Source organism: Panthera tigris, chromosome B1 (assembly GCF_018350195.1).
Source record: "Panthera tigris isolate Pti1 chromosome B1, P.tigris_Pti1_mat1.1, whole genome shotgun sequence".
In the NCBI taxonomy this organism is placed as follows: domain Eukaryota; kingdom Metazoa; phylum Chordata; class Mammalia; order Carnivora; family Felidae; genus Panthera; species Panthera tigris.
In genome coordinates, this window is record NC_056663.1 from 43,858,028 (window position 1) to 44,113,459 (window position 255,432).

At 42.9% G+C, this 255,432-nt stretch overlaps 1 protein-coding gene and 1 pseudogene across 10 annotated transcripts; both read right to left on the minus strand.

Moving 5' to 3' along the window:
• Positions 1-11,276: 11,276 nt before the first annotated feature.
• Positions 11,277-131,589, minus strand: TACC1 (transforming acidic coiled-coil containing protein 1). Of its 10 annotated transcripts, none has more exons than XM_007097065.3 (14): positions 131,538-131,589; positions 68,915-69,101; positions 67,848-67,963; positions 42,588-43,689; positions 38,903-38,963; positions 36,816-37,023; positions 34,200-34,252; positions 25,636-25,761; positions 23,942-24,018; positions 22,792-22,835; positions 21,222-21,382; positions 20,298-20,404; positions 17,093-17,213; positions 11,277-16,043 (listed from the first exon to the last, which is right to left on the minus strand). In XM_007097065.3, exons 2-14 carry the CDS (start codon positions 69,073-69,075, stop codon positions 15,975-15,977), a joined length of 2,406 nt encoding a protein of 801 aa, XP_007097127.1. In that variant the 5' UTR covers positions 69,076-69,101; positions 131,538-131,589; the 3' UTR covers positions 11,277-15,974. The 10 variants fall into 10 exon arrangements, 9 of the variants coding, with proteins under 9 accessions (XP_007097127.1, XP_042839362.1, XP_042839360.1 ...); XM_042983428.1 differs by lacking the exon at positions 131,538-131,589 and adding an exon at positions 101,060-101,195 and having other exon boundaries at positions 36,903-37,023; XM_042983426.1 differs by lacking the exon at positions 131,538-131,589 and adding an exon at positions 101,060-101,195.
• A 102,493-nt stretch (positions 131,590-234,082) lies between these two features.
• Positions 234,083-235,158, minus strand: LOC122238063 (annotated as a pseudogene).
• Between the last annotated feature and the right edge of the window lie 20,274 nt (positions 235,159-255,432).

Sequence of the window (255,432 nt, forward strand, 5' to 3'; positions counted from 1 at the left end):
TCAAAAGAACAAGCCACTTCTTCTCTTTAAAACTTAGAGACATCTTTTATTTTTCTTCTATGCATTAAGAAAGGTGAACTGGCTGTGTGGAAGGAATACCTAAGTAGTCCTACCAGTGCCACAAAGTTACTGTGTGCCACAGTGCCACAAAAGTCACCATGCTATCCACACCTCTCGGCTGTAAAATAAGGGAGGTGGACTGGATCATCTCTAAGGTCTTGCCCTCGGGCAATAATCTTTTCAGATCAGCAGAAAGTGACATTGTTCTGATCAGTAAGGTATGGGACAGGGAGCTTTGGAATAACCATTTTCTTGTATTGCCACTCTGACATTTCAAGTTGCTCAGCCTGGCTGTGACATTAGCTCTTTCCTTGCAACACCCAGGAGTTTTAAGTCCAATGAATGTGGACTCACTGGGCCAATCCTCTTCCTTGATTTTCTGAGCTTGGATCTTTTCTGCACCATTAAAACTACAGGCACTAATTTGAGGAATTAACTGAGGTGGTCACTTGAGGTCATACAGCAGCTGTGGCCCTTCAGGGTCTCACTTTTGCAAAGAAGTCAAAACAAAAGAGGCAAGAAGGTTGACCAGATAATTTTGGAAGTTTAGGTAACAAAACATTCCATTCTAAGTTTTTTCGGGGGGCTGAATCACAGCACTTCCTGGGTTTTGTTTCCTATCAAGTCGTAACTTGGCCAACATTTTCTGGCAAAGGTCATAAACCAGTGCCGTGGAGAACAGTGGAGAAACACTTGCTTGACCAATCTCAGAGTAGTTCTGCGACGCAAGTTCCAGAAAGGAGGTTCGGGAGAGAAGGCTGTTTTCAGTTGACTGCATCCAACAAGGCTTTGTCAAGGGCTCCGGTTGTGAGGAGACAAGAGTGGAAACAGTACTCCCGAAACTTGAAATCAATTTGTAATCTAACACTTGTGAAAAATCAGAAAATGAGAGCAGTGCTTCCCAGTCACTCCGGCTATATTGCAAGTAATTCACTATTAGTATGTAGGCCACTAAGGCTTGAAAGTGATTGTTTTGAAAATATAAATTACAGTGGATTCAAGGTCATCTTTCAATACTGAACTTCTTTTAAAAAGTCTTCTGCAGGACTGCTAATTCCCTCTGAAAGAGAGAATTATTTTTGTTTAGGAAAATACCTTGTAGGGACATTTAGATTTTAAAAGATGGGATGGGGGCACCTGGGCAGCTCAACCATTTAAGTGTCCAACTTGATTTCGGTTCAGGTCATGGTCTCTTGGTTGGTGAGATTGAGCCCTCCATTGGGCTCTGTGCTGACAGTGCAGAGCCTGCTTGGGATTGTCTCTCTCCCTCTCTCTCTCTCTCTCTCTCTGCCCTTCCACTGTGCACTCTCTCTCTTTTTCTGTCTCTTTCAAAATAAATAAATAAACATTAAAAAAAATAAAAGATGGGACACAGAGCAGAGCCTGAATAGACAGATTCAATGGAGGAACTAGTGAATTGTTCTGCATAATAAAGAGGATGGAATCCATTTTGTGTTTTTTTTTCACTTGCTGTTGTTGAAAATAGGTAAACCAGGAGGTGGAATGGTGGTGTGGTCCAGATAATGTGACTGGAAATGGGGACCCCAGAGTTAGGCCACTTAGGTTCACATCTATAAAACCCACTATGATGTACCTTGCAACAAAGCAAATTTAGAGAGAAGAGAATTGGTTTCCACCCTCTGCCCATCTCCCATTCTCAGCCAGCGTTGGGTAAGATTCTTTCTTTTCTTTTTTTTTTTTTTTTAATTGTGGTAAAATACACACAACACAGAATTTCTTATTTTAATCACTTTTAAGTGCACAGTTCAGTAGCATTGAGAACATTCACGTGGTTGTGGTGGCCTAAGGTTCTTATTTTCTCTGGCGGAGGGGAGTGTGTGAGGGAAGGGTGACCCGACCCCAAAGACAGAAGGAATGTTTGGCATTCCTGGTGTTCTCCCAGCCCATCTCCCTGGCACCATGTAGCCTGGAGATTCCTGAAATTGCCATTCTGGAAGTCCAGTTAACCACAGGACCAGAGATTGACCCTATCAATATTTAATCCAGAGTGGTCAGTCACCACTAGGTGGTTGGTGCCAGCCTATAGGATGGAGTCCAATAGCACAGCTGGACGTCTAGAATGCCAAGCCAGAAACTAGCACAAGCTCACACCAGTTCTATCATTAACCTCCTGATAAGGCAATCTCGCCTTTTGGGGATTGAAAAATTTGGGCCCTAAATATTTCTTATGGAGGGGTTTACTGTGTATATAAACATATAGGTATATCTAGCACATAATAAGCACTCTAGAAGTCCTAGATATTACTGGGCATGTCTAATAACAATGTAAGTTGTGGCATTCCTGTGATGTTAGCTTGCTGTTCTGCAGTGGTTCTACATCTACAAGACTTCTTTATTATTGTTGTTGTTGCTATTACTTTGGTGAAGGTTAAAAAAGATGCTAATGGGGGGCGCCTGGGTGGCTCAGTCAGTTAAGTGTCTGACTTCAGCTCAGGTCATGATCTTGCAGTTGGTGGATTCAAGCTCCATAGTGTGCTCTCTGCTGTCAGATCAGAGCCCGCTTCAGATCCTCTGTCTCCCTATCTCTGCCTCTCCCCCACTTGTGCTCTCTTTTGTCTCTCTCAAAAATAAATAAACATTAAAAATAAATAAATAAGATGCTAAGGTACATTTTTGAGCCAATGCAAGCATAAAGATACAGAAATATCCATTAGATTCAGGATGAAGAATAAGAATTCACTGGAGGAAGGAAGCTAGCTCCAAAGTTCAGCATAAGAAGGTAAGCCTCTAGAATTCTCAGTAATTTGGGGGAGAGTATTGGACTTTTCACGTAAGGCAGGGAAGGCAGATTCAAGTCAATCTTACCCATATCACCAAGGAGACCCCTAGGTAATAACTAAGTCACTCATAAAGTCATCCCATTCAATGCCCAGTGGGGACTGTGCAGATTCTAGGCGTCCTGCCCAAGGGAGTATTCATCACATGCATAGAGCATAGACGTGCTAAGCTGGCCTGGATTTTAACTCTGATTCTGCCACAGGCTACCACATGTCATTGGACAAGTTTACTTGCTCTAGATTCCTCATCTACAAAATGGGGATAATAAGATAAGGTGTCCATGAAATCTGGAAACAGAGGAAATATACATTACATCATGAAGGACATCTTCTAGCTATAAAAAATATATTTTATGGACACTGTAGTAGTGAATTCTGTTGGGGAAAAAATTGCCACTTTGAAATAGGCAAAGAAAAGCTTAGTGATTAGCTCATTCATCTGTGTTACGTCCATCTTTCATCTTTGAGCTTCTTTTCAACTCTATAAATTGTAGGAAGCTGATACCAATGAAAACAATTTTTGTCCATAGAAATGCCAATGAACTGTGTCACATAGAATGCATTATTGCCTTGAAGATAGACCCCTTTTTGTCTGTATACATTTATTTCAGAATTCCCTATTGTCTCTGTAGGCTCTTTGGGTTCCCTTCTGAGCCACTTAAACATTTTATAGGTTCCCTCATTAATACACGAGTTTAATAAAATCTCTGATGTGTGTTCACTTTATATATCCGAACAAAAGTCATGATTATACCCTCTTCTAAAACTTTTTTTAACACTTCCTAGGGTTACTCTGAAGACCAAGTGGGTTAATGCATGTACAATCTTGAGAGTGTGCTTGGCACACAGAAGCACGAAGTGTTTGTGAGGATTGTTCTTATCTATAATATGCACTCAGTTCACTGTGATGTCACTATTAAGGTCTTTTTCCTGTGTTAGACTCCACTTCTCTCTACAGTGTGAGGCCCATTAGGACAGGACCTTTGTAACTCCAGCACAGAGAATAGCAGAACCAAACTCTAAGAAAGAACAGAGTAGGGGCACCTGGGTGGCTCCGTTGGTTAAGCATCCAACTTCAGCTTGGGTCATGATCTCATAGTCTGTGAGTTCGAGCCCCTCATTGGGCTCTGTGCTGATAGCTCAGAGCCTAGAGCCTGCTTGGATTCTGTGTCTCCCCCTCTCTCTGCCCCTCCCTGCCTCATGCTCTCTCTTCCTCTCTCAAAAATAAATGAACATTAAAAAATTTAAAAAAAAAGAAAGAAAGAACACAGTCAATAGATTAGTTGGATATAACAGGGATTGGCCTTTTGCGGGGGGTGGTAAAGGACTAGATAGTTAATATCGTAGATTCCGTAGGTCAAACACTGTCACACCTACTCAACTCTGCTGTTGTGATATGAAAGCGTCACAGACATTACCTAAAAAAATGAGTGTGACTGTATTACAAAAAAACTTTATCCACAGACACTGAAACTTGAATTTAATATAATTTTCACATGGCATGAAGTATTCTTCTGATTTTTTGACCACTTAAAAATGTAAACAACCATTTTTAGCTTGAGGGCCATAGGAAAGCAGGCAGTGGGCCAGATTTGGCCTCAGGCCATCATTTGCCTGAATTAGATAACAGGTACATGAAGGGCGAGAATTATGCCTATTCACACCACCTTTAATCTGGTCCTTGTCATGTAATAGATGTTCGAAAAATATTGAATTAAGTAGCAAAGGCTTAAAGGCAAAAGGGAGGCATTTTAGGAGAGTAACTTGCTAAATCGTTTCAGAAATATTCAATCTGTAGTGATGACAGGCTGATGGCTGGCTTGGCCAAGCCCGTCCTGTGGTGGCAGTGACTAGTCCCAACTGCACCAACCAAGTCCTTTATCATAATCAGTCTTAACTGAAATCTTAAGTGACTCCAATGGTTTTTATACCCTGCCTGTAAACTGCCTTAAATTCTTCTTTAGAACAAAATAGAAATAAGTCTAAATAATATCTACTGATCAAAAAAATGGGACCAGAATCACATTACAGGATGCCTTCTCCAGAGAAGCTAGAAAAACTGTCAGACTATCTTATATTGGCAGGGGTCAATTTCATAGAGCAGAATTAGGAATTTTCCAGAATTAGGAAAATGGCAGATCGGAGGCCAAAAGCACAGATAGGCCCAGAATTTGATCCACCTACATAATTGAAACGGACCCAGCTGGAATCTACAGATGCTGCCTGCTTTGCCTCTCGGTGCACAAGCCTCCCTCCCCCTCAGTCTTACCGTCTCCCATATAGAACAAAAGCATTTGCCTCCAGCCAAGTGAACTTTGTCTTCCCTGAAGACCACAAGTCCATGAACACTGAGGTACTAAAGGTATACACACATAGGTACAGCTGTATTTCTGTTTATGATTTGATTTCATTTACGCCTCAGGCAAATGTTAATTTGGATGGTGGACTTTCAAACAAGAATTCCATAAAAAGCATTTTTCAGTGTATAACTATGACCAAATGAATTAGGAGAACGACTGTGTCAGGAGAACAGATCTGGAATAGGAAGGAAATCTGAACAGAAATTGGAAAAGAGCTCAAGTTTAAATGACACATTTAAAATATTAGTATACCTACACACATATGCAGGGTTAAAAAGAACACGAAGTCACAGAGTGAGTCTGAACTCCCGGTATTTTATAGGTGATGAAAGGGGTCCACGGTATTACGGTGACTGTCCAGAGCCCCACCACAGAGGCCAGGTCTGGCACCCAGCTCTCTTCTCAACCAGACTCGGGTGCTTTGCAAAGAAGATGCAGGGAAGAAAAGGAAAGGGGTCTTTCTTTCATCTATGGCAAATCATCATACATCGATTTGTAGCTTTAAAAAAAATGTACTAAGGTAATATACCTTATTGGAAAAGAGGTGGCCCACGATACCACCACTCAGCTATAACCACAGTAATGCTTGTTTCTAAGGTGGGGTGAAGAGCTCTTAGTCCTTCCTTGTCCCTTTGTGGAACATACCACAAAAGTACAATAATGCTTGAAAAAAGAAGGGGAAACCCTGGGGAATACAAGGGAGAAAGAAATGGATTAAGCTTCCCCCATCGGCACCTACCCGGGACTTGGCACATAGTGAATGCTCAGTAAACACTCAGACCCTCTTGGAACCCTGTAATGGTAGGATAAGAAATAGGGAAGGGGAGAAGTAGAAAGCTAACGACAAGAGAAGGAAGAAATGTCTAAAGAATCCTTGCAACTTGCCTATAAATCTAAAATTATTCCAAACTGGGTTTAAAATGTTTAGAGACGCTGGTGGTTATTTCAATAAATATTCCAATTGACCCATTATTTCACCATTCCTCTGGAATTCTCTGATTTCCACCTGTGTGACATTGTGCTGAAACTTCTTGGTTTTTTCCTTAGACCTATTTCGCTGACTCAAACTCCCGGATTCAACTTCAAATTTTATCACACTTCTAAAAACATCTGGTAACTTCATGACTTAGTCACTTATTCGCTGAACACAAGCATCCTAATTGCTTGTGTTATTCACTTGAAGAATGGCATTCATGGTAACAGAAAATCACCCAAATCTGGTCAAGATTTTGATAATTTACTGCTTATGTACACATTTATAATTTTGAACTAGGGGCGCCTGGGTGGCTTAGTCGGTTAAGTGTCCGACTTCAGCTCAGGTCATGATCTCAAAGTTTGTGAGTTCAAGCCCTGTGTCGGGCTCTGTGGTGACAGCTCAGAGCCTGGAGGCTGCTTTGGATTCTGTGTCTCCCTCTCTCTCTGCCCCTCCCCTGCTTGCACTCTCTCTCAAAAATAAATAAACATTAAAAAAATTAAAAAAATATAATTTAGACTTGAACTGTGCAAACGGAGTTTAGGATAAGAACTTGTAATCAGGGAGAAGTCTTGCTTCTAACAGAGGGGGTTTCATTTTTTTGGACCTGGGTCAGGTTAGCTTGTAGTACTGGTAGCAAAACAGAAATGGGGCTTTGAACCTAAGGAGCCCGCCCTCTGCTGCCATGGAGGAGGGAGCATTCAGGACGGTGGGGATTGTGGAAAGCAGAGAATTTTGCTGTCATTCTTTTTCCAAATAGGTTTTAGTTTTTAGAGCACTTTTAGGCTTGGAGGCTTTTATTCTTTATCCCCCCCCAACTTCCTCTTTTCTTTCCCTCTCAACCGAGCATTAGGAAGGAAATTTTATTATGTCCTCTTTTCTGAACACAGCTTCATGTTCCTGTTCTAGTTTTGACTTCTTCAAGTTACTATAAACCGTGGTTGTTGGTTACTGAGTGTTCTAACCCTGTAGCTTACTTTTAAGAGATGGACATTGCAGTTGTAAGTTCTTTTTTGCTCCCACAAAACACGTGACTGATTCCACACACACACACCCCCCCTTCCCCATAACCTGCAGTTAGTGGCTTTCAAAATTTCAAGTTGTCTTTGGTTTTGTTTCGTTTTGTTGTTTTAACTTTTCAGACCGTCAAACTAAGTCATTTAAAATTGCAAGCCAGTGCACCTATGTGTAGGTGAAATACAAGTTCCACAGCTCGGTGCTTCCCTTCACTGTTCATTCTTACAACGAGCATTCTTTTCTGGTTTCTATTTCACATCCTCCCAAATGGGTTTTGACTCGCAGTTGGAGTGGAGCCCCCCAGTGACCATTCATACACATTTGCACTGGAAGCTGCTGCAGGAAATAGGCTATTTTAGACCTCTTATTTTTTTGCCAAAAGCTAGTAATGTTACAAAGATCAATTGAAAGGGCAAAGGAAAAAAAAATGTGTCTGGAAAAACCAGAACTTTATAAATGACAAATTACAGTAAATGCCACCCTTGCGGTGGAATCTCAGGCACGTTCTTCATTGCGCGGCACCTTGAGGTCTGAACTGGTCTGTCTGGACTCTTAAGATTTTTGTAAAATATGGTGACTATGCCTGAATACATCAAATTAGCCAACTGCGCTGTCACTTTTGATGTCTGGAACAAAAAATTCCTACGTTTATAGAATGTCTTACGGTTGAATACTTGTGATTATGAGTTTGCACATCTTGAGAACTCAACACATTTTGGCAATGGAATTTTTCTCAGAAAGGCAAGATGATACAGCCTGGCTGTCTCCACAGGGTGCACAACCCAACGCCCGAGTCCGTGGGCATGGTGCCCTGGAACTGTTCAGCACAGGTCAGCTTGAGTCATGGGCGTGATGGGGACAGTGGCTGTAATACACTCTTGGGAAATGCTTGGAGGATAAAACCCGACCTCATCCTGCAGACAAAACCAAGGCCTAGATTGGAGCAGTTGGCCTGAGAAAATGAGCACAAACCTGGATATTGGCTTGGGACTTGGGCCCAGGCCTTTTCCCTTCCTGTGTGATGTGGGCTGGCGCTCACCTCTCTGAACGCTGCGGCCACAGTGGACGCTGAAAACAGCCCCTGAGACCCACCAACTTGTGGCAAGTCCACTATTGTCCGTACATCTGAAGACAGGCCTTTCCAGAACGATTTTGAAAGGGAAACCGGGAGACCTTTTGCCTTCTAAGTCAGCACTTTGGGCAGACCTGTGAAATCAGAAATCAGAGGAAGGGACCTGCTAGCATTCTCAGTCCAAAGGAGGGGGTTGAGGCCTGACTCAATGCAGTTGACAAAAACCGGGACTAGGACCCATGGCTCCCTCTCCCATGCCAAGCTCTTTCTGCAAAGCCAGGATGCCCGAGAGGTAGAACTGGAGTTCCGTTTTCCTGTAACAGTGCCTTTCCAATACAGTAACCAATTATACATCTCTGACTAGGTTTCACGTTGTCACACTCTTGAACTGTGGGGACACTATGCAACAGCTTCTCTGACATCCGCTGAAATATTCCCACTTGAGATAAGGAAAGGACGAGAAAATTCATTTGGTGAATAGAAAGTCATCCTCTGCACTCTTGAAGGGTACGTTCCAAAGTGTCCCCCAACATGGAGTTGGCCTTGAGGATGGGATTTGAGATCAGAGACCTGGGTTCTCATGCCAACTCCACCTTCCAGTTAACTCCTTCGTGGCCAGTGTTCTTCAACCTCATTTTCCCCATCGGTTAAAAAAAAAAATTCCACTGGCATGGAACTGTTGACGTGACATGTTTGTAAAGGCACCTATCTGGTGCACAGAGGACTCAAATGTCACTTATCTTTTCCTTTAAATTAGCTAAAAAGTGAAATTGTTAACTGAATTCTATCTTTGGTCTGTTCTTCCATAATATATATTCCCACGAAGACCCACGTATTCTGCTGAAGGAAAACTAGAGATCAGAGATCTATCATTTCACAGCTGGTACAGGTGTGTGTGTGGGGGGTGCATGGGAGGGGGCTTGGAACAGCCTGTGGTACCAACAGCGGCTTCCATTCCCATTTCATTGCTCAATCACCCCAACTCTGGGATGTGTCTTCGGCGAATCCTCCACACTTCTACTTCCTATTAACCTCAAATAAAAGAACAAAGTTAGGTAACTGAAGTTTCTGAAGCCTTGTTAGAGATGTCTCATAGCAAAATCATTTGGCTGTAAGGGGAGAGTCTCCATTGGAAATGTTCATCGACTCCAAGTGTTAGGTGATAATGATCACTATCCCTTAAGGGTCCAAGGGCCAGGCACTATGTGTGCATTCCTACAGAGTCCTCACCTCCTCTTCGGGAGGTGGCAACCCATTATCCCTAGTTAGGAAAACTGAAGCTCAGGCAGGTGACATAAGGGAGAGGCTGGATCTAAAGCCAGTCTGAGCCAAGTGTTGGTCTACATGGCCTGGTGCTCCACACGATTTGTGTGTCCTTCCCAATACATTGTCTCTCCTCCCGGACTCCTTCAGCACTTGGTGGTTGCCACAGCACGTAAGAGTTCCATGCCCTCTTGTCCTGTTTTGGGGGGTTAGATTTATCTGTAAGCACCATTGTGCCCCCATCCTCAGGCACCTTAGATAAGATAACCTACAAGTCACAACCGGGCAAAGAAATGTAGATTAGGAATGGCTTTCTGCTGGGAAAGAAATTTTAATCGGCATATCACTTATATTTCAGTGAACTTTCGGTCAAATGTGAAAACAACTCTTTTGCCAACCAGCTGTGGAAACTTTGCACGGTTCACTTTGAACTCTGCAGAGGCAGCAAGTATTTATTTGGTAAATACTTATTTGGTAAATGCATGCAGAAAAGAGGCATTTTGTTTGGTCCTCATATACCTATAAACTTAGAAAATGCCTACATTATCCAAACATGAGAGGTCTTGTATTTAAAGAGCTTGAAAAGGACGAAGTGACAATTTTGTCGCCCATTTTGAGTGCTGCACAATCTTGGCCACATTTCTCCCCAGGCCTGTTTCTATAAATGCAAAAGGACTTAAGTCGGTAGACTGTTTTTTCATACTTCGACCACCAGCCATAGCAAGAAATTAGTTTTTCGTCATGACCTAGTACACACACTTCTGAAACAGATTTCACGAAACACTACTTACCCTGGTGTGATTCCTTACTTCCTGTCGTGGATTCTCTTACGAAAATATGGATTGTCACTCACTAAAATGATCCCATGATCCCCCTATTTGCAAAAGTGTGAAAACAACTTTTGGTCTGATGTTACCTAAGAATAAAATTCTGTAAGAGTAGAAAGGTAATTTTCATCTTATTCTTCCCAAGAATTCTTAGAAAATGATGAGATTTCTACTGTCACCAGCACTTAGCGAAAGCCAGTGCCGCCTCCTGACGGTTCAGGAGCTCACTAGTGGGAAACCTTCCTTTTAGGAAGGAACTTCATAGGCTGTGATGTGTTAGATGCGGCCAACGGTAAGAAAGTGACAGTGTTCTGACCCTTCGCAGTGGTTCCCCACCAGGTTGTGAAGTGCAGCCGTAAGCAGCCTTTTCATTGATCTTCTCCAGCAATCAAACTCATGAAATGTCCTGCCCAGTCCCCCTACCCCTGTAAGCAGAGAGCGGTGTGGCCAGTACTGAAAAAGGTTTTCCTGGTGTTAACCTAGAAGAAACCTAAAACGTCCACTATTTTCTGTGCGCTCTCCTGCAACGTTTGCACACTTCTGGCTTTATCCTGTGTCCTCCGAGGAGTCACAGAGCTGAGTTGACTTCGGTACATAGGACTTGAAAAATGCCAGGGCCGGCAGGCAGTCTCTAAGCAAAACTAAGCAGCACTCAATTAAAAACTTTGTTTGCACAGATGTGAAGGCATGGAAATTTATACGGCAAGGTCTGAATTCCAAAGTTTGTTTTAATTACGCACCCCACCAAATGCATAAAATTTCATGAAATGAGTGTAGTGAAAATGTCATCTTGTCTATTTTTAGACTGAAATATGGAGCTCTTAAAAAAGCAAGGCTGTCAGAAATGTTCACGCTCGGGGAGAAAATGACTTATAACCGGGGGAAAAACATTCACACACCCAGCTCTAACAGTGGTAAACAGTTTTTATTCAGGCAATGAAACATGGAAAAAATATATTAGTAATCATTATAATCATTTCATTTGTGTGAGTATAACTTTTACAAATATTTACCTGACATATAAAAGGGGAAGTACTGTGCATATAAAATTTATGTAGATGATTATTCCACACGACACGATCCTGACAGCAGTAGTCAGTGCAGCGTTCACGCCTCCTGACGAGAGGTTCCTCACACACTTCCCGGCACCCGAGGGGGCGTAGCGGAAGCAGATGGGCAGCTGACATGTACTTGTTGGCACGTGAGTACAAATGGGCATCTACTGGCAAACACACGCTTGCTAATGGCGACACCGACAAGCTTACTGCTACCTGTGAGGTTTATGAAGGAAGGCCTGGATCCTGTCCCCGGGCGTGAGAAGGGGCTGGGAAGAAGCTGCGGGGTGGTTGGGAACGCAGGATGCCCTGTATCTGGACAGGGGGTGGGGTCAGTTCAAATCTTCGTATGTCCACGTGGAAGTTCTTCACAGAGCATCGGTTTAACAATGTGACTGGGGCAGACCTTGTGTATTTCAGATACCACTAAAAGGCAGAGGGGGACAAAGTGACACCTTCATGGCCCTAGAGTGAAGAATGGATACAGGGAAGGTTCAAGCCACACCTCAGCTGTGCCTGGCCTCCTCCAGATGGGTTAAAGCATTATTCAGACTGCCACAGGCTGGCATCACATGGGCCATCTCCATATTAGAACTATAACCAGGATCTATATACCTATATATCTATATGTAATAGCTGTAACCATATTATAGTTAATAAAGTCATTCCTTAGGAATCTTGTTTGTCCAAATCTAACTGCATGCTAAGAGGCACAGAAATGGGATCGCATTTGGACGAAGAACTACGGAAAGTGCAATCTTTAGTCTCCAGAATGCTAGCTCTGGGCACAAGGGAGTGGGTCTTCACTGGAAATGCTGCCGTTACAGTACCTTCCAGAGGAGACCCTCAGAGAGAAGTTGTCTAGTGTATCAGTTCTTTTTACCTTTACTGTGTGGGAGACCAAGGTTTCAGTGATACACTGCTCTTCATAAAACCACTGGAATCTGGAGGCCAGTCAAACCTTTTTGGACAGAAGTCTCCTCAAAATACTACGTTATTAAAATCTTTACAGAAGATGACTTCTTAGACCTTTGGCTTGGCATTCTGGGATTCCCAGACTATATTTACTCTTTAATAAGCAAAGAATAATCTGCTATCTTTTACATTCTTCAGAATATATACATCTTTACTTTAAAATCCTTTGCCTGAAACATTTAATCTTTCAACACCCAGTTTCTCTCTTCCCAACAAGAGGCTAAAGTAAGAACCCCAAGTCCAAGAGTAAGCTTGCACGGTCACAGAAAGACTACAGGGGCAGCAGTCACGTGTAATTCAGGCCATGGCTGCCAGTCGTAGTGAAGAACCAAAGGAAATTAAAGGGAGCGTTAGAGCTTTTACTCCACTAAAAAAGGATGTGCTGAATCACCTCCAACCACAGCACACAAGACTTACTGATGCTTGCTCTTCAAAACTCCATTCTGAGCTCGCAGAGCCACCAATGGGCCTCCTGTTACCTTTACTTAAAATGAGCGCTTTACTCTGGCTGCTCAATCAGCCCAGGAACATTTGGGGCACTTTATGCTCCCCATTTATAAACAGGGCTAATTCGGGGCTGTCTCATAAATAGCTAAGTATCTGTGTGAGGATCGTACAAAGTGTGGGACAGGTAGAAAGGTAACTGGCTGGAAATCAAATTCAAATTGAGCTAGGCTCCAGGACGAAACACGAATCTCCCCTTGGATTCCATATCATTCTGGAAGGCTGCCAGATCCTCAGAGGTTTTCACTATCATGTGCTTCTGCACTTCCTAATTTGGGCTGGGTCTGAAGAAACTAGAAACCATGTGAGAAAACTGGGCTTCTCAATATTTCCAGAACAAAAGGTTTGGGCAGGTCACTGGCTTCCAGGAGGTTCTCCAAATAAAGTAAATCTCAGGAGGTCTGACTGTAACTGACTAGCCAACCAAGTGACAAACTGTTTGGTCTGTCTTACACTAAATCTTCCCGTTAAAATACTTCTAGATAAAGACTATCTATCCACATTTTGTCAAAGTCAAAAACAAGAAATGGCTCTGGGTCCAGAGTCTCAACAAGGTCGATCACCTAGTACTCCCAAAGCTATTTGGGACAGCAGCTTCCCTTCACCTCTGCTTCCCACTCTTGTGACAGGATTTACTACCTCCTACCCAACAAGTAATGGCCCTCACATGCTTTGAAGCAAAGCTCTAGGCTAAACTCTTACTCTCCAAAATTTTGAAAGGTTCTTTTTTTTGCTTTTGCTTATTTTTAAAGAGAAACAAACATAACTTCTTTCAGCCCAGGATATTCTCTTGATTTGCCAGCTCCATTTTTATTCTTGTTGGAGAATATCCATCTATTAAATGAGAAGGAAGAACATTCCCTTGTACTGGCTGTGGCCGAGAGGACAGCGGCAAAAGTTACTTGACCAGGGCCTTTCGTAATCCTTATGCAGCAACTTCACCCACCGGGGTTTCTTTACGGGGTCTCTTCCGCCAGCATGCTAGGGAAGGATTGTCGTCACCTTGGTTTTAACACACAGCTACTTTTTAAATATGCACATGAAGCCTAAATGGAGGACCATGGATTTAGAATGGAGACCACTATAAGCCTTTCATGCTTAAAACAGATCCATACAAAACAAATAAACATGGCTGTCTCACCAAAACACAGCAGTAAAAAGGTTTAGCAACGTTCCTTTCTGCAAAATGCACAATTTCCCTAGGAGCAGAGGACTGGCAGCAGAAACCAGTTCCAGCAACTGGAGACACGAGCAGTCCATGGGCACTAAGACCGTGTGCAGAGACCACATGGAACTGCTTTCAAAGCCCACGTGATTGTCAAGTCACTTCTCCAACCACAGATCATTTCTGCTGTTCTTGTTTTGTACAAAATATTAAGACAATAGGCTTTAGAATACAGCCTAAGCACCAAATACGATAAATGCATATCGGTAAGACGTGACTTCTAGCTTTAAAGGACACTACTGACCTCCCTGGGGCTGAAGATTGCACCCATGTGAACAGTACACGGCTAAAGAAAAAAATGCATGTTCGAAGATCTATAGAGGTTCTCCACGAGGCACAATTTGTTGCGGAAGTTGGATCATGCAAGAGTTTTACAAGAACGGTACGAAAACTTATTTGTACGGAATAGAGTGCGTATCACCGTGAAGAGAGTGTAAGATTAAGACAACAAGAGTGCTTTAAAACACTGCATGGATTTGGTTTTGCCTACCACATGGAGGGGAGTTCACCGGCATCACGGGGAAAATTTCCATCTTGGGTTTAAAGGCCCCCACTCCGTGACCCAAGTGCAGGAAGAGCTTGAGGAGTTTGGTTTTGAGTGCAGCTCTGCTCCTGCACTCCTCTGCTCTGGGACTCAATGCTCTTCGTTCAACAATATCCCCAACGTGAGTTTTGGAGTGGCTCACATGATTTTTATAGCCTGTTTTGTTAAAAATTCTACCATCTAAGTTTGAAAGGATTTTTTTGCCTTAAAATTTTTTTTGAAGAACAACACAACACACTTGTGAAAAACTGCTTCTTCACCTTCTAACTGCTACCGCGGCTACAGTTACCTTTTCACTAAAGAAGATCACCTAAGCCTTTTTTTTTTTTTTACAAGTAGACTTTCTTTGTATATTTCAAATAGCAAGATGATAAATAAAGAGTAAATGTTGATTTTGAAGCAACAAACAGAAGCAGAGGAGACTGAACTGCTTTGGGACCAACTCGCCAAACCCCAGCTTTGAGGGATTCCTGCCTGCCAGGGCCACTTGCCGTGTGGTCTGAGGACTGACCCCAAAGGGGCCGCACCTATCAAGGCCAAGGAGGGTCCCAATACCAAGACAATGAAACACTGGCAAAAAGTCTCCCCCAGATGTAAAACCTGAGTCTGGGGTCTTTATACCTACCATTCCCTAAATTCTGAGGTTGGCACTCTAGGCCACAATTCTATTTCAAGATAGGGTTATACATTTATGGAAATACGGTCTTCTGTGGAGAAGCTCTTATTTGACTATGCTTCAGAGAAAAAAGAGCAGCATATGTAAACGTGTGTGTGCGTGTGCGTGTATAAACGGGTACTCAGAGTCCCTTCTTGCTTATAAACCAGAAATAACAATAGGCCAAATTATTTCCCCAAATAAAACCACTAATGTTGAACATTAAATTTCAAAGATGAAATAAATAGGTCACCAAAAAACTCAGACAGGTGGTGGACAGAGATGAGCCCAAGTAGTAGGCACAAAATCCCAAATTTAACGAGCTTGGAAAAGAAAAGAAGACTTTTAAATGGACTAAAGATGATAGAGAAATCGTGACCCTAAACTTAGCAGCCCGTCTGACTGAACCTGTCAGCGGACGGCGGTCAGACGCCCCTCCTTCCGGGCCTGTGCGATACTCCAGGGATCCTTCCAGGGCTGTTGTGTCGGCAGCAAAGCAGGACAGGCAGCAGTAGGCATGTGCTTTTTTAAAGTTTTTTTTTTTTTTTTCTCTGCAAAGGGGCAATTTTTCCTGGATAAGGCAAGATAACTGTGGTTAAGAGAGAAGCAGCCAAATGCAGACCTGCTGAGCTAACGAGGGGGAGACTCAGTCAGTCTTTCCCAACTTCGCAATCAGCTCATCGCAGATTTTCGTTAGTTCTTCTATTTCTTGGTTCTGAAAGACAAATGACATGGTGCTGTAGGCCACTTTGCATCCTGAGATCAAGGCAATTACACCCAAATAGTCCCAAGACTGGCCACACTTTGCCTAGACATCCTGACTCAGTGGTTGGTAACTTTCCTATGTCAGAGACCCTTTAAAGAAAGGGAACCTTGTCCCCTGAAAAATGTTCGTGTCGTGTTCATAAAGTCATGCTTCAGTTGAGTAGGGGATGAGGGTGACCACCGGCCCTCTGCAGCTTGCCCATAATTGTCTCAGTTCCCCAATTCTCTTGTTATCATGGGAATTACCTGTGATACTTGGTAAAAACACAAGTATTCTGGAGTCTGAGTAATCCCAGGGAACACTGTCTAGGGGTTAGCAGACCTCAAGATCGAAACCCTCGCCCTAGCTGAAGGGATGCCATACACGTGAGCACATAACTGGAGACACAGGAAGAAAAACACTAGAGGACACACAAAAAATGAAGTCTAAGAATCACAGAGTAGCGAGAAATAGGGACCTGATTTTTATTTACCTACAGCAGAATTTCTCAACTGCGGCACCACCGGCATTTTGGGCCGGGTCAGTCTTTGTTGTAGGGACTGTCCTGTGCACTGTTAGATGTTTAGTAGCACTTCTGGCCTCTACCCATGAGACGCCAGTAGCATCTCCCAGTCGTGACAACTAAATCCACCTCCAGATGTTGCCAACGTCCCCAGGAGGATAAAGCTGCAATCAAGGGGGAAGATGGCTTCATATATTACATAAAAAACAAAAAGAAAAAAGGTAACCTCGGAACCTAAGAAGTATCTTGTCCCCTTTAGTTAATGCAACTTCCTCTCTGCATCCTGCCTGGGGATGGCTCCTACTCAGAGGCTTGGGAGTTCGTGGTCTGCCTTGTTCGTGTCCACCTGAATCAGTCCCCAGAACAGCTGGATCAAAGTTTGACTCTGGGCAAAAACACGAGGCTTCTCTTTCATCCAAATCCACCACAAGCCAGCCACGGCCACAGAGGAAAACCATGTGGCTCACAGGTCGTCACCCCACACCCCTCTGTGTACCTTCTGCTGAAGGGCTCTTTCCAGGGACTCCACCTTCATCTGCTCCTTCCGGAGTCCAGCGTGGAGAGCCGCGCTCTCGGCCTTCGCTTTTGTTCGAACCTGAGCAATCTCCTCATTGGCTCTGTTTGTGGTGTTTTGTTTGTGGAGTAAAGGGACAAAAAGCTCATGGTTAGTTACAGGTCACAGCTAAGGAGTCAAGACTTCTGACATCTGTGAGACACAGAATAACAGGGCTTCATGATAAGAGAAAAACTGGTGACCCAAATCATTCCATTTAAATTTATAAAACTTCAGTGGATACACAACTGCTAAGGAAATTTCCAAGATGCAAACCAGTGGTAGAATTAATCTCATAGGCCACAGTGACTTCAAAATTCACATGTCACTAGAAAATGGAATCATGTGACACTTTGTACAGCAATCTTAGATTTGTTTTTTAACCCAATAGCAGGCAGGGTCATCTGTGGGATTATCACAGCCAAAGAGTCAGGATGCTAACCACTGACATCTAGGACACTAGAACTAAAAGTGACTTTATTAATGAGATACAAAAGAAAATTCTAAAACTACAAATGTCAATTGATAAATGGACAATTAATTGATGAAAGGATGCTAAAAACTCATTAGTAGAGGCATGCAAATTTAAATGATAAACTTTAAAAATTTATCAGATTGGCAAATATTAACTAGGATGATCTTATCCCATTATGGTCGAGATGCAAGAAACAGACTCACAAACTGACGGGGGAAGTGAAAACTGGCACCGTCTTCACGGAGAGTGAGATGGCTGTAACTATTAGGATTTAAAATGCATACACCTGGGGTGCCTGGGTGGCTCAGTCAGTTGAGCATCCAACTCCTAATTTTGGCTCACGTCATGATCTCACAGTTTGTGAGTTTGAGATCCCACACTGGGGTCTGCACTGATAGTGTAGAGCCTGTTTGCAATTCTCTCTCCCTCTCTCTCAAAATGAATAAACATTTAAAAAATAAATAAATAAAATAAAATGCATACACCTTCTGACCCAGCAACTCCCTTACGTTACAACCTTAAGTATCCACAGCAATACTTCCATGTTGCACAATGATTGTGCATAAGGATGTTCACTGCAGCAGTGTTTACAACTGAAAAACTGTGCAACTATCTAAATGCCCATCAGTAAGGAATGGAATAGTCCTACAACCTAACACAAATTATTAGACTGAGCTAGATGTTCTGACATGGAGAAGGGCCATATATACTATTAAGTGAAAAAGGAAATTTGTATCCTAGGACTCCGATGTTATTTTTAAAAAAGTCCAAAGCCATGTTGGGTAGTATTTATAAAGGTGTCAAGAAAAAACTGGAAGGATACACAATAAAATTTTTTCCTTTTTTTTGAGAGAGCATCCACACATGCACCAGCCGGGGAGGGGGACAGAAGGAGAGAGAATCTTTTTTTAATTTATTTGAGAGAGACAGAAACAGCCAACAGGGAAAGGGGCAGGGAAAGGGAGACAGGGAATCCTAAGCAGGCTCAATGCTGCCAGCGCAGAGCCTGTCATGGGGCTTGAACCCACGAACCGTGAGATAATGACCTGAGCCACAAACCAAGTCAGACACCTAACCAACTGAGTCACCTAACGCCCCGAGGGAGTGAGAATCTTAAGCAGGCTCCACGCTTAGCATGGAGCCTAATACGGGGTTCAATCCCACGACTGTGAGATCATGACCCAAGCCAAAATCAAGAGTCAGATGCTCAACCAACTGAGCCATCCAGGTGCTTCTGTTAATAAACCTTTAATAGTAGTATCTCTGGGGGTGGGAATGAGAGAGGGGAACTTAAAACGTTTTACAAATATGAAGATAGACAGCAAAATGTACAAGTATTACTTTTTAGTTAAAAAATAAAGTTGGATGCATTCTTCAGACTGTTCCCCAGGATAAATTCCAAACGTGTTGGATTTAAGGATTAAAAAAATGAAGCCATAAAAGTACTAGAATGAAAACATGGGAGAATATTTTATATTCAGAGCAGAGAAGATCTTTGTTACCATGACAGAAAATACTGAAGCCATAAAAGGACTGATAAATTTCACTACATAAAAACAAACAGATTTCTGCATATCAAAAAACACCAGAAGCCAAAAGACAAACTAGAAAAAATATTCAAGACTCATATCACAAAAGGCCGGCATCCTTAGTACATAAATATAATAATATATTTACAGATGAATAATATATAAACTGACAATAGAAAACCAGGCAAAGAATAGTTATTCACGGTACAGAAAGTACACGTACAGATAGCTGCTCAAATAGGTTCAATTCCATGAGGTAAACAACAATCAAAACTACATTGAATAAATGCTCCATTTGCTTGTCAAAAAAAGAAATCCCCAACTAAACTGAAATACTATCTTGTATCTTACTGGGTTTACAGAAAACCAAAAATTTGATCTGTGGGCAAAGCCATAAGGACAAGAGATGCTCGAACACCTAGCCTAGGGATAAATGGATGAAAGTCAGGTGAGGGCAATTTGACACTTTTTATCGTAAAGATAAGCCTGTATGTTCTTTGGCCCAGCAATCCTTTTTCTAGCATATAGATAACTCACATGCACGCCAAATGAGAACCATACCAGGTCACCTACTGCAGCACTGTTCACAGTGGATGGCAAGTACCCTGAGTGTCCGGAAGGAGGGGGCTGGTTAAATAAATGACACATTGCAACACTGGAACACCATATGGAGGCTAAGAAAAATACAGAAGCTCTTCATGGATTGACATGGAAAGGTTTCCAAAATATAGCACTAAATGAACAATGCAAAGTATGCTGTTATCTGTATAAAAAAGGAGATTCTCATCACATAAAAAAAAAAAAGTGATCATGTGGTGTGATGGAGCTGTTAGCTAGGACAGGGGAGAAGAAGGGAAAAAGTTTATCTGAGGGGATGGAAGGAACCAAAAACTGATCACCTGGGTGAGGAAAGCTGGGGAGCCAGGGACAAGGGAGAGGGTGGGAGAGAGATCCTATAGATCTCTATTCTATTCTTTTTAATGTTTAATGTGAAGATACTATTCAAAAAATTAAATAATAAAACATACACACACACATCAATGCAACCTAGGGTTGCAAAACAACATTGGGTGGTTTTTTTGGCCTTTCTCAATCTCCCCACAACATCACAAAACATGAAACAGATCTCATTGAGAGCTCTCACTTGTCTAGTTTTTCCTCCGCGTGGATTTTCAGGGCCTGATATCGCTGTTCCTCTTGTTTAACTCTGGCTAAATAATCCTGAGCACACTTTTTCAAGGCTTCTTCATTCTGTTCCAAAGTGACAATTTAAAATAAAAAAAAACTGGTCATTTCATCTTTCTTCAACTAGTGACATCCCATGTATCAGAGTTTTCATTTTTGTTTTTAAAATGAGAAAACCTCATTACTTCAAATGCCTTTAAATTCTACTCTGATAATTCAAAACAGGCACATGTAATTCTTACTGAAGAAATTCTGGATACTTTCTTTGCGTATAAATTTTCAAAACAAAGTAAGGTTCAGTGACACTGATAAACCTAGTTTAGGGAGGCATTCTGAGTGTCACTGTAGGGAAACTAGGCAGTCTCATTTTTATTTTCCTACGGAAACAGTAAAGAATGTTCACTGCTATAAATGTATCTTATTGATGATATGCAACTAAGTTGAATCAATATGCCCACTTACAATCTAAATCTGAAACATTATACTTATTTTCTTCTAGAATATGTTGCCTGAATTTTTCAGGGCTAAATTTTCCTTCTACTAATATTAAATTGGGGAATTATCAAAAACAATTTCTGGAAGTCTCCTAAGGTCTGAAGGTTCCACACTTCTTCTACTCCATGCCACACTCTGGCTGTGGCCTGACCCAGGAGAGGAAATGACCAAAACATGCCACCCGGTGGGCCAGATGCCTGAACCACCACAGAAAGAAAAAAGGGAAAAGAAAATCTCCAGCTTCACTGGAACAGAAGATACAAGACCAATGATACATGGGCCCCCAACTCCCGTTTAGAAGGCTACCCACACCTCTGGCATACATGTTTAAAGATCCATTACCAAGGAAACACACTACTACAGAGACAAAAGGAAAAGGACATGCTACCTTCTTGAACCCTTCCAGAACGCCTTTCAGGTTCTCATATCTCCTGAAGAGATCAGAAAGGGACCTTTCCACAGAATTAAGGTCAGCCAGGGCCTGCTCCTTCTCCATGGTCAGTTGCTGGAAGCTCTTCTGAGAGGTCATATTTGTCCTCTGTTCATCTTCTGTGAACCACAATCAAAAGTAATGGCATATTCCTTCAACAGATTGTTAGCGGCTGCCCTCTGTCAGCTAAGCAGTATTCTTGGTGGGGGACCCCGGCAGCAGACATAGCAAAGTTCCTCTCGAGGACTTATGTTAGTGGGGGAGACAGCTGCTGACAAGTGATGGGGGAAAAACAAAGCAGAACAAGAAGGGTGGGGGTTCCGTTTTCATATAGTGACCTCTCTCAGAAGAAAGATTTAGGGACCTAAAATTGCTGAGGGAGGGCAGAAGCTGTGCAGCTACCCAGGAGAATATTCCAGCAGAGGAACAGCAATGGCAAAGGTCCCATGCTGGGAAGGCATGAGGTGATATGGACTGTAAAAAGTATGATTTTAGTGCTTAAGAAGTGCTTTAAGTAGAGAAAGACTTAGGCAGTCAGTCCTGCTGATATTGGCTACTCAGTTATTCCAAATTCAGTGGAATAAGAGAACCAACCACTGTTGTTTTGTAAAAGGTACCAGTGGGTCTAAATGAGGGAAATATGATTTGTGGCAGAGTTAAGGACACTGAGCCAAAACGAAGACCCCCCTGGCGGGGGGGGGGGGGGGGAGGGCGGGGGGCGGGACACTAATGATGTGGCTAGGCCATCAACACTCTAGGGGCCAGGTGGAGGGCTTTTCACACAATTCAAGCATTTGCTGGCCTCTGAAATGAACGTAAGTACAGCTTATCTTCATTATTTGTGGACTGTGTATTTGTGAATTCATCCACTTGCTAAAATTTATTTGCAAACCCAAAATCAATACTTGTGGTGCATTCCCGGTCATGCGCAGAGTGGCAAAACATTTAAGTCACTTGACAGGCACATTCCAAGCCAAGGCTGATCAGGGTGACACTGCCTTCTTGTTTCCTACTGTAAACAAGTGTCCTTTTCAGTCTACTTAGTACACCATGATATTTTCTGCATTTCTGTGCTTTCTGTTGGTGATTTTTGCTGTTTAAAATGGCCCCCAAGTGTAGGGCCAAAGTGCTGTTTAGTGCTCCTAAGGCTGTAATGTGCCTTATGGAGAAAACACCTTCATCCGATAATCTTCATTCAAGCATGAATGATAGCACTGTGGGCCAGGAGTTCAATGGTAACGAGTCAACATTAAATGAGATGTCTTTAAACAAATATACATAAGACAAGGTTATGTACTGACAAAAATGTTGTGACCAGAGGCCCACAGCAACCTCACCCTGTACTTTCCCTAAAGCGATGGTTCAGTATTCAGCATTCGCTGTGTTTGTGGCAACTCTGTAGAACACAACCACTGCAAACAGTGAGAATCAACCGGATCTAGGTGATGCTCGAGCTTGTGTTCTGATTTGAAAACCATCCACGGAACCTATGGCTCACACCACACACACACATAAAAAAAGTCCTTACCAATCATTTGAGCAATGGTCTTTTCATATTCAGCCACAATTTTCCTTAAAAAAAAAAAAAATTATCAGAAGAGATTTTTCAATAGACGTTCCTGAAATGCTGCCCCAAACAATTAAACACATTAACAAATGAACATTTCAACAAATAAGTACTTGAACGATGTTCAAATGAACAAATCTACCCTTTTGGGCAGCCTGCCCCCTCTAATTCAGTCACAAGTTTTATTTTACGGTCTTAGTTCCAAAAGCATTTCAGTTATTCAAAGACTTTAAAGATCACCCTGTCGTGTTAACCTTTCTTTTCAGTGAAGTGCCATAAAGTTTCCCTGACCCTGCCGACCCTGTCCAGGGACTGGCGCTCTTCCCTGTGTGCCTCCCTACTGTCACTGGTGGTGCCCATCACTGTGACCCTGCATCCAAGTCCTTTATGATGGCTACCGTAAGCTCTCTAAGGGCAGGGGCTGTCCCTTCGTCTCCGCCACACCTGGCATGGGACCTCACACCCAGGAAATGCTCAAAACATAAGTAATACAAGAGCTACAAGTTAGAGCGGGCATATTTAAAATATGTCTTAATCATTCAAGTGCTGACTACACAAATGTAGAAACTATGCTTTTTTCTTCTTCTTTGATCCTATCTTCAGTTATTTCACAGCCTCTAACTCTCCATTCTAGGGAATGAGCAGCAAAAATAAAAAAGATTTCAATTTAAGGTCAATCAATTTTGTTTCCGGTTAACATGCTTTTTATAATCTATTTGATGGTGATGAAAGTTGAAGCCATCATGCATAATTAGAGAAAAGTATTATAGATTATAATGCCTCCAGAATCGAGTATGTCGATAAATCTTATTCTTCAGTTCAAATGGATATCTTTGCACAAATTGATGTCTTTTCAAAAGACAAGAATCATGTGGGTTCTGCTTACATGTAATGTTCTCAACATCCCACAAGAAGCTACCGTACGTGAATAACTGGTCAGCAATACTCATAAAAAGATGCTGTCACAGTCACAAATTAAAGTGCAAATATCAATGCCCTCAAGTTCTCAACACCAGGTTCTGTGGTAAGCAAATACTTTCATCACTTCATTTATATGAAATCTAATAATGCATAAAGGTATCCAATCCCTCCCCCAAACCTCCAGTCTAACCTCATCTCCAACACTTCTTGTCGGGTTTCTTCGTATTTTTTCTTCCATTCATTTGCTTCGATTTCCTTAGTGATTATCTAAATTGTAATAGAGATAGAGCTTGGTTTTACTGAATCTATTACAGTTTGAATTTAAGATTGGAAACTGAAAACGACACGCAACCAGGTGCATCCTGAGACATTTGAGCTCCATGAGGAATATAAAGTCTCAACGTCTGTGTATAAGGCTCACAAGCATCTGGAAAAATGTTCTCTCTGCCACACAGGATGGCAGAAATGTAGCCACCAAGGTAGGGGTGAACAGAACATCCCCCAGGGAAGATTCCAAGTGATAATCACAATCTCTGTGAATTCTGCCAGGGTCCAGGGTCTGCTCTCAGCTCTGCATGCCCAGAACCGTGACTGGGACAGGACACCAAAAGAAGAGCTATCTGCCTGGCAGAGATGCGCCTTAACCAAAATACTGATTTTACTTAGGATAAGAAAAATCAGAGCATTAGCATGACCAGCACATTCTCTTCCTTAGAGATCTCTGCTTGATAAGAATGAAGTCACAACTAGGGGCTCAGAAGTTCAAATCCTTTAGCCAGATGCACCCATCTCACCATAGGCAGGATCTTGCTTGTCAGACCAGAACCCATATTCCTATTTGGGGTGCCCCTGCTAACTGGGAAGAAATACTCTAAACTCATTACCTCAAACTCTGTGTGCCTAGGCACAGCTTAGAAGGGCATCACTGCCCTCCTTTTATTCTACGTCTCTATGCTTCTCTCTTTCTATTTGGTACATTCTTTATTTTGTGCCTTTAGTCAGGGTCTCAAGAAGCTAGCAGCCAGCCCATCTGCCTGAGGTGACGAGGCACATGCCTGTTCTGCTCCATTAGGGCATCACCTCACAGTTTTGCTCTCAGGAGGAAGTTAGGGTCATTTTTCTCATTGACAAGATTTTGGTAGGCCTCCTCACCACTGCTCCCGAGTTCTGACAACAGGGCCAGCTGACATCCCCCATTATCAACTTAATGCTATTTTTTGAAGCTTTAAAAGGCCTTGATATCAGAGGCTCTTAACTATTCCTATTATATTATGAAAATAAAATTGCTACAGCAAGGGAATTCCCTTCTTTAAAAAAAAAAAAAAAGGTGGAATCAACAAGAGATGCACAAACCAAACATACAAAATACAGCTTAGAAATATAATGGGAGAGAGTGGTAACTGGGCAACAGCGTCTTTCATATTTTTTCAGATCATCCAGGAAAGACCTAGCAGTAATCTATTTTGAACACAGAATTGAAGTTGTTTAAAGAATTGAACTGTTTAAAGAATGGATGAAAGTAAGAGACATCTTATATTATTGCAAATTTAAGAAATTTTTAAGCATGAACATATCATATCTGTCAAAGGAAGGCACTGATTTAGTTATATATGTGGGTAGAGTCGGCAGAATTTGATATTTAAAAAACTTCAAGGCTGGATAAAGAAGTGTTGTCGGCTTTGTCCCCAGGACACCAGAATGTCGGGACTCTAGCACCAATGCAGAGTTTACAGGGAGCCCTTTATATGAGCTCAACAAGCTGCAGGAAATAGGAACTTCCAGGAGGGGATAACTCAAGCCAAACAGAGATGGAATCTACCTGCTGGCACATGGGCTTGACAAAGACATGGGAGTGATAAGTGGACAGAACATGAGGGCCTTTACCTCTTCTCTTATGAGGGTGAGCACAGCTGTCTTATCGGATTCGCTGAGGCAGATGCCATCCAAGGGACTCTCCCCTCCACAGGCCACAGACACGGGGGCCTTCTCCACAGATGACTCCAACAGTCCCTGAGGGGAGGAAGAAGTTACATTTAATATGTTCGGGCTTCAGCTTCTTAACCCCAAATAGCGTCCTTCAATAGCGTCCTCATTGCTACATTGATTACAATCTTTAAAAACACGTTTGAAGAAAAAAAAAAAAACACAGCAGGAAACTAAAAAAAAAAAAAATCTAGTTAAAGTAGTTATTTAAAGGAAAAACTGGGGCGTTTGGGTGGCTTAGTTGGTTAAGTGTGCGACTTCGGCTCAGGTCATGATCTCACGATCCGTGAGTTCGAGCCCCACGTCAGGCTCTGTGCTGACCGCTCAGAGCCTAGAGCCTGCTTTGGATTCTGTGTTTCTCTCTCTCTCTCAAAAATAAATAAATGTTTTAAAAAATAAAAAAACAGAAAAAACTGAATATGGGGTGGGGAGGTTGGCTTCCATTTAACAGAGAGCCTAGTGAAGTTTTCTTCTTATCCAAAAAGGATAAAATCTGATTATCACAGTGACCAGTCACCAAAGATCACATGCACCAAAGAGAAACCTGTCTATATAAAGTGTAAAATGTCTCATTTTTCAGGGGGTTTCTGGTTTCCAGGGAAAATGTGTTCCATGTAACTTTTCCCAAAAAAGGTGTCAACTTTTTAACACAGTGATACTTTGTGTACAACTTTAGCCACTTTGGGTGGAAATGTTTCCAAAATGGACTACTAACTTTCAAGCTTAAGGAAGCAGAAATGGCAAACACACGGCTGACTCCCCTCCCCCCGCCCCAGAATGAGTCAGGGTCATCAGGAACTTCAGCTGCTCTGTTGTGGCGTGTCCCTGCCCTGGCAGTGTGTCAGGTTACAGCACTAATGGGCCCTCCCTCTACAAAGTGGCCACGTGTAAAGTCAAGGTCTGTGCCTGTACTCTCAGTTTTTTGCTTCCTTGTTGCTGCTAAGTTTTCAGTTCCCTTCTGATGTGACAGAACTTAAGCTTTTATCATAAACTCAGGTTCCAGAAAGCCACAGTGGTTAGTATTTTTTCACAAGAACATGGACTTCATCCTATTCTCCTTCCTAAAAGGCATTTTGGGGGCTATTTCCTCCCACGGTATGTAAGTAAACTTTTTTACGTAAATAGGGAAAAAGTCAGTCTAATAATATCCAAAATGCCAGCCCAAGTGATCTGGCAACAATCTTAACAATCTTAAGTATCTGTATAACCAATCCATCAGTTAGTGATGATAATCAATCAGTTCTCTGGTATCTTGTTTGAACCAAGACTGAACAGAAAAGTCCCAAGTCAGAGATCAGTGGTTTTTAAACTTTTCATGGTCATTACAACTCGGTCTTTCCCTAAAAAATGCCCCCCCCGTCCCCCCCCCCCCACAATTTTTGCATTTAGCTTCACATAGAAGGGCCCTGATACAGAAAGCCCTGGTTTAGGCCACAGAAAAGGGAAATGCAAAAGCCACAAGCTGGCAGTGCCCATTTCAAGCAGCATTTGGGGGAAGGTACCCACCATGCTGACAGGAGTCTGAGGTCCCCCCCAGAAACACTATCTTGGGGTAGATCTATCACTAGAGCCAGAAGCCACTTGTGGTGAGCAGTCTCAAATATGGCCTGCAATGACCCCCACCCTGCTGGTACTAATCCTCTCGTGTAATCTCCTCCCCTCGGGAGCAGGCTGGTCCTGGTGACTTACTTCTAAAGAGACTATGGTAAAAGTCATGGGATGTCACTTTTGATATTAGTTTACAAAAAGACTGGCTTCTGCATTGTGAGAAACTCTCTATGGAAAGGCCCATGTGGCAAGGAATCAATGTCTCTGCCAACAGCTAGTAAGGACCTGAGACGTGCCAACAGCCACGTGAATGAGCTTGGAAATGCATCTACCCCTGATTGAGCCTAGAGGTGACCACAGCTCTGGTTAATACCTTGATCGCAGCCTGTGAGAGGTCAGAGGCACCCAGCAAAGCCGCCCCATGATTCCAGAGCCAGAAATGATAAGAAGTGCTTCTTGTGGATAATGAATAAACCTCTCAACATCTGAGTCATTACACTGACTTCCTGTGCCATACTTCTCAAGAAACTTTCTCATAATCTTGCTTCCCATGTAACTTGCCTACAGGGAGATAACACCCTAGGGTCAAGTTGACACATTTGGTTCACTTTGTTGTTAGATTTGATTCTAAATTAATGCGCTTTAAAATCAGTCTTTTGTGTTTTTATTATTTGAAGCCAGGATCCCCAAGCTAATTCTAAAAAACAGCTCCCCTGTGCTTCCAATGACCCTCAAGTTAGCAAGAATTTGGGAAATAAGCCAAAAGAATTTTCCTAGTAAGGAAAATATCAATGTCTATTCTCCAGTTCAGCATCTCCATCATTTGTGAGGGGATGAATGAGTTGTCTGCCTACTTGCTCAACAACTTAATGTGTCTGGAAGAGGCAGCACTCTGTTGGAGGTGGGAGACAGAACTCAGATGGTGGCAGAAATATCCAGATGACTGGGCTCTGCAGCCTGCAGCCCTGCCTCCCCTGGCCACTCCCCTCCACCAGGCCACATGCCTCTCGCCTCACGGCTCAAACTGCAACAGCTCTTAGGAATTTATGGCCATGGCCTATTTTAGCCGCCTTTTCAAGAACCCTAGGATTCAGTTTTTCACACTGTTCAGTCCTTCATATTGCTTATCAAACAGCACAGAAAGCCTACAGAATCTACCATCTCAAAAAACTGCGCCGGATCCCTTCCTAGCCTGGGCAATCTAACATGTTTAACAAAGATGCCAACCCAGTTGATCAATCGTGGCCTTCGAAAAGGGTCCCTTTTCATGTCCCCTAATCCTCTTCCCTGTCCCCCAAAAAACATTTACAGTTGAGGGCCAAAAAACGCATGTCTGTAGATAGTGGAGCCCAACACAGTCCTGGTTGCAGGATTTGCAGTGAGCAGGATGCCACAATGGAAACCTCTTTGCCCAGCTCCTTGCAGTGGGAGAATTAGCATCATTAATCTCTCACAGCATGCTGAGTTCATCCCATCTTTTGCCCTTGAACTCACTGGACTAGTACCACCCCAGGTACTTCTCTCTAACAGAGACATGCCTGAAAAACCAAATGAACCTAACTTGTAAGAAGTTTAAGATGTCCTAAAAAATAAAAATAAAAAAATCAATAAAATAAATTGACTCCTACTTGAAAAATGCTGCAGACCAATAGCTGATAAACAAGATGAGACTGGCTACCCATCACTGACTGTCCTCTGGCCTTAGGTATTTTGCCCTGGCCGCCACCAACCACTGGCAATGAGACCGCAAAGGAATTCACTTCCAAGCAGCCCAGAGGTGTAAAACAGTGAATGCTAGGCTAACCAGACTCTTTCACTGAGCGTCCTGAATATGGTAATTGCTTCATGCAATACCTATCCCACATTCTAGGAAGTAGAAATTCACCAATTTCAGGAAGTTCAACTGGGGTTACTTTTTAAAAGATGGCAACATAGGATATGTTCAGCAGCTGGCTCCCAAGGCAAGCGTTCCCCATTTTTCCTTCTCACTCACCTTCCCGCCCTTTTCCTATCAGCACTGCCCCATCTCATAGAGGTCTAGCTCTTTGCAGCTTCCATCTTTTACGCTACCAATTCCCTCATCCTCACAACCACTCGGACCAGTCAGACAGGTGCTCTTGTTCTATGGATGAAGAAGTTGGGAATCCGGAAGTGGAACCAGTCTGTAGTTGAACCAGTCTGTTTCAAAAACCGGGTAAGCCACAGAGATCTGCAGCCGTGCAGAGCAATGCTTGGTCCCCTTGACACAACCTTCTTCAATCATCTCCTTGTTATTATCACACACTGAAAATACAAGGAAGCGCTCCCGCAGTACTTGGAAAACTTCAAAAGGAACTGGCTTCCCCAAGTGCACACACAGGCTGTTCTGCTGGAGCGTGTAGTTTCACCCTCTCGTGGGTGGGGACGGCAGGCACCCCTCCCTCTCAGAGATGAGGAAAGACAGGCCAAAGCCCAAGAGTGGCTGTGCTGCAATCAGGTGGCCCGGCTCCCAAAACAGTGATTTTACCCAGAAACATATGTCACTAATGCGTGAAGCCCTTGTGAGAGGACAACGCTCCTGAGACCCTATGTGCACATCCTCCTTCTGCTCACACTTCCACAGGCTCCTCCTCCACCCATGTCCCTTCACGTCTACTGCTCACTGTGTCCTGTAGGGAACACCGTGGGTCATGGCCTAATAGTGAGTCCTGAAAACAATTTACTGGGACACACAGTCTGCATTAAAAAATGGAATAGAATATCAGAGTAAATCACACAAAGGAAGGTAGATACTGGTTTGTCTGTTTGCTTTAATTTGAGAGAGAGCACGTGCAAGCAGGGGAGAGGGGAAGAGGGAGACAGAATCCCAAGCAGGCTCCACGCTCAGCACGGAGCCCAATACCAGGGCTTGAGCCCACGACCCTGGGATCATGACCTGAGCTAAAATCAAGAGTCAGATGTGAACCAACTATGCCACCCAGGTGCCCCTGACAGATACAATTTTGTGCAACTTTTTTTTCTAAATTTCCTTTTTTATTTTTTTTTAAGGTTTACTTATTTTTGAGAGAGAGAGAGAGAGAGAGAGCGCGAGCACACGAGCAGGAGAGGGACAGAAGTGGGGGGGGGGGGGTGTGGGGAGGCAGAGGATCCAAAGCAGGCTCTGTGCTGACAGCAGACAGCCTGATGTGGGGCTCAAACTCATAAACCGTGAGATCAAGATCTGAGCCTAAGTCCAATGCTTAACCAACTGAGCCATCCAGGTGCCCTTTGTACAATTTTTTTTTTATAAATATACAAATGCATATGTTGTGATGTGTTATCTCTCTATATATATGTTAGTCAAGATGCAAAAAAAAGTTTTTTTTCAATTATCCTGTGTCCCAAAGGCCTTCAAATCTATTAAATCCAACCCAGGCTTTTCTTGAACTCATGCTATGTACTTATTAGAACTGTCTCCTGGAAATAATGGACTTAGAAGGTCCCACAGATGTCTCAGAGCCACAGATCTAAAAATTAATTCCTACAATTCTGCTTTTCTTTCTGTATTCTTTTTTTTTTTAAAGACTTATTTTTTAAGTAATCTCTACACCCAACATGGGACTTAAACTTACAACCCCAAGAACACAAGTCACGTGCTCCACCAACTGAGCCAGGCAGATGCCAACTGTATTCTTAATTTACTGATTCCTGTGTTCAGCAGTATTTATTGTGGTAGGTGCTAAGGTAGCAGCAAACAGTCATCTACCTGCACCAAGCTTAAAGTGTTAGAAGGAAAGAAGGGAAAACAAGAAGTGACTCCAAGGAGTAGCTTCACAGAACTAAAAGAAATTCCATAAATTAAGGCAAGAGTCAGATGTGCGAGGGAGAGAGGAGACAGCAGATGCTGGAGACAAAGGCAGAGTCCCACTGCAGAAAGCCACATTGGCCATAGGAAGCGTCTGAACTTACTCTAAAGACAAGGGAAGCCAACCAGGAGGTTTAAGCAAAAAGTAACAAGATCAGTTTTGTGTTTAAAACATCACCTTGGCTTACGTAAAAGGATAAGAGAATAAGCCTGGGAACAGGGGGATTGGTTAGGAAATTACTCCTTCCTTCCTTCCCTCCCTCCCTTCATTTATATTTCATTATTTTTTTTTTACTTTTATTTTAGACAAAGAGAGCGCGTGAGCAGGGGAGAGAGGCGGGGGGCTGGGGAGAGAGAGAATCTTAAGCAGGCTCTATGTTCAGTATGTAGCCCAAAATGGTGCTCGATCTCACAACGATGGGATCATGACCTGAGCCAAAAACAAGAGTCAGACATTCAATTGACTGAACCACCCAGGTGCCCCTTACCATCGTATTTAAAAAGACTGGTGGTGGCCATGGGCTGGAGAAAAGTAGATGAATTTGCAATATATGGTTTCTGGACATAGAAACCACAGATCTTGCTTGTGGAAATAAGAGGGAAGGAGGAGTCCAAGGTTATCTTAGGTTTGTGGGGTGGGTTATCAGTAACACTGACCACTAGGACGTTAAAGGAAGAAACCCTGGGTGGCTTTTGCCAACCTTCCCTTGCCACCACCTCCACCCCAGCTGCAATGCACATCTCCCAAGTCGTCTTACCAAGCAGTCATGGTTCTACCTGATAAATCTCTCAGCCTCCAGCCCATCCTTTGAACTATTACTGATTATGATACTCCTTACTTACAACCCCACAATAGTCCCCAACTGCTTCTACCATGAATTCTAAGACTCCTGGCACCATGTCTATGGCCCCTGATGATCTGGCCCTCACCTACCTATGTAGAGTACCCTGTGATCACGTGAGATTACTAACAATTCCACTTGCTTACAAAGGCCATGCTTCTCACTTCCTGCCTTTGTGCAGGGCAACTCTGCTGCCCAGAAAGCCCTTCACTACCTTACCGGTCTTGCAAACCCTATTCTTTATTTACAACTAAGTTTTCAAATGGAGGAACCTCAGACAACACCACCTTAACCATGTGATCAAAGTTAATTCCACCAATAATGGGACACACTGAGATCCACAATGTCACTTCTGATGGATTCATACCCAAAATGCACAAACTGCATTTAATCACAAAGAAACACTGGACAAACCCAAATTGAAAGATATCCTACAAAACTGACCTGTATTCTTCAAAAGTGTCAAGGTCAGGAAAGATAGAGAGACTAAAGAACTATCACAGATTTTACAAATGAAACAATGAAGGAGGGTTCAATAAGGAGGTGGGGGGAAAACTGAGTTAATACCAATAAAAATGAAAAGTTATTAAAAAAAAAAAGAACTATCACAGATGATAGGAGACTAAGAACCTGAGAACTAAATGCAACATGCAATCCTGAGTTGGACTCTGCACCAGAAAGAGGACATTACTGAGACAAATGACAAAATTTGAATATGGTTTATAGGTTAGAAAATAATACTGTACCAGTGTTAATTGATTTTGTTAACTGTACGTGATTATATAAAATGTTAACATTCAGGGGCATCTGGGTGGCTCAGTTGGTTAAGCATCTGACTCTTGATTTTGGCTTAGGTCATGCTGAGCCCCATGTATGCTTACAGTGCGGAGCCTGCTTGGGATATTCTCTCTCTCTCTCTCTCTCTCTCCTCTCAAAATATTTTTTTTTAAATAAAATATTAAAATTCAAAGAGTATGAGTGAAAGAAAGATTTACAGGAATTCTTTGTACTGTTTTTGTAAGTCTATAAAGTTTTAAATAATTTTCTTTTAATGAGCTCAAATTCAGCCTCCCAGATACTGGCTACACAGGCAGTCAGCCCTGGCTCCCATAGGCCCTGGAACACATTCTATTACAACATTCATATAGCATTAGTTTCCATTTTGTATCTACTACCAGTACTGTTTAAAAAAAAAAAAAACACAATGCAAGGCATACATAATTTAAAAATTTTCACTAGCCATTTAAAAAGTAAAAAGATATAAGTGAAATTAATTTTAATAATATAGTTAACTATATTTAGATATATATCTAACAATACATCTATATCTATTTATATACATATTGAGATGATCATATCTTAGATATATGATATATATCTAACTATAGATATATATCTAACTATATATCTATATCTATCTCTATATATAGTTAGATATCTAACTATATCTATCTATGGATATAGATATATATCTATATCCATAGATAGATATAGTTATCTATAGTTAGATATAGTTATCTATAGATATAGATATAGATATAGTTATATATCTATATAGATATCTATATAGATATAGTTATCTAACTATAAATATATAGATATCTATATATCTATATATATAGTTAGATATCTAACTATAGTTAGATATATATCATGTATCTAAGATATGATCATCTCAATATGTAATCAATATAAAAGTTTGAAACATTTTTTTCTTTTCTTTTCTTTTTTTTGTACTAAGTCTTCAAAGACTAGTTGTATTTTATACTTAACAAGACATCTCAATTCAGACTGGCTACAGGTCAGGCGCTCAGTGGCCACTGGATAGGAGATCTCAGGATAGGCTATGAGCTCAAGTGAAGAAACTTGTATTTACATTTCATCCCCAGCACCAAACAATGACTACAGTTTATTTAATGAATTAACGCGGGCTTTAAAATAAATACTAAGGCGTGCCTGGGTAGCTCAGTTTAGCGTCTGACTTCAGCTCAGGTCATGATCTCACAGTTCATGAGTCTGAGCCTCTTGTCAGGCTCTGTGCTGACAGTTCAGAGCCTGGAGCCTGCTTCGGATTCTGTGTTTCCCTCCCTTTCTGCCCCTCCTCCCACTTGTGCTCTCTCTCAAAATAAATAAATAAATGAATGAATGAATGAATGAATGAATGAATAAATAAAAAATACTGAGAAAAAAAAAAAAAAGATTGAGCTGCACCTCCTCTACACCCCCTACCCCCTACAAATGTAGGAACTTACAGTCATGGTAGATCCATCTTTCTCCATCTTCTGGCACGTCTCTTTCTCTATGCCTAAAACACAGAGAGTCATTTTTATAGTTATCCCAAGAAGTCCGTTCCTTTCTTTCCTAGTGAAAGACTCTGAAAACCTCAGTGCAGGCCCAGACTGACGTCTATGAACACATGAACAGCATTTCAAGATTTTCAAGGGAGCACTGGCATTTGGTTGACGGCTGTGTAGTCTGTGTTAAACGTCTAAAATATTCAAAAGGGAAGTGTGGGGTTAGCCAGCCATACACAGGATCGCCATCTTCAGGTGGAAAGAACAGCAAGGCTGCCACCTTGTGTCCATGAAAAGTTCTGTAAGTTGTACCAACCAAGGGACTATTTCAGAAAGAGGAAGCGACAAGAATGCTATTTTCTTACCAAGTCTGAGTCAATTTAAATTCCAGCCCAGGAGGGTATCCTCAGACTAATTAATGTAGCAGACAAAACAATAAACTCTAAATTTCAATGCCTGAAAATATAAATTCATTCTCCTCCCCACACCCTTCAAACTTGTCTCCAGTCTACCTTCCACTCTACCACCACCAAAGGCAACATTAAAATAAAAAATACTATGCCTTTTCTAATTAAAGGAATGTGTACTCATTGAAGAAAAAATGTTAAATATGAAAGGGCACACAATTTTCAAGCTACCATCTTCCATGTAGCCACAACAAATTACTATCTAAGTGTACTGTCTATTCATAGTGGATTGTTGAACACACAAATGTGACCATCACTATTCTGCTTACAAACCTTCAATGGCTCCCCTATACCTGTAGGATCGGGTCCAGATTCCCCAGTACAACCTCGTTTTCCCACTTGTCCTAGAGTCACAGAGAACTACTGGGCACTCACCAACATGACAGGTTCCTTCCCATCCCTGGGAGAGATTCTTGTTCCCTGGAGCACATCTGTGTACGTCTCTATCAAGACCTAGAGCAAAGGTGACTCTCCCCAGGAAACAGACTCTGCCTGAGTCACCTGACAGTCCGTATTCCTTTCCCACCTCCACATATCTACCACCCCCCTGCATGACCACAGTCTCTGCCTGCTCCCAGGACATGGCTGATCAGTTACATACACGGTAGCACGAGCTATTCACTATCTCTGAGGATAGCACTATAGTTAACAGAACCCCTGCTCTAGAAATTTCTGTTGGAAGGAATTTCCTTCTAGTGAGGAAGAATATAATTCAAATATCTACATGCTCCTCTACTGAAGGAAGTTCAAAGAGGAATCACTCATAGTCCTTAACCTCAGCCAGTTCATCAAAGACAACTTTTATAATAAATATATGGGGAATAGAAACGGTAAGAAGAAATGTGGTGGGAACATAAAGTGTGGTGGAAGCCAAGAAACAGTTTGGAGAGAAACCAGAAAGAATTGGGCAGAATGTTTATAGGAGATGGCAAAGAAAGGTATTTCAAATGTAAGAAATAAACGTAGGTACAAGAGTACTCAAGGTTATTCTACATAACTGGGGTAGAGGGGTGCAGATGGGAAAGCGGCCTGGGAAGAAAGCTGGAACAGTGCCTGGCATGTATACTTCACAGATGGGAAGCTGCAACCTGGGCAGCAGGGAGAGGCCGAGGGAGTAACTCTCCCAAAGTCATCTACTTCCCTGGTTTGATTGTGATTTTTAAAGTCCTAAGTATAAAAGTCCCCACATCAAATTACATTGCTGAAAATCTGAGATGTTAATAATAATGTTTAAGGTAGTCAGGGACATGGCTCTTAACATTTCACAAGTCAGGTTGAAGGCCACAGATGTAACTTGGGGCCTGGAAAGGGACCTCAGCTCTAGAATGTTCTAATGAGTTCAACAGTAAGAAGCTTCAGCATAGGTTAGTCTAGTTAGTTCTTATCAGAACATTAAAGATTTTTTAGGATATTGGTCAATTTCAATCTACTACATCCCTGAACAGGAAAATGTGTAATATTCTAGTAATGAAAGCAATCTCTTCCCACATCAGCACTGTGGCCAAAAGACCATGAAACCAGATGGCCTAGGTTCGAATCCTACTTCTCGTAACGAACTATAGAAATGATCCCTGAAAGTATAGTCTTCGAATCCTACTTCTCTACCATTTGCTACTCAAGTGACCTTGGCTGACCTACTTAACTTCTATGTCTCACCTCCCTTCTCTGAAAAATGGGGTAAAAAAATAACACCTACCAAGGACTAATCAGCTAATACATGTAAAGCATGTAGAACTATTCCTGCACGTGGTAAGCCATTATACGTGTTAAATATTATTATTTCTGTAAGTTGAACAATCACAACATGGCTACAGGCCACTGTATTTTGAGATGTGACCACACTAAAAGAAATTATTACAAAATTCAAGTCGTCTCATATGTCGGTGTTTCCTGTGCCTTGTGCCACACTCATCCCTATGTCTCTGGTTCTTTGATAAGACTCCCTTCTGTGCCCCTCGTCTAGGTAAAGAAGCAAAGCACAGACCAGCATCCTACATCTATCCTCCAAGTGACCCAATTCTCTAATCTCTTTAAAGTACCTCCTGCATTGGCTTTCAGGCATTTCTAGGCTTAAGTACATTATAAAGATGAACATATACTTCCATACCTGCTTCTGAGGATGAAAACGCATGATTTATGGCAGACACGGGAACATTGGAACATTCAAAGTACTCCAGGTCTTCCTCTGGCTCACCTTTCACCTCGGCCCCAGTTGATTTCTGACCAGATGAAGTGGACGCCAGTTTCTCCTCGTCAGTAGCATGGCCATCCCTATTAGAAATGTCTGAAATCTGGGAGATCACTGCTCCTTCATCCTGGGAAATGCAACACATCAGATGCTACCGTTTAGGAAAACCAACAGTGGGGATGGTGATGTCTCAGGAATGGGGCAGGACAGACCATTCCACATGGATGTCTGACAAGACTCAACCACAGATTTGGTACCAATCAAAGAAGAAGCTGGGGTCTCTTAATCATGGAATGCTATGTTTCCTAGAAGCTACCTTCACATCTGAGGTTTGAAAAATTAACCTTTAGCCCACCCAGACTTACAAGCAAGAAGCTGAAGTGGTCCAAGGCAACGGTTTTCAAATATTTTACTCATATACACCTTGAATTGTTTTGGAAAACCTAGGTACCCCACTGTATTTTCAGATGACATCCAAAAACATCTCAGCATAAATATAAAAAACTGCAAAGGATACAATTATCTGGTACACTTTAAACACTGGCCTTGCCTAATTCAATCTAGTTACCAGAGTGATTTGATGATACTCTATCGTCTATTTAAAATCAAGCACGAACACGCTCCTCAATAGCTTTAATAGTCAGAATTTGCATCATACCCTTTCCCCTCTGAATTTGTACTTCCACTCTACTTCCTCCAAGAAATCATCCTTTAAAAAAGCATTTATATGCTTGAAAGTCTTTTAAAGTTCTCCCTACCATCTTTCTCAGTTAAAAAAGATAAAAATTAAAAAAAAAATTCTATGACTATAAGTCTTTAAGTATTAACATTTTTGCTTCTGAAGAGCTAATCATTATAATTAACTAATGCACAATTTATCCTAAAAATATCACAACTTTTGATAAGTACTATCAAATACAAAAGTTTCTACTTTTGTATCGATTACATTTTGTTGAATCAATTATTTAAAACTTTTGCAGTGTGATACGTGCAATTTTTCTGAATCAAATCAAAGGTAAATTTCTCACAGTTCTTGTTGCCACTTTAGCCGCATTTGAAAGTGGATAATTACACACTTGTAATAGATGAAAAAATAAATCAGAGGACAAATCATTTTTGTTTGTTTTTAATCTTAAGCCATGTACCCAAGTTTTTGGTCCAAACTGTGTAAAGTTAGTTAAACTTAAAATGCATTCTGTTAACCAGTGAATGCGTTTCTGTAATCATGGTTATGCTAAAATAGTTTAAAAAGGATCTTATCCCAATCAGATGGGTCTGCGTGCTTGATTTTCTGTGTTTCTCAATTCATATGGTCATGGACAAATATTTATTGCTAGAAGGAAATAAGGGTCTGCATGAATTTTATTCCTGTTTTTCATTTTTTAAATTATAAATCAGTAAAGAGTCTTATATATTTAAGCCTACTTATATAAATAAGTGAAACAGAAAAAAGTTTTGTAATAGAAATGTCTTTCAATTCTTTGAAACTCTTTCCAAGTTACATACCCAAGCAAATCTATAATCAAAAATTATTTTTTAAATTGAGATATAAGTGACATATAACATTGTGTCAAAGGTAATTTTCAATAATCAGGTGACATCTCAGGTTCTCCTACCTCATTGGAAGCAATGAATTAGAAAACCATTTGACTTTTAAAAAAAGTTATTAAAGTCCTTCACTTTCTTAAAATATACACCAATATTTCAAATCTGCCCTTTGTTTGATGTCCCAGACATCAAATGCACCTTAGTAAGATTTAGAATGAAAGAAAACTTTACTCAAAAGAAGTGGGAAAAGGATAGTATGAAGGGCTCCTATGTTCTCAGGAGCCTTCTCAGGTCACTGTGGGAAGTTAAGGATCTGGAAATTGGTTTCCTCAAAACTAGATACTCAGACACCCACTGCAAACTCTTCGTTAATCTACCCCTCGCTCCCCCAGGAGGATACAAACACCACTTTGGGGCCACTGATCTAAGAGACATCCTGATGATAGGCATGGACTCACCTGAGAACACCCGTCCAAAGCAAGAGACTGTGTTTCATATTTCTTCACCTTACAGCCACTCCTGGAAAGGAAAAACAAAAACAAAAAACAAAAACAGGCCATTTTGGAATCACATTGGCAATTTCCAAGCTATGAGATGGCACAGAGACAGCAATGTGTGCAGAGAGAAGCGAAAGCATACAGCACCACACAAGTTCTACATCTACACATTTGAGAGGGGGACACCTTTTATGTCTCTGAATCTTCTCCCAAGAGACAAGGCAAGCAATGAAGTGTAGCTCAGCTCACTCTCTGAAAAGACCTCCTCATATGCTTCTGTGGGATGTTACACACCAGTACTCTGACCCCTACGGGTTCTGATTACATGCCACCAAGCCTTTCAGAGTAGCCTTAGCACCTAGAGACATTCGGTTCATCTGATCCCAACTCACTTGGCTTTGACATTCATTAGAAAAATTACCACGCCGGACCAGATTCTTTAAAAAAGTTCTTTATTGCACTAGAAGCCACATAAGTCTGATAGGACAGTTCCAGACCTGTGTGCTGACAGAGAAGAACTGTGGTCAACAGAAAGTACAAAAATAAAACTATTTGCGTAAATTGTTACCATTCCTATGAAGCAGTAAGATGGAAAGCAAATGTCAAGTATTTGTGCCAAGACTGGAACTGGGGAAAACTCAAACCACCTGTTATTTTTTAACTAGCACATAATTTATGATCCGAGGATTGGTTCAGATGCTGTTCTGTTTTAACGCACTTAAAATTTCCAGTAAAAACGCCACTCTGACAAAATAAATACATTTACAACTTTTTCTTCTTCTGCAGGGGGGACGGGGCTGGGTGTGGGGGGCAAGACGAGCATATAAAGTTCCCAGAATGTGCACGACTACGTCTAGTTTCTGGTTTTCTTTCCTAATAGTCTTACTAAACGCCACCCCCTGCCACCAAACCACCAAATTTGAGTTGCTTCTGAAATGTATCCCCTGCTCCAAGCCAGCAACCTTATCCTATCAAAGAAGTCCGTTATTTCCAACAACCGCAGAGCAGTCAGTCCCTCCAATCACTGTTGGGATGATGTGGGGGCCAAGCCAGCACGCATTATCAAAGCGCCACGTGAGGCGTGCCGAGCTGGGGAGCGCAAGCTCTCGCACCTAAGGTGGAAGGTTGGTCTCCACTCCGTTAGGTACAGACGATTGCAAGGCTAAGCTGACTCATGAAGTGGCAGATGAAGTGCAAAAAAAAAAAAAAAAAAATCATCAGAAGGTCAAACTCAGATATAGAAGCCAACATGCTATGGAGAGATGGTCTGGGGGAGAGGACGTGCCAAAGGTCCCAGGGACGAACAGAAACGGCCGGGGTACTTACAACAGAAAACAGAGAAATTTCACTTGTTCAGTAGTCCTGATGCACCAACAAAATTAGAGACAGGAAAGAGACAGACAGATGGAGAAAAAAATCATGTAAAGCCTGGAATATTTATCTGTAGTCTGGTAGATGTAAAGGCTGCAAAATTCTTTCTATGAGGTGAGACACAAATAAAGATGTCGTATTCATGAATGTTACCATTGGTGAGCGAATGATTATCAGGAACCTCTCTCTAATGCAGAAAGAGTGGTAGAAACACTCAGAAATGCCTCATATCCAAATTTATAGAGGAAGAGTAAACTTCCAAATATTCGTGAATATAAAAAACCAACATTTCACTACTGAGAACATTTAAATGTCTCGTCACCCAGATTAAAGGCAATGCATGAATACAACAATAGTGGACAACATTTCTGCTCATAACTACTATAGGTGTGTATCACCAAGAAGCTTAAAATGGTTTTACATTAACTTATCTTATTTGATCCACAAAATACCAATCATGGAGAGTATGAGGTCTCTACTTCACAGGAGGAGAATCTGAGATGCCAATTACATGCATCTTTTAAAAAGTCATACAAGTGACCTGTTAACAGAACCTCTAACTCCCCACTCGCTTCTACTTCCACATGCATACTTCCAGTCTTTCTTACCAACAAAGGGATTTTCTACACAAAGCCCAAGTTACATAAGAGGTCACACACCGTCTCTTATAGAAGGAACAAGGAGATAAGAGGTTTGATTATATAACACATACAAAAAAAATCTACAAGGTACATTAAACCAAGAAGTTCACTCACCAAGAACAGAACAGGAGGAAAATGCTACCAGGTGAGGGTGGAAGGACTGAGAGGGTACTTCCTGCTACTGAAAATTTGGTGTACGATAACTTCCCTCCCTCTGGTCCAGATTTAGTCTCATCTAACATGAATGTACTGGCTATACAGCTTCAACATGCAACTGAAGGGGAGGCTCCCAAGGACTCCTTACTAATTTGGCTAGCCAGAAGCACCGCACAGGAAGCACCAAGGCAATGATGTGGCCAACACATACCCCAAGCACTGTCTAGACAGGTAACTAACCTCAGCCACAGAAGGGCACCTGGCAGACCCCAGATCAATAATATTTTTCAGCAACCATTTAACTGCTCATATATAACCAAAGAACAAATCAAGAGCTACTAATGACATTTCAATCACCTTAGGCATTCTGGGGTTGCTGAAGAAAGGATTTCTCATGGTTCAAGCTTCTTGGTCCTGATGCTTTCTGCTCTTTAACTTTTCTCTCTAGTATACTTCATCACACCACACTAGCATACTCCTTTAGGTCACAGTAATGCTGAACATTATTTCCCTGACTCATCTACACTGACAGCTGGAAATAACAGTACTTTTTCTCATTCTCCCTTTTTACTTTTCATCCTCTGTGTCATTGGTCCAACTTTATTTTTAGTAAAATGTCACAAGGTCACAAAAGGATATATTGTCATCAACTCAAGTTCTGTGAAAAGGTAACCCTGTAACAAATTTAAATTGAAACTTTACGTGGAATAAATATGGCTTGATCACTCTGGGAACTTCAAGGACCCTGCAAAAGTGGTTATGGCGTTCCCAGAAAAGAGGGGAGGGAGAGGGAGACAACGCACAACAAAAGACTAATTTAGTCAGATTTACAAGAATGTTTAAAATATTCTTGCTTCTTACTGCAAATTGACCTCCGTATTGATGGAGCCATAAGCTAAACATGGAGACATAAGAATTCTTAGCAACTTTTTGTGGTAGATTTGTTTGTGACAAAAGTCACAGCTTTCTGTTTTAAGTGAAAGACTTCTATAAGACCTTTTGGGACCATTTTGCACGTTACTGATATTAGACCGGTAATCAATCTGGAGAGATGGAATTTTCCTTTTATCCAGAGAATCTGAAGATGGTGGCCAGCACTGACACTTGAATTCTGTATATGAAGCAATTCCTGACAGCCTGGATAGGATTTCTGAAAACCATCAAATCTCTGCCTGTTGTACACTCCTCTTCTTTTTTTTTTTAATAGGAAAAATGTACCCAAGGTGTGGAGGTGGGAGAGGTCAGCCGAATAAGCTGAGGATTCAGAAACAAAGCAGACACCCACCAAGGACAACTCTGGCACTTCTAACTGTACGCCAGAGTTAAGCAAAACAGTGAGGGCTATAGCATAAAGCTCTAAGCTGCAGGTCTGCCCCGATGCACCTCAAAGATCACTTCGGTTCACCAAAACCAAAAACAGCTGGCTGCCAAACTCAGAAAGTACACAGAACACAACACCCACGCCCGTCGCCACTCACGTTATTAAACGCGACTTTGCCTTCTTGGGTGATTCTAAGATTTCATTAATATGATTACCGGCGGGAGAACAAAAGTCACTGCTTGCTAAAGTTGTAGTTGGTTTAAAGGGATCCATGGATTCGTCAAGGTGGTAGGAGCCCTTAGAGGAGAGAGGGGGGGTGTTCTGCAGAGCGGAGAGGCCCCCAAAGGGACTGAAGTTGGGGTTATCCCACTGGCTGGGAGCCAGCTTAGCAGATGCCTGGGAGGGAGGAGCGCTGTCTGTAGCTGGGTCTGCAGGCTGGTGCCCACCTTTGGCGCCTACTGGCTTACTGACGCTATCTTTCTGTACCTTGGGAGGCAGTTTGCTACCCAGTTTCCTGCCAAGTTTCTTCGGAAGGCCTTTCCTGGACTCTACATTTTCCACATCTTCTGTGAAATCAAACTCGAGTTTCAGAGGTGAGTTCCTGGACTCCTCCAGCAGCTCAACTCCAGAGTCGTTGGTGTCACTGCCAGGGGTGCTCGAGGTCTCCTTAGTGTCAGGAGGAGGTTTCTGGATCCTGGCGCCTCCTAGCAAAGGATTTGCTTTCCCATCCATCTCATCAGCACAGAACTGATAGGATGCCTGGGGGAGAGGTGAGCCCTCTAGGGCAACATCAGCCTCTAAAAATTCACCAATCGTCTTCTTCCTCAGAGAGATGGGTTTGGGCTTTCTTAGCTTGCTTCTGCTGGGAACAGGCTCTGGACAGGAGTTGCCAGCCTTCAGGTCAGCTTCTGTGGAGGCCTCCAGCGTCACCCCCATGGTGCCTTCTGTCATTGCCTTGTCGGGGATGGCTTCTGGTGTGCTGGAGGGCAAAGCCTCGCCTGAGACCACAGTTAGACAGCCATAAGCTGCCTTCGTTCCTAGAGCTGCCGGGGCGTCCGTGGAATTCTTGGTTTCTATCGAAAATGGCCTCACTACTGAAATTTTGCTACTATCATGTTCAGGTTCTTCTTTGAAATCCTTGACTGGGTAAGAAGCAATAGCCTGCTGTGACACCTCATTTTCTGAGGGTCTAGAACAAGTCTCAGATGAGCATTTTTCAACCACTTCTGCTACCAGCTGTTCATCAACTTCTTGTGATTCTAAAAACAAAACACAAAAGCCATCTATTAAAGACTTATCTTTTTGGCGTTGGTAAATACTCTCTACTAGCTGAATCTACCCAGACAAGCAGCAAATTCCTCCCTCTTTAAGAGCTTCTATTAAGCATCTCTAAGGTTCAGCAAGGTTGGCAGAGCAGCCTGGAAAGGAACAGTTGGTATTACACGCTAAAGTCAATCTTCCTATCCAAAATGTATACATGTTTTATCCAAGCTATACACATAATAATTAGACCAAATAGAGCCACTGAGGAAAAGACGAAATAGATTGTGAGACTATTGCAAGGCATATTCATATGATGTTAACATTCCACAGGTTAAAGTAACCAGTCTGGAAAAAGCTTGAGACACTGCCAGCTCAGATAGAGGGTTCAGATCTTGAACCGACACAGTTCCCAGGGCCTGCCTGACAGCTTCAGGGTCCAAATGCTACACGGTACACAGATTTTAATCTCTGGATGTTAAAAACAAGTATTCTCTCTTCCCTAGACTATAGTTTAAATAATCGAACTGTTTCAAAATTAAATGAAAAACCCACCATGGCCTGCTCAGAGTAACTTCTCTATAGACTTAAAAAACTGAAAGAAACCAAATAAAAAACCTAATTTGAAAAAGCAGATACAGGGGCACCTGGGTGACTCTGTTGGTTAAGTGTCTGACTTCAGCTCAGGTCATGATCTCTCGGTTTGTGAGTTTGAGCCCCACATTGGGCTCTGCGCTGACAGCTCAGAACCTGCTTCTGATCCTGTCTCCCTCTCTCTGTACCTCCCAGCTCATGCTCTCAATCTCTCTCTCAAAAAACAAAACCAAAAACATTAGAAAGAAAGAAAGAAGAAAGCAGATATGGAAATGGCTTTAAAACAAACAGTCTTGGGGTGATGGCTGGTTCAACTGGTAGGGCATGCGAGTCCTGATCTCAGGTCATCTTGGGTCATGAGTTCAAGCCCTACGATGGGCATAGAGCTTACTTAAGAAAGAAAAAATCGACTGGATTTAATAAAACTTAAAAAGAGAATCAATGTTACTTAAAAGCAACCACCACCACCACTACCAATAGTTCTTATTTTACTAAGACATAAATCATACAATAATAAAGTTTTTTTTTTTAGAAGTTCTGTCTCAAACTGGGCCAGGTATTCTCTCAAAACACTTGTGAAAAATAAGGATCCTTTCTAATCTGGGTCTTATTAGAAGGAATGCTGCAATTAGGAAGGTGAAAGTGAGGGTATTTCCTTAAAGCACAAACTAAGATAGTACTTTCCTGACTAGTTACCTGAAATAACGATCGAATAGCAGCAACAAAAACCGAATAAATTGGTATTATCATGGTATCTTGTGATTTTAAAGGAAACTCAGAGGGGCACCTGGGTGGCTCAGCTGGTTAAGCTAGGCTCAATTCATGATCTCATGGGTTCATGAGTTCAGGCCCCACAGCGGGCTCCCTGTTGACAGTGTGGAACTTGCTTGGGATTCTCTCTCTCCCTCTCTCTCTGACCCTTCCCTGGTTGAGCTCTCTCTTCTCTCTCTCAAAACAAACAAACAAACAAACAATTAAAGAAACTCAGAGATGACCCTCTAATCCTACTTTCTAGCCCTACTTCTAATCCAGGAACAAAAAAGTGAGCACCACAGGAAGAGTTTTTTAAACCACCCACACATATTTTCACAAAACTCCTTTAGGACTACAATTAGGTAGGCAGTGGCTTACAAACTGTATTCTGCACAGATGCTTCAGGAATTCTATCAATGTCCAATGTAAGTTTTGTTTTCAAATACACATTTAACTATTATTAATACCGTAATCTTAAGAAAGCTTTCAACACATGGTATCTGGGATTTGCTTTAACATACATCAAAAGAATTTCTTTCTAAAAATAGTAAATGTGGCAAAATCTTGATAACTGTTGAATCTGGGGATGGGTATACAGGAGTCTTCACTGTGCTACCTTCTCTGTTGCACAATTGCGAAAAGGTTCAAAATAAAAATATTTTCAACTCAACTGCATTACACACAAAATTTTAACAAGAATGTTTTAAAGTGTACCAAAAAATTAACATGTCTGTAGATAGATATATACATAGGAAAATCTGCACACACACACATCTGAACTGTTATGAATTCTGTGCTGATGGGGAAGGGTAGACAAACGACAATGAAAACACATCACCAGAAACCCAGCGCTGCAAAGATTTACATGTATCCAGATGCTGTAGGCTCAGGGAGAAGCCAGGCCAGGTCTAAGCACCCCTGCTCATAACCTAGCATCCAATCAGTTACAGAAAATGGAATCTCGATTATATCGAAATACAGACAGTTATCACTTAAAGTTTTGGTGCTTACCATGAGCTTTTTAGATTCAACATGTATGGTACGATAAAAATATACATTTGTTCTTTGTGCTGGGTTCCCAACACAGGTCTAAAACTCTTGGAATCTCAGGGGTGATAAGTGTCTTTTGTATGCTCCTGAGGTGACTGGTGGCCCCTCTAGCTTCAGGATGGGGGCTGGTCACCAGAAAGGTCAAGCAGTAGACAAGGTTGGAACTTTCAGCTCCACCACCCCCCCCCCTCACCTTAGGGGAGGAGGGAAGCAGGAAGTGAAGTCTAATCACCAATAGCCAGTGATTTAATCAACGATGCCAAAGTATGGGTAAAAACCCCTAAACTATGGGGTTTGGGGACCTTACAGGTTGATGACCTTCTCAAAGTGCTGGAAATATGTATACCCATAATAACAACAACAAAATCTTGAAACTATGTGTGGTGACAGATATTAATTAACTGGACTTACTGTGGTGATCATTTTGCAAAATATACAAATACTGACTCTTTACAGTATACACCTGAAGCTAATATATCAGTTATACCTCAATTAAAAGAAATTTGAATTTTAACCAACTTTGTAAATGAGATATTATTAATAATTACATCATAGTTATGTGTCCAAATATTTTAGGGATGCATATTGACACAGATGACCCGATACCTGGAATTTGATTTATTTAACAAAACAAAAGGAAAAGGAAGAAAAAGGGAATGTTGGAAGCAAGTCTTGAGAAAATCTTGATAATTATTTAATCTCGGCAGTGGGAATATGGAGGTTCTACTTTCCTGCGTGATGTTGGGAGCTGATCACAATAAAAATTTGTTATGTAATTTCTCCGATGTCTTCTCCTTGCCACTGACTTACTAACATTCACCGTCAGTCTCCCTCGTGGGATCCCTGAGCCCCACACCCCACTCCTCTGTCCTTGCCTACAAACCTGAGAGAATGTGAGGGGAGGGCGAGGCTACAGACAGGAGAGTACAGTGTGACTCCCACCCACCCACTTCTTGGAACCTCTTCTCGCTATTTCGCAGACGCCTTCACCATCAACCTGACGCCTTCCAAAGGCCAAGGGGAGACCTTTCACTGACCTCTCTCCTAGCTTTTGGTTTCTGCCCTAATCTTCTCTGTTAAAAAAGGGCAGAAACTCCTTTTAGGTCCTTCCTTCTTGTCCCCATCTCCATCAACTGCTTTTCCCAAGCTAAGAACTGGAGAGAGGGAGAGCACCTCACAGCGTGAGGGACAGGGCAGGCAGCCTGAAACCGGCCAAAGAGAACAAAGGAGCAGGATCTCAGCATTCACACAGAAGTTCTAACGCTGCCCAGCCCAGCCCCATAGCTCTAAGGATTAAGGAGTTTTATCGGCTGCATTCTGAAGTGAGCCACCCACCGGTGGAATGGGGAAGGAAAACCATCGCCCCTCACTGACTTCAGCCTGAGCAGACAGCTGAAGGAGCCCCGCCTGGAAGACACCACCCCAGTGCAGGCAAATTAACATGCCCAGTCTGCACCTAGTCCCTGAGGACCCCACCTTGGTCCAGTATCTTCAGTCACCACTAGAAAGTACTGCGGGGTGGGACAGAGTGGGTGGGAGAGGACTGCTCACCAGTTTTGGGAGTTGTGAGAATGTAAAACAAGAAAACAAACCAGGAAACTCAAAAAGGTAGGTTTGGGTAAGATCTGATTTACATTTGCACTCTGAATCAGCCAAGTCTCCCAGGGCCCGCTGAGCCTGCATACCCAGTGCTGCCCTAAAAGAGAATGTACACCTCAGCTACCACAGAGCAAAAAGTTCGCCACCCTTCCCGGCAGGCTCCGCTTCTCAATCTTCTCCCAGTTAAGGGTTCTAGCCACAGCAGTCAGGGCTGGCTTTTCATCTGCAAATACTGTTATGTAACTGCCCTACCTCTATTCATCCTTCTATTTTTACAAAATTCCTGTATTCCTTAAAAATCTTCCTCCAGGGTGTGCTGAGATGCTCTCTTCCTGAAAGGAGTTTGATGAGTTTGGATGATTCTGACAAGCACTGCACAGCCTGGCAGCTTCGTGAACACAGACACTGAAGAGATTAGATCAGTAGATGAGTTCAAAGCAAACACAGAGGAAATCCAAAAATAGAGCGACATTTCCACTTCTGCCACATTTGTTGCTGTTAACAAAACTCTTCCTTTCAATTATCAGCCTCTCTTAAATCTAGACAGAAGGTTGTGTGAATCGCCCAGGGGTGCTTTAAAACATAGATGCTTTTTATGCTTACTCAGGACATAGGCTATTCTCATGTAAAAAGGTTTTACCTCCATTTTATCCTATTTTCAAAAGAAAAGGCACAGAATATCAACATTTTGAAGACTGGGGTAGCAGCCTGACATTGTGTATGTGTAATATACCTTCAACATACTGGAGTTGAACATAACTGGAGTATGTTGAAGGTATATTAAGTTGGAAGACAGGCTTACAAAAAAGTTTAAAAGCCTCAGACGGTGACATGCTATTAACAAAGTATTTTTGAGGATGAGAAACATACTCCGCTAACATACACGGAGAACCTGCTGGCTAGCTGCTTTCGTATGTACAATCTCATTTAAGAGAAGACAAGACAGAACCACTTGGAAAACAACATGTATTAACACTTCAGATTTGGCATTACTCTCAAACATGCTTGTCTGTTCCCCCTCAGATTCTAATTTTTTGGTAAAACACTGTCTAGAAGCTCCTTTTAGATCTGTCCATTGGCCCCTGTCCTTTAGCTACAGGAGGTCCCTTTTATGGATTCCTGAATACCTGACATATAAAGTGAGAAAGCTGCCAAAATTTGAACAGGCCTCCTGTATCATACAGACATACACCTGGCCTCTTCCTAACCTCAAATCCAGACTTTCGCATCCAAGTTGAAGACACAGGTCTGACTCTAAGGCCTTAAAACAGAATCTGAGAACCAATACATGAAAATGAGTGACTTTTATAGTAAGTAATTTAAGAAGTGTTCACAGATAAATTTTGAGAGGGTCCACAAAGCCCCCGAAACTCAAAGAAAATGTCCAACAGCCTTCTTTATTGGCTGGCATTTAGGAATCACTGTTCTTGAAGACTGTATTTCTGGACCACTTTTTAGGGTCCTCAAAAAGGCTCCTCTCACTACTTTATAGTTATAACTTCAATCCCCCTTTGATCACTACACTCACTGAAGTTTAAAAACTCTTCAGCTACGGCGGAAAAAAATCTTAACATCTAAGAATAAAGCTTGTCACCTTTGAGAATGCTCAAAAAAAATGTGTTGCAAGTGCAGTTTTAAGCACTTTTTAAAGTGTGGACTAAAGCTCTGAGAGGGAGCATTCATTAAAACATAAATTCAAGCAGGTTTCATTCAAACACAGTTCAGCCCCCTTACATCATTCCTGTTGACATCAAGACTGGACTGAAGGGACGCTGAACACCCAGTGGGAGTGGGTGGGGGAACCGATCTCGCCAGCACCCGGGTGTGGCAGGACGGGACATTAGGCAGACCACCCTGGGGAGAGAATCAAACCCCAGGAACAAACTGGAGTAAATATTTTCCTTCTCTGGACAGTGGTTCAGATTTTGTCGTGCAGAGCACAGCAGAAGGTCAAGGGACAACCAAACTTTGGCCTAAGTCTGCAGATCTTTCTTCACAGGCTCCTTACATGGAGCTTTTCTCTAATAACTGCTGGATATTTAAAGAACATTGATTTGAAGGGGGATGCAAACTGCTGGCCTGCGTGGTGACCTTGGCCTTAGGCTGGCCCCATTCGGGGCCAGACAAGCAGCCACCCACAAGGCCTAGGGTAAAGTCAGAGAACAATGAGAGGGAAGAAAAGGGAGGAAGTAGTACTGACTACAGTGTCAGGCACGGTGACTGAGCATTTTACAAACAAAAACTCATACAATCAAAAGGAGGATTAAAGAGAACACACAGACAGAAACTCCATTTTAAGGAACCTATGAATTGGAGGCAGCAAGCAATTTTAGTGAGCAATCAGATGGTAAGTCCTCCTCCCCACCTCCCATTAAAAAAAAAAAAAAAACAAAACACAACAAAACATCCCTGGTGCTTTCCACCGAACAAATGAAATAAAGAATAAATTCTGTATGATAAACGGTACAAACAAACAAGAATTTTTTTTTTTTTTTTTTTTTTTTAATGGCCAGGGCTGCCTGGGTGGCTCAGTCGATTAAGCATCAACTCTTGATTGTGTCTCAGGTCATGATCTCACCCTTTGTGGGTTCAAGCCTGGTTGGGAGTCTCTCTCCCTCTCTCTCTCTCTCTGCCCCTCCCTCATTCACACGTGTATGCACTCACTCTCTCTCAAAATAAATAAACTTAAAAAAAAAAGAATAGATTCTTTCACTCATCAATGCCACTGCTAGGAATTTATTTTAATTATGCTCACAAAGAGGGCCATACACATATGTACGAGAATGAGGATGTTCACTGAAGTGCTGGTTCCTACACACTGATCTGTGGCAATTAAAGTATCACAGGGCACTGAAAGATCACTGCATGCGCAACATCACAATGGAATACTATAGGGAGGTTAAACCATAACGTAGATCTGTATGTGCTAACAGGGTAGGATCTCCTAAGACATGTTACATGGAAAAAGCAAAGTTATTCAATTGAAACATATAAAGACATAAAACACATTCTGAGGTCCAGAATCCTTCTTATTAAGTACAAAAATCTCTTCCTAACTAAACTTACTTTCCTTTTACCGATTTCTCTTTTTCTCCATTTCACCGCAAGATTCCTATTTCCATCCCCAACCCAGCTTGCCCTCTCCTCCTCCCAAGACAGAGGGGTGGGATTCATTGTAAAAGGTGATTTTTTAAGTGTCTCCTGAAAATTTTTTCCTCATTATAATATTATTGTAAGTGCTTGACACTCTAGATACTTATTCAGTCCTCACAACAACCCTGTGAGGTATTTTTTAACTCCATCTCACAGATGAAGAAACCACGGCTCAAAATGGTTAACACACACACACACACACACACACACACACACACGGGGAAGAGGAGGGAGAGAGAGGAAGGCAGTTGGGAGTCTACGTTGGGGCACAGGCAGGCCATGGCTCAACCATGCTAGACAGTCCCCCAATTAACTCCAGAGTTATCTTCATTCATCTAATTTCTCTTCATTCATGGGAAAGTCCAAGTGTGAACACAAGTCAAGGAAGAAGGGGTCTGGAGTACGGATTCAATGCTATGGTATGACACAAATATACTGATCTATGCTGTCATATCCACTGAGGGGGGTGGGGGGGGGGAGCATCTGAAAGACAGGAAGCAGAGGGACAGTCTCTAGGAACAAAGCTCCAGTGCCATACTTCTGAATGCTCAGAAGTAAGATGATGAACCCATGTGACCGTGCTGGGCTACATATCTCAAACAGATGGAGTTATTCCTATCTACTTTATTCTATCCTCACTGGGAGAGATAATCCTACAGTTGTACAATCCTCATATTGTAATATATCTCATAATCAGGCAACTTCAATCTATACAACTATAGAATAGGACCCCTAGTTACCAAGACACTGGCCTGCACCTCTGAACTCAAGCCCAAAATGTGGGTCTTTGTTATTCAGGGCCACATAAAAGATATGCAGACACAATAACACAAACTTGGAAGGCCCAGCAACCACAGTGAAGTTTTATTTAATTTTAATTTTATTTTATTTTCGAGAGAGAGAGAGAGAGCATGCACATGCAAGGGGAGGAGAGGGGGAGAGAGAGAGAGATAGAGAAAGAGAGAGATCTCAAGCATGGAGCCCGACATGAGGCTCAATTCTATGATCTTGGGATCATGACCAGAGCTGAAATCCAGTTGGAAGCTCAACCGAGTCACCCAGGCGCCCTGACAGTGAAGTTTTATAAATGTATAACAGCAATTGACCACAAACCACAGTACTAAGATATTCTACATAAGGATCCAAATCAGATGTTCAATAGTCAACACTCCCTAATTAATTTAACCATCAGCTTCATCAGGACTTGAAGTCCTAAAATCAAATCACAAAATAATTTCTAAAATAATCATCTAACCAACCAGGCACAGGCTCTTATAACCTGCAGCATATACTGTACTAGGCATGAAGAGACCACAAAATAAGCGCATGGGGCTTATAATGCAGTTAAGGAAACAAGAGCCACACTCAAAATCCCTTCAGAGAACAACCAAATACAACAGTGAGGGGAAAAAACTACCACCTTCGTATATGAGTGCCACCTCACATGTCTTTATAGAAACATGTTTACAGAAAACACCAGCACTTGCTGGACTTCTGATTTTAAGGAGTCAGTTTTTATGTCACCAACTTCTCTTCCCTTTCTAAAGGAGAGATTCCTTCTTTGAATTTGCCGTCATATTCAGCAAATGAAGAGAACTTTCTAGAGCATTACATGAAATAATTCCTTTTTTAATGTTTATTTATTTTGAGAGAAAGAGAGCACAAGCTAGGGAGGAGCAGAGACAGAGAAGGGGTGAGAGAATCCCAAGCAAGCTGAATTGTCAGCCCAGAGCCCAACGTGAGGCCCGATCTCATGAGCCATGAGTTCATGACCTGAGCTGAAATCAAGAGTTGAGCACTTAACTAACTGAGCCACCCAGGTGTGCCAGCTAAGCTGTATTTTAAGAGAACCTTTATTACTTTGATGCAAGCTGGGCAGAAGTGGGATGAATGAATATAGTGCATCTAAGGTATGGATTACAGGAAAGCTTAGGAAATCAGTGACTGGATAAGCTCAGCATTTGTTCAGAGAGGAAAGGAAACAGATTTTCTCAGTGCTAGCTGAGAGCAGAATGAATCAGAGCCCACAACTGATTTCCTTAATGGTGCACTGATGTCCTCTGACCCTACATAGGATCCCCAGCATAGGATCTAGAAGTTCTGCTACTCTTCAGGAAATAGGCAGAAATAGGCCCCCAAATGACTTTAACTCCCCTTTGAACCCAATCTTAGTTCATATTCTTTTGGGAACAAGAGCAACAACCTCTCCCCTGAAATGTAATTAACAAAGGAGGAACACAGTAGAAATGGTAAACTGCATAAATTGCAGACAGTGGTAAAATATGGTTATGTTTTCCTACAACTAAGAATTCAGAACAAGTAAAACATTTCACTTATTTGATCCTCAAAGCATTACCTAACTTGATCCTCAAATCAACCCTGTGAAAAAGGCAGAGCAGGGCTTATTAATTCCATTTAAAAATGAGATATTGCATGTTAACAAATTAGATAACTTAGATAAAGTAGAAAAATTCCTAGAAAGACACAAACTACTTAATCTGACTCAAGAGGAAATAGAAAATCTGAATAGATCTAAAACAAGGAGAGAAACTGAATTGGTAAATTAAAAACTCCTCCCGCCCCCCCAAAAACATGGACCAGCCTCGTGAATTCTGCCAAATATTTAAAGAACTAATATCAATTGTTCACAAACTCTTACAAAAAATATAAGAGGAAAATAGTTCCCAACTCATTCTATCAGGCCAATATTACTCTGATAACAAATCCAAAGTTATCACAAGAAAGAAAAAAACTACGGACCAATATCTCCTATTGAAAATAGAAGCAGAGGCCCCTGGGTGGTTCAGTCAGTTGAACGTTCAATTTCAGCTCAGGTCATGATCTCACAGCTCATGGGTTCAAGCCCCACGTCAGGCTCTATGCTGATAGCTTGGAGCCTGGAGCCTGCTTCAGATTCTGTGTCTCCCTCTCTCTCTGCCCCTAACCCACTTGCATTCTGTCTCTGTGTCTTTCAAAAATAAATAAACATTAAAAAAAAATTAAAAAAAGAAAACAGAAGTAAAAATCTTCAACCAAATATTATCAAACTGAATCCACCAACACATAAAAAGCCAATTTATGCATCATGAACAGTGGGATTTATCCAAGGAATGCAAGGTTGGTTTAACACCTGAAAATCAATTAGTGTATGTCAACAGAATGGAATACAAAACCCACGTAATTATCACAGTATATGCAGAAAAAGAATTTGACAAAATCCAACATCCTTTCACGACAAAAAACATCTAACAAACTAGGCACAGAAGGGAACCTCCTCAACTTGATGAAGGACAGCTATGAAAACCTTAATGCTAATGTCATACTTAATGCTAAAAGATTGATGCTTTTACCCTAAAATCAAGAACAACAATATCAGCTTTTGCTATATCTATTCAGAATTGTACTAGAAGTCCTAGCCAGGTCAATTAGGCTAGGAAAAATAAAATAAAAGATACCTAAACTGGAAAGGAAAAAGTAAAAACTATCTCTATTTACAGATGAAATGATCCTGTATATAGAAAGTCCTAGAATATAAAATCAATGTGCAAAAAATTAATTGTATTTCTATACACATGCAATGAAAAATCCAAAAAAGAAATAAAAAAAATAATTTCATTTACCATTATATCAAAAAGAATAAGATACTTGAAAATAAACTTCACAAAAGAAAGTCAAGATACTCTAAAACTGTTTAAAAAATTAAAAATCTAAATAAATGGAAAGACATCCTATATTCATGGATTGGAAGATTTAATATTGTTAACATGACCACACTCCCCAATTTATCTACAGATTGAACACAACATGTATCAAAATCCCAGCAGGCTTCTTTGCAAAAACTAATAAGCTGATCCTAAAATTCATAAGGACATGCAAAGAACCCAGAATAGCTAAACCAATCAAAAGAACAAAGTTGGAGGACTCCTATGTCCTGATTTCAAAACTCACTACAAAGTTACCATAATCAAGGCAGTGTAGGACAAACATAAGGAAAGGCATATGTATCAATAAAACAAAATTAAGAGTTTAGGGACACCTGGGTGGCTCAGTCGGCTAAATGTCCAGCTTCGGCTCAGGTCATGATCTCATGGTTTGTGAGTTCAACCCCTCATCAGGCTCTGTGCTGACAGTGTGGATGGAGCCTGCTTGGGATTCTCTCTCTCTCTGTGCCTCCCCACTCACGCTTTCTGTCTCTCTCAAAATAAGTAAACTTAAAAAAAAAAAAAAAAAACAATTAAAAGTTCAGAAATGAACTCTTACATCTATGATTAATTGATTTTGACAAGGGTACAAAATTAATTCAATAGAGAAAAGGGCAATCTTTCAACAAATGGTGCTGGGACAACTGCACAGCTACATGCAAAAGACAGAAGTTGCACCACTTCCTCACAAACTATACAAAAATTAATTCGAAATGAATCACAGACCTAAATGTAAGAGCTCAAACTATAAAACTCTTAGAAGAAAACCTAGGAGTAAATCTTTGGAACTGTGGGTTGGGCAAAGCCTTCTTAGATATGACACAAGGGACAAAAGAAAAAGTAGAAAACTGAAGTTCATCAAAATTAAAAACTTTTACACATCAAATGATACCATCAAAAAAGTAAAAAGATAACTGCCAGAATGGGAAGAACTATTTACAATCACATCTATAGTAAGGGACTCGTATGTAGAATACATACTCTTATAACTCAATATGAAAAGATAAATAACCCAGTTAAAAAGTAGACAAAGAATCTGAATAAACATTTTGCTAACGAAGATATACCAATGGCCAACAAGTACATGAAAAGATGCTCGATATCATTAGATATAAGGGAAACGCAAATCAGAACCAGGAGATGCCACTTCACACCTACTAAGATGGCTACAAAGAGATGGATAGCAAGTGCTGGCAAGGAGGTGGGGAAACTGAAACCCTCACATGCTTGGTAAGAATGTAAAATGGTGCAGCCTCTTTGGAAAACACTTTGACAGTTCCTCAAAATGTTAGAAATAGAGTTACCTCATGACCCGGCAATTCTACTAGGCATCTACATAAAAACCTATGCACAGGAAGTGTTCACAGCAGCATTAACCATAATAACCCCAAAGTGGAAATAACCCATATGTCTGTCAACTGAACAAAATACAGCATATCCATGTAGTGTAGTGCTAATCAACAATAAAACAGGACTGAAGTACAGATACATGCTACAACATGGATGTAAACAGAGGTAGTCACAAAAGACTATAGACTGTATAGTTCCATTTATATAAAATGTTTACAATAAGCAAATCTACTGAGACACAATTTAGATTCTCAGTTGCCCAGGGGTGGAATGGGAAAGGAATGGGAGGTGACTCCTAATGGGTACGGATTCTTTTGGGGGTGATAAAATGTTCTAAAAATTGGATACAGGCAATAGTTGCACAACTCTGTTAATATACTAAAAATCACTGCATCACAGGCCCTTAAAATAGGTGAACTGTATGGCATGTGAATTATATCTAATAAAACTTTTTAAAAATATTTTTAAATATTTATTTATTTTCGGGGGGGGGGGCAGCAGAGAAAGAGGGAGAGAGAGAATTCCAAGCAGGCTCCCTGCTGTCAGTGCAGAGCCTGATGTGGGGTTTGAACTCACAAACTGCGAGACCATGACCTGAGCAGAAAGCAAAACACTTAACCGACCGAGCTACTGAGGTGCCCCTCAATAAAATTGTTAACAAAGAAAAAAAGGACACAGCTTAAAGGCTGAGCAGGAGGAGTTTCCTGCAATTCTTAATAAAATGTTCTAGTACACCACAGACTTACATTTCAGAAAATGCTGTAAATAGCTCTTATGTGTATCACCTGTAGGGACACTGCAGCGAGGTGGTAGGTCTCACTAGCACATCAATTTGGGATTTTAAATTTCTCTTGAGGAAGCCTACAGTGTGCTAGATAAATTCTACTTACAGAAAAAGGTGAAAAAATGACATCACTCCTCTCTCCTACAGCAGATATACCCAAGCATAGGAACCATCCTAGAGACAGAACAATTGTTAAGCTCAAAATGCTTTTCGCTTTTTTTTGGGGGGAGGGGGGGAGGAAGGAGCTGTTTCTTTTCAATTCTGATTTTTAACATTTGACTTCTCCCAAGACCTCCCTCATACATTCCCTTGTAAGAACACTGGTAATAGAAGCCGGCAGGCTTCCTCCAGACGGAGTTCTGTGGGGGCCTTACACCTGGTCCCTTTTGTATCACCAAAACTGGAGCGAGCACCCAAACCAGAGGTGATCCTCAACCAGTGCCCACTGCTGGGCGAACGTCTGACACATAAAGGACTTCTTTTTCAAGAGATTATCATTTATAGACAGAAAAAGTACACTGAAGTAGTGGGAAAGCTGTTCAGCTCTACACCAACAGCTGTAAGGATTAACATTTGTTCTTCATTCGACCCTTTCCCTTTGAAGAGCTGTCCTCTCTTAAATGTATGGCTTGGTCTTGCCTCCCACCCCCTGCTCTACTGTGCTGGAATCAAGGGCTTTAGGAGGGAAGTGTGATTCCGGCACTTGTGCCACCCCTTCCTGCTAAAGTGGTCTGACCCAAGGAGACTGTTAATAAGGTACAGATTAGCATTTAGGCAAGTGGCCAAAATTCGAGGGTTTTGTTTTTTTTTTTTTTTTCAGTTTCATGTCTCTGAATTCCCAGTCCCTCTGATTACCCCAAAGTTGAAATATACTTTATATATGTACATTCTAGGCCATTTAGTCAAGGACACAGGCCTTAAAATGCAGAAGTGGACACGATGTGGTACCCAGGGGCAGGATAACAACACACGCAGGTCTCTTCCCGGAATGCTGGGTAGAACCTCAGGGTATAGGCTGCAGAGCTCACGTTCCCTCACGACCAGTGGGGCCCCAAGGTCATCCAGAGCATGAGAGTAAGGAGAGGATTCCAAGTGGGTGAGTCAAGGCAGGAAAATGCAGAACATCCTCTTAGGTAGCCAGAATTTTAAGATATCACTACTTAAAGCAGAAAAACATCAACATCCAACACCACCCCTCACGTACCCACCCCTGACCAAACCTAGACAACAACAAACAAACTGGCCAGACCTCCTCCTCCGGGCCCTACACAAGAAAAACAAAACAAAACAAAACAAAAACAAAAACAAAAAAACACCAAATAAAACACTATTCAGGAGCTGGTAGGGGCGGGGGCAAGTTTAATTGCTTTTTGTAAGAGACACGACGCCAGATGCCGTGTTCTCCAGAGATAAGCTTCTAACTCCTGACAGAGGCTCATCCTAAAATATAAGACTCCACAGGTAAAGAGTAATCTGGAAAGCCACTGGACAGGCTTTAAAAGCTTGAACTAAGGGTGAAGAAAATATTTCAAATCTCCAAACCAGCATGTTATGCTATTTTATTTAAAAAGGAGACCCAAACCCTATCCTCTGAAGGCCAACATCACAATACAGTTAGATGGAGGGGCCCACTAATCAAGACTGTCTGCCCACCAGGCAGCCAAACCTTATCCACAGAAACCCATCCAACAACGAGTAAGTCTTCTCACTGATGAGATGTCCTGGAGTTTCAGAACCATCTGGATTTGTTTGAGGATACATTTCAAATACATTAGAAATCCTCCACCATAGACAGAAACTGTAGAAGGCTCTCCCTGTAGGACTTTTCCTCCATCCCCAACAACTGCAGCAGGAGGAGCAGAGAGAAAGGGCACGTGCTAACAGATGGGACTCCTCTGCAGAGATGTGAAATTGTGTAACTTCACTCCGTTGCTGCCAAACAACCATAATGTGCATCTCTTCAGAAATAATTACTGGAGAATTCGAAATACCAACTGCCTCTCTCACAAAGTAGCAACCGCCCACACAGGAGCTGGGGGCTGATGCAGGATAAAGGAAAAGAGAGAGGAGCCTCCAGCCAAAGCAACAGCAACAGATTCACCAGGCACATGAGACACTTCCACAATAGGAGAGGGACCCTGGTTGAAGACCACCTTATTTCTCCTGTCGCTTCTGCTCCTGTACTCTAAGAAAAGGAGCCAAAGGAAGGGGTGGATAAAGCAGTGAAGAGGCCCCAGAGGAAGAAAGTAATAAAGAAGGCTGAAGTCTTTGAAATTATACCCTTTGGTATAAGTTTTAAAAAGTAGAAAATGGTCTTGTGCTAGTCAGCCTCCAAGATGGCACCCAATGAGGGAGCCATTTATCAGGTGAGATGAATCCCACCTCCCAGCATTCATGTCCCTGGACTGACCCGTTTAACCGAAAAGATATTATGGAAATAACAACGTGACTTCTGAAGCTAAGTCACAAAATACATTACAATTCCCATCTTGTTCTTGGATCACTCACTCTGGTCACTCAGCTGCCAGTATAGAAGAACACTCAAGCCACCCAATAGAGAGAGAGGTCCATCCACATAGTAAAGAACTGAGGCCTCCCACAAACAGCCAGCACTTGCCAGGCAGTAGTGAATTACTTGAGGAGAAGGTCCTCCAGCCCCAGTCAAGCTTTCAGATGACTACAGTCCCAGCCAACACTGTGACTGCATTCTCACAAGTAACCCTAAGCCAGATCACCCAGCTAAAATGCTTCCAAATTCTAGGCCTATGAAAGCTATGTGAAATGTTTATTGTTCTAAGCTACTAATAACTTTTGGAGTAATTTGTTATGCAGCAATAGATAACTAATACAGGCCTCTTAGAAACTCTTCTTTCTAACCCAAAATAGGTACAGAGTCCCAGGAGGCTGCATACATCTCCAGGTACCTACCTCTCCTCCCCCACGCAACTCACATGTGGAGAGAGAAAGCAAAAGTTACTACTCAATATGTCCCTTCCCTCTTTATTTCTCACTGATAAGCTGAAGCTAAGCATTAAGGAAGCAAAATGTTTTCAATAAAGTTGAATACCCAGTAATGCTTTTTTTCTTTCCTGCTTCAGGCTCTATATCTAAATTGTGCTGCAAACTTATAATATTCAAAATTCCTGAACTACACTTTATACTTCATATATGTGCAAAGTTAATAAATATGGAATATATATCCCCTACTGAACTTTTTCTTAAAATCACTGTCACTTAACAGGATACCTTAAAGGATGCTTTCCCCCATCACACACTCTGTCCTGGAAACATTTTAAGAACCTTCAGTTCCTCTGAAAAGTTTTCTCTTCAATCAGTGAAGAGAATCACAGAAAATCACAGATTCCCTGGGGGAGAGAAGCTGTATAATATGTTCCAAGAAGCTCTGGATGTGCAATCTTAAAAGCTAAATTTAAGACCCCACTCTACCACAAGCAGTAAAGACTCTGGCCCCAATCTGTGGAATGGAGATTATATGTGTCCCATCTCACAGCATCACTGTTCTAAAATCAAGTAAGATGCTGAAAAGAAGGGGGGGGTGGGGAAGCCTACTTGCTCCCATCAAATTCAATAAACTCAGCTGAGGGGCACCAGAGTGGTTCAGTCGGGTAAGTGTCTGAATCTTGGTTTCAGCTCAGGTCACGATTTCACGGTTCATGGGTTCGAGTTTCACGTTGGGCTCTGTGCTGGCAAAGCATAGCCTGCTTGGGATTCTCCCTCTCTCTGCCCCTCCCCCACTCTCACTCACTGTCTCTAATAAATAAATAAAATAAATAAATAAACAAACAAACAGAAAAACTCAGCTGAAACAGAAAGACAATGGTCTGCTAGGTGGCAGTCTTCTAGTGGGAAAGCTAGAGATGAGTAATTTGTTGTTATATTTCCAGCAAGGACATGGGAAAGAAGGCACCTGGACTGCCTAGGAATATATCTGTATCTGCCAAACAGAACCGTCAAATTACACTTTTTCATTTGTGAAATAATGAAATATCCATTCAGCCATTATCAATCTAACTCCTGGAGATACAATCATGTTTGTGGAAACTCATGAAATCAGGTTCATGTACAAGCAAAGGAGAGAGTGAGACTTTGAACTTAGAAACAGCAATCCCTTTCTAGGCCCAATGCTAACAGTTTTCAGGCAATTCAGCAACCGTCATTTATCACAGCCCCACCAAGCTGTTTTGTTTTGGGTAGATAAACCAGTAGCTTTCATATCACTAACCTGAGTTAGGAGATTGTGACAAAATGGCTTATGCTGCCAGGACTTCCTATGAACATTGCTACTGCTCACTTGAAAAAGACACTATGAGTACTCTTTAACCTAAATGTTTAAACGGCTTTAGACCACATACATTTTTTTAAGTGGAACATTAAATGGCAGGAACATAATTTTGGAAGGGTTGCCCCTCCCACACACACATGCACCACCAGAAACTATCACAGTAAGCTATATCACTTTATTTGCTGCTCAGGTAAGCCCCAAACTGGCAAGTATGAGTCTAAGGTGAGTTTAACCATTATAACATTTACTGCTTTACAGTTATTAAAATGTTTACTTCCTTTTTTTAATGTTTATTTATTTTGAGAGAGAGAGAGAAAGAATGAGCAGGGGAGGGGCAGACAGAGAGAGAGGGAGAGACAGAATCCCAATCAGGCTTTGTACCATCAGCACAGACCCCAAAGTGGAGCTCGAACTCCTCAACTGCGAGATCATGACTTGAGCCAAAATCAAGAGTCGGATGTTTAACCGACTGAGCCACCCAGATGCCCCTAAAATGTTTACTTTCAGCAGGGAGACTTTACCCCTGCTCCTAAGTTTTTTATTCAAATATTGTGGTTCTGCACTTCCTGAGAAGTCTGCTGGAAAAACTATACTTTTTCCCCGAGAAGACTTTCTTTTTTGGGTGGAACACCACATAGAAGCTCTCTGTGTGGCTCATTTACACTGCTATAAATTAACCAACAAAGAAACATGGCTCTGATCCCATTTACTAACTAGTAGGAATCTCCCAAGTTGAGAGCTAAAAATGTTATCTGGGAAAAAAAAAAAAAAAAAAAAACAACACCACAGAATTGTATTATGCTGCTGAGGTTTCCAAGCCTTAAAGATCTTATAATAATAGAATATACAAATTTAAACTATGAAAGAATTACATCAAAAATTAAAAAATAAAAATAAAAGTATTGGTTTGGGATATTGTCAAAGGAGCCACATGGGTTAAACTTTTGGGCTAGGTAACATTAAGGGTCCTTATTAGTCCCATCATTTCTAGGAAATTCTAATAAAGCAATCCTTGTGGTAGGGGCAGGGAGAGGATGTTAAACTAAATCCTTAGGAGAACCATACTCATGAATTTTACTGGAACACTTCAATAAATACCTAATGAAAAATGTCTGTATAGTATTTTCTTTTTTTTTTTTTTAAGCTTATTTATTTTGAGAGACAGTGTGCACACATGAGCAGGGGAAGGGCAGAGCGAGAATCCCAAGCAGGCTCTGCACAGCTAACACACAGCACAATATGGGGCTCAAACTCACGAACTGTTGAGATCATGACCTGAGCCCAAGTCAAGAGCTAGACACTTAACCCACTGAGCCACCCGGGTGCCCCTGCATATTTTCTTGTACATGTGACCCAAAGCCTTAGAATTGAAAACCTAAGTGTTACATTTTAACAAGATCTGCATTCTAGGTCTTACATATGCACAGTCTAAAACAATCCAATAAATATACCATTTCAATCATACAGCATATACCAACAATATACCATATCAACTGTCAAATAAATTCTAAAACACCCAATTAAAACTATTAAATTAAATTAAAACTATTAAAAAACACTTAATGGGCAAAAGTCAAAAGTTACATATTTGTACTTATATTATTAAATGATTCCCAAGTTCTCTTCATTCTTCTCTAATTTCCATTTTTCATAACTCCTTGGATCTCACAGTCAATTAAAAAGCAAGTACACTGACAGACCAATGACATTTGTGTTTTGTAAGGGAGACAAACAGCCAGCCCAAATCAGCCTTTCCCTAGAGTCTTAACCTAAGCATACAGGCCTGCACTAACGGCACCAGGTGCCACAGTTCATGTTAATTAATCATGTATATAGCCTTGCTGCTTTCTTGAAAGTTCTCCCAAATTACTTAAGCTTTATATTTTTATCAAAATTGTCCTAGGTGTGGATCTAGGTCAGCAAACTTTTCTGTAAAGAGCCAAACAGTAAACATTTTAGGCTTTTGCCAGCTACACAGTCTCTGTTCCAAGTAATCAACCTTGTTGTTTTAGTGTGAAAGCAGCCACAGACAGCACCTAAGTGAACAAGTGTGGCTGCATTCCCACAAAACTTTACTTACGGGCCCTAAAATTTGAATTTCATATAATTTTTACACGTCACAATTTTTTTCAAGCACTTAAAAATGTAAAAACAATTCTTAGCTCCCAGACAAAACAATAATCGGTCAGAGCAAGAGACAGGGCCACATTTGGTCTGTGAGCCACAGTCTGCTGATTCCTGATCGAGACTACCAAAACTGTGTCAATAAACAACTCTGCATTCCCCACCAGGCCTCCAGCAGTAAACATCTGTGGACTGATCCTGTTTATCTCTTTCCTTCTATTCTGGAGGACTACAGTGAGTCTTTGAAAAGGCACCTAATTAACATATCAAACAGGGTAGATTTAACTAGTTGTTCCAAGGGCACACACCAGAGCTTCAGCATGAATTAAGATTTTCTTTCTCAAAGAAAGGTATATACATATATACATACATGTATATGTATATACATATAAAGGTATATGTGTGACAGAGAGGCTTCTAGTAGCTTCTAGTAGCACAGGACATCCACTCACTGCAGCTTTTAGTCTAAGACAATGGACAAAACCATAGTCCATAAACACACACACAAAAAAAAAGTGGGGAGGGGATGAACTTGAGATTGTACCTTTCAGAAGTCCTCTGTACGTGCCATCTCCTCACTGATACATCCCCCAGCAAAAAGAAAATACAGTAACAGCAGCAGCTTAAACACTCTTTGTTGGGGGAGGCAGACAGATAGCAAACACAGAACTACCAGCCCCAATATTACAGCCACCACTCTGGTATTTTCAAGGAACCTCTTTGGCTCAACTTTTATTTTACCAGTTAGTCCGAAGCCAGCTTCTGTCTGTGGCTTAAAAAAATCCCCACAACCTCATCCATTGTTTCATTCCTAGATTGGCATACAATTCTGTCTTAAGGAGTGTTAAGACAGAGTTCAGATACTGTAAGTCCCCAACAACTTCCAATAAAAAGAAAATTAACTTCAAATAGGTGTAGATGTTTCCCTGCGTTCAAAGAATCATATGGAAGTAGGGGTGGGATACAGCCCATACATTGGGGGACCATAATATACGAGGAAGCCAGTATCTTTTATGTATGTTAACTCTAACCCCTGACTAACTCATAAATAATCCCCCAAAATGATACAGTTTTATATAATTTCTACCTGCTATCCCACTATGTCTTGGAACCAAAGATATATGAAAGACTAACTTTATCAGGAGCCAAATAATCAACAATTTGGGAGAAAGAGGACCATCCAAGCTCAGAAGTTAAGACTTCAACGAGAAATGTGTCTCCAGGAATTTTGGTCCACTGATATCTTCCCTGGTCAGACCTGTGTTTGGTTGTATTTTTATATTTACTCTGTATGTATAACAAGGCCATCAACAAGACTCTGGGCTAACTCTACACGTTGGGCAGAAGGAGCTCTCAAAGGCAGAATACTACCAGGCTGATATACAATCATCCTATTATTTAAAGGCTCCAGGGGCACCTGGGTGGTTCAGTCAGTTAGGCATCCAACTTTGGCTTGGGTCATGATCTTACATTTTGTGTGTTCAAGCCCCACATCAGGTTCTCTGCTGTCAGCATGGAGTCTGCTTTAGCTCTTCTGTCCCCCTCTCTCTGCCCCTCCCCCATTTGCCCTTTCTCTCTCTAAAATAAACATTAAAAACAAAACAAAACCCCAAATTGAAAGATTTCTTTTTTTTTTTTTTAACGTTTTATTTTTTTTTATTTTTGAGACAGAGACAGAGCATGAACGGGGGAGGGTCGGAGAGAGGGAGACACAGAGTCGGAAGCAGGCTCCAGGCTCCGAGCCATCAGCCCAGAGCCCGATGCGGGGCTCGAACTCACGGACCGTGAGATCGTGACCTGGGCTGAAGCCGGACACTTAACCGACTGAGCCACCCAGGCGCCCCCCAAATTTAAAGATTTCTTAATATGTGGTGGTAGTCTCCTAGATTGTACACCCTACCGCATTACCCCATCAAATACATGGTCTCCAATCATTATCTACTCCACACAGCTTTCCTGGTCCATGACTCTCTAAAAAGAAATCTTTCAAAAGAAGAGAGAAAAAGAGTGTGAGCTAGAAGTTACCAAAACATGTAAAAAAAGAGTCAGTGGCACAGGAAGGACCAAACAATTGGTTCTCTATGGCTCTGGGGGGTCTGAGCCATAGGAGCCTCTATGCAATTAGCGAAGAATATGTCAAGATGAATCAGACTAGGAGCTGACAGAATGGTGAGGAAGGGAGCAGCCCAAGCTGAGGGACATTCAAAGAGACTTTCAAATCGCTACTTATGGGTCTCATGAGCATTACTTAAATTTGATGGGAAAACTTCAAAATAGTTCTTTCCAGCTTTCAAATCTCTCTTCTGATCTGCCAATCTTGACAGAAGAAAAAGGAAGCTTTGAAGAACAAGTGCATCTTCCGTGTGCAAAGCTAAGCGCCACATGTGAGCTCTCCAATATATAAACCTGCCTGTTCCCATGCGGTCTCTGCCTAAAACAATGGTGAAAAGCAACCCAGGGTGGAAAAAAAAGCAGGGAGGGAGGCTACCCAGGGTGTGTTGAGAGTATGGCTGAATTCTCAGCAGGGGAAACGCATTAGACAACTCCCAAGTCAAAGCAAAATCAAACCACAAAAGTAATAATAATTATTATTATCAGTGAACCAATAATTCCAGCTCCATCATGAAGTCTTTCACAGAGAACCTGACTTCCCAAGCAACCTGTAAGGAAGTTATGAAGCAATAAAATACAGTAACCGTTAGGAGAAAAAAGTCATAATCAAGTCAAAAACTAGTTAACAGGATAACCTGGCTCTATTGAAGGATGACACTGGCAGACACTGGAAAAGAGAAAACATGGAAGAACAACATCCATGCTAGAGTCTCTTCTCCAGACAACAGTTAAGTAGCCTTTTTTTTTTTTTTTTAATGTTTATTTGTTTATTTTGAGATAGACAGCACAAGCAGGGGGAGGGCAGACAGACAGAGAGCATCCGAACCAGGCTCCCAGTTCCGAACTTTCAGTGCAGAACCCATCACGGGCTTCAATCTCACAAACTGTGAGATCATGACCTGAGCTGAAATCAACAGTCGGATGATTAACCAACTGAGCCACCTAGGCGCCTCATGTCTCTTTAAAAGGATGTCAAAACATGATCTCTCTGCTCAAAGCGCTGTTATGGGTTAAATTGCATCCCTCAAAAAGATATGTTGAAGCCCTAACTCTCCATACCTGTGAATGTGACCTTATTTGGAAATAGTACCTTTGCAGATGTAATCAAGTTAAGATGTGGTCATACTGGATTAGGAGCGTCCCTATATCTAATCACCGGTGTCCTTAAAAGAATGTCATGTGAAGGCACAGAGATACACAGGAAGAAGATGGCCTTGTAATGAAGGAGACAGAGACTGGAGTTATCCTGCCACAAGCCAAGGAACATCGTGAAGTATCAGCCACCACCAGAAGCTAGAGGAGACAAGAAAGGATTTTTCCCTAGAACCTTAGGAGGGAACATGGCTCTGTGGCTCTGCTGATACCTCGATTTCGGACTTCTAGCCTCCAAATCTGTGAGAGAATATATTTCTGTTGTTTTAACCCACCCAGTTTGTGGGTTTCTACTTTGTCAAGGCAGCCCTGGGGAGATAACACACCAGTGGCTTCCTATCTTACTCAGAAAGAAAATCCAAGCATCATTACAAAGTGTTCCAGACTTTCCTTTATCTAACTTCAGCTCCTACTGTTCCCTTCCTAGTCACCACTCCATCCACACTGGCTTCTTCATTGGTCCTCAAAACCCTCCCACCATGGGGCCTCACGCCATCTCAGGCTGGTCCTGTTTCAGGCCTTTGCAGATGCCATTCCCTTTGCTGGAAAGGTTCTCTCCCCAAGAATCTGCAAGGCTGTTCCCTCAATCTTCTCTTAGGGCTCTGCTCAAGTTCCCTTATTGGCAAGGCTCGGCCTAATTACCCTTTGGCATCTCTTATCCCTACGCCATGCACCCTATACCTCCTTCCCCTGCTTTATTTTTTTCCATAATACTTAAGACAAGCTGACATGTGTATCTTGCTTAACCTTTAAAAGATCCATTTCCCTCCATAACGTTAGCTCAGTGAGAGCAAGACTTTTTCACTGCTGAATCACAGCGCACTCTATTGAACAGATAAACAGATTCTATCAGGACAGGTGAAATTTTACTCAAAACTGGCTGTGTGACAAAAAAGGTTGCTACTAATTAAATGGATCAGAAGCTTTTGTAGTTGAAGGGCAGGCTCAAGGTTGAGCTCTGAGGGGCTAGGAGACCATCTCTGTGCCAGGTTTCTGTAGATAGACTGAGAGGCTCACCATTCCTATATAGATGAAGGAAAAGTGAACAATTTTGAAACAGCTTAAGATTCCTTCATATCTAAAAAGGTCCACTCTTACATATAATTTTTGTCTCCAGCCACACACACCCCTGAAGAAAGTGACTTAGCCTGAGAAATATCTGAAGCCAAATCTAAACATACCTTCACCTCTGCATTACTACATACATTTTTGGTTTTTCGGGGCTTAGGGGGAAGGGCCCAGCAGGAATGTTTGATAATTATAATCTCAAACTGCAAATGTACAAACCACTTGGGAAGAAAACCATATTCCTAAAACAAACAAAAATATTTCAAATAAGCCAGGAGCCTTAAAACAGCTCTTTCTTAGTAAGTACTCGATCAAAAGCTTTTTAAATGGTCCTAAGTTAACACTCTTCCTTTCCTCATTTACATTCTCAAAACTTTAAAACAAAAGAGGCAGAAAATGAAAATCTTCCTTTACCTTGGGTTTTGGCCCCCGGTGCTGCCAATCCTAATGATGAATCACAGGATTCCTTGAGAGGTGATCTGATTGGTGTTTCAGCTTCAGGGGTCTCAAAATTACCTTCTGAATCCGAGCTGCCAAGGGGGAAAAATGAGGAATTACCACTTTCAACGGTATTTCCGACAGCCTTTACAACCTACATATCCGAAAAGGCTAAAGTCCAGCATTTTTGCCTAACTTTACAACCCACTAGTCCTCAGCAAGGACTGGCCTGTGGGAGCTGCTGCGGGTTTTCTCGCAGGGCCCTCCTCCGCCTTCTGTCTGGCATCCTGTCTCCCTGAATATCTCCTCCATCCTCCGGAGCTTTTCTCATCACCATTTATTTCTGAGGTCATCCTTTCTTCTGACATCCCCCCAAAAGCGCTTTCCAACAGACTCCTTTTCTAAAAGAATCCTTTCTCATAGGTTTAAAAATTAAGACTGCCCTCTCCCCCTAAAATTAAGCCAGCTCTCGCCATGATGCCTTTTTCTTTGGCAGGCCTCTACCTGTTTGGAACTCACTCGGCCTGAGGCTGAGAATGCTGTCACCTGCCTTCCTCAATCACTCGGTGGCAGCTCAGCAAAGACCACCATTTCTCACCAGCTGCCAGGGGCCTGTCATCACGCGACCTTCTTTACCAAGGCTGCATTTTCGGGCCACAAGGGGACACCAGGAGGGCCTGGGAGCGACTTCTCCACAGGGAGGGCCCCAAGTTCTACCGGTGTGATCAATGACACTCTTGTGTGTAGGGGCGGGGGCTGGGGGATCGAAAGCTTAGAGAAAGTGACTGAAGCAGACCGGGATGCGGGAAGACTGCAGATTCCGGGTTAGGTTCTGAAAGCTCATACGGAAACGGAGGAAAGGTAATACCGGACAAAACATCCTGAACTTTCGAATGCACAGCGGGGACCCGGTTACGGGCAGGGACGCAGCATTGCCATGATAATGGTTACGCGGGTGAGCGACCACACACACGCACACAGAATGAGCCGCAGATGGATGGATGGCAGCACGTCTGCATCTCGGCAGGGATGCGTGTACTTGCCTGAAACTCAAGGATTTGGTCTCGGCTTGCGAGTCCTCCTCCTCGGGATCGCCCTCGGGCCCTCCGGCCTCGTCCTCTCCGGCGCCCCCGCCGCGCACCGCGGACCAGGTCCATTTCGCCCACTGCACTGGGGACAGGATCTGCCAAGGGCTGAACGCCATGAGCGCGGCTCCTCCGGCTCCAGCTCCTACGAGTAGGGGAAGGGGGAGAGCCTTTTTTTCCCTTTCAAAATGGAGGGAACGGGTGACAGGCGCCTGTAAGCGTTTCCAGCGGAGGCGCGGATGTGGTTAAACGAGCGCCGTCGGGGGCCCGGGTGGAGCGCTTCCTCTCGACCGGCAGTCAGCGCCGCTTCCTCCTCGTCCTCCTTCCCCAACGGTGCGGTCGCGGCCACCCCCGCGCCGGGCGACTCCCGCCGGGAAGATGCCTTTCCTGGGGCCTCCTCAGGGCCCCGGCCCGCGGCGCCGGGTGGCTCGGGTCTTGGGGTCTCGGGCTCCCGCCTCCCGGCCGGCGGGGCGCGCATCAGCTGCCGCGGGAGCCGCGCCCCAGGAGCCGCCCCCTTGGACCGTACTATTCGCGCGCGCGGGCGGGGGCGAAGGCGGCGCCGGGGCTTTGAAGTCCGCGGCGCTCCCGCCCGATCCCCCCGCCGCGGGGCCGTGCTGGTAGCGCCCGGACTGCGGGCAGGGGGCTGCCCCGCTGCGACTCCGGCGGGCAGAGCACCCAGGCGCCCCCAACAGCTCAGCGAGCGGCGGGAGCTGGGAAGATCCATTTCCTGGGTCCGTGCACGCTGGGCTTTTCCTCTTTCCCTTATTTTTTCATCTTGCTACTGTGACTTAATGGCGTTGTGACATTAGATCGCATAGAAGTGAAGCCCCTTATTTAAAAAAAAAAAAAAAAACAAAACTTTGAGGCCGCAGTTGCCTGTCCTTTTTACCCCTCCCTGACATTGACAGCGTGGAAGATTTCGGCCTATTCACCTCCGACTCTACCACTCCCAGGATTTGGAAATTCCTCAGCAATGCTACAAGAGGAGCCAAGGACTGGAATTGTAGATGCTTTGTCCCTCCCCAAACCGCACTCCTGGACGCTCTGGGGCCAGGTCTTTGGTAAAGGGTGCTAAATTACCCCCGTGAAATTACAGCCTGATCGGCTTCCCATTCTCCTTTTTGAGGCTTTCTCTTCATAACTTCGTCTAAATCTTTGATTTCTGACTTCGTTTACTGCTTCAGAAGTATGCCAACAGGCCTGGTGAAGGCAGCCTTCAAAATAAAAACCCTCTTTATGTTTGAAAGCAGAAGGAAATAGAAGAGCTCTCCTCGGATTTTCTTCATTTTCCGTTTAGGGATCGCTCGCCTCAGAATCTCCAATGCACCAAGGAAGCTGGCAGACACAAACCAAACACCAGGTTTCATGATCTCCTTGCCTGGATAAGGCATTTCTTGTACTATTGTAATTTCCCAGAGTCGCCGTGAATCTGTGAGGTGGTTGCAGGTTCTCACAGAGAGAGCAGCTTCAGAATTTAGGAACAAAGTCATGCTGAAACTGCAAGAGACAGTCTCCCCTAAAAGGGGAGTCATGCTGAGGAGTCATGACTGTCTTACACATTTGATAGCAAAAACAAAAGCAAATATACTGTAAGATAAGGCAGGGTAGTTATCTTACCATAAGATAACTTAGTCTTACCATAACAGAAAGGCAGAGGTTTGCCTGAAGTCTAGATAAAAGGATTAGGGTGTCAGGATGCTTTAGAATTCATCCAGCTCCTTTCCAGAGAGAAACACAACTGTCAGGATTGTTCTGGAGACTACAAGGATGGGAAGTACGCAGGAGTCTTTTTTTTTTTTTTTTTTTAAAGTCATGAAATATACCCCAACATTATCCAGTTCTTTGTATTTTTAGGTTTACGGCTCACCATATAAACCTTCAGGTTATAAACTCCCCCAGGTTCCTGGATTTGACCCGTGTTTTGTTGCCTGGAAATAATATTACCACCCCCCCCCACCCCGCCCCATGTAAATTAGTAACTGGCACCTATGTCTTCTTACATCCTGTTCATTCTTTCTCCTGGGTAGTTCTCAAATCTTCATTCCTCTGCATCCCCACTGTCACTGACATACTTCCCAAACTGTCTGTTTCTTACAGCTGCACTGCAAATGTCTTCCAGCTAGTTTTACCTCAGGGTTTTCCCACCTGAGGGCATCCCACCTGGTTGATAGGTGACTTGTGCTATAGTCTTGCTGTTCCTGTTCCTCATTACTCCCAGCCCTTTGTATTCCTAAGCCATAATCAGTAGAGAATTGGTTCTGAACTTTCAGTATGTCCCAGAATCATCTGGGGTGCTTCTTTAAAAACACTAACTCAAATCACCACCAGGGCCTGGAAATCTGAATTTTTACCAAGTATCTTGTGGAATTTTTTTTCACAGGATAAATTTGGGAAACAACAATGAGCTTGGACTAATTGCTGCTGCTAGAACTATTTCTCTTTTTCCTGTAGAGTTCTGCACATTCCCACCCCCTTACCCCCACCTCGAGCTCCCAGACCTTGACTTCCCAAACTTCCTTCAATACCCAACTCAAGTGTTTAGTCTGAGAAAGCAGGCTGATTTCTCCTGTTTCTACCATCTCTATACCCCAACCTCTCAAAGAAACTTTTACTGTGGCCCTTAGATGGTTTTGAAAGGGGACACTATTAATAGCTACACCAGACAGCAAGCACAAACCAGGATGTCCCCAGGATGTAAGGTCACCCTACACTTAGCATATGATATATAATGTGTTTGTTTACCTATCTGTCCCACTTCTAGACCATAAGCTTCTAAATGGCAGGGGCCACATCATATTTGTGATTTATTTTTGTTTCTCCAGAGATTAGGACAGGGCCATACACTCAATAGGTGTTCACTAAATAAACAGAAAAGGGATATTGTAGTTTATAGATAGATCTTATGAGTTTGAGTAGGATGACATTAATTCCAAAAGCCTGACTCCTCCTGGGGAAATCAAGTTTTGGAACCAGCACAGAATGGAACTTGGAGCAAGTAATGACCCAGTAAGGTAAAGCCCAACCTATACAGCCATTTCTTGAAATTGGAGAAGCAAATGCCTAGTTTTCTGAACATCACTCTACTGCAAGCTCCTAGACTTGATGTGAACAGCGATAAAGGAAGTAATTACTCAATAACTTGAACTTATTTTATTGTCTAGAAGTTCAAGTAATGAGGCTAACTGACATATCAATTTTCCTGTAATTCTGGGAAAGAAGGGGCAATGTTTGAAAACAGATATCCCAACCAAGGTAAGCCATTTTGCTGCTATCCTCAGCTTCAGAGAGCAGAATGTCTGCAAATACATGACCAAGTCACCTAACGCAACGGATTTGTCTTGGAAACAACCGAAACCACAGAAAGAAACCCATCTGTTCCTTCCTCTCTTCTTGCCCTTCACTGAAGCTTTAGATCAATAGGCCATGAAAATCTAAAATGTAACTTCCTTGAAACATTCCACAATTGTGGTGTGGCCAAGCCAGGCACATCCGTTGCCTGTAATGGATGCTCCAGAGGGATCTGCAAGATGGGTCTCTTCGTTTAAAAAAAATAATAAAATGTACGGGTTAGCAAACTCAAACAGGCAAACAACTAATCATTTCATAGCATTTCACAGCAGAGCTATTCTGGGAAAGCCTGGCATGGGGGCAGGAGGTGGGGGCAGATGTAGTTGGGGCCTAAAGGAATTGGTATGGATCCTGTATACCTCATAAAGAGTTGATCTCAACTCAAGTACTCAAGTTGAACTTGATCCTGTAGCCGGGGGACGGGGTGGGGGGGGTGTCAAACACCAGAACCTCCCTAGGTAACATAAGGGAGTGACAAGGCCAGAGTGGCAGCTGTGTCATCTGGAGAACACTGCTGTGGCTAAGGGGCAGTGCTACCAAGTTCCTGGTGCCCAGCATTGCCATCTACCAGTCTTTCGAGAAAAACCCAAACCATGGGTTTTATAACCCATCTTCCGATCTTTAATGTTCTTACTAATTTAAATCATTTTGAACCTTGTGAAGGCCAACATGGTGCTGGACAAAAACAAAGCCATCTGTGTGTCCGGGTAGCCCCTGAGCCTGGATGGGCAGAGGGGAGTCATCAGGCTTTGAGCAAGTAAATAACATTTCCATTTAGATCATTTAGATCATTCTGGTAACAACCTGGGGGATGGAAGGGAAGTAGTGAAGACTGGGACCCAATTTCCCTGCCCCAAACTACCTAGAGAAAGTGGACAGCCTCTCCCCTAGAGGGTAAAGAAGCAGAACTGAAATTCACGTCCTTAGCTGTCACTGCACTTGTTCAGGAAGCATCAGAGTTGTAAGCAGCTCAAGCATGATGTGAACACTTTGACAGTGGAAGGACCAGAAAACCACTGCTAAGGAAACCGAGTTTGTGCCAGCCAGTGAAATGAAAAAGCATCGGTTATGAAATGATGTGGAGGGAGTGGAGGAGGCAAGGCAGGAGGACCATGATGGCACAAGGGAATTAGGGATGAAGTAGGCAGAGAGAAAACCAAAAGGTCAGGCAGGCAGACAAACCCGTCAACATATCTGTATTTTCTCACAATTTAGGAATCTGGTGAGCGAGAGACACATCCCATGCAACTAAGATTAGATGCCAGATTGATGATGTAACCAAAGTGGCTGGGCAGCTCTGAAAACTTAGAAAAAGCACTGGCCTGGGTGAAACTGAAATGGCAAATAGCAGCTAGGCTGACATGCCTCAGCGGAACCTCCATAGACTGTCTCCCACTCCCCAGCCCTGCTTTTTGAGAGCTGTTTGCTGGATGAGGTTCCAAGACGTGGCAGGGAATTCCCCTGCACGTGGTTGCCCCACCAACCTGATCACTGAATGTTCTCACCTCACTCACCAAGCTAAACATCCTCAGGAGGTCTCTAAGATGTAATGGTTTAACAGTACCCTAGATCAATCTGATCTCTGTAATCCTTCTCTCCAGTAGCGGGGCAGGTTTTCTTATTCTCAGTTTGCAGATGACGTAACTGAAGCAGAAAAGGCAACCACCTGCCTGAAGTCATACAGCTAATTGGTGCCAGAAGTGAATCTAGAACACCAGTCTCCTGTCAGTACTCTTGGCGCTGTATCAGACTGGAAGAAAGCAGAATGTCTTCGCAGCCACGAGGTAGCTTGCCGTTCCGTAATCTAGACACTCCTCTCGATATACTGCGGCTGCAGTCCCTGCTTCCTGCTTACCCGGCATGAAAGCCACAACTAAGAATACCTCACTCTGCCACAGAGAAGTGCCACTGCCAGCAGGAGGCCTGCTTTCCTGACCCACCTCAGTCTAACCAGGCAACAACATGCTGATGTCTGCACGAGGCAACATCACACGAAGCAGATAAGGGCATCTGACATATTCAAATACGTTCATGTTACAGTCTCAACCCTGCAAGATGAGATGTTCTTACCTAGAGGCTATAATCACCTGTAGAATTACAATCTTCACTCCACTACCCAAATACTCCCAAATCAGAATTCATACTACATATTTACACTGCACATTATATCATAAAGACATCCTCCTTTCTTTTTTTTTTTAATGTTTATTTAATTTTTTTTGAGAGAGAGAGAGAGAAAGAGAGAGACACAGCACCAGTGGAGCGGGGGCAGAGGGAGGGGGAGACACAGAATCTGAAGCAGGCTCCAGGCTCTGAGCCATCAGCACAGAGCCCAATGTGGGGCTTGAACTCACAAACCGTGAGATCATGACCTGAGCTGAAGTCAGATGCTTAACTGACTGAGCCACCCAGGTGCCCTAAGAGAACCTCCTAATTTTTTTTTAAAGAAAAGCCAGATTTATGTCCATAGTTAATACTCTTTCAGAGTTCTACAAAGATTAAAAGGGATCTAAACTGTATCCATTAAATACTTGGCCAAGCTCCCCACCTAGGGCCTGCTCAGAGACCCTTGTACAGGCTTTCTGCTGGTGAACAACTCTTGTCAGGTCCACCATATCACAAAAGTAAAGTCTGACTTTCCCAGAAAGTATGCTATTCAACCTGGGTCAGGATCAGACAGACGGCAGAATTGCCACATGGCAGAGTTAAATAGTGTGTCAGCCTTCAGTGGGAGGTGGGGGGAAAAAAACAAATATATTTTATGGTGTTTACACTGAACTAGTATCATTTAAGAGTCAGTTCTATGAAGTTCTCTCTCATCCCTATCAGACAGCATGAATGTATGTTTAATGACTTTATGAGAAAGTTCACTTTAGCTCTGCCCTGGGATGTAAGAGGGTTAGAGAAACAGTTGTTGAGTATGAAAGACAGAAGCAGAATTAGGTCTGTTCATTCCAAGTGAGGAAAATAACCCCAATATTATCCCTAATTCTTCCCACCAACTACCACAAACCCAAAGTTGAAAACAAGCCAAAAATAAACACAAAAGATCCAATTAAAGCAGTGAACTCTCTTTAAATTTAGAAATACCTTCCATTCTAGGAGATAAAAGTGGTTTTTCCTGCTAAACAGCATTATTGCAACTACAGAGTCGGTTAAACAGGTAGGCAATCTTGTAAAATTACTGTTATTGATTTAGCACTTTTTGTTTTCTTCTGTTGAATTTGTATTCCTTTCCGGCAGATTAGGCATGAAGAAAAGTGGACCCTCTGAGTCAGGCAGTGCTACATGTTAAGCCTCAGACAAGAAAACCATCTGAAACCCTAAGTTGTTTATGAATTTAAGTTTCTAATAATGAACATTACCCCAAATTTGAGAGATCTACTTTACTTCATTTACCTAGGTTAGGCAGAGGGTGGAATCTAAGGCTTGAGTTAAAGAGACTGAAGGAATTTAGGAAGTCGAAAGAGAATAATATTCTTACTCCTGCAGCCATTTTATTCCCTCCCCTCTCCTCTACCCAACCTCTAAAATAAATCTCCCAGATAATACACCTGGAACACTAGAAGAACACTGATCACATGACCCGGCTTTTCTGAGATCATCCTGATATCAAATATTCTACCTGCTCTCCTTGTAAACACATGTCCCCATTTTCAATTTATGAAACATTGTCACTAAGAAGTTGAAAGGTAATAGAGAGGGAGGACAACTGGAAAGGACAGCAGAGATTCATGGGGGTGGGGGTCAAGAAGGGAATATCCAAAATAACTGGGGTACCCACTCCATGTAAATCCTCACTCTGGGACGTGGGGTGGGGGGTGGGGATTTCATGACAGTAACTCTTTGTGACTGATAATCTTCCTGTGTTTCTAAGGAAAGGAAGAAGCAAACTCCTTGACATGATATACCACCAGCCTTCATCTTTTTTTTTTTTTTTTTTTAGTTTATTTATTTATTTTGAGAGAGAGAGAGAGAGAGAGGAAGGGCAGAGAGAGAGGGAGACAGAGAATCCCAAGCAGGATCCATGCTGTCAGCACAGAGCCCGACGCGTAGCTCAAACCCATGAACCGAGATCATGACTTGAGCTGAAACCAAGAGTCAGATGCTTAACCAACTGAGCCACCGAGGTGTCCCTGACCTTTATCTTTTTAAAGCAAAAATGTAACTGCCATATTTGGGTTCTGAAACTGTATGTGTGTGAAAATTGAAGGAAAATATGTTCTTTTATATGTCCTGTTATACCACAAAGTGGGGAGAAGGGAAACCTGTCCTTTTTGTGTATGTTAAAATTTTTTAAAACTCCAAATGTTAACACATCACTCATTTTCTTCACTAATAAATAAAAGCTAACCAACTAGCTGAATAAATGGAAAGATGTTACAAAGTCTCAAGTTGGTTAAATTAAATATTTAAAGATGGCAACATTATCCAATTAATGTATAGGTCTAATGCAATTGCAATAAAAATTCTTAGGGTTTTTTTTTTCCTTGGGATTTGTCAATGTTTTCCAAAAATTTACTTAGAAACAAGTGAGCATATTTTAGATTCTTAAAAAACAAAACAAACAAAAAAAACAGAGTCAAACAGGGGATTAGGTCTACAAGGTATTAGGATACATTTATGCCAAAATAGGCATATCCTTGTTCTGTGAAACAGAATGGAAAGCCCAGAAAAAGAGACTACCAAATATGGGGATGTATTATGTGATAAAGAAGATATTATAATACAGTGGGGAAGGAAAGGAAATTTAATTAGTGGTTGCAGAATAAGTGGTTGACAATGGGGAAAAAGATCAAGTTAAAACCTTACCCCAGAACATATACCAAGACGAATTCCAGATGGATTAGATGTCTAAATAATAAAAATCAAACCATGGGGAGAAAAAAACCCAGAAGCAACAGAATCTGTCAAAGCTCTGTCGAAAGGATGACTGTCTAATCTTCCAAGTAATTAATGAAATCACACACAAAATAAAGATTGCAGATTTGGCCACATAAGAGTAAAGCTTCTAAATATTTGCCTTCAAATTAAAAAGCAAATGACAGGCTGGGGAAAATAATAGCAACCCAAAGCTAGTATTGTTATTACCTAAGGCTCTCATGAAAATCATTAAGACCATCCAAACCTCAACAGAGCAACGAGCAATTATAACTGCTTGCTATGTGTCAGACACTATGCTAAGCACTCTTTACGTGAATTATCTCCTCTAATCCTTGCCCTCTGGCCCCATAGTATTGGAGGATATTATTATGAGGAAGGTATTAGTATGGCTTTTTTTAAAAACCAGGTCAAGTTGACTACATTTTCAACTTCTAGAGTAGGGACTCTGTATCTGAGTTTAGCAAGAAGGGTTTCAGAAGACTGCGATCTCCTTGAAATGACACGCAAAATTGTGTGCGTGTGTGTGTGTGTGTGTGTTTGTATTTACACCCATCTCCCCCTGCCTTGTCCCCGTATCCAGTCAAGCTCCACTCCAGGAACAATGCTTTAGGCTGATTAAAGATTAATTTCTGAATCTGAAAGTAGAACCAAAAATTTTTCTTCCTCCAAAAGGTACAGGGAAGTTCTAAACCAAAAGGGCCCTTACCCAGAGAACCCAGACCTGCCAGGGATTAACACAAGAGGCAAGCTTGGGTGACACGCAGAAGGGTAGAGCCACGGGTACCAGTGGGCAGCCTGTGGGTCTAATCTAAGGGACACCCTCATTCCTGGGGAGCCAAGGCGCCACCAAAAAGGAGATTTTCCCAGGGACTTCCTACTGAGACATATGAGTGTCCTCAAGGACACAAAAAATTGGGTCAGATATCCAAGGTGCACTTTATGTAGGAGATGCAAAAGAATCAGTTTTAACATCCCTGTCTTTGGGGTGCTCTCCTTTTAGGATACTTCCTTTGGAGTGGTATCTTCTGAGAAACCATGTTGCTGGGGTACACTGGACTCTGGGAGTCCCCCCTTATCTGCCATGTGTCTTTTTGTAATTTCAGTTACCCGCGATCAACCATAGCCTGGAAGGGGATGAGTCTCCTTCTTACACATGGTCAGAAGGTCAATAGCAGCCTAATGCTAGCTCTCAATGCCTACATCATTCACCTCGCTCTATCTCATCACATAGGCATTTTATCATCTCACATAGAAAAGAATGGTGACAGATGAACACAAGAGAAGGGAAGCAAAAATAATATAAAAACAGGGAGGGGGACAAAACATAAGAAACTCTTAAATATGGAGAACAGAGGGTTACTGGAGGGGTTGTAGGAGGGGGGATGGGCTAAATGTGTAAGGGGCATTAAGGAATCTACTCCTGAAATCATTGTTGCACTATATGCTAACTGGATGTAAATTTAAAAAAAGACAGTAAAAAAAGAAAAGAACGGTGAGTGTAGTACAATGAGATATTTGAAAGAAAGACCACATTCACTTAACTTTGTTACAGTATGATGTTATAATAGTTCTATTTTATGGTTATTGTTGTTAATCTCTTACTGTACCTAACTGATAAAAAAATCATAGGTATGTAGAGGAAAAAACATAGTGTATACAGGGTTTGGTACTATCTGTAGTTTAGGTACCCAATGTATCCCCCGTGAGTAAAACGGGCCTACTGTACTAGGTAGGAGACTCTTCCCACCTAGGAAAAATTCGGAACTGTGGCGGGGCTCAGTGGGGTATGGAGGCACGGGGCAGAATTCCAAGGCCCAGTTACGTGGAACAGTATGTAACAGTACGTAAGCTTCCCAGTTACGTGGAAGCTTAAGAATATGGGGAGCTCTGAACACAACGATAGGGCCCCTCTGGAGATCTTGGTGGGGGCCTACCCAAGTGGGGGGTCCTGAAGTTTAAGCTTCATTAGCTTCGTGGTAAATTCAACCCTACCCAGAGGGCAAAAGTGATCCTTGTGGCTCTGGAGTATCCAGCAAAACTTCAACCTGGTAAGTGAAAACATTGATAGACTGAGGGAAGGGGTCTCACTGACCTCCTCTGTCTTCTGAAAGGCAATGAAAAATTTTAACTGTTGGAAGCCTGATAAAACCGTTAAAAGTTCTCTCCTATACAAAGTGTGATACATACCTCATGGTTCTATTGCTTCTGTACAAATACACACACACCACACGTATATAACTTTAATTAAGGCGAAAAAGCAGGGGCGCCTGGGTGGCTCAGTCAGTTAAGCGTCCAACTGCAACTCAGGTCATGATCTCACAGCTTGTGGGTTCGAGCCCCACGTCAGGCTCTATGCTGACAGTTCAGAGCCTAAAGCCTGCTTTGGATTCTGTGTCTCCCTCTCTCTCTCTGCCCCTAACCTGCTGATGCTCTCTCTCTCTCTCAAAAATGAATAAACATTAAAAAAAAATTAAGATAAAAAAGAAAACATGTAATCCTTCTTCAGCATTGTGTGCGTTATGCACTCTTACCCTTTGAACTTCCACAACCACTGTAGCAGAGTCTAACTTCCCCCCACAGCCATTATTTCCTTGTTTCTTCTGGTAAAAGAATCCCCTGAGTTTGCATGGGCCACATGGCCACCCAGTAGAGGCCACATTTCCCTGCCTTTTCTGTAGCCAGGCGTGGTCTTGTGACTTCGTTCTGGCCTGTGGGATGTGAACTAGGTGGCAGATACAACTTTGGGGCGATGTCTTTAAAAAGAAAAGTGCTTGCCCTTGCCCAATGTTGTGGTCTGGTGCTGAGCCAGCTTCTACTGTGTGGACCAGGACCACACTCGGGAGACAGTGGAACAAGACGGACAGAGCCACACCAGGCTGACCTCTGGAGCACGGCGGCCTGCTGCCCTAGACTAACACACCTGAGGGCTGTTACATAAGAGAGAAACAAAAGTCCATCTTTGTGCTACCGGACGGTTGAGTCTCTTGGTGCTAGCAGCCTCTCCTCCCCCTTCACAATACAACCTCTTTTGGGGCATCTTAGCATCTTAAAATCCCTCAGCTGGCTATATGGAAGAACCTGCCTTAAATTTCATTCCAGATCATTGTGAGAAGGACTACATTTTGGTTCTTTCAAAAATTCATCTTGGGGCGTCTGGGTGGCTCAGTTGGTTAAGTGACTACCTTGGGCTCAGGTCATGATCTCACAGTTCATGGTTTGAGCCCCGCATCAGGTTCTGTGCTGACAGCTCAGAGCTTGGAGCCTGCTTCGGATTCTGTGTCTCCTTCTCTCTCTGCCCCTCCCCGCTTGTGCTCTGTGTCTCACTCTGTCTCTCAAAAATAAATGTAAAAAAAAAAAAAAAATTCATCTTACATCACAGTTGTATCTCTCTCTTTTCTTTTTTTTTCACAGAGCCCAACACAGGGTTTGAATCCATGACCCTGATTCAAGACCTGAGCTGACATCAAGAGCCAGATGCTTAACCAACAGAGCCACCAAGTGCCCCTTCAGTGGTGTCTTTTTCTTACGGCCAGAAAACTCCCCAACTGTGAGACTCAAGCCTGCCATGTAGATGAGGTGGTCTAACTACTCTGAAAACAGGACTGAGCCCACCTTTCTCCTTACTGTAATGACTTGAGTTGTAATACTTCCTTTCTGGAAAATTAGGCAGCAGTTTCATTTATGTTTTTTAACGTTTATTCATTTTTTTGAGAGACAGAGAGCGAGTGAGCGGGGGGGGGTGGAGTGGATAGAGAGAGAGAGAGAGAGAGAGAGACACACACACACACACACACACACACACACACACACACAGAATCCGAAGCAGGCTCCAGGCTCTGACTGTCAGCACAGAGCCTGATGTGGGCCTCAAATTAGGAACCATGAGATCATGACCCAAGCAGAAGTTGAACATTTAACCAACTGAGCCACCCAGGCACTCCTGGCAGCAGTATCTTTAAAGATGACAGGTATAGATGAAAAAGCTGAAGGGAAGACAAAGTCAATGCTTAGTTTCCTGCAAAGGCCAGATCTTCCAGGCAGAATGGATTTGGATATTGTACAAAGGATATAATCTTCTTTGAGGAGGTTTTCTTGAAGATAGTATGATTTTACAAATCCAGAAATACTACATAACTGAGTATTTTGCCAATTCAAAGGCTAAAATCATAATTGACCCAGGACCTGGTTGAGTGTAAAGCGTCCAAGTCTTGATTTCGGCTCAGGTCATGATCTCGAAGTTCATGGGATCGAACCCCACATCAGGCTCTGTGCTGGCATCGTGGCTCCTGCTTGGGATTCTCTCTCTCCTCTCTCAGCCCCTTCCCTGCTTGCTCTCTGTCTCTCAAATAAACACTTAAAAATTTCTTACAAAAATAATTGACCCACATTCTATAAATAATCATTGTTGTTCTTTGGCTTTAATACCAACTGGTGTTAATAATAATTGCTGGTACTCACCCATAAAATATTTTTTTAGAAACTATTTTCTTATGGACTCAGTTATGTTATCTTTCAGAACTACCATAAGCAAAGTTATCCTTAACTGCTCTTAGTACCTCATCATGTAAGATATGGTAATACTGAATGGATTTTCTATTTCCTTTCACCAAGGCATAGATAACCACTAAGTAAAATGTATTTGCTTTAAATTGTTTTCTGAACAAATGATAAGTCAGTGACTCCAAACCTAAGCATCCACCCTAGATCTCACAGAACCACAGGAATTTTTAGAAAGGATCTTTCTTTGAGAAAGATCACTGAGCTGAATATCCTTGTTTTCAGATGATCAGATGAGTCCCTGAGACATTAAGGATTGCCCAAGGTGCAGTCAGGCACCAAAGTTTGTATGACTAGGACTCATAACCTTTTGGGTGAGAAGTATGAATTCTAGGTTTTTTCCTCAATCCTAAAGCATATGCACACTTCATATGTATAACAGAGATACAACTCCCTACCCCCCAACATTCATCTTATTTTAAAAGGCAACTTGAACTATTTTATAAAGCATTTTAAATACCTTTATTAAGGGGAATATACGTTCATTCTTTCATTCAATGATTCCACAGATTTCACACATGACAAAACAGATCTAGTTCCTGTCCACACGGAGCTTGCACATTAGTGAGTTTAGGAAGCAAAAAAATAAATATGTAACTTACAAACGGTTGTGCATGCTGTATCAGAAAAGTGCAGGGACTATGACAAAGGCCAGGGGCGGTGGGGGGATTAGTGGTGATAAATCAGGGAGGTGACATCCTGAGGCCTGAGGGATGAATGTGGTTAAGTGTGGGGGTAATAGCATCCTGGCAGAGGGCAGAGGAGCCTCTGCTTTGGAGCAAGTATGGCTAAAGCTAGGCCAGCCAGGGGCGGAATTGTCCAGGTTAGATGGGTGGAGTAGGAAGGGCATAGGTTGTCCAGGGGGCCCACCGTATCGTGGTGTTTGAAAAGGTGCATTTTTGATGACACAAAAAAAGAACAAAGAAGGAAGGAAAACTCACCTACAGTTGTGCTTTTGATAAACAGCCACTGTTAAAATGCTGGTGAGCAATATACCATTTTTATCTTTTTCAAAGCACTTTTTACATCTGCAATCAAACTATTTCTATTTTTCTACTTATTATCTGTCTTTCCCAACTAGACATGACTCCATGAACATGAAGCACCTTGTCTGTCTTGTTCTGTATGATATCTGATGAACAAATGAACAGACGAAACTTCCAAATACTCCTGGTGAATATAAACAAGCATGTACTTAGGAGAATGGATAGATAGGTAGGTAGACAGACGGACACTTGTTACACAAATGGGATTTAAATATCATGCTGTCCTCTGCTAGAGGTGAGGACTTCATCCCTGCTTCTCCTGTTTCATCAGGATCTCTGCTCCCTGGGGGAGGGGGGTGGGAACCAGGATGTGCAACCAATGCCCTTCCTGACCCTGCAGAACCCAAGTGTTCTGCTCTCTCTCTGCTGCAGTGATAAGCCTCTCTGTGCCTACGACATTTATCTTGTTTCCCGTGGAGGGATATTTAGGGGTTCATTGTCCCTCATTATAAATGAAACTGTGATGAATAACCCTATGCACGCATCTTTTCACACACATACAATGACTTCTTAGAGTTAAAACCCTAGAAATGGGATTGTAGTATCACGACACATTTTAGTATCTTGATGCACATAGCAAAATTTGTTGTACCAATTTACCTTTTTAAAAAAAAAAATTTTAACGTTTATTATTTTTGAGAGAGAGAGACAAAGAGCGTGAGCGGGGGGGGGGGGGGGGGGGGGGCAGTGAGGTGGGGAGAGAGAGAGAATCCAGAGCAGGCTCCAGGCTCTGAGCTGTCAGCACAGAGCCTGACCTGGGGCTAGAACTTGTGAACCTCAAGATCATGATCTGAGCCGAAGTCAGACACTTACCTGACTGAGCCACCCAGGCACCCCTAATCTACCTTTTTAAATGACAGTGTATGAGACAGCCTTTTCTCTAAATCTTAATCAACACTGAGTTCAGTTAATCTACACTATGGCAAATAGGTGGAAATGACATGCCATTGTTCGTTTTATTTGAACACATTTGATTGCTAAATGAAGTCTGAATGTATTTACTTATTTGAATGCATTTATTGAACCACTCGCCGACTTCCTTTCTTCCCACCCTCCCTTCCTTTCCTTCTTTCTCTGGTAAACAGAGTGCTTAAGTCCTCTGCTTTAAACCAGTAGTTCTGGGGCACCAGGGTGGCTCAGTCTGTTGAGCATCCAGCTTCGGCTCAGGTCATGGTCTCAGCTCATGAGCTCAAGCCCTACGTCAGGCTCTGTGCTGACAGCTCAGAGCCTGGAGGCTGCTTCGGATTTCTGTGTCTCCCTCTCTCTCTCTCTGCCCTCCCCTACTTGCACTCTGTCTCTGTCTCTCAAAAATGAATAAATGTTAAAAAATTAAAAATTAAAAAATAAATAAATAAACCAGTAGGCTGGTCTCTGCATCACCTCAGAATAAGAAATGAAATTCTCAAGCCCCACCCTGAACTTACAGAACTAGAAACTCTGGGGGTGGGTCCAGCATCTGTGTGCCCTCCAGTGAAAAGCAGCCACATGGGAGACCCTCCTTCTCTACACAGGAAATGTGTCTCTAACCTCCAAACTAGAGACAAAAAGCTTTTTTTTTTTTTTTAATATTTTTTAATGTTTATTTATTTTTGAAAGAGAGTAAGAGCAAGCAGAGGAGGGGCGGGTGGGGGGGCAGGGGATCCGAAGCAGGCTGATGTGGGGCTCAAACTCACCAACCATGAGATTATGACATGAGCCGAATCAGATGCTTAAGCTTAACTGGCTGAGCCACCCAGGCATCCCGAGACATAAAGCTTTTTGATCAAAAACAAGTTCAATATTTCCTCCTCAAAATGGCATTTGTGGACTGAATTTCATTTACTATTTTCTCATATTCGAAATATTCTTAATTACCTCAACAAGACTCATGAGTCCATTGTATCACCAGCACCTAACTCACAATGGCCCAAGACAGCTGTAAGAAGTATTTCCTATTCTTGTCTGCCTGGCATCACTACCCCTTCTCTGAGCAAAACTCCACATTTTCTTTGAGAAGCCATCCCCTCCCACCCTCAGGGCCTGTGGTTTGGGTATCTGGCTCCAGATGTAGGAGTGGGAGAGTGAGTCAGGCCTGACTAAATACCACATTCCACAACCAGCCCCCCACACCACCACCCCCACACCTGGTTCTGCAAAGGGCACATGACCCAAGCACAACCACCTTGTCTCCTGACAACCTCTCCAAACCCTGTCACCACTACCTCTCCTATTTCCTGTATCAAACCTGTGCCCTCTGATAGGATTCCAAAGAAAATCCAGCATCCTAACGGAGGGAGACATGCTAAAAGCTGCCCACAGGAGCCACCTGTGGGAGAAACAGCCTCTACCATGGTAACTACAGTGTGTTCAGCAGGCATCCCAGGGCACAGGCTGGTATCAGCAGACAGTATATGCACAAATGTGACTCCACACTGGGATTAGCCAACATGATGGGCATTTTCATTAGTCACTGGCCTCTTGGTTCAATAATCCCTTTATTTAAGAAGCTCTGTAAGCCTCAAGTAATGACAGCTGGTAGACACATTTCCCAGGCTGGTGGGTGCCAGGAATGGATCTGTGGAGTTTGTGTGGTAACATTCTTCAGTCTCATTCCAGGGCTCCTGATACATCTGTTTGGTAAAAAGGGGCCTCAGATGTTCCCAGAATTCACTCTCCCTCGCCAATACCACCAACGGCCAAATTTAAAGAAATTCCCTAATTCTTAGATACTTATTGAAGTGTCCTTGTGCTAGAGTCTTTCTTTTCTCCCTTTGGTTTTTTATTTTTTCCCCCTCAAATAAGATATGCAGAATTGTTTTATCTCCAGCACCTACACTTCAATTAAATTCACTCATTCAAAAACTTCTATTGAGTGGCTCTCAGTACCCGCAAGGCAGGCCAAGGGAACTTGGCCTCTCTGAAATCAACACACAAAACAGGCACATTACAGACAGCATAATGCAAGGAACTGATTTGTTTCACACATCCCCAGCCTCTGCCTGATGAAAGTGGAGGAAAGCTCAAGTATGACCAAAAAAGGAAACAAAATGATTCAGCTTCCATAGAGGGTTTTCAAATGCGTGAAGGGAAAAAGTATGGGGGAGAGGAAGAAAAGAGGGAGGGAGGGAGGGAAACCCAAGAGCGGTGACGTTATCGACTGCAAAAGAGAAAAGTGAGCATGCTCCTCTCAAGATTATTCTCCTCCTGGAGAGCTATTTTCATGCTGATAAATAATATAGCATCAAAAAAATCTCTCTGCTTTGTAAAGAACATGAGAAATCTAGGATTTGATACTGTCAGCTAGAGTATTCATACTCTATTCAAGACAGACAGCTCTGAATACAGCTCTTCGGCTCAGCAGGGGAAACCACAGTCATCTGACATCTCTATGTATGCAACTATCACAGCTCTGTGAGAAAGGATGTGTGGGAAAATCAGGGCTGGCAACACAGTGCATGTTCATACACGTACACACCCCCCCCCATACACACAGCTCACACACAGGCGTGCACAGCACACACAGTCACAGAGACCCACATACACCCCCCCCACCTCTACACAGTCACATGCACACCATACACACTTATACAACAGAATCACACACACCTCACACACATGCGTGCGCTACATGAGTCACACACATACACATAGCCCTACACAGACACACACACACACACACACACAGCCATACACACCCCTCAAACACCAGTCCCAACACAAGCCCCAGCCCCACTGACCGTTCGTACAGCAGTATGGAATCGATCAAACAAGACAGACAATTATCAGGGGTATAAAAACAACTTCTACTTAAAAGAAAAAGACCATAAAACTGGGAAAGGTCTGCCAAATGAGAAACACAAGGAGAAATTAAAACGGGTAAGCCTAGGGAAACAAAGACTGAGAAAAAGAAACGTTGGAAGAACCAGTCAAGTTAGAGTTTTGGTCTCTGAAGAACATTCCTCAAAAACTGGGCTAACCCACTCTCATTAAGGAAGAACTGGCATCCTGTTGGGTTGGGGAAACACCGGTGTCCCCCTTTCTCTGTGTGAATAAAACCTACTGTGGGGCGCCTGGGTGGCTTAGTCGGTTAAGCGTCTGATTTCGGCTCAGGTCATGATCTCGCGGTTGGTGAGTTCAAGCCCTGCGTCAGGCTCTGTGCTGATGGCTCAGAGCCTGGAGCCTGTTTCAGATTCTGTGTCTCCCTCTCTCTCTGATCCTCCCCCGTTCATGCTGTGTCTCTCTCTGTCTCAAAAATAAATAAACGTTAAAAAAAAAAATTTTAAACCTACTGTACAGATTTGCCAGCCATGTGCTACAGCAGCCACCAGAGGGCACCAGAAAGTTCTGTCACACATTCAATCAACAAATATTTTTTAAAGAGAATTTCTTCAAGATTCGTGTTTCTATAAATACAAAAAGTTACCACGAGCCCCTTCTGCATCCAACGCAGGTGTTTATTCTGGAACTCAACCTTTGCACACCAATAAACAACACACGAAGGAGGGAGAAGTCTTCCAACTTCTCAGAAGCCACAAAAAGTATGCTCTGAATCATGTGATTTGAAGTGAAGAGAAACAACACACCCATGAAAAGCTCCTTCCTAGCCAGCGGGAGACAGAAATATCCAAAAATTCAATTTCATTCCCCGTTGTTCCCTATTTTCATTTTTCCTACATGTACTGAGTATCTGATGACTCTTTTATCCCACCCAACAAAGGAGTCCACAGAAGACACTGTCTCATCTCAGACCAACCTTGGTCAAGAACTAAGGAGATGGTGGCTGGCGCCCCCTGGTGGGAGGACTGGAGAACAGCGCCTCCTACCTGGCAAGAAGCAGGTAAAAGAGGCCCCACTCCACACCATCCTACCGCTATCTCTTTCCTCCCCACTATTGTCAGCTACTTTTGAAATCTGGGCACATCTCTTAGTTCTAATCTTATCCTCAAGGGAACCTTCCAACAAGCACTTCAGGTATCAACTGTTAAGGTGGCCCATATTCTTCAGAATTTGACTTGTGTTCCCAAATGTCATTACTAGGACTCATACTAGGAACCATGGCTTCACACATGGGGACCCAGTGGAGGCACAGGTTCGCCAAGGCAAAGGAAGCAATGGGGGACGGGACTGTTCTCAAAGAAATGCTTAAAAGGTGATGTCTGGCAGGTAAAATGTCATTCATCTTCCCACCATTATTTCATGCCCAAGCCTTCCTAGTTTTGTTTTCTCAAACCCCTATTTAAGAACAATTTGGATGTAGCCATAGAAACATAACATTTTGCAGTTGTTAGGAAAGCAAGACTCACAGACAAAAATAATTCAGCAAAGAAACCCAGGAGAGGCATTCTATCTGCTCTGTGTAAATGTAATACAGTATATGCGTATTTATCTATAGAATGGGCTGGACAATGTTTCTCAAACATTTACTTTCCTGAAACCATGTTATCACTAGGGAAAAAGCCATAAAACTTATTTTCCAGCAGATAACAGAAGCCGCTGCTAGTTAATGAGTTGCCTACATGGCAGACCCACTCTGGAAATGACTGGTAATTTTGTTTCTTCTGCTTCAGCCAGGTTCATTAGGCTTGAATCCCAGTGCTACCGTTTACTACTAGCTCTGTGGCCTTAGTTTCTTAACTTTTCCCAGGCCTCAGTTTATTTATCTGTAAAATTCAGATAATAATATACCTCATGGGGTTTAGGAAAGGATTAAATGAGATAATTTTCAGTGGCTTCAGGATCTCTGATCCTTCTAACTTTAATGTATTGTATATATGTGTATTTTCATTTGGAAAAAGCCTACAAACATTTGATCATATAATCAAGGGATCTGTGATCCAAAGGAGTTTTAAGAGCTCTTTATTCTCAAGCAGAGCATCTTTATAAGATTCCTGGGGCTCCTGTCCTTATCAGTGACATATCATGCTGTCAGGCTTCTGTGGGGACATGCAGTATGAGACAAGTGTATGGGTTATATTAGAAACAGAACTGGCCTGCTTTCAGAAAATAGCTAGGACTCTAAAGTTTCTATGTAATACTCCTAAATTTAAACAAGCCAAATATAATTTCTTTTGCCTACAACTGTTATTAATAGCATTTGTAGGAGACATACCATAAGATTGGTCAAGCCAAAACTGTACTATGTACAGGCAAAAAAAAAAATTTATATCCACAGTATCCTTAACAGTGATAACATGAAAATGAAGAAGTGTCGACGTGAGGAATTCTCTTACTTTCCAAAGTTACCAAGTCTCTACAGGTAGAAGAGCAGGCGGATAAAGGACAAGTAGAGAATAGTGGTTAATCATTTGCAATTCCTTATAGAAATCTACAAGGGCTTTATATCATATCACCATGAAAAGGAAAGTCTAGATGGTCCACAGAAAGTGTATGTGTTACAAAACATGCAGATGACCTGAGAGTATCTGAAGGCACCACTGTTTCCATACAGGAAGCTAAACTGTTTAAAATGAAACCTTCAAGTGGACCCTAGATTGACCTATGTCAGTGTAAAATCTGTGAGAAAAGCTCTGGTATGGATGTTCTTTTTCTTTTAACATTTATTTATTTTTGAGACAGAGAGAGACAGAGCATGAACAGGAGAGGGTCAGAGAGACAGGGAGACACAGAATCTGAAACAGGCTCCAGGCTCTGAGCTGTCATCACAGAGCCCGACGCGGGGCTCGAACTCACGGACCGCGAGATCATGCCTTGAGCCGAAGTCGGACACCCAACCGACTGAGCCACCCAGGCGCCCCTGGATGTTCTTTTTTTCCCCAAGCTCCACACATTCCCCTCCATTCCCGAAATCATCTCCACCTGTTTGACTCTTCAGCAAATGTCCTGCCCTCGAATACTCAGATTTTAAACATTTAAAATAAGAATGGAAAGACCTTTTCACCATCTTTCCTTCTTCCCAGCTGCTGCAGCCATGAACATCAAGCTGTGGGGTTTCAGTGGGAGCAAGATGTACCCCAGACACGGGAGGCACCACGGCAAGACTGAGGGGAAGGTTTTCCAATTTGTTCATGCAAAATGTGAGTCGGCACTCCTTTCCACAGCAGATAAACTGGACTCTCCTCTACAAGCACAAAAAGGAACACCTGGAAGACACTCAAAAGAAAAGAACTCACAGCTCAGTCAAATTTCAGAAGGCCATCACTGGTGCATCTCTTGCTGATATAATGGTCAGGAGGATCAGAAACCTGTAATTAGGAAGGCCTAATAGGGGCTGCCAAGGAAGCAAAAGGCTAATCAAAAGGCCTAATAGGGGCTGCCAAGGAAGCAAAAGGCTAATCAAAAGGCCTAATAGGGGCTGCCAAGGAAGCAAAAAAGGCTAATCAAGCACATAAAAAGGCAGCAATGGCTGCTGATAAGCCTCCCACGAAGGCAGCACCTCAGTAAAAAAGACTGTGAAACCCATGAAGCTTTCTGCACCTTTAGTTGGTGGAAAACGCAAAGTTGGCAGATCAGATTTTTAAATAAACATCTATTAAAAAAATGAAAAGAGAAAAAGCATCAAGTGTTAAATAGAAGGAAAGAGAGGTTATACTCTAATACTCAATATTTTATTTATTTATTTGGCTAGTGTGGAGCCCAATGCGGGGCTTGAACTCACAACCCTGAGATCAACACATGAGCTGAAGTCAAGAGTCAGTACCTAACTGCCTCAGCCACGTAGACACCCCTAATACTCAATTTTTAAAATGCTATTACAATCTGCAGGAAAAGAAAGGATTAATGCAGGTCTTCCTCAATTTACAATGCAGTTATATCTTGATAAAGCCATTATAAATTGAAAATATCATAAGTTGAAAATGCATTTAGGGGCACCTGGGTGGCTCAGTTGGTTAAGTATCTGACTCCTGATTTCAGCTTAAGTCATGGTCTCACAGTTCGTAGGATCAAGCCCAAGTCAAGCGCAGAACCTGCTTGGGATTCTCTCTATCCCTCTATCTCTGCCCCTCCTGCTCTCTCTCTCTCTCTCAAAATAAACATTAAAAAAATGAAGAAAATTCATTTTATATGTCTGACATACCAAACACCATAGCTTAACCTAGTCTACCTCAAACGTGCAAAGAACACTTACACTAGCCTACAGTTGGGCAAAATCCTCTAACACAAAGCCCATTTTATAATAAAGCATTGAATGTCTCAAATGGCTCAACTGGTTAAGTGTCCAACTCTTGATCTCAGCTCAGGTCTTGACCTCAGGGTCATGAGTTCAAGCCCCACACTGGGCTCTGCACTATGGAGCTACTTAAAGAAGGAAGGAAGGAAGGAAGGAAGGAAGGAAGGAAGGAAGGAAGGAAAGAAGAAAGATTACTAAATGTAATGTGGTATTCTGGATGGAATTCTGTAACAGAAAAAGGATAGCAGATAAAAGCTAAGGAAATCTGAATAAAGTATGGACTTTAGTTAATATATCAGCAACAGTTTCATTAACTATAACAAATGTACCATACAAATATGAGATGGTGATAGAGGAGATTGTGTGTGGCATCTACAGGAATTCTCAGTAAGTCAGCTGAATTTTTCTGTAAGCCTAAAACTGTTCTAAAATAAAAAGTTAATTTAAAAAATACCTCTCCAACAAAACAAAACAAAACAAAAATGGTGGAAAAGGGTTGCTAGATTTGTGTGACACAATTTTGTTACTCATTAGCTGTGAGACCTTGGGCATGTTGTTTAATCTCTCTGTACCCATTTCCTCATGTATAAAACAGGAATTGAAAATTATACCTGCCTAATAGGGTTATTTTGAGAATCATTTAAATAAACGCATGTAAGACATTAACATTTTCCTAGCACATAGCAAGCACTCAATAGATGTTAGCTGGCCTCATCATATAAAGAATCCTCACAAATAAATATGAAAAATTAATATCTCATTACAAAATTGACAAATAGAAATAAATTAAAAAATTACAGCTGGTTAGTAACATATAAGGGAAAAGTTCACTCTCATTGATAAGGACAAAAGAAATAAATAAATCAAAATTATATATTTTTTCTTACCAAACTGGCAAAGATTCAAACTGACAGTGCCCAGAACTGGAAAGGATGCTATAAGCATCTAGAAAGGACACTGTACTGCTGGGGGGAGTGCAGTCAGTACTAGGTTTTTTTTGTTTGTTTATTTCTTTATTTTTGAGGGAGGGGGGCACGAACAGGGGAGGGATGGAGAGAGACAGACAGACAGAATCCCAAGCAGGCTCTGTGCTGTCAGCACAGAACCTGGCACAAGGCTTGATCCCACAAACTGTGAAATCATGACTTGAGCTGAAATCAATAGTCTGACGCTTAACCAACTGAGCCGCCCAGGTGCCCCTAATTGGTACTATTTTTGGGGGAATAATTTGACAATATGTGGTAATATATAACAAAACATTTAGAATGTTCACATTCTTTGATCCTGTGATTAAACTTCTAGGAATGTATCCTAAGTTATTAACCAGAGATGTACAAAGAATTATAAGGATATTTATTAACTGTGTTATTTACACGAGCAAGAACAGTTACCAACCTAAATGTTAACCATTTAGGAAAGAATTGAATAAACTATGATACATGTAGATACTATACCATGTCAGTATAATGACAGAGAAATGTTAATAACATTAAGTCAAAAAAATCAGAATGTAAAACACAGTATAACCCCACTTTTGAAAAATATATTTACTGGAGAAAAAGAGACAGTAATAAAATATACCAAGATATTAACAGTCATCTCTGGGTAATGAGATTATGAGTGATTTATTTTCTTTATAGTTTTCTGTGTTTTACAAATTTTCAGATTTTTAAAAATATACTTTATGATTATAAAAGAATATATGCTTCTAATAGAAAATCAGGAAAAAGGAAACATTTATATATGCTACTGAATAGCTAATAAACAAAAATGAAGACAGGGTAAGGGGTTGAAAAAGGAAACTCTAGTCCCCTGGATGTGCTGATGGGGTGGGCGGTGAGGTGCTGGGGAGGATCATAGGAAGTTGTGGTTTCCTGGAACCCCCCACCATTTGGTTGAGCCCCTCTGCAAGAATCCTTCTCCCCAGTCTCATCCAGGGCTGCCATGGTGGTTTGGCCAACCCCTCAGCTGAAAACTTCCATCTATGGCTCCTGAAATTAAGTCCAAACTCCCACATAAGCCACAAAGACCCCACACCCAGACTTTATCCACTTCTCCAGATTCACCATTTCCCGACGCCACCAGTCCATTCCACATACACCTTACCCCCAAATCCTCACCACTCCCCAGACACGGCAAGCTCCCCACACCACCAGGCCATGCTGCACACAGGCTTTCCTTGCACCTGGACTGCCCTTCCCTGACCCCCTCACCTAGCAACTCATTCATCCTTCAAGACTCCTTCCAGGGTCAGTTTCTTCTCTGCAAACAGGTGGGTTCCCTGATGCTCATCTCTCAGGACGTCTGACCCTCACAGTGATTCCACTTTCCTGCCTGCCTCTCAGGGGCTCCTGTCCACATCTAGGTCCTCTTTGGCTACACAGTGCCTGAGTGTCTGGCTCGGAGCAGGTTCTCAGCAGACATCATGGGGTGAAAAGTCTGGCTGGAGATGGGGAAGGCAGGTAAGGAGAATTTCTGGGACAGCATACTGCCACTGGAAGGCAGTCTAGCATTCTCTCAGGCAAGGCTGGCTGCCACAAGCCAAGAAGAAAAAGCCACGGAGAAAGAGAGAGAGAGATAGTAAAACATACACACATGTACACACATGTACACACACACATGTACACACACGCACACTACCTCAAGAAACCCCAAGCAGCTAAGACCATCTTGAAAAGGAAAAAAAGTTGAAGGACCATACTTCCTGTTTCAAACTTACTACAAAGTTACAATCATCTAAACGGTGTGTCACCAGAGTAAGAATAGCCATATGAAAGCCCAGAAATAAAACCTCACATACATGGTCAACTGATTTTCAACAAGGGTACCAAAACCATTCAACCAGGAAAGGATACTCTTTTCAACAAATGGTGCCAGAAAAACTGGACCCACATTCACCCAAAAGAATGAAGGAGTCCTTACCTTACACTAGATGTAAAACTTACTCTCAAAATGGATACAAGACCTAAACTTAAGAGCTAACCTATAAAACTCTTAGAATAAGACATAGAACAAAATCCTCATGATGCTGGATTTGGTAATGATTTCTTGGATGCAACACCAAAAGCACACGCAATACAAGAAAGAGTAGTTAAGTTGGACTTCATTAAAATTAAGAACTTTTGTGCATCAAAGGATACTATCAACACAGTAAAAAGGCAACCCACATAATAGGAGAAAATGTTTGAAATGACATATATCCAAAGAACGCCTGTAACTCAAGAACAAGAAAACAAACAACTGGGGCAGTTGGGTGGCTCAGTCAGTTAAGCGTCTGACTTTGGCTCAGGTCATGATCTCACAGTTCACGAGTTCGAGCCCCACTTCTGGCTCTGTGCTGATAGCTCAGAGCCTGGACCCTGCTTCAGATTCTGTGTCTCACTCTTTCTCTGGCCCTCCCCAGCTCATGCTCTGTCTCTCTGTCTCTCTGTCTCTCAAAAATAAAAATAAAACATTAAAAAAAAAAAAAAAAAGGAAAACAAACCTAATCCAAAACTGGACAAAGGACTTAAATAGACATTTCTCCAAAGAAGAGATACAAGTGGTCCATAAGCACATGAAAAGATGATCAATATCACTAATCACTAGGGAAATGCACAGCAAAACAAAATGAGATGCCACTTTACACTCATTAGGCCAGATATGAATTTTAAAAAAAAGAAGCAAAAAGAAAGTGTTGGGCGGATATGGAGAAACTGGAACCCTCATGCATTGCTGGTGGGAATGTAAATGGTGACATACTGGGGAAAACCATTTGATGGTTCCTCAAAAAGTTAAACATAGAGGTACCATGGGGCTGATCAATTCTGTTCCTGGCATATACCCAAGAGAAATGAAAGGAGAGACTCAAACAGGTACCTGCACACTAACCTGCAGAGCAGAATTATTCACAACGGTCAAAAGGTGGAAGTGACCCAAGGGCCCATCAACAGACAAGTGCATAAATAGTATGTGGAGTATACATATCACGGAATATTATTCAGCCATAAAAAGGAATGAAATTCTGCCCGCGATACAACAGGGATGAACCTTGAGGGCATTATGCTAAGTTAAGTAAGCTAGACACCAAAGGACAAAGGACAAATATTGTACATTGCCAGTTACAGAAGGGACCTAGAATAGGCAGACAGAGACAGAACACAGAATAAAGGTTACCAGGGGCAGGGGAGGGGAGGTTGAGGAGTTACTGTTTAATGGGTGCAGAGTTTCTGTCTGGGATGATGAAAAAGTCCTGGAAGTGGATAGTTGTGGTGGTTATACAACATTGGGAAAGTACTTAATGCCACTGAGTTGTATGCTTATAAATGATTCAAATGGCGAATTTTATGTTATGTGTATTTTACCACAATTTAAAAAATGCAAACAAAACAAAACAACAACAAACCACCAAAAAACAAAAAACACAGCCCACAATAGCCAGAGTGAACTTTCTCAGAAGATGGGTCTCCATGTTCCATGGCCATATGGGATGCAACCAGTTCATTTCCTTGACCTTGGGTTAACAAATTCACGCACCCTGTGGCCCACTCTGCCTAGGAGCCAACTCAGACCTTAGAAAATCTGTTGCAAGCTCAGGACACCAGCAACTGAGCCTTCCCTGTTTTCCTTTTCTCTTCTTGATTTTTAATTTTTTTAATTTATTTTTTATTATTTTTTATTTTTTTAGAGAGCGAGAGAGAGCATGCACCAAGCAGGGGAGAGGGAGAGAGAGAATCCCAAGCAGGCTCCATGTTCAGTGTGAGCCCAACGCAGTGCTCAATCTTATGACGGTGAGATCAAGACCTGAGCTGAAATCGAGTCAGCTGCTCAGCTGACTGAGCCACCCAGGTGCCCCTCGTCTTATTTTTAACACTGAAACACGTACTAGCTTGGAGAAGCCACACTGAATGGAAAAGAGGGAAGAAACTGTGGAACAAAACTACACCCGAACCCCCTCGGAGTTTCAGTCCTTAACAGACCAACTATCTTACCTTTTAATGACTTTCAGAGAGAGATTTTTCTTCCCTTATTAACTGTTTACTATTTGAACTGCCCCCATGGTCTAGAAGTTGTGATAGCTAAGCTCAACACACACATACAAATAATCCCCTTGTCATGCAATTCAAACCATTTCCTTTTGTGCTGGCTGCACTGGAGATGGAGCCATTCAAACATGGGCATTTAAAAATTTTCTATAGCAATCGGGAACCTAAGTGTTTTTAAGGACAATATAAATCGCACTGGGTTTCAGAAACATAATTCTCAAAGTTCACTTATTTTGAGTTATATTTTCCTGTGTCTAAAACTTCAAAGTCAGTGCTTCCCTTTTCATGTCAGGGGCATCTGTCCCACAGTGACTTGCCCGTCAAGGGGCACTTCAGTTTAGTTGTTGCTGATTTCGCAGGTCACCAGAACCTTGTAGAAACCGCATCTGATTCACATGATCAGAAAGGTGCATGGGAAAAACACTCAAAACCTCAAACTCGTCCTGACTTTGCCAATGTCCTATTCCATTACGATATATTCCAAATGCAAACAAAGACTGGTCTAGAAATTTAATAAAAATTGACAGCAGGTTCATATCTTGCATTCCAGGCAGACAAGCTCAACGAGCAGTAAATGAATTAGTTACACACCATATTCCCTAATGAATAAGAGGCTTTGTTTATGTCATTGTTCAAATCTCTCCACAAATTACTTGTTCTTAGAAAACCCACCCTAGCCACATTTCAAAAAAAAAAAAAAAATCACCTAAGGAATCACTGATTTCAAATACTTCTCCAAAGTACCATATTCCCAAACACACGTCCATCCTCTTGATAGTGCATCTTTCTGGAAAATGGAAATTAACTGAGGAAAAAATTAACTTGAAAAAGTTATTGCCTTGTTGAATTAGGACACAAGTCAATCTTCCCTTCAGAAAAGATGCTGCTTTTTTCAAAAATATACATCCCAAAGAACCTAGCATAGCATCTGGTTTATAGCTATATGTAAATGTACTCATAATAACTTAGGTATTGAGTCTTCAGTAAGTACCAGGCCCTGCACTAATAACAGACACCACTTCAAAAAGTAGTTATGAGGGGCGCCTCGGTGGCTCCATCAGGTAAGCGTCTGACTCTTGATTTCAGGTCAGGTCATGATCTCAACGTCGCAGGACGAAGCCTGGCACTGGGTTCCACACTGGGTGTCCAGCCTTCTTGATATTCTCTTTACCTCTCTCTCTCTCTGCCCCTCCCCCGCGCTTGCTCTCTCTCTCAAAAAAAAGGTAGTTATGATTAATGCCATTTTAAAGATGTAAAAATTTTACTCAACTGAAGAAATTAACTGTTTTCCAAAGCTTCCTGAACTAAGTAAGCGATCTAGCTGGAATTCTAACCTGAGTCTGCCTCAGTCCACAGCTTCTGTTCCTAATCACCGTAACGCGCAGCCTCCCTGAATAAATGAAGTGACATTTTCCCTACCATTTACCAAAGCAGCAATTTTCTTTCTTTGGGTCTGGGAAAGGGAAACAGCTACAATTTTCAATAATAATCAGTATTGGGGAGGCTAGGTGGCTCAGTCAGTTTAGCGTCTGACTCTTGGTTTCCACTTAGGTCATGATCTCTTGGCTTCGTGGGTTGAGGCTTGAGATTCTCTCTCTCCCCCAGTCTGCTTCTCCCCCACTCACACTGTGTGTCTCTTTCAAAATAAATAAGCTTTAAACAAAATGTTCTTTAATGTTTTATTTATTTTTGAGAGAGTGCAAGCAGGAGAGGGGCAGAGAGAGACAGACAGACAGAGGATCTGAAGCAGGCTCTGTGCTGATAGCAGCAAGCCTGATGTGGGGCTTGAACTCCCGAACCAGGAGATCATGACCCGAGCCAAAGTCAGACACTCAACTGACTGAGCCACCCAAGTGCCCCCCCCAAATGTTCTTAATCATTAAAAATAATAATGAGTATTATCTTGGGGCTCCTGCATGGCTCAGTTAAGCGTCCGATTCTTAATTTCAGCTCACATCATGATTTCACAGTTGTGGGATCAAGCCCTGAGTGGGGCTGCACACTGAGGATTGAGCCTGGTTGGGATTCTCTCTCTCCCCCTCTCTCTCTCTGCTCCTCCCCCACTCACACACTCTCTCTCTCAAAATAAATAAACATTAAAAATAATGACTATTATCTTAAAATCAGACATTTCTTTTCATGTACATCCATACTTCCTTATATTTCACAATACAGCTCTGTCACGAAAGATTTATCTGGCTAATTTTAGCACTAGGTTAAATTATTCCAAAATATAAATTGTGAACATCCTGAAACATAATTTCTTCCTCAAAAGACAGATGCCAGCAGTAATGCTTTCCTTGTGAGATTTTCAAGTATTTATTTACTTATTTAAAAAAGGAACAATAGATTTTGAAAATGCAACTGAAAAGGCTTGAGTAGGAGAACTTCCTTGAGGTCAGTGTTATCCACGACAGCCATATGTCCGGCAGGAAATCTGCAGCCGAGTGACATTAACAATGAATCCCCATTTTCTCAGACCCTGGAGACACTTGTGGCTTGTACATCTAAATAAGGCAGGGCTTGGACAAAGCATACTTTTAGCTTTTCATATTACAGGCACGGAATCTCATATTTCTAATCTTTGACCTGGTGCATGCAAAGTCGTTTGTAGGGCTGACTTTTTAAACAGAATCTGCACACTCTGATGAGACCAAATAATCCTATCACCAGCTACATGAGTTTCTGTGCTTCTTTTTTTTTTAATTTTTAAAAAGTTTTTATTTATTTTTGAGAGAGAGAGACAGACAGACAGACAGACAGACCAGGAGCAGGAAAGGGGCAGAGAGAGAGGGAGACACAGAATCCGAAGCAGGCTCTAGGCTCCAAGCTGTCAGCACAGAGCCCAACGCAGGGCTCCAAACCATGAACCAAGAGATCATGACCTGAGCCAAAGTCAGACGCTTAACTGACTGAGCCACCCAGGTGTCCCTGTGTGCTTCTTGATGTATTAAATTGGGCTAAATTCCCAGGTGAAGATCAAAGATGGGCTTCTATGTTGATCATATTTAGGCAAGCTTTGCTAAATATCTAAGGTACACGTAAGAACTTCATTGAAGAGAAAGATCCTCTATCGCCAAGCCACTGGATAATCTAACAACTGAGAATCAAATTCCTCACCCTAACAACTGAACCTTACACAGAAAGTACTGAGTTCGGCATGCTACCAGTGAATGATCCCAATATTTACTTTCAAATTACACAGTAAACCCTGCCACTTGTTCACAAAGATTAGTCAATTTTTATCCTTAGGTAAAACAATATATTGTTCAGAGATAAAACTATAACTTGTTTTTTGTACATACATGATTTTATAGCACCTTCAGAACAGCCTATCAAGTGGACATGGTTTTCATTCCCATTTTACAAATAAGGAAACAAACACAGAGAGGTTAAGGAACAGATAAAAGATCTCCAGCTGTTAAGGAGCAGAGCCTAGAATTAAACCCAGGATTATGTGCTTCCAAAACTCTTAACTTCATCTCAATGTTACACTGCGTCTCATGTTTGTTTTTGAAAAAGGTTAAATCAACTTTGGCAATTTCCTTTTAGTAGGTACTAAGCATTGCTAATTCAGATTTCTGCCTTATGCAGGAAGAATTAAAGGAAAAAAAAGTGGGATGCAGTCTGCCAGCTGAGACAAAAGTCTGCTTCCTAAGACAGCCCTAACTCTCCTGTGGGAGGCAGCTGCAGCAAGAGCTCTGGAGTCAGACAATGGGAGTCCACCACTTTCTAGCTGTGTGACCTTGAACAAGTCACTTAATCTCTCTGTCCTTCAGTTTTCTCATCAGTAAAACAAGGGCAGTAATAGAAATGAACTCAATGTTCTTGGGGGTTAAATAACTTAAAAGAATGTTTTTGCGCATTGTACATGCTTGTATTTAGAGGGTTTTTGCACATTTTACACGCTGGATAATTCTCAGCTCCTCATACGATTAATAAGCTGCCTGAACTAAGTTTAGTGTTCATACATAAACATCAGGAGGCACAACTAACATGCCTATTATTTAGATATTCAGAAAGCTACTTTGCCTTGAAAAGATGATCAAGGGGCGCCCGGGGGGCTCAGTCGGTTAAGCCTGACTTTGCTCAGGTCATGATCTCACTGCTTGTGGGCTTGAGCCTGGCTTCAGGCTCTGTGCTGACAGCACCGAGCCTGGAGCCTACTTGGATTCTGTCTCCCTCTCTCTGCCCCTCCCCTGCTCGCACTCTCTCTCTCTCAAAAATAAATAAACATTAAAAAGAAAGAAAAAAAAAGATGATCAAAAGCCCTCCCATGGCACAGACTGCTGTATGTCAAGGCCCAGGGTATCCTTCTCAAACGAAATAGCTTTGTCACTGGCTGACTGAAAATACAGTATGAGTTCCTCTACATTACCTCACCTCCAAGTTACACACACGCTCCAAAATTAATTTTAAATGAAAAGGTTAACTATTGTTTGGGTTCTCAAGTAGTTAGCAACGCATCCTCTCTGGCGAGAAGCATGGCCACCTTGCAAACCGTGCAACTAATTTGCTCTAAATCACGTTCTCTAAAAGTGTTTCTTCGCAGCTTGCATTTCAGTTACTTGGTGTCCCCAATTGTTGTTGTCCCAGAACAAAAGCCTAATTGCTGCTGCTACAATACAGCCCTTTTTCTGAGATCATCATGAAGCCCTCGGAGCAAACAAGAGAGGGAGTTCTCATGAGCAGCAAGCACTGCATCCAAATTCCTGCACTCCAAAGGCCAACACGAGCCAAATTATCGGAGACTCGAGCCCCTTGCTTATATCTACACTTCCCTGCAAATAGCTGTCTCGCGAATACTTCAGAGCCCTTTAGGACACATGTGTTTTCCTGCCCGGACGAGTTCCGAAAAACTCGCAGCCCCTTTCTCCCACCCGCGCAGCGTGAACAAGCGCCGGGCAGCAGCCCCGCCTGGGCGCGATTTTGTCGCGGTGGGGTCGTGGCCGGGCGCCCCCGGGCCCCGCAGGGCGAGGCTCGGGACGGAACGTCCCACCAGGCCCAACCCGGAGCCCCCGGGCGCGGGCGGGAGCCCCACCTTCCCGGCCCCTGAGGGACCGGCGCCGTGCGCTCGCATCCCGGGCTGGCACGTAAACCCCCGAACGGCGGCCCCGCGGAGGGATCAGGGACTCACGCGCTCTCTCGGGCTGTCGGGGGCCTCTCCCCGGCCGGCTCCCGGCCCCGCGGGCTCTGAGAGTGCGAGGCTCCCATGGCTCGGAGCTCTGCGCCCTGGCTGCGCCGGCCCGAGCTCCGCGGCGCGCCGGCTCGACCCGGACCCTGGGCGGGGAGGAGGCGGCGGGGCGGGGGAGGAAGGGTGGGGCGGAGGGGCGGGCGGGTGGTGTGGAGCCCTGCCTCAGGGTCCCGGCCGCCGGGAAAGCCGGCTAAAGGGCGTTGCTCGAGACGCCGCCAACTTCGCCGCCAATTGCAGGGCTCGGCCTGCGCCGCGGCTCGGGACGCACGCCCCGCGACGCCGCGGGGAGATGCTGAGCTGCCGGAGGGGCTCGGGTCGCGGGCTCCGCACTCCCAGCCCGGGAGCCGCTTGGCGGCAGAGGAAAACAGGTGGAGTGGGTGGGGGCCTGGGCGCGCCCCCGGGTCCCCACGGACGGGGAGACGTCGCTGTTTCTGCCTTTCCGGCCCGGGGCGCTCGGCGGCGCCTGGCTAGCCCCTGCTCGAGGCTAACAGGGAAGAGGCTCTGCGGGGAAGCACCGATAGGGGGCGGTGTGTGTCGGGATCCCGAGACCGAGGCTGCCTTTCCGCACGGCACCGCTCCCCCGCAGCAACTTCTTCGGAGACTGAGACGGGGGCTGAGCTGTGCAGAAAAACGGGTTCATCCTGGTTGTGCCTCCGTCTAGCTGGGACACATAACTGCACCCTATGCGAGTCATCTGTAAAATGAGGTTGTATGTTCATTTTTACCTCTAATGACCCTTCTGGTTCTGACATTCAGTTTAGAATGAATTCTCTTCCTAATGCTGGCTTAGGGAAAAATGCACCCTATCCCTCCCACTGCGCCTGTGACCCACCTAATGACACACCTAGTAACTCCCTTTGCATAATATTTCATGCCCTTTCTCATCCATTCCCACCTCCTACATCCCTCCTCTCCAGCCATCTCTCCTCCATCCCAGAGTTTTGTTTTGTTTTAAAACAAAGATTGGAATGCCCTTTTGTGCTAACACCTATTTATCCTGCCAGACCAACTCATACCTTCCTTCTATAACTCTATGCTGCATCCCGATAGTACATCTTTTTTTGTTGTTTTGTTTTTTGGTTTTTGTTATTGCCGGTCTCTTTCACTAGAATGTAAACTCTGTGAAGACAGAGAATTTGGTTTTTCACTGTTGCCCCATCACTGCCTGGTGCATAGTAGACATTAATAATTGTCGATAAATGCATTCATCCTACACTCATTTGATCGTTTTCCTCCCCAGTGTTCCTACACCATGTGTTAATTCCTCTAACATAGCACTTACCAATCTTATTTTATAATTATTTGTCTTTCCACTAGAATATGAGTTCTGTAATGACAAGAACCCTTTCTTATCTCTGTATGCAAGCTTAGTGCCTGGCACAGTGCCTCTGTCCTGGCATATATACGATAAGTATTTGCTGAATGAATGAATGAGTGAGTGAGCGAGCCAGTGGCAACGCACACAGAATGGTGTTCAATATCAACTTAATTCTTGACTCGAAGCTTTAGGCAATGAAGATGTATGTGCCTACATTTTAATGTTTCCAGAAAGGGTTAGAAAACTCATACTAGAGACTTAATATTTACAATAGATCTCTCTCTCTCTTTTTATGTCTAATTTTTATTTCCTGTTTATACATTATCTACACTCTACTATAGCCGGAGAGTTCCTAGAGTTCAGGATGCTGCCACACTGTAGGCATATACAAACAGAGTCTTTGGGGGTGGGAAAATAAACATTAATTAGTAAAAGTGTAGTGAGACTAGGAACTGAGACAGGGGGAGGGGAGGAGGATTTCAAATAGCTGTAGAAAAGTTGACTTTTGGCAGATGATTAAAAAAAAAAAGCTCACATTCTTCACACATCCTGTCTGTAATACCTTGGCACTGAGATTGAAGTGCCACTGATAACACAAACATAACCCTGTCAGAGCTGTGGTCCCTTTTCAGAGGAACACTCAGCCTCTCCTGGTAAGAAAGGTCTTTATTCCCAGTGGATCATTCTAAGGGAAAAATGGGAGGCGGGGGGGGGGGGGACACGCAACAGGCGGGGCAGGGAAGGAGGGGAAAGCTTTCTTTCTACTGGGTAGACAAGATGGGCTGTTGGGAAAAGTTTTATTATTATCAGTGGAGAAAGGCACAGGGTAGCATCACTAAAATGGTTTAAAAGAAAAGGAAATATGTGACGTCCACACCCTATTGTGATGCAGAGAAACCGAGACAATGAGGAGAAACAGTGTCTGCAAAATAATGTGAAAGTTTGTGTCTACCAGCGGGGCCCAGAGACATGGCCAATACAGAGACATGGGCAGCTGGGGCTCTAGACCCAGGGGAGTGAAGACAGTGAAGGCGAAGTCTTATCTTTGGAAAATAAACTTATGAAGGCTTTTCAGGGAAAATGCCCAGGATAGACCGGAGAGATCCAAACATTCCTCTTCCCCGCAACATTTAATGATTGGCTCTTCTCACAGAAGCAAAGCCAGGGTCTATTTCCTCATCTCAGAGACTGGCTGCAGATCTCCAACAAAGGAATAGGCTATGGGATATGTAAAGATCCTCTGCTTCATGTCTCTTTGTTTAAAATCCTTCTTGCTTTTTATCTTTCAATTAGAACACAAAATTTAAAAGCTCAGCATCCCTGAGCGCCTGGGTGGCTCAGTCAGTTAAGCGTCTGACTTCTGCTCAGGGCACAATCTCACAGTCCGTGGGTTCCAGCCCCGCGTGGGGCTCTGTGCTGACAGCTCAGAGCCTGGAGGGTGCTTCAGATTCTGTGCCTCCCTCTCTCTCTCAAATATAAATAAACATCAAAAGCTCAGCATCCCTAATGAAGACATAGAATTGTTACCATGCAATCAAGAGTTCTTCTCCGAGGAAAATTAGTGAAGAAATGCAACCACCTCCTCTCCCTCAGTGTGGTTCTGAAGTTGTGAGCTCAAAGGCCACTCATAAGTGGTGGACAACCTTGCTGTCATCTGACCTATTGACTGAGCAAGTAATGCCAGTTCTGGGGCTCCCAACTATTCATACAGCTGAGGAGTTGTTCTTCAAGAGGAGGGCAGGAAGATAACAGCTGGACACCACTTGCTGTTGCATTTGATAGGGAATAAAGGAAGAATAGAACCTTCTGACTGTTTTATGGTGTCTGTAGTTTCTGCCTAAAGTGACCAAAGAAGAAGAAAGGGATGAGGAGAGGAGGGAGGCAGCCTGCATTTTGTAGTCCCTGGGTTCAGCAGTTCAGACTGCTGAACATGATGGCCAGCTGGGATCAAAGGAGATATGCAGCCTGTGATGGAGTCTTGGAGGGGTAATATTTGATATCCAGTGTTATAGTTTCCATTTTGCATTATAATTCTGTCAGTAGGCATTTTTTAAACATTGGAAAACAAGAAAGAAAATTTAAGAAACTGAAATTTATGATTGTCACCTAGATTGCAAAATACACTCTTCAGTGTCAAACCCTACCGCCAGAATGCTACTTGTGCTCAGTAGAAGGATGCGAGCTAACATTTATTGGATACCTAGGACGTTGCTTGGTGGTTGATGAAAGTAAGCACATTTAGTCCTCGTAACACAGAGAAATGATAACAATAGTAGGTAATAGTTTTTTAAGTACTTTTTATGTACTAGACTGTTCTAAGTGCTTTAGGTTTACTAATTCATTTAATGTTCATTACATTACAACGTTTATAGGCACTTTTAGTATCCTCAATTTACAAATGAGTAAAGTGATGCATGGACACTTTAACATGCAACACAGCTACAAAATGGCAGAGCTAGGACTAGAACCCAGGTAGGTTAACTCCAGAGTTATAACATAGAGCTTAGCCTCTATGCTGTATTTCCTTAATTTTTATGCTGTGCACCCCATTTTATTTTATTTTATTTTATTTTTTAAGGTTTATTTATTTATTTTGAGAGAGAGAAACAGAGCATGAGAGCAGCGGAGGGGGAGAGGGAGAGAGAAAGAATCCCAAGCAGGCTCCATCCGCACTGTCATCACAGAGCCTGATGCGGGTCTTGATCTCCTGAACAGTGAGTTCATGACCTGAGCCAAAATCAAGAGTCAGACACTCAATGGATTGAGCTACCCAGGTGCCCCTGTGTACCCCATTTTAAGATGAAGAAACTGAGGCTTTGAGAAGTAAGTACCATAACCAGTATTTAAACCCAGTTCTGTCTTGATCACAAAGCTTATGTTCAACATGGATTTGTCTCCCCAGCAATCCTGCCAAATGAGTAATACCCTTCACAGTAGCCCTCTTCGGAAGTTACATGCTTATCTCAGAGCTGCCCTACCTTTCCATTTTTGGAAGTTATTGAAATGTTAATTTATAAGCCAAAGGATAAAGTTAGGTTTACTACATATTGTTTGTTAGTAAGAGCCACATATTGTTCTTGAAATCAGGTAGTGTAAGTGCTCCATCACTGTTCTCCTTTATCAAAATAGTTTTAGCTATTCTAAGTTCTTTGTTTTCCATATAAAAATTTTTTTCTTTTTCTTTTTCTTTTTCTCTTCTTTTTTTTTTTTTTTTATTTGAGGGGGTGGGGCTGAGAAAGAGATGGAGAGAGAGAGAATCCCAAGCAGACTCCATACTCAGCATGGAATGTGCTGACCCTGGGATCATGACCTGAGCCATAATCAAGAATCAGACTCTCAACTAACTGAGCCACCCAGGCTCCCCTTCCCATATAAAATTTAAAATAAACTTGTAAACTTTTTAAACAACCTTGTCTGGATTTCCACAAGGATTACACTGAATCTATTGACTAATTTAAGGAAGATCGGTAGTTTAACAACATTGAGACTTCTAATCTATGAACATGGTGTAGCTCTATTTATGTAGCCTTTCTTGAATTTCCCAGAATGTTTTGTAGTTTTCAGTCTTTAGGTCCTGCACATCTTTTGCTAAATTTATTCCGAAATGTTTTATGCTATTTTAGATGGAGAAATAAAACTGATTATTGTATATTGTATCCTGCTATCTAGCTAAATTCATTATTACTACTTTTTTTAAGATTAAAAAAAATTTTTTTTAATGTTTATTTATTTTTGAGAGAGAGACAGAGACAGAGACAGAGACAGAGCATGAGTGGGGAAGGGGAAGAGAGAGAGGGAGATACAGAATCTGAAGCAGGCTCCAGGCTCTAAGCTGTCAGCACAGAGCCTGATGTGGGGATTGAACTCATGAACCACGAAATCATGACCTGAGCTGAAGTTGGACACTTAACCGACTGAGTCACGCAGGTGCCCCTCTTCTTTAAATGTTTGATAGAATTCACCAGTGGGGAGCCATCTGAGGCAGAAGGTTTGTCAGAATGTTTTTAAATTCCAAATTTCCTTTCTTTAATGGTCATAGGGCTCTTCAAATATTCTGTTTCTTCTTGGCTCAGCTTTGTAATTTATGTCTTTCCCAGAATGTGTCCATCTCACCTAAATGGTCACATTTAATGGCTTAAAGATACTCATACTAATAATAATGGAGTGTTCTTCTTTTAATGTCTGAAGGATCTGTAATGGAGTCCTCTCTTTCATTACTGATATGGCAATTTCTTTTTTTTTTTTTTTCTTGGTCAGTCAGGATTGAGATTTATCAATTTTATCAATTTTTCCAGTGACTAGCTTTTGGTTTCATTAATTTTCCCTTTTTTTCCTGTTCTCTATTTCATTTATTTTTGTTTTATCGTTATTATTTCCTTCCTTCTGATTGCTTTGGGTTTAATTTGCTTCTTTTTCTAGTATTTTTAATTAAAAAAAATTTTTTAATGTTTCTTTATTTAAAGGGAGAGAGAGAGACAGAGTGTGAGAGGGGGAGAGGCAGAGAGAGGGAGACACAGAATCTGAAGCAGGCTCCAGGCTCTGAGCTGTCAGCACAGAGCCCAATGCAAGGCTCCAACTCATGAACTGCAATATCATGTCCTGAGCCAAAGTCAGATGCTTAACTGACTGAGCCACCCAGGCACCCCTTCTTTTTCTAGTTGGAGAAAGGTGGAAACATAGACGGAAAGGTGGGAAATTGATTTAAGAGCTTTCTTCTTTTATCTTAGAGGCATTCAAAGCTATAATTTATTTCCCTCTAGGTGCTACTTAGCACATCCCACAAAGTTTGATATGTTGTATTTTCATTATCATTCAGTACCAAATATTTTCTAACCTCTTGTAATTTCTTCTTCAACCCATTGAATATTTACAGTATGAGTATTTATAGTATTAATATTAACATAGTATTAATATAGTATATAATATAGTATTATAGTATATAATATAGTATTAATATTTATAGTATATAGTATTTATAGTATCGTTTAGCTTCCAAATATTTATTATTTTCCTAGTTATCTTAGTTTCTAATTTAATTTAATTATTGTCAGAGAACAAACTTTTAAAATTTACTGAAACTTGTTTATGGTCCAGAATATGATCTATCCTGGTAAACATATCACATGTACTTGAAAAGAATGTGCATTTTGCTGTTGTTGGGTGAAGTGTTCTCTAAATATCAATTAGGTCAAGGTGGTTGATAGTGTTGTTAACAGTTTCTTCTTTGATGATTTTTCTTTGTTTATCAATTTCTGAGAAACAATATAATCTCCAGTTATGATTACATATTTCTTCTTTTAATTCTGTCAACTTTTGCTTCATATATTTTGAAGCTGTTATTGAACACAGGCAAATTTGCAATTTTTCTTTTCTTTTTTTTTTTTTTTTTTGAGAGAGAGGGAGAGAGCCGAGTGCACACACACTGGGGAGAGACAGAGAGAGAGGGAGAGAGAGAATCTTAAGCAAGATCCATCCGAAGTGCAGAGCGCGACATGGGCTCCATCTCACGAATCTCGAGACCATGACCTGAGCCAAAATTAAGAGTCAGACACTTAACCGATTGAGTCACCCAGGCACCCGAGTGATTTTTATGCCACCTTGACTAAAACTTTTATTGCTCTGAAGAGCTCTTTATCTCTGGCCATACATTTTGTTTAGAAATCTATTTTGTTTGATACTAATATAGCCACTCCAGCCTTCTCCTGCTTACTGTTTACATGACATATCATCTTCTATCCATTTTTGATCTATCTCTGTCTTTGTATTTAAAGTATGTCTATTTGTTCTTTTTAATAGACTTTATTTTTAAGAGCAGTTTTAGGTCCACAGTTAAATTGAGCAGAAAGTATAGAGAGTTCCCATGTACCTCCTGCCTCCAGACACACACCCTCTCCCCAATACCAACATCCCATACCAGAGTGGTACACATATTACAACCAACACTGACATCATTATCCCCCAAAGTCCACAGTTTATATTGGGATTCACACTTGGTATGGTACATTCTATGAGTTTTAACAAACATATAATAACAAAAATCCACTATTCTAGTATCATACAGAATAGCCTCACTCCTCTAAAAACCTGCTGTGCTCTGCGTATTCATCCTTCCCCCCACCCCATTCCCTGGCCACTAGATCTTTTTACTGTTTTTATAGTTTTGCCTTTTCCAGAACGTCATAATGGAGTCATACTGTATGTAGCCTTTTCAGCCTGGCTTGTATCACTTAGTAAAATGCATTTAAGCTTTCTGTGTGTCTTTTTGTGGCTTGATAACTCATTTCCTTTCAGCCCTGAATAATATTCCTTCTCTGGACATCTCCATTCACCTATTAAAGGACATTTTGGTTACTTTGGGAATTTTTGGCAATTAAGAATAAAGCTGCTATCAACATCATGTGAAGATTTTTGTACGAAAGTTTTCAGCTGATTTGGGTAAATGTCAAGGAATGTAATCACTGGCTTTATATGGTGAGAGTATGTTTAGTTTTGTAAGAACCCACCAAGGTATCTTCCAAAGTGGCTGTACTACTTTGCCCTCCCACCAGCGATGAGTGAGAGTTCCTGTGGCTCCACATCCTCACCAGCATCTGGTGTCACGAGTGGTGGGAATTTTTGCCATTCTAACAGGTGTGAAATCAATGGTACCTCCTTGTTTTAATTTGTAGTCTCCTAATGACATACGATGTAGCATATCTTTCATATGTGTATTCGCCATCGATACAACCTTTTCAGTGAGATGCTGCATTTGGCTTTTTAATTCATTGAAAAACAATCGTCAATTTTAATTTTCTGAGTGGAGTGTTTAGGTTATCAACATTTAATGTAATTATGGATATGATTGGGTGAGGCCTATCATTTTATATTTTTGCTTTCTATTTTTCTCTTTTGACATTTGCTTATCCATTTCCCATTTCCTGCCTTTTTTTATTTCTTTAATATTTTATAAATTATTCCATTTTAGTTTTATTGATGGCTTTTTAGCTAGTGTTCGCATTCTTATTTTAGTGGCTGACCTATAAATTACAAAATCCATCCTTAACTTTTCATAGCCCATTTAAAATTAACAATGTACTGGGACACCTGGGTGGCTCAGTCGGTTAAGCATCTGACTTCAGCTCAGGTCATGATCTCACAGTTCATGGGTTTGAGCTCCTCGTTGGGTTCTGTGCTGACAGCTTAGAGCCTGGAGCCTGGAGCCTGCTTTGGATTTTGTGTCTTCCTCTCTCTCTGCCTGCACCCCCCCCCCACCTCCCCACTTGCCCTCTGTCTCTGTCTCTCTCCCTCTCTCAAAAATAAATAAATAAACTTATTTAAAAACTCTTTAAAAAATAAAGTTAACAGTTACTTCTTCATATACATTCTAGAGATGAAAAGTGCAATTTCTGAAAAAAAAAATTGAGCAGATGGATTCAACATCCAAATAGATACATTAAATGAAAGAATAAGTAAACTTTAAGATGGACCAACCAAAATTACTCAAGATGAGTAACAGGCAAAGACCAAAAATAAAATGAATAAAATCTTAGGGACTTGTTAGATGATATAAACAGTAAACATACATGGATTCCCAGAAGGAGAGAAGAGAATGCAGTGGAGGAAATATTTGAAGAAATGATCACCAAACTCCTCCCAACGGTAATAAAAGTCAGAAATTTGCAGACACAAGATGCTGGAAAAACACCAAGTAAAATAAACATAAGGTAAAAGTAACATAAAAGTCTACTCTAATCACATCCTGGTCAAAATGTTATAAACCTCGAAAGCAGAAAGAGAGCAACACATAAAAAGGGATTTCCATTTGGTTCTTTTTTATTGCTTCAATTTCTCTGCTGAAACTTTCCATTTATCTCCTGAGATTTTGATTCACTGAAAACAAGCATTTTTCCTTAATTTTCTTTGCTTCATGGAAGATGGCGATAAAGTCTTTTAAAACTACAAAACACTTACACATCCTTGCCTTCGAAATTCCAACATCTTATTCATCTCCAGGTTAGATGCGACTGACTTCTAAGAGGTGTTTTGTGTTCCCGGCTCTTCATCTGTCAGGTAACACTGGACTGCATCTTGGACATCATAAATGCTAAGTTGCAGGGATTTCAGATTCCATTCTTTTTCTCTGATGAGAGTTGTTTTTCCGTTGTTTCAGCAAATGATTTTCTCACAGGGCTTACACTGCAAACTGTTTCTCAGGTAACAGCTCCAGTCCGGGTGTAGATCTTTTTGTCTGGCTGAGCTGCTTTGAGTGTGTTCTGTGCATGTCTGGTTCAGGGGTTAATCAGAAATTTAATTTGGGGATCCTCTTTCTGACGGTTTCCTTTCTGGGTTCCCCCACCTTTTCAGCATTCATGATTTTCGGACTTGACCCTTCTTACTCCCTAAAACAGCAAGACTGTAGAGTTTTTCAGTCTTCAGTCTTGTGTTACACAAGCCACTATGTGAACTACACTGAGCCCCAGGCTAAAAGCCATGGTGGCAGAGGACTTTCTCCTGTGACTCCTCATCTCCTCTCCTTCAAGCTGACATGCAACACCACAACCTATTTATTTCTGTTTTCTCTTCAGTACCTCCAGGTAGTCACTTTATATATCATGTCCAGGTTGTAGAGTTATTTTCTGCAAGAATGATCTTTATACCCAGAATAGTCCATAATATCCAGAGATAAGAACCCATATATTGTTCTTATGAAATGGTAATACTCAGCTTTACCACCCACTTTACTCATCACAGTTGTCCTGAGTGACCCCAGTTTCAAAAGTCAAATCTACCTCCACAGGATGAAGATTCATTTAGAATACTGAAAATAGGGGCGCCTGGGTGGCTCAGTCAGCTGACTGTCCAACTTCGGCTCAAGTCATGATCTCATAGTTCATGGGTTCGAGTCCCACAATGGGCTCACTGCTGTCGGCAGTGTAGAGTTTGCTTCGGATCCTCTGTTCCCCTCTCTCTGCCCCTCCCCCACTGTGCGAGCACATGCATGCTCTCTCTCTCTCTCTCAAAAATAAATAAAACATTAAAAAAAAAAAAGAATACTGAAGATAATTTGCTATGTGCCCTGAAGACAATTTTAAGGGATAGGACCAAAGGAGTTGAGCAATGGAAGCATCATTGCATAATTGCAGTACGTCTGTAATATCTTAAGGTGACAGAGGCTAATATTTCCTAATATCTGTTCTTCTCTTTTAGTAAAACAAACAAAGAGAAAACCACCTGGTTTTTGGCTATTATGAATGAAAGCTACATTTCCCTATTACACGTCTCTATTACATGTAGATATGGCCATGTAACTAAGTTTTGGTCAATGGGATAAAAATAGAAGTGTCAAGTTCAGCTTCCATGAAGCATCATTAATGGGGAGTGTGAAGGTACTACAGTCTGAATGCTTGTGTCCCCCTCAAATTCATGTGTCAAATAGTCCCCAAGAGTGACGGTATTAGGAGATGGAGGCTTTGGGTGCTACTTAAATCATGAGGGTGGAGCCCTCATGAACGACATCGGTGCCCTTACAATGACATTGACTCCAGAGAGATCCCTTGCCCTTCCACACTTTGAGGACAATAGCCAGAAAGCACCGGCTATGAACCAGGAAGAGAGCCCTCACCAGAGTGCAACTATGCCAGCGTCCTGATCTTGGACTTCCAGCCTCCAAAACTATGAGAAATAAATGTATAAGCTACAGTGTCTGTGGTATTTTGTGATAGCAGCCCAAATAGACTCTTTACCTTGCTGGCTGGGATATTGAGGGGCTAGCTGAATTCATGCGGCCACACTTCATCTTGAGGTTGAAGGAGCCTGGATCCATCACATCATGGAGCCTCTAAGCCTGCTGTACAGATTTTTTTTTTTTATGTGAGAAAAAAAACTTACATATTGCTTAGCTACTATTATTTTGGATTTCTGTAAACCTCAGCCAAAGGAAATCCTAATTAATATTCTGGTCCTTAAATTGCAGAGAAAAACAGTCCTATTATCTTGTACTCAAACTGGAAGAACTGTATTACTTAGTGGCCCTGTCAGCAATTATTCCACCTACTCTTTAATTTTTTTTAATGTTTATTTATTTTTGAGAGACAGAGAGACAGAGCGTGAGCAGGGGAGGGGCAGAGAGAGAGGGAGACACAGAATCTGAAGCAGGCTCCAGGCTCTGAGCTGTCAGCACAGAGCCAGATGTGGGGCTCAAACTCACAGACTGTGAGATCATGACCTGGGCCAAAGTCGGACACCCAACCGAGCCACCCAGGCACCCCTATTTCACCTATTCTTTAGATAAAGAGTGTGGACAGAGGTGCCTGGGTGGCTCAGTCAGTTGAGTGTCCAACTCTTGATTTCGGCTCAGGTCATAGTCCCAGAATCGTAGGATCCATGCTCAGCATGGAACCTACTTAAGATTCTCTCTCTCTCTCTCTCTCTCTCTCTCTCTCTCTCTCTCTCTTTCTCTCTCTCTCTTTCTCTCTCTCTCCTTCTGCCCCTCTCCCCTGTTCTCACTCTCTCTCTCTCTCTCAAAAAAAAAAAAAAAAAAAAAAGAAAGACTGTATATAAATTAGCCCCTAACCCTAATACTTCTCAGGCCTGAAGTTCAGCTCCTGCTGAATGTATCCATAAAACCTACCCCCAGCCATCATTGCCCCCCATGTGAATCTATGCCCTATCCCAAACAAACTTCCTCCAACTGAAGGTTTCCATTCTCTTCTCCCTCAGTCTTGCCCTGAGTGATTTATTCATTCATGCATTCATTCATTCATTCACCAAATACATACAAACACCTACCTTGATGTCTATCTCAATTTGAATTCATCTTCACAAAAATGTTGCACAAGGTGACAGTTGCCCGAGGCCTGCCACCAGCCTCCAGTGACCACATTGACCCTAATTCCACCCCACATCATTGTTATGGCACTGCCTAAACATAACAAAAAAGTCAAAACCAAGAGACTGATTCCTGGAACAGAGCTGGAAAGGACCCTGGGCGTCATCTAGCTTTTCCTTCTTATATTAATACACGTGAGCCAAGGCCCTGACCCACTTGAGATTTGCCCAAGGTCACAGAGACCGTGCCAGAGATGCAGCCAGGACTCAGAGTTCCCCACCCCATCCAGGCCTTTGTTTTTTCCTCCCTTCTCGTTTCCTTCATGCATACTTAATCCAAATATGAAGATTACATATCTGTTACTTTGATTAGAAAATATAAAAATGTTACCTTAAAAACCATCCTTATACTCAGTGTCAAGGAAATAAATTACCTTTGGTGATTTGTCTTTGAATTTATTCTCAGCTTACTCTGAAGAGTGAACATGCCAGCAACCCAGACCAGGACCTTTGCCCGGGCTGGAGCCATTAGCACTGAAGAAAATTAAGTCAGGTGAAAGTCACATGCTTCCTTACAAGGTAGGTTTTCAGTTAGTTTCCAGCCAAATGCCTTTTGCCTAAGGCTAATTCTCAGAAATTCTTCCACAATTCCACCACTGTGTGTATGACTGTTCTCTTACACTTTGTGCTAGCAAAGCTGAATTCTGGCACAAACACACACACACACACAGAGTCTTTGTTTCCCTGCTTCAAGGTGATACAACTGTCATCTATAATAAGTGGGCAGTTCCCAGAAGAAAGCTTGTGCTTCAGATCTGTGACACTGCCCTCCTCCTGTGGAAACAGCTGCCAACTTCACAATTTCAATCTGTATTCTCCGGGACAACAAGGAAAGCACTTAAAAAAAAAAAAACCCACAAAAAAAACCCCTACTTGTCAATTCTATGCCTACATAATGGTTCAGGGACTATATACCTACATAATAGTCCAGTGTGCTTTCTATTGATTTTGTTTGGGAAGCAGGATATTTTTTGTGCCCTGGCATTGTCTTCAGAGACAGAACCTGCCTGGCCTATAATTCAAACGTCCTGGACTCAGTAACCTCAAGTGTCTTCTTGGAACATTAACCCTTGGTACTTTTTTGGATCTTATCTAATTCTGGGGTAGTGACCTGGAGGAAACTGTGGATATTTATTTACTTTTTTTTTTAACGTTTATTTATTTATTTATTTATTTTTTTTTCAACGTTTTTTATTTATTTTTGGGACAGAGAGAGACAGAGCATGAACGGGGGAGGGGCAGAGAGAGAGGGAGACACAGAATCAGAAACAGGCTCCAGGCTCCGAGCCATCAGCCCAGAGCCTGACGCGGGGCTCGAACTCACGGACCGCGAGATCGTGACCTGGCTGAAGTCGGACGCTTAACCGACTGCGCCACCCAGGCGCCCCTAACGTTTATTTATTTATTTTGAGAGAGCTAGAGACAACACAAGTAGGGGAGGGGCAGAGAGAGAGGGAGAGAGAGAGAATCCCAAGCAGGCTCTGCACTGCCAGCACAGAACCCAATGCAGGGCTCGAACCCACGAAACTGTGAGATCATGACCTGAGCCGAAACCAAGAGCCGCATGCTTAACCAACTAAGCCACCCAGGCACCCCTGGGTATTTATTTTTAAGCGATCTCTACACCCAACACAGTGCTCAAACTCACAACCCAAAAAAAAACTAGAAGGTTGGCAAGAGTACTGAGTGCCTGGGTTCAAGGAAGTGCTTTAATTTGTGAGCATTAAATTTGGAATTAAAAATCAGTATGATAGTTTGTTGTACAAGAATAGCAGCATGAATATTAAAAAAAAATGTGACTGTTTTCTGGCTGAGCAAACCAACAGGATGTATGGAGCCCAAAAATGCTGCAAAGCAGAAGCAAACATTCAAAGGAAATCTCTAAAGAGAGACAAAGTAAATATAAAATGTTCTTTGGCTTAGAAGTTAAGACTGTCCTTAGAGGTCATGTCAGGACCTTGATTATTTATCTTTGGATATTTGTGAGCCAGACAGAGCTGCCAAGTTACAAGAATAAAACAGGCTTTTACCCATAAGCAGGTTAAATGAAAGGAAGATTGAGTGCACGTACACCAAAACATCAGGGCCACTCTTTCCTCAAGAAGTCTGAAAGTGTTCCACCTTGCTACAGAGAAAGACCAGATGATTCTGAACCTGCAGGTGAAAAATCCAGGGGTGCCCATGGGAATTGGGATGGAAGAAAATAAAAAGATCACACCTAGCCAGATGTAGTATATGCACTGATCAGTGGGGAGGGCTGTTGTTTACTTTTTACCATGTTCCAGGGAAGCATGGGTGGTAATCAGATCAGGATTTGGTTTGGGTGGTCTTAGCTTTGAAGTTTTCAACTTTCTTGCCTGTGCTCACAAGTTTTTTTGTCTCCATGCAACTCAGTGATCCACATTGCTATTGATACTATAACCATTTTCTTCAGCATCTAGGATTGGGCAGCACAAGTGGAAGCTATAGACTCCATCATTTGGCTCCTCAGCCCCTCCATGAAGAGTTCCTGGGAGGAAGGGACTGATTGTACCTCTAGGACAGAGCAGGGCATAAGATGATCAGTGCAAGAAGGGAAACAGAGGTGTGAGCAAGATGGAATGAACATGAGAAACATAATACCTGGCTTGCCTGGATCAAAGCATGCTGAAGAACAATCCTAGGGCACAACAGATGAAAGGTGCCAACGGGATCATCAGATTCCAAATTCCACCTGACTCAGGAATCCTCTGCTTGAGAATCCTGACCAGTGGTCAGCCAGCTTCTGTTTGGAATTTTCAAAGGTATTTCTGGTAGGCACAGAATTGTAGCACTCCGATCCCTTTCCAAGAAAGGACTTAGCAACCCAGCTTCAAGGAATGTGGTTAGCTGATAACCTCCAGCTGTTAGTGCCTTCAGGGTTTGCCTCAGCTTTGGAGCTGAGATCAGTTTTCCCCTGGAGTCCCCAGCCAATGCCTGAGCAAGGTGGTAGTATAAAGGCCTGACCATTTCTGCCCAACATGGCACTCCTCTAGTGGACAACGTTTGCTCTGGAACCCCCTCAGCGGCCTGGCAGAGACTTAGTCAGAACTGTACGACAGTCTGAAGGCTTTCCTGCCCGATCTTGCTTTCTCTCTTTTTCCTTTCCAAGTGTTACTCTTCAATAAAGCACAGGGGATTTTTTTTTTTTTAGGGCATAAGTTATTATTATTATTTTTTTACTTTTTGTTAAAACTCTACCCCCAACATGGGACTCGAACTCATGACCCTGAGATTAAGAGTCATATGCTCTAGGGGCACCTGGGTGGCTCAGTCGGTTAAGTCTCCAACTTCGGCTCTGGTCATGATCTTGCGGTTCATGAGTTCGAGCCCTGTGTCAGGCTCTGTGCTGACAGCTCGGAGCCTGGAGCCTGCTTCAGATTCTGTGTCTCCCCCTCTCTCTCTGCCCCTCCCCCACTTGTGCTTCCTCTCTCTCTCTCTCAAAAATAAATAAACATTAAAAAAAAAAGTCATATGCTCTACAGACTGAGCCAGCCAGGTGTCCCAGGCATAAGCTATTCTTTATGATCCCGTAATGGTGGAAACATGACACTACACATTTGTCAAAACCCACAGAATTTTACACCACAAAAAGTGAACCCTAATGTATATACATTAAAGAAAAATCACTCAGGAGGTCAGGGGATCCCAGGATGGAACTGGTAGGACAATCTAAATGTATTACAAATGTACGAAACATCTTTACTTAAAGAGGTTGAGGGGAAAAAGGGGCTGATCTAAGTAACTTTGGAAATGAGTGGAGTAAGACTAACAGCCAAATAAACTATACATAAGCACTGTATTCTGACTGATAAAGTTGTTTCCCATAGGAGCCCATGTTAACAATTCTAATACCACTCTACATGTATATCACAATTGAACAATGAGGTAAATGGATGGCAAATGGTGGGAGCCAGGTTTTTCTGTTGAAGTAGGAAGTTACAGGTAAGCAAAGGGAGGTCTACAAAGAGCCATGTGGTAATAGATTAGAACTGGAGACATCAGTATGAATCCATGTTTGGTTCCATATAGATTACGTATAGAAATATTAATAAATAGGGGCACCTGGGTGGCTCAGTCGGTTGAGTGTCCAACTTCGGCTCAGGTCATCATCTCGCGGTTTGTGAGTTCGAGCCCCACATCGGGCTCTGTGCTGACGGCGCAGAGCCTGGAGCCTGCTTCGGATTCTGTGTGTGTCTCCCTCTCTCTCTACGCCACCCCCCCCACTCACACTCTGTCTCTCTCTCCTTCAAAAATAAATAAACATTAAAAAAAATTAATAAGAAAAGAAATATTAATAAATATGTTTACATACACAGGTTAGTATACACACATATATCTTCCTGCTCTATGAGCTGAGAGGGCGTAAAAGCAACATCATCTCTGTATAACAAGCATGCACAGCACCCAGATCTTGGTTTTCAATTCCATTCTCTAATTAAAGGAACCAGGGCTACTTCTTGGAGAAATGGTTGATTCTAGGACTGAGGCAAGAAATATACAAGATGATCCTGGAACACCTTTTAGTGCCAGAAAGTAAAGAAGTGCTCAAAAAACAAACAAACACGACACCAAAACCCACGCTGATAGAGCTATAACAAAGGGACACAGAAGCCAACTGAAAGACTTCCCAATGGTCAAAGCTGGAACAAGTTGAGAAATGAAATTAAGAAATTAGTGTTGAGGGGCGCCTGGGTGGCTCACTTGGTTAAGCGTTCAACTTCAGCTCAGGTCACAATCTCCTGGTTTGTGAGTTGGAGTCCCGCATCGGGCTCTGTGCTGACAGCTTGGAGCCTGGAGCCTGCTTCGGATTGTGTGTCTCCTCCTCTCTCTGCCCCTCCCCCCCCCTCCTCTCTCTCTCTCAAAAATAAGCAAACATTTAAAAAATTAAAAAAAAAGAAATTAGTGTTGGATTATAACCTGAAGTATGAAATAATTATGTATAAGTTTCTACAATATAAATAAATGATTTAACAAATAAATAAGTAAAAGGACAAATGTTCCATGAAGAAAAATTCCAAATAACTTATGTAGATACTCCAGTCTCAATAAAGTAATGCTTAACTCTCCACTCCTTAAGCATGGACTGTGCATAGTGACTTCCTCCCAAAGAATACAAAACAGAAAGAGGAAAAAAAAGAGTAACTGTACAGTGCAGAAATCTGACAAACACTGCTTCAGCCATGTGATCAAAGTTGACATCAACAGTGATAAGTCATGTTGACAGTATGTACCCCTGTCTTGATGCAAGGAAATGGTACTTCACTTCTGTGGTCTTCCTTCTAAGAACCCATAACCACAGTATAATCATGAGAACAACATAAGACAAATTCCAATTGAGATATTCTACAAAATACTGGATCATTGGTCCTCAAAGCTCTCTGGGTTGTCAAAACCAAGGAAAGTCTGAGAAACTCTCAAACCAAAAGTAACCAGAGGAGTTATAACTACTAAATGCAACGTGGCACCCTGGATGAGATCTTGGAACAGAAATTGGACATTGAGCAAGAACTAAAGAAATCTAAATAAAACACAAACTTTAGTTAATAATTATGTATCAATACTGGAATTGTGACATGGGTTCCACACAAATGTTAAATGTTAATGACAAGAGATTCTGGATGTGAATTATACTGGAACACTCTATACTATCTTCACAAGTTTTTGTAAATCTAAAACTGTTGTAAAATGAAAAGGTTACTTTCAAAAACACTCCCTTATATTGTTAAAATTAACTTTCTTATATTTAGCTGACATGATCCTCCTGGTTTTCTCCATCTTCCTCTCCTCCTCCTCCTCCTCCTCCTCCTCCTCCTCCTCCTTCTTCTCTTTCTTCTTTCTTCTTTTTCTTCTTCTTTTTCTTCTTCTTCTTCTTCTTCTTCTTCTTCTTCTTCTTCTTCTTCTCCCCCTCCTCCTCCTCCTCCTCCTCCTCATCCTTCTCCTCCTCCTCCTTCTCTTCCTCCTCCTTCTCCTCCTCCTCCTCCTCCTCCTCCTCCTCCTCCTTCTCCTTCTCCTCCTTCTCCTTCTCCTTCTCCTCCTCCTCATCCTTTTCCTCCTCCTCCTCCTTCTCCTCCTTGTCCTTCTCCTTCTCCTCCTCCTTCTTCTCCTTCTTCTTTCTTTTTCTTCTTCTTCTTCTTCTTCTTCTTCTTCTTCTTCTTCTTCTTCTCCCTCTCCTTCTCCTCCTCCTCCTCCTCCTCCTTCTCCTCCTTCTCTTTTTTCTCCTTCTCCTTCTCCTCCTTCTTCTACTTGATGATCCTCCTGGTTTTCTCTTTCTCCTCCTCCTCCTCTTCCTCTTCCTCCTCCTCCTCCTCCCCCTTCTTCTTCTTCTTCTTCTTCTTCTTCTTCTTCTTCTTCTCTCTTAATTTTTAACGTTTATTTTTGAGAGGGAGAGAGTGTGTGTGTGTGAGTGGGGAAGGACAGAGACAGAAGGAGACACAGAGCCTGAGGCAGTCTCCAGGCTCTTGAGCCGTCAGCACAGAGCCCAACACTAGGCTCTAATTCAGGAATCACGAGATTGTGACCCGAGCCGAAGTCAGATGCTTAACTGACTGAGCCACCGAGGTGCTCTGACTTGGTTTTCTTCTGAAGTTATTTTTATTTTGCATATTGTCTCATAACCACCTTCACCCATGAGGCCCAAGACCTCATTATTTTTGCCCACAGCAACCTTAGCAAATACCTAGAAAAAAGTCTGGGAATACAGTGAGCACTCAAAAAGATTTATTAGTTGAATGAACAAATACAACTAATACAACTAATACAACTGGTCTATTTTCTTTTACATGATGGTTCTTCAAACATATGGATTTGCATCCCTCCAAGTTTTCCTTACTTTAAGCTGGAAACCTCTAGATTCTTCACTTGTTTTTCACTTGACATAGGCACCTGGTACTGGCACTGGATGATGATACAGTAGTAATAAATTTATTTATTTATTTATTTATTTATTTAGTGCTTTATCATATGCTGTGCACTGTGGTAAGTAAGCACTTTTAAAACAACCTCTCTTTTAGCCACACAAAATTTATGCTTTACAAGTCAGGCATTGTTAGATGATTTCTGGAATGTCATTTTTCCTCTTAAAGAATGGCCCTAGATCTGGACTCTACTGACTAGGTGCATTCTGGACAGAGGAACTATCACCCTCTCCAATGTCTTTGTCTATCAACATGACCTATGTGGGGGATAGGTTTGCTGAAGCAGGAGTGAAGCCATGCTTTTATTGTTGTCCTCTAGCCAGTGATCATCATGCTGGTCTGTGATGAGTGAAGGAGCTTGTAGCAGACTGTAAACCAAGCATATCACTCAAGTACACTGTTTAGTTAGCTGGCTTGTTTTCACAGGAAGGCCTTCTCAATGAAGGAAGCTGTGTGTTGATTTATATTCTGATATCAGCCCTTCATCTTGTTGTGGACTGGCACTCTGAGCAGCACTGATCTAAGCCACAATTCTCAGCATTGTTTTCCTGTTCTGTGTTGTAACAGACTCAATATCTAGTGCATTCCTGCTGCCTGTCAACTTCTAGCAAATGGAACTACTCAGGGTAGAAATCCCACAAAGAATACTCAAAGATTGTCCAGAAGGAGGGCAGTTGGTGAGAAGGTGTGAGAAGGGTGAGAAGGATGTGAGAGGGTGAAATAGTAGAGAAGTCCTTAGACTGAGTCTATTTTAGTCCTGGATCTCTCATTCGCCAGCTGTTGGTAGGGAAATTCCCCTCTCCAGGTCTCATTTTCCTCATCTGTAAAAGAAGGTGATGGAGCCAGGTAATTGCTTTCAGTTTTTGTGCTCTAGGTTTTAACTCCTTGAGTCAAATGATTTCCACACACAAAATGTCCCTAGGCTATGCTTTTCCACAACTTTTGCGTCGCCATCACATCTGCCACCATTTTGTTTCCCACAATGTTTGCCTGGTGACTGAACAACTGGCCTCAGAAAGGGAATGTCACAGCAATATCCATCAGCCAGGCCCAAAGATAAGAGATTAAGAGTCTAGGGGCTGAAAGGCATCTTCTGCAATATGTGTCTCCCAATGACTGAGCAATGCTTTTGTCAAACAGAGGTGTCAATAAAAGTGGGCCATTAGAATAGTTCTGGAATTTTCTGGTACTGCATGAGGGCTTGGAAGTTACCACTCTGTCCTAACAGCAAGTAAAAAGCTGAACAGACTGAAAAATCAACAACTCTTCTTTGATCCATAAGAAAGGGAAGGACACAGGACAAACCACTGCACCCAAGATTGGAGAGACAGACAGGTGAGTACAGAAAGTCATTGCTTACCAGAGCAGAGATGCATAAGCAGAGACACCATGGAAGCCACTTGGATATCGACAAATTGATTCTAATTATCTATATGAAGAGGCAAAAGACCCAGAATAGCCAACAGGATTTTGAGGGAGAGGAACAAAGTTGTAGAAGTGACATTACTCAACTTCAAGACTTACTATAAAGCTACAGTACTCAAGACAGTGTACTGTCTTTCACTATTGGTGAAAGAACAGACAAATAAATCAATGGAACAGAACAGGGAGCATGGAAATAGGCCCACACACATATAGTCAAAGGAGCAAAGGCAAGACAATGGGCAAAGATAGTCTTTCCAACAAATGGTGCAGGGACAACTGGAACGTCCTTCATAAAACTGACTCAAAATGGATCACAGACCTAAATGTAAAATGCAAAACTATAAAACTTCTCAAAAATAATACAGGAGAAAATATGGATGGCTTTGAGTGTGGAGATGACTTTTTGATACAATACCAAAGACACAATGAATGAAAGAAATTATTAAAAACTTGGACTCATTAAAATTAAAAATTTTCTGCTCTGTTTGAAAAACACTGTCAAGAGAATGAGAAGATAAGCCACAGACTGAGAGAAAATATATGCAAAGGACAGATCTGATAAAGTTCATTACCTAAAGTTTACGAAAAACTCTTAAAACTGAACAATAAAGAAACAAGCGGAGCGCCTGGGTGGCTCAGTCGGTTAAGTGTCTGACATCGTCTCGGGTCATGATCTCACGGTTTGTGAGTTCGAGCCCCATGTCGGGCTCTGTGGTGACAGCTCGGAGCCTGGAGCCTGCTTCAGATTCTGTGTCTCCCTCTCTCTCTGCCCCTCCCCTGCACATGCTCTGTCTCTCTCTGTCTCAAAAATAAATAATAAACATTAAAAAAAAAAGAAACAAGCTGATTAAAAAATGGGCCAAAGACTATAACAGGCATTTCAATAAAGAAGCTATGCAGATGGCAAATAAGCATTTGAAAAGATGCTCCACAGACAAATATGATATGATTTCACTCATATGTGGAATTTAAGAAACAAACATGATGAGCATGTTCATTTAAGGCAAACATAGGGGAAGGGAAGCAAAAATAAGATAAAAACAGAGAGGAAAACAAACCATAAGAGACTCTTAAATACAGAGAACAAACTGAGGGCTGCTGGAGGGGTGTTGGGTGGTGGGATGGACTAAATGGGTGATGGGCATTAAGGAGGGCACTTGTTGGGATGAGCACTGGGTGTTATATGTAAGTGATGAATCACTAAATTCTATTCCTGAAATCATCATTACTATAGGTTAACTAACTTGGATTTAAATTAAAAAGATAGAATAGAGAAACAAGATACTCCGCATCATACATCATCAGAGAAATGCAAATTGAAACAGTGAGATACCACTGCACACCAATTAGAACGGTCAAAATCTGGAACACTGACAACACCAAATGCTGGTGAAGATGTGGAGGAACAGGAACTCTCATACATTGCTGGAAGGAATGCAAAATAGGACAACTGCTTTGGAAGATGGTTTGGCAATTTCTCATAAAACTAAACATACTTTTACCGTTCACTCTAGCAATTTCACTCCTTGGGATTAATGCAATGGAGTTGAAAACTTATGTCCATAAAAAATGCACACAGATGTTTATAGCATCTTTATTCATAATTGGCAAAGCCTGGAAGCAACCAAGATGTCATTCAGTAGGTGAATGAATAAATAAATTGTGGTAATCCAGATAATGGAATATTATTCAGGGCTAAAAATAAATGAGCTGTGAAACCATGAAAAGACACGGAGGAACCTTAAATGCATATTATTCAGTGAAAGGAGCCAAGGATAAGGCTACATACTATATAATTCCAACTATGGGACATTCTGGAAAAGGCAAAACTCTGGAGACAGTAAAAAGATCAGTGGTTGCCAGTGTAGGGGGATGTGGAGAAGACAAATAGGCATAGTACAGAGGATTTTAGGGCAGTGAAAACACTCAGTATGAGATTATAATGATGGGTATAGATCATTATACATTTGTCCAAACCCATAGATTGTACAACACCAAGAATGAACCATAAGGTAAACTATGGACTTCGTGTGATTATGATGTGTCAATGTAGGTTCATCTTTGGTAAAAATGGACCATTCTGGTGAATATTGTTGATAATGGGGGAGGCTATGCATGTGTAGGGGCAGGAGGCATATAGGAAATCTCTCTGCCTTCCCCTCAATGTTTTTTGTAACCTTAAATTGTTCTAAAATAAAATCTTTAAAAAATTGTTCTGAAGGAATTCACCTGTGCCTCTATCACTCTCTGTAGTAAGCTGAATAATGACCCCAAAGGTATCAGGTCCCACTCCCTGGAACCTGTAAATGTGACCTTATTTATAAAAATTTTATTTTATTTGCAAATGTAACAAAAGATTTTGAAATGGATAGACTGTCTTGGATTATCTGGGTGGGCCCTAAATGCAATTACAAGAGTCATTCTAAAAAAGGGAAGCAGAGGAAGATTTCACACACAGAAGAGGAACAGGCAATACGACCACGGAGGCAGATACTGAAGTGATGTGGCCACAAGCTAAGGAGAGTGGCAGCCACCAGAAGCTATTGAAGAAGCATGGCCCTTCAGATATCTCAATTTCTGCCCAGTGATACTGATTTTGGACTTCTGGCCCCCAGAACGGTGAAAGAATAAATTTCTGTTGTTTCAAGCCACCAAGTGTGTGGCCATCTGTTAGAGCAGCCACAGGAAACTTACATAGCCTCTTCCTAAATTTCACCTTCCTTTCATATAGATTTTTCTTTCTGTAATAAACAAAGCCACCCACATGTATCAGTCAGGATCCTGGCAGGTAACACTGCCCAGTTTGAGAGTTTGATAAAGGGACTGTAGGAGCACCTGGGTGGTTCAGTCAGTTAAGTCTCCGACTCTTGATTTCGGTTCAGGTCATGATCTCAGCTTGTGAGTTCAAGCCCCACGTCGGGCTCTGCGCTGACAGTGCTGGGCCTGCTTGGGATTCTCCTTCTCTCTCTCTCTCTCTCTCTCTCTCTCTCTGCCCCTCCCCAGCTTGTGCACACGCATGCTCTCTCTCTCTCAAAATAAATAAGCTTAAAAAAAACAAAAGGACTGTATACAAAGGTCTGAGTAGAGTGTGAGAGATCTCCAGAGAGTGTAGTTTCACATAGCTGAACAATGAGGGAGACTCCAGCACCACTCCAGGCCTAAAGGGTGAGGGAGACAGAGCTGGATGGAGAGAGAGGGCTGACAGGAGCTGTGGCCTTCGGTCAGGGGACACAGTCGGCCCCCAGCAATGCCGCAGCAAACGGGCAGAGGAATAAGCACCTCATATCACTCTCTTCCCTTCCTCTGATTTCCTGCCAGTGGCCTCTGTTGCCTGCACCTAACTTGAAGGGAGCCATTCACATCAGCCTCCTGCACACAGAGAAAAGTGGAGAAGAGTGGAGAGTGGATTTATAAGGGCACATGGAAATATATGGCAACCGCATAACTTTAATCTCTTCCCAAAACCATCCACTTAACAGACTGGTCTTAGCTCTGTGGCCTTGGGCAAGTCACCACTACTCTGAGCTTCCTTCTCTTCATCAGCAAAAGGAAGGATGTAGACTAGGAGGTTTTTACGATCCCTTTCAGCTCTGATGCTCTGGATCCTAGAAGCAGACTAAACCCTTAGCAGGCTAACGCTGACACATGCCTAGAGTCCTGACAGCTGTTTGCTTATTCAGATATCAGCAGGCCCCTCTTTTCCATGACGCACCTCCGCATTTATGCAAGCACGTGTGGGGCATGCCGGTTACTGAGCCGCTCGGAGGAAAGGAGCAGGCTGTGCTCACTCACCATGTGCACGTGTCACAGGCATGCTGGAACAGGGCAGCCAACGGCGTGCGGCGAGGAGGCAGGGGAGACAGGCAAGCCACTTACCTGATGGCCAGGACGCGGTCAGTGGGCACGTCTGCTTGTCCCTCCAGAAAGCTCCAGGGGGCCCGGGCAGCTGGTGCAGCCCTCAGGCCAGCCTGGCAACATCCCTGGCAGCCCCAGTACGGGGCGGCTGCCAGCAGCCACACACATGGTAATAATTAGCCAGAGAGTCAAACTACAGAAACTTCCAAGGGTCCAGGATGGCCCCACGTTGAACAAGGAACATATACCAAGCCTTCCCCTGCTGCCTTGAGACGTTTTGTTCTGTATTAGGTCTGCTTTTACAACTACTCCTGTCTGCTTCTGTCTCTTTGAAAACTCCTTTGGAAAGGGAGGATGAGGCCAAGGAAGAGAACATCTTCATTAGCCCCTCAGGCCTGCAAGTGTAGGAGGTGCAAACTACCCACCCTCCCCCATCCCCATACACCTTGGGTGGCCCGGGACAAACGACAGATTTCCTCCCTTCTCTTAACCCCACCCATAGTCATTAACTAGGACCCTCCATAACTCCTGATGGGCCCCACAGGAGCACTGGTTTATAGTGTGTGATTTGGGGGTGGGGGGGGCCTAACAAGGACCTATACCCCAAATCCTTTTTTTTTTTTTAATGTTTATTTATTTTTGAGAGACAGAGAGAGAGAGAGAGCATGAGCAGGGGAGGGGCGGACACAGAGGGAGGCACAGAATCCGAAGCAGGCTCCAGGCTCTGTCAGCATGGAGCCCAACATGGGGCTCGAACCCACAAACGGTGAGATCATGCCCTGAGTCTAAGTCAGACACTTAACTGACTGAGCCACCCAGACACTCTGATATCCCCAAATCCTTAAAATCCCTCCCCAAACTGCTAATTCCTAAATTCCATTGTCATCTTGTTTCCAGCAAAACAATTTGATTCTTGTTGCACACACACCCACACTTGAGGAATATGTGTTTCAATGTTGTCCAGTGAGTTAAGGGCCTGAGGAGCTTGCTGGAGGTGAGGAAGGAAGAAGAGTCTGCGTGTGAGGGATATAAGTGGAAGTGGGGCCTCCAGGAAAGACAAAAGGACACACAGAGGGGGGACCTGGGCACTGGGGAACAGCATCACCTATGTCACACTGCTGTCTAGAGCTGCCCCTGCCGAGCCGGTGCTAAAGATGTTTTGTGAGAATTCAGATAATTCAGCAGCTTCTCCATCAAGAACACGTGAGAAGCTTGCACTGCGGACCTCAGACCCTCAGAAAGGGGCTGCCTTTCCAGGGTTGGAGCAGATAGCCACCATGGAATGTGGTTAGGGGATGCCTGGGGGTCTCCCTTCTCCAAAATGCTTCCCCTCCTCACTGCCAGGGTGAGATCTAAGTCTCCCATTAGAGCCAAACCTGCGTATCAATTCATTTATTAATCACTTTCCAGTGGTTGGCTGAAAGTCAAGCACTGGTCAAAGGGAGTTCTGATGGACCACAAAAAGGATTCATTTTAGATACAGGACGCTGAGGGTATGAGGTGCAAAGCAAGGCTCAGTGGGAGGCTGCAGCTGGGACCTTCTCTGTCTTGCAGAAAGTGACAGAGATCCTTGCATAGAAGGAGGGAGGAGGGGCACCTGGGTGTCTCAGTCAGTTAAGTGTCCAACTCTTGATTTCTGCTCAGGTCATGATCTCATGGGTTTGTGTGTTCAAACCCGCCTCAGGGTCTGCACAGTGCAAAGCCTGTTTGGGATTCTCCTTCTCCCTCTCTCTGCCCCTCCCCTGCTCGCTTGCCCTCTCTCTCTCAAAATAAATTAATTAACTTAAAAAAATAAAAAATAAACTAAAATAAAGAAAAGGAGGGAGGAATTCCTGGACACAGGGACTCTGGAGAGAATGGAAACAGGTTCAGATAGCAACCTGCTTGCCGGGCCCTGCCTGAGAGTGTGCTTGCTTAGATGCAGTTACTGTGCATCCAGCACCCCGACCCCGGCCTGCCTTTGCATCTTTGACTCCGGTTCTACAAAATGCCTAAGTGCTTCACTAGACCTCATGCTGTGGGTGTTCCTGCTCCCTCCATCCTCTTCCCAACAGCACTCTTCAAACAGACAGAAATGGCCTAAATCAGGGAGGATTAGATCCACTAGAACCAAACTGTGAGATTTAAGCACCATGCGCAAACCAGACGGTCCTGAGTTAGTGCCAACCCTAGCACTTACCAGCTGTGCGTGTGTTTACGCATATTGTTTTCTTCTCTAAACTTTGCATTCTGCATTTGTAAACTGGGGATACGTACAAGTAGTACCTTGATATGCAGTTCTGAGGATTAAGCAAATGAGAAAATGCGTATGAAGCACTTGGCACAGTGCCTGGTTCATAGTAAGTGCTCAATAAATACCAATTATTAATTCATATCTTGCCTACTTTTCCTTCCAGTAAAGGTTGGCAAACTGATGCACATAGCTTTCAAAATCCTTGCAAATTTAATCTAGGCTTAGGCTCTGCACAGATTTGTTCTTTGAAAAAGCCACAAAATTCTTTTGTAATTCATGATCTCTTTACTGGCTTTTTATCTGCTATATTTAGCTCTTAAATTTTATATCTCAGCTTGAAACCCTGAAGCCATTCTTCTAAAAATATAAGTGGTTCAGCCATTGGCATTTGCTCACTGAAAGCACAAGCAATTTTTTTTTCAAAATAACAATAGGTCAGAGGTGGGACTAATTACCATAACTTCAAAGATAAATAAATTATACTTCATTTAATCAAAGGATCCAATTTGGCAAGGCCAACCCTAAAGACTAGCTGCTTTAGTTCTACCTCTTTAATCTCTAAGAGAACATCTTAATTCTTTCTCGTAAGTCCTAAGCTGGGACCCTGGTCCTTTCTGGCTGGGGTCCAGGAACAACCCTCTCCCACCCAGCTCACAGTTGAAATTGTTAGTGTCCATTTTATAGTCTCAAACACCAGGTACTTATTTCCAGATGGCCACCCAGCTACCTAAAGTTAACCCAACAACCTCTTTTACACATAATAACATATTTACTGAGTGCATACTCTGTGCCAGACACAGTTCTAAATGCTTTATGTGGACTAAACCACTTAATCATAATAATATCTCTATGAAATTGATACTGTCATTATCATCCCTCTATATGGGATATCGTTATTTTGGTAATTTGTCTAAGATGACCTAACTAATACGCGGTGGTACTAGGATTTGAACCCGAGAAGTCTGGCTACAGAGCTGTTCTTTCCCACTAAATCACACCACCTCTGAGGGAAGAAGTAAAGCTTACCAAGGATATAGCTTAAAAATCCTGATTCCACTTTTTCACAGAAGCACCCTTCCTTCCATGGAACATTCTGTCCTGGCCTTGGTCACTCTGTTCCTCCCAGCCTATTCTCTGGGGCATCCTTTGCCCAAAATATGAACAAAACACACAACAATATCCCTCTTATCCCTGTCAAACAGGGCTGCAAAAATATTCAAGGCAGTGTGGCTCAGACTCAGAGGATGGGGTTCCAAATCCACCATCAACCCTAACCAGCTGGGTGCCCTTGAGCAAGTCACTTTATGTCTCTACCTTTAGATGCCCCATCAGCAGAGTGAGGGACCTGCCCAACTGCCTAATTGGGGGGCTTTTGTGGGGACTACATGAGCTAATTGGTGTAATGTGCTTAGCACAGTGCCTGGCTCAGTAGGTAAGCTGTTATCATTAAAAGAGAGCAGTAACACTATTATGATTATTGATCATGCAGTCCGTAACTGGGAACAGAGTTGAGAAGGGCACATTCAGAAAAGACTCAGAGGGAGGCCACATTGTAATATAAGCTTGCCTGTCCCTGCACACGAGGACGGGCTGCCTGAGATGGAAGAGTTCACCTCCAGACCTGGCCGGCACACACCTCCACTGGGTGCCCCAGGGCAGGAGATGATCACTAAGTCGGAGGCAGTGGAGAGGGCCAAGTGAGAGCTTGGACAGGGAAGCTAGAAATCCTCCCGGAAATCAACTCCATCCCACAAGCAGTCATTTTCAGCCCAGACGCATGACTTGTTCCAGTTTAACGGTTCTCAAAATTGTTCTCAAAACTTTCCTTCAGCTGGGCACCCCAACATACAAGTCCATAAAGGTGGAGGTGCTTGGTTGGAAGTAGGAAGAGGAGGCTTCTGGCTGAACTCCTCCCCAAAGGGACCCTGTGTCCCTTCTGAAAGACAATGATAACCTCAGACCACAGTTTGAGAAGCATTAAAAAAAAATTTTTTTTAATGGTTTATTTTTATTTTTGAGGGACAGAGACAGAGTGTGAGCAGGCAAAGGGCAGAGAGAGAGGGAGGCACAGAATCTGAAGCAGGCTCCAGGCTCTGAGCTATCAGCACAGAGCCTGACACGGGGCTCAAACTTACGAACCGTGAGATCGTAACTTGAGCCGAAGTCAGACGCTTAACCAACTGGGCCACCCAGGCTCCCCGAGAAGCACTTTTTAAGAGAAATAAAAAGACATACTATATGAACGCTGCCCTTAGGGAGCTTGGAGTCCAGTGAGCTTGCGGCTACAGTCCTGTACTGACTGGCAAGTAAAGTCCAATGTCCCTCATGGAAGGTACAGATCCTCACAAGGCACCCTTGCTGTCACCCACATAACCCTGAGGCTTTTCAGTTGCAAGAGATCCTTCCACATTCATACCACACACTATAGGGACTGGGAAGGGCTTGCCTGCATTGTTCACTGGCTTCAATAAAATCATCTTTTAAATCTATTTTACCGCTCGCAGCTCTTCTCTAAGGTGGAGATTATCACTATGCCATTTTACAGATGAGGGACCTGAGGCTGAGGGCATTGAACTTGTCCAAAGTCACCCAACGAGGCAATGCAGGAACCAAGATTCAAATCCCCACCTTCCTGGTTTCAGAGCTTGGCAGCAAAGACCGGGGCCCCAGGCTACCTCAGTGCAGATCCCACCTCTGCCATGGGCTGGTTGTCTCTGCACCTTCAGTGTCCTCATGGGTAAGTAAAGGGGACGACAGTGACACCCACCACCCTTAGAATGGTGCCTGGCACCAGCAACCGTTGCTGTCTTGGGATCACCAGCTAATAGGTTATGACTAGTCTGTTCAATTCACGCTCTCATTTATGCAGCCTGTAAGAGAGCAGTGCAAGTGTGTGGCTCAGCAAAATACAGAGAAGTAAAAGCCACACGAGTTCAAAGAGAGGGCATTTGAGATGCTTCATTTATGACTGCTTCATAAATTTTTGAGTTACTCCTTAGGCAGAAGCCAAGCTGCGCTCTCCATGTCGGTCCCATGTCAGCACATGTGGTGCCAAGGCTGGCATTCGGCGACGCACGGCCAGGAGCACGTCCCTGACAGAGCCAAGGGCCCCACGCAGCCTCCCGGGTGGACGGGTGACCTCTGCCACGCTCATCTGGGTCTCGAACGCCACCTGGGCGGACCCATAAACGCGCAGCGCTGGTGCTCAAGGTTCCCTGGGGGCCTGCGCCACATTTCCACGCCTGGAGAAGCCACTCCAGAGTGTGCCCTTGGTGGGGGTGGGGCAGGGGAAGGAGACAGCACTGCCGGCCAGCCGGCAGAGCACGTGGTCAAGGTCCTGGGTGCCGGCTGCGCCCCAGCTCACCACTGCGAAAATGCCACTCGATCTATTCAGAGCTGAAGGTATTTACAAATGTGACATTCCAGGGACTCGAAGAAGAAGAAGAAGAAGAAGAAGAAGAAGAAGAAGAAGAAGAAGAGACAAACCTCCAAAGCCAGAGAAATCAGGGAACTCTCAGAATTCTGCCACAGCGCTTTCCATACCAGAAATCAAACAAAACGTGTGCTTCCAGGAACCCAGGAATTAAAGTTCAACTTGGAAAGAGAGGGAAAGAAACGTCGGACTTTATGGCTGTGCGTCCACGCCCCCCCCCCCCACACCCCCACCGGCAAAAGAACACCGTCAGCCCAAGGCTTAAAGGACAAGTGCCTCTTTGGCTCAATACATGTCAAAGGATCGCAAGAACGTCGCAAGAACGTCGCAAGAACGTCCGGTGCCCCCGTTCCTACCTCTTCGGCTGGGGTCCCCACGGTCGTTTCTGTCTCCCTCTTCCACCACCTGCTACCGCGGATCCATCAACCCTGCTTGGGAAGCCGGCGCTGCTGCTCAGGGAGGGGTTCCGCGGAAGGAAGGGGAGGGCAGGCACTGAGATCACGGACGTGGGGAGGGGACGGTCTCCGAACCAAGCACTTGGTCAGAGGGAAAAGGATGTTTTGTAATTTTTGGCTTGAATTTCCAGAGGCAGAACAGGAAATGTCCACTGGGGCTGGGAGGTCTAGGGAGAAATGGGCTGAGTCTCCCTTCAGAGGGGGTTTTTCTGTGGGCTCTCAACTGTGCCCTCTCTGGAATTCAAAGCTCCGTCTGAATTCTGGTGCCTTTTCCCCCTTACTCTTTCCTCTAGCACATTTTTTTTTTTTTCTTAATGGAACGTCAGCTTCGTTCCTGACATGCTGGAAAAATTTTCCTCTGCCTAAACTTGGCTCAGGAACACTCTCTCCTTGTGAGAGAATTTCTCCTATTACAAAGTTCAGTTTAAAAAGAGAGGGCTATTTGTTTTGCCAATTTTTGTATTAGGGACATTTTTCATGGATTTTTTTTTTTTCTCTGAACGTCTGGATTTCAAGAAATATGCACACCCATATTCCTCTTGACTGTTTCCTACTCCCTTCCACTGGAAAAACAACAACAATAACTGGTAAAAGATTGCAGCAAAAATGTCCTTAAACTGTGGGTCTAGGTCAACCTTTTCCCTGCTCACATCTCCACCCACAGTGCAGGGTGCCTGGAGTGTGGTAAGGAGGAGTAATGCTGGTCTTCAAGACCCTCTCTTAGTTCTAGGTCTTTCTATGACGGTAACGTAGGAATTGGCTACCTTTCCCAAATGGGGTCCACTTCCAAGTAACAAACTTGCCTCAGAGATGGGACGGCAAGATCACGGGTTGTGATTCTTGGAGGTGGTGGGTGGGGGTGATCTAGCTGTTGGTAATCGCCTGGAGGGTGGCATGTCTGTGAATTGTCAGATGCCACCACAAATTGGGAACCTTTACCGTACTTATTGACCCTTGCAATAAAACTCAGTAGTTCTCACAGTGCTAATTGGGGATTTGTTCACAAACAGGAAATGAGAATGTCCCCTCTGTTCTAGTTATTAAAAGGAGGTGAGTAATAAACAAATTAATCGTGTAAGCAAGATAAGAACAATTTTTTTTTTTTTTGCCAATTCGTGAGTTTAGAAAATGTCAGATGCTTTAGAAGTCTCCTTCATTTACAAAAATGATACCGCATACATAAGAGGCTGAGGCTGGCGGTCTTTAGATTTTTGAGTTGATGTATTGATAACGTATTTGTACCTAGTCAGGAAAGCAAGACTGACATAAATGATATATATATATTTTTTGTTTCTAGCTTGAGTTTTGTACCTAAACTTGAAAGTAATTGAAATGCATTCATATTCTGAAGTTTGCAGATTCTATCATTTCAGTCTTGGTTTAGTGTGGAAATAATCCTAATCAACAAAATTTAGCCCATCATTAAAAGTATTTAACTAGATGCCCATTTTACTTTTTAACATATTTTAACATAATAGTATACGTAATAAACATAGAACTCCCTCACTTGGTCTTTGTCCCCAAATGCTCTCAAGAATCACACTCTGAAAAGAGGCTGACAAATTGAGTCTATGTGATATCTAAGCAATAGATAAGCTGTGTTCTAAAAAGATTGACCAAGCCCCCAAATGAGGGCAAGAGTCTAATTCCCCACATGTGAAGAGTGTGTAGCTTGCTGGGCCCAGCTCACCACAGGGGAGATGTTGCCAGGCAGAATTGGTGGGGTGGCATTTCTAGCTCTCATCCTGAGAGCATGAGTCACTAGATTAGTCCTCTCTTTCCACTTGCTAAACTAACTGCTTTGATATCATGAATATAGGCAGAGGCATAACAATCTCATAGGCAGCAAAAGACAGAGCTTGAAGCTGAGATGAAAATCCAGTCTTTTCCAGGTTAGAGCTAGACAGTATTTCACAAAATGCCCAAGTTTTTATTGGTTTGTGGGTGAGGGACCACACTGAATTTAACCAGCTACAGAGCACTGGTGGAGTGCTTAGTGTGCGTGCCAGCTCTATTGGAGGCCTCCTCAGATGGAGAACAATTTTAACGCAACACCTCTGTAAAGTATTGTTGATCTCGTTTTACAGAAGGGATGCTGGGGTTCTGAGAAGTGTATTTTGCAGTTTTACTTGTCAGAGTCAAGACTGTTCATGATTTGAGGTTTTTTGTTTTTGTTGTTTTTGAAAGAGCGAGAGCAAGGAAGAGGGGGAGAGAAAGAGAGAGGATCCTAAGCAAGCTCCATGCTCAGCACTGAGCCCAATGAGGGGCTCAATCCTACGACTCTGGGATCATGGCTTGAGCCGAAATCAAGAGTTGGACGCTTAACTGACTGAACCACCCAGGCGCCCCATGATTTTAGTTTTTTGAAAAGATTCATTTTATTCATGCTGCCTGTCTAGCCTCCAACTCCCTATCACGTTCCTTGTTAGAATTGCGAATATCACCCATTTATTCATTCCAGGCACTAAACATGTAATGAACATCAATGTACATAGTACTGGGTCAGGAGACAAATACCTCAGACTCTGCCCTGGGGATGTTTTTAATCTAGTAGAGGGAGGAAATAAATATATGTGTGTCACTGGATGCAGCAATTCTACTCCTAGGTATATACTCAAGAGAACTGAAAACGTATGTCCACACAATAACCTGTACACGAATATTTGCAGTAACATTATGGATTATAGCTGCTGATGAGAACAACCCAAATGTTCATTAACTGGTGAGTGGATAAACAAAAGTGATATAGCCATACAATAGAATATTACTCAGTCATGAAAAGAAGTAAGTACTAACACGTGCTTCAACATGGATAAACCTTGAATACACTACCCTAAGTGAAAGAAATCAGATACAAAACATCCCATACTATATGACTTTATTTATATGAAACATCCCAAACGAGCAATTCTGTACAGACAGAAAGTAAATTGTGGTTTACACAATTAATAAGTAATAGTGGTTGCTAAAGTGGTGGTGGAGCGGGGGTCCTTGGGGTTGACAGTTAAAGGTACGGGGTTTCTTGGAGGGATGATGAAAATGTTCTAAAACTGATGATGGCAACTGTTGCACAGTTTTGTGAATATACTAAAAACCACTGAATTGTACATTCTAATAAGGTGGATTAATAAGACACGATACATGTACCTGAAAAACTAATAACTGTATCTGTTTGTTTTGTAACCTACCCCAGTTTGCCAAGTGCCATATTCCACGTCCAGTTTCTTGTTTCTTTGGCTAATTCATTTTGAGGTTTTATTTTGAGAAGTTCAAGACGCTAAGAAAAGATGATGTGGGAGATTCAAGGAAAGAGTCATTTCTTGTAGGAGCAAATTATTCTGCATATTGTGATTCTTTGACAATCTTCTTTCTTTGGGGAAACCAATATCCCCAAGCTGGTCCCATTCCGTCCTCTACCAAAATTCGTATTCAAGAAAGTATTTTAAAATTGTAATTACCCTGAGATTTAGGGACCAATTACTGTATGATTACTGTGTGTGCATTTAATTAATAAGCAACTCTTTGATTATCTTAAGCTGATTGAGATAAATTCACTCTACTTTTTCGTCTCTCAAAAATGATCAAACTCCTACTAATTCTGGGTACTCTGAAGGCGCAGAAACCAAGAGTTTGGCAGAGAAAGCAAGCAAGTAAAAATGTTGTAGGCAGTTCGGGTTCTATAATGGGAAATACAGGTACAATAAGGGCCCCATGGGGCAAGGAGCGTATGTGTGGGGAATGGGCTGGAGTGGCAGGTGTCGTAAGAAGGAGTCCTGTGGAATCACTTCTGAAATTGATGGGAGCCACCGAAAAGTTTGAAGCAAGAGAGTGTCATGTTTTAGAAAAGGTGTTCTGGAGGTCCTGAGAATGGACACTGGTACTTTCACTCTATAATTCCTGGCAATTGGGTGAATGAGGTTTCATTATTGTTGTTGTTTTATTTTAAAGGATGGATTATGTAAGCGTAAGGTAGTAGCATCTTTCTAACCCCCTGAATATGTGCAAATATGATTTGCGCTGATACAGAAGGGAAAGACAATTCAGCCGCCCTTCTTTAGAATCCATGACCCGCATCATGAACTTAGTTTCTCCTTGTGGGTCAGATGTCATTCTTTCATCTGTCCAGTAGATGGAGGCATTGCTGTTCCAGAAAGAAAACTTTCCAAACTTGGTCTTCAGTGTCCACAGCAGCTAAGTACCAGCAGTGGCTGCCATTTACTCCTTTCCATTGGGCAGCAGATAGGACAAGTAGCCCAGAATTATGCAGTACAAAGAGTAGCCGTATTCTAGTCTCGACAGTGATCTTGGGCACATTACTTCATCTCTCTGAACCTCATTTGCCTCATCCAAAAAGTGAGGGTTTCCCAGGTCCAGAGTCTCCTGTCCACATTTCCAAACTGCTACACTCAGAAAACTAAAAGCATTTCATAACTCACCTGGCAGCAAGACTTGACTTGAAGTCATGTATTTTCTTATTTAGTGTGGATATTCTTACATTTTGCTCCAAAAGGGTTTATATGTTTAATTACAAGGTGCTCCCCCTGCTCACTGGGGGTTTGGATATAATAAAAGGTAGAATATGCAGAATTAGCTTCTTAAAATCTGCAGACAATTGGAATCCTGAAGCACACCTGGATTTTGGGTAAGAGCTTGTAGACCTGAAGTATTGACTGCAAGGGTGCTTTGGGGATGCAAGCAGGTATCTAAAGCACTAAAGCACAACATTGCAAAGAGCCCTCCTGGGCTTTTCTCCCTCATACCCGACCCAATAAGATTTGGGGGATGGCAAATAAGAGAAAACCCACAGGGAAAAACAAGGCAAATAATCCTGGTTGATGCATTCATATCACTCGTTCATACGACAAAGATACGTGAAGCACTTCTTACATGCTGGTTCTAAAAACAGGACATAGATGTGAATGTGCACCCGAGTATGTAGAGACAAGGATCGCAGATAAGGATGTCAGCAAGGTGGGCGGTGGCCAACTGGAAGACTGCCATGCAAACATTTCAACCACTACAGATTGATTCCTCTTCAGTCTTTAAAGAGTCTTCCTTTAAAATTCAAATACTTCTGGGTCCCACTTTGTGCCACCTCAAAATCATAGAATTTTGAGGCCAGAAAGGAATTTAGCTGTAACAGCTCAGCTATCCTGTCAAAACCTTGCAGGGATGGTTGATGGGCAACAGGAGTGGGACAGCGCTGATGGCATAAGCCCCAGTGGGACCTACCTGTAAGCTGTGGAAAGGGTGTAAGAAGGTACACTAGTCAATTTCTCCTAGTTGATTAGTTTCTCCTCTCTCCATTTTCAGTAGTGTAAGCACTTGTACAAATGCAGAACTTATGTTCCAAATTCTGTTCTATTCTCCACCTCCCACTGCCCTCTCTAGGCATCTCACCACCATACATCTGTTGCTCAAACCAAAGACCTGAAAATCATTCTCTCCCTCCCCCATCTCTAACACTCGATCCATTTGTAAATCCTGTCTTCTCTTCCTTCACATATATCCTTGGTCTGACCCGCTTCTCACTGTGAGAACTCGGGTCAAAGTCACTGTCATCTTGCTGGAACTAAAGCTGCAGCTTTCTAATTGGGTGCCTGCCTCTATTCTTGTGCCCTTGGACATCATTCTTTTTAAGAACAGCCAGAACCATCTTCTCCAGCACAAAACCCTTCAATGGCTTCCCACTCTGCTAGAGAGGATCCAAACTCCTCACCACATTGCAGGGCCCCTGCCCACCTCTCCAACCTCATCTTCCAGGCTGTGGCCACACTGGCTTTTCTGTCCCTCCAACATGTCAAACATTCTGCTGTTTGTTTCAGTGTTATTGCCTCTTCCCCCAGATCTTCATACACAGGCCCAGCCCTGGCATTAGTGGGGCCCAGGGCAAGGGTAGAAATGGGGCCCGCATACCACTAAGAACTATTACATAAGATATGTTCTCTCATAACAACAAAATTGAAAAATTGTGTGAACGTATGGTTTTTATGACTGTAAATTAGCAAACTATAAAAGACAATTGAATTTAACTATTATTCTCATATTGAGTGTTCTGTTGGCTGGTTGGCAATATTTAAATGAGTAACAGAATAGAGAAATACATTATTCATAATTATATATTTATTCCAGAAAAACTCACTTTTGGCTTTCACTTAAGTGAAATCACTGCTCTAATCATTTTCAAATAATTTTGTTCTATTGAGATGAAAGATAGAAAATACTTTTTAAATTTTATTATTCTCAAAATATAGAAAACTTGAATATATTATCATTAAAAACACATCTAAAGATAAACATAAAAAATGAAAAATTTTTTCAAACATTCAAAATTATTTAAAAGTAAACAAATGCATAATATAATTAGAGGGTATGAAAGTTGAAAATTAGACTTATTTAAATAAGGTTGAAGAACTTTTTTGGAAAATTTAGCCAAATTATATGAAATATCCTTATTAAAAACATGATTCTCATCATTAGTGTTCAATGTCCATGTGGTTGTCAGGGTGAAGAATTGGTATGCTTCCAGCATCTTGCATCTAGACTAACATACATATGAATTTGAGAGAAATACGAATTATTTAACATTGCAAAATGTTCCTCCCAAACCACGTGCAAATGTTGCAAATACCGCTCCAATCCCTCAGCATCTCCCAAACACAAAGGTGAGCAAACAAATAAACAAACAAGAAAACAACAGACATTCAGAACCCAGGGAGACAATTCTTTATGCAACGATCTCCTGCACTGATGTTGTCTGATAAGAAGTTTTTAACAAATTAGTTAATTTGTCCTTTCTCTTGCCTAAGCATTTCTGCCATGCTCGCCCTGTCTCTACTTGTTTGCGTGTGGGAGCAGAGGTGGAAGAGTGTGTCCCTGGGGTCCAGTGTTGAAAAATGACAGTGCAAAGAGTGCTCAGGCAGGGGACCCAGAGCAGGGGCCCCTGTTGCCTCGCTCCAAGACTAGTCCTTGGAGGACTAGGTCACTTCTCTCTGTGTTTCAGACATAGAAAAGCCTTCCCTGGCTTTTCTTCCTGACTCACTGCAGGGATGCCCAGCTCCCCACCCCAGTCATTCTTTACAGTTGTCTTGGATGCTTTCTTTCATAGCAATTAGTCTCTGAGATTACATTGTACTTAATTTGCTGATTGTTTATTCTCTTTCTCCCCCAATCATGGAGTCTGTGTATGTCTACTATTAGAGATTCAGCAGTTACAGGACGGTGTGGCAAATGATAGGCCCACCATAACTATTTGTTAATTGAACATCTCCGACTTTATAATTCTAGAGGTACAATAGCAGTGTACTTTTATTTATGTGATGCTTTAACGCTTACTTACCTTTTTGTCCGTGCCCAAAATCTGGAAGTCCGAAGGGCGTGACTGGGACTGAGAGGTCAGTGTGAGAGCTGGGGCTTGAAACCATAACTCCTATCCATAAAATGAAGGTTCTTTCCTGTATACCACTAGAGCAAAGAAGTGTGATCTTGAGGGCTTATCACACACTGCCTTCAAACATAAACCCAGGGGCACTTGGGTGGCTCAGTTGGTTAAGCATTGGACTCTTGGTTTTGGCTCAGGTCATGATCTCTCGGTTCGTGAGATCGAGCTCTGCGTCAGGCTCCACGCTGACAGCATAGACCCTGCTTGGGATTCATTCTCTCTCCCTCTCTCTCTCTCTCTCCCTCTTTCTCTGCCCTTCCCCTATGTTCTCTCTCTCTCTCTCTCTCTCTCTCTCAAAATAAACTTTAAAACAAAAAACAAAAACATAAACCCACAGTAAGCAGCCCCGCACATTTCTTCCCCTAGGGGGCAGTGGCTGCACGCACAGGGACATCAGACTCATTTTGGTCAACTAGAAGGTAGTAAGTAGTGAGAACCCACGTCTTCATCTTCACCCAGATTTTAGAAGCTCCGCAAGACATTCTTCTGATCATTCCTCTGATCATTCCGAGTCTGCAGTACCAGTCCCGTAGATATTAGCTCTGTGTGTTTCCAGAAAGAATGGATTCCCTGCCTTTACCCCATCTTTTTCCAAGTAAAAACTTAGAAGTTAAAGCCAATACATCTCTGTTCCTTTTTGCTTTTCAGATACCTTATTGCCAATGTTTCTCAATCTCCAAAATCCTGACCTGTTGAACTGGACGATGTTTTGTTGTGGAGGGGCCATTCTGGGCACTGTGAGATGTTGAACAGCACCCCAGGCCTCTGCACACGAGTTGCCAGTAGCACTCACAACCCTCTTCCGGCCACCACACATACCCACAGTTGTGACGACAGTGTCTGCAGACCCCACCAAATGTCCCCAGGAAGGGAGGGGTGACATCACCCTTTCATCCTGGTTTGAGAATCCCTGCCTCATTGTAAAACACAAAACCCAAACCGCCCCGGGGGAAGAGATGCCACGGAGTCTAGTTATGAGTTGTGCTTCAGGAGGGTGCTGAGGAGGAACTCACAAATGTTCTCTGCGTAGGATCTCGAGATTTCCGTGTAAACTTTTCTTCCGGCGACATTTAATTTTTTTTATCGCCTCCCAATGGCAATCATTTGCAGATTAAGTGGTGTTTATCCTCCTGGCTATGAACTCTAAAAGGAGTGCAGGGGACTTGGGTTATTGATGTTGTTTTTGTTGTTGTTTTGTCTGCACTGTTCTTGGTCCCTGGGAGTCATTTCTTTCCCTTTTATTGCAGTCGTTCCTCCCCCTCCACCAGACAGGCTTAATAACTGGCAATCATCACATCGCGGGGCAAAGCGGTCGGCAGCCACCCCCGCAACCGGGGAATCAGACGTTCCGCAGATTCAGAGCTCTCTGGAACCATCGCTTCTTTTGTTTTCGCAGGCAGACTGCAGTTTTGCCTCTTGGCTCTCCCTGAATGAAGAGAATCTTAAAACATCGTGTGGCTGCAAATGGCTTCGTATAAGCTGGAAGGAGCGGTAAACAGGAAGTCAATAGCAAAGGAGGAATAAAAGTGATCAGTCAATTAGGCTGTTGGAACGACTGAAATCCCCCCAAGGCATCTTTGGGGAAAGCTGGGCCGCCTTAATCAGGCTTGGGTATACAGGCCCCCGGAGCAGAGCTACAGGGAGGCCTATGGGGGAGCCAGGGAGGGCTGTTGAGTGCCAAACCACTCTGAGAGCCAAAGATCTGCCAGGAGAGCCAGAACAATGTGGCCCACATGCATGCGTGGAAATCGTCACAGCCAAGTTGCAGAACTTACATGACAATTTTTTATCCTTTCCTGGACTCGGATGAAAGGCTGCTCTGTGAGTGGAGAATTCAATGGCCCTGGCATTCTGTCTCACATCTGGCCGCTCTTGTTGTATTCCAGACTCTCACATTCAGAGAGAGACGACCCACAGTGTTCATGAGACACGAGGGCACTGAGGCTCCAACTGTGCCTTGGATTCTGCTCCTTGGGACCCTGGCTGCCCTTCTCAGCTGCCACCCAGCACCTTTGGCTTCTGTGCCTGGTGTCCTGACCCAGCGGGGCCCCTCCAGAACCTGCCACACTGGGTTAGACACTGATCTGCCCTCCCTCAGACTCTTTTGTGAGAGCAACATCACAGAGAATTGGGGGATGATATAGTGATGTTTGACGTCAGTCTTAAAGGGAAGTGCCTCCCATAACTGAGAGAGAAAAAGAGAGATGGAGAGCTATTACAGTTTTGGTGTCTTATTTCACGAGGAGGATCAGATTGTGCAGATAGGGAGTTTAAGGGGAAAAAAGATATAGGAGGTGACAAACTAGGTTGAAGCCAAAGATTAAGAAACATATTTCTTTTTTTTTTTTTTTTTTAAGGTTATTTATTTTGAGAGAGAGAGAGAGGGCGTGAGCAGGTTGGGGAGAGGCTGACAGAGAAGGAGAGAGAGAATCCCAAGCAGGCTCCATGCTGTCAGCACAGAGCCCGATGCAGGGCTCAAACTCACAAACCGTGAGATCACAACCTGAGCTGACACTTAACTGACTGAGCCACCCAGGTGCCCAAGAAACATATTTCTAAGGCTACCTGGGGGAAGCAGGGTATGCACCAAATAGACCACTATGATTAAAAAGTAACCCTCTCTCCAATCCCTATTCCCCGGGTCCACTTATTCTGTCACAGGCTAGGCTGCAAATGCAAGCATGGAAGTGGCCTGGGTTGTCTCCCTACCAGAGGTTCCACCATGGCAAGTGGGGACGTTTTCAAGGAGGCCCCCAAGAAGACTCATGTTATGCACGATGATGGCGGAGCTCTGCCCTCAATGTTTCTGAACTAGAGTCATAAGCATGATGTTTTCCAACAGTTGACACCCTTGTGACTAGACCAGAGAATAGAGATCCTGACCAGGTGTGGGAGGTGGTTGGTCTCCAGCTTCTGGTTCAGCAAAGGCCCCGCTTCCTGGAAGCACTCTTGCTGTCCATCTCTGGGCTGCTGTTTCTGAACAGGACAGGACACAAGGAGGAGCTCACGAAACCTCCCACCCGGGCTCAGGCTTCTCAGTTGTATCACCAGTTGCATGACTGTCCATCTTCTCCTTAAGCAGACCCAACAGGAATCACACCATCACAAATACATAACTTTGCAACAACTTGCACACGTATGTGGTAAGCAGGACACACACTCTGCTGGGGTGGGGAGGGCCTCTCAGTAAAACTTCCATTTCCCAGGTAAACTTAGTGCCATGACCTGACCTAGCAGTCATCATGGACAACAGATGAATCAATGGACAAGAGCCTCTGCCGTGTGCCTGGGCTGTGTTCTGTCCTGTGGGTCATATTAAAGATGCCAAAATGGTCCTGGCTTCTGTGAGCCTGCATTCTAGTTCAACACAAGAGCCTGACAGACATGTGAGGCTGAGACCATAATAGAAGGCCACGTGATCATTCTGGCCCTTAGTGAGCTCAAGCCTGAACATTTATGTAGAGGTGGCTACTTCGTTAAATATTATCTCACATTGTTATTTAATTTGTCCTGTATCACCCTGTGACATATAAACCCCTCAGTACGAATCACAACTTACCCTTCTTAGGGTCTCATCACATACACACGCATAAGTGTGTGCACGCACACACACACACACACGCACGCACGCACGCACACAGAGCTTCTAGAATAGTGCTGTACACAGTTAGGTGCTCATTATGCTATTACTGAATGCCCCAGTCAGTATGATTGTGTAGAACAGAATATGATTGCAGAAGGGGTTTGTGTAAGGGAGCAATCTGGGTGGAGGTGCCTGAGAGGCTCAGTGGGTTAAGCATCCGACTTGGGCTCAGGTCATGATCTCATCGTTCGTGAATTTGAGCCCCGCATTAGGCTCCAGAGAGTCTGCTTCGGATCCTCGGTCCCCATCTCTGCCCTTGCCCACTCATGCATGGACTCTTTCTCTCTGTCTCTCTCTCTCAAAAATAAATAAACATTTGTAAAAAAAAAAAAGGGGGAGCAATCTGGGTGGGCAAGACAAGATGGAATTGACAGTAAATATGCTGCGGTTCTTTTTTTTCTTTTGAAAGTAGTGATTAAAGACAAAATTTTAAAAATTATAAAAGTGTACGTATTCATTATGGAAAATTCGTAAAATAAAGAAAAACACAAAGAAGAAAATTTAAATCACAGATAGTTTGACTCCCAGACATTTGTAAACATACAGAATTTGTAATTATGAACTTGTAACCAACACTAGGAAAGAACAGAGGCGTAAGAGAATAATAATGGAAGACCTGATCTCAAAGAGAGGAGCCTCTCTGCGGATGTGACATTTACACTGAGGCTGAAGGATGGGCAGAGGTGGGACAGATGAAGGTACGAGAGAGAGTATAAGAGGCAGGTATGTGTTAGAGAATGCAGTTTTTAAAAAGGTAAATCATACAAATATAAAATGAACCTGTGCCAAAGATTTTTTAACTCATTAATTATTGAGGGAACCATTAAGATGTTATAACTGTTTCATTTTTTTTTTTTTAGTTTATTTATTTTGAGAGGGAGAGAGTGCGTGCACATGCACGTGGGTTGGAGGGAAGGGCAGAGAGAGAGAGAGAGGGAGAGAGAGAATCCAAAGCACAGCATGGAGCCCAAAGTGGGGCTCCATCCCACAAACTGTGAGATCATGACCTAAGCCAAAACCAAGAATCAGACGCTTAACTGGCTGAGTCACCCAGGAACCCCGGTTATAACTGTTTCAAAGGAGAATTCAAAGGACCATCTTATCAATCAGGAATGCTGAAATGAGATTATTATATTATATTATATTATATTATATTATATTATATTATATTTTTATTTTATAGAGAGAGTGCTCGAGTCAGAGAGAGGGCCAGAGAGAGAGGGAGAGAGAATCTTAAGCAGGCTCCACACTCAACATGGAGCCCGATGTGAGGCTTGATCCCACAACCCTGGGATCATGGCCTCAGCTGAAATCAAGAGTTGGACATTCAGCTGACCGAGCACCCAGGCACCCCTGAAATGAAACATAAATAGATGCCAACATGGGTAGAGGAAAAATCTAGCCCTCCCCTGGACAGAATTTATTGGCACATGGAAATAATCATTTGCACAACTTCCCAAGTTGTAAACTAGCTCACAGAAAATGAAAGATGGAGATAACCAGGATGGGTAAGCTAGTCACGACATCCATGAATTTTTATCTCTCCTTTCAAAGTCCTTTATGATTTTTCCTGACATATGCAAATGCCCTGGGGAAGGAAAGAGCTTAGTAGAACTGAAAGAAGAGGAACGTTGCTGGGACATAATGAGCAAGGAGGGGAGTGGGTTGAGATGGGGTCATGGTGTACATTCCAATTGGTGGCCTGCTTTTTTCATTTAACCATAGAGGATGAACATTTCCCTATAGCATCCAATATCCTTTTGAAGCATGATTCTTTTTTTAAAATAAGTTTATTTATTTTTGTAAGTAACCTTTACACCCCATGTGGGGCTCCAATTCATGACCCTGAGGTCAAGAGCAGCATGCTCTTCTGAGCTGCCAGGTGGCTATGAACCATGATTCTTTTTTGTTGTTGTTGTTTATTTTTGAGAGAGAGAGAGAGAAGGGAGAGAACAAGTGGGGGAGGGGCAGAGAAAGAAGGGGACAGAGGATCCAAAGCGGGCTCTGCACTGACAGTAGCAAGTCCAGTGTGGGGCTGGAACTCACAAACTGTGAGGTCATGACCTGAGCTGAAGTCCGACGCTCAACCGACTGAGCCACCCACGTGCCCCATGAGGCGGCAGCACCATGTTCCCTGGAAGAAGACTCATTATAATTTACCAGCCATCCCCCCCACCTTGTCCATTTAAGTTGTTCTCACTTAACATGCTTGTGTGTGAGTCTTTGTTCTCACATATCTCTGATTACTTCCTTAGAATAGATTTCTATAAGTAGAATCTCTAGACCAAAAATAATTTTAAGGTGTTGATGAATAAAAATTGCTTTTTAAAAAAGTAGTCTCTACACCCAACATGGGGAGATCAAGGGTTGCATGCTCTACTGACGGAGCCAGGCGCAGCAACAAAAATCACTTTGCAATGAAATGTTTTGGGGAAATAATGGGGTGAGGAGAGGTGGAAGCCCTGAGATTAGCTAGAAGGCCAGTGTAACAAGGGGCAAGAGGGGGGAGGGTCTGAACTAGGGTGAGAGGAGCGAGGGGGAGGGAGGCTCAGAGAAAGAGGCGTTTAGAAGCAGTAGCAGTATGGGGGTCTGGAGAAATGGGGCAGGAGTAGGCTTTGGGCTTTCCTTTGCTGCGGACACACTGTGGAAATGGGCATGTTTGGGAGAGGAAACAATTTGAGGAACATAGAGCTAGAAGCATGGAGGCAGGGTCTGGGCTAGGAAGGTAAATTTGGGAGGCACACAGAGACCTGCTAGTTGGAACCAGGAGCGAGGGGATGCCTACATGAAAGGAGCTCTCACAAACTCCCCACAATCAGGGTGTGCTTGGGGAACCCAGCAAGAAAGAAGAAGGTAGGGAAGCCAGTCCAGGAGGTAGATGTTTAACAATGTTAAATATTGCTGTGGGGTTAGAAAGGATGAGGGATAAGGAAGAGAACCATTGTGTTTAGCCAGAAGAAAGTCGTCGTGACCTTGACAAGAGAAGCTTCAATTGAATTGTGGGGGCGGAAGTCAGTGGTTACGGGAATAGGAGGTAAAGGCATTGAGTGTCGGCCACAATGTGGAGGATTTTGGCAGCAAAAGGAATAAGAAAATCTGGAAATTAGCTAGAAAGGAGGGGAGTCCAGCATTATTGTGTGTGAGTGTGTGTCTTGTTCATATTCCAACCCAGCAACTTCCGTCTGCCTTTCCACATCCCCTACCACGGTTTCCTCTGCTTATTTTCCAATCCTAAGTATTTTTTCAACCTCAGAGGATGTTATGTGGCTTCATAAGACAAGCATGTAAACAGAGCCGGCACATAGTAAGTGCTCAATGAGCGTTAGCTATTTGTATTAATCAAGAGTCCTTAGGAACAAAATATGTGAACAGAAAGGAAGACTGATGTGCCACAGAGGGATAAAGTGGAGCTGAGGTTAGGGAGGAGGTGCCGTCCTTAGCAGGGAGCCGTTAGAAACATAATAGGCCCTTTTTCTTTTCTTGGCCTTAAATTTAGATCTATTGTTGGCTTAATTCTAGATACACTGCTCCTATATGAGATGTCCTGAAGGAGCCTACCTTTTGTCAGTTTGCACGTAGCTTTGAGACTCTTCTCAAGGATTTCTTTCTGTCTCCGCGTTCATTGCTTTGGGGTCAGTCTGAGTCACGGGCCTGGCCCTGCCCCTTTGGAACAGTGGGAGAGAACAAAGAACTCCCCAAAGGACAAGATTTGGGAAGAGAATGTGCAGAGGGGAAACCAGCAAACACCAAATGTGTGGTCGTAGCAAATAAACGAGGGATAGAAGAACCCAGGAGCCCATGTCTGCAGCAGCGGACGGAGTGAAATCCCAGCCAGTCATCAACAGGGAGGATCTGGGCCAGAGCAAAAGCCCAGAGGATTCTGTTTCTGGGTGAAGGTGCAGGTACAGTGCGGGCTGAGGAGCAGAGAGGGGCCCCGTCCTGCTTTTCTTGTCGTAGGATGACAGAATCAATCCACATTGCAGCAGGGCTGTGGGAAGAAGGTACAATTAGTTTATTTTGTCTGTGACTTTGCTGGCCTTCCTCCTCAGTCCTCCTCACCCACTGGTTAGAAGGCAGAAAAAGTAACTAACTGTCCAACTTAGTTTATAGCTTGAATAATGTATACAGTTCCTTTGAGTAGAGAGGTCAGTCTTTCATGGATAAAAATACTCCTCTTTCTCCGTCTCACCCTAAGATAGTGTCTGGGTCACAGAGGAAGAGGCCTGTGTGACTTACTAGAAGGAGGGCTTCAGATGTGTCCTCAGCATCCTGGGAGGTCCAGCGAACTTTCCTATGTCTTCTGGCTTGCTACTTGCTCCAATTGGCCTCTCTGGTGACGTAGGGGGCTGTTGAATACTCCATGTGCCCTCTCTTTGCTTGACCAGAGCTCAAAGCACTCCCAAGTAAGTTGACTTGGCTCTCCCATTGCTGCATGCCCCTCAGAGGACAGTCTGTGACTGTCATTAGGTCCCAGTGCCAAGGTTTTACTCTGCTGCCCTGGCCAGAGACACCCATCGCAACAATAATTCTTGTCTTTTCTCTCAGCAACATCTCCGCTGGCATTTCTTTTCAGAAGCAGAAGCCCTACTGTTACAAAAGCTGACCATCTCATTGCTTGATTTTATAACTAGGCTAAATGTCAGCCTGGGGACAGGGTGGGGGGATATGTTATTAAGGCTACCCACGTAATGAGACAGGAGACCCCTCAATTCCTCTGCACTGAATGATGCTTCGGACCAAATTGTTTGAACTGGTTAGTTCCATTGGCATCTGGTGGACACGGCTGGCTTTGGCCGGGCCTGAAAACCTGAGAGTCTTTTATTTCAAACCCTCCAAACTCTGTGCTCAATGAGTATGGAAAGTGTTGCATGTGGAAATTGCTTGGGCGACTGGGGGAAACGTTGCCAAAAGAGAAACTTTCCAGTTCTTAGCTTTCAAAGTGTGCACTGTGCCATATGTCATGAAGTAATGCAGATTCTCTGAATGGGGGCGCCACAGCCAATGAAAGCAGTGACTGGACAGTCAGCAAATAGAGTTCTAGTCACTAATCAGAGGCAAAAGAATTGCTCAGAAAGAGCAAAAGAACAGGCTACTAAGAATCCAAGCAGCACAAAATGGAGGGAAACTGCCCTTGGGCCCAGAACTTCATTTTGTTTAGGAAGAGAAAAATAAGCTCAAAAGTGTTCCTGAAGCAGCAGCGTTAACGTTAACAGATACCATCTGGAAATCAACAAAACGCAGATTTTGTTTTTACAGATTTGTACTGAAAACCAGTTCCAGCCAGGGAAACTCAAATCTCAGAAGTCTCCAACAGGGTACTGAGATATAAACAATCATTTAGCAAAATCCGCAGTCAAAATGACAGATGAAGCCTGCTGTCTTGTCCTCTTTATTTAAATCAAGACATGAGGTCAGACGTGACCAAGTGGGTGGAGATGTGATCGTCTGCGGTGATACATTTTAAATACTTTTTAATACGCAGAGCTGAGCCTCAGAGACAGGCAAAATTGATCTTCAAGACTTCATCTCCCTCAAATACCCCGTGTCCTCCTTCTGGCCCCCACAGATTACTGTTCTTGGAAGATAATGATTTAATGGATTTGTTAGTCTTTTTCCTCACCTGTCTTACTGTCTCCCTATATTTACATTTAAGAGGGCTTTGGGGAGATACAGGTATCCCCCGGTTTTAGAAAGTTTGCCTTTGGGGCACCTGGGTGGCTCAGTTGTTTAAGCATCTGACTCTTGATTTCCACTTAGGCCTTGATCTCATGGTTTGTGGGATCGAGCCCACTCTGGGTTTGTGCTAACAGTGTGGAGCCTGCTTGGGATACTCTCTGTCTCTCCTCTCTTTCTTGCCCATGTCCTGTTCTCTCTTTCTCTCAAAATAAATAAATAAACTTTTTTTTAATCTGCCTTAGGCCACTTTGCTTTTATGAAAGACCTGTTTTTGCTAACTGAAAGAAATTCAAAGAGTATTTTCGCTTTTATGAATAAAAATGGAAAGTGAAATAAAAAATAGCGTTCAACGTTTGTTTTGCAGCAAGCCGTTAGAGAGGCTGCACGGGGCCCTGAGCAGCAAGAGTGGCCCCGCCAAACTCCTTCCCTGGGAACTACACTCAGCGTCTCAGTACCAACCCGCCATAGCTTGAACTATGAGCATCTGTGCTTATCTTCATGTATTTTGTGCATTCATTAGCTAAATGCATCCTAAGGTATCAGAACAGCCTAAGACAGGTCATTTTTGGGGTCTGGGAATGTCCAAAATTACTAATGGTAATTGTTTTTTGCTTTACAACTTTTGATTCAGCTTACAAAAGTTTTCATAGGAACACTCCACTTCGGATATTAGGGAAATACCTCTAAAAGAATTGTCAGGATTGTGGGAATTTTAGACAGCAACCTGGTGGTCTTGAAGGGGAGCGGGTTGCCTTTTGGGAGTTGGTACATTTCTCAAATCACCCATCTACAAACAGTTGCCTGCATGTGAGCATTCCCTGGTCTAAGGCTGGCTGCAACTTTCCAGCCAGGCTTCCCATCTCCTTCCATACCCTGGCAAAGGTGAGTAGAGACATCCGTGAAAGTCTTGCATACCTGTTCAGTTCAGAGCGTGAACTACTCCGTGTTGTTGGTGGCGAACAATTAGTGCAGGTTCCCCTGGGTAACTAGGTGGAAAACAGGCCTCATGCATAATTCCCTGCATGCATGTGGCTATTTCCAAACAAAAATTTCAAGCAGAAGACCTCACCTTCTCAGAGAGCTTCCATGCCTGGCTTCTTTCTCTGGCCCTGCCCTGAACTGACATTCAGCAGGATTGCTGCCCACGGCTGCCCAGATGCACTTTGGTGCTGCTTGCCGCTTCACATTGGACTGTGGGTCATTCCTGTGCTGGGGAAGGTCACAGACTTGTTAATTAGATGGAAAGCAAAGACAGGATACAAATTTTCCTAGAAGGACACTAGCATGTGTGATGTCAATACCATTTTCAACTTTTAGTGGTGATTATGGCCACTACCCTTTCCTGCTTCCTGAGGACAGCAGTTCAATATGACTTCCAGCACAATTAAAACAGGCAGCTTAGATGGAGCCAAGGTTAAGGAGGGTGTAGGCCTCAGATCCACGACACGCTGATTTTTCCATTTGACTACTCAAGGGGGTTCTCATGCAAAACTACCACTGGGAACACACACCATTTCCTAGTTTTATTTTTTTTATTTGTATGCAAGGTATATTTGCATGATGTTTTATTTTTGGCAAACACTGTTACATTCATAATTTCATTTGAGCCTTAACAGGATCATCTGAGGCAGGTAAGGTGGGGATTAATCTTTCCCTTTGATAAATAAGATATCTGAAGCTCAGAGAGCTCCCACAGGTAGCAGTGAAAGATAGGACTAATCCCAGGTTTTCTGGCTCCTTGACCTTGTGATAGAAACACCTTGTGATGGGATAGAACTATCAAATCACTGTCACCATTCATACAACCCAGAGAGAGCTGTGGGTTGGTCAGACCCCGTCAAATCTGCTCAACTGGACATGTGCTTTTTTTTCTACCCAGCATCCCTTCCTTTGGGAATCACCCAGCCCCCAATTCTGTAATATCCATCTAGTTTGGCTGGTAAAACCCACCAAATCCTTATTTGAAGATAGGGAACTATAAACCCTGGCCAACCAGAGAATTCTATTATCCTGGTCACATAATTGGCCCAGGTATGACCAAGATGACCCAAGATGACCAATTACGGTCTTCTCTGGGCCTTTCACTAAAGCTCTTGGGAAAGATGCATTCTCTTTCTCTGGGTCCTTGCTTATATGAAGCAAGAGTCTGACTGAGAATGCAGGCAAGCAGAGGGTACCAGAGCTGAGAGATGGTGAGAGTGCTGCTATCATTTGAACCACTGAGTCCAGCTGCGCCTGAAACTTCAGTGAGCCAATCATTCCTATTCTGCCTAAGCCAATTGGAGTTGTATCTATGACACTTGCAAATGAAAGGAGTTATTGACTAATAAAACCACCATTTCTGTCTCTCCCAGAATTACAAAATTACCTCTTTAATGTTTATTTATTTAAAAAAAATTTTTTTAAACATTTATTTATCTTTGAGAGAGAGAAACAAAGCATGAGCAGGGCAGGGGCAGAAAGAGAGGGAGACACAGAATCCAAAGCAGGCTCCAGGTTCCAAGCTGTCAGCACAGAGCCTGACGCGGGGCTCGACCTTATGAACCGTGAGATCATGACCTGAGCTGAAGTCGGACATCCAACCGACTAAGCCACCCAGGCGTCCTATTTATTTTTGAGAGAGAAAGAAAACAGAGTGTGAGCAGGGGCAGAGGAGGGGCAGAGAGAGAGAGAGAATCTGAAGCAGGCTCCAGGCTCTGAGCTGTCAGCACAGAGCCCAACGCAGGGCTCAAACACACAAACTGTGAGATCATGACCTGAGCTGAAGTTGGACACTTAACCAACTGAGCCACCCAGGTGCCCCTCAAAATTACCTATTTAAAACCGTTTATGGGGCACCTGGGTGGCGCAGTCGGTTAAGCGTCCGACTTCAGCCAGGTCACGATCTCGCGGTCCGTGAGTTCGAGCCCCGCGTCAGGCTCTGGGCTGATGGCTGGGAGCCTGGAGCCTGTTTCCGACTCTGTGTCTCCCTCTCTCTCTGCCCCTCCCCCGATCATGCTCTGTCTCTCTCTGTCCCCAAAATAAATTAAAAAAAAAAACGTTGAAAAAAATTAAAAAAAAAAACAAACCGTTTATTTATAGTATGCTTTATTCCTTTCCACACCAAGAAAAAAAAAAAAAGTCTGAGGCACCTTAATACAATAAAAAGGCCAAATAGGCAAAAAGCTAAAATCAAAGCATAAATTTAATGCATAAAATACATATCATATGTGTACATAGAGAACACTCTTTATATTAAATTTAGAGCCAAGTATAGTTGAAATTATAGTACCAAGTGTTGTTGAAGATGCTAGAAAATGGACACTGTTGGGGAAAGTATCAACTGGTGCAAACTTTCTGGAGAGAAATTTGACAATGCTTATTCATAACCAGCATTTGCCCATAATCAACAATTCCACCTTTAGGAATGCATCCTAAATAATTAAATAAAATAATTAAATAAAATAATAATAATTAAATTATTAAATAATTTAGAGGAAATAATTAAATAATAAGGATTATGCAAATATTTAGCTATAAGAATGACTACTATAATCACCAAATAATTAAATAGGGAAATAATTAAATAAAAAGGATTATGCAAATATTTAGCTATAAGAATGACTATTATAATCACCAAAAGTTGGATAACAGCCAGGATATCAAATGACAAGTGACGGATCAAAATAGTATGTCCACCCATTGGAATACCATGTATTTATTCAAATAATGATGTGGACTTTTATTTGCCGACCTGGAATAATATTCACATATTGTGGAATGGCTTTGGATTAGTACACCTAAATTCTCCCTAGGCCCCAACAAGATATGTATAAATTGTTCACTTTTAACCCCATGTTTTTTTAACAAAACAAAAAGAATCTACTTATTGGTTGTGCTAATTAAAATGGGAGAAATAGAGAAGTGGAAAAAGTTGCCTCTTCTTTTTTTACAGTTTGGATGTTCTTATTTAGGCCAAATTTGGTTCTCCATAGACGTGTGGTTAATTATCCCCTCTTGGACCATGTCCGTTTTCAAACACTTCACTAGTATTGCAAGGTTATTTATTGGCAGTGAGTTGAGTCTTATGCATCATCTATTCTAGACCACTGGTCACCAAAATGTGTATATGCTCAAAACAAACCACTGGGTTGTAAGAAGAAAGTTGTAGAATTTCTATCTATGGATAACTCTTTTTTAGTTTCTATTTCTGATATGTTTTATAATATATATAATACAACTGGATAATATGTAACAAATAAGTATACAACGATTGCTAAATGTTTTTGATGATAAAGTTGTGTTCTGGGTATCTACTGCTGTGTAACAAACTGGAAACTGAATGGCTTATAACACCATTTTATTTTGTTCAGTCTTGCGGATTGGATATTTGTGAAGGACTCACCTAGGACATTTATCTTTGCAAGAAGCAGCATGAGTTAGAATAGCTCAACTGGATCTAGAAGATCCATTTCCAAGATGGCTTCCAAGATGATTGGCAAGCTGGTGCTAGCTATCAGTTGGGAGTGCAGCCAGGGTTGTTGGCTAGGGGAGAGGGACATCTCAGTTCTTTTCCATGTGGCATCTGTATTAGGCTGCTTGGGCCTCCTCACAGAATGGGATCTGGCTTCTGAGAGGGAATATTTCTTAACGTTTATTTATTTTTGAGACAGAGAGAGACAGAGCATGAACGGGGGAGGGTCAGAGAGAGGGAGACACAGAATCTGAAACAGGCTCCAGGCTCTAAGCTGTCAGCACAGAGCCCGACGCGGGGCCCGAACTCACGGACCATGAGATCATGACCTGAGCCGAAGTCGGCCGCTTAACCGACTGAGCCAACCAGGTGCCCCTGAGAGGGAATATTTCAAGAGATGGGAGGTAGAAGCTGCCAGTCTCTTAAGGCCTGGAGTAAGAAAATACCAAAGTGTCATTTCCATCATATTCTACTGGTAAAAGCTAATCAGGAATCCATTCAAGATTCAAGGGAAGAGGCATAGAACCAACCTATCTCTCAGTAAGTGGTCTATGAAAGAAGCTGTGGCCATCTTAATTTAATTTTTTCCTCTTTTTTTCGTGACTGGCTTTATAAACAAGTGTTTTGCCACCCAAGAATGGAAAATGTAACAAGTTCAATTTCATGGCAAGAAAATATTTGTTTCTAAAATTAGATGCCTTTTTAAAAAATGTTTATTTATTTTTTAGAGAGAAAGAGAGAGACAGAGAATCCAAAGCAGGCTCCAGGCTCTGAGCTGTTAGCACAGAGCCTGACACAGGGCTCAAATTCACAAACTGTGAGATCATGACCTGAGCCAAAGTCGGACGCTCAGCCTACTGAATTACCCAGGTGCCCCTTAGATGCCATTTTTAAATGAAGTATCAGGTTACCCAACTTTTTAAAACTTTTTATTGAAGCATAGTTGACATACAATACTATACTAGTTTCAGGCATACAACCTAGTGATTCTGCACTTTACACATATACATTGTGAAATGCTTATCATAAGTATAATTACCATCTGTTACCTTAAAAATTACTACATTATTGGCTATATTTTCTATGCTGCACTTTTCATCCTCTGACTTATTTGTTTTATAATTGGAAATTTGTACCTCTTATTTCACCCATCCTCCACCTCACCTCCCTCTGACAACCACCAGCATGTTTTCTGTATTTATGAGTCTATTTCATTTTTTCGTATTCGTTTGTTCATTTGTTTTGTTATTTAGGTTCCACATATAAGTGAAGTCATGTGGTATTTGTCTTTTTCTGTCTGATTTATTTCACTTAGCATAATATCCTGTAGGGCCATCCATGTTGTCACAAATGGCAAGATTTCATTCTTTTTTACAGCTGAGTAATATTCAATTGTATGTATATATGTGTGTGTATATATATATATATATATGTATATATATATATCTTCTTTACCCATTCATCTGTGGACGGACACTTAGGTTGCTTCCATAGTTTGGCTATTATATAAACAATGCTGTACTAAACATAAGGGTGCATATAGCTTTCAAATTAATGCTTTTGTTTTCTTTAGGTAAATACCCAGAAGTGGAATTATGGAGTCATATGGTATTTCTATTTTCAGGTTTTTGAGGAACCTCCATACTGCTTTCCACACTTATATTCCCACCAATAGTGTACAAGGTTCCCATTTCTCCACATCCTTCCCAACAACTCTTGTTATTGCTCATCTTTTTTGGTACTAGCCATTCCGACAGGTGTGAGGTGATATCTCATTGCAGTTTTGATTTGCATTTCCCTGATGATGAGTGATGTTGAGCATCTTTTCATGTACCCATTGTCCATCTGCATGTCTTCTTTGGAAAAATGTTTATTCAGTTCCACTGAATAAGTGGAATAAGTGGTGTTGAGTTGTATGAATTCTTTATATATTTTGGATACTAAGCCTTTACCATACGTGTCATTTGCAAATCTTTTCTCCCATTCAGTAGGTTGCCTTTTTATTATGTTGATGATTTTCTTTGCTGTGCAAACGCTTTTCAGTTTGATGAAGTCCCAATAGTTTACTATTGCTTTTGTTTCCCTTGCCTGAGGAGACAGACACATAAATATGTTTGCTAAGGCTGATGTCCAAGAGACTACTGCCTATGTTTTCTTTTAGGAGTTTTATGGTTTCAGGTCTCACATTTAGGTCTTTAATCCATTTTGAGTTTATTTTTGTGTATGGCATAAGAAAGCGGTCCAGTTTCATTCTGTGCATTAGCTGTCCAGTTTTCCCAGCACCATTTATTGAAAAGCCTTTTCTCCACTGAATGTTTTGCTTCCTTTGTCATAGCTTAAGTTGCTATATAAGTGTGGATTTATTTCTGGGCTCTTTACTCTGTTCCACCAATCTATGTATCTATTTTTTCTTTCAGAACCATGCTGTTTTGATTAGTGTAGCTTTGTAGCACAGTTTGAAATCTGGTTCTGTGATACCTCCAGCTTTGTTCTTCTTTCTCAAGGTTGCTTTGGCTATTTGGAGTCTTTTGTGGTTCCGTACAAATTTTAAGACTATTTGTTCTAGTTCTGTGAAAAATACTACGGATGTTTTGATAGGGATTATATTGGATCTGTAGATTACTTTTAGTAGAATGGACATTTTAACAATGTTAATTTTTCCAATCTAAGCACAGTATATCTATTTATCCGTGTCATCTTCAATTTCTTCCAGTAATGTCTTATCGTTTTCAGTACAAGTCTTTCATCTCCTTGGCTAAATTTATCCCTAGGTATTTGTGTGGCCATCTTTAGTTCACCACCTAGTATGTGATCAAAAATATGTGAAGACCACTAATTTAGGTAAACAGAATGTGGCCCAGCAGCTCTGCCCCCAGACTGGAGCTCAGCTCTCTCACGAGGAATTCTTGGCTGTCAGAAGCTTGTCTGCTCCCACTGGTGCATCTCCTCATAGCTGTTTCACCAGAAATGAGGCTCAGGTTTTTCTCTTAGTGGTTTTTTTTTTTAATGTTCTTACTTATTTTTTGAGACAGAGAGAGACAAAGCATGAGTGGGGGAGGGGCAGAGAGAGAGGGAGACACAGAATCCGAAGCAGGCTCCAGGCTCTGAGCTGTCTGCACAGAGCCTGACATGGGGCTCAAACTCACATAGTGCGAGATCATGACTTGAGCTGAGTCGGACGCTTAACCAACTGAGCCTCCCAGGTGCCCCTCTCTTAGTGGGTTTTTTAATCCAAAGGCATAGAAAGAAGACTATATGCAGGACAATGTGAAGAAAAATAGAGTTTAACTCTTTATCGGCACTACCGCTTTATCTTGCTTAATAAAATGATTTGTCTAGCGTCAGAAACAAAACATTTATCTGGTCAGGTCTTGATGACCTTTTATTATTTATTTATTTATTTATTTAAAAGTTTTTTTAACATTTATTTATTTTTTGAGACAGAGAGAGACTGAGCGTGAGTGGGGGAGGGGCAGAGAAAGAGGGAGTCACAGATTCTGAAGCAGGCTCCAGGCTCTGCGCTGTTAGCACAGAGCCCAACATGGGGCTCAAACTCATAAACCATGAGATCACGACCTGAGCCAAAGTCGGATGCTTAACCGACTGAGTCACCTAGGCACCCCTTGATGATCTTTTAAAAAATGTCTCCATTATGGGGCACCTGGGTGGCTCAGTTGGTTGAGGTCTGACTTCAGCTCAGGTCATGATCTCAGTTTGTGAGTTTGAGCCCCACGTCAGGCTTTCTGCTATCAGCATGGAACCTGCTTGGGATCCTGGGCCTCCCTCTCTTTCTGCCCCTCCCCAGCTTGTTCTCTCTCTCTCTCTCTCTCTCTCTCTCTCAAAAATAAATATTTTAAAAAACTACAGAAAGTTAAAAAAAGTTCTCCATTACAACAGTATTCTCTAAAGCAAAATGTACTGAAACTTAAACGAAATACAGTCAGAGTGACTTTTATGACTCAAAGGATATGATTGTAACGGTATTCTACCAGAAATTTCCCAATGCACAGGCTGACACCTGCTTTTCCTTTCACATCAATCGAGTAAAATAATCGCAAACAGAGGTTTAAGATTTCTCCCATAACACCTACTCTTAAGGAAAGCAAAGTGGGTTATAAACAGTATAAACCCATTTTTTTAAAGAAAATATGTGTAAGAGAGACGGGAGTAAAATTTTTCACTATTTACGATTCTAACCTCTACCGTTAAGAGGATCCTGAGAATAACACGTTGTTTTCCTGAGCAGGGCAATGGGTAAGGGAGCAAATTAGAAAAAGTGAGATAATGAAAAATTATTTCTCAAGAGAAAAGGAAGAGTTGTCTCAAGGTGGCAGAAGCAGAGAAGGTGAGTAGTTTAAAAGAGTGAGTCGGGGGTGCCTGGGTGGCTCAGTCAGTTAAGTGACTCTTGATTTTGACTCAGGTCATGATCTCACGGTTTGTGGGCTCGAGCCCCACATGGGGCTCTTTGCTGACAGCATGGATCCTGCTTGGGATTCTGTCTCTCCTTCTCTGTCTCCCTCTCTCTCTAACTCTCTCTTGTGCTTGCTCTCTAAATAAATAAATAAGTAAATAAATACACTTTTTTTAAAAAAAGTGTGGATCGGGGATAATTTTGCTACATGGGCTGTGGGGACTCTCCTCTAGGTTGTCACAAACCCTTTGGTAAAATCTTCACTGTTTGGCAGTTCTTTTTGGTATTGGATTGTGTTCTTTGGGGGATGATTCCAGTAATGTTGACATAAACATGTTGAAGGTAGACACAGGCCAAGAACAAGGGTAGCCTAAGCAAGTTCAAGTCCCTTGTAAGTAACATCTGAATAAGAAAGTCCAAGGTATATGTACCCCAAATCGGGACAGTGAATACCCCTGGGTGGTGGAGTAAAAGGATATTTCTTTCATTCTCTCTTCATTTTTGTGTGTTTACATTTTGCTACTAGTTGTGTTGTTAAGAGGAAATTGTTTTGAAACACACATGGACTTTGCGATCGGACAGATCTATGTTAGAGCCCAGCTCTGCTTCCTCAATTTATGATTTTGGACAAGTGCCTTAATTTTTGTAAGCCTCACTTTCTCCGTTTGCCTAAAAAGGATAATAACTGTACCTTTACTCGTGGGTAGTTGAGACAATGTGTGAGGTTATGTCTGTAAAGTTCTTCGGGTGGTGCTTAGAGCTGAGCAAGCAAACAATAAGTAGTGTAAACTGTTGTTTTGTCAACAACGAAAGCTTGTTGGTGGTTCTCAGATCCTGAAAATGACCAGCCTTTCCTACTCATTGTCAAGAAGGCAGCACCTGACTATGTGTCTCTGTCCTTGAAGGAACCAGGAGTGTAAATCCAACTGGGTTTTATCCCTTCTACCGTAAGTCACACAACATATTATCGTCATAAAGAAAAGCCTTTTTGAATACCTACTGTCTGCAGGTCACTTAAGTTCTCTAGAAGACACGTAAAATGTAGTCTTCATCTCATAGCCAGGTCAACTTTGGCCACTAACGCCCGAGTGTCTCAATTCCTAATTAAAAACACTTTAAGGGTAGGCTATACTTAGGACTGGACCCACATGTTCTGAATTCCCAGTGAAGAATACACATTACATTTCAGGACTTCTGCACTAGCCAAGGCGTTCTGATGTGGGGTTTGAGTTCCTTGGTGCTGTCATGTGACTGGCTTTTTGATGTGGTTTCTGTTCCAGTAAGTTAAACTCTGGCATCTCAGAACTGGCAAAGCCTGCCATGCTAAAGATGAATTCTGAGCGCAGACTGAGGCTGAATCTGCATGCCTGCGGGTTGATGAAACCACGAACTGCCACGGGATTAATTAGTTGGAGGCTCTTCAATGTGGCACGGTCCCACTATTCAGGGTTTCTTAGTTGCTGCCATGGAGCCTGGCTATCTAAAACAGCACTCTCTGGGGAGCCTGGGTGGCTCAGTCGGTTGAGCGTCCGACTTCGGCTCAGGTCATGATCTCATGGTCCGTGAGTTCCAGCCCCGTGTCGGGCTCTGTGCTGATGGCTCAGAGCCTGGAGCCTGTTTCAGATTTTGTGTCTCCCTCTCTCTCTGCCCCTCCCCCGTTCATGCTCTGTCTCTCTCTGTCTCAAAAATAAATAAACGTTAAAAAAAATTTTAAAAAAATAAAATAAAATAAAACAGCACTCTCCAAAATATTTTTGGTCTTTGACCTCTTCAATGGAAGAAAAAAACCAAAACAACAAACTCTGAACTTGGCATATTCCTGCTTGAAGCTCTGAAGGCACACTTATTGGGATTTATGAAACGTCTCACTGTTCTGTGGTGCCTGGCGTTTATTCATTACATTAAGTAAATAAATAATTCATGCCTGAAAAAAGTATAAGCATTATGATAAATATTCTTAGTGTCCTCACCAATATCTGGCTCTTCTCTGTAGGCACATAGAAGACCAGACTGCCCAGCCCTCTGTGATTAGGCAGAGCTATGTGACTGGTTTAGGTCAATAGGATGTTAGCTGCAGTGACATCTGTCACCTCTTGGCTGAAGTGTGAAAGCTTGGGAGCAGGCGAGAGGTCCAGTCTCTTTCTCCCTGCTGAGACCAAAGGAATCATGCGTGCTAGATGGTGCAGCTACAGATGGTAGATCTCCATCAGCCTGGATCCTTGAGTGATTGCTGGAGTAGAGTTTTCTCAACACACATACCCCCACCCTTGACTTGCAACGGACATATGCAAGAAATAAATCTTGTTTGTGTCCAACTTTGGGGTCTGCAGGTTAATTAGTTATCACAGCACAACGTAGCCTATTCTAACTAATGCAATTATCTTGTGAACATTAGTAATACAGAAAACAGGATGCAGTTCACTTGTAGGATCTGGGAGTCACTGGGAGTAGGTCAAGGAAGACCATGCCGAAAGAAAGAGAACAAAAGGAGTGCAGCAATTCAAATGACCGAGTTCAAGGGGACTGGACTCACTGCGGTCTACTGTAGGATGCCTGGATGCAGGGCAGAACTTGCAGGTGACAGTCTCTGGAGGTGCTCATCCCAGGCACACCAGACTCCAGACCCAGGTTATGAGAGCATGGCAGCCCACCCCCATGGATATAAAACATTTCCAGTTGACTCATACCTTGGCCCCATTGGTTCGGAGCCTATGTCAGTTGGTAACGTTTGTTTAGTTACCTAGAAAGTGAAAGATGCTTCATAGGTCACTGCAGAAGCACAGGATGTTAGACTAGGATAAGAACCAGTAACTGGTCTGTATTGGGTTTTTGTTGTTGTTGCTTTTTAAGGGCTTTTTGTTTGTGTTTGTTGTTGTTGTTGTTGTTGTTGTTGTTTTACATAGACCCTGAGTGTTTCTGGGTTCTATGCAAAATTATCCAGATGGGAGTTAAGACATACATAGCCACCATGTAAGGCTCACTGAAAGGCACCATAAATGATAAGTTAACAACCATGATGTGAGGGGAGTCAGTGCTACACTTTCCATTTCTAAACTTGAAACTACAGCTGCTCCACCTAAAGCCACAAACAGTTGAGTACACTGGACAGAGAAGAACTTGGAAAGGCAATGAGGAGAATCTTCCTTGCTTGTCATCACTGATGATGGAAAGTCAGTTACCATCTATCCTTTGCCTGACTAGCCTAAAGTGAGGGGGCATTCAGTTGATTCAACAGAATGATGCACATAGGCTAATTTCTCATGGTGCCAGATTGCCTTCTTATTAGAACTGGAAGAAATAAGGAAAGATGTAGGGTTTATCTTCTCACGATTCCCTGGGCTTGAATTGCCAAGTGTTTATACTTCTGTATAAAGTTGTCTTTGCAGAAACCTGCCTCTCTGAATTCATTGGGAATGCAGGGCCAGGAGTCTGACAAAACTGAGACGAAAGTGTTCCCTAGAACCCAATTTTTTTTTTGGATACTTTGCTACTTAGCAGAACTTTTATGCTAAAGTCTCTCAGGGTTTCTAATTTTTACAAGGTAATTATTTTCAAAGTCCAAAAGGTGCAGCTTCCCTTTCTGAAAGCCTCCTGATGCAAGAGAAATGGGATCTTGTTACAAATTACTTAAGTCACTCTGCTTCCTCTGTCTAAATCCACTCTGCTGGGAAGGCTAGCTGGAAGACTGAAAACCACAGCTTCATTCCCAGGTACACTGCTGTAAAATAATTACATTAGATGTTCACGTGATGAATTTAAATGGGGATAAGTGCAAATATATTTTTACTTTGAATATAATGCACTTAAAAAAAGAAATTGCCTGTATAGCTACATGCAGAAGAATGACACTGGACCACTTCCTTACACCATACACAAAAATAAAATGGATGAAGGACGTAAATGTGAGATTTGAAACCATAAATATTCTAGAAGAGAGCACAGGCAGTAATTTCTCTGACATTGGCCATAACATTTTTCTAGATACGTCTCCTGAGGCAAGGGAAACAAAAGCAAAACTAAAACATTGAGGTTAGATGAAAGTAAAAAGCTTCTGCACAGCAAAAGAAACCATCAACAAAGCTAAAAGACAATCTATGGAACGGGAGAAAGTATTTGCAAATGACATATCTGATTAAGGGTTAGTATCCAAAATATACATAGAACTTTTACAACTCAACATCAAAAAACCCCAAATAATCCAATTAAAAAGTGGGCAGAAGACATGAACAGACACTTCTCTGAAGAAGACATCCAGATGGCCAACAGACACAGGAAAAGATGCTCAACATCACTCCTCATCAGGGAAATGCAAATCAAAACCACAATGAGATATCACCTCACACCTGTCAGAATAGCTATTATCAAAAAGACAAAAAACAACAAATGTTGACGGATGTGGAGAAAAAGGAAACCTTGTGCACTATTGGTGGGAATGCAAACTGGTGCAGCCACTGTGGAAAACAGTATGGGGATTTTTCAAAAACTTAAAAATAGACCTCCCATACAATCCAGTAATTCCATTACCATTTACCCCCAAAGAATATGAAAACACTAATTTGAGAAGATATAATCACCCCCATGTTTATTACAGCATTATTTACGATAAACAAACCATGGAAGTGGCCCAAGTGTCCATTGATCGATGAATGGATAAGAAGAGGTGGTCTATATACACAACATTTTATTTCTCAGCCATTAAAAGAATGAAATCTTGCCATTTGCAACAATATGGAACTAGAGAATATTATGCTGAGTGAAATAAATCAGTTAGAGAAAGACAAATATCGTATGATTTCACTCATATGTGGAATTTAAGAAACAAAACAAATGATCAGAGAAAAAGAGACAAACCAAAATAACAGACTCTTAACTTATAGAGAACAAACTGATGGTTACCAGAGGGGAGGTAGGTGGGGAGGTGGGTGAAATAGGTGAAGGGGATTAAGAGTACACTTATCATGATAAGCCATGAGTAATGTATAGAATTATTGAGTCACTATATTGTGCACCTGAAACTAATATAACACTGCATGCTAACTATCCTGGGATTTTTCAAAAGCTGGATAAGAAACTTATATATGATTATATGTGAACCGCAAGAATGAACAGATTGTTTGCTTATAATTATATGCAGATAATATACATAAAATTCACTTTGAATAAAAAAAAGAAAATGTCTGTGCTTTAAAATTTTTTTTTAAATGTTTATTTATCTTTGAGAGAGACAGAGACAGAGTATGAGCCAGGGAGGGGCAGAGAGAAAGGGAGACAGAATCTGGAGCAGGCTCCAGGCTCTGAGCTGTCAGCACAGAGCTGGACGAGGGGCTCAAACTCACCAACCGTGAGATCATGTCCTGAGCCGAAGTCGGACGCTTAACCAACTGAACCACCCAGGCACCCCAGTGTCTATGCTTTTAGAATAGAAGCCAGGTTTCTGACCTTCCCCTCTGCCTAAAGAAAGGATTTGGAAAAGGTGAATAGTGTCAGTTGAAAAATATTGGCAAGAACCTATCTAGTGGTTCCCTACCTTATAAATCCATACCAACAGTACTAAATGTGTATAATTCTGGTTTCCAAATCTCACCTCAATACTCTGTGAAGTGAAAGAAAAGGTCCTACATTCTGAGATATACCATAGTTACTTATTTTTCAGGGACTCTGAGAGTGCTTTATTAGCAAAGGCTGCTAATATAAAGATTTCTGGGGGCAGGTGAGGGAGACGCCCGAGTGGCTCCAGAAGCTTGAGCATTGGACTTCGGCTCAGGTCACGATCTCACAGTTCATGAGTTCAAGCCCTGAGTTGGGCTCTGTTTTGACAGCGCGGAGCCTGGAGCCTGCTTCGGTTCTGTGTCTCCCCCTCTCTCTCTGCCTCTCCCCTACTTGTGTGTGCACTCTCTCTCAGTCTCTCTGTCTCTCAAAAATAAATAAATAAACATTAAAAAAAAAGATTTCTGGGAGCTGGGTGGCAGGCAAAGCCCCTTGCTCAGAGCCTAAAGGCCTAAGCCAGAGCTGGGGCCCATTCTGTCTAGTATCATTGCCACACACTGGGAGGAACGAGGCCATGGACAGGTCCCTGTTTATGGAGCTGTGAGTTGTACCCTGTGTGTAGAAAACATACCTATATTTCAGATTGGCCCCATGACCGAGGCGGAGCACAATGGCTCTGCCAAATGGACATTCACGGCAGAAGTTGGGAGGCTTGTGCCATTTTTTGCAAGCAGCAATTAGGATTTTCAATACCTAAAAAGAACTTAGAAGTAAATGAATGCAATCTCCAAAAAATTAAAACTGCACAAATAAAAAATGAAAGGAAGGAGAGAGGAGGTTGTCTTTCTCATATGCCAGAGGAAGGTGATGTCAACTTCAAATCTCTGCTTCATTCTGGTCCAAGGCCACTGTTAGAACTAAGTTCTGTGAAGGAACACAGAGACACTAAAGAGGCAGACTCTAGACAAGCTCACATAATGAATGGCTGTCCTTGCTGCCTAAAGCATCACACCTGATTGACAGGCCCGAGAACTCTGCTCCCACCTCGCTAGCCCCCAGGAGCTAAGATTGATGTGCAGGATGGGAACACGAATCCTGGGCTTCAGGAGCAGTTTGAGGTCAAGTCAGAATTTGTTTCTATCCTGCCTTTCAAAGCTTTGTTTGTATATGAACCGTCCATGTGAGTGACTCAGCATTGCGGGGCTGGGGAAAGTGGGGATGGGGAGCCTTTGAAGAGATGCATTTCAGAATGGACATTCATCAGAAATGAGGGAGGCTGAGGATTTTCCTAAAACAATTGATGAGAACTGAAAATTCTGTGTAACCATTTACCAGGCTGGTCTCCCTCCAGCCCATCAAATCCCATCCCCTCGCTGTTGGTTGCCCTAACCAAAATAAATAATAAATGCATAAGGCTCAACAGGGAGTCTATTCAGTTACTGCCACCCATTTCCAAAGCCCAGGCCAATGTAAAGTAACCCAAGACTTCACTCCTCTTCAGGAGACTCCTGAACATCCTCTGAGGCAATTAAATCATGGAACCTGTGCAAATAAGATTTTAATGGAATGCTATTTCCAGACATGATGAAAGCATTTGCAATGAATTGAGTATTCATTCTGACTATCACATGTAAATGAAGCATAGTTCTTTGATATACTAATGATGATAACAGCTAATTAATGGCTTTCCTTTGTAAAACATTTATAGCTTACAAAATAACTTCACATGAATCATCTCCTTTATTTTCAGAATGGTATGGTAGGTAGGATGTGCGTTATTATTTAAGTGAACAAGGAAACTGAGATTCAGAGGTTAAAAGGCTTTCCTGGAGTAACACAAGTAATTGATGTTGGATGTAGGATTAGAACAAAGATTCTAGGTCTGATACTTTCCCCAATCCATCCCACTCTCTCTCAAAAAAGAAAAATTCTTCCTCTTCTTTGAAAGCTTAGAAATTTATCAATTGTTTAGTACTTATTTAATGTTTGCTGGCACATTGCTAAGTTGAGTCATTGTATTGAGTATCAAGTGCTAAACATATCTTTTCTCATTTAGAGGTAAGTCTTGTCATGCCCATTGCTATAGATGAGGAAACTGAGAGATGGTTTTGTAATTTGTCCAAACCACACAGCTACTAAGTAGTGGAATAAGGATTTGAAAACAGTCAGCATGACCTCACAGCCTTAACTGCAGTGCTATGCAGCCTCCCATCCCCACATCCATCCAGTGAGGTGGGCAGGTTTGTGACTTCCTTAACTGATGATCGAAGAATCATAGGTCTAGTTTCTAGTCCACAGAACTACCCACATTGCCAAGTTGTTTGACATCGTCTGAGTCCTTGTTGATTGTCACAGCTGAGGAGCCAAGCTGGAACCAATGGACATAACCAATAACCAATAGAAAGAAAACAAATAACCAATGGAAACCAATCACTCTACTTTTAGATGGGGTTCCTCACCTGCCACTCTCCCACCCCACGAGAGCCTTCCTTTCCCATCAGCTACTTTTTTGTTCACAATGGCACCACCTTTCCTCTTATTTCTGATCCTGAAGGACCATAAAGTTCCTTCTCCCTCAGTTCTCATATCCAGTCAATTATCAGGGATTCCTATTTCCTGAACGTGTATATGTCTAGAACTTGCTTTGCCCTCTTCTGTCCTACCACCTATAGTCCAGTTGAATGACCAGACAATGGCCTCCCCAGTTTCAAACACTTTCCACAATAGAGTCCAACCTGTCTCCGAGCGTCCTAAAAGCACAGCTGTCCTTGTCACATCGAATGCTATGAAAACCACAATGGCACCCTGTTGTCTATCATAAGCGCTGTTTTTCAAATCCTCCACAGTCTGGTCTACTTTTCCTACGAATCCATTCTCTCTCCTTTCTCTTCTTGTCAAGTAGGTGTCCTCAAAGTCCCAAACACATGTCCATATAATCCCTGTGCCATCGTTGTTCTTTTCCTTGACCCGTTATTTTCTCTTCTTTTCCTTGATCTGTTATTTCTCATGCTTATTCCAGCATAGGCGCCCCTCCAGTCTTCTAGGAAATCTCTTCAGAGTACTCTTCCTTCTTGGACTCCTATTGTTCCTACAGAAGGTGCCCCAGTGTTTGGTGTTTAATATTGTTTTCTAATTATCTCGGTACTAATTTCATCTTTTCCGGTAAGTTTCCAAGGTCAAGTAACTTCGTGATCCTTGCCAGGCATAACAGTACCGGACTCAGAGATAGAACTTATTTGGTGGAGTCTTTGGCATCAGACCAGAAATCATTGGCATCAGACCAGAAAGCAAACTAACCCAGGTTGATTTCGTGGTTCTGATGAACAACCCAGTGGCCTTGTTCTAGGATGGTTACTTCTCCAATACTTGATGCCAACATCAAATTCATCTGAAGGTCAGAAAATTACAAAAAGGCCAATTCACCTTCTGTAGTAGAGTTGTCTTTTTGTCTACCTTCTTGAACAGCTGAGGAACCCACCTTCTCTGATTCCTTTCCCAGGTCACAGTAGCTGTTCTCTAAGGAGGTATGATAATGGAGGGGTGGGAGTGAGGGTAAAATGAGTTATCCAAATGAAAGACCACAGCAGGTGGAAGGTGATTTATAATCTCCAAAGTAATACATTAGAGAGTGGAAAGTCGCTCAAGGCAGATGTTTTAAAATAATTCATGAAACAGTTTTTACCAGAAGAGAAGTTCCTGGATACTGCTAAGCATTGTTCAGAATCAGCATGTTAAATGGCCATTCATCAAAGTTAAAGTTGCCCCAGGCATATTTGTGAGAGACTAGTACTTTGGAAATATAATAATGATAATAATAAAGTTAGTATATATGTACACATTTGAAAAGTATGTCATACTTTCCAAACTATGTTCTCCAGCACCATTAGGAATTAAATCCTTTTGGGTCGGAAGGAGCTCTGAAGGTTATCTGGATGAAATAGGGCTAACATTTTTTGAATACTATTTATATGCTTTTATTTTGTCAGAGACATTAAGTCTATCTTTAGATTTCTACAGCATGAATGCAAAAACGTGAATATTCAGGTTCTTCCAATCCAGAATGGGATTTTTGTAGAAATAATAATTGTGAAAACCAGGCTTTGTTGAGAATGAAATGAGATTTTCTAAATTTCTTTAGGTCCCATTTAGCATAGCAAGAACCAAGTCTGTAGATGAGAATCAGATCGTAGAAATGCTCCCATGTATACAAGTACTGAATCTGACTGTGATATGTAGGCCATGAAGCTAGGTAGTTTAGGGTAAGAGGAGAATGATGAATTGTAGAGGTAGGAACCTTGCCTGCTTCTGGTCTCAAAGGACCATGAGAAGGAGGAGAGAGACAGATGCTGGAGAGACACATTGGTCTTGATTTTCTGTCTCTGGGCGGCCCAGAGGAAAGATGTGTTAGATAAGTTAAAATCAACACAAGGCCTTTCCCCCATTTAACACTGAATGGAAACACAGGCTCCCCACACCAATCTGGGAGTGGCCACATCAGAGTAAACTCAGCAATACTGTGTGGTTAGACAGTGGAAGAGCTAGAACTTAATTTCCCGAGCTACCCTCAGTTCCTTTGTGGTGTGGAAGGAACTCAGAATCTCCTGTGTGCCCCCTGGGGGGTGTGAAGCACAGATGCTGGTAGGAAGCTGGCTGGTAAACATACCAGAGAGGGATGACTGTGGTGAGAGCAAGATGGCCATGTGGCCAAAGGATATGAAATAGACTGCCTAGGTCCTGACCTCACAACCAGACCCAGGGGCCCAAAGCATGGGGAAGGGGTGGGAGGGAAAGGGGCTGGGCTCTGACTCAGCTAAGACAGGAGATGAACCAGAAGCTACCTGACCCATAGTCTTCAGCAGCAAACCCTGGCCAAATGCCAAGAATTAGGACAAGCTGCACATCTGTGGTCACCAGTCCAGGGAGCAGCCCAGGAAAGCCACCTTGCAGTAGACATGGTGAAGATCCAGAGAACACCATGTGGATTCATGCCTGCCCCCCTCCACCCATGAGAATACAGTAAGTCCCCTCATATGCCCAGGCACCTTCTCGGTGAGAGAAGGGAAGGAGAGAGACACCAGAAACTCTGGGAATTTTGCCAAAAACAAAACAAAAACTGTGCAGTCTGAAGAAGACTGCTCCAGAGCATGAGATTGGGCTGAGATTAGAAGGTTGGAATAACTTGGTTTCCCACATCAAGGTGGGATAGGGGCTCGATGAAAAAATGAGAGCATTTTCGCAGTCTTCCGTACTCTACTCTGAGAGTAGGGTGAGTGCTTCAGTGACTCTGCTCGCTGGCATGAGTATCTCCTTTATAAGCAGGAAAAGGCTTATATGGACCATGGGATCAGGGGAGGCAGATGTTGCTGTATCTATTTTGCACATGTAGAAACCAAGGTCCAGCAATGAAATGTCTCCTCCATGGCCGAAAGGCAACTGGGTAGCAAAACCACAGCAGGACTTAGACTTCCTGATCCCAGCCCCACGCTCCTTCTTGTAAGGCCATTTGCCTCTCCCATCACCCTTCAGGAGATGCCCAAGTAAATGAGCCAGTGGAACAATGGTGAAAGGTATTTATGCTCAGAAGCTTTACACGTGGGGATGGCATGATTCTATGTCCCTTTCATTATGCCAATGTTTGAAATGGAACAGAGCTGATAGGACATTGAACAGAGTGCTTCTTTTTCTTTCTTTCTTGTTTGTCCTCCCAAGTATCACCTAAAATTGAAACCTCTGTTGGCTGCAGTTTTTATCCATCTGCAAAAACATATTAGAAAGAGAAAGAGGTTGGCAACTGACTTCAGGCTTTTCCCCCCAGAGTGTTACTTACCTGACTTTAACCAGATGCTGTGTATCAGCCTGTCTCTCTCCTCCATGCTCAGTGGGTAAAAGACAAAAATATAAGGAATGCTTGTTATGCTGTGGACTCTCTCCCCCTCTCTTTCTCTTTCTCTCTTTCCTTTTTTTTCCTTTTATCCCAGGACCGGATATACAAGTTCCAGAAGAGGAATATACATCCCCAGAGTCTGAAATCAAATCTGGAATTCATATCCTCTGTAAATGTACTTTATTAAAAGCAGGAATCAAGAAAGGTTTTGGAATTATTATATTGGAGACGTTGATTGTGTAGAGAGGACTTGGAATTAGGGATAATTTTAGACATGTTTTGCAGGCAGCCAACTCCATGGACAAATGGAAAAACTGGGCACTTTGGCATCAGTCCTATCCCAAACACTTTAAAACCAGCCCTCAGACTGCATTACCAAGTCAGAAAAGAAAGCAGGAGACTGCAGTAGAGCCCATTTATCTTTATTGCAATCAGGTGAATTGAAATTTCTACAGGAACATATAGGTAAAAATTCCAGGCATCACACTGTCAGCTTGGGGTTAATCTCCGTAAAATCTGTTTGCTGCCACGTAATGATGTTTAGTGCAACCCCAGAAGGCTTCCTGGGGTGGAAAGCATGAGAGTTGGTGCGTGTGCATAGTGTGCCTGTGTGTGCAAGTGTGTGAAGCAGCTGAAAGTGTTGGTTGAGCTCCAGAATGGGAACCGGTTGAGGCTGTAAGGGGAGGAAGCAGAGCGAGTCACTTGAACTGCACTGGAACGTGCCTGCAGCCTGCACCACTGGCCGTCCTGTGGGTGGGGAACCAGGAACTTGTCCATTGTTCCCATAAGGCCCAGACGGTTTTATATCAGTAAACTGTCTCTGAACAATTTTCTCCCCTCGGCTTGGCAGCACATCCTTCTGAATACCATTGCAGCTCACGGTATTTCTCTGATGAAAACCATCATTTCACAGAGGTCAGCCAACTCAACAGCGGGAGCAAAGTGATTATGGGATTCACATTCCAGTAATAAAGGAGGACCTAAGCCCTTTAGCCAGAGAAAGGCGGGAGCCCCTTGTGAACCAGAAGAAGCCCCTGGACTCTGAGAGGTCCTGGAAAGACAGAGGGGTGGCAGTGTTTCTGGGCTAACATAAAGGAGAGCTATTGTTCGGAGAGAAAGGGTCAGAACTGTGGCACATGAGGTTCCTGATGGGGCCACTGCTGGCTTTGCGCCACTCCCGAGGTCACCTCTGTCACCCAGCCCACCGGCTGCTGTGCATTCACATCCAGTATCTCTCCTGTTGCTTTATTTGAAAAGTTCCCTTTCTCGGAACACATGGGGAGGTACTGCGAACATTCGGATGGCTAAGGTCCTTGACTTTTCATGTTGGCTGCCTTTCTAAAACTTTTGAGTTATTGTCTTAATTATTGCAGCCATAAAGGAGAATTTGAAATTACCCCTATGGTGGCTCTCAGGAGAAACAGCGGTGGGATCATTTTCTTGTGTTCCTGTCTTCTGGAGAGAGCTGGATTCCTCCCGTTCCCCTCCCCCCCCCCCCCCCCCCCCCAGCCTTTCTTCCTCCACAGGGTTCTGGCCTCCGGAGATGAGCGTGGGCCTGGAGTCTCTGTCCCCAGGGTTCTCTGCAGGAAGGGTGGCTGCTCAGATTCCAAGCTTCCTGCCTGGACCAGTGACGATTCTAACACCCCCTCAGGGAGGCGGTTTGTAATGTTTGTCCTGTAAACTCTTAGGTAACTGTTCTGTTCCACCAGAGGAGGTCATGTGGCTTAGAGAGAAAAGATGTGTTTTTCTACGGGTAGCTAAGGACACTGAGATGCGGCCAGGCAACCACATGGACAGAACCCCTGCTCTGAGCAGAGAGCACTGTTTGGGGAGCCAAGGGGAACAATGTGCTATAAACAGCCCCGGGCGCTAGGCTTGTAGCCCTTCCACATCCGTCTTCAGAAACTTCACTAGAGAAACGTCTCCTTTCGGAAGGCACAAATCAGCAAACTGATACACGTTTCATGAGTGACTTTCCAGAATTCTAGGCCCCTCTGCCAGAATGTTCCAGGGCATTTGTTCTTCCATTAGTTAGCTTATGGCTGTGTTTTTCATTATTACTTCAGCTGTAGTTCTGAGTCTTTCTGACTCTCCCCCTCCCTTCAGTTCAGGTCATCCTGTTTGTCTCTAAAAGCCAAAAACTTTCCCAAAATGCATTGAGGCCAGCAGGTTCTAAGCAACTAGAAATTACTGAAGGATGTAAGAAGGGGGCTCTAGCTCGGACCTTCTGTGGTCCTCAGGCTTGGCTGAGATAGAAACTTGGCTCAGATCGAAACAGAGCCAACCACTCTCTGCTCAGATGTTTTTATCTTCTTGGGTTTTGTTGTGTTGTGTTTTGTTTTGTGTTTTTTACTATTTATTTGGAGGGAGAGCATAAGCAGGGGAGGGGCAGATAGAGGGGGACAGAGGATCTGAAGTGAGCTCTGCGCTGACAGGCTGACAGCATCGAGCCCAATGAGGAGCTCGAACTCACAAACTGCAAGATCATAACCTGAGCCCAAGTCAGACGCTCAACAGACTGAGCCACCCAGGCATCCTGGTTTTTTTTTTTTTAATTGAAGTATCATTTACATACAGTAAAATGTGCAAATCCTAAGCATTTATTTATGTTTATCGAACTACTCCTCATTTAACTACCACCCAAACCAAGAGTATAGGCCTTTCCCAAGACCCTTCTTCATGCTCATCCGGTTCCTGCATGCTTAAAATCCTCCTGTGAATATCTTACAATGTTATGAACTCTCACCTCACTTGGAGTTTCTTGCCCTCATTGTCTGTCTTGCTCTCCACCAGCTCAGACTACAATCTTCGCTTCCCTTCCAACAACCAGACAACCCATAGTCAGACAGCTGGGTGAGGGAGCTGGGGTGGATTCCATTGTCTTCTTTTGAAAAGTTATCAGCAGAGGGGCACCAGGGTGGCTCAGTCAGTTGTGTCCAACTTCGGCTCAGGCCATGATCTCAGGGTTTATGGGTTCGAACCCCACATTGGACTCTGTGCTAACAGCTCAGAGCCTGGAGCCTGCTTCAGATTCTGTGTCTCCCTCTTTCTCTGTCCCTCCCCTGATCACGCTCTGTCTCTCCCTCTCTCTCAAAAATAAACTTTTTTTAAAAATTTAAAAAGGAAAAGAAAAGGAAAAGGAAAGTTACCAGCAGAGGGTCGCCTGGGTGGCTCAGTTGGTTAAGCATCCGACTTCAGCTCAGGTCATGATCTCAGCATTTGTGAGTTTGAGTTGGGTTGGGTTGGGTTGGCTTTGGGTTGACAGCTTTGGGTTGACAGCTCAGAGCCTGGAGCCTGCTTTGATTTCTCTGTCTCTCTCTGCCTCTCCCCCGCTTGCATGTTCTCTCTCTCTCTCTCTCTCAAAAATAAAATAAATAAACATTTTTTTTAATTAAAAAAAAGTTATCAGCTGGAAGTTCAGAGAAGTCGAGCAATTTGCTCCCAGCCACAGAGCCAATAAGGAATGGTGTGATGGCTGGAACCCAGCTCCTGCAGGTTTGCTCTCGGCTAACTTTCCTCTGCCTGGGCTTTGCTCATCACACAAACGTGGCCATTTTCAGAAGAGCACAAAGCTATGCTCCACGGAAGTGAGAACTCATCAGGACGCAGACCATACACAGGCCACAGGAGCAGGTGCGTGGAGCCCAGCTTTGTCCGGGTTAGACAATGTCCTGGCAGCCTCTAGCCTGAGCGCCAGCCCTGCCTGGCAAGCTGGTGGTGTGCATCCTCTCCTTCCTCTTCAGAGCCCCAATGCAAATGAGTGCCAGTCCTCAAGCTTTAGCATGCCTACGGACCGTCTGCAAATGGGGTGCACATGTCAATTCTCTGGCCTGGGGCAGGCCTCTGAAGTCTGCATTTGTACCAGGCTTGCTCTCCCCCTCCCCGACTCACCCCAGGGCATCTGTGGGACCAAGAGCAGTGCTATCTCCTCTGCCTCCTCTGCATTCAGCCGTATCCTGGTCCTACCCCTCTCACACCTGTCCCTCCCTTCCTGGGAGATTTCCCCCATGCTTCATTTCTTCCTTCCTGGTCTTTGCCATCTGCCGAGTCCCTAGATTATTGGGTTCCTTTTGATCGTGATTCTTTTATTCAGCCTATTCACCTAACCTCCAGTTCTTCCCTGAATTGTGCCTTAATCTCTAGACAGGCTTAATGTTTATGGTGACTTAACTGAGTCCACACATGCCAAATATACATGCAAACACACCCGCTGCTGGAAAGCCTCCTGCAGCTCCACTGAGTAAAGTCCAGACTCCTCCAAGTAGTGCCTTAGGCTCTCCAGGATCTACTGCTTCTCCTCTGGGTCATCTCTGTCCTGCCTCCCTGAAAAATGCCCTTCCCTCCTGCCACTATTTCTTAACTATTTATGCACCTTCCTGCCTGGGGAAGCTCTTCTCCCTTTGCCCAGAAAAGTCGTCCCTTGGGCCCATCTGGTGAACACCCACTCTCTTTTCAGGAGTGAGATTGAAGGAAGGTTGTTTCTTCAGGAAACAGCTCAGGCTTTCCCAACACCCCCCCACCCCCATCCCCCGCAAGAATGGATGGTTCCTTCCTTTTAGGCAATGCCTTCTCGCTCTAACTGGACCAGGAGCCATGTATCCTCCCAGCCTGCATGGGGTCTGGGCTCACAGAGTGGGAACTGAGAGCAGAGCCATAACCCAACATTTTCCTGGACAAAGGACTGTGGCCATTTTTATGTCGTGGCTGTGTGCTAAAATAGTATGCCAGTAAAAATGTTTATTGAGTGTTTCCTAAATGCCAGGCACTGTTTTAAGTGTTTTCCCCCCCATTAGGCTTATTTGTAGAAGCTGTTTTTCTTGGATGTTGATTATTTAAAATGATCTCCTGTCTGTATAGAATAATGTCTCACGTTTCAGAGGATGCAATAGTAGCATCTATAGGAGTCAATAAAAAGCAACTGTCTCCTGTTGGTCTGAGGGTTCCACCCCTATGGCAGGCGAGCTATCAGCTGCACATCTATGATTCATTCATCCGAGTGGCATTTTTTTTTCTTATTTTTTTCTTGTAGGCTTTAAAAATGCTAATGGAACATTTGAGGGGTGATTTTATTATGTCAGCCCCATCCCCAATATACCGGAAAATTCGAATAGAAGTCAACGTGGGGGAAAATGATTCAAAATATACAAATGATTCAATGCAAACAAATTTATCTTAAAAGCCACCTCTCTGGACTATGTCTGTTCCTTTCCAGGCATTTAAAATGCCACAAAGAAGAGTGCCATTTCTCTAGACAGAGGCTTCATACTCCCTAAGATTTATGATGCAGGATATTGTTGAGGTGTCTCAGTGCAGAAGGGAGAGAGCAGGAACCAAAGCCTCCAGACTCCTAGTGATCACTAGAATGTGCTGGCATTTCCCAGGAGACTGGCAGTTTAAAGCCACCAAAATGTATTTCTTGATTCATTAATCTCTTCCTTAGGGTGGGAGTGGAGACGGGGAAATCTGTTGGACATAAGCATGAAGCACAATATGACTTTGCCTTCTTATAAAGAGCCATCATTCACATAAATTGCATCCTTCAACCTTTCAAGGGATTAAATGCTACAAGACAGACAGCATCTGGTTCAAACAGCAGCAAATCAAAGGGGGTAACAATACACCGCACGGTGAATAACAGGCAGGCTCCTGTATCCATAGGAGGCCAAGAGCAGAGGGAAAAAGAGTCACCCTGAGAAAGGGTACACCTGTAGATGTGTCGGGGAAGATAGTGGTGACTGTAGGGATAATAAGGCCATTCTTCTAAGGTGACCCAAAGCGGCAGGCAGCCACCCTCCTCCAGGGGAGCAACACAGCTCTCCTTGACCCAGGGACCAAAAAAGAGAATAGAGGACAGAGATTCTCCCTTCAGAAAGCCACCAGTCAGGGCCATTCATTAATGTGCAGACTCAAATTGGTTTCTTGCATGGTTTGTTAAGAGAGCAGAGGGAGACGCTGTTTGTCTGGAATTAGATAAAAAGTCGCAGAAGTTTGCCGGCTTTGTCTCGGTCCCCACTTTCCTCCCCTCCCCCACCTCAAGTCTCCTCCCCTTCATCTCCATCTCAGGCTCTCATTACTCTCATGACCTCTGCCCTTTGACCCTTTGGAGGAAGGATCAGATGCATGCCATTCACACCTCCATGTAAAGTTAATCCTCTGGCATCTCCCAGGTATTCTGTTTTAGCATACCCTGAATGAAAGGCTCTCCTCTGCTAAAGAATTTCAGGTTTCCATGCTTTTCTGACTGGTAAGCATCAAATTCTGGCTGTTTTGACTGAGGCCTATCTTGAGCGTTTCAGACCACCCTTTTCTGGAACTTTTCCTCGAGTTCTCTGGTGAGTATTAATATTGAAGGATAGAGTGCCCAGAACTATCCTAGGTGCTGTATTTGTTCAGTGGTCTCTCTTAAGTTAGTTTTACTTTCTATCAAAGTTGTACATACACCTTCTCAAACATGTCTGAAATTTAGACTCATCTGGAGAAAAGTGTTTTTAAAATCTTGAAGTCTAGACTTCACACCAGCTAAGTAAAAATCTGTCGGAGGTACGGGCCAAGTATGGGCTTCCGAAGAAGCCCCAGGTGAGGCAGCAGGGATGTGAGCCATTGACAGAGATCTGTCATCCTACAAGGCATATTTCAAACCACACGAAACCAACAGCATCCCCCTGCCAAGCGTTACCTCCCTTATTTCCCACTTCCCAGAAGTAAGAAATTCAACAATCTGAGCTGTTTCATATGACATTAACCCTTATATTTCTAAATTGCATGATCATATTGCTTCTCCTTCATTTTCCACTTTAATCATTTCTTTTTTTTAATGTTTATTAATTTTGAGAGAGTGCGCACACACACACGGGAGGGGCAGAGAGACAGAGGATCCGAAGGGTGTCCTGTGCTGACAGCAGAGAGCCCCCAATGTGGGGCTTGAACTCACAAACCGTGAGATCATGACCTGAGCAGAAGTCAGACACTCAACCGACCGAGCCACCCAGGCGCTCCTGGCTTTAATCGTTTCTTGACTTCCCACCATGGAAAATAGGATTTAGCTCTTTCATATCACCAGACACACTGCAAAAACTCACACTGCCCAGCCCCCCGACATCATCCCAATGCTGTTATAATTTGGTTGTATCAATATTCACATTATGATGATAGTCTCTGTTTGCTTTGTTCTTCTAGGTACTTCTCTATAGTTCACCCCCACACTCTCCCCGTATTGTTCTCTTCCCAGTTGGTTTAATGTTTTGAGGAAATTACTCTCACTGCCTTGGGACCTACAACCTGGACTGCCACCACTTCAGGCCACTTCATGGTGATCCCCCCCACCATCAGCCTGGGGATTCCCACCTTTCCCTGTGTCGGATCCTTTGTCTTCTTTGCCTTCTCTTTTGGTTTTCTTCCTTATTTTTGTGAAGTCTATCCACCAGGAGTTTCTGGGGAAAGAGTACACAGAAGCAAACTTTTGAGATCTTGACTGTCTGAAAATTCATGATTCTCTCCTGGAGTTTGGCTGGAGATAGAATTTTAGGCTGGAAATAATTTTCCCTCAGAATTTGGAAGGCATTGCTCCATTGTCTTCTGACTTTCTAGTTCCTATTGAGAAATCCAGTGCCATTCTGATACTTGATAATTTGCATGAAAAAAAAAATTTTTCTTTCTATGTGAAAGCTTGTTGGACCTTCTCCTTGATCCCAAAATTCTGAACTTTCATGATGATGTACTTGGTGTACCTTTATTTTCATCCACTGTGCCAGGTATTCAGTGAGCCTTTTTAATCAAGAAACACAAGCCCTAGGGTCTGAGAAATGCAGTAATTTCATTAACAATTTCCTCCACCCACTACTCTGTTCACTCTGTCTTTTAAAATTTTTGTTATAGTCACCCTGCTATACATTAGATTCCCAGGACTTGTTTATATTATTACTATTTTTAAAATTTTTATTTTATTTATTTTTCTTTTCTTTTGGAGAGACAGAGCGAGAGAGAGAGAGAGAGAGAGAGTGAGGGAGGGGACAGAGGGAGAAAGAGAAAATCTTCAGCAGGTTCCATGCTGAACGTGGAGCCTGACGCAGGGCTCAATGCAGGGCTCGATGCGGCCTGAGACCCTGGGATCATGACCTGAGCTGAAATTAAGAGTCAGACACTCAGCCGACTGAGCCACCCAGGCACCCCTGGACTTGTCTTATACCTGGAAGTCTATACCTTTTGACCACCTTCAGCCATTTTTTCCATCTCCCATCCCCACCTCTGGGGACCAGCAATCTCTTTTCAGATTCCACACATGAGTGAAATCATACAGTATTTGTCTTTCCCTGTCTGACTTATCACATCATAATGCCCTCAGCGTCCATCCATGTTGTCATAAATGACAGGATTTCCTTCTTTCCCATGGCTGAAAAATATTCCATTGTATGTGTATGCCACATCTTCTTTATCTGTTTGCCCATCTATGGACAGTTAGTTGTTCCCATGTCTTGGCTATTGCACATAATGTTGCAATGGACATAGGAGTGCAGATATCTTTTTGAGATATTGATTTTATTTATTTTGGATAAATACCCAGAATTGGAATTGCTGGACCACATGGTATTTCTACTTTTAATTAAAAAAAATTTTTTTTAATGTTTATTTGTTTTTGAGAGAGATAGACAGAGTGCTAACAGGGAAGGGGCAGAGAGAGAGGGAGACACGGAATCCAAAGCAGGCTCCAGGCTCTGAGCCGTCAGTCAGCACAGAGCTGGACGTGGGGCTCGAACCCACAAACTGAGAGATCATGACCTGAGCCGAAGTCGGAGGCCCAACCAACTGAGCCACCCAGGCGCCCCTCTATTTTCTGAAGAATCTCCATACCATTTTCCATAGTGGCTGCACCAATTTACATTCCCACTGACAGCACGTACGGGTTCCCTGTTCTCCACATCCTCACCAATACTTGTCATTCCTTGTATTTTTGATATTAGCCATTCTGACAGGTGTGAGGTGATATCTCACTGTGTTTTTTTAAATTCTTTAAAATTTTTTTATTAAAAAAATTTTTTTAATGTTTATTTATTTTTGAGAGAGAGAGAGAGAGAGACAGACTGCGAATGAGGGAGGAGCATAGAGAGAGAGGGAGACACAGAATCTGAAGCAAGGTCCAGGTTCTGAGTTATCAGCACAGAGCCTGATGTGGGGCTCAAACTCACTGATCTGGAAATCACGACCTAAGCCGAAGTCAGACAGACGCTTAACTGGTTGAGCCACCCAGGAGTCCCTCACTGTGGTTTTGACTTGCATTTCCTGTTCTCTTTTTTTAGACCTATTATTCAGACAGTGAATCCCAAGGATTTGTCTTATAATTTTCTTATTTTTTTCTCTTCTCTTTTCCAATCCTTTGTCTTTTTGTTTTATTTTCTAGGTGATTTCTTCATCTCTAACTTCCAACTCTTTTAATAAATCTTTCATTTTTAATTTCTAAGGTCTTGTCCTGTTTACAGAATGTCCCTTGTATAGAGCCTTCTGTGTTGTTTCAAGAGTGCAATATCTTATGTCATCAAGGGCTTGGGAAATCCACAGTCAGCGGGGCAATTCGTGGCTCTGCTGACTACACTGATGTCTATCTCTGGGACTCACTGTTACACACCTGGGTGAAGTGAACAGTGGACCACCTTCAAGAGACAGAGGACAAGTTATATATGATATATGGATGTATATATACCTGCATGATATATGGACAAAAATAGTGCACAAACCCAGAAAGGCAATGTCTCCTAACGATGCAAGAAACCTCTCATCCATTACTTATTGTCTTTGAGGGTCAGCAAATAAAGGATAAATTCTCTTTTGATTGCTTTAGAATAATACAGAAGCACTTGTTCTAATCTATGATCTGATTGTTAAAGATGAAAGCTGTAGTGAACTCCATGTTTATAATAATTCCTTTTTTCTATATGCAGCTTCTCATTTTACCAAGACTGCTCACAAGTATTGCCCCATTCGGGCCTCATAAAGACTGAGCAAACAAACAGATAATTCTTCCATTTAACAAATGAGGAAAGTGCTCTTTCCTCCATACACACTGCCTTGCTAAGACACTATGGCTGTGCGATTGCACTTTGCCACATACAATGATGTAGCAAAACAGGAACAACAGTGGGGTGGAAATCTAGAAACCTGGATTTTAATCTAGACTCTATGACCAGTTAATTAAGTGAACTTGGGCAATTTATTTCTGTTTCACTAACATTTTGAGGTCCCTTCCTATGTACCAGTTATTATTCTGGGTGCTGGAGATACCAAGCTGGATAAGACACGGTTCCTGTCTCTAAATTGCTTGCAATTTGGCTGACAAGACAGAATAAACAATAACAACAAAAAAAGCAGTTTTCTATAATCACTCATGAAAGTAATATACAAATCTATGCCTTGAAAGTCTACCAGAGGGCATAATGAATTCTATCTGGAGGAGAAAAGCAGTGAAGTTTTCAAAGAGAAGATGAAAAAGAAAATCTTAAAAAAAACAACAGTAATACATTGTTTCAAGAAAACTCAAACAAAATATGTTACATACAAAGTGAAAAATCATCATAACTCCCTTCCCACCAAAAGATGAATGATGCTAGTTTGATGTTGATTAGGAAATGACATTTGATTGATGTTTTAAATGGCTACTGGAGGTTTGCCTGACACAAAAGGTGGCAAAGGTTGGAAAGAATTCAAGGCGAAGGAAATGTGCAAAGGGGGAAGGTAAAAAGCACATGGTGGGTTCAGGGCACAAGCTACAGTCAGTTGTGTGTGTTCAGGGGAAAATGGCAAGAAATAAGGCAGGAGAACAAAGCAGCTGTCAGAACATGAAGGATCTTGTCTACCAGGCTAAGGATTTCGGATTGTGTTCTGCAACAGTGGGGAGGCATTACAGTACTTTAAGTTAAGGTAGACAGGGTCACATCTGTATTTTGCATACCATTCAGTGGCATTGTGGAAGGTACATTATGATGGGACGAGACAGGACTGAAGTCAGAGAGACCAGTGAGGAAGTCTAGGTTAAAATGATGAGTCTGGACTAAGACAAGAGACTGAAGAGAGAAAGGAAGGGAAAAACTAGAGAGACTTTTGGGAGAGTTAGTATTAATAAGAAACTGGAAGTGAGGATAAATGAAAAGAGGGGTCTAGGATGGCTCTTTGATTTCTGATTTGAATAACTGCGTCACTAATGACATTATTAACAAAGAGAAAGAATATTGGATGGGGAGCCAGGTTTTGGGGGGAGAGAACAATGCCTGGAACACATCTGGGTGATGTACCCAGGAGGCACTGGTCATAGGAGTTTGGCAACATCCTGATCCCATGTGTCAACAATAGGTGACTCCCAGCAAGGGTACTGGCCAAGATTGGGTTAGCTGGATCAGGAAAAAATGATTACTTGGTACAGAAAAAAAACACTGATTATTAGTATTAGGACTAGAGGAATAGTATTAAGCGTCTGATCTAAGCAGTGAATATGAAATCATAAAAAGAAAGAAGTCAAAGAGTCAGGAAGTTAGGGGATGAGAAATAGCATGCAAGGCAGAGTATACATGTATAAAGGAAGAGTACAAGATGTGGGCTGTAAGAGACCATGTGAAAGTCCTTTTTTCATTATTGGTTCTGACTGAGGATCTTGGAGCCCACCTTCCGGCTTAAAGTGCCATTCATTCCTGGGTCCAGATGTAGCAGGCGAGAGCATGCTCAGGTTTGCCTAGTGGAAACTCCCAGCCCATCTGAGAAAGGAGGGTCATCTTTCTATGGTCCTTTCCCTTCCTCTGCACCAAGTGCTAGAACTAGCTTTGGCTCCAGCCTCCAAGATGAAAGGAATGAGGAAGCTGGAAGGAGAAGGGGTATGGGTTCTGAGTCCGTGCAAAGACCTAAAAATTGAACTTGGGTTTGTATCAGGGTTGCACCTCATTATCACAGGATGTTGAGCCCTCCTTGAGATGTGTCTCTAGGCTCTGCAAGCAATCATTCTTACTTAGAACCCAAGTGGATGGTCTCAAGCACACGTCTGGGCCTACATCCTTACCGGTCTTTTTTTTTTTTGGCCAGGGAAATCGTCATACTTACTGTATGTATGCTTGGTTGGGGTGGGCCAGGAACAGAGGCAGATGTAATAAGGGATTTGAGCCTTTAAAAGAATCTTGCTGCCCCAGAAGTTCAGAAAAAATGTTACCCTTGTCAACTGGACTATACTACTGCTGCAGGTGCCCGAAGAGAGTCCAGCAACAGGCTTATATTGATTGGTTCAGGTCCAGGAAGAGTCAAATGTGAACATTCTAGTCTCTCCTTTCAAGGGTGTGAGGAGGTTCTATTCATCAGGCCAAAGGACTTCAATGTGTAACCTAGATTATTATTACATTTTTCACTGTTTAAATTGTTCTGAGTGGATCAGAAATGCAGGATTCCTCCCTGTGCACCCTCTGAAATATTTAATCAGGTTAGAAGACATCCGGAAAAATCCAACCACCTGTTAGAAAACAGATTGGTGTACAGCACCGTCTGCTTTTTGTAGTCAGCCACCTTAGTTTTAGTGGGTAATGGCTTCCCACCCCCATGCCCAGCCACAAGAACTTGACCATCATATTCTCCCAGGTTGGCTCTGACTCAGGCAAGTTTGAAGGTTGTGTTGGCTAAACCAAGGCAAACCAACATATTCCCAGATGTTTTAGAGTCTACCACCAATCAGGTCTGTAGTTGGACCCCCTTCATTTCTCTCCCACTCATCCTATCCGCCCCCCAAACACAGTCCACACCCCAAAGTAGAGAGAAAGAATAATAAAGAGAAGGAAGGAGGAAAATAAGGAGAAAGAGGCAGGATAAATAGATTCATTACTTTAGAGGAAAGAGAAAGGAGTTAAGAGAGCTCCCACCTGACAACTTCTGTCGATTTGGGTGGATTAGAAGGACTAAGATGGCGGAAGGCTAAAGCAGTGGGGTCATTGAAGGTTCCGGGGAAAGTGTGATAGAAATGACCAACAATGGGGCACAGTTGTGAAGGAGGAGGTGTGAAGAGAAAGGGAGTGAATCTAGAAGACCAATGATACATTATAAGTACAGGAAGTGAATAAGGACTAGACGATGTGATGTGGTTGAAAAGCAGGTTCAGCTGGAGTGGGTACAGGAGTGGGCAAGTGGTAGGCTAAACAGTGACCCCTCCCCCCAAAATTATATCCACAACCTAATCCCTGGAACCTGTGATTGTTACCTTACACGGCTAAAAAGGAACTTTGCAGATGTGATTAAGTTAAGGATCTTGAGGTGGGGAGATTATCCTGGGTTATCTAGGTGGGCTAAATGCAGTCACATACCCTTGTAGAGGGAGATTTGGCACACAGGAGAAGGTACTGTAAGCGCAGAGGCAGAGACTGGAGTGATGTGACTACAGGCCAAAAATGCTGGCAACCCCCAGAAGCTGGAAAAAGCAAGACTTCTCCCCTACAGGATGCAGAGGAATGGAAATGTGGCCTTGCCAACACTCGGTGACACTGATTTTGGACTTCTGGCCTCTAGGTTTTTTGTTTGTTTTTGTTTTGTTTATTTTTTTGATGTTTATTTTTTTATTTGATTTTTTTAAATGTTTATTTATTTTGGAGAAAGAGAGAGAGAGAGACAGAGCACAAGTGGGGGAGGCGTAGGAGAGAGGGAAACAGAATCTGAAGCAGGCTCCAGGCTCTGAGCTGTCAGCACACAGCCCGATGTGGGGCTCAAACTCACGAACTGTGAGATCATGACCTGAGCTGAAGTCAGATGCTTAACCTATGGAGCCACCAAGGTGCCCCTGTTTGTTTTTGTTTTTTAATGTTTTATTTATTTTTGAGAGAAAGAGAGAGAGAGACTCCATGAGTAGGGTAGGGGCAGAGAGAGAGAGAGAGAGAGAGAACAGAAGATCCCAAGCAGATTCCATGCTGACAGCAGCCAGCCCAACACGGGGCTAGAACCCATGAACCTCAACCGAAGTCAGACGTTCAACCGGACTGAGCCACCCCAGGTGCTCCCTGGCCTCTAGAACTTTGAAAGAATAAATTTCTGTTGTTTTAAGCCACCAGGTTGGTGGTAATTTGTTATAGCAGCCACAGAAAACTGATACAACTGGTTATGAAGATAGGGTCACAGAGTTTCACAAGAGGAAAGTTGTTTTGGACAAGAATAAAAACCAACTTGTAGCCACGTAGTTATTAAGAGTAGAGTGGAAGCTAAGTGAACTTGAAATAAACTTCATAATGGTTAAAAAAAAGAAAGAAACTTAATAAGTGCTGACATGTGCTAGGAACTGGCTAGACATCTGAGGTACATTATCTCATTTAATTCTTACAGCCACCTCTTAAGGTAGGCTTCTTACCCCATTGTTTTTTGTTGGTGAGAAGATGTACTGCAGAGTGATTAGAAACCATGGTGATCGTGGAGATGGAAATTTGAAGTCTCATATCTATCTCCAAAGTTGGGTTTATATTCACACCACGGTGAAACCAAGGCTCCCATGGTTGCTGGGTGCCTAGCAGACACAGAAGTTGGAGCGAAGAGGAAGACTAAACGTCTTTAATAAATGCTCAACTCTAACCCTGAACCTGAGATGCCTGTGTGCTTTGAAAGGGTGGGAGGGGACCCTTTCATGTTCCCTTTCATGGACAGTGGTATCATCATGGACATGTCCTTTCATGGACAGTGGTATCATTAGGGCAAAGTCAGGCCTATTAGGACAAGGAAGCAGAGAAGGCACATTCCAGAAAAGAGAGACTTCTTGGCTGTGGAACTGGAAATTGCAGAGGACACAGTGAAAGGCATGAGAAAGGGAATCTTAGAGACTCCCTGATCCAGCAAAGTAGCCATAGAACAGCATAGAAATCCTCTCATATAGGGTTGATGGGGGGTGGGAGGGAGGGGAGGGTGGGGGATGGGTATCGAGGAGGGCACCTTTTGGGATGAGCACTGGGTGTTGTATGGATACCAATTTGACAATAAATTTCATATATTGGAAAAAAAAAAGAAATCCTCTCATATAAACACTTAGAAATAAAATAAAAGTATAATAATTGTGGGGGGCCGGGCCCCGGTGCCAGGCTGAGACCGGGTCGAGAAATGTTCCCCGTTGACTCAAGCCAACCTGGTGGTTCCCCCTCCCATTCATGTGGGAGGCCGGCCCCGGCGCCAGGCTGAGACCCACATATAATAATAAAAATAATAAATATAATAAAATAAAAATATAAAATATATATTTATATATTCATATATAAAAATTATATAAAATATAAAATAAATATAAAATATAAATAATCATATATAAATATATAAAATATAAATAAAAATATAAAAATTATATAAAATAAAAATAAAATAAAATAAAAAATAATAAAAAAAATAATAAAATAAAAGACTTTTATAAAATAAAAGTCTTTTTATTTTTATTTATTTTTTTATTTTTTTTAACCTTTATTTATTTTTGAGACAGAGAGAGACAGAGCATGAACAGGGGAGGGGCAGAGAGAGAGGGAGACACAGAATCCGAAACAGGCTCCAAGCAGTCAGCACAGAGCCCGACGTGAGGCTCAAACTCACAAACTGTGAGATCATGACCTGAGCTGAAGTCGGACGCTTAACCGACCAAGCCACCCAGGCGCCCCAATAAAAGTCTTTTTAAATGTATGACAACAACACAGCAACCTCATTAAAAAAAAAATGAAGTTATTGACTATATGCAAATAGTCAATAAACCTATGAAAAAATGCTCAGCTAGTCGTTAGGGAAATGCAAACCAAAACCACAGTGAGGTACCACACCCGTTAAGATGTCTATATAGGATGGCTGCTATAAAAACAAAAACAAAACAACAGAAAATAACAAGTGTTAGCAGGGATGTGGAGAAATTGGAACCCTTGGGTGCTGTCAGTAGGAATGTAAAATGGTACAGCCACTATGGGAAACATATGACAGCTCCTCAGAAAATTAAAAATAGGATTACCATATGACCAGCAATTCCACTTCTGTGTATATACCCAAAAGAATTAAAAGCAGAGTCTTGAAGAGATATTTGCACACCCACATTCCTAGCAGCATTATTCACAATAATCGAAAGATGGGGCAACCCAACTGTCCGCTGATGGATGAACGAATAAACAAAGTGCTACATGCATACAATGGAATACTAACCTGCTAAAAATGAAGAAAATTCTGACATATGCTACAAGATGGATAAACCTTGAAGACATGCTAAACGAAGTAAGCCAGTCACAAAAGGACAAATATCAGATGATTTTACTTATGTAGGCAAATTCATAGAGACAGAAGGTAAAATGGTTGTTGCTAGGGATTAGCAGGGGAGGAATAAAGAGCTATACTGTCTAATGGATACAGAGCTTCAGTTTTGCAAGATGAAAAGAGTTCTGTGGTTGGATGGTAGTGACCATTGCATGATGTGAATGTACTTAACGCCACTGAACATACACTTAAAAATGGTTAAGATGGTAAATTTCATGTGTATTTTACCACAATTTTTAAACAAGTAAAACTAAAATAAAGCATGGATGAGCTTGACAGGTAGAAAAGGAATCTCCAGGTTATGAAGTGAAAAAGGAATAGCTCGAACAGCAGATTCTGGAACTTGTGCAGCAGTGGCCCCAGGCAGATGATCTGACCCAACAAAGGAGAAGGGCTTGGCCTTTAACACCCGTGCAGGACAGGAGATGACACCCCAAGCCTGGGTGAAGTAAGGGTTAGACTGAGTCCCCTATGTAAAGCTCAGATGCTCTCAGGAAAGCTGGCAACCCAAAAAGATATCAAGGAAGCTCATCTCTGCCCTGACTCTAAATGGAAAAGAACAGTCCCCTATGAAAAATCAAAACCCCAGTCATGTGTCTAGCACAAGTTTAGAGCCCCAATATCTACTACCTGCATCAGAAGGAAACTCCAAGCCAAAAAATTAACATAAAATTGGTCTTTAGCCAGTGATACCCCTAGGATACCTGGCAGAAGCAAATATTAAATCACTGGAGTTAATCTTCAACACTCCAGGCCACAGAGAATTCCACAGGAAAAATAAAGCCCTGCCTACAATAAAAATCTATAAAAACAGAAATAATATACCATGTACAAGAGTCAACAGTCAAAATAAACAGGAGGGGTTAAACTCCTCAATACTTTAGATAGTAGACAAACTGTTGAATAGAGACTACAAAACTAGTATTTTTAAATGGTTTTTAAATCAAAGAAGGATACTCCTAAGAACAGTACAAGACGCTATTTTAAAAAGAATAGAAAGATTTCAGATTAGCCAGAGGAAACTCCTAGAAATGAAAAATATGGTTACTGAAACTAAAAGTGCAAGGGGTACATTAAGTAGCAGATTAGACACACAAAAGAGAGAATTAGTGACATGGAGGAGGGATCTGAGGAAATATTCCAGAATGCTCCAGAGACAGACAAAGAGATTAGATATATATATATATAAAAAAAAAAAAAAAAAGCAGATTGAGAGACAGGATGAATGAAAAGAGCCAATATATGTCTCATAGGAGTACCAGAAGAAGACAATAGAAAGAAGAAACAATACTCAAACTCTAATATCTGGGTCCCCAAAATAGCCTTGCCAATTACTGTCTTACAGTGGGGCAAATATTTTAACCTCTTTTGACCAAGTTTTCCTGATTGTACCATGGTTGGTTATAGGACCCTGTTTGAGAATTAAATGAGATAACATATGTAGAGCACAGCACATAAGAAACATATAATGTATGTGGCTGTTATTTTTTTTTAACATTTTAAAATTTTTATTTACTTATTTATTTGTTTATTTTTGAGAGAATGAGGGAGAGAGTGAGCAAGGGGCAGAGAGAGAGAGAGAGAGAGAGAGAGAGAGATAATCCCACATAGGCTCTGCACTGTCAGTGCAGAGCCTGACTCAGGGCTAGAACTCATGAACCATGAGATCATGACCTGAGCCAAAGTTGGATGCTTAACCCACTGAGCCACCCAGGCGCCCCTATGTTGCTGTTATTGTTGTTCACAGGAATTACCCCATGTTGCTAAAAGATTCAAACAACTGTTGAAAGAATCACATAGAAGATAAATAAAAATAAATCCATACCTAGACACTCTATACTAAACTGCAGAACATCCAAGATTAAAATCTTACAGTAACCAGAAAGATAGACATATGACCTACAAAGGGACAATAATTAGACTCACGGCAAGGATCCTTCTCAATAGCAACAAAAGAGGCCAGAAGAGAAAGAAAATGTCTTCCATGTGCTGAGGGAAAAAAACTGTCAAACTAAAATTCGATAGCCAGATAAATTGCCATTTACTATTGAAGGTGAAATAAAGGTATTTTTCAAAGTAAAAAAAGAAGGAGGAGGAGGAGGAGGAAGAGAAGAAGGAAACCAATTCCAGAAGGAAGACATGGTATGCAAGAAGCAGCAGTGAGGGGCACGTGGGTGGCTCAGTCACTTAACCGTCCTGACTCTTGATTTCAGCTCAGGTCATGACATCACAGTTCGTGGGATCAAGCCTCGCATTGGGGCTTGCTTGTGATTCTCTCCCTGTCTGTCTGCCTCTCCCCTACTTGCTCTCTCTCAAAAGAAATGGTGGGGGGTGGGTGGGGGGGAGTCAAGGAAATGGGTCTGTGGGAGAGCAAAGGCAGCCCAGGAATTTCTGTCGTGGGCGACCATGGCAGAGGAGAATGGGGTAAGGATTACGGGATTACGGAGGAGAGACATGAATGGAAAGCTAATTAGAATTTTGGTGAGGGGACATAAGGGCCCTCCCAGGGGTTTTGAAGGAATTGAGTCACTTTCTGGGCCTCAGCTTCCCTGTCTGCAGTGCAGAGTTGGAGGGTATTTGTCTCTGATGCCCCTTCTGCTCAGACATTCTACAGTGCTGGATAGAGTCAGGGAGACGTGAGGCCAGAGCACCTCAGAATAGCAGGGCTAATTGTATGGAGACTCCTGGAACTCTGAGGGTGACCTCAATCTGGCTCTGAAAACAATGCAGCCGCCAATATTGGACATGAAAATTCCCTCCCAGAAGAAGGGGAAAGAATGGGCCTGAGCGTGGCACAGACATAAATGCAAGAGGCAGATGACAGGCAAAATCCTAAAAAGCCACATCCTGCCTTCCAAGCTGCTTTCCAAAGGCTCTGAGTTTGACAGAAATCCAAACATGTCTTGTCTTGGGCACCTTCCCCTTTAATTTTCAAACTGATGTATATTTTAAGGGAAATTTAATCCGTGTGGCTCTGAATTATGTACAACAAACTCCTCTAAGGGACACTTGGTGCTGGGAGCTTTTTGCAAATTTGGAAGATCTTACTACAAGATGCTCTTTCTGTTTGTTTGTTTGTTTGTTTGTTTGTTTTAACTGATTCCGTTTCCATCTCCTTCTACCCAAAGTCCAAGAGTTTGGTCAGATGCTAGGAACCTGCTGGATAAGGGCTCTACACTTACTCTTCCTCCTCTTCCTTGGCGGTCAAAGGGAACTTATCCAAGCCAAGGGGGAATGGAGCTTAGCTCTGTCAATGGAACTGTTGTCCTTGATCCCAGCATGAACAGGGCCTTACTTTGCTTCTCAGGCACAATGGCTGCGTTTGAGGCAGAGTTGGCAAACAGGACTCCAGTTTCCAAACCGTGTTTCCTTAGGTGGTAATCGACACCCCACCCAACCTTGTTCTCCAGTGGCAAACCTCACAGAAGCATGTTGGTGGCTCCTACTCTTCTGCTGACCAGAGCCCAGTTCCACAAGCCCCAGGAGAGGAAGGAAGGTATGCAGCCAGGCTGGGCAGAACCTCCATCGTTCTTCAGTTCTGCTGGCTAAGAGCACGTGGTCCCAGCTGACTCCGTGGCTTCGGCAGTTCCGTGGTATACCTCACTTCCAGGAATCTTACCCAGCCCGGGGTGGAGAGCCTCGTCACGTATTTACCCACAGCCTGGTTCCAAGATGCAGAATCATGCCACTGGAAAGAATTTCCAGTCTGTGACTTCGTCCCCCACAGTTTCTACATTTCCTTGACAACTGGTGATGATCTGGATGTTTAAAGCACATCTTCTCTCATACTTTCACATTCTTACTCATTTAATTTAATTAACTTCAAGCAGGGGCTGCAAAGTCCAATCAGATGAAAGAGTCAAATCTTGCCAGTTAAAAAGCATCATGAGAGCTGAAAACAACCTCAGGGCTGCTTTTCTACATTATCCACCCGCCCGCCACCCCCCCCCCCACCTCTTTAAGGTTGGAATTATTCAAAGGAACTGTTTATGTGGCTTAATTTTAGGGCTGACCTTCCCTCAGTAATATCCCTGTGACATCTGCTATTCCATTCCTAACGGTTATTAGCCATCTCGTCTGTGTTAAGATTGCTGGAGGAAGAAAAGAGAGGAATTTGGAACACACTTGTAAAATGCATATACTCTTGGAAATTAAAGCACACCGAATCCAAAACACTTGATGTAAATGAGTTAATTAGAACAGGAAGCCCAGTGAGACAATGTGGTTTAGTGAAAGAATGCTGTGCTTGGAGTCCAAAAAATAGAGATTGAATTCTGTCTCTACTCTCGTTCTCTGCCTTAATTCCCTCATCTGTAAATTGGTGATAACCATCCTTCTCTCATTATAAGACAGTGATTAAGATTTAAGTGTGTGTGTGTGTGTGTGTGTGTGTGTGTGTGTGTCCAGGAATATCTTCTGTAATGACTCTGTGCATGTCAGCATACTTTTTTTCCAAAAAAAAATTTTTTTTGAAGAGAGAGTACAATCAGGGGAGGGGCAGAGAGAGTGGGACAGAGGATCTGAAGCAGGCTCTGCGCTGTGGGGCCTGAACTCACAAACCATGAGATCATGACCTGAGCCGAAGCCAGATGCTCAACTGACTGAGCCTCCCAGGTGCCCCAAGGTCAGCACATTTTGAGGGTGGAGGCCATGAGAGAGGAGGGAGGAGAGAAGATGTGGCCCCAGGATTTGCCACAGGCTGATGCAGTGCTGAGTCCTGATGAATTCTCCAACAGCTAGCCTCTGAGTCCACCAGGCTTCTCACTATTGGACCAGACTTCCCCATGATGATACTTAGGAACTGAAAAAGGTCTGAGGCACCTGAGTGGCTCAGTCGATTAAGCCTCATGGTTTGTGAGTTGGGGTTCCACACTGACAGTGTGAAGCCTGCTTGGGATTCTCTCTCTCCATCTCTCTGCCCCTCCCCGACTTGTGTGCACTTGTGCTCTCTCTCTCTCTCTTTCTCTCCCTCTCTCTCCCTCTCTCAAAATACATGAATAAACTTAAAAGCAAAAAAAGAATTGCAAAAGGTCTGAGTGTCTGTCATCGCTTAGGGTTCCACTCAACACACTCAGAGCCTCTCTGACGCAGCCTGTCATCTCTGGGTCCCCTCCACCAGTGTGTGCCAGTCTGCTCCCCGTCTTGGCTCCTCAGCGGAAGGCGAGACCCAACTGGACAGTTGGAAGCTACCTGGTGGCATTTTAATGAAGACTGTTATGCCTCAGGTGTAACTTTTACTGACTCCTAGGGAAGCCTGCTCACCTCTGCTTGGGGCACCTTTATTCTGGCTTCATAAAATATTGTTTATAAGGCCAGGCTCAAATAAAGTTAAAACAGTACAGCAGGGTGGCAGAGATGGGTTATAAGACTCCAGCCCATTACACAAGCAGATTCCCTGTAGCCCCTGTATCCACAGACTGGTGGATCATCCCCAAGAGTTATTTTTCTCTTCATTTGAGCAGATTTCCCCCCAAGGCAGGCTCTGGAGCTGCCTGCCAGACCTTGGGAATGGGGAGAAACGTGGGGCTGACATGTGAGCCCCGAGCTACAGCGGGCGGGGGGATGCTGTTTCACCTCTGGGCTTGGAAAAGCCGCCTGACTTTTGGGAGGGAGCCTAATTGATTCTCCCGGTGGCGGCACTGTGGTGGAGACCCCTGGAAAGAATGATGTTTAGGGCCAGGGTACCAGTGCCCAAGGCACACACACTTCCTTTAATTAATGGGAGCACAATGCCAACAAACACACCGGCATCTGGGAAGTGAGGGCGACTAACAGGCAAGCCTCCTGACTTCCTCAGGGAGTGCCCTGCCAGCCAGGATTATTCGCTGTTCTTGTTCCCTTGCACACAAAAACCCCCCCTGTGCTTGGCTGGGAGGCCCGCCCCGGGTGCTGGCAGACCCCCAGTCCAGCGGCACTGCCTAAGCTTGTCTTCCAGCCTCTCTGGCAGGGATGTTGCTCTTGAGTGGCTCCTTTGAAGCATTCAGAAAAGCCAGGGGACCTTTCTACCTCCTGACCTTAAATGGTCATTAGCTTCCCTTTTTCTCTCATTTGGTATCTCAGGGCTGTGGCTATTTCTACCGATAAACTTCTTCTTCTCTCTCCAGATCTCCCACCATCGCCACCTACCCCCACCCTGCAGGGTCTGAAATTGTCTCTAGCACATGCGAAGCCCACCCAAGCAAGGAGCGGGGCTGCCCAGTCTGTGGCTTTTCCCACACTCCACGTCAGTCAGTGCCTCTCATTTCTAGAGCAGTCTTCCCTGAGATATGCTCTGTGAGTCTCTTTTGATTCCTGGCAATTGCAAACATGGCTTGAGAGACAGTGATTCATTCAGGAAGTGTTATACACCAAGTTATGTGCCAGGCACTGGGTACTAAGGACTCCAGGCACCTGAGGTCAGATTCCTTTCTACGTAAAGAACCAGAGTTAAGCGCTCTAGTAGTATGTCCAATGGGCTATCGGTGCACAGTGGAGGGACCATCCTGGCTGTGCACAGACTATGTGAATCAAATGCAGACTTATAACTAGCTGTGATAAATGCAGATTCCCAGGTCTCATCCCAGGACCCTCCAAATCAGAATCTCAGGGAGGGAGGCCCAGGAAGATGTATTTTTGAGGAGCTTCTTAGATGATTCTTATTCACACTAAATTTTGAGAACCACTGTCCCATTTGAGAGCCTCTGTTCTGGAAGCAGTTAGGCAGGGTGCACAGAGGTGATTACATTTGAGGTTTTTAAAAAGGTAATAGTCTTTATTTAAATTTTGATTTTCCTTGAAAGAAATTATCAAAGGATTCAGTAATTATTTGTGACAAGCTTAGTGTGTGCTGGGCTGTGTAGAAGGCAAGCATTATTATCTCATTCTACAAAAGAGACAATTTAGCCTTGGAGAACTTGATGCATGGTGGACATAGAATTCAAACCAAGCTATTCATACTACACGTAGAAAGCCTATTTTGATCTGTTTCAGTAATGGAACTAAAACTTTGCCCCTTCATGTGCTCTAGAGTTTAGACTACATCCTGTAGGCAACAAACACTGAGTGTTTTTGAGCAAAGGTATTACACTGGCAGATCTTTGGATAGATAACTCTGGGAAGATTATCTTGGAGAAATAACTCTGACCACCAAAAATAAAAAGCGACTATGATAATCCAGGTAAGAAATGACAAAGGTCCAAACTAAGGCAATTGCAGGGTGAATGGAGAATAGGAGAATGGACAAATAGAAGGTCCTCTATAAGACATGATGACTGGACAAGGGGACGGAGATGTGTTGGTGCTCCACAACAATTCTCTCTCATGGCTTTAGAAAACTGAGTGTACACTCTTGCCACTGGCCAAGGCAGAGAATGCTAGAAAACAGTAACTGCCATAGGACAAAGTGTTTATGATACTGAACCATTGCTCTTCTCCCTCCCCTACAATCTACTTGGCTTTCCCAACTTGGTTTTTGCTATCCTCCCAAGAGTATGACAAGCCCTGATGTAGTCCAGCTACTGTGAGGACATTATCAGCTCTCAGTTTTGGCCGAGAGAAAACAGTGGGTTCACTAAGTGCTTTGCTTACAACAGGATTTCATCATATTGTCTGTGGGCAGCTTCATGATTCCTGGTTCAGACTTCTCTTAACTGAAAAAGCACTGAAATGTCTCTGGATGAGCATCTCATGCTCTCATGTCCACTACCGTGGAAACTGGGGGAATGCTGTTCCTTTGCAGATTTTTTCCCAGCTGTGCATTCACAAGCCACATGGAAGCCTGCAAGTCCTGTCCGATCACAGGCTGAAAACTCAAGCTTGAACAGTACTTACTCAGTGGCCCTGTGTGATGTATCCACAGCCAGGGGACTGACGCTTTGGCTACTCCTCGAAACCCAGAGCAGTGAGCAGAGGCCAATTCAATTATTAAGAGGAGTTCTTACAGCCTTGAAATTGAAATAGCTGGTACAGATTTGGTCCCAAGAAGAAGAACATTGCAGTCAGATTTCCTGGTTCTCCTGAGCCCCGACAAAGCACAGCCTGAGCCGAAGACGAGTACAGAGCTGGGGTTGGCCCAGAAGGTGATAGTCTCAGTGGATAGTGGCTTAAAACAACCAATATATATATATTTTTTCACATAGCTCCTGTGGGTCAGGAATGTAGGAACAGCTTACCTGGGTAGTTCTGGCTCTATCTATGTCTCTCATGAGGTTGCAGCCAAGTCATTGGCAGGGGCTACAGTCATCTGAAGACTCGAATGAGGCTGGAGGATCCACTTCCAAGCTCATTCATATGGCTCTTTGTAAAAAGCGCCAATTCCTTGCTCTGTAGGCCTCTCCATAGGGATGCTCGTGACATGGAAGCTGGCTTTGCCCAGTGCACATGAGACAGAGAGACAGACAGACAGTTAGGGAGACAAAATGAAAGCCATAGTGTCTTTTAAATTTTATTTTTTTACATTTATTCATTTTTGAGAGACAGAGAGAGAGCACAAGTGGGGGAGGGGCAGAGAGAGAGGGAGACACAGAATCAGAAGCAGGCTCCAGGCTCCGAGCTATCAGCACACAGCCCAACGTGGGGCTCGAACTCACGAGCTGTGAGATCATGACCTGAGCTGAAGTCAGATGCCCAACCGACTGAGCCACCCAGGCGCCCCTACAGTGTCTTTTAAATTCTAGTCTCAGAAGTGGTATATCATTATTTCTGCCATTTTCTGTTGGTCACGCAGACCAACCCTGGTACAATGGAGAGAACCACACAAGAGTGAGTATCAGAAGGCAGGGGTCACTAGGGCAGTCTTGGAGGATGGCTACCACACTGAAAGTTCCCATAGTGCACCTGTTAAACAGCCAGAAGGAAAGACAACGCAACCCACTATACTTCATTTGGCTTTTGCCACCTTATTACAGTGTAGGAAAGGGTGTGAACTTTGCTGCCTGCATTTTGACCTCCAGCATTTCCATCCCATTCCCTTAACATACAACAGCAGCCCTCTAAACTTCCATTGCATTTAGACTTAACACTTTTACAGTTCAGCAGAGTTCATCATTTTCCTTATCGTTTTACATACTTAGATGGTTTCCTCAACCAGATTGTAGGCTCCTTACGAGAAGGAAACATAGGTCTTCTTTTTATTTGTAAACGGGAGTAGTAGCAATGCTGGACACATTGTAGCTATTTAATCAAGAGTTATTTACTGAACTGATGGATTCAGAAACCCTTCTCAAATCCTCCTTTTTATAGTCTGGGAAGTTGAGGAGTCAGCAAGGAAAAAACTTGGTCAGATGAGTCATCAGTCAAGTCCAGAGCAGATCTCCATAGGCAGCTGCTCATCCCAGCTGGAAAAGGAAGACTGGCTCTTAGTCCGAGACTCGGGGGCTGCCGGCTGCATCTAGCTGGGGCTCGTGATCACGCCTCTCTTGCACTGAGCTGTCCAATAACTCATGAGGCTGTTGGAAGCCTCATTTCTGCACAGCCTGGGCCTGTTGCGTGCAGTTTGCCAGGCAAGCACTAACGTTTCCAGAGGAAATGGTCACTAACAAGCAGAACTTCCTTTTAAATCTCTCCGTGATTTGTGACATGGCTCTGAAATGGGAAGCATGTCTGTTCTGCAGAGCAGAAGGGCCACTTGGCCTCACACAATGTCATCAGCACACACCAGTGAGTCATATGGATCTCACTCTGCTCCTTTCTATTCTGCTCCTTAGCACTAGGTCATACAACAGTTGGTGATCTAGGAAAGAAAGCTGTACTCAGCCCAGTGCTAGCGTAATACCAAACAAATGCATTTTGCAGTTGACGTATCTAAGTGGCAACACCAATACCTCACATTGGAATTGCAGTGAGGAGAACTCCCCACTATCTGCTTTTCAGTTGCCTTAGGTTTACCTGGGGTTAATGGGTCCCTACTAAATGCTTCATTATTCAAAATGGCCTTTGGAAACCCATGCCTTTTGTTCTTTCAGCGAATTCACCTTAGTTCTTGTGTTGTCTGCACCTCAGCTTTTCCTATCAGTGGTTTTGCATTTGTGGTAACTATGGGAGAAAGCCTGTGAAAAATGCTTTGCTATATTACATTGCCCCCTGGCTCCAATGAATTGCTCCGTAAATCACGATATTGTTAAAGTGTCCTAGCAAAACTAAACCACTTTCGGAGTCTCAGAGAGCACAAGGATATTAATCAGAGGCAAACACTGCGGAAGGGACATTTTAAAAAAAGAAAAAGAAAGAAAAAAACCACAGTTTTTAATGTGTGGAGTCTGGAGAAGAGCGTACATTGGGACTAGGGCCAAACCAGAATATCTTTACTCTTTCACAAATACTCTGATATGGGAATGCATTATCTCTGAACATTTTAAGCCCATTTAGTTTCATAGCAAAACAATATTGAACACCTGCTGCATCTTAATGATGTAGTTCAAGCAGCACAGGATGAGGACAGGAGTGGTGGGGGTGGGGGCTCCGTACATCAGGAAGAACCATTAATCAGCTTCAGCTGGGCCCCACAGTGTTTGTGGAGTGGATGACAGGCACGGGCATCTTACAGATACACTTGAGTGCACCTGTCCTTGACTATAGTGCAACAAAGGCAGTAAACCTGGCTCCTCGAGTCCTAGGCTGTAGGTACAAACCTCAGGGAGGGGAAGCGGTAACAGCAGCACAGGTTCTCGGGTTACTGCCTAGGACAACTGGTCAGCGGACCAACAGCCTTCATTGAGAGGCTATAAACCACTCCACACTAGGTATGATGGAAAAACACAAGCAAAAAAAAAAAAAAAAAGAGACCAAATTCTACTATTCTGGAACTTCAGTCAACAGAAATGTTGCTCAAAATAAGTGACACTTGCTCATCTTTTTGTTGCTTGGGTTTCTCGCGACAACATTTGGTTTCTTCTTTTTCTTTTCCCAGTTTTAAGGAGATACAATGGACATACCACATTGTGGAAGTAGAAGGTGTACAGTGTGATGATTTGAAGCACGTCTATGGTGTGAAGTGTTTACCACAATAAGGTTAGTTAACACACAACCTTCACATGACATATTTACCATTTTGGTGCTGTTGTTGTGGTGAGAACATTAAGGCTCTCCTGTCAGAGCAGCAAGTATACAGCACAGTAATAGGAGCTATAGTCACTGCACCATTGTACTTTAGATCCCCAGAACTTCTTCATCTTATAACTGAAAATTTGTACCCTTTGACCAACATCTCCTCACTTCCTTCACCCTTCAGCCCCTGGAAACCACCATTCTACTCTCTGCTTCTGTGAGTTTGGGTTTTTCAGACTCTACATATAAGAGAGATTATACAGGATGAGCCTTTCTCTGATTTATTCCATTCAGCATTATGCCCTCCAGGTCCATCCATGTTGTCACAAATGGCAGGATCTCCTATTTTTTTTTATGGATGAACAATATTCCATTATCACATATGCACACTATCACATATCCTTTATCCATTCATCTGGTGGTGGATGCGAAGGTTGCTTCCGACATAGGTTGGCTGTTGTGAATAGTGCTGCAATGACCCTGGGGGTGCTGGAATTTCTTCAAGACAGTCGTTTCATTTCCTTTGGATTTATACCCAGAACTGGGATTGCTGGATCATAGGGTAGTTCTAGTTTTAATTTTTGGAGGAACCTCCATATTGTTTCCCACACTGGCTGAAACAATTTACTTTCCCAGCACCAGTGCACAGGCTTCCCTTTTCCTCACATCCTTATCATCACTTATCTCTTGTCTTGTTGATGATGGCCATTCTAAGAGGTGCGAGATGATATTTCTTTTGTGGTTTTGACTTGCACTTCAGGGTTTGGTTTCTAATGGAATCTGACTTAAAGTGGATGGCTTGTGTCCTGAAACGATTTATCATCTAATGATAAGTGACAAGCACAAAAAAGTACTGTCCCTAAACAGATATTAGAGACAAACTTTTTAAATCCCAGACCTCCAAAATAGAATCTAACAAATGGAGAAAGGGGCAGTCTTCCACTGACTAATTGCAAAGAAAGCATTGCAACAAAGGTCAACCTTTTCAAATCCCTTCTTATCTCTTTACCCTCTTCTTCATTCCCCAAACACACAATGAAGATAAAAGTCACTTGAAATGTAACTTGACCTTTTAAGATTTTGGCATATAATGATTATGATTAAGCAGATGGACTTGGGGGTCAGCAGGCCTGAGTGTGAATCGTGGTTCCATGTGCTTCTGGTCAATTACATCGACTCTCTAGGCCTCAGTTTCTTCACCTGTGAAATGAAAATAATAACAGCATTAACCTTATATACTTGTGAGAATGAACTAAGGCAATTCACATGGGGGGGGCTCAGAACATTACCAAGTAGTAAGTGCTCAATAATGCTATTTAATATAAACGTTATTATATATACATATATCATAACCATATTACTTATGGATGCATACTGTCACACTCTATTCTGTGTGTGTGTGTGTGTGTGTGTGTGTGTGTGTGTGTGGAGTTTCAAGCATTTATTTCTTAGATCCTCCATTTTTCATTGTATTTAGATACAGCCGTGAGATATTATGCACAATCAAATTATTTATAAATTTTAGCAGCATTCAAATCCAAGTGCTTACTGCAAATCATTTTTCCCAACCTAGGAAAAACAAGATTCACCAGCTACAACACACTTTTTTTTAAAAAGGGCATACTTTACATACTGTTTTGGTCATCTCTTTTAAACATAAAATGTATTATGAACATTTTAACACATCATGAGCCTCCCAAAACATCATTTTTAATGGCTTCCATGTATGCCATTACATGGATGTACTCTAAAATATTTCACCAGTCTCCTATTGTTGGACAATTAGGTTGTTTCTAATATTCAATATTATAAATATCCACCAAGGAACTGCCCTGTAGAGCTTTCTTGTCCACATTTTTGGTTGTTGCCTTAGGATGAATTCCCACAACTAGAACCACTGAATCAAAAGAAATGCAATTAAAACATTCTAAAAAGAATATAAACACATTACAGAAAATAGGGCAAAGAAAAAAAATACAATTCTACCACACAAATACAATTACTAATATAATGTGGGTGATTAATATATTCTGATGTTTCATTTTTACTTAGAAGAACAGAAGCTTCAAGTAAAAGATGGGCAGATGTTTATTATTTCTTCTCCCTTCTGAAACCCACTAAAATGACAATAAAGAACTAAAAGAAAATCATAAACCCACAACGAAAGAGAGAATTGAAGAGGAGATGACAGAAAACAGCCAAAAGATGTGGTAAAAATTTTGAGAACTGAAAAGCAGACCAGATGAGTGATGAGTGACTTAGTAGATCAGAGGAAAGGAAAATTCATGCCATGACTTAAAATCCATGACTGGCTTTAAAAGAAGCAGCTAGACTCTCTAGATCCTTCCTTGACCTTGAAAGAAGACAGAAGGTTTACCCTCTAGAGAGGCTGAACCAGATAGGTTCTGGATCAGGAACAACAGACACTACAGAGGGTAGGGTGAGGCACCTTAATGAGAGGAGCCTATTTCAGTAAAAGTTGACATACCAACTACAAAGTGAGACTCATCCCCATTCCTCAGTTCTCCAGGCTCATGCACTCTCTATCCCTCTTCCCAACTCCAGACAGGAGGCTGGAGAATTCTTCTACAAGCAATTTGTAGATCGAAGAGAAAAGATTAGGAAGGGACCCTAAGGAAAGGTCAGTTCTCTGAACAAGCTATGGTAAAGTTCAACAACTGACAAGAACCTCCCCCCCACCCATGCAGAAAAGGATCTCTAGACATTTGAAAAGAGCCACTAACATGAAACACACCAAAACAAAACAAACTATCCAAAAAGAGGAACTCTGCTGCGCCTGGGTGGCTCAGTTGGCTGAACATCCGACTTCAGCTCAGGTCATGATCTCATGATTCATGAGTTTGAGCCCCACATCAGGCTCTGTGCTGACAGCTCAGAGCCTGGAGCCTGCTTCAGATTCTCTGTACCCCCCTCTCTACCCCTCCCCCGTTCACGCTCTCTCAAAAATAAATAAAAACATTTAAAAAATTAAAAAAACAACAAACCAAAAACAAAAAGAGGAACTCTGAAAACACAGGGCAGGAAGCAGAAGGAAATATCTAAAAAGGAAAAGAGAGAGAGAATATTACATCCATGAAATAAGAACAGGAAGCTATAAAAAAATTTAGAAAACAGGGGGCGACTGGGTGGCTCAGTTGGTTAAGCTTCTGACTTCACCTCAGATCACAATCTCATGGTTTGTGAGTTCGAGCCCTGTGCTGGGTTCTGTGCTGACAGCTCAGAGCATGGAGCCTGCTTCAGTTCTATGTCTCCCTCTCTCTCTGCTCCTCCCTTGTTCACGCTCCATCTCTCTCTCTCTCAAAAATAAATAAACATTTAAAAAAAAAATTTTAATTCGAAAACAGGAAAATACTGAGTCATTAAATATGAGAAAAAAAATCAACTTTTCTTTTGAAAGACAAAGTTGAGGCAATCTCCCAGAAAGTGGAACAAAAATAAAGTTATAGAAGATGTAAAGGATAGGAAATTTTGAGACAGAGTTTCTAGAAAAGAGAACCAAGAAAATGGATGAAAGGAAGTCCCTCAGAAATTAATACTGTGTCTGACCTACAGGAGAGTTATACACAGTACAGTGAATGAGAAAAGGCATACCCAACACCTGTCAATTTGATATCATCAGGAACAAAAAGAACATAAAAGTTTCTAAAAAGAAATCTAAAAAGAAAAACAAGTCACTTAAAAAGACTGAGAATCAGAAGAACAAATGAAAACAATGGAGAAATTCTGAGGGAATGATTTTAACCCATAATTCTATACCCAGCCAAACTACAAATAAAGTGTACTAATATAAAAACACAGTTTCAGGGGCACCTGGGTGGCTCAGTTGGTTGAGCATCCAACTCTTGATTTTGGCTCAGGTCATGATCCTAGGGTCAGGAACTGAGCCCCACATTGGTCTCCATGCCAAGTGTGGAGACTGCTTGGGATTTTCTCTCTCTCCCTCTGCCCTTCTCCCCTGCTCTCTCTCCCTGTGTGTTCTCTCCCCCCTGTGCTCTCTCTCCCTCTCTCAGATAAAAAATAAAAATAAGAAAAAACACAGTTTCAGACATTTGAAGTCTCAGAAATGTATCCTCCTTGCTCAGGAAGCTACTGGTGGATGTGCCTTGCTAAAACTAGGAGAGAAAAGAAGAAGAGAAGAAATGAGGATGAAAAAGCTTACTGATATAATCTGAAGATCCAAAAATAGTTTAGTTGCTTATAAAGATATAAGCTTATTTTTTCCCTCTCACATAATAGTCTAAGGTAAAATTCCAGGTCTGCAGGGAAACTCTGCTCCATTTAGTCATTCAGGAAACCAGATTCCTTCTGTCTTGGTTCTTTACCACCCTTTAGAACAATGGTTCTCAAAGAGTAATCTCCTAACCAGCATCACTTGAGAACTTGTTAGAATGCAAATTCTCAGGTCCCAACACCAGGTCTAATGGATCAGAAACTCTGGGGGTAGAGCCCAGAAATCTGTTTTAACAAGTCTTCTGGGTAATTCTGACGAAGTTTGAAAACAACTATTTTATGACATTATCCTTTTCTGAATCATCAAAGTTTGACAGCAGGTACTTCCATGTTCTAAGTCACCAGAGGGAAAAGAGGTGAAGGGTTTTTTTTTTTTTTTTAATTTTTAAAATGTTTTTATTTATTTTTGAGAGGGAGACAGAGGCAGAGGATCCAAAGCAGGCTCTGTGCTGACAGCAGAGAGCCTGATGTGGGGCTCGAGCTCATGAACTGTGAAATGAGCCATCAGATCATGACCCGAGCCGAAGTGGGACACTTAACCAACTGAGCCACCCAGGTGCCCCAAAGGTATGGAGGTTTTTATGGGAAGGCTTGGAAGTGGTCTATATTGCTTTCACTTGCGTTCACTTGGCAACGGTAACCCTTAGCTTCATGTGGTAACCCTTAGCTTCAAAGGTGAGTTGGGAAATGTAGTTTTCAGCTGGGCAGCCACCTATTACTATGGAAGAAGGAAAGCATGAATTTGAGAAGATAACCAGCAGTTTCTACCATAAATATAATCCAGGCAACAGGGACTCCAATACCAAAGAGCAGCAAAGATAGATTCCAGGATGATGTGGAAAGGACATCCCAGAATGTCCCACTCACAGACTCAAACTGTGAGTCAGGCCACAGAGGGAGCATGCCAGATGGGAACAGGAGCACTGCAGAAGTTCCAGAAGGGCCGCCAAGGAAAATAACAAAACCAAGAGAATACCAGCATTTGAATGTATTGACAGGAGATTTTGCAGATAAACTAATAGTAGGTACATAGAAAACTAAACAGAATACAAAAAAAAAAAAAAAGATAGAAAAGAATTAATTACAGGGAAAACAAAAGGTTGAATGAGAAAGGTTACATAATTATAGGATTCTATGTGGCTTAGCTAGGAATAATATTACATATTCAGCATGTAAATATTTAATATTGATTTAACCAAAATGGTGATCTAACTATATTGGGAGAATGGGCAGAGAGAAAGTGTGGGCAGACCAGTTTAATGATGGTAAACATTTATATAGCTGTGTATGTTGTATTGTGTGTCATAAATTATTCTAAGCTCATTATATACTCACATTTTAACCCTCATAATCACTCTGTGAGTAGATTCTATCATCATCCATCTTACACATGAGGAAACTGAGGCACATAGCAGTTAAGCAATTTGCATAAGATCACACAATTAGTAAGTATTGGACTTGAGATTTATTTATTTATTTTTAATGTTTATTTATTTTTGACAGAGAGTAAGAGGCAGAATGAGAATGGGGGAGGGGCAGAGGGAGAGGGAGACACAGCATCTGAAGCAGGCTCCAGGCTCTGAGCTGTCAGCATAGAGCCCGACACGGGGCTCAAACCCACTAACCATGAGATCATGACCTGAGCTGAAGTTGGACACTTAACCAACTGAGCCCCCTGGGTGCCCCTGGACTTGAGATTTAAACTCACTAATTTCTGTCCAAAGTCCATGTTCTCAGTTACTACAACACATGATCTCACTTTCTGTGGTAGGAAGTCAAAAAACTTAAAATCAATAAACATAGAAATACAGAATTAGCATGTTATTTATAAATAAAGACATAAGTACCAAGATGAAACATATAATCATTTAAGGTGATTGCCTCTGGTCAGGAGGTAACTAGCAATGGCCAAGGAATCACTGTTTTTCTTGTTAGTGTTGTTATAGACCCACTAGAAATATTGGACTTTTAAAATCTTTTAAACAATATTTTGATTGAAATAAATTTGGGGGTGCTTGGGTGGCTCAGTCGGTTAGATGTCTGACTCTTGGTTTCAGCTTGGGTCATGATCTCATGGTTTTGTGGGTTTAAGCCCCAAGTCGGGCTCTGTGCTGGCATTGCAGAGCCTGCATGGGATTCTCCCTCTCTCTCTCTGCCCCTCCCCTTCTCACACTGTCTCTGTCTCTTTCAAAATAAATAAACTTAAAAAATAAAATAAAATAAAATAAAATTTTAAAAAAGTGAGATGACAGAGTGTGTCTGGCTAGGTAAACTTAGAAAATGGAGAGAGACCCAGAAGAGAAGGTCAAGAGGACTCTAATGGGAAATTATGCAAGGGAAGCAACTAGGAAAATTATAGAAAAGAGAGAGAGAGAGGAATTTCCACAAGAAACGGAAAGAAAAGGATGATATTCTTGGAGAAAGAATAAGTCAAAAGTAAGAGAGCCAGGGAGAATGAGAAGGGAAGAGATTGAATAAGACAGGGTAGGGACCTCACTCCTGAACATTATCCATGGAAATTCTGTGGGTGGTGTCCAGGGAAACTACTGAATTAGCACTCCAGTGGCTTTATGCAGAGCTGCTTTGATTTGGGCTCTAACTGGAGACTCCTTCCTCAGCTGAAAGAAACAGCTTTGGCCTTAAAACTGAAGGCAGAGGGAAGGATGGCCTGGAAAGCCATACTGAGATGACTGACTAAAATCTAATTATGTGTCAACCTAAGTGAAACAAAAGTAAGTATTAAAACTTCACTTGTTTATCAAGATGGGGCCTTGGAGCAAGTCACTTAATTTCTCTGAGCCCTGGTTTATCCTGTTGCAAAAAAATAATATATAACAAATCCTTGATATGCATGGTACATCATACCTTTCAGAGCTAGTTTTCATTTTCTATTTCCCCAAGCGAGCTTTTTAGGAGATAAAATTGAGGCTCAGGAAAATGAAGCAAGTAACATATAATTACACAACTAGTTAATAGTGGAACATATAGTTCACTTTTGTTGGTAAACAGTCTCAATTAAGAATCACAGAAACTGTATGGTGTAACACACACACACACACACACACACACACCAATTTATAAAGAGGAAAACCAAGATATATACTCGGCTGGTTGGCCTCAGAACCAGGACCGAAACCCAAAAGCATGGGTAGAGAGAAGCAGCTCCAGGCTCACTCCTCCCCGGACTCCTTGGGGGACACGGTACCATCCTTCCCAGGAAGTCCAGATTCCAAACTCTGCCCTGCTTTCGGAACATCCATTTGCCCGACTTTTTTCATTTGGAAACTGCGATCGCAGAAATAATAACGGCTAAGATTTGCTGATGCAGCGTTACTGTGGTGAGTCCAGTTCACGATTCAGGACAGGGAGACCCGCCAGGAGAGACGAAGCTGCGTAAAGCTGTGGCGGGAGGGCCCGCGGCGTTGCCCGGATCTCTGGTCACAGCTCCCCCTCTGCCCCACCGCCACCCCTCAGCAGCCCTGGGCTCCACTCCCATCCCTGCCATCCGTGCTCATGGTCCCAGGGCGCCTGCTCTCCCAGCCGGGTGAGACACCTAGGCTCCCAGCTTCCTTCGAGGGCGCCTGGAGAGGAGCCGTGGGGGCTGGCCGCAGCCTCAGCCCAAGCTGGGTTCACTTTGGGTTTCTTCAAAGTCGCGCCAAGTTTTTCCAACACCTCCCTCCAGGTCGGTGCTCTGGCCTCACGCCCTGGCCCATAGCAACTGTGCAAGGAAAGAGCCAGCCTGGGAGGCTCAGGAGGCCCCAGAGGCTTGGGAGGCAGGGAGGCTGGGGAGCCAGGGAGATTGGGGAAGTCAGGGAGGCCGAGGAGGCTGGGAAGGCCCCAGAGGTTTGGGAGGTCAGGGAGGCTGAGGAGGCGGAGAAGGCCCCAGAGGCTCAGGAGGCAGGGAGGCCGGGGAGGCCTGGGAGCCAGGGAGGCCAGGAAGGTTGGGGAGGCTGAGGAGGTCAGGGAGGCCGAGGAGGCTGGGGAGGCTTGGGAGGCCGGGGAGGTCAGGGAGGCTGAGGAGACCCCAGAGGCTTGGGAGGCAGGGAGGCCGGGGAGCCAGGGAGGCCGAGGAGGCCCAGAAGGCCCAGGAGGACTGGTCGCGGCCACCACCAAGACGGCGACCCCAAGCAGGGCAGCTCCTGCAGGGGCGCGCTCTGCAGAGGTCCGCCCTTCTGGAGGCTGCCCGCCCAGAGACCCTCTTGGAAGGAAGGAAAAGCTACGCCGCCACGGCCGCCACCTTCCTTCCCGGGGCTCCTCGTCCAAGGCCAGCAAAGCAGATATTTAGCCTGGATGCCCAAGGCCGCGGACGTGGGGCCGGGGGCCCGCGCCCCCTTCCTGGGCCGGCCTTGCCACGTGGCTCCCCGAAGCCTGTCCGTCCCCGCCCCCACCGCCTTTTAAAGGGGAATGCTGACAAGCTGAATACAGCGGGAATAACAGCCATTTGTTCTGGTTATCGCTGCCGGTATTGAAGCCAGATGTGTGTGTTGCTGACATTGACATGGTACATCTGGCTGGGTTTTTGGTTTCCATCGTGGAGTTTACCACATCCACCCTAGTCTGCTAGAAGAGAGGAGGCGAACATCTGGAAGTCATTGCAGCTGTCACGCTTCAAGGGGATCCTGTACCACAGAGAGGAGAACTCAATACGTAACTGAGCGAAATTATCCAGCTCGTCTTGTCAGTCCAGATTTCAAACACATGCAGGAAAATGGCCACCGCCTTATGGCGCCCTCCCTCCCTCTGTGATGCCCGCGGGCACCGAGAGCCCAAGAGTCCTTTACCCACCACCCCAGGCACCGGGGTGTCGCTAGTGTAACACTCTGGGTCACGTTCATCACTGCGTGCCTGAATCTTGTGTTCATCCTGGCTAAGCGGGGCTAAGATGGCTCTTTCTTTTTCCTTTTGATCTCAGTTTGCTGGACCTTTTAAATTAAATATTGCTTAGTCCTTCCTCCACTTCCACTCATAACCGCCTTTTTTATGGCATTCAATGCTCTAGCCCTACCCTACCTTTTCAATTTTATCTTCATTCCTTTCCCAAGGCAAATACTACTTCTAGTCAGGGCTGAAATTATCTTATTCTGACCCCAACCTTGCCTTTTTCCTGGAACCCTCTTTCTTTCCCTGTTCTCTTCACACCAATCCAAAACTTCTTAACCCTTCAAGGTCTACCTCAAGTATGTTTTCAGCAATGAATCCCTTCCTGACCACTCAAGGCTCCAATTTATCTTTCCTTCTGTGTGTTTTAATTAAGCACAAACCTATGGAGACAAGACACTGGTTTGCATTTTTCTTATATCTCCTTCAGCAGCCAGCACTGGGTGCTGAAGAATAGCAAGCCCTCCATAAACATCTGCGGATAAAAGCATGAATTAGTGTTTTCTGTTTGTTTGTTTTTTTAGGTTTATTTATTTATTGTGAGAGAGAACATAAGTGGGGTAGGGATAGAGGGAGAGGGAGAGAGAATTCCAAGCAGGCTTGGTGCTTGGTGTAGCCTGATGCGGGGCTTGAACTCATGAACCATTAGATAATGACCTGAGCAGAAGTCGGAGGCTTAACCGACTAAGCCACCAGATGCCCCTGAATTAGTATTTTCTTATCACCTATTCTTTGCACTTAATTTCCTTGCCTTCTATTTAGTTTTCATGACAAGAGTCAATGTCTATATATAATGTGTCTTGGAAAGATAACTGCATAAATCTAGTAAATAAGAAATAATAATACCTGAAGAAATCTATCAAGTGGAGATTCCATTAATGTGGAGTTCTGCCTGCTACTGCGCATTTGATAATTGATTTTTAAAACTGAAGTGCATTAGAAAGAGAGAACAAAGATTACAAGTCAGGGGATGTGAATCCTATTCCCAAGAGTGCCCCAGACTTGCTTAGTGAGCTTGGGCAATCACTTACCTTCTTTATCCCTCCAATCTCTCTCTGTAAAAAGAGTGGGTTGTGGCCAATGTCCTTCTCCCAGTAATGGACAGAAAGGAGCCACTTTCCTGAGAAGAGATAGATTTCCTATCAGAAAAGCTTTTCTCTACTACTTTTGGATCTGTTCTGGGGTTAGAAGGCAGCGGTCTCCATCATTCAGTGTTTCACCCGCCCAGCACCAAAACAAGATGGATGCATAAATGACATGGTGGAAAGCAAAGGGAAGCAAGCAAGAGTAGAAGCAAGATTTACCCCTTGTGAGGGTCCAGCATTTTCTGAATCAAGACAAGCCATTGCGGCAAGTGTTGGGAAAGGCTAGGTGTCCCAGCCACAGATGAAGTCTCTTGAGTTTTGTCCTTCTTTGTGCATTGCTAAGGATGCAAAGTACTCCGCTCAAGCATTGTTATCTGGCATGGATAAGAATTTAGGAGAATAAGTAGGATCTAGAAATAAAGGATATGGATGGAAGGAGGGGACTACCAAAGAAGAAAGAAAGTGTGCTTCCCTGGTAGGGCCACCTAGCCAAGGAGTATGTTTAACTTCCGTGTTAAGGAGGGCCATGTTCCAAGATAAGAAGGGAATAGGAATCAGCAGACCCAGGGTTCCAGTGGGTTTTGGCTGCTCTGCTCTGGTGGGCAGGTGCATTTTCCTCTCTGACTCTCATCTGTAGAATGAAACACTTAGGTTAATTGATCTCTAAGGTCTGTTAGGTCTTATACTGTATAAGTCATTCAGAAACCACCTTGGAGCCCAAAGCAACATATCACTTCTGACTAACCTCTAAATCCTAGCCCTACTCTGTCCTGAACTCATGGGGCTCTAAGACACCTTCATAGAAGAGAACTCTGGGCATTGAGTCCCTGAAATGCTTTTGCTCCATTCCTTCAAATGGAAGAAAAAACTTTCTCCTCTTCTCCCAGAGAGGAATCTATTGCAATAGGAAGATTGCAGATTAATGACCTAGAAAATCTTCCTCAAATGGAAATGATACTTAATTAAGTTTCATTAAATCGTAACTCCTGGCTTCTGCTTTTGGCCTCTTGCTAGCGAGTCCAGAATTGAATAATTCTCCCATCCCTGGGGCTATTGAATTAAAAGTACATCAGCTCTAGGGGATAATCTTCTCACCTCCACTATATCTTCAGCCACCCTCCTTCCTGTCTGAACACTCAAAAAAAAAAAAAAAATCATTACCAGGCATTTCTGGCTCCTTCACGAGAGAGGATGGCCACCTCCAATTTGTCTTGGTTTATGGGCAACTTGACAATTTGACTAACTACTAAAGATCCAGGACTATATCATCCTCTCATAAAAAGCTAATAAAAAGGACTCTTAATGCAGCCCATTAGTTGGCTGAAAATGAAAGGTTATGCAATCATTGTCTTAGCTGAAAGGAACTAAGCTTTCCAGGAAGAGTTCGCTCTACACCCAGAGAGGCATCAAGAGGAAAGTTCACGTCCCTCTGCTCACATTTGCCGGCCGTGGATATTTAAGCATCTTGCCCCATCCTTTCTTCCCCGAACTCTTCTGTTTCGACTGGACCTCTTGCTTTCTGTATAAAATGCCTCTCTGCAAATTCACTTTCTCTCCACAGACACTTCTTCTCACATTGCCCTGCTGTGCTCATGGCATGGGTGGGTGAAGCCCCAGAAACCTCCATTCTCACGAGAAACAAAGTGCTCGGCACTGCAGGCTAACTACTCAGGTGGCCTGACATCATCAAGCAATTTGAGGGGCTCCAGGAAGACCTTCCCTTCTCAAAAAAAATATGCTCTCCTCAATTCTGCTGTTAGATTCCTTTGGAGCCTTGAAAGACCTTTAAATGGGATTGTGGGTGCCATATCTTCTTATCTTATGCAAATCCTCCCTTTTCTAAAGTCTTAACCATCTGCATGATTTCTCTGGTACTTTTCATACAGTGACTTCCTCTGTGACCTTGGGCAGATCACATTTCCTGTCTGGACTGCAGCTTCCCCCTTTGTAGGATGAGTAGAAGAGTGATGTCTGAACTTTCATTTGATTCCAGCTCTGACCGCATAGAGTCAAACCACCCTGAGATGAAGCTCTCGTCTTTGTGCATCTGGTCTTCCTACACGTGTGTATTGAAGGGACGGTGCAGGGAGCATATTCTTTGTTGGTCCCATCCATGTGCTGAGCATTGTCCAGAGTATGAAAATTAATATGTACTTGATTTAATCTTGTACTCAATGTACTTTTGATATGACCCGAGGTACTTCTAAAGAAGAATGTAGTTTAGGATCCGTTTAAATGGACTTCATCTCAAAGAATCAGAAGGAGTTGCTAGTTTCCAGCACAGAAATCTCTGCTTCTGGTATTTTAACAACAAATTTAGCCTTTGTTTTTCTGGTAGGCATGGCATAAGGGGCCACAAACATGGACTGGTCATGCTTGCTGGATAAATAATGGATTCAATAAATATTTTTTCCATTGACTCAACCACCCCTTAGGTGGGAAGGCAAAATACTGATAGAGAAGTCCTAGAAGAAATCAGAACAGGGTTGGTGGCTAGAAAGGCTTTCTGCCAAGCGAGAACTCCCAAAACAAGCTTTCAAACTTGTTGACAACAGTGGACCCTTCTGAGAAACTCCCATGCTGCATGCAGGCCACCAGCATGGCTCCAGGATGTGAAGCATGTCTACAGGCTACTGGGTGCACACCCAGATGCTTCCTTATGGTGGTTTCATTCCAGGAGAGATGTTCCATGTTGATCTGTAGACCCGACATTTCTTTGAGGAAAATGTAGTATTTTCTCTTTTATCCAATCACACACCTTTGGAAGAGAAGAAAAGCAACCCTCTACCTTATAGATCCTTTTTTTTTTTTTTTTTTAAGTAGGCTACATGCCCAGTGTGGAGCCCAACTCCGGGCTTGAACTCATGACCCTGAGATTGAGATATCAAGACCTGAGCTGAGATTAAGAGTCTGATACTCAGCTGACGGGGCAACCCAGGAGCCCCTGCCTATAGATCCTTAAGCCTGAGTGCTCACCAGCACAGAGCTGTTCCAGAGAACCCCTCATTATATAAAGCTTCTGCACCTGACTCAAGGATGGACCCGGCACTGGCTGACTGGCAGTTGCCCCTCAGAATCCCAAAGCCTGCTCTTAGGATTCATTGTCAAGCCCACATTCAGTCCCAGTTGTACTTGCATGAAAGATTACTCGGTTTGATCTCTGAAATTCTCCGGGTTTCCCCACAGATGGGAAATTCTCTTTATCCTTACTCCTCCTCTACTTCGACACGCCTGCCCACCTACTCCTTTAAAAAGCACCTTCTCAGGGCATCTGGGTGGCTCAGTCGGTTGAGCGTCTGACTCTCGGTTTCAGCTCAGGTCACAATCTCGAGTTTCGTGAGTTCGACCCCACATCGGGCTCTAAGCTGACAGCATGGAGCCTACTTGGGTTCTCTCTCCCTCTCTTTCTGCCCCTCCCCTACTTGTGCTGTCTCTGTCTCTCTCAAAATAAGTAAATAAACTTTAAAAAAAATCAAAAAGCATCTTCTCTGTTGTTCCTTTCCTTTCTTAGATTCAGGCTTTTTTCTACTACAGGATCCTCAGAGTTATTTCTGCTTGCTCCAGTAGGGAAGCTAGGCAGCTAAGTCCCCCAACCCTGCAGCTGGCACCCTTACTCCACTCCACCAATCCTGTCCCATTTGGAAAACTAATGTGCCTTGCTCTTAAGACCAACAAAACTTTTTGAGGTCATTGGGTGCCACCTCTTGCTCCTGGACAGGTGACTGTCCGAATCTTACCAAAAGGTATTCTACCCTCTGATGGCCTTGCTGCTACATCCTAATCACTCCTTGTAGGTGAGGAGTTCTTCCTTTCAACCTGGGTTTGCCTGCTATAACTGAGGCCCCAATTCTCATCTAATCCATTGTGTCTGGGACAAATGGTTGATGAGTGCTTTCCTTCTGTCCTTAGCCTTCTCTTCAGCAGAGAAAGTTTCCCCAGAAATAAAACTCTGATTGTTCTACTCCTTCCTTCCCGCCTGCCTTTTCTAAGCACCCTCTAAATCAGACCTCAGGCTCCAGAGGGAGTAATATCCTTTCTCTCGCAGCTGGTCTGAGTTTTGCCGTCTGGGAGACTGGGCTTAGAACAGCTTGAAGTTAGCATAGAGGCGAATGAAGCTTTAAATCTCCAGCACTTAACAGCTTCTCTGCAGCCTCAGAGGTAACTGCATTTTCTTGCTTGCTTCCTCTCATCTCTATATATATCTATGTAATCTCTGTTCACTGGAGCCTGACTCCAGCCCTCTGTCTGCACTGTTCTGGTCGTGCTGAAAGAGGAAAGGTTGGGAAAGAAAAATTAATAGACACAGACCCATAAAAATAACAGGCTCTCTAGAGCACACATGAAGAAATAATTAAACAGATTAAACTTGGGGAATGGGAAGAAAAGGGCAGAAGGCTTAGCAAGCTGATACTGATGCCTCTGACTTCTACTTCCAAAGGGGCTACGGCTCAGTGGAGAGGGATCTGGGTGCCTTTTTCTTCGTTCTTCTGGGTTGGATTCATAGCTGAATGTTGCTACGTCACTAAACTCTTTAAAGGCTGGGTCAGTGCCTTGTATTTCTTTGTGTTCCCCCATCAGAGCCTCAAACAGTGCCGCGCCCTAGTGAGAAAAGGAAATTTGATATTTATTGAGATTTCTTTGTATGCCAGGTACCATGTCAGATAGTTTACATCCTGGCTGATGATCAGTTGAGTGTATTTCAAGATCCAGAAATGAGTGCATTCTCTTTGCTATGACCAGGGATCAATCCCAAATAACTACTACCACAAAAGCTTGTGATTCTGGGGCCAAAAAACAGATTCCTACCTCTGACTGCCTCCCTGACTGCCTCCATTCCTTTCCTCTCTTCAAAGGTAGAAACTTCTGCTAAGATGGCAAGGGAAGGAGGGAGGCTGGCATGTAGAGATCATTTAAATATCTGAACATGTGTAGGTCAGTGAGCAGCAATGGCCTAAGACAGGGGGAGGTCTGGGGGAAGCAGGGGTCTCAAGGTATGTCCATTCCTTCCACCTCATTCCTTTGGGCTCAAATGAAAATCTCCTGAAGAGGAACAATCTTCAACTGCTATTTCTTTTCATCAAAACTCTCATTGCTTTCTAATTTTTCATCATTTTGAGGATAAATATGTATGATGTTGTGCCTTATAATAGGAATTATATATTTGGTCTTCTCTGTCGCTGGCACAGAGTTCTTAAACCCTTGGAATTGCCTAAGTGATGAGAGCTGAAATGGGTCTTTTGTTATATTAATGAAGTAATGTTTGAAAAGACCTTAGGTCACCTAAGAATGGGGCTGGTAGCCAAAGGAGCCAATTGTGGGATTAGAGGGTTGGAACTTTCAGTCCCCCCACCCCCACACCGCCCCCTCGCCCACATACACTGGGAGGGGAGAGGGACTAGAGGCTGAGTGCAATCATTGATGGCCAATGATTTAATCAATTGTATCTAATGATGAAGTCTCTATAAAAACTCAAAAGAACAGGGTTCAGAGCGTTTCTGAGTTGGTGAACAGCTGGACGTGGTGGGAGAGCAGCCAGCCAGAGAAGGCATGGAAGCTGTGTGACTATTTCCCCATACCTTGCTCTATACCTCTCTTCCATCTGGCTATTCCTAAATTGTATCCTTTTATAATAAATTGGTAACCTTGTTTTTACATTTTTTTAAATGTTTTATTTATTCTTGAGAGAAAGAGAGACAGAGCATGAGTGAGGGAGGGGCACAGCAAGAGAGGGACACAGAATCCAAAGCAGACTCCAGGCTCTGAGCTGTCAGCACAGAGCCCCACTTGGGGCTCGAACTCGAACTCGCGAGCTGTAAGATCATGACTTGAGCCGAAGTCAGTTGCTCAACTGACTGAGCCACCCAGGCACCCCTAAACTGGTAACCTTGTAAGTAAAATGTTTCTCTGCGTTCTGGACTTGGAACTGGCACGGAAGGGAGACATAGGAGAAGGGCAGTCTTGTAGGATTCGGCCATAAACTGTGAGATAGTAACGTCAGAATTAAGTTACATTGTGGGACGCCGGCTGGTGTCTGAGAATTTCTTGGTGTGGGGAAAAGAACCCCCACAGGCTGGAATTGAATGCAGAATCATAATATCAAAAGAGAAGGTTCAGAATACAGAAGGTTCCCTGGGGAAGGCAGACCTGGGTGAGAACCCAGAATAGTGACTGGTAGCAAGAACACAGAGCATGGAAATGAGACAGATTGGATTCATATCCATATTCCACCATTTCCTACGAGTGGAAAATGAAGCATTGCTTTATTTCTTTGGGCTTCTCATTCTTTTTTTTTTTTTTTAATTAATAGATTATTTTTTGACCAGTTTGGGGTTTACAGAAAAGTTGAGCAGACAGTACAGAGTTCCCTAATATACTTTTATCCACCACACCCAATTTTCTCTGTGATTAATATCTTCACTCTTGGTATTATAGATCCTTGGGTTTTAACAAATGTGTAATGACATGTGTCGACCATTGCAGTGCTTTTCTGTTTTTAAATGTTTATTTATTTTTGAAAGAGGGAAAGAGAGAGAGGGAGACACCGCATGAGTGGGGAGGGGAAGAGAGAGGGGGAGACACAGAATCCAAAGCAGGCTCCAGGCTCTGAGCTGTCAGCACAGAGCCCGACACGGGGCTCGAACTCACCGTGAGATCATGACCTGAGCCGAAGTCGGACGCTCAACCGACTGAGCCACCCAGGCACCCCCAGAATTCTTCCACTGCCCTAAAAATCTGTGCACCACCTCTTCATCCGTCCTCCCACCCCAACCCCTGGCAACCACTGATCAACTGACTGTCTCCAGTTTTGCCTTTTCTAGAATAGAATGTCATGGGGATGGAATCATGCCATCTATAGCCTTTTCAGATTGGATTTTTTCACTTAGCAATATGCATTTCAGTTTCTTCTGTGTCTTGCTGAGGCTTGATAGCTAATTTCTCTCTATCACTAAATCTTTAATTTTTTAAATCAGATCATGACCCATATACATTAAAACCCAGTGAATTTTTACAAAGTGAGTACCCAAAGCAGTTATGAAAATGACCAGCAGCCCAGCACCCTTGTTCTCCCCCCCTCCACCTAGTTATTACCACAACCCCTAAAAATTATAGCTATTCTGACCTCTAGCATCATAAATTAATTTAGCCAGTCTTTGAAGTTCATATAAATGGAATCATCCAGCACATACTTTTTTGTTCTGTTTTTTTATCTTTGATATTTAGTTTCATCTGATATCATAGTAATTTGTTCTTTTTTAATTGCATAGCATAAATATACCACAGTTCATTTGTCCATTTTATCGTTGGTGACCATTTGTGTTATTTCCAGTTTGGGAAATGCTATTACAAATATTGCTGCTATGAATAGTCTTCTACAGGTCTTTTTGGTGAACATATGCTCACATTTCATTTGGGTATATACCCAAGAGTGGAGTTTATGGGCTATAGGGTATCTGTATTTTTAACTTTAGAAATAATCCCAGTTTGCCAAAGTACTTGTATCCATTTACACCCCCACAGCTTCCTGCTCTCCCCAATACCTTGTATTGTAATAGTTTAATTTTAGCCATTTTGGCCACCTGGTGGTTTGAATTTGCATTTCCCTGATGACTAATGAAGTTGAGGACTGTCTAAGGTCAGGTTCCTTGAGAAAGACCCAGATGGAGATTTATATGCAGGAAGTTTATTAGAGAACACCTTGATGGAGAGGGACATCCCATTGCCATAAGTGTCAGCTGGTCCTGTGGGCAGCTCTGGAGCTGGCATGACCTTTTTCCAAGTAGTCCTGCCTTGAGGCAAGGGACCAAGTCTTCATACCCAGTACTGACCAATCACTGGATGTGGGCTGTCTCTGGGAAGGAGTATGACTTTGGGTAAAAAGTTCTCTTTTGCTAAAGGCAGTTCTCAGAGAGGGACATGGCTGAGGGCAATACTCCCAGAGGCTGGGGAATGAGAGGATCTGGGTTGTTCACCTTAGCCTCACCTGTAAGCACCTTTTCCCATGCTTATTGGCTACTTAGAGATCCTCTCTTGTCAAGTAGCCATACTGGTCATTTGCCAAATTCTTTTTTTATTGGGTCATTTTTTATTGGGTCATCTTTCTTTTTTTCCTTATTGAATTGTAGCAATTCTTTGTATATTTTGAAGATGAATCCCTTATTAGATATATGTAATACAAAAACATATTAACTTGTCACTATTTAAATGGTGTTTTTTAATGAATGAAAATTCTTAATTTTAACCAAGTTTCTTCTCCTTTTTGACAAGTGTTTTTTGTGATCTGTTTATAAAATCTTTCCATATCCTAAGGTCATGAAAATGTTCATATATATTATCTTCTAGAAGCTTTATTGTTTCACTCTTCATATTTGTCTATGGTAGACCCAGAATTGATTTTTATGTATAATGTGTGGTAGGAATCAAGTTTATTTTTTCTAGCTGGGCATGTAATTAATCTAGTACCATTTATTACAAAGATCATCATTACCTCACTACATTTCAGTGATAACTTCACCAAAAGCCAAAGCCAGGTAACTGCATATATTTGGGTCTACTTCTGAATTCTGTTCTATTGGTCTGTGTCTATCTTTTTTTTTTTTAATTAAAAAAATTTTTTGTTAATGTTTATTTATTTTTGAGAGATACAGAGACAGAATGCGAGTGGGTTAGGGGCAGAGAGAGAGGGAGACACAGAATCAGAAGCAGGCTCCAGGCTCTGAGCCATCAGCCCAGAGCCCGACGTGGGGCTCGAATTCACGAGCTGTGAGATCATGACCTGAGCCGAAGTCGGACGCTCAACCGACTGAGCCACCCAGGTGCCCCGGTCTGTGTCTATCTTTTAATAATTTGATTATTTTAGATCTATAAGTCTTTATATCTGATAATACAACTCATCCAACCTTGTCTTTTTTCCTTTGAGAGTATTTTTGCTATGCAAAGCCCCTTCCATTTCCATGTAGATTTTATTTGTTTAATTCTTTTTTTCTCAATGTCTATTTATTTATTTTGAGAGAGAACATGACCACAGGGAGGGGCAGAGAGAAAGGAGAGAGAGGGAATCCCAAGCAGGCTTTGTGCTCCCAGCATGGAGCTGGATCCCACAAACCATGAGATCATGACCTGAGCTGACATCAAGAGTCAGATGCTCAACTGACTGAGCCACCCAAGTACCCTGGGTATAGAAATTACTTTTAAAAAATTAAAAATAAATGAATAAAAAAAAGCAAGATGGAAGGCCATACCTTTCATTCACTTAAACGAATATTTGTTAAGTAACTACCTAGTGCCAAACTTCATTCTTAGACAGAAGTTGCCTCTCGTGGAATTTACATGTGACCAATTAAAAAATAAAAAACAAGATAATTTTATGATTTGTCTTTAAAGGAAAGTGGAAGCCCTGGATCTCGAGCACTTCTGTGCACTTTAACAGGGTTTGACTACCTCAGGAGTCAGTGGGGCACTGGCCTCAAGGCATTCAGGAGCATCTGGCCTTGAGATTGACCTAGCCTTTTATACATGTTTTGAAACTCTACAGTCTTTGGAATTTGCTGGGTTGTCAGTGAAGGTTGCTCCAACCCCCAGATGTGAACTCTCTTCTTTTCTGCTTCCAATGACTCTGGAGACTGGAGCTCAGAGTTGACCCATCCACAGCAGGCCTTAGATGCTCTGATCAGTGTTACACGGGAAAAGTGGAGGCCCTGGAATACAAGGAGTTAAAAAACAAACCCTGGACAGTCTCTTCTTCCTGTGTTGACACATCTTCTAACTCTGAGTTAGCTATCTGAAGTCCTAGGTCCTACCAATCCCACCAGGAGATAGCCCTACTCTCCAGGACAGACCTAACCACTAGCCTCAGAGACATCTTCTCCATTCCTGACTCGTGCAATATTCCTGGTAGCCAGACCTGATTAATCAGATTTTATGAGGTCCCCATTATGATACTCATTAACTTTGAACTCTATAGACACTTATGAATTCCTTATTTATTGATTCATTATTTATAAATCACTTTCATTCACATGATCTCATAAAATCCCAATCCCAAAATAAAGATGAGGAAACTAACTTTAAGAAAGGCCAACTGGCCTTCCTAAGGTCACACTTCTGGTAAATAGAGCAGGACTTCTGACTCTAAATGCAGAGTTCTTTACAGTGGGAAGGGAGAACGATGAGGGAGAACGATGGCAGGCATGTTTGCAAATGGCAAGGCTTCCCTGACCGCCCCCCCTCCCCCCCCCCCGCCCAGGAGATCTCAACCTCCAGCCAGGGCTCTTACCCTTTCTATTTCTTCTGCATTTCCCCCAGATAGTTGGAAGCTAAGAGTGTGAAAACTGGAGGCATTTCAGTGCTGAGATGCCCATCATCCTGAGGAATGGCCATCTACTTCATCTCCTAGGCTGGATAAGGAGCCAGCTGCCAAGGCAAGCCCATCTGTAGGCACCCCTTCCCAGCTGGCAGCAGAAATCAGGGCACCCTTTGCCCAGGGTGCGAGGCAGTCTGTCTGCACTGAAGCATCCGGCTTGAGCTAATGAGCTGTTGGCATGGATGGCCAATTATTTTACTTTAAAAACCTGCCAAACTCTCCTTTTTTGCCATGGCATTCCCTCAATGGCTCAGGCTTGAAATCGAATCCTCTGTGTAGAAGGCAGGGCCCTGCCCTAGGACATTCCCCAGCCCTTTCTCTGCCTTAGGCCATGGGCCCAGGGGTAGAGTGGAGCCAGGATGTTTTCTCTTGGAGCCTAACTCAGACAAACTTTGGCCACCTTAACTCCCCACACCTAAGAGGTCAGAGTCCTGAGAAGGGGCTTGGATGGCTCCATTTCAGGAGGCCCCAGGGTATTCCTGGACCAGAACAAAGGCCAAGGACTGCCATCGGAGTCCTGGAGCACTCAGAACTCTTGCCTCCAGAGCAACCCAAGCTGTCCACAGGGCCAGAGGCCTTCAGGATGGGTGTGCTCCTCACTCAACTCCAGCTCCTTCTAGATTTACACTCTGTACTATGCTCCCATTCCCCACCATCTGGTGCCCTAATGCCTCTTTCCCCGGCCATAAACTGCTCTCAGGAAAGAGCCTGTGAAGCCCATGTAGCCAACCTAAAGTACTTCTATCAAAAGGCACGTTACTCTGAGTGGGATGCCAGGGAGAAACAATTGTTCCAGAACAGTACATTCTCCACAATGGCATCAATTCATAATTTTTAAAGGTAACTGCTAGACATGATGGCTGTTAGAACTACACTGAGCGCATGCAGGAAGAAGCCGTGCAAAGCAGGGCTGTGTGAGGCAGAGAAGAGTTTGTCCCAGGACAGCCCCCAACTCTTTTGGAGCTTGCTCTCCACAGGCCCCACACCTGCTCTGCCCCATGCCTGGCTCCTGTCAGCTTGCACAGTATGATCATGCTCACAGGATGGAGCAAGCCCCTTTCTGTTTCTGCTTCCGGGAAAACCTACTCTGCAGAATGAGGTGGTGGGACAGTGAGAGGGAGAGGCTCACCCCTACTGGCGTGAACACCTGCTGGAGCTTCCCACCTGGAGCACACAAAGGGCCCGAGAAATTGCCGATGGTCTCCCCCCACTCTGCCTCCTCCTTCCCCTCTTCCATCCCAGCTCGTACCCCACCCTTTCCTTATTTGCCTCAACTGCTTTCTCCCCTCTCCCCCTTCTCTTCCTTCTCTCCTTTCTTTCCTCATTCTCTTTTCCTGTCCCCCCCCCCCCTCCACATCCCTCTTCCTCCTGCTCCTCCTCCCCTTCCGCAGAGAGCATTTCTCTGGCACTTTTCATCCTGGGGAGCTCTCAGGGCTGAGCCAGGCGGGGTCCCTCCCAGAGCCGCCCCTGCTTCCCCTCAAAGCATTGGCAGCCCACACCCTGCACACAGCAGGGCCCCTGGGAGCCACAGTTTGCACAGCCGGCGAGGCTATGGCATTCTGTTCTTTCCCTGCTTTATAGAAGGGGTTCAGACAGGAGGAATAAACGACAGGTGTGGAGCCATTAATGCTAGGGCAGACTTTCTTTCTTTGGATCCTCAGTAGATGGAGTGGAAGGGGTTATTGAGCATTGCTGTGGGCCTGTCCAGGGCAGCAGAAATGAGTGAGGAGTGCAGGGGCAGTGCTGAGCCACGGTACAGAGCACCAGTGCAGTCTGGAAGATCCCCCTATGAATCACTCTCTGTCTCTGTGACTCAGACCAGCTATTCCACGCCTCTGCTGCCTCCTTTGTAAAATTAAATTTCAGTCTCGTGGAGATAGTGTACTTAGCATAGTGCCTCACATGGTGAGCTCTCCATACGTGTCAGCAACGAGGGTGGCGATGAAGCATCAGGTGGGAATCTTTCCCTGGTGGTGTTCCATCTAGAAGGGGAGGTAACACAGCAATTCGGGGGTAGAAACTGAAGTCAGGAAGGCATGAGGAAGAACGCTGGGGTGAGGAAGAAACTCCCTCTCCTTGGGGTATTGAGGGAAGCCTTTGAGAGGAAAGTGGCACTTAACAGAACTTTTGAGGGTGGGAGCTAGATGTGCCCTGTGGCACATGTCCCTGAGGGACAACATTCCCTGTGGAGGAAACACCATAAGTAAAAAGTCCAGAAACAGGCAAGTTGGTGGCTCATTCAGGGAAGGGATTGGTGCACTAGATTGCACCCCACTTGCCTCCTCAAGGACACCCCTCCAGGAATTTCCCCTTCCTCTCCTGTTCATTAATGTTTCTCCTTTACCATGTCATTCCTGTCAACATATCAACATACTATTATTTCACCTATCTTAAAACAGATAAACCTCCTTGACCCCACTTCTCTGCTCCTCTTTGGAGCAAAGTTCCTAGAAGGCTAGGTGCACTCACTGTCCCCAATTCTCCTCTCAGCCCCTCTCAACCCATTCATTCAGGCTTCCATCTCTACGGTCCCACTGACACTATTCTTGCCAAGGTCACCAATGACCCTCGCATGGTCCAATCCAATGCTTATCTTTCTTGACCCTCTAGAGCATTTGACATAGTCACCCCCTTTACCCTGAGGTACTTTCTTTACTTGGCTTCCAGATACCACCCTCTCCTAGTTTTCCTCTTACCTCATGAGATACCCCTTATCATCAGGCTTTTTGACTTCCTCCCCAGCTCCCTGACCTCCCTCTATTGACATACCCCAGGGCTCTGACTTGGACCTCCTCCCTTTTTTTTTTTTTTTTTTGAAGCTAGTGTTTGTTTATTGTAACATTGAAAATATTTTAACTATGGTAAGATATATATAGCATAAAGCTTGCCATCTTAATCATTTTTAAGTGAAGAGTTAAGTACATTTACACCCACATTGTTATGTAGGCAGTCTCCAATACTCTCTTCATCTTGCAAATCTGAAACTCTATACCCCTTAAACAACATCCCCATTCCCATCTCTGCCCCTGGCAACCCGCCATTCCATCTTCTGTCTCTATGTATTGGACTACTTTAGGTACTTCATATAAGTGGAATTGTACAGTATTTGTCTTTTTATGACTGGCTGATTTCACTTCACATAATGTCGTGTAGGTTCACCCATGTTGTAGCATGTGACAGATCTCCTTCCCTTTTTAGGCTGAATAATATTCCACTGTATGTGTTTTCCACATGTTATTTATCCATTCATTCATTTATGGCCCCTTGAGTTGTTTCTGCCTCTCGACTATTGGAAATAATGCTACTGTGAACATGGGTGTGCGAGTATCTCTTCCAGACCCTGCTTTCAATTCTTTTGGGTATATACCCAGAAGTGGGCTTGCTGATCATATGGTGGACCTCTTCATTTTCTCTCTATACCACCGTGATCTCATCCAGTCTCATGACTTGAAATACGTTTACTGATAGCTTCCAAATTTACCTTTCCCCTGAACTCTTGACTGATATACCCAACAGTGTACTTATCTCCCCATCTGGATATCCAGTAGGCATGGAGAACTTATTTCCCCAAACTGAACTTGTAATTCTTCCCGTCCCAAACCTGACCTTCTACCAGTCTTCTCCATCTCATTTAACGGCAACTCCATCTTTCCAACTAGTCCATCAAAAAACTTGGAATCTTCTTGAGTCCCCACCCCTCACATATCACATCCTATTGGCTCTCCTTCAGAATAAATTCAAATTCTGACCACTTCCCATTACCTCAACTGCTACTTTCATGGTCCAAGCGATCATCTCTCACCTGGACTGCTGCAATTCCCTGCTAACAGGTCTCCCTTCTCCCATACTTGCCCCTCTTCTAAGTATATTCTCCAGACAACAACCAAAATGATCTTTTTAAAGATTTTTAAGTCAGATTACATCCCTCCTTATCCTTCAAGCCCTCCAATGGCTTCCCACCTCCCTCGGGGAAACGCCAAAGGGCTTTAATGACCAACAAATTCAAAACGAGCTCCCATTAGCTCTGTGAGCTCGTGTCTTACTAGCCTCCCCTTAGGTATTAGGTACCTATGACTGCATAACAAATTACCCCCAAACTTACTGGCTTAAAAAAGGAAACATATTATCTCTCAGTTTCCTGTCAGGATGCAGGATGTGGCATAGGTGCGTCTGAAGGCTCTAGGTCTCTCCCAGGGCTACAGTCAAGGTGTTGCCTGGAACTGTGGTCATCTCGAGGCTCACGTGCGGGGCGAATCCACTTCCAAGCTCACTCACCTAGTTGGCAGGACTCAGTTCCTTGTGGGCTATGGGACTGAGAGCCTTAGCCACTTACTGGCTGTTGGCTGAGGGCCTCCCTCTCTTCTGTGTCCCGTGGGCCTCTCCATAAGGCAGTTCACAACATGGCAGGTGGCTTTCATCAGAACAAGCAAATGAGACAACAAGAGGAAGCACGCAAAGTCTTTTGGTAACCTGTTGCTGGAAATGACACCCCGTCTTTTCTGTGTATTATATTTGTTGGAAGCAAATCACTAGGTCCAGCCCACACTCAAGGGTGGTGGATTATACAAAACATGAATCCCAGGAGGCAGAGATCACTAGAAGCCACCGTGAAAGCTGCCTGCCACACCCTGCTTCATCTGCACCGGCCTCCTTGTTCTTCCACACAGGAGGCAGGCCTTTGTCCCAGTTGGTCCTTGGCCTGGAATGCACTTCCCACATGGCTCACTCACCTCCCTCAAGTCTTCACTCAAATGTCACCTCCTCCCTGCGGCTTTGTCTTACTGCCTAATTTAAAATTGCAGTTCTCCACAGTCCCTATTCCCTCTCCCTGCTTTATTTTTCTCCACAGCACTTAGCATCTTCTAACACCCTCTATTTTCCTGTCTGTTCGTCTGTCTCCATTAGAATAGAGGCTCCTGAGGGCAGGGATTTTTGTCCATTTGTTTCACTGTCACACCCCCAGTACCTAGAGCAATGTCTGGTACATAGTAGGTGCTCAGAAAACGAATGAATCCTACAGGCCTACAATTTTCAACTTTCCCAGCGTGTAGCCCTTTCTTCAAAAAATATTGTAGGAGACTCCAGTATATCAGACATAGAAAAGCAAGGTGGCTCAGCTGGAAGTAGGCAGTAGGGACAGCACCGGTCCATCTGTATGCCTTCCCCTGCCCCCAGCCCGTGCTGTTATTCCCTTTTGGTGGTGTTGAGAGGGCTCACAGACCCCCAGGCTTCTTTCTCAGTGCTGTGAGAAGTTCTGTTCAAAGCTAAGAAGGAAAGAGCTCACTGCTTCAGCCCCTTGTGTGGTTCCTGGGCCCTGCTGGGAACCAGCCTGGTGTTTTAAGCCATAGGAAAGGAGTCCTACCTGTTCCTACCACAGCCACCAGTGACCTCTGAGTGTGGACCTACCTCTCTCTGATTCCAAACTTCATTCTATTTCTGGCCTCTGAAAAGTGAGAAAACATTCAGAGACTCCCAGAGGGTCATTGTTGGAAAAGACCTTAGATACGACTTAATACAACTTTCTGTCCTATGGTTTCCAATCATCAATTCATTCAGCAAACGTTGAGTACCTGCCAAGTACATGCCAGGCACTGTATATAGACAAACAAAATAGAGTACCTATCTTCCAGTGGCACATGGGGAGATAGTGAATACCGAGACACCCATCTCAAAATTCCCTCTGCCTGAACACCTCCAGATCTGGAGAACTCACCTCCTCCCAATGACACCAGCAACAGAACTGTTCTTTTTCTTGAGCCCTAACTCTGTTTTCTTATAACTCCCACTTTTGGCCTTAATTTTCTCCTCTGGCTCCACACTGAGTAAATCTATCTGTCTTCCAAATGATAGCTTTTAAGTACTGGAAAATAGCAATCAGGTCCCACAGAGAGCTCTCCGAGACTTGCGGCCACTTTGGGGGGACTATGTTTTGTGGTTGCCCCTAAGGAGTTGGGATTTTGGAGCCAGGCGGTGTTCCTGATCACGTAGCAAGGCCCTGGTGCTGGGAACTCCCTTTCAGAGTCGCTGCCCACACCGCCCCACCCCGGCAGGAGGGAATTCCAAAGCGCTTGCTCTGGAGGGGTGAAGGGTGCAAAGCAATGTCAAGGCCCAGGCTTGGGTTTTCTGCTCCTGCCAAGCTCCCCTTCCTAGAGGGGCATCTTGTCCTCCAGATGCGGCATTTTGACCTGCTCATTTGATTTTGAAGCAGCCAAACTCCTGAACCGCACCGCCCCCCTTCTCTGTGGTGAGAGGGACACAATAAGGAAGGAACCAGTGACTCGGGAAAACTAGCTGCAGCTGGGGGAGGCAGCAGCAAGGAATTAAACCTTTTTTTTTTTTTTTTTTTTTTTTTGAGTGTCCTTTGTTTCAACAAAATGTAGTTTTCCAAGTAATTGTTTGCCTGATGCAATAGGGCCTGCTGGGCCCTGGGGTGTAAATCTTCCCGACAACGGGTCAGTTTTCTGCTTTTTCCTGCAAGGCCCAAGCCTCGAAATTTCTGTGGGCCAGCCGTACAGGTCTTGAATTCATTAGTTTGGGCCCCTTGGCTGAGTCGTCTCCAGCACCTCTGCCAGAGCTGTGGGCTGCTTGGCACAGTCCTGGAGGCCAGACTTGCCCAGGAGAGAAGAGGGAGGTGGGGGGGGGGGGAGAAAAAGGAGAGGGAGCTGGGAGTGCGAATGGGTGGCAGGGAGGGAGGGAAAGGAAAGGAATAGAAGAGAGGAAATCTGAGAGAACCTTAACTATTTGCTGGCTAGCTGTAAAGCCTCAGAAGAAAGAGAAGAAGCTTCAGGATATAGTCTCAGTCTCAGAAAAAGGGCCAGGATATGGGAGTGACATGTGGAATCTACCCGCACAGCTGTACAAGGGAGCATGTTCCTGAAGAAGTATCTAGATTCCTGGCTGCAGAGAGAGGAGGCAGAATAAAAGGCCCATTCGCCAGTGTCTGGAAAATCTCTGTATTGCATTGCCCCTGCCTCTTTCCCCTTTCTCTCTCTTTTTCTCCCCATGCACTTATTTCCATTTAAAATACAAAAGCATAGGGGCAACTGGGTGGCTCAGGTGGTTAGGCATCCAAATCTGGCTCAGGTCATGATCTCACAGTTCATGAGTTCGAGCCCTGAGTTGGCCTCTGTGCTGACACCTCAGAGCCTGGAGACTGCTTTGGATTCTGCCTCTCTCTCTCTGCCTCTCTCTCTCTCTCTCTCTCTCTTTCTCTCTGCCCCGTCCCCACTTCTGCTTTCTCTCAAAAATAAACATTAAAAAAATAATAATAAATAAAATATAAAGACATAAATAAAAAACATTTTCCTTCTTCCTTTTCCCTCTTTCTACTTCCTTCGTTCTTCACCCTCCTCAATACCCTGCCCAGCTCAAATCCCATCTTAACCCCTCTTCTTTGACACTTACAAGTACCTGAATAAATGTGACTCTTCACGGCCCCCAAACACTGTCATTTTCTTAATACCACCTTAATCTCCTTCCCCATAAGTCTCCTGATTAAATGAGGTAGAGTGTTGGCATCCTTAGGGACATCTAGGCATCTTCAATGAACAAAGAAGACTGAAGGTCTGTCCTTCAAAGTCCAATAGAATGTCAGCCTGTTGTGGGCAGGAATACATCCAGAATTTGTATTAAGCACCTACCACGTAGCATCACCCAGACTCTGCCAATCAATCCACATCTACCCACCACTGACTTCCAATAAAGAAGGGCCATTCTGGTTACTCCATGACCCTAAGTAAAAGCTTTGGGCAGAACTATCCAGTAGAACTATCCAGAAGTATCCAGGCTCTAAAACCTAGTACCTTAACCATCTCTTGCCTGCCTAGTAAAACATGCCCTTGGAAAATATCTTTAAACTCCACCACTTGTACTTCTGTGTGAGTTTAAAACCCTGTGTTAGGTCAACCTAGAGATACTTGCCTTTTCATTTTCCCTCATTGCAGGAATAAAGGCTTTAAAATGATTGCAGGCAACACCCACCCAGGGAAAGGTGTTTAAGGGGGCAAAGTGCTGTTTCCACGTTCCTGATAAAGACTGTGTATTGCTTTCCCTCTGAGGCCAGCGTAGAGCCCAATCCCCTGAAGCCAAATTAACAGGCTTGTGATCCACACTTCTGGGACAGAGGAAGAGCTACAAAATGCCATCGGTGTTGAGTGAGGGCACTGTGAAAGCTCCCCTCCTTCTCCTACCCCCTCCCCCCCCCCAAAAAAAAAAGATCTGGAGAGACAGAACTCCGTGTACTCATTACAATTCGGTTAACCTTAGACACGTTCCTGCCCAGACACAGAACCCTGGGCTGGAGCTTCTGGGAGCCCTGTGATTGTGGGGTTCTCTGTGGGTCCAGCCCAGGGTTTCTACTGGTGCTGGAAACAACAAGAAGCCCCACCCCTTCACTCTAGGGCTCTGATCTGGAGGGCAGCACTGCGTGGTGTGTGGTTAGCACAGCAGGAGGACATTTGTCTTGGTCTCTGATGTGCATCTCGCCTGAGAGTTCTTTGGGGAATGATGTTATCGTACCAGCATCATCATCAAATGGCATTCCCCCCCAGCCCCCGAAGGGTCCAGATGTGCAGGACACTGTGTTAGGCCAATGAAGCTGGCTTATTCTGCAGCATCTAAAGCTTTCTCTCCAGCACAAGGGCTGTTGCTTATTATGTGCTCATACCCTTGTGTTCTACACCCAGCCTCTCGTCCTGTGCCAATCTAGGGGAAGCAAACTTCTCTTCTCCAAAAAGCTGCAGAGGTCTTTGGGGATCTGTGGAGGCTAAGCCAGAGCCCTTATTTGCTTTGGTTGGTGGTCCCTGCCACAGAGCTAATGAGCTGCAAATACTCCCCTTTCAAAAGGAAGGGCTGAGCCTTTGAAGCCTGCAAGGACCCGCCCCCGAATTCCACAGCTGCAGGCAGCACTTCCCAGCAGGGCCCTGGAGAGTGTGTCCCACCAGCCTCCCCTCCCGGGGCACACCCAGCCTGGGCCTCCCCGTTGGAAAAGGGGAATAGTTTTGCTTCACATCCTGCGTTCTGGGCATGACACAAAGAGCAGAAATAAGCACCGTACGTGTGTCATCTTCTCTGTGTCTCTCAAAGACCTTAAAGATACAGGAACCGGGGCACAGAAAGGCTCTATCATTTTTCCAAAGTCACATAGCAAGTAGGTGGCAAATCCAGGACTTGACCCTAAGTCTAGCTGACTTTCAAGACCGTACATTTCAACATAAGGTAAATTGGTTTTATTTCTATAAAACCCTGGAAATAAGCCTTGATCTACATATGTCTGGGACCCATGTGCTTAGGACCAGATAGGAATTGGTCTCCGTCCAAAAGAAATCATGCTTTCGGGCCAATGATCATCTCTGAGAGAACATGGGAAAAAATTCTCTCATTTAGGTCTCTTCTTCCCCCACCTTCAGCCAGGCATCTGTCGGTGGGAAGATTTCTGAGTATACACACTGTCAACTTCTAGTGAAATTAGGAACAATAAGGACAGTGGGTGGCATCTTGGCAGCCAGATAGAATTTCTGCTTCCTAATGATTTCTGAGAACCAGCTGCAGGTCTCCTGTTTGGTCCCTGCACAAGCGCAGCCAGTGTTAGACCAGAAGGCAGGCAGGCAATTCAGCAGAAGTGAAGAAAAGCAGGTTGTAGAAGCCGATTGAGAGCAACAGTAACCTAACAAGACAAGACTGTATTGAATATGTACCTAATGCTCAAAGTTCACAGCAGTGTGTGAGCTTCAGTGTGAGAGAGTGTGTGTGTGTGTGTGTGTGTGTTCGGCAGGGGGGTTGGGGAAGGGGAGAGCCTGAGAAATAGAAGACCCTCAAGGCTTTTGCAAATTGGTTGAGGAGAAAAGACCAATATTTTATATAAAATAACAGCCAAAAGGGTTTGTGTTACACTGCACGTAAGGGCTAAATTATTCAGAACAGACCATAACTGCAGTGGGAGAGCCGGATCGGTGGGCTTAGAATAGTAAGAAGGGGCTTCATGGGGTTCGAGGGAAAACTTTAGCTGGCCCTTGAAGGCTGAGGAAGATGCAATCAGGTGCTGAGGAAGAGAGGGCATCCCTGCTGAGGAGCATACATATGAAGACTGTAAATAAAAACTCGAATCAAGTCTGCATTGTACTTTAAATCACAAGCTGTTAGGGCTCGAGGGGTCTTTACAGGTCATGTAGTTAAGCCCTTCCCTTTGCAGACAAAAAACCAGAGGCCTAGAGAAATCAAGTTGCAGTGGATGAACCGCTTAACCTCCTTGGGCTTAGTGGATATTGGTCTCCATGGAAGTGGGATTGCTTTGTAGACAAGATCTCAGTTAACCCAATAATAACATCCTTGGGAACCAGCCAGAGATGGAGATGGTGGCCAGAGCAGTGGTGGTGATTTGATCCTTCATATCATAGCGAGCTAGAAAATAAGCAGGTCCCTCAAGTCTGCTCTGTCAGACTCTCCAGCTACAAAGTAATTGGGAAAGGGTGCTGTTTGAAAGGTGGGGGCAAAGGAGACACCTCAGCCTCCCAACAGGCCTCCTGGCCTCCACTCTTGTTGCTTTCAATCTGTTCAGCACACTGCAACCAGGTATAATTTTATACAATGAAATTCATCCATTTTAAGTGTAAAATTTGATGAAAATGTAGTAACCGGATACAGTCCTGTAAACACAACCACACTCAGGATACAGATGTTTCCATCACCCTGAAGACTTTTCTCATGCAACCATCGCTGTCAATGCCCTCCCCCCTGACACTCGCGATCTGTTTTCTGTCACTGCAGTTTTGCCTTTTCTAGAATTCCATATAAATGGAACAGGGCAGCATCAGTCTTTTGTTTTGACTTCTTTCACTAAGCACGATGTTTTTGAGATTCATTCATGTGCTTGTATTCATGTTTCATTCCTTTTTATTGGCGAGTAGCATATCTGTTTATCCACTCAGCAGTAGATGGACATTTGATTTCTTTTCCATTTTTAATTATTTTGAATAAAGCTTCTATGAACATTCAGGTACAAGTCTTTGTGTGGACATATGTTTTCATTTCTCTTGGGTAAATATCTGGGAGTGGGATTGACAGGTCACAGGGTAAGTATATGTTTAATGTAAGATACTACCAAACTATTTTCTAAAGTGGCTGTACGATTTTGCATTCTGTCTAACACTGGGGAAGAGTTATACTTGCTCCATATCCTTGCCAACACTTGATTTTAGCAGTCTTTTAAACTTGACCTATTTTAGTGGGTGTGAGGGAATATCTCATAGGGGCTTACCATAGCATCTTCGTCATAACTAGTGATGCATCTTTTCATATATTTGCTGGCCATTCTTATATCTTCTTTTGAAAAGTATGTGTTCAAACTGCCCATTTTTTACTGATTGCTTGTCTTCTTATTGAGTTGTAAGAGCTCTCTATATCCTGAGTACAAATCCTAATCATAAGTGTGCATTGCAAATATTTTTTCTCAGTCAGTGACCTGCTTTTTGTTTTCTTACTTGTGTCTTTTGAAAGGCAAAAATTTTAATTTAATTTTTTAAAGATTTTATTTTTAAGTAATCTCTACACCCAACGTGGGGCTCAAACTCACAACCCCAAGATCAAGAGTGGCATGCTCTACCGACTGAGCCAGCCAGGTACCCCAAAAGGTTTTTAATTTTAGTGAAGTTAATTTTATCAACTGATGTGTACTTTCTGGATTTTTATGAAATATTTGCTTAATCTAATGTAGTGAAGATCTCCTTTTATTCTTTCTTCTAGTTGTCATTTCATGTTTAACGCTATGATTCATTTTGAGTTAGTATTTCTGAATAGTTTAAGGTAAGGAACAAGATTTAGTTTTTTAAATACAGATATTCAGTGGTCCCAGAGCCATGTGTTGAAAAGACTGTTTTTTTTCCAAGTGCCTTGCCTTGGCACCTTTGTCAAAAATCAATTGATGATCCTTAGGAAAGTGCAACTATTCTTTATGATACTTCATGTTGGATATCTTCCACACATATGTCAAAACCTATAGAATGTATACAACCAAGAGTAAAACCTAATGTAAGCTATGGGTTTTGGATGACAATGATGATCAATATAGGATCATCAGTTATAAGAAATGTACCACTCTGGGGTGCCTGGGTGGCTCAGTTGGTTGAGCGGCCGACTTCGGCTCAGGTCATGATCTTGCGGTCTATGAGTTCGAGCCCCGTGTCGGGCTCTGTGCTGACAGCTCAGAGCCTGGAGCCTGTTTCAGATTCTGTGTCCCCCTCTCTCTGACCCTCCCCCGTTCATGCTCTGTCTCTCTCTGTCTCAAAAATAAATAAATGTTAAAAAAAATTAAAAAAAAAAAAAGAAATGTACCACTCTGGTGAGGGATGTTGATAGTAGGTTAGGCTGCATGTCTGTCAGAGTGGAACGTATATGGGAACTCTTCGTACTATCCGCTCACTTATGCTATGAACCCAAAACCACTGTAATAAATAAAGTCAATTTTTTAAAAAGAGAAAAAAATAGCCTTTTTAGTCTTTTTTTTAAAACAAATCAATTCACTAAGTGTAGATCTACTTCTGACTCTCTAGTCTGTTCCATTGATTTATCTATATTTATTTCAATACCGTACATCTTGATCACTGTAAGTTATGACAAGTTTAAAAATCAGGTAATGAAAGTGATCCAATTTTCCCTTCTTTTTCAAAATTATTTTGGCTCTTCTATGTATTTTGTCTTTTTCATATAAATTTTAGCATCAGCATGTCAATTTCTTCAAAAATGCTTTCTAGGATTTTCATTAAGATTGCAGTGAGTCTTTAGGTCAATTTGGGGAAAATTGCCATCTTAATCATATTGAATGTTCCAATCCATTAACATGGAATCCATTTAATTAAGTCTTCCTTTGCAATGTTTTCTAGATTTCAATGTGCAGATCTTGCACATCTTTTGTTAAATCTATTCCTAAGTATTTTTTATGCTACCACAAATGGAGATTTTAAAAAATTATTTTCTAAATGTTCATTGTTAGTATATAAAAATAAGAGTAATTTCTGTTTATTGACCTTATATCCTGAGATCTTGCTGAATTCATTTATTAGTTCCAGTAGTTTTTTTGTAGAATCTTTGGAATTTTCCTCACGTGCAATTATGTTATCTGCAGATAAAGGCAGTTTTACTTCTTCTTGTCCAATATTTATGCATTTTATTTCTTTTTATTGGCATGTTTTACACTGGCTATAACCTCTGATACGATGCTGAATACAAATGGTGAGAGAAGATATTTTTGCCTTGTTCCTAATCTAAGGGAGAAATCACTGGGCCTTTCACCTTAGAGTAAAATGTAGGTTTTTAGAAGATCCCTTTAATTCGGTTGAGAAAGTTCCCTTCTATTCCTAATTTGCTGAGGTTTTTTTTTTTTTTTTTGATGTATCTAATGTGACAAAAGTTTTTCTGCATCTGTTGAAATGATCATATTGTTTTCCTCCTTTATTCTGTTAATTTGTTGAGTTATATTGATTTTGAAATGTTAAGCCAATCTCACATTCCTGGAATAAATCTCATTTGGTCATGATATATTACCTTTTTTATATGTCACTGGTTTCTATTTGCTAATATTTTATTAAGGATTTTTTAATAAGGATTTTTATGTCTCTGTTCATGAGGGATACTCCTCTGTCATTCTCTCTCTCTCTCTCTCTCTCTCTCTCTCTGTAATGTCTTTATCAGGTTTTGGAATCGGAGTTATACCAGCCTCATAAAATAAATTGGGAAGTGTTCCCTCCTCCTCTATTTTCTTAAAGAATTTTGTGAGGCTAGTATTATTTTTTTCCCTTAAACATTTAATAGAATTCACTAGTGAAGCCATCTGGACCTGAAGCTATCTTTGTGGATGAAGTTTTAACTAGGAATTCAATTTCTTTATTTTATATAGGCCTATTAAAGTTTTCTACTTCTTTTCAAATCAGTTTTGGCAATTTTGGTCTTTCAAGGAATGTGTCCTTTTCATCTAGGTATCACATCTATGGGTATAAAGTTGTCCACAATATTCCCTTATTATTCTTTTCATGACTGTAGGGTCTATAGTAATGTTTTCTCTTTCATTCCTCATATTATTAATTTGTGTCTTGTCTTTTTTTGTCTTGATCAGTCTGATGAGAGCCCTACAAATTTTATTGATCATTTCAATGAACCAGCTTTTTCATTTTTCTTTTCTTGATTATTTGTTCACTTTATATTTCATTGAGTTCTGGTCTTTATTATTTTCTCCCTTCTATTGACATTGGGTTTAGTTTCTCCTTTTCTAACATCTAAAGTGATAAACTCAGGTAATTGATTTTAAGATTTTTTTTCTTTTCTGATGTAAGCATTAAACCTATAAATTTCCCTCTATGTATTGTTCTAGGTCCATCCCATAATTAAAAAAATTTTTTTAAATGTTTATTTATTTTTGACAGAGAGAAAGAGAGAGAGAGCACAAGCGGGGGAGGGCAGAGAGAGAGGGAGACACAGAATCGGAAGCAGGCTCCAGGCTCTGAGCTGTCAGCACAAAGCCTGATGAGGGACTTGAACTCACGAACCATGAGATCATGGCTTGAGCTGAAGTCAGATGATTAACAGACTGAGCCACTCAGCCACCCTACCCCTTAATTTTTTAAATAAATTTTAAATTTTAGAAGATTATCAGATTTACAGAAAAGTTGCAAAGATGGCACAGAGTTTCCATATTCCCCTCACCCTTTTCCCCTATTGTTGATACTTTACATTGCTGTCATGTATATAATTACATGTCATAATTAAGGTATCAACATTAGTATATTACTATTAACTGAATCAACACTTTTTTTGGACTTCACAAGATTTTCCCTAATGTCCTTTTTATTTTCCAGAATCCCATCCAGGATATTCCATTGTATTTAGTCATTAGGTCTCTTTAGTGCCCTCTTGAGCTGTGACAGTTTCTCAGATTCTTGTTTTTGATGACCTTGACTGTTTTAAGGAATACTTGTAAGGTATTTTATAGACTATCTCTCTCAGTTTGTCATTCTCATGGTTAGACTGATGTTACAGGTTCGGGGGAGGAAGACTATGAAAGTGAAGTGCCATTCTCATCACATCATATCAAGGGCATGTATTAGTATGGCTTATCAATGACAGTGTTAATCTTGATCATTTGTCTGAGGTGGTGTTTGTCAGCTTTCTCCACTGTAAAGTTATTCCCCTCCCCCCCATCCCTTTCCATACTTTACTCTTTAGAAGCAAATCATGAAGTACAGCTTGTACTCAAGGGGCTGGGGAGTAGCATTCACATAATCTATTTAGAATTCCTCTGTAACCAAGACTTGTCTGTTCTCCCATATTTATATATTCAGTCATTTATTTATATCAATATACATTCATGGATATTTATTTTATATTTTGAACTATAATACAATGCTTCATTATTGGTTTTGTAGCTCAAATTGTACCAGCTTTGGTCATGGGAGCTTTTTTAGGTTGCTCCTGTATCCCTTGAACATGCCCCTATCCTTTTGATTTTTGAGCATTCCCTTACTCTCTGGCACAAGACGATCCAGGTGCATCTTGTATATTCCCTGTTCCAGTCCTACAATCAGCACTGCTTTAGCTACATCCCACAAATGCTAATGTGTTATGTTTTCACTGTCATTTAATTCAGAATATCTTCTAATTTCCATTATTACTTCTTCTTTAATTGATGGATTATTTAGAAGTATGGTACTCAGTTGCTAAATACATGGAGTTTTCCTAATTATCTTATTGATTTCTAATTTAATTCCACCATAATCAGAGAACATAGTCTATGTGATGTCAATCTGGTTTGGATTTGTTTTTTGGGAGGGGTTGTTGTTGTTAAATGATCCTCTATTAAAATATTTTTCCTTTGTAGTTCTTAAGTAGCTGGGCATTCCACTATACCACTACTGATGTCATCTGTGATGTCATGAGGGTGGCGGCCATCAGCATTGCAGCTCGAAGACTAGGCAGTCCTCAGGATCTCTTTAATGGTTTCAGAGAGTTCTCTAGCTAAAGATTGGTGCCACATCTGTTGGGCAATGTCAACAATCTCATCAAAAGTGGTATTTCTACTGTGCTTGATGTTTTTCTGCTTCTTTCTGTCTCTTGGCAGTTTCTTGAGAGCTTTGATAATCAGGGCAGAGGCAGAAAGTACCACTTCAATCTGGACCTGTCCTGTTCTGAATGGTCAGTTCCAATCACTGGTAACCTTGGTGATGTCATCACCAACCTTTCTTGGAGATAGACCCAGGGAGCCGATCTTGGGGGTCAGGGTAGATGTGGCATCGCTTTCCCACTGGTACATCTCACTTATACAACTTTAATCTCATTAGGGTCAAACTTAGGCTTGCATAGTGGAGGCAGCTGGTGTTGGATGAACCTAGATTCCAGACGACCAAAGACAGTTGCAACTTTGCCTCCTCCCAGCCAAAAGCCAAAAAGCTATGATGTCAATCTTTTAAACTTAAGACTTGCTTTATGGCCCAGCTTATGATGTATCCTGGTTAATACAACATGTGCCCTTGAAAAAGAATGTATAATCTATAAATAGCAATTTTTATTCTATAACCAGCAATTCAGTGTAATATTCTACAAATAGCAATTCAAAGTGGTTAAGACTGTTTAAATCTTCAGTGTTGTGCTGAATTTTTTAGTTTCATTTTATCAATTGCTGGGGAGAGGTGATAAAATCACCAACAACTGTGGAATTGTCTATTTCTCTTTTTAATTTCATCAATTTTGCTTCATATATCTTGAATCTTTGTTATTAGGCATGTATACATTTACAAGTAAAGTCATGGTGAAATGACCATACTTAATCATTGTGAAATGTTTCTTTTTGACTCTAGTAATACTCTTTGTCTTGAATTCTCCTTTTTCTGATATTAATATAGACACTTCAGCTTTCCTATACTTACTGCTCGTATTTACTTTCAACATATCTGTGTCTTAATATAATATAAAATTAAGTGTGTCTCTTGTAGACAACATATAGTTGGATCTTGTTTTCTTCAATATGATTATCTCTGCCTTTTAAGTGGAGTGTTTTAATCCATTAGTATTTAATGTAATTATTGGTATGGTTGAATTTGGAGCTAACATTTAGATTTGTTTTTTATATTTTCCCCCTGGTTTTTGTTTTGTTTTCTTTTGTTCTACTGTTCCCCCATTCCTATTTTTTTATTGTTTTGACTTTTTTTTAAGATTTAATTTTAATTTTCCTATTGGCTTTTTAGCTTTACTTCTTTGCATTATTTTTAGTGCTTGCCCTAGGAATTATAATACACATCCTTAATTTTTTTTTACAAAATGCTTCCAGTAAACATGGCTCCATTTCACACAAATTACAAAAACCTCACAACTGTGTTGATCCATATTCCTTCACCCTATCTCAGCCTTTGTGTTGTAGTTGATATGTAGAAAGAGATTTCCTTTGGTATTTCTTACAGTACATGTTTGCTTATGGTTAATTCTCTTTCATCTGAAAATACCTTTACTTAACCTTGATTTGCTTTTTTTTTAACAATATAAATGCTGTATTAACAAACACAGATCATCACTGTGGGCCAAGTGGTTGACCCAGACATGCAGGACACAGCCACAAGTTTAGCTCAGCCTCCGAGCCTCTTGCTCTGACTCCAGTAGGGTGAGCATGAATCCCGCTGCCTTTGGAAGGATGTCACTTTCAACTTAAAAATCAGAGACATTGATGCAGCAACTGAAGCCAAGCATAGACTTGAAGAAAGACAAAGAGCAGAAGCCCGGGAAAGGAAAGAGAAGGAAATTCAGTGGGAGACAAGGCTATTTCATGAAGATGGAGAATGTTGGGTTTACGATGAACCATTACTGAAACGTCTTGGTGCTGCAAAGCATTAGGTTGGGAAATGCAATGTTTACACCTGATGACCAGGGCAATAGGCATAATTAAGCAACAATCTTCCTTTGGGAGAACCTATTCACTCCCTTCTTATTGCAGTGGTTCCTATCTCAGGGATACTGGACTTTCTGATGCAGATGAACAATTAAAGCAAGAAAAGCTTCCCGTTTTTTCCTTTTCTGTGGCAGTTACAGTTTTGACTTCAGTCCTGAGAAAAACTTCAGGTTTTGAAAACAAGATGTCTGCTTTTTTCCCCAAACCCCATGCTTTGAAAAGCATTTATAAATCCCAGTCTTAAATCTTGCATACCAGTATGGCTGTTAAGATCTACATTTGTTTCCTAGTTCATATAATTCTGGGATGGATATATATATATATATATAATTACATACACACATATATAAATATATACCTGATGCCAGAATTTTCATAAATGCTCCAACTACTGTAAATATTCCTGAGTTGTTTTAGAAAATTAGTGCAATGTATTAAAATCAAGTGTTAGGAAATTTCATGGCCTCACCTATAACAACTTTTGTTTTGGAATTGGACTATTAGGAATTGGACTATTGTATCTAATGCTGGACTATATTTAATTATACTCAGTGCTTAAGGCTTCATAAAGTAATTTTTCCAGTTTAAAAAAAAAAAAAAAAAAGGGCCTTTCACATCAAAGATGGTGGAGTGGTTCATGTCATCCAATGAACTCCGCACACACCTGCATGCACTGTCCCTGTGAGCTGGTCCTGCCCAGCACTTTGGTGATCCTGGCCAACTTGATGGACTGCACACAGTTTGTGTCCATGAGGGCTGCTTGGCAGCAGTCGCATGGAGAGCTAACCTTGATTCTTGTAGAATATTTTCACTGGAGTGAATTCTGGGTTGTCAGTTTTTCCTTTCTGTACTTTAAAGATACTCTACTCTTGGGGGCGCCAGGGTGGCTCAGTCAGTTAAGCGACCAACTGGCTCAGGTCATGATCTTGCTGTTTCCAAGTTTGAGCCCAGTGTCTGACAGCTCAGAGCCTGGAGCCTGTTTCAGATTCTGTGTCTCCCTCTCTCTCTCTGCCCCACACCCACTCGAGCCCTGTCTCTCTCTCAAAACTAAATAAACATTTAAAAAAATTTAAAGATACTCTACTCTTCCAACTTCCTTGGTTTTTAATGGCAAATATGTCATTTTTCTTTTGCTGCCTTCAAGATTTACTCTTTATCTTTGACTTTTAACAGTTTGACTATTAAAGTCAAATTAATAGACACTATGGACTATTAAGTCCATTAATTTCTAATATTGTATTTTTCAGTACTAAAGTTTCCACTTACAGTTTTTTTTTAAAGAATTTCTCTTTCTCTGCTGAGATGTCTTATCTTTTCATTCATCATGAGAATATTTTCTTTTACTTCATTGAGAATAATTATAATTGCCATTTTTAAATCCTTTTGTTCTACTTCCAATATCTGGGTCATCTCATCTTGGGGTCATTTTCAGATTTTCTTTCCTCTCAAGAATGTGTTCCACATTCATGACTTTTTGTATGTCAGATAAATTTGGGTTGTATCCTGGTCATTTTAAATGCTTATGGAATGTTATGGAAAATCTTGATTCTGGTTTTTTTTTTCCTTTGATAATAACCACTAACTCTGTTTCTTGGGTGGCAGGTCCTGTGTCTATTCAAGTATTTTTTTTTTATCTAACTGAATCGCTATCAGTCTGTTCTGTAAATGTATGGTTTGAAGAGCCATTAAGAGGTATGGGTTGTCAGAATTTGGGATTCTCTTTTTGGCTCTTTTCCTTCCATTATTCCTCCACTCTCTTCAGCAGCCACAATTTCTCTGGTTTCAATTTCCTGGTTTCTCACCCCAGAAAAATTCCAGCATTTCCACAAGTACCCTACCACCTCCAGCATCACATCACTGCACTTGGCCCCAGGGAAAAAGCCACAAAAATGAGAAATTACTTTGGAAAAACTCCCCTCCTCTGAGAATGTATTTCCCTGAAGAGTCTGTCTGCTTCTGTTGACTCTCTATTGCCTCACATAGCAGCCTTTTTTTTTTTTTCTTTTTGCTACTTGTCCAGATTTTTAGTTGATTTTTATAGAAGACTCAGTCTGGTAAGATCTTACTCTGTCTTACTAGAAGCAGAAACTCCGAGATATTTTAAGGAACAAATATCATGTTACTCCTTTGCTAAAATCTCATAAACATCTTATCATTGCTCTTACAGCAAAATCCAAAGTATTTAGTGTGCCCTTCAGTTAGGCTCCAGAGCAAAAATTCCCAAGTGGAATTTTAATGACAGTTTAATAAAGAGACTGTTTACAAAAGTTACAGGAACAAAAAGGGAGATTGAGGCACTCAAGACTAGCAAAAGTAGGAAGGCATTGTGATTGCTAGGTTTTAATGGGCAGAGTGAACAAAGGGTGTTACTAAAATCAATAAAATTGGGGCTGTGGAAGTGGGGCCACCCAACAGGAATTATTGTTATAAGCTACTGCCAGAACCTTAGCACCCAAGCAGGGAGAGAGTAGGAGAAGAAATGTCATGCCTCCTTTCCCCTATGTTCTCTGATCTCCTACTCATGCTTCCATTGCCCAGACCCAACTGGAAGTCAGCCAGGTAGCCCAGTGATGCAGTTTTTAGTGTTTAGCCTCTGGGTCTGCAGAGCAGGGCAGGGAAGGACCTGCTCTAGCCCATGCTTACCAGTGTTGTTCCCTCCAACACACCGGTACTAGACATCTTTCAATTCCTCAAATAACTCTCTTCCACCCTTTGTCACATGATGTTCCCTCTATGAATGTTCTTCCCCCTCCCTCTCTTTGTCAACTTCACTGCTGTTCAGCCTCCTGTTGTCAGCTTGCACCTAAATCCCTCAGGGAGCTCTTTTTATGACGCCCCAGACTACATAATGACTCCTTTTTATATATTCCTAAAGCTCCCTGTACTTCTCTTACAACACCATGCTCATTAGTGACTAATTAGTAATGTGTTATAATTTAATTATTTCTCTAACATCTGCCTTCCTTAAGAAACTGTGGGCTCAAGGAGAGCAGGAGTGATTTCTATTTTGCTCACCAATCTATCTGCAGTGCTTGTACAGGTTCTAGCACATGTAGTCCTCAATCAGCATATGTGGATTGAGTAACAACATGTCTGTCTTTTGCTGGAATATGAGTGAGCTGTGTACTATTAATTTCTGAATCCCTTTCTCCTAGCACAGTGCCTACCATAAAATATGTCCTCAATAAATGTGATTATATATATTCATAAATAAATAAAACCATTTATATTTTAAACCTATACCACACTTAAAGTAATGAGTTCTAATAATTGAATGCTTACTGTGGAAGCAGCCCTATGCTTAATTTCTCCTTAAATTGCCTCTTTAAAGCTTTGGAGGCTGTCTTCCTGGTCCCCAGTTTTATGATTTTCAGATTTCATAACCACACCTATGTCTACCTCTCTACCATGTTTTTGCAGAATGTATTTCTCCTACCTCACACACACTTGACTTTCCAGCTAAAAAGAGCCTCATCTCTGTAACCTCTTTACACTTGGTCAGACCTCAGCCCCTAGAATACTTTATTCCTTTCTTTTAGAATTTCTCAATGTCTCATGTATTATTGATCAGTGAAGATTAGAAATGCCCATAGCACTGGGTTTTGTTTTGTTTTGTTTTGTTTTGTTTTTAATATATGAAATTTACTGTCAAATTGGTTTCCATACAACACCCAGTGCTCATCCCAAAAGGTGCCCTCCTCAATACCCATCACCCACCCTGCCCTCCCTCCCACCCCCCATCAACCCTCAGTTTGTTCTCAGTTTTGTTTTTTTTTTTTTATTTTTTAATATATGAAATTTACTGTCAAATTGGTTTCCATACAACACCCAGTGCTCATCCCAAAAGGTGCCCTCCTCAATACCCATCACCCACCCTGCCCTCCCTCCCACCCTGCCCTCCCTCCCACCCCCCATCAACCCTCAGTTTGTTCTCAGTTTTTAACAGTCTCTAATGCTTTGGCTCTCTCCCACTCTAACCTCTTTTTTTTTTTTTTTTTCCTTCCCCTCCCCCATGGCTTTCTGTTATGTTTCTCAGGATCCACATAAGAGTGAAACCATATGGTATCTGTCTTTCTCTGTATGGCTTATTTCACTTAGCATCACACTCTCCAGTTCCATCCATGTTGCTACAAAAGGCCATATTTCATTTTTTCTCATTGCCACGTAGTATTCCATTGTGTATATAAACCACAATTTCTTTATCCATTCATCAGTTGATGGACATTTAGGCTCTTTCCATAATTTGGCTATTGTTGAGAGTGCCGCTATAAACATTGGGGTACAGGTGCCCCTATGCATCAGTACTCCTGTATCCCTTGGATAAATTCCTAGCAGTGCTATTGCTGGGTCATAGGGTAGGTCTATTTTTAATTTTCTGAGGAACCTCCACACTGCTTTCCAGAGCGGCTGCACCAATTTGCATTCCCACCAACAGTGCAAGAGGGTTCCTGTTTCTCCACATCCTCTCCAGCATCTATAGTCTCCTGATTTCTTCATTTTGGCCACTCTGACTGGCATGAGGTGGTATCTGAGTGTGGTTTTGATTTGTATTTCCCTGATAAGGAGCGACGTTGAGCATCTTTTCATGTGCCTGTTGGCCATCCGGATGTCTTCTTTAGAGAAGTGTCTATTCATGTTTTCTGCCCATTTCTTCACTGGGTTATTTGTTTTTCGGGTGTGGAGTTTGATGAGCTCTTTATAGATTTTGGATACTAGCCCTTTGTCCGATGTGTCATTTGCAAATATCTTTTCCCATTCCGTTGGCTGCCTTTTAGTTTTGTTGGTTGTTTCCTTTGCTGTAGCACTGGGTTCTTGCTTCAGAGAAGGTGGGACTTTCTCTTTCTTTCCAGTCTTTGTCATGTTGAGTTAGTCAATCAAGTCCTTGGAGAGTCAGTTTCTTCATCTATAAAATAGAAGCAATATCTTGTGTGTCGATTATGCATTGTTGAGTACAAACCACCCAAAAGCTTTAGTGGCTTAAAACAACCATTTTATTTGCTCATGATTCTGTGAGTCAGCCATTGGGTTGGGTTCAGTTGATGGTTCTTCTACTGTTCTTCCTGGGGTCACTCATGCACCTGCCATCAGCTGGCAGATTAGCTGGGGGCTGATTGGTGGAGGACCCTCGACTGGGACAACCTGTCTCTGTGCTATGAAGTCTCATCCTCCATAGACAGGTCCTGGCTTCTTCACATGATAGTATAAGAGTTCCCAGCAACAAGAGTAGGCAAAACCCTAATGCATAAGCACTTTTCAAGCTTACGTTTGCATCACATTTACTAATATCCCATTGGCCAAAGCAAGTCATAAGGCCAAGCCCAGAATCATTGTCACAGGAGCTACACAAAGACATAGATACAGGAAGAATGACTCACTGGGGACAATTACTGTAATGATCTACCACACTTGTTTACTTCAGAGAGCTAAGGATCAAATGAGATAGATGATACTGGCACACCACAATCTACAGTGAAAGTTATTAGTTTATCAATGTATGTAATTCCATCATTTTAATTTTATTTGTTGTATCTGGGGGTCTTTTGATGTCCCCTATGAAATTCAAGCCCCTTTGGAATGATGTTAAGGATTAAATTGTATTCCCTCAAAAGGCATTTTGAAGTTCTAACCCCCCAGTACCTCAGAATGGGGCCTTATTTGGAATAAGGTCATTGAGGATGTAATTAGTTAAGATAAGATCACATTGGAGTAAAGTATGCCCTTATAAAGTGTCCTTATGAGAGGATGGGCATGTAAAGACACAGAAATAAATACACAGGGAGAATACCAGGTAAAGCCAAAGTAGAGATTAGAGGGTTTGGGGAGGGGGGTTCGTTTTGTTTTGTTTTTAGAAAGGGGGGAGGGGCAGAATGAGGGAGAGAGAGACTTTCAAGCAGGCTCCTTGCCCAGCACAGAGTCCAACTCATAGGGCTCAGTCTCATGACTGTGGGATCACGACCTGAGCCAAAATCAAGAGTCAGATGCTTAACCGACTAAGCCACTCTGGTGCCCTGAGATTAGAGGTATGATTCCACAAGCCAAAGAACATCTGGGGCTACCAGAAGCTGGAAGAGGCAGGAAATAATCCTCCCCATAGATGGTTCAGAGGGAGCACGGCCCCCTCATCACCTTGATTTTGTTCTTCTAGCCTCCAGAACTGTAAGAGAAAAACATTTCTACATTTTTAAGCCACCCAGTTTTTGGTACTTTGTTACTGCTGCCCTAGGAGACTAATACAAGTGGAAAATATCTTTAACGCCCATCAGCTTCATCTAAAGAGGCATGAGATAGAATGTACCAAGAGTCTCTGATTGAGAGTCAACGGTACAGGTCATACAAGCCATTCATCATCTGCTGTACTTGAACAAGTCACTAAGCCTCTCTGAGCCTTTGTTTCCATATGAATTTTCAAATGAATGTTCAGTCAGAGGATATCTATAGATCCATGTTTGCAAAAGTATGATATGAGTGTACATGGTAAGGTACTGGGGATAATCTTACATGGGTTCCAGGGGAAACATTTTTTAATTTTAATGGTTAATATTCATCGTGGTTATCTTGAATGAATGGCAAGTAAGGCCAGTTTTCCATTTATGTTGGTAATACAAAAACATGCAAGATTTTTAAAGTCTCAATTTAAATAAAGCTGTGAGTAAATAATAGAACAGTTGGCATATGGATATGTCAAAAACTGTGAAAGTGGTGTGTGAAAGACTGACATTTGGTAAAATACTGAATTATATACTCTCAAAAGATCCTTCCAGATGGAACATGCTAGGATTTTGTGGGTCCATAAAGATGCCCACTAGAGTAGAATATAGATGAGACTCTAGAGGAAGATAGGTGGGCAGTTAATAGGAAGATGAGAGAGGTGTGAGCAGTTCTGAAGGAACCCAAGAGGAGCAGTGAGCCCCTTGGTGCTGTTGGGAAGCATCTTCTGATTCAGGACCTGTTTGCTCCATATCCGTCATATATCCATACCCCAAAGCCACCATCTCACTAGGTGTCTTTGCCAGGATATCTGACCCTTTCTAAGTTTCCGTGACTGGAAGTCCCAGGTCCTGAGATGCAAACCACCTCTTCACTCAAGAAGCAAATGGTAACAACTATCAAGTTGAGAATCTGGAGACTCTTACAGTTGGACTTGGCTCTGTGCTGTGTTCTAGTTTTCTACTCAGGTATAACATGGAATCACATTTACAGTAAGTGGCTACTGGTGGCTGAAGAAAGGGCAAGGAGCATAAAGAGGCACAAGTCATCACCTCAAAGATGATCCCTAGTGCTGGAAGAGACCTGGGAAGTCATCTAGCCTCTGCTATAACCCCACTGGATGTCACCAAACTCCTGCTGAACACAATCATTGACAAAGTATCCCTTCGGTTGTCAAATGGCCCTTAGGGTTACAAGGGTTCTTGTCTGTGATAAGCTGCAGTCTCCCTAGTGGATCTTTGAGTGGGAAGGACCCTCAAGCAATTATCTTGTTAGTCCAGAGAAGGTGTTATTATACACATTTTTGACAGGAGACAATGGAGACCCAGAGAGGTTAATGGCAGAGAGGAGGCTCCCCTTTTCCAGTTTAGTAATTTCCCATTATGCCACAGTGTTTCATGTACATTCTGATTGACTTCTTAGAGCTGACTGGACCAAAAAGCCATCAGTCCCACTGTCCTATCAACACAGGCATCTCTCCTACAGCATGTTTGATATGTGATCATATTTATTACCTTTCCAGCAACCACTGTGCTGGCTTTACCATCCTCTACCAATCCTAGGAGAAACTCCAAAGCCTACTTTTAAATACACCTGTCTCATTTCTGTTCCATTATTGGCACTGACTTGGTTTGGGGATTATTACCTATTGGTCCTTGGTCTGCATTTAGTATCGCCACACAATAAGCTCTTCTTCCAGCCAGCAACTCTCCACATACTTGAAAAGATCCCTCTCATTGTCATAGAAATCTTTTCTTCTGTAGATTAAACATTACCAGGTCCCCTAACTGCTCCCCAAGGACATAGTTCCCAAGTCTCTGAACACTTTTGCTGGGTCTTCTAGAGTGTTCTAGTATGTGGTGCTCAGAACTGATACAATAGCATAACCTGGTTGTAATATCACCACCATTATCTGGCCACTATACTTCTTGTTAATGCAACATCAACTTTTTGAGCAGCCACAGGCCACTCAAGACTCTTGGTGAACTTGCAGTCAACTAGATTCCTTAATTATGTACTATGGTCAAACTATAGTTTGAGAGGTCAGGTGTCTGTCTGAACATACTTCTGTAGCATTCCTATCTCCTTTTATGCTTAGTTTTTTCTCTATAGCATTTATCAACATTTGACATACTATTTATTTTTTTAATACGAAATTTATTGCCAAGTTGGTTTTCATACAACACCCAGTGCTCATCCCAACAGGTGCCCTCAATACCCATCACCCACCCTCCCCTCCCTGCCACGCCCCATCAACCCTCAGTTTGTTCTCAGTTTTTAAGAGTCTCTTATGTTTTGGCTCCCTCCCTCTCTAACCTTTTTTTTTTCTTCCCCTCCCCCATGGTCTTCTGTTAAGTTTCTCAGGATCCACATAAGAGTGAAAACATATGGTATCTGTCTCCAGTTCCATCCACATTGCTACAAAAGGCCATATTTCATTCTTTCTCATTGCCACGTAGTATTCCATTGCGTATATAAACCACAATTTCTTTATCCATTCATAAGTTGATGGACATTTAGGCTCTTTCCATAATTTGGCTATTGTTGAAAGTGCTGCTATAAACATTGGGGTACAAGTGCCCCTATGCATCAGCACTCCTGTATCCCTTGGGTAAATTCCCAGCAGTGCTATTCCTGGGTCATAGGGTAGATCTATTTTTAATTTTCTGAGGAACCTCCACACTGTTTTCCAGAGAGGCTGCACCAGTTTGCGTTCCCACCAACAGTGCAAGAGGGTTCCCATTTCTCCACATCCTTGCCAGCACCTATAGTCTCCTGATTTGTTCATTTTGGCCACTCTGACTGGCGTGAGGTGGTATCTGAGTGTGGTTTTGATTTGTATTTCCCTGATGAGGAGAGACATTGAGCATCTTTTCATGTGCCTGTTGGTCATCTGGATGTCTTCTTTTTTTTTTTTTTTAATTTTTTAATGTTTATTTATTTTTGAGACAGAGAGAGATACAGCATGAACAGGGAAGGGGCAGAGAGAGAGGGAGACACAGAATGTGAAGCGGGCTCCAGGTTCTGAGCTGTCAGCACAGAGCCCGACGTGGGGCTCGAACTCACGAACTGTGAGATCATGACCTGAGCCGAAGTTGGATGCTTAACCGACTGAGCCACCCAGGCGCCCCAGTCATCTGGATGTCTTCTTTAGAGAAGTGTCTATTCATGTTTTCTGCCCATTTCTTCACTGGATTATTTGTTTTTCGGGTGTGGAGTTTGGTGAGCTCTTTATAGATTTTGGATACTAGCCCTTTGACATACTATTTATTGCAGTTACTTATAAAATGGATATGTTTTAACCTAAGTCTCAGATATTCATGGGGATTACTTGTTCACCTCTTCAGGTCTTTAATTAAATATTATCTCCTTGGTGAGGTCTTTTGGACAAACCCAAGGAGGTCAGGTGTCTGCCTGAACATACTTCTGTAGCATTCCTATGTCCTTTTATGCTTAGTTTTTTCTCTGTGGCATTTATCAACATTTGACATACTATTTATTGCAGTTATTCTTTGGTAAATCTGTTTTCTCACATTAAAATGTAAGCTCCATGAAAAAGTGCTTTTTATCTATTTGTCCATTACTACCACCCCAGTAGAGATAATAGTTCCTGGCACACAGTAAGCACGCAATAAATATTGATTGTATCAGTAAGTGAATAAAATTCATATGGATTTTATTTATATAGATTTATATGGATTAGGCATAATGAATACCATAGGCCAGGTGACTTAAACAACAGACATTTATTTTTCACAGTTCCAAAAGCTCAAAAGTCAAAGATCAAGAGCCAGCAGTGTTCAGCTTCTGGTGAGAGCTCTCCTCCTGCAGACAGCTACTTTCTCATTGTCTCCTCATGCCATGACCTTTACCCTTTACTTGGTGTGTGTGTGTGTGTGTGTGTGTGTGTGTGTATCTCTTTCTCTCCCTCCCTCCCTCCCTCCATCCTTATAAAGGCCACTAATACTATCAGAGTAGAACCCTACTTTATGACCTCACTTAAACTTAATTACCTCCCCAAAACCCTATCTCCAAAGATAGTCACATTGGTGGTTGGGGCTTCAACATGAATTTTGGATGGACATGATTCAGTTCACAGCAGTAAGTTATTAGCAATAACCTACTCAAACCATTTATACAGATAAGGAAACTGTGGCCCTAAAATTTTGAGGCAACATCTTGCCCACTCACTTCCTGATCAGCCCTCACATAAGGGCTGCCAATGCCACCTTGGAACTGAAGTGAGCCCCACCCAAAAAGCACACATACATCGAGGACCTCAATTCTTCCTGCTGGAGCCTCATCTCCAAATTTCAGGACCAAAGACCCTCTTTCCAATTTACCCTGGAAAATGGCCACGGTGGCCATATGCTGGAAGAACTTGCCATCTTTCCAAGAACCTATCAATTCTGTACTTACTGAGCCCATCCCAGTATGCAACCCAGCTGTGCTCTCTAAGTGATGACAACAAGCTGGTAAGACGGAGCTAATTTTTATGAAACTATTAGAGAAAAAATTAAGTGCTAACAGCGTGTGTGGGACTAACTCCAGGATGTCAAGAGTTCCAAGAAGTGAGGAATCAGTGAGTGAGAGAAGGCTTCATGGAAGTCATGGGACTCCAGCAGGCCTAGAAGTATCCATGGGACCTAGACCAGCAGAGGGGAGGAAGGAGTCACTGCCAGTGGTGGTAAGGGTGGGATGCTGACAGTACGTTGGGAACAGAGGACTGAATGGGGTCAATCACAGGGATGGAACTGGGATGGTGATGAGGGCCTGGCATTGGTGCTGAGAATGGGTAAGAGAAGCACTAGGAGATCCTCTTTTGCCAGTTAAATTACTTTGTTCTTTCCTCCCTCTCCCCCAGCCCCCAATAGTCAAGGCAGAAAGGCCCAGAGCTCCCCTAACAGGAGGCTTCCTAAGAACATTGATCGGGGCAGACTTTTTGTTTTTCTATTGGAACAGGCAGCTCCTCGGATTTCCTTACTGTCCTTCTTATCCAGATTTTTCCTCCACCAGCAGCCAGTTTGGGGGGTTAGGGAGCTCCAGCTTATTAACTTGAGCAGAGCCCAAGTTCCTTGGGGTCTGAGGTGCAGTGGGGTAAAGGGTTTGGCCAGCAGGTCTTTCCTTCTTGGATTTGACAAGAAATGGGCAGGTCATAGGCAGCTGTGCTGAGTATTTATGTTACGCAAAAGGCCGAGTCAGCCCTCCTTCCTGCCAAGGTCAGCAAGCCACATTCCCTGCGGTTTGGGTGTGTGGGTGTCTTCTGGACCAGCAGAAAAGCCGGCCAGGAGCCCAGACCTTCACTTGTGCAGACCCACTGAAGCTGGGGAGCTTCTGTTCCCAAAAGGCAGCACCAGGTACCCCTTGGATCTCCTCTTTCACCCCGCACCTTCCACCCTCTTTTCACCAAGCATTTCTGTTCACCAACGAACGGGACTCAGGGGAGGTCATGGAAATGGGGACCCAGGCATGGGCTCAGTTAGGGTGGTGGGGGATTGTGAAGATGACAGAAGGCCCCAGACTGATGACAGTCAGATTTGCTGACAAAACTTCAGTCAAAGCTCCGGGGGGATGTTGCCTCCCTGCGCCCCACCATGACCATCATCGGCCACATATGCACACATTCTCATTTTATCCTGCTGAGGTCAGACTGAAACGGACATCACTGGAAGGCAGAAATGAGCAGCAACAGGACAGTCTGAGTGCTGACTTCGGCAAAGGAGCCGGGTTACTCCAGCTGTTCCCTTTAGGAACAAGCAGAACTAGAGAAGTTTGGGAATCAAGGATTTCTAATGTGCAGATAAACCCCCCATTTTATTTAAAATGTGCAAGGCAGCTATTTCCTTGTCCCTTGGGCTTCCTTTCTGCCTCCACAAATCCTACCAATCCCTCAGGATTCAGCTCCAGGCCCAGCTGCTCTGGAAAGCCCTCCACTCCTCATCCATCTCTCATGCGCCAGGGACCTTGATGCAGATTCATGGTCCACCTGGTGCTCAGTTGGATCCTTCTAAATGAGCCCCCACCCATGGGCCTCTTGGAGAAGACTGGATGGGAGGATTCTACCACCCTGAATTTCCCTGGATCCCCGAATACCTAAACCAATCTGACCCACTGTGAAGAAAAGAGATGGACATAACAAATACATGAGTGGCAAGGATAGCAAGAAGGGCAGTGAGAGAAGGACCAGAATGATCTGAGAGGCCATCAAATGTTTTTCTCTAAAGATCTGTTAGAATCAAAGCTCAGCGCCCACCCCAAGGGCCAGCTTGGGACTCCCGCCCTCTGCAGCCCACGGTGAAGGCAAGCCAGGAATCCCTGAGCTGGGTATCCCTGCAGGTGGCATTCAAGAGTGTGACCAGCAGGACAGTGAGAGGGGGCCTGGAAGGCAGAGTCTGGTGCCGAGCTCTTTGTAAGTGAGACCCAGGAGCCCCAGTTTAATTAGAATTCCTGCCTAGGATGAAGGCTGACGGCTGCCAGCCCAGGCCTTGAGCCATTGGTCACGGCCCATAAAGGCCACACACGAGTCGTGGAGTCAGGGCAGGGCCTGCTTCCCCTCTGGGGGGAGCTTAAGAAGTCTCTGTGATCCCCACCTGCAACTCGGGGCTCCCCAGGACTCCATCAAAAGGCTCTTCTCTGTGGACCGCATGTGTAATGACACCTGGATCTCCATAGTCCACTCAGTGGGATCTCTGTTCTCTCCCCACACCTTCCAAGAGCCATTCCTGTTGCCAGCTTGCCCCCACCCCTGCCTTTGATCCCAGCTGCAGGGACTGCCATGCAAAGCCCCACGTGTCCAGGACAGCTTCAGGGTTGGCTGGAAGACCAAGCCAACCTGCTCCATGAGGGTTAGTAGTTTGAGAAGATTGACACAGATGCACACTTTTTAAACTGTGAAATATGCTATAAACTTCATACCAGGTTTTCTAATGATGGACTTGGTCGTGGCCAACGGCTACTCTGTAGTGCTCCCTGGGGGCTCGGGCGAAGCCCATGCACGCAAACCTGAAGCCAGGAGGAGGGCGAGGCTGAGGTTCTGTGCAGCTCCAACCTCTTGGAGGCTGTGCCCACCAAGTGAGGAAGCACTTGCCTGCCCTCCAGTCTGCAGAGTGTGACCCTGAGGCAAGCAAATACCCACCCACCACAAACATTTCAGAAACTGCTTCAGATTCCACCTGTAAAGCTTCACCCTTTCAGTTTACATTCCAGATCCTGCTAAAATGTTTCCCAGGGAGGGGTCGTCATTTAACGGATTCTCAGTCATTTACACTTTAGTGTGTACAAGGGATTGGAGACCAGATTAAATTAGGAAATTAGGAGGCAGGAGCCTAGGGTATCAGGGTTCCGATGGGGAGGAAAGTACTGAACTAAGCCCAAAACAAACTAAGTCATTTTAAGTCAGGAGAAGTTCTTCTCCCTCATTGATGACACAGTGTTTGAGGGCAAGTCATTGAGGCCAGATTGTTGGTATTGGAATCCTAAAGCTACAACTTACTAGCCACTAATGAGCTTGGGCAAGTTACTTAACCACTGTGTGCCTCAGTTGCCTCAACTTTAAAAGAAGGAAACTCTTGGGGCACCTGGGTAGCTCAGTTGGTAGTGTCCAACTTCAGCTCAAGTCATGATCTCAGGATTTGTGGGTTCGAGCCCCACCTCTGGCTCTGTGCTGTCAGCACAGAGCCTGCTTCGGATCCTCTGTCTCCCTCTCTCTCTCTGCCCATCTCCCAAGCTCTCTCTCTCTCTTTCAAAAATAAATAAATATTAAAAAAGAAAAGAAAAGAGGGGCACCTGGGTGGCTCAGTCGGTTAAGTGCCCAACTTCAGCTCAGGTCATGATCTCAGTTTGTGAGTTCAAGCCCCATATCAGGTGTGCTGATAACTCGGAGCCTGGGGCCTGCTTCGGATTCTGTGTCTCCCTCTCTCTCTATCCCTTGCCTGCTCACACCCTGTCTCTGTCTCTCTCTCTCTCTTTCTCTCTCTCCCTGTCTCTCTTTCTCTCAAAAATAAACATTTTAAAAAGTTCTTTTTTTGAAGAAAAGAGAAGAAGGAAACTCTTAGCATAATCCTCCAATGCTGTTGCAAGGATTAACAACGTCAGTGTGTGAAAGGAAAAGTAAGTCAATGTATGTGTAAACCATTTTGAGAACATTCCGGCATGGCAACTGTAAGTAAGCAACATCTAAGTGTTGCAATTACTATCTACAAAATGAGGGAGGAGGAAGGGCGATCTTGGCATTCTGTTGGTAAAGTGTGTGGCATTCTGAACGCAATCTTTGAGAATGGTCTCCTGCTAGGAAAAGTGAGTACCTCTTTCCTCCCCCAACGAAGGCTCTGGAATGGGTGAGCAGGTTAAAGTTCAAAGAAATACTCAGAGAGGCCATTCCAGCAGCCCTGAACTCTCCATCTGTCTGCTTACAAAACCCCACTCTGGGTTATTACCAACTTTTGCATGCAAATGTGCTGCCGTGCTAATAAATCAATTCCCAACCATTAAGAGCCTGTAATAATCCTTTTTACTCAGCTTTCAAGCCTGTTTTACTCAGTACCTAATTAACTAATAGCCAAGATTTGGGGCTTCTTTTTCCTGGGAGGCTTCTCACTGGATCCCTTCCCCCAGAGTCCTACCCTGTTCTCCTTAGTTGTCTTGCTGATAGAACCCGTTTCACAAAGTGGGTTGGCCCCTCCAGGAGGTGGTCAAGCAACTAGAATGTGGGAATATGGGTCCACTATGCTAGGAGATGAGGGATAAATAAATACATTTAATTTAATTAGCTAAACAATCAATCATTACGCAAACATAATGTCCTCCCATAAGGTCTGATTTTAATGTTTCTATTAAGAAAGGTCAATAAATCATGTTAATCTATGAGGAAGGCTCTCAGCTTGCTCCCTCTCCCCATGTACATATTTTAAAGATATTCATATTTGTCAAGATCTAGCCCTAATTCATTCGTTATTCATATTCTTCACAAAAGTGCTTTTTGAACACTTCCTGCATGCTAGGCCCCAAGCTACACATGGAGGGTACAAATATGAATGGACAGCAGAATGTGTTCATTCTCCAAAAAGAGAACACATATCCTGGAGAGTTAGGGGTCAGTGAGAAAATATTACAAGTTCTATTTGTATTTATTTTTAAGCTTGCCCTCTGTTCATTTCTATTTTTGTATTTCCTTTATGATGACTATACAATAAGAGAAACATATGCATATGATTTTAAAATAAATATCCAGGGGTGCCTGGGTGGCTCAGTTGAGTGTCCAACTCTTGATTTCAGCTCAGGTCATGATCCCAAGGTCACGGTTTTGAGCCCCACATTGGGCTTTATGCTGAGTGTGGAGCCTGCTTGGGATTTCCTCTCTCCCTCACTCTGCCCCTCTCGCCCACTCACACTCTCTGTCTCCCTCTAAAATGAAAAAAATTGGGGTGCGTGGGTGGCTCTGTCAGTTAAGTGTCCAACTTTTGATCTCATGATTTTACAGTCATGGGATTGAGCCCTGCATCGGGCTCCACACTGAGCATAGAGCCTGCTTGGGATTCTCTCTCTCCCTCTCTCTGCCCCTCCCCCATTCACATTTGCATGCTCTCTCTATCTCAAGATAAATAAAATAAACCTTAAATTAGGATAAATAAATAAATATCCAAATATCAAGGATACTACTTAAACTTTTGTATCCATGCGATGCCTGATCAAAAAGTTCAGAGATGACAGATGTAGAGCAGTTGTTCTCAGGGAGACCTGTGGGAAGTGGGAAAGAGAATCAGAGTGCCCTGGAGAGAAGCTTTTCACAATACATTTGTCCATCCTTCTGCCAGGAACCATCAGAATTTGGGGAGAAGAAGAGATGGAAATCTTTTGTAATTTTTTAAATCTCCAGGGATTTCTGACACTGATCCCTCTCTGAGTCCCAGATGAGAACCGCCCATTCCCTGACTTCTTCCAGAAAGTTCTCTTTAATCCCCTTCCCCAGACTGCACTGCAATGTCCTGGGGTCTCCAAGTCTAAGCATAGGCTTGGTGTCACCCTGGGCACTGCTGGATTTTTCCACCTGCTGCCTCTTTTCAGAAGGATGGGAGAAGGGGCTGGGGGCACCGGAGCCAAGGCAAGAGAAAGTGGGAATGCTGGCCTCCACACAGCACCTTGGGAAGACAGCCTCAGATTACTCACTTCACGGGCATGGGTGGAAGGAGAATTTCTGGGACTTTGTTACCATGAAAGTTCCTGTGTCCTCACCCCTCCAGACAGGACAAAAAGAGCTAGGTTGGTCACCACGGGGCCTCACCATCATTTCTGTAGCCCGCCCCCTCCCAGTTCAGCAATCCCCATCTCCCATTGCCAGCACCCATTGCCCCCCACCTCCCGCCCTCCCATAGCCTCTCTTGTCCCTAAGGAACTTCACACTGAGAGAAATTCCAGCCTTAGCCTATCCAGATGGCGGATTTAGGAAGAGAAGGAGAGGTTAGGGAGAGATGTTTACTTCTTACATGTTTACTTCACAGACAGATCGCTGTGAAGTAAACACGTAAGCTAAATATGTCAGCTGCAAACTGCCAAGACATCCCTGGCCTGTTAGCTCACTCTGCCTGCCTCGGCCCAGGGAGCGGCCAAGCTTCTCTTTGCCCAAGACTGGGCTGTAATCAGATCAGAGTTGGGCACCTGACCCCAGGGCATCCCACCCACAGGCTGGTTGGCAGTCCTTGAGACGGCCCGAAATGAAGAATTCAGCCCATTCGACTAGCTTCTTTCATGTATGATGGAGACAAAAAGGGAAGATTGGGAAGCTAGTCAGAAATGAGACCCACAGAGAGAAGTGAGCATGGCACCAGAGGGTGACCACAGGGCCCAAGGGAGCTCTTCGGGCCACTTCCTAGATCTGCTGGGGCAGCTACAGCTCTCTGGTTCCAGTTCTGAGGCAGCAGGATCCCCTTCTTCTCCAGGTAATTCCAGGGTAGGAGTGGGGGTGTTGTTTCCTTACAAACCACAGAGTCAGGCAAATCCAAACCTTAACTGACTGCTTTCCAGGTGGGCCTCCAGATATGAAATGAGGGACAGACATGTAGACAAGGTCATCTCACATCCCATCGCCTCAGAACAGACAACTTAGCCTGCTCTGGCACCCACAGAATGTGGGTAGACCATAGGCCATTCGTAGCTAGATTGATAGATAGACCATCTATCTCCATGGTCTTCAGGGTTACCCAGACAAGAGAGTTAAACCATTAGCCCCACTCTGAAAAGAAGGCAGACCCTCAGAGAGGAACCTGGGGAAGGCATGTGTGGAAAACTGATTCTACTGGGGACATTCCTTTCCTTGCCCACCAGGAGAAAGGCAAGGCTTGAAGCCTGGCTTTGCCCATCTCCACACCCATCTCAGGCTTCACACTGAATTGTGACCCTTTCCACTTTCAGTTCTGCCCTGGCTATTCATGGTAGTGGGATTACCCCACTAAAAAATTTTGATCCAGGGAGAGAAGTGTAATAAGATTCCCATTTCCCCTCAGAGATGGCCTGAGACCCAGCCCTCCCTGGAGGTAGCTTAGGTGAGTGTCATTCTGAGGCCACCTGGATCTTGGGAAATTGTCTCTGTCTTAACACGATCTCTTCTTATAAAGACATCTGTTCTTTCACCATAGAGAACCAGAAGCAGTCAGCCTCATGTCCTAGCCCATTAGGACTCCTTTGGCAAGGTGAAGCGTCTACACTAATTGAGGGAACAAGATGTTGAATGTGGCCCTTCTGGTTTTCCAGGATTATAGCCAGGACCCAATGTGAGGGCAAGAAAGGCAAATTACAGTTAGAACCTCACATTCTATTTTCAGGGTTACCAATCAGGTCACATAGGACAGGCTATGAGGAGTCAAAACCAGCCTGCCTCCCACCAACCCAGTTCATGTAAGAAGGGTCCAAGGATAAGAAGCAGGGTCACTGGTCTTAGGAGTACTGCAATAATCATGCAGGTCCTGTCTGTGCCTTAAAGAGGAGTGAGGGGGGCTCCACGAGAACCACTCATAAAAGTTAGAGATGTCTGAAAGAAGGAAAGACTGTCATCCCATCCCCTCTACTAGATAATGGCTGAGCTGCAGAACTCATTGGATTGGAGGGTGATGAGAGACTCTTCAGAGAACATTCCGGGAGCCTACTAGCATGGTGCAATGGCATTTTGGTTCCCCTCCACCTTCAGAGACCGAAAGAGAGTGCTTGATATTCCTTTACATTTGGAAACACTTGTGAGCAGATACTATATTAGTTTCCTAGAGCCGCCATAACAAAGAACCACAGAGTGGCTTAAAACAGCAGATATTTATTGTCTCACAGTTCTGGCAATCAGAAGCTCAAAAGCAAGGTGTTGGCAACGCCAGGCTCTCTCTGAACCCTACAGGGGAGAATGTTCTTGCCTCACCCCGGCATCTGGTGTTTTGCCAGAACTCCTTGGTCTTCCTTGGCTTATAGTGGCAGCACCTCAGTCTCAGTCTCTGCCTCTGTCATTGCATGGCATTCTCCCTGTGTCCTCCATGGTCATCTTCTTGTAAGGACATCAGTCAGATTAGATTAGGGTCCATGCTACTCCAGTATGATTTCATCTTAAATAATTACATCTGCAATGACCCTATTTCCAAATAAGGTGGCATTATGAGGTACTGGAGGTTAGGACTGAATGTATTTTTTGAAGTGGGGGGACACAATTCAACCCCTAACTAGTACTGTTGTGTACTGTTTCTGGACCAGAGATTTCTGAAAGTGGAAGGCTCACTGGGCTGGCCAGTGTCAGCTGTACTTGAAGAGATTGTAGCCTAGAGTATCTCTCATCTATTCTAGGGCTATATGGCTTCCGGAGGAAATAAAGGAAACCCAGGGATTCCTGTGGTTGTGCATGAAGGAGCATGTGGTCAGTGGACAGACAGGAACCAGGGGCTCCAGGGCAGCCACAGAGCTGAATAATAGGACACCGAAACCAGAAGTGGGGTGTGCTCCACTGGAGCACCCAAAGGGAGATCTGCTGCCCTCCTGAAAAATGTTCCTCAACCTGATAGAGGCCACAGGCCTGGAATACCTCCCCACATTGACATGGGGCTGCTGAGCTAAGGAAATCTCTGCCTCTTCTACCCCTTCCTGCCCCCAACCCCTTCTAGAAGAAAGAAAAGGAGGAAGGATCTCAGACACAGACTACACCCTCCCCACATTCTTTAAGCAGCTGGGAGCCAACACTCTGGCCAGCCCAGCAGCAGGGAGGAGATAAGCATTGCATTGTGCTTAGGATCGAAGTTTTGAAAAGTAAACAGGATTGTGTCTTAAGTGTTGAAATGAGACTGTGCAAGTGACTCAAAGTGACAGGAAAGACAGCACCTACCTAAAGAGTCATTAAGGGATGTGCTAACCAGCAGGACATAACATAAGGTCTACACTGTATAAAGAAGAGCAGTGATGGGATAAAATTCACGCCCCTTCAAGATGACACTTCAACAAATTAAGATTCCTCCATATACTCATCAGTGAGTTTCTCTGACTTATAAAAGTGTCACATACAGTCTGCTGCCCCCACCAGACAGACTGTGCCCTCGTCATGTGCTTGGGACCTAAGTTCAGACAGCTGTCTTCCTGCAACAGAGATGTGCCCAAATGAGAGCAGGTCCCAGCCCTCATCACTCCAAAGCCAGACACCAAGTGACACTGGAGCAGCACAAGAGGTCTTTTTCAGCATCCATCCTCAGAGGATCTCAATACTCCTTTTCTCAGATTGCAGGTGTCAGAAATCAAGGAACTTTATCCAAGGAGGCACAGCCAAGTAAGGGCTGCTGGGCTGCCAAGAAGCCAGCTCCACCATGTATTTCACAGAACCAAGCTTTTTTTTTTTTTTTCTTTTTGCTGTTTTTTTCTTTTGGTTTAGAGTGGGCACTATGCCCAATATGGGGCTTGAACTCAGGACCCTGAGGTCAAGAGTCACATGCTCCACTGACTGAACCAGCCAGGTGCCCCAGAGCCAAGCTTTTTAGAATGACATAGACCAGTGAGGAAAAAATGTTATGAGCAAATGACTTCTTGAGCTTGTTACTCCTCCAGAGCAGGTGTGAAAAAGCATTCTGATAGATGCTACACTATGGAAATGTGTTGGGAGAGGAAGTAAGAGGAGCTTGCTTACTGCTAGCAGTCAAAACAGCAAAATAAAATTTGCATGAATATGTGGTTAATGATTCAATTAGAATCAATTCATCAAATAGTTCTCAAGAACCCAGTGCTGTAAGGCATAGTGTTTAGTACAGTTGGGAATACAAAGATGAGTAGGTCAGGGCCCCTGCTCTCAAGCTTGAAATCCAGGAAGAAAAACCTAGAAAAAGTCTGTGAGCAACTGTAAGTAACAAGGCAGACTATAATATAGGTCATAAAAGATAAAAATTAATGGCATGGGATTTTCAAGGGAAGGAGAAATCATCTGGTTGGGAGAATCAGGAAATGCTTAAGGGAGGAGATAGCATTTGGACAATGGATAACAACATTTTTTTTTTCACTTAAGACACATTTATTGAGTGCCGACTGTGTAGCAGATGCTGAGTTAGGCACTGGGCATTCAGAAATAAAGCATGATCCTTGCTCCTATAAAGAGCATTCTATTTTGATATGCTGAAAACAATGGTTGTTCCAAATATTCCCATAAATCATGTTGCCTCTTGCTCCTCATTTAATGGCTTTTCACTTTTGAAAGAAGTCAAAGTTTTATTTTTTAATTGATGATACATGAACACATTTTTTTTAATTCCAAAAGAATAATCCTTAATGGTGAGAAATTCTAAGCTTTACCTCTAAGATCAGGTACAAGGCATGGATG

Coding starts and splice junctions, on each gene's coding strand:
- TACC1 (XM_007097065.3), bottom strand. CDS start 69,075: ATGGCGTTCAGCCCTTGGCAGATCCTGTCCCCAGTGCAGTGGGCGAAA. Junction 22,836..23,941: donor CAAGAAGTGTTGGAGATGAG/GTTAGACTGGAG, acceptor TTTTTTTTTAAG/GAAAATTGTGGCTGAATATG. Junction 17,214..20,297: donor GCGGAGGAAAAACTAGACAA/GTGAGAGCTCTC, acceptor CACCACAAACAG/AGCCAATGAGGAGATTGCTC.